Below are 244,083 nucleotides of genomic sequence, written 5' to 3'. Positions count from 1 at the left end.
CTCTCATCGATAACCTGTTCACCCCACTGTCTGCCAAACCAGGTACAACTGCCCTGGGTACCTTCACAGTAAGTCCAGAATTGGGGCAGAGATCCTTAAACAGCCCCTTATAAGATGGCAAGGATCCCTGCACAGCAAGAGCATTTGTGTATTTGGCAGGTGGTGGCACTTGCTGAGAGTTATCCAGCTGTCCAAAATGTTGAACTGTGAGGTTGTGAAATGTTGAATTATGCCCTGGACCAGTTTGATAGTATCTGAGGCAGTTTGATAATATCTGAGGAATGGTGGCTCATTTTACCCCCTTGCCAGTTCTTTCCTCAGCCCTGAACTTCCTGCTGAGGTCAATTCAGGTCTACTTATTTATTGAGCACCTGCTATGTGCTAGCTGTTGGGGCAGATGGTAATTGCCCTCCCAGAGCCAAGGGCTAATGGGATATATGTATTTACTAAACAGGTAATTACAGTAAAGTATGATGAGTACTTTGGTAGGATAAATCCAGGGTTCATGAAATACAAGGCAGGGGTACTATCCTCATCTATGAGTCACTAAAGACTTCCTGGATGTAATGCCACCTCAGCTGAGACTTAAAAGGCAAAAGTTAGCCAGGTCAAGGTGAGGGGAGAAGAGGAACATTACAGGCAGAGGTTATAACACATGCAATGGCATGAAGAGAGGATCTGGAGACATCCTTTCATCAGGGCTCTTCTCTCCAGCAAGAATTAGTTGTCACAGACTCTGGCTCAGAATCTAGAACATGTGTTGGTTTCTCTCTTGCTACTTACAATCACTGAGTTGGGTGGCCTATCTCAGACCGAGCATTACCTACAAGACCTTGAAGTACTCAGAATTAGTGTGGTGGAACACTCTAATGTGTTATGGAAACATACACATATGTACACCAAGGAAAGAATACATATTGGAGGCTAGGAAATGGGAAGCTTACAAGAACACAGCGATGGGAGGTCTGCCTTCTCAGGCTTCATTATTCCACACTCCCTGCCCCATCCTCTCATCACCAGGCTCGCAGAACTGAAACTACTTGAGGTCAGTACATATTTGTTGAATTATTTGTTGGTACCCTCAAATTCATCAGAACTATACTTTGCTACTTTTTAATTGGAAGTTTTAATTAACCCACAATTGCTCAGGGCAATTAATACCTGAGAACGTGTCATTTCTAAAGAAGACTTGGTGATCACAGCTGTTGTGAGTACTAGGGGAAGTGAAATTGGGAGGACTGTCTTTGCATCCAAAGGTTGGGCATTTATCATTGAGCAAGGTCAATCAGAAGTCTAAAGGAATCTTTCAAATGGATAGTGAGTTGCCTTTTCTTATAGGTGACAATCAGATTAAATGTCTTAAATATCATTTAATATTTTTTCCTGATTGTGAATTAATTGTAAATATTGATAATACAGAAAATGAGAAAGTATATATCACCCACAATCCCATTACCTATGGAAACATTGTTAACATTTTGGAGTACTTTTTATTAGTGTTTTTTTTTTTCCCGACCCTAATATTTTTGGTAAAAATCTTGTTTAGTAAATAATTTTTGGTAACCAATTTTGAGTATATACTTCAACTATTTAGTATTCAAATGTAATGTAAGATGTATTGTAATAAAATTTGAGTTTTAATGTTTTGCTTTGAAATTATTCATTCGGAATAGGGAGTGCAATAACATGAATGGAGATATGCTAGGATGGGCAAGGGGTTGTGGGAAGAAGTCAGGAAATTGGTGTTCTCAGTTTCTATTCCCTGGGCCAAAAAGTGTCAGGAAACTATGGTGTCTAGGGCTGCAGTTCACCAGGCAAAATCACAGAATTGAGGGGGCATCTGAGGTTGAGTTGTTGAAAGACCATGAGAATGAGAACAAGAAAGAGCCTCTTTAAATATGTACACATACTATGTCCACCAGAATTAGGACTCTTTCTCCCCTTTGGTGATGGTGGTGGTAGTTGGGGGGTTGTATGCACCAGGTTGTAATCCTCAGCACCAACTGCTGGGAAGCAACAAGTGAGGGCCTGGGAGACTACCATGAATTCTGCAGCATAAGCAAGTCACCTCACAACTCTAGACCCTCCGCAGATCCTCATTAGAAATGGGAGTCTGGGAGACCATGGTCAGATTTGCTTTAAGTTTCTAATCCTCTTAGATAGACAGGGTTAGTTGCAGGCTGTGGAAATGAAGAAGGGGAGAGGTAGCAAACACATTAAGCACTTGGTCTAAATTGGACATTATCTTTTAAAGTCTGTACAAGATTTGGCTGGCTGGTTAGCTCAGTTGGTTAGAGTGTGGTGCTAATAACACCCAGGTCCAGGGTTTGAGCTCTATACTGGCCAGCCACACACACACACACACACAAATCCATATCAGATCCATTTAATGTAGACATTGTTACCCCTTGGACTGCCTGTACATCAAGAGAAACAACACAGCCCTGAGTAGAAGGGAAGGTCATGAATATCATTTCTTCCAGGCAAGGCTGGTGAAGGAAAAAAAAATTCCCTTTGACATCAACCTTATATTGGTGTCCCCTCCATTTCAGAAAAATGGAATGTCAAGACTTTGTAAGAGATCATATACTTCACCTCCTTTAAAGTGAGGGTTTAGAGTTGTGTAGTGACTTGCTTTATGACTGCAGAATTCATAGAAAAGCTCTAATGATTAGTCTCCAGGGCTATTGCTTTTCTCAACTATAAATCTCTTTCAGGCAAGTAACTTGTATTTGTACAGGGATTTATAATGTGTAGAAGACTTTCAAAAAATTTTTCTAAATTTAGTTTTCATTGAAACTTCTACGTATTTGTGGGGTAGAGTTGACTATCAATATGTGATGGTCAAATAAGGATAATTAGCTTATTCGTCATTAACATATGTAATCATACTTTTTTTGTGTCCAATAACCAGTTTATTGCTGACCCCCTCCCTCCTTCCCCTTTCCCACTTCTAGTAACCCTAGTTCTGTTTTCACCTTCTGAAAGTTCAGTGTATTATTGTGATTGTTGTTTCTTTTTTTCTTTTTCTTTCTTATTTATTTAATTTTTAGCTTTCATTTATGAGTGAGGACATGGGGAATTTCTCTGTGTCTGGCTTATTTCACTTAACATAATTTTCTCTAAGTTCATCCATGTTGCTGCAAATGGCAGAATTTCATTCTTTTTTTATGGCTGAGTAGTATTTCATTGTGTATATATATATACCACATTTTCCTTATCTAGTTGTCCATTGATGGACATTTAGGTTGGTTCCATAGCTTGGCTATTGTAAATGGAGCTGTGATAAACGTGAGTGCAGTTATCCCTTCGACATGATGATTTCCATTCCTTTGGGTATATATCCAGTACTGGGATTGCTGGATCATATGGTAGTTCCATTTGTAGTTGTTTGAGAAACTGCCATACTGTTTTCCATATGGCTGTACTAATTTACAGTCCTACTAACAGTGTAGAAGGATTACCCTTTCTCTGCATCCTCATCAGCATTTGTTATTCTCTTTTTGATAATAGCCAGTCTAACTGGGGTAAGATGATATCTCAAAGTGGTTTTGGTTGGTATTTCCCTGATGATTTGTAATACTGAGCATTCTTTCATGTACTTGCTGGCCATTTGTATATCTTTTTTTTTTTTGAGAAATGTGTATTTAACACTTTTGCCGATTTTTAAATTGGATTATTTTAAAAAATTAATTTTAGTTGCTTGTATATTCTAGATATTGATCTCTTGTTGGATGCATAGTTTTCAAAATTCTGTAGGTTGTCTTTTCACTCTGTTGATTGTTTCCTTTTCTGTGCAGTGTGGAATATACTAAAAAGCATATATACTTCACAGGGCCTGGTTTTCCAAAGCCTTGCAGTTTCAAATATTGACCTTGCAGAGGACTGGAAATTTCCCTCAGGGTATAAGTCCCTGTTGTAAGATAAGAATTGTGGCATAGCAGGTTGCTGGCTCAAAGACAGACTAGTTATTGATTGTTGTGTAAAGATACTGAGAAAGTGCTGTTAAGAAGGAATGTTTCCTAAGATCAAACTGTTGTTGATAGGACCACTTAATTGCCTTACTGGAATGTCATCGGCTTGTTTCACTGAAAGTTACCAGCCTATATTGTTAAACTATAACCCCACCTTTGTTCTCTTCCTGTAACTTCCTGGTCTGAAAAATAAATGCAGGAAGAGAACCCCAATTCGGCATTAATTTCCCAAGGAAGGGATGCCTCTCTCTTGAGGGTCTCAAAGGGAGATTAACCACTTCGGGGCCTCTCACTGCTCAGTAGAGATGGGCTTTGAGTAATCCTTTCATCTCTGTCACCCAGGGGAAGTGGGGTGACAAATCCGTTGGGGGTGAAGCAATGCAAAGCAACAGTGCAGAAGCTCTTTAGTTTGATATAATCTCATTTGTTTATTTTTTCTCTTGTTGCCTGTGCTTTTGGGGTCTTATTCATAAAGTCTTTGCCCAGTCCTACATCTTGAAGTGTTTCCTCTAGGAGTTTTATAGTTTCAGGTCTTACATTTAAGCCTTTAATGTATTTTCAGTTGTTTTTGGTATATGGCATGAGGTATGGGTCTAGTTTCATTCTTCTACACATGGACATCCAGGTTTCCCAGCACCATTTATTGAAGAAGCTGTCCTTTCCCCAACATATGTTCTTGGTGCCTTTGTCAAAGATCAGCTGGCTTAAGTAAGTGGATTGATTTCTGGGTTCTCTATTCTGTTCCATTGTTCTGTTTGTCTGCTTTTATGCAAGTACCATATGCTGTTTTGGTTACTATATCTTTGTAGTGTAATTTGAAGTCAGGCACTGTAATGCCTCCAGGTTAATTGATTGATTGATTGACTGATTTTGCTCAGAACTGCTTTGGCTATTCAGGGTGTTTTGTTTTTCCATATGAATGGTAGGATTTTTTTTTTTTTTATTTCTAGAGGAAAATCATTGATATTTTGATGGAGATTACATTGAATCTGTAGATTTCTTTGGGTAGTAAGGCCATTTTCACATGTTAATTCTTCTGATCCATGAACATAGAATGACTTTCCATCTTTTGGTGTCCTCTTTAATTTCTTTCAACAGTGATTTGTAGTGCTCATTGTAGAGATCTTTTACCTCCTTGGTTAAATTTATTCCTAGGTATTTTACTTTCTTGGTAGTTATTGGAAATGGGCTTGCTTTCTTGATTACTTTTTCTGCTAATTCATTCTTGGAATATAAAAATGCTATTGATTTTCATATATTGATTTTGTATCCTGCAACAATACTGAATTCATTTATCAGCTCTAAGAGTTTTTTGGTAGTCTCTAGGGTTTTCTATATGTAGGATCATTTCATCTGCAAACTGGGACAAATTGTCTTCATCATTTCCAATTTGGATGCCCTTTATTTCTTTCTCTTGCCTGATTGCTCTGGCAAGTACTTCCAATACTGTGGTAAATAGGAGTGCTGAAAGTGAGCATACCCATCTTATTCCTGTTCTTAATTCAGGATGATATTGGTGGAGGTCTGTCATCTACGGCTTGTGTTGAGATACTTTCCTTCTATACCTAATTTGTTGACAGTCTTTATCATGAAGGGATGTTGAATTTTGTCAAATGCTTTTTCTGCATTTATGGAGATGAACATATGGTTGATTTTGTTGATATGATGTATGACATTTATTGATTTGCATATGTCAAACCATTCTTGCATCCCTAGGATGAATCCTATTTGATCATGAAGTAAAATCTTTTTGATGTGCTATTATATTCTGTTTGCTAATATTTTGCTGAGGATTTTTGTGTCTTTGTTCATCTGGATATTTCCTGTAGTTTTCTACTTTGGTTGTATCTTTGATTTTTGGTATCAGGGTGATAGAATGAGTTTGGGAGAAGGGCCTCTGTTTCAGTGTTTTGGAATAGTTTGAAAGGATTGGTATTAATTCCTCTTTAAAGCTTTGGCAGAATTCAGCAGTCAAGCAATCTGGCCCTGGGCTTTTCTTTGTTGGGAGACTTCTGATTACTGCTTCAATCTCATTGCTCATTATTAGTCTGTTCAGGTTTTCTATTTCTTCCTGATTCAGTCTTGGCAGTTTGTATGTATCCAGAAATGTATCCATTTCCTACAGGTTTTCAAATTTGTTGGCGTATTGTTTTTCATAATAGTCTCTAATGATTCTGTATTTTTGTGGTATCAGTTGTGATGTCTTCTGTGTCATTTCTGATTTTTGTTATTTGAGTCTTCTTTTCTTAGTAAGTCTGGCTAATGGTTTGTCTATTTTGTTTATCTTTAAAAAACTTTTTGTTTCATTGATCTTTTGTATTATATTTTGGGTCTCTATTTTACTTAATTCTACTCAATTATTTCTTTCTAGCTAGTAATTTTGGGATTGGATTGTTTCAAGAAATTTTTTGATTTCCTGTTTATTTTCTTCTTGGAGCTGTAGGTGGTTCAGGAGCATGTTGTTTAATTTCCTGGTGTTTGTATGGTTTCCAAAGTTTCAGTTGTTATTGATTTCCAGTTTTAATCCATTGTGGTCTGAGAAGATATTTGGAATGATTTATGATTTCAATTCTTGAAAATTTGTCAAGACTTGATTTATGACCTGACATGCGACCTATTTTAGAAAATGTTCAATGTGCTGGTGAGAAAAACATATATTCTGTAGTTATTGGATGAAACGCTCTGTAAATATCTGCCAAGTCCAATTGGTCTAAAGTATAGTTTAAACCTTGTGTTTCTGTTGACTTGTTGCCTAGATTATCTGTCCAATGTTTAGAAGGGTGTTGAGGTTCTAACTATTATTGTATTGGAGTCTGTCTCTATCTTTAGGTCTAATAGTGTTTGCTTTATACACCTCACTTGTGTTGGCTGTATATATATTTGTGATTGTCATGTGTTCTTGGTGGATAGATTCCTTTATTATATAATGCCCTTATCTTTTTTTTTTAATACTTTTGGTTTAAAGTCTACTTTATCTGATACAAGAATAACTACTCCTGCTAGTTTTGGTTTCCATTTGTGTGGTATATCTTTTTCCATCCCTTCACTATTAGTCTGTATGAGTCTTTACAGGTGAGGTGGGTTCTTGTAGGTAGCTTATGTTTGAGTCTAGTTTTTAAATCCATTCAACCAGTCTATGTCTTTTGAGTGGGGAATCCCATCCACTTACATTTAGGGTTGTTACTGAAAGGTAGTCTTACTCCTGGCATTTCATTGCTTTTTGTATGGTTGTTTTAAATATCTTTGTCCCATTCTTTCCCTTTTATTGTCTGTCTTCATTATGTTTTGTTTTTTTGAGGTGGTATTATATAGTTTTTTTCTTTCTTGTTTGCATAACTGCTCTTTCTTGTTTGTTCTTTCTTGTGTATTCATGGTGATGACTATCACTTTTGGGGTTCCAGGTGCAGGACTCTCTTGAGGATTTCTGGTAGAGCTGGTCATATGGTCATATGGTGAACTCTTGCAGTTTTTGATTGTCTGGGAAATACACTATTTCTGAAGGATAGCCTTGCTGAGTATAGTATTCTTGGCTGGCAGTTTTTTTCTTTTAGTACTTTGAATATATCATACCATTCTCTTCTGGCTTGTGGGGTTTTTGCTGAGAAGTCTGCTGTTAGTCTGATGGGGACTTTCTTATAGGTGACTTGACACTTTTGCTGTTTCTAGGATTCTCTTTGACTTTTGACAGTTTGACTGCTGTGTCTGAGAGAGGTCCTTTTAGATTGACTGTTTGGGGATCTTTGAGCCTCTTGGATCTGGAAGTGCTATCTTTACCAATACCTGGGAAGTTTTCCACTATTATTTCATTGAATATATTTTCACTGGCTTTTCCTTTCTCCTACCTTTCCAGAACACCCATGATTAGGATGTTTGTGTGCTTAAGGTTGTCTGATAGCTGTCACAGATTTTCTTCATTTTATTATTATTATTTGGTCTCCTTGGATTATTTTGAAAAGACCATCTTTGAGATCTGAAAATCTTCCACTTGCTCTAGCCTGCTGCTTAAGCTTTCAATTGTAGTTTTTATTTCATTGACTGAGTCTTTCAGCTCCAGTTCTGCTACCTTCTTTTTTATGGTAATTATCTTTGTAAATTTCTTCCTTCATGTTCTGAATTGTTTTTCTCATTTCATTGTGTTATCTGAGCCTTCTTGTATCTCACTGAGTTTAAGATTGTTACTCGGAATTCCTTTTCAGACTTTTTAAAGGTTTCCTGTTAGTTGGGGTCCAGTATTTGAGAATTACAGTATTCCTTTGGTGGTGTCATATTTTCTTCTTCTTCTTTTCCCCCCTGTATTTCTGGTATTCCTATGTTGACATCTAGTCATATAGTGGAGGTGTTGTTTCTTCTATTACTCTGTAGCGGCTTTTGAGGAGAGAGACTCCCTTCTATAGATTTGTTTTATATTGCCCATTGGGTTGGGTGTTTTAGTTTGGGTTCTTGGTAGACTCACTAGTCTCAGTAGTTCTGGGTAGTTTCAGTGGTTCTGTGGATGCTGGTGGCTGCATCTGTGGCCAGAGCTATGCAGACATCTGGGGAGGTGGGGCCACATGGGCAATTGAGGTGGCCAAACAGTGGGCCCATGAGGACAGGTGGAGCCATGTGCACAGCTGGGGCCATGCTGGCAGCCAGGAAAGGACCATGTGGGTGGTGTGGGCTGCATGGTGGGGTGTGCTGCATGAAACAAACTTCTGTGTAGGGAGAAGGGCTATGGCTTTGGAACTAGACCATGGCACAGGCAACCATGGTGGTGGTGGGGGGTTGGGCTGGGGCCCAAGCAAGAGGAGGGTTATCATTAGGAAGTGCTCATGGCTGAGCAGATTCTTTCTGCTTCAAGGCAGAATTCCTCCCACATTGATCCTGGTGTTGGAGATGTGGTGGCTGAAGCTGAGTGCCTTTCTCCTCTCTACACCACCCTGCTTGGTTTTTGTGCTCACCAGGCTCCTGCTGCCCTCACAGTCTCCCACAGATGTTCTCCCCTGTACTTAGCTGTCCATTCCTTGCTTTGGTCCCTTTCTGTTGTAGGACTGCAGGTTGAGCACTCTAGTCTGCTATCTTGCCCCAACTCCACTTTTTTGATACTATGCATAAGATGGGTAAATCTGCCATTGTAATTTTACCAATGGTGAAATCAAGGATCAGAGTTAAGTTAGCTAGCATCCTGAGACTTGGAAGGGACAGAGATGCTATGAAAAGCATGTGCTTTTCTTAATATTTTCTCAACTATCCTGGGCCTCTATTCACTTTTTTCCCCCTAATTTTAATAGTAGTAGATACTTATTATAGAAAAATTAGGAAAATACAGAAAAGTACAAGAAAAAATTAAATCACCTGTAGCCTCATCATTTAGTGATAAGTGTAGCACCTTGAGATTATACACTTCCAGAGGTATTTTAATGCATATATATATATATATTACAAGGGATCATAGTGTACATATTGTAATATTTTTACTTAACATAATTGTAATATTTTTACTTAACATATCATGAATGCTTCATTTAATACTTAATCAACATCACTTTCAACAGATTTTAAGACTTTATGTACATTCATGATGGTTTCTGAAATATACATTTCCAGGTAGAATTTCAAAGTCAAAAGGCAATTCTTAAGGCTTCTGGTATTGATTGCCAGAAATAGAATGTGGTCACATCTTACTAGCAGCATGAAGACCCAATTTTCCTGAATGTTTGTCTGTTTCATAGGGAAAAGGGCCACCTCAACTCTTGCTTTAATATACATTTCAACTCTGGTGAGGTTGAACATTTAGGTATTGTTTAGTGGCACTTGTTCTTTCATTATTTGCCTATTTAAGTACCATTAGTTCTATTGGAAATTTTTCATGGGGAGACAGTAGAGAAGTGGCTTCACAACAGGGTTCTGAGTTCCTACTGCCTGGGTTCAAAGTCTAACCTTACCACTTTTTAGCTATATGATCTTTAGCATTCATTACCTCACTTGTGAAATATGGGCTGTAGTGAGAAATAACTAATACATATATACAAAGCCCTTAGCAAGTACCTGTTACATTTTTTATTGATATATGTAAGAGCTCTCTTATACAGAGTATTTCCTTTTGGCAATATATCAACTCCTACTTAATGTCCTGCCTTTTCAGTTTGTTTGGATCTTTCTCTGTGGAAAAGGAGGAAAACGAGTCAAGTAGCTCTTACAATATATTTTGCTACATTTTACCATCTTTTCCAAATGACCCCATCCCTTTTTTTCATATTCTCTCCAAACATGGGCATTTAGCCCTACTGTCATTCTTACTGGTTAGCACATGCGCACTTGAGTATGCCCCAAGAGCATTACTTCTCTTCATTTTTGTCCTCATGAAAATTCTTTTTCTATGCACAGAATTCTAGATTTCCATATAGATTTGCTTTTGGTAAGGTGTGTTATTCCTCCAACAATTAGGTCTTTTGAATAACATGTCTTTCTGTTTCTGATTAACGTGTACAACTTTCCACCTTGAACTAAGCACTGGCCTAAAGATACCCTTCCTGCTGGGTCACTCAGAAGAGAAGTCTCAACTGACCACGGCCATTACTGTCTTCATTTTCATTGTCTTTAACAAAATTTGCAAAAGATACTGTGAAGTATTGCTAACGTAAGAAAACTGAACGTGTGAGATTCCTGGAAAATAAGTCACAGACCCGGCAACTGACAAATATTTTTGAGAACCTGAGCCCAAGGAAGTGTTCTAGGGACTGTGGAGATACAGCTTGAGAAACAAATAAGATGGCAGCTTCTGACCCAGAGCCTTGGAGATTAGGTGGAATGTGATAGCAGCTCTGATATATCCTAAGACCAAAGTAGTCCTTACGTCTGGGAGAGGGAGACTTAGAACTCTAATAGACTCTTAACATCTAGGCCAGGCTCTTTCTCACCCTGACTCCCACTACTACCCCTATGGTAGTTCTAGGCTAGCCTACAGGTTGGGCAAGGAAACCACATAATAGCCCCTTCAATAAAGACAAAGCTCCTGATTACCCTGTGGTCCAAGGGCTCCAGGTTTTCTCTTAGTAGAAACTTAACATATTAACAAAACTGGCTCATATTTTGCTATAGGCACTGCTTGAGAATCTGGCTACACCCATGCTTCTCCTATAGACATGACCCCACCTCAAAAGGAAGTCAACAGGAGTGCTCCACACTTTCTTCCTGGCCTTTGTCTGTTGTTACCTCCACTGGAAACATTCTTCTCTGGCCTACAGACGCCCCTCCCCTGGATAACTCCTATTCACTCTTCAGGTCACTTTCCCCATTTTTTCTTCCAAGGTTTAGCTGGGTGCTCCTTAAGGTCACATAGCACTGATCACACCATAGTGTCATTACCTTGTCCATCAGACTGTAAAGGTTATGTCATTTCCCATTGTTATCCCTGGTCCCTGGCACAAAGCAGGTACTCAAAAAATAATGGTTAGGTAAATTAATTTGTATTCTTCTCATGCCTCCTTAATTTCTGGCCTGTCCTAGGCTTGTTAAATAATTGATGAAACCATTCCTCCACCTTTTGTGCTGCCCTATTACTGTTGTTAATTGGGTTAGTAAAACTTTTGAGTTCCTGAGACAAATAGTCCCTCATTCTGTCCACAACATTCCCCAACCCTGGCACATTGACAGATGCAGTGACAGAGCCTGGGACACTATACCTTTTTGACATTCTCATAGAAAATTAGGTTTCAATGTTACATTCCCATTTTTCGTATTTCCTGAGTACTCCTAATGGTAAGAGAAAAGCTGGAAGTAGTGATTCTCCCGTCTTTTGATTACTCAAAGGAAAAGCTGTCAAGGGACAATTTGCACTAGCATTGGGAAATACTATACAAAGCAAGTTAGACTGACTCAAGACCTAGTAGTTTACAACCTTTATGGAGTCTTATTCTAAGATAAACTCTTTGACTAACAAAGATATAAATACCAGTGAATTATTTACAATATTCATTGTATTCACAAGTTACTTTACAGTGTGTACTCTCTGATGGCGCATAAGGACTGATCTGTGCCTGAACGCCTTCCCACATTCACTACATATATAAGCTTCATCCCCAGAATGGATTCTCTGATGCTGAACAAGGGCTGAGCTCCTTTTGAAGGTTTTGCCACATTCACTACACTGATAAGGTTCCTCTCCACTATGAATTCTCTGGTGTCTGATGAGATTTGAGCTCAAACTGAAGGCTTTTCCACATTCATTACATTCATATGGTTTCTCTCCACTATGTATTCTCTGATGGGTAATCAGCTCTGAGCTCTGCCTGAAAGCTTTTCCACATTCATTACATTCATACGGTCTCTCTCCTGTATGAATTCGCTGATGTCTAATAAGTTTTGAGCTCTGGCTAAAGGTTTTCCCACATTCATTACACTCATAGGGTTTCTCACCAGTGTGAATTCTTTGATGTATAATGAGATATGAACTTTGACTGAATGCTTTGCCACACTCATTACACTTACAAGCCTTCTCACCAGTATGGATTTTCCGATGTCTAATGAGGGCTGAGCTCTGATTGAAAGCCTTCCCACATTCACTACATTCATATGCTTTCTCACCACTATGAATTCTCTGATGAATAATAAGATATGACCTTAAACTAAAGGCCTTCCCACACTGGTTACATTTATAGGGCTTTTCTCCAGTATGGATTCTCTGATGTTGTGTTAGAGAGGAATGCTGCTTGAAACTGTGCCCACATATATCACATCTATAAGGTCTCTCTTCTGTAGGAACATTCTTACATGTTATAGAGTTTGCAGTGAGAATCAAGCATCTTTCTGGCTCCTGATGATGGTCTCTCCTTCCTAGAGATTTGTGTGTGAAGATCATTTGACTAAAACTGCTCCTTTGGGAAGGGGATTTTCTTAATTTTACACCTGTAGTACTTCTCTGCTTCCACTCTAAACTGCTTTCGTGCTCACTAACTCCTCCAAATGAAGGTTCCTGAGGGAGTCTTTGTGATTTTTCTACTGAAATGTCCTCCTTTGTTGCTGTTGCATTGTTCTCACAATCTGAAATGATAAATAGCAAAAAACAGAGTTTACATTTCTCCAGTCACTCTCAATACTCACTTTCTATGTGAGAGAAAACAGAAGCTTCTACCTACAAAGATGTCACTGTCCATGTATATGTTTTCCTCAGTTGGTCAAAACAGGGTCTCTCTTCTTTTCTAATGCTGAAACCTACATCTGTACTTTGAATTTCATCCTTTCCTGCCTCTTTTGGGACTTCAATTATCAATTACCTACTATTTCTTTCCTACTATTTTCAATCTTTTCCTCCATAATCCTGTTCAACAGCAGTTACATAACTCATGTCTCTCTCACCTTTTCAAATCAAGCTCCTTGCCTATACATCTCCCTCAAGCAACCTCACTCACTCCTCTTTATAGTAAAGTTTCTTGAAAGAGTTGTCTGTACTCACCTCTTCACTCTGCAATTTTGTTTCTGCCTTCCCCCACCACTTCCACTGATGGTAGTCTCATAAATATCACCAACTTCACAGTTGTTTCATCCAATGAATACTTTCTGGATCCTACTTAGTTGGCCTCTCTGCAGCACTGACACTGAGGACCACAATTTCCTTCTAGAGACATTCTCTTGCAGTCATATTAGCTTGATTTCTGTGGCCGTTTCTTCTTAGATTATAGGGGTAGTCACTCAATCACTAGTGTTCCTCTAGATTCTGTTCTGAGCTCTCCTGTACCCTCACTCCACAAACTCTCTACCTCCTAGGTTTCAATTACTACTTATATTGTGAGCTTAATGTCTTCCCAGATCTCCAATTCTATCCCAATTCCTTCTATTAACCTCTAAACACTCATATCCAACTGCTAATTGGGCATTTAATTACTGAATAAATTTCACTAGCACCAAAATGTCCCAATCTAAACATATCATCAGATGTACTTGTTTTTCCTTATGTTTTCCCATTTATGTGAATAGGACCACCATTAACCAGGCTGTTCAAGACTAAAACCTGAGTACTATTCTCAACTCCTCTCCCTCATGCTCTACTTTTAATGATTACCAGGGATTGCAATTCAATTTAAGTGCTAAAGAACAGGAGTCAACTTTGATCTTTCCCAGCCCCCACCATAACACTTATTGATTTATATTCACTGTGGCTACTTGGATTACAACAGTCTCTAACAGGAATCTACTCTTGTCTTCCTCAAACCCACTCTCCACTCTGTAGGTAAGTTCTAAACCACAAATCCAACCATGTCAGTCCCTTGTCCAAGATCCTTCAACTGCCTTCCACTACACTTAAGAAACAGTACAAATGAATTAGCATGTGCAGTGGGTTGAATGTCCCCCCAACTCACTGAAGCTAAATCCCCTCTGTAATTGTTGAGGGTGGGAAATCCTATCATGATAACTGAAAGCTGCGGCCTTAAAGAGGTGATTAGATTGTGAGGACCATGCTCAAGTAATTGGATTAATCCACTGATGGTTTAATGGTGGTCATGGGTGTGGTTCAGAGGGCATTAAGAATGAGGAGTTACCGCTCTCTTGCTTCTGCCTTTCTTACAACGTGAGACCCTGCATCATCAAAGTCACCATCAAATAAGGCCGTCACCGTAAGTGTTCCCTGGATTCTGGACCTCCCTGCCTCCAAACTGTAAGTAATAAATTTCATTTTCTTTACAAATTACCCAGTTCCAGGTATTTTGTCATAAGCAAAAGAAATGGACTAACACAGAAAACTGGTACCAGAGAAGTGGGGTACTGCTTAAAACAAATACTTGAAAATGTGGAAGGAGCTTTGGAACTGGGTGTTGGGAAAAGGTTGGAGGACTCAGAAGAAGGTAAAAAGATGCAAGAAAGTTTGACACTTCTTAGAGACTGGTTAAATGGTGGTGAGCAGAATGCTGATAGAAATATGGAGAGTAAAGTTCATTCTGAGAAGATCACAGATGTAAATAGGAAGAAACTTTTTGGAAACTGGGGCAAAGATCACTCTTGCTATGAACTGGCAAGGAACTTGGCTGCATTTCGTTCATGCCCAAAAGTTGTATGGAATGTGGAACTTTAACATTATAAATCAGAGTATTTGGCAGAGGAAGTTTCTAAGCAGCGGAGCATTCAGGAAGCTGCATGGTTACTTGCCTACATTGAGTTACGGCAGTAAAGGCATGAAGTAAAAGCAGAATCTATAATTAATAGGGAAGCAGAGGGCAAAAAATTGGAAAAGTCTCACCTTGGCCATATAAAAAGTGAGAAAGTCAGTTTGACAGAGGGGAACAAGGGTATAGCCTGCTGACCATTTGTTAAGGAGATTAGTACTGAAGAAAGGGACAAAAGAGAATGGAAAAAAGACTTTAAAGGCATTTCAAAGTTCTTAGAGGCTGTCCCTTCCATCACGCAGAATGGCTCTGGGGAACAGGCCCAAGGTGCCCTCCACGGGCTCAGTGCCCAGAGCCACCCTAGGATGCTGGTCCCCATACCCTGACTGCTCCAGCTGTAGCTAAACTGGCCCCAGGTGTGGCTGGACCTGCAGCTTTGAAAGATATAAGCCAGAAGCCTTGGCAGCGTCCACATGGTGTTACGTCTGTAGGCTCGCAGAAGGCCAGAGCTGTGGAGGCTTGGGAGCCTCCAACCCATTTATAAAGATGTACGGAAAAGCCTGGTGCCCAGGAAGAGATCTGTTGCAGGGGCAGAGTCACTGCAGACACCCTTCATTAGAGCAATGACAAGCAGAAATGTGGGGTCAGAACTGCAGCAGAAACCCCCCACCAGTGCCATGTATAGTGGAGCCATGAGAGCGAGACCACAATGGAGACCCCAAGCCTGTGGAACTACCAGCATGCAAACCAGCCTATGAGAGCTGAAGCATGGCCAGAGACCAGGATAGCCATGGGAGCGGAGCTACCTGAAGACTTGGAGGCCCAATCGCTGCACCAGTTTGCAGAGGATGCCCAACATGGAGTCAAAGTAAATGATTCACCAGTTTTAAGATTCAATGCCTGCCCTGCTGGGTTTTGGACCTTTTTAGGACCTGTTACCCCTTTCATCTGGCCTATTTCTCCCTTTTTGAATGGAAATATATACCCTATGTTTGTCCCACCATTGTATCTTGGAAGTAGATAGCTAGTTTTGATTTCACAAATGGGACTTTGGACTTTTAAGCTGGGACAAGTTAAGACTTTGGGGCTATGGCGATGAAACGACGTATTTGTATGTGAAAAGGACATGAGTTTTGGGGGGCCAAGAGCAGAACACAGTGGACTGAATGTCCCCCCCCAAGTTCACTAAAGCTTAATCCCCACTGTAACAGTTGAGGGTGGGAAATCGTATTATGATAGTTGAAAGCTGGGGCTGTAAAGAGGTAATTAAATTGTGAGGACTGTGACCAAGTAAATGGATTAATCTATTGATGGTTTAATGGTGGTCATGGGTGTGGTTCTGAAGGCTTTAAAAGGAGAAGGAGTGAGAAGTTAGTTCTCTCTTGCTTCTGCCTTTCTTGCAACTGATATTGGGCATTGCTGAAGTCACCACCAAAGAAGGCCCTCACTATAAGTGTTCCCTGGACTTTAGACTTCCCAGCATTCAAAATGTAAGCGATAAATTTCATTTTCTTTACAAATTACCCAGTTCCACGTATTCTGTCATAAGCAACAGACACAGACTAATACAGCATAACATACAGGTTTTCACAACTTGGGTCCAATCTTTCTCTCTAGTTCATCTCTTAACCACCTCTCCTCTCAATTCTCCACTCAAATCAAATTGAACTGTACTTGCACTTTTCAGAATGGGTTCTATTCTCTCACCTTCAGGACTCTGCAGCCTTTGCTTGCATCACTCCTGCTCTTATTTACCTGGCTTCTCCTACTCATAATTCAAGTCCTAGCTTAGATGTCTCTTTCTTAAGAAAGTGTTCCTTGAAGGTCTAAGAATGTGTTAGGTGCCTTTACATGAGCTTCCACAGAACCCAGGTTCCTACTTTCATTCTACAATTTACTACACTGCATTACAATTCCCTTTTTGCTTGTCTACCATCTACCCAGACCTGAAAACTCCTTAAAGATAGAGACCTAGTACCTACCACAATACCAAATATCTATTTGTACCCTATAAAGTTATAAAATGATGCACTAAGTGAATGCACGACAAGGAAACTGACACAAGGAGGGCTGACTGCAATTCATAAGGGTTGCTGAATACAAGGCTGCTAAAATGAACATCTCTGATTAAGAATAATAAAGGTGATGCTCTCATGTGGCAAGTTTGTAAAATGCAATTAATTCTGCACCCTCAAAACCAGAGGCCTAACTGATAAGAGTTCCAAGATGAGTTTCTATTCCTCACCACTTGTAGGGGAAAAGCAAGGTTTCCAAGATTTCAGCTGTGTCTTTAGAGGCTGGAGTTGGATGTTTGTTGACTCTTGGGATGTTCCATGACATATCAAATCCTTCCATGGCACCGCTGGTCCCTGTGGACTAGCTGGGATCTGAAATTAGTAAAACATGGTTAGTTTAATGAGAAAATCCCTAGAGAAACTGCTTAGTAAAAAATCTCAAGGAGGTCAATGAGGATATCTCTAGGGATGAAGGACAGGGTAAAAAGACTATTTAAGAGTAGAGACAGGTAAGACCCTAGTAATCACTTCAAGGTTATGATTCAGTAGATACAAATTTTCAACCGACTGTTTCTTTTTTTTTTTTTTTTTCAACCGACTGTTTCAATGTTACCACATGCCTCAGGCTGTGAATTTCTTTTCCCACACCACTTCTCTCTGTTCCCACCTGCTGTCCTGGATCATCAAACTCCCTCTCCAAATCCTCCAACAGGGTCACGGCTTCCTCGCCACTTTTTGGATTGTGTTGCTGAACCCAGACCTGCAACTCCTCAGGCAGGATGCTCAGGAACTGCTCCAACACTAGCAGCTCTAGGATCTGCTCCTTGGTGTGCAACTCTGGCATTAGCCACTGATAGCAAAGCTCCTGGAGTCGGCCCAGAGCCTCCCGGGGCCCAGGTGTTTCCTGGTAGCAAAACTTTCTGAACTGCTGGCGAAACAATTCTTGGCAGGATAGGGTACTCCCATTCTGTTTAAGTTTCTGACCCCAGGAAATGCCGTCTTCTACTTTTACTAGTGTTAGTTCTTGTTCCTGAATATCCTGAGATATCAGGGCTGAAACTGCTCTGGATTCCACAGCCATTCTGGGCTGAAACTGCTTAGCAAAAAAGCTCAGTACAACTGGGTGCTGTGCTCCAGAAAGAGTGTGAGTAATCTCTTCTTTCCTGAAAGATACAAAAGCACTGTTAATTCACAGCAGTGAAAAATTATCTCTAAGAACTCTTAATAATAAAGATCAGTCTCTCCAGTAATAAATACTCTGAAAGGGAGCATGTTTGAGACTGTAACTAAATAAATTATAATCAAATGACAAACTAAAAATCATTCACCTCATTCAGTGTCTCCCATTATGTAGAATTCCTGTAACTACAGACAGAAGAAATTATGTTAGAAGCAAAAGTATGCATTATTAGCATGAGTCGCATAGTGAGAAAATTATTTTTCAATGCTCTTTCAATCCTTATTGCATAAAGGAGGAAATTCCCAGTTTTTAATATGTATGTAAAACTTGCAGAACTCCCTTTTTAATGAAGTGTAGTCCTTAGACTCATACTTTCAAGGGTAACACTATCTAGGCAGAGTTTAATAATGCTGATTTTTAAAATTTATTTTTAGTTACCTTCTATCTCTACCAGGTAATGTTGATTTTCATTTAAGGTAGTAATAAAATATTTTAAAATTCACATTAAACATGAGTTGATTTAGATAAAAATATTATGTGTTCTTTGCCATTTGATCACATTTCTTCAACAAACACTGAGCCACCTACTATGGGCCCTGTCCTGAGCCAGGCTTTAAGTTTTGTTCAAGAATAAATGAGTCTACTGAGGAATTAACCAAGAAGTATTATGTATTATGTAAAATGCCTACCACGTGTTCAAAAACATGTTAGTATAGACACAAAAGCAGCAAAAAAAGTCAACCTCAGTTTTCAAAAAGCTTAAACTATCCTGGGAGTAAACGTTTTTTAAAGCGAAATACGCTCACAAATAACTATGTGTTAAACTTTGTGATACAGATCAAACACCTGATTTTAGGATGGGTGAATATCGATAGGAATGTACGCCCTTGAGTTTGCCGGGAAGATGAATAAAATTTATCCTAACACTACGATTAAGGTTAGAGATTAAACAATATTTACGCAACAAATATGTGGTTTATTAACCAGCCCCGATGCAGTAGCCCTTTTATTTTTATATCCCCGGTACAGCCATCGCATTTGCGAAGTTACACGGGTGGGGAAACAACTGGTAAGAGGAAAGCAGGTGCTTGAGTGCTGGCCTCCTCCGCGTCCACTAAGAGGCTCAGAGACGCCGCCCGGGCCAAGGGGCTGCGACCCGGTCACGAGCAGGCCGAGAAGCGGGGCACCTCCACCCCACCCACGCCCGCCGCCGGGGCCGCACGCCCTCCCCGGCCTCCCTCCACCTGGGGGTCCGCGTCCCTCACCGCGATGTCCAGGAGCGGACAGAGAGGAAGAAGTCGACCCCGAGCGACCAGCCACAAAGAACGGAAGTCCACGGGCGAGGCCTTCCGCTCGCGCGCCCTACCGGGCTCCTTCCGCCCCGCCCCTTGCTCACAGACAGCCAATCAGAGCCACGGGCTCCACTCTTCCCGTCGCCCTCCGGCCCTGGCGGTTGTCGGATGGGGCCTGGCTGCCCGGGCGATGGTGCGCAGAGAGGAGGAGGTCCTACCGAGGGGCGGTCCCTTCCCAGAGGGCACCTCTTCCGCCTGAACTGCCTCCCACCCTGGCCCTCTCCACCCTCCGCCGCCATTCCTGGTGTCACGTCATTCCCTGGTAATCCCACTCCTGGTTTTCTAGGAAACTATTCAGATTTTTTTCCCGTAGTTTCAATTTTTTTTCGAGGCTCTCTGATAAAAGGAAACGCTAAAATGAGCGGGCTGAATAAAAAGTAGCAATCACTTCTACTGCCCTTGTCTTTGTGTGTCATTTGAGCGTTACAACAGCTCTGTGCGGTAGCTGTATCGTCCCTATTTACAGGTGTACACGTTGCCCAGAGTCAGGCAGCTTGGGACCAGGGACGCCGAAGGGGCATAGTTCGAGGAGACTTTGGTGTCCCAGATTCCGGCCTGGAAGGTGGAGGTTTCCCATTTTTCACTGGAATCTCGCTGGCATTAAGTCTTACTATTTAAATTTTTCTTTGGCCGTACTTAGCTTGAGGTTAAGAGATTTCCCGCTCATGTTTATTGACCAGTTACGTTTCTTCAGACAAATGGCTTTTCCCGTTTTTTAAAATTAAGGTGTTAGTATTTTCTTTTTTTATTTGTGAGAATTTTTTATTGAGGATATCAATTCTAATTTCTTATGAATATTTTCCCATTTACTTATACTGTTTAAAATGTTAGTAATTAGGATAATGTGATACGTACATAGAAACAAATAAGTTCTTTGTGAGCTAAGACAAAACACATTTGGAAAAAGATGTTTTATTAGCATTCAGAGGTATTAGTGACTCACTAAATAATTCTTAATCATTGTGAAATGACTACAGCAATTTTACAAAGCAAGAGAACAAATTGTGTTTCAGTTATGTATTGCTGAATAACGAACCACTCCAAGATGTAGTGACTAAGCACAGATGTGGACAGGAATTCAGGCAGGGCTTAGCAGAGATGGCTGGCCTTATGGGGTGTCAGCTATTGTGGTTTTAACTGGGGCTGAAAGGCCCAAGATGGCTTCACTCCTATTAACGGGGTCTTGGTGCTGCCTTTTGGCTGGCGCTACTTCATCCTCCTTCATAAGGCCTCTGTCCATGTAGTCTCTCATTTTTCAGGAGTTTAGCCCAAGCTTTCTTACACCACGACTGGCTTCTGAGAAGTGAAGGAGGAAAGGAAGATGCTAGTTCTCTTAAAGCCTACATCTGGAACTGGCATTATATCCTTCTGTATTTCATAGACAGGAGGACTAGATTCATGGAAAAGAAAAATAGATTGCACCTTTTAATGGAAGGAACAGCTTGAACATAGGAAATTTTGGCAGTTATCTTTGCATCCAGCCTACCACACCTTGTTCTATTGAGAAGCCTGCTATTTAGGAGTGGAACTGTTGAAAGAGAGAAGGTATGTCAGTTAAAATCCTTACTAAATGTTCTTACTGTTTGAGCCTTTTTATTCTTACCCTATGTAGCTAGATGCATGGAGGAAAGGCTATACCCAGGATTGGTTATTCAGTGTCTTGACAATATTGTCAAGGACCCAGGTTCACTCCTTTTTGCTCTGCCATCTTTTAGTGTGTTGGTTTGTTCAACAGTCTGGCTTCCCTTATGGTCCTATAATGGCTTTCTCAGTTCTGGATTACAGATGATGTCCAGAAGCAGAAAAAGGGGACACCCTTATCTTCTGCCCCTTTTTAAGACCAAGAAAACTCTCTTCCTCCAGTGGATTTCCCCCTCATGTCTCATTAGCTAAACCTGCTTCAAGGGCCTGTGCCTATCACTGACAAGGGAGGTGGGGGCTCTATGATGGGCTTAGGCCAATTGAGATTCATATCCCAGGTCTGAGGAGGGAGCCAACCTCTCCTGAAAGACACAGATACCCTGGGGAGGGCTTATGAAATTAGGATTATGTTTAAAAAGCTGAAAAGGGGGGTAAATTGAATGCTGAGTGTGCAATAGTAACATCTACTTCAGTGGGTAATCTGATTCCCCCGTATCCGTAAGAGAGTGAAACACTAGTAAAAAAATTTCAGATTCCCTGTCATTCCTTATAAGATGGTACATACATTTAAAATATAACTCAATTACTTAGTTGCAAGAGATGTAGACTGGAGTTTTAGAGCTAATTACTAGGACTTGCATTAAATTTCCAGTGGGATAGCAACTGATTACCTCTTAGAGCCTTAGCCAACAATTTCCAGGTAGATGGCTTAACTTTCAGTATTCTCAATTATATCACTGCCCTCAAATATCATTCCTTCCTTTTCTCCCACTTCCATCTCACACACATGGGGCCTGCTTTAATGTGAAAGTCTTTGTCTCATGAATTATTGAATCAAGGGTAGGAAAATGTAATTTATTTTCTTTGCTTCATGTTGTCTTTATTCTTGCTTCTGTTTTTTATATGTATGAAAATTGTTAGATAATATCTGCCCCAGGCATTACTAGTGATTGGTGAGTAAGGCTATTCATTCAGTGAAGTACAATTGCTTGATTTACTGTATCATTCAACAGTGCTCTACTTCATAGTCTTCATCAAGTGAGACAAACCCATGATTCAGTAATAAAGGGTAGAGAAAAAGATTTCTGATGCACAAGGGAAATGGATCATTCCCTCATTCAGCAAATATTATGGAACATTACTATAGGTGAAACACTGGGAAGAAAAGTAGGGGACTCAAATGAAATAAAAGATGTGCTACGTCACCTCACTTATTATACTGTTGTATTCTTTTATTGTTACCTTGGTGTCCAATTTAGCATTGTATTTTTCAGAAACAAATAGTGGATGTATTAATAGAGCAAAAAATGCTTGTTTGTAATATCCAAGACATTAAACAAAGGCCTGTTAACTAAATTGTTTCTCTTTGCTTTGATGTCAAAGAAAGCCCTTGGGGTTGCTAGTGAGATGGATTCTTGCATTTATCATGTATAGAACAGAGTTAAAGCTCTGGGTAGGCTCTTATTGTTTTACATTTTTCCTCCTTTTCCAGGTTAATCACAATGACAAATTACTTGACATGATCCCACCACAGCTCTTAATCTTGTCAGCTAGTTCAGAAAGATATTCTACTAAGATTCTGTCCTGCCTTAGGGGTCATTCAACAAAGATACATTCTAAGATTAGAAAAAAGAGAAAAGAGGCAGTACCTCTCTAAGTGTATAGAATATGAGTAATGAAAGGAATAACTTAGCTGAAGAAGCCAAGTGAAACATTTCTAGTGGTTTTATGGGTAGGAAACGTGAGAGGAAGCTTTTTAATGGAGCTGTAGGACTTATATGCTAAAGGACACACATCATTTCATTTTACCTATTGCTTGTGGTAAAGTGGATATGTTTAAAAATGTAATTTGTTGTAGAGGATTCATAAAGCAAATGTACTTCACAGGGCCTGGTTTTCCAAGGCCTTGCAGTTTCAAATATTGACCTTGCAAAGGACAGGAAATTTTCCCCAGGCTATTGAGTCTCTGTTGCAAGATAAGAATTATAACACAGCAAGGTTGCTGGCTCAAAAACAGACAAGTTACTGATAGATATGTAAAGATCCTGGGAAATTGCAGTAAGAAGAGAATGCTTGCTAAAATCAAGCCTTTGTTGCAAATTGCATTACAGAAGGTCACCTTGCTTGACTTACTGAATGTTACCAGCTTCTGTTGTTAAACTTGTTAAACTGTACTTAACAAACCCCACTGATGTCTCTTCCTGTAACTTCTTGGTCTGGAGAATAAATGCAGGAAGAGAACCCCAATTCATAGTTAATTTCCCAAATGGAAGAAATGCCTCTCGCTTGAGGGTTCTGGGATATTAACCCCTTTCTGGGGCTTCTCACTGCTCAGAAGAGATGGGCTTTGAGTAATCTTTGGCAGCTCTGTCACCCAGGGGGAAAGGGGTGACAAATCTGTGGAGGCAAAGCAACAATTTGGTTGCCTTGAGCTTGTATTATTTGCCTAAATTCTTTTGTTGTAGCAATCATTACCAGAAGGAGATGTAGGTTTAATTGATTTTTTTTTACAGAACATGAATTTATTGAATACTCATTGAGTTTCTGTTAGACAGTGTCTAATGAGAAATTCATTTTGTTTAATCTTGTTAGGCAACATGGTGGTAAATGAAGAACTAATTTATATACTACCCTGTATTAACTTCAGGCCTCCTACATGCCTAATATACTTTTATTTGCTTACCTTTCCTGGATTTGTCTTACTTTTAAATATTCATTATTTTATATTATGTTTTTATGACTGGGATTATACTGCTGTGGGTAATAATATTTTTCTTACAAATGGCTGCTTCTTTTGGTTATGTTAAAGTGATCCAATTGAATACCTTTTTATGGAACTTCCTTTATTTATAATTTACCAGCTTGATATTTATGATCATGTATACAGAGACCACAAGTTGACTTTCATTACTGGGAATGGAAAAGAGTAACCAAAGGGACCTTTTGGGGCCAGCACTTTGGGGAAGAAAGGACAAGTGGGAATGGGCAGAATACGAATAATGTAATAATTAAGAGTAGGTTCTGGAGCAAGACCATTCAAATTCCTGCTCTCTCAGTTATTGGCTATGTGACCTTGTGCAAGTTTCTTCAACTCTGTCTCAGTTTCCTTTTCTGAAAAATGGTGATAGTGATAGTGCCTACCTCATCAGGTTGTTGTGTGCATCAAATGAATCAGTACAGTTAGAACAGTGCTCAATGAATGTGTAGTGTTGTTATTTTGGGGAGGAGGGATTGAGTTGGTGGGAAGACTGTGGAGGCTGGAAGAAGGAATATTTCTTCAGGTTTGGATTTTCCCAATGGTGAGAATTATTTAGGGTCTTTATTAAAAATAAATATTTCTGGGCCTTCAATCAGAACACCTAGAGAAGGTTTTATCAATTTCTGGCAGACCCCCAGATGATTTTTATCATCAGTTAGTTTGGGAAACTGATGTGGTAAAGTGTAGGATTCAGGGTCAGACAGATGCAGATTCTGATTCATTCATTAAACAACTATGTTCAGATCTCTCCGTGTTGCAGGGACTGTTTTAGGTGCTGCGGATACAACACAGACTAAAACTGACAAAAATCTCCATCCTTTTTGTCTTTACAGACCTTATAGTCTACTGGGATTCCCACTCTAAGATGCCAACCAGGACTGGCTGAGTGATTTTAATGAATTATTTAAACAATACAAGTTTTTTTTTCTTCTTGTCACATAGCATTATGAGTTTATTAAAAAAAAAAAAAATCAGAAACTATAAGCCATAGCTCAGCGAGCACACATAGGAGAGGAAGATCCTCAGCTGCCCAGAGGCCTGGTTTTCATATTAAGCAAAAGAATTTAGCACAGGAAAAAAAAAAAAAAAAAAAAAAAAACTGGTAGGCTTGGTGGTGGTGGTAAAGATATTCAAGTGGTTTTTACCTTAAATTGGGAAATTGAGCCACTTGACCACAGAAAAGTAAATATGACCAGATTTAGTTTCCTTGGGTTTGGGGTTTCTGTAAGTTACTGTCTTATTGGCTAGTTGCCAAGCCTAATTGTTTTGACAAATCCCATCAAAACTGCCCTTGAAAAGAGAAATTATGGCAGCATAATGATGAATTTTGGTTTTGTCTTCCCCCCATTGTATCACGGGAGCCCCAGATCTGAGAAGGCACTTGTGTAGTGTTTGCCTATTCCAAGAAAACTCACCCACTGTTACAATAGGTAGAGACATTGGTTTATTAGACTTATGGGAAATGCTGGTGGCGGCCGGACAGCTGGAAATCCACGCTGCCACGGGATACATACCACAGTTATATAGTGAACAGATCAAAGTAGAGGTGTAAATCATTTTCATGCTTATGTGTAGACCCTCACCCAGCTCACATAGCTCAGAGCACGTGGGAGATCTGGCTGAGTAGATAAGTCAACCTACTTGCTACCTTTTGGGAACCAGAGTAGTTTAACACCAGTGTGCTAACTCATTTACATGCTAATTCATTTACTAAGGGCTCCTGCTTCCTCCCGTCTTCCATTTGTCTTAAAGGAGACGTGCCTTTCCTGGGGTAACTATCTTGGCCAGATGTTTCCTAGAGGGAGAGGGAACTCTTGGTATGCATGGAGAGGGGAAATAGGTCTATGTCCAGCATTTACCCTACACATAGGAAGGTATGATCAAACACAAGGATATTTTCACTTTGTTGATGGCTTCTTATACAAGGACACATTTACCTTTGAAGATGGTTTTCTTGCTCTCCTATCATGGGATACCAAAAAGTATTTGACAGTAGTTTGAATTGGAGTTTAATTTAACATAATTGGTATTCCTGTATACTTCTAAGGTCAAAATGGGAACTATTACATTTAACACTAGTGTTAAGATTAATGTAAGCATGCTGTTTAATTTAATACCGTAAAAAATAGATACAAAAGATAAAAACTATTTTCTTTGAATCTTTTGTGTATTTCAGTTTTTATTCTTTGATTTGCAGATTCTGGATTTATTTTACTCTGGGTGTGGTGGTTTACTATTCTCTCCACGGTTTGTGCTTGTGCATTGAGTATAAAAAACCCAAACATTACAAACAAAAATATATTTTGGACATTGCTGTTGGGGAAATGAGGTGTTCTTTTAGTGACATTTTAAATAGCTAATGCTTACCTCTTCGAGAGCCAAAGATATCACATTCTTGCACATTCTAAGTGTGCCGTACATTTTCATCTCTTCTGAGAGTGTATTAGACCCTTTTAAAGCTGTAATTTACTTTTACACAAAGTATAACTTATGGAAATTATGGAAGTATGGAAAAAGGAATACATATTCACTTCTTATTTACTTTCAGCCTGATGTAATCCACTTTCCTCTTACCATTGAAGTTGAATCTTTGAACATAATATCTCGATCATCATCCTTCCTGAATGTTAGCATTTGCCACTGTTGACAGCATGTCCGTTTATTTAGTTTCTAGGGCACTATCTCTTCCTCTGCTACTCCCTCCACACCTTTGCCTCCCAGCTAGTTCCTCTTTACTACCTATTTCCCTGATACGGGCTTCCGCCAAACTCATTTTCACTCTTTCCTTCTCCACTTATACTCCTTTCCTGGTAGAGTACTCATACGTAAATCATCTCCAAATTCATGTTTTCATCCCTGACTTGTCTACCAAGCCCCAAATCTTAATTTTCAATTTGTGTAAACATCTATCCTGAACAGTCCACAGTGCCTCAGCATTCATACAGCCAAAGCCAATTAGACTACGTTTCTCCATTTTTAATTTTATTATTAATCAGGAATTGTTATTATTATGGAATTATCATAAGAGAATAATTATCTTATGTTCTTAACTTTTTGCTGAACACTGTTATGACTAAGTAGAAATTTTAGGACCCGTGTAAGGGACCAGGAAAAATTGGCCCTTCTTTAACTCTGGTCTTATTGAAGCATTGTTTGAAATAGCTCAAGTTTATCTTCTTTTCCTTTCTGCTGTTTCAATTCAGGCCTTTATTATCTACTTTGGAATAGCTTTGTAATTGATGTCCTTGCTTCCTGTCTGTCCTCTTATTGCAATGCATCTTTCAAAAGGACCACATACTAGTAACATCCTACAGGTGTAATAAAATGTATGAGGGTGTTAAATGTAAGTCTAAACAGAAGTGCCTATGTCATGGGATAAATTCTTTCATTTTCACAGAAGAATTTACTTGTACAAAGAATGAATAAGTTAATTGGCCTAAAAATTTTCACTAATTTTGGATAGTTATTTGATTGCATTACTATTAGTAGTATCTGTGTTAACAATTTAGTTATATATAATGGGTTAGTATTGAAAGGAAGAGTCGACACCAGTTGACGATCCACTGGAGAGAGCCCGTTTATTAGGCAGTACACACACACATATACGGCTTTAAGGGGAAAGCTGATTGGCTTAAAATACAATCCCTGGGCCGAGCCCGTGGCGCACTTGGGAGAGTGCAGCGCTGGGAGCGCAGCGACGCTCCCCGCCGCGGGTTCGGATCCTATATAGGAATGGCCGGTGCACTCACTGGCTGATTGCTGGTCGGGAAAAAGACCAAAAAAAAAAAAAAAAAAAAAAATACAATCCCTACTTAGCATACCACATGGGGTTTGGGGGGGGAGCTGATTGGTGTGTAATTCGCGCCGGTGGGAAGGAGAATAGGAAGAGAAGGGCAACCAGTGCCATGATGGGGTGTGGCCAAGAAGGGCTTATGTGATCGGGGTGTGATCCCTTGGGGCATTTGGGTCCCTACATTCCTCCCTTTTTCTTGTTTTAGGAAAGGGGACATTGAAGTCATCGAGCTACTTCCTGCTGAACTGGGGCGTTGTGAGGGAGGCAAAAGGAGGAAGGTACATAAATACCCATTATGAAACCCTAAAGGAGGGTGGAGAAACAAGTAATTTCAAAAGGGGAGAAGTCCATAAATGTTCCTTGAAGCCACAAGTCAAATATGCACTGGTTCCATTGCTCGTAGTTGGAGACTGGAGGGAGCAGCCAGGCGTCGGTGGCAAGGGCATGTAGGAATGTGTTTCCTCTGTAAGGTGGTGTCTCTTCAGCATCAGCTGAGGCACTCACGAGATGAGGCGGGGGGTTCATAGGTACCTAGAAGCTGGTAGTTTCTAAGCAAAAGCTGGTTAAAGGCCTGATTAGAGATTTTTCCCACTTGAGTTTGAAGAAACCTAATGATGCAGGGCAAGAAAAGGCAGGTTATGAGGATAATGATTAGAGGTCCCAAAATGGGCCAAATCCAAGTTAGGACAGGGCTTAAGATAAAGGAGGAAAAGGGGTTAGAACTGGATGTGGTTCGTAGGCTGGAAGCCAAGTCGGTGAGTTTGATGATGTTTGTTTCTACTAGACCAGATTCATTGATATAATAACAGCATTCTTCCCTAAGGAAGATGCAAGTACCTCCTTTTTCTGCAGTGAGGAGGTCTAGTGCTCTGCGGTTTTGGAGGGTGACCTGAGCTAAAGAGGTGATCTGTCTCTGTAGAGAGGAAAGAGATTCGGCAGTGGAAGTCATAGCCCCTTCAAGTTTAGCATTGATGTCTTTGACCGCCCATAAACTGTGCCCTAAGGCTCCTCCCGACAGGCCGGCTCCAGCCTCTGATGTTGTTAAAGAAATACCGACCATGATTGGGAGGAAGGCGGCCCTTTTTTGTCTTGAGGGTGGGTGAAGAAGATAGAACAGTTCTGAATTGGAGTACAGAGTGAGTTGAGGGACAATGGTGACAAGAAGGCATGGGACAGTAAGATTAGGCAGGATGGAGGTAGAGAGGGTTCCATTGCACCAGAAGAAAGTGCCTGGTGGGGCGTAGGTGTGGTTATGAATGGTTGTGTTAAGATTACAATAAGACGGGGGAGAAGTTAGGGAGGAAGAGCTTCCGATGAGACAGTGACAGGGCAACAGAGTATTGTTGTCTTTGTCGTCGGGCTCCCAGAGAGGGATGCCCAGAAGGTTAAGGTGTTCTGGTGGTGGGGAGGAGGTAGCATTGAGAGGAAGGGAAGCATTTAAGGGGACGGCCGCCAGGAGTGGTCGCATGAGAGAGGCGCAAAGAAAACAATTTTCGGGAGAGAGAGCTGGCGAGGTGTGGTTGAGAAAGATGAGTGTTTCAGAAATTATTTGTTGCCAGGTGTAAATGGGTGACCCTGGAGAACTAGCAGAAAAGGAAGAGGATTGTTCTAGGGCAGAGGAAAGTTTTTCTTCCTGATGTGAGATGTCCGTGGAGACATGAGATATTGGATTGTGGACAGGAACGTATTTGTGGGAAATTTCTAGATTTCCGTATGGATGAGAGGCATAGCCGTTGCAATAGAAGAAGGCAATGATCCTGGCAGCCCATCTGGAGTCCCAGGGATCGGAAATTGTTAGGGAGTATTGCCCGCTCTTGAATGTAAACAACCTGCCGCCCGCCCCAATGAGTGGGTCATGGATCTTGCAGGACCAATACGGACAGCCTCCGTAAGTGTCCGGCCACCATTTACAGAGGGCGGCAGTTTGGTCATAGAGAAAACATAGGTAGGGACGGGTGGCTTGTTTGATTAACTTGGACGTAGCGAGAGGGATGTTTACAGGTTGAGAGCAACCGGAGGTGGGACAATCTGTGGTCCCAGCTAGAGAGCCGCTGATCCGGGTTTGTTTTTCAGTGTAGGTCTCAAATGCCTCAAATTTCCATATATGGAAAGAGGCCTGAAAGCTCCCTGGGTGAAGTGAAAAGAACAGGAGAAGGCCAAGAATGACAGGACATGGGCCTTCCCACTTAGGGGTTAGGGGGGTTTTGGGTTCTGGGAAAGTGCAGAATACTAATTGGCCTGGGCTGAGTGATGGGTTATTTTTGGAAAGTGATGGATCTGGAAGTAGCCAGTCCTGGTGCTTCCATAATTCGGTGCGAAGGTGGGATAGCAAAGGTAAAGCCATGGCGGGTGGTATGGGTCCTTCGGTTGCTGTGATCCCCGGGGGTAGGAGGGGCCTACCATACATGACTTCAAAAGGGGAAAGATTGGAGGTCCTCTTTGGGAGAGCTCTGGCCTTGAGTAGAGCGAGAGGTAGAAGACGGACCCAATCAAGGTGTAATTCCAGAGACAATTTAGTTAGTATGTCCTTTAAGGTTCTGTTGGTTCTTTCTACCTTTCCAGATGCCTGAGGTCGGTAAGGGCAATGTAGGTGCCAGGGGAGAGAGAGTGACTGGGAGAGTTTTTGTACTATCTGGGCGGTAAATTCAGGTCCATTGTCAGATTGAATGGAAGCAGGCATCCCAAATCGTGGGATGATTTGGGAAAGCAGAGTCTGGGCTACGGTGGAGGCCTTTTTATTGGATGTTGGGAATGCCTCTACCCATCCTGAAAAGGTTATCAACAAACACCAAGAGGTATTTGAGGCGCCGGACAGAAGGCATGTGTGTAAAATCGACTTGCCAGTTGGCTGCGGGTGTGAGACCTCTGGCCTGGTGGGAGGGGTAAGGCCCAGGTTTGAGAGGGGTGTTAGGATTGGTACGCTGGCAGATTGTGCATGAGGAGGAGATTTTTCATAAGAGGACTTTGTCAGATGGGGTGATTGAGAAGAAGGCTTGTAAAAACTGGGATAAAGCTTGGGGGCTAGAGTGAAATAGGTCATGGAGCAAGCGAAAGAGAGAGGACTTATCATCATTAGGAGGTTGGGGCTGAGAGGGTGTCTGTGAACCCTGGGAGCCGTAAGGAAGAATGGGAAGTTGGTTTTGCATCTGTGGGTGCCGTGCCGCAGTGCGTGTGGCGAGGTCAGCCTTACAATTCCCGCGAGTGATTGGGGAATCGTCCCTCTGGTGGGATCTGCAATGAATGACTCCTAATTTACAAGGTAAATGGGATGCCTCAATTAATGTGGAGATTAAAGCTGAGTTGGTGATTGTGTTACCCTTGGTGTTAAGCAGACTGCGTTCTTTCCATATGGCGGCATGAGAGAGAAGTATATGAAAGACATATTTGGAGTAGGTGTATAAGTTAAGAGTTCTTCCTTCAGCTAGAATGCAGGCTCGCGTGGCAGTGATAAGTTCAGCCTGCTGGTTGGTAGTACGCCTGGGTAAAGGTTGGGCCTCTATAACCGAATTAAGGGAGACTGTGGCATAACCTGCGTAATGAGTGTTTCCTTCCTTGAATGAGGATCCATCCGTGAACCATGCGAGATCAGCGTGAGACAGGGGCCCCTCAGTGATGGAAGAACGGTAAGGTATGAAATTCTGAAGGCTTTCTACGCAGCTGTGCAAAGGCGTGTTGGGGGAATCTGGTATAGGCAGTAGAGTAGCCGGGTTTAGGGGTGGGCAGGTATTGAAGGATAGGGCAGGATTTTCCAGAAACGAGGATAGGAGGGTTAGAATTCTGGAAGGTGGGAGGAAGTGGAGAGCCTTATAGGTAAGGAGGTCTTTAAGGTGATGTGGTGAGAGAATGGTAAGAGATGCCCCAAATGTTAATTTGGATGCCTCCTTATGCAGCAACTGCCCCCGCTGCTAGGGCTCTTAGACAGGGTGCCCAGCCTTGTATAGTGGGGTCTAACTGTTTTGATAGGTATGCTACAGGGGCAAAGGAGGGGCCATAATTCTGTCCTAGAACGCCCAGAGCTTGTCCCGTATTTTCATGAACATAGAGGAAAAAGGGTTGTTAGATCAGGGAGATGAAGTGCAGGGGCTGTTAGAAGGGCCTGTAGTGACGGGAGTGGGGGTCAGTCCATGTGAAGGCAAAAATGTCCTGAGTGCCGGTTTCCAGGGGTATGGAAAAGAAGGCATCCTTTAAGTCCAAAACCGAGAAATGAGTAGAGGTCGCTGGGACCTTGGAAAGAAGAGTGTATGGATTTAATACAAGGGGATGAATGGGAATGACAGCGGCATTAACAAGACGGAGATCTTGGACAAGACAAAAGGCGCCATTAGGTTTTTTTACAGCGAGTATGGGAGTATTGAAAGGGGAGCGAGTGGGATGGAGATACCCCTTTTTTAATAGGTCCTGAATGATGGGGCTTAACCCGAGGAGGGTTGCTGTGGTTAATGGATACTGAGCCTGGCAAATATATTTGGAGGGGTCTTTTAGTTTTATGTGTATGGGGGAACACTGGGTCAGAGCGGGGCTGGCAGTGTCCCAAACTGTGGGGTTAACAGGGTGCGTCAGGATGGGTAAGGACTTTTTTGGAGGGGTGGAATTAGTAGGATCTTGGGCTTGAACTAGCGCTAGGAGGAAGGAAACGGGGGAAGAGGAAGAGGACAGGGGCAAGGTAATGGAGAGTTGAAGCCGTGATAGAATGTCCCGTCCCAACAAGGGGACGGGGCATTGTGGCATGACTAGAAAGGAATGGGAGAAAACGGATTGAGTGCCTTGAAGGCAGCAGGTTAAAAGAGGGGTTTTTTGGGGAAAGATTTGTTTACCTCCTACCCCGACTATGGAGAGCTGCTGGAGGTGGTGGGGCCTTTATATTCCCTTAAGACCGAAAAGGTGGCTCCAGTGTCCAGGAGGAAAGATATTGGGTGGCCGTCCACAACCATGAATACCCTGGGCTCCTGCTTTGTTATAGAGATGGTCGGGAAGGGCCCAAGGCTCCGTCAGTCCTCCTCAGCGAGGCCCACCATAGGTGGAGTCCACGGTTCGGGGGACTGTGGGGCAGTTGGTCCCTCACCCCTTCGGGCGAGGGGGCAATCAGATCCACAATGTCCCTTCTTTTTGCATTTTGGACAAGGAGTGGTGGGGGGCCTGGGGGTGGGGCAAGCCTTTGCCCAATGCCCTTCCTTTCCACATTTAAAGCAGGCTCCAGGTGGAGGCTTAGAGGTGGAGGCTGTGGGAGGGTGCCCAGGGGGTTTGATAAGCCGGGCCAACATCTGGAAGTTGGCGTGGTCGGCCTTTTGTTTTCGACGTTCTTTTTCCTCCTCCCGATTATGAAAAACCGTGAAGGCCACTGACAGGATTTCGGTCTGAGGGGTTGCAGGACCCTGCTCTAATTTTTTAAGTTTAGTTTTAATGTCGGGGTAGGATTGGGCCAGAAAATAAGTCATAAGGACATGCCGGCCATCTTCTGAGTTGGGGTCTAAGTTAGTGTATTGTTGAAAGGCCTGAATTAATCTATTGAGGAACTCGGAGGGAGTTTCCTCCTTTTTTTGGACAATTTCTTGAATTTTCTGGAAATTGACGACCTTGCGAGCCGATTTTTTGAGGCCAATTATTAAGCAAGAGGCAAAATGGTCTCGAGCCTGGATTCCCTGGGCTGTGTTATAATCCCAATTGGGTTCCTGTTCTGGGACTGCTTGGGGGCCTGGCGGGTGATCCGGATTGGTACGATGGGTGTCAGTGGCATGGGTTTGGGCTGTATCCCAGACCCTGCGGCGTTCCTCAGGGAGGAGGGTATTGGCTAGGAGCATGAAGATGTCATGATGTGTGAGGCTGTAGGCCTGCAGGATCCATTGGAATTCTTTAATGTAGGTGGTAGGGTAGGTAGAGAAAGAGCCTAGTCTTTTTTCTAATTCTGTAAGGTCAGCTAGGGAAAAGGGAACATGGACCATAACTACTCCTTCAGCCCCAGCTTTCTTGCATAGTGGGGCGACTGTTAAAGGGGTGGGGGGTGTTCCTCGGGAATGGGTGAAAGGGGGGCTTAGTGGGTCAGGAGTAGGGGAGGGTAAAGACGGAGGAGTGGATGGTGCAGGAGGTGCAGAAGGTGACGTGGATGATGGGGGAAGAGGAGCGGACGCTGGAGGCACTGGGGGAGGAGAAGGTCGGTAGGGTGGGGGTTCATCAGCAGGGTTGAAGGTGGAAGGATCGAGGGGTGACTGTGAAGAGGGTTTACAGGCTAAAAGGACTTGAGAGGGAGCACAGGAGGAGCAGAGACAGGGGTTCTGAGCCAAGAGGCGAAAAGCTTCAATGTAGGGGATCTCCTTCCATTTTTTTAGGCGCTGGCAGTAGTTAAAGAGGTCGTGTAGAATGTTAGGATCTAATGTGCCCTCAGGGGGCCATGTGTTTTGATTATCTAAAGGATAATAAGGCCAATCTTGTGTGCAGAATTTGGTAAGGAGTTTGGGCTTAATATCTGGCCTGAGGGAAAGATTGGTGAGGTTTTTCAGAAGGCATTGAAGTGGAGAGTCCTCTAGGGAGGAAGAGGAAGCGCCCATTCTGGTCTCTTAATGGGAATTTTAGACAGAAATTGGACAGAGATTAGTGATAAGACAGATCCTTCGGCCGGTTGGGAAAAGCGGGATCCTAGAGGGCATCCCCAGTACATCACATTAGTCCCGGCAGGTTCAGGTACGAACCAGGAGGAGAGAAGGGAGGTGTGGGTCGTCACCCAGACCTTCACTTCTCTAGGGCAAAAGCCCGGTGCCTGAAGGAAACCTAGCGCTAGGAATTTCTGGTCGGGTCCCGGACCCGGGAAGTGGAGAGAGACGGAAATCGGACAGAGATTAGAAGAGAGTGGTGGACAAGAGGGTGAAAGAGAGAAGGAGAGAACAGAATGGGGCTTTTAACCTCCAAAAACGAAAGTAAAAGTTTACCGGGGCTTTGGAACCTGTTATAGTTTGGGAATTTATGGTGGTCGTGAAGACCGTGGTGGGGTGGTTATGGGTGTTAGGGGCTACTGGACGATCTAGACTCCCTGTGGTAGCCTGAGAAGGGCCGGTGCCCTTTATTTATTTATTTATTTATTTATTTTTTTGTCTTATTCGTGACCGGCACTCAGCCAGTGAGTGCACTGGCCATTCCTATATAGGATCCAAACCTGCGGCGGGAGCGTCGCTGCGCTCCCAGCGCCGCACTCTCAGGAGTGTGCCATGGCTCGCCTCGGGCGGTGCCCTTTAGAAAAGGGGGATTACCTAATGATGAGCCGGTGGTGAGTGGAAGAAGCCAGCGCCGAAAACAATGGATGAGGGTGGACGTCAGTGGTGAGCGGTGGAAGGAAGCCGGTCCTGGCGGGACGGAGTTCCCAAGGGGTGACTCGAGAGGTGCTGCCGCTGTGATCTGAAAAGTGTTACAGCTTGAGGGAGCCCTGAGGGGCGACTCGGAAGATGTTGCTGCTGCAATCCGAAAAGTGTCGCAGCTCGAGAGAAGCTCCGTCCTGGGTTTCGGCACCAAATGAAAGGACGAGTCGACACCAGTTGACGATCCACCGGAGAGAGCCCGTTTATTAGGCAGCACACACACACATATATAGGGCTTTAAGGGGAAAGCTGATTGGCTTAAAATACAATCCCTACTTAGCATACCGCATGGGGTTTGGGGGGAAGCTGATTGGTGTGTAATTTGCGCCGGCGGGAAGGAGAATACAGAAGAGAAGGGCAACCAGCGCCATGATGGGGTGTGGCCGAGAAGGGCTTATGTGATCAGGGTGTGATCCCTTGGGGCATTTGGGTCCCTACAAGTATTATATACAGTAAAAATATATCACATATCAATCATGTTTATTAGAATGAAAGGTCATTAAATGTGCAAATGAGAGGTGTTCCAGATTACTTAAGCATTTTTCAATTTTTCATTTTCCCAAGGTCCCTTCATTCTTTTATCTCTTTCCTTTCTCCTCACTGGATTGATAGAAACCTTGCTCTTTTGTGTTGTATTACACCTACTCTGAATTAACAAGCAAGTGATAATTAGCAACAGTTGTGACACAGGATCTAGTTGGAAATGTTTGAAACCATGCAAGGACCTCTACTACTTTAAAAATACAGTTTGGCTGGAGTCAGTAGAGGAGATACATTTTTGGTCATCCTGCATCCTGCAGTCCAGGAGTTCTGTGGCAGTTCTGAATACACAAAAGGAAAAACAGTCACAGGATTCTTGAGAATTTCTCTGGAATATGCTGCCACCTGCTGGCCATATAAAATAGGGCAGCTTCAGAAGGATCCTGGTGGAGCCTGCCTTATGATTCCTCATTCCCACTTAACATATAAAAATTTTGGACATAGAAATTTGGGTTTTAAGTGTCTGAAGAATTCATTAAATATTTTAATTGTAAAGAAAAATCATATAACATTCTAAGGAGTCAAATAATCTTGAATACCTTCTACAGAGTTACTAAAATACAAAGATGCTATATAAGAGCAAATTCTATTACAGCTGCTTTTGAGTTATGTAAACAGAAAGGAAGAAAATTAGCCTTGGAGGATTAATATCCAGAACACACAAGGAACTCAAATAACTTAACAGTAAAAAAACAAGTAACCTGATTAAAAATGTGCAAAGGAGCTGAATAGATGTTTCTCAACGGAAGACATACAGATGGCCAACAGATACATGAAAAAGTGCTCAACTTCACTAAACATCAGGGAAATGCAAATCAAAATCCCACTGAGATAACATGTCACCCCGATTAGAAAGACTATTATCAGAAAGACAGAGAATGACAAATGCTGGAGAGGATGCAGAGAAAGGGGAACCCTCCTACACTGCTGGTGGGACTGTAAGTTGGTGCAGCCATTATGCAAAACAGTATGGAGGTTTTTCAGACAACTACAGATAGAACCACCATATGATCCAGCAATCCCACTACTGGGATTTCCATACCAAAAGAATGAAAATCATCATCTCAAAGGGATACCTGCACTCCCATGTTTATTGCAGATGTATTCACAATAACCAAGATATGGAACCATCAATGGATGACTGGATAAAGAAAATGTGGTATATCTACACTACTCAGCCATAAAAGAATGAAATTCTGCCATTTGCAGCAACTTAGATGAACTTGGAGAAAATTATGTTAAGTAAAATAAGCCAGGCCCAGAAAGAGAAATAACACATGTCCTCACTTATACATGGGTGCTGAAAAAATAAATAAAAAAGAAAGAAAAAACAATAATACATTGAACTTTCAAAAGGAGAGAACACAACCGTGGTTATTAGAGGTGGGAAAGGAGGAGGGGGTGGGGGGATAGTGAGAAAGTGGTTAAGGATCACAAAGAATGTTTATGTTTTGAAATGATGAATGTACTAATTATCCTGATTTGACCATCACAAATTGTACACAGGTATTGATATTCAACCCTGTGCCCCACACATTTGTATAGTCAATTATGTTTCAGTAAAAAAAAAGAAAATTAGCCTTGGGGAATATTTGTTTACTAGAACTTTATAGTGAATCTCTTAAGGCTCAATTCCTTTCATGCTTATTTAGTCTAGTAAATTCAGCATTACTTTTTAAGTGATGGTGTACACGAAAGCTAAATAACTTTGGCCTAAATGAAAACATTGGATATTTAAAATGTCTTTAATATATAAAATGTGTACTATAACTCTTAAATTTTTGATATTAATAAGATCAAAAATGTTTATTAAGCACCAATGAGCCAGGCACTCTACTAAGTTCTGTAAGTTCTGACTACTACAGTAAATAAAAACACAGGGTCCTGCCCTCTGGAAATCCATCTAGAGGGTAAGACAGAGATATCAACAGAATTCTAGAACAACAGAAGAAGGTACAGTATATGTAGAGTGCTTTGGGAGCATGGAAAAGGAACTCTGACCCCCAACTTGGATTATGAAAAATAAAAGACAGAACAGATTAATGGAAATATTCTTTAATAGGTACATTAGTTTATGGTGGACAAATACAGACTTAAATTTATGTCTCCCATAAAAAAATTTAAACTTCAGTTTTATATTGCCAGATTTGTACTTAAAGTGTATATTATTCATTGCAAATTTTCCTTCTCTTTTTTTCTCTCAAGGAAAAATACTTAAATTTAGAAAAATCGTATATTCTTTCCATGATTAAGATGTCAATCATTTAATTTACTAACTAAAGCTGAGACAGAAATGACTAGTAGCTATGAAAGTTTGTATTGTTTATAATCTCCCTGGATTTAATATTCAGTGTGAATGATCACTTTTGCTTTTCATGGTCACTCAGCAATATTATGATCATGTTGTCTCCCATCTTATAATTTAGGTGAATGTTGTGTAAAGAATTGCTTCTTTAAATTGATTTTTATCTCTGTAGGTCTATAAGTTTTGAGAATATAATTCCCTTCTGCTTTTAAATTTATTTTGTTTAAAATGAAAGGGCAAGTTGCTAGCCTTGAATGAATAAAATACATAAAAAAATGAAGAAACACATACACACACATACACAGAGTACACGCATACATGGGCTATTGGGCTGTTTCTCTCAAACTGTAAGTTACTGCTGTAACAAACTAGATCTTTGGTAATTTTCTGCTAGTCACCTGTTTACTGCAAAAGCCACTTTCTCTCCCCTGCCATTGCCCACCTTCATTTTTGTCTTTTTCTTATATTTTATGTCTCATATTTTATGTGGCATTCTAGACCTCAGAATTTCATACAGTTCAGTTGTTATTGCCTTTAATATTTGCAAGATATTTTATCATTGTTCATATGTTAAATTTTAACTAATTTCTTAGACTGCTGAATGTAAAGTCATCTTTCAGCATTTTGAGCCAGGGGCTTTTGGTAGTCTCTGATTAGTTTACCAGAATATCATCAGTCCAAAAAAAATTGTTTGGGATGCCTTTTAATGAAGGTTAAAATATATAAAATCTTCTTTTCCTAATCTGCCTAAAAGAGTAGTTTTTAATCCAATTTTTGAACAGATAAACTTTTGAATGCTTTAAAAAAAATAGCAAAAATAATAAAATGAAGAATTTTTCTTATCCACTCAGTTCCCACCTACCTGTCTACCCTCTGGGTAGCCAGTATAAATTGTTTGTTATATATCATTCCAGAGTTTCTTAATGCATATTCAAATAAATCAAATATGTTTTCTTATTTTATCCCTTTTACTGAAAAAGGTAGTATACTATTACCCTGTTTTAACTTGGGTTTTTTTAACTCTTTTTTTTTTTTTTTTTTGTGACTAGCTGGTATGGCACTTTGCTTTTTTAAAAACTAATAACACATGTAGAGGTCTTTCCACATTATTTACTTAAATAGCTTTCTCAATTTTTAACAACTGCCTAATATTCTATAATGTAAAATGTATTAAACCATAATTTATTCATTCAGTCAGCCTCTACTGATGTATATTTAGGTTGTTTCCAATCTTTTGCTGTCATAAATAGTGCTACAGGGAATGACCGTATATATACTTTAAAATAGGATTATTGATCATTTTTTATTGTTTCCTATGCTTTTTCCTTATTTATTCTATGGTTTCTGGCTTTGTTTTTGTTTCGTTTTTACCAAGCAGAACTTTTTGATTTTTATATAGTGACTTCTGCCATTTGTTTCTTCTATGGCTTCTTCATTTTGTATCATGGTTAGACAAGCCTTCCTTACTTCAAGGTTATAAAAGAAATTTCTATTTTTTTCAAGTACTTGTATCACTTTATATTCACATTTAAGTCTTGATCCATTTAGAATTTATCCTGATGTAGGTTGTGGATTTTTACATTAATTTTTTTTTCCAGGTGACTATCTAATTTTTACAAAACCATTTATTAAATAGTTCATCTTTCCTTCATTAATTTCAGATGACACCCTTTTCATATGTATTTGATTCATTTCTTGGTTTCCTGTTCTATATCTTTGGATTTGTTTGGCTATACATATGCCAGTTTTCCTAATTGGGTTTTGTTTTATTAAACATTAATATGATTTTGGTTTGTTTGTGTTTGATGAATAGCATGGGGTTGTAAACATAAGGCATATTTTGATTCTGAAGGTAAGGTGAGAATAAAGCCAGACAATAGCACTGCCTGTGTCTGCACTTCTGTATATTCAGTGTCTAGTCCTTTTGTGTTCACTATGCAGGCCAGTGGTGTTTTAGACGTTTTTGAGAGATGCCTGGACATTTTATTAGCCATATAGGCTCTGGATAATAGCTGTATAATTTGGACTTGAACCAGATAATGTAAATAATCAAAGATGAAAAGAAGACTTGATCTTGCCCAGTTCTACAACATAGGAAAATCAGAAATATGAAATTAATCATTTAGTACTCAGAGCAGTTTTTCTTATTTCAGTTAGCTCTTACCATAACTTGGTAGATACTGTTATTTCATTTTATGGATGACAAAACCAAGGTACAAATTGGTTAAATGAGTCCAAGTTCACACAGGGAGTTGTGGAATCTGCTTGAATTTGAACTTAGGCAGGTTTTTTTTTTCTTTTTTCAGTTTGTTTTGTTTTTAAGATAACTACAGATTCACGGGAAGCTGCAAAAATGGTACAGAAAGGTTCTATGCATCCTTTGTCCAGGGTTTACCAATGTTTACATAAGATATAACCATTGGGGAAGATACACATAAGATCTACATAAGCTGAAAACATTTATATAATTTAAATAGAAAAGTGAATAGAGCCTAAGGGACATGTGGGATACCATCAAGCCAACCAACACACACATTTTGGGAAATCTAGAAGAGAGAAAGGGGAAGAGAGAATATTCAAAGAAATAATGGCTCAAAACTTACCAAACTTGATGAAAGACATGAATATAAACATCCAAGAAACTCAGTGAACTTCAAGTGAGGTAAACTCAAAGAGACCCACACCAAGACACATACCAAACCATGGAAGGACAAAGGCAAAATCTTGAAAGCAGAAAGAAGTGATTTGTCATACAAGGGAACCTCAATAAAGTTATCAACAGATTTTTCATCAGAAGTTTTGGAGGCTAGAAAGCAGTGGGCCAATATATTCAAAGCGCACAGGTAACAGAAGAAAAACAGACAAACTGGACTTAATGAAATTATTAAAAATTTGTGCATCAAAAGACAATATCAACAGAGTAAGAAGGCAACCTACAGATTGGGAGAAAATATTTGAAAATTATATATATGATAAGGGATTAATATCTAGAATAGAGAACTCTGAAAACTCAATGACAAAAACATCAATCACCCAAATAAAAAATGGACAAAGGATTTGAACAGAAATTTTTCCAGTGAAGATGTGCAAATGGCCAATAAGCACATAAAAAGATGTGCAGCATCACTAATCATTAGGGAAATGCAAATCAAAAATATAATAAGATACTATCTCATACCCATTAGAATAGTTAGTAACAAAAAACCTCAAAGTGACAAGTGTTGGAGAGGATGTAAAAAAATTAAAGAATCCTGTACACTGTTGGTAGGAACATAAAATGGTTCAACTGCTGTGGAAAATAGTACGGTGGTTTCTCAAAAAAAAAAAAAAATAGAGTTACCATATGATCTAGTAATTCCACTTCTAGGTATATACGCAAAAGAATTGAAAATATAGTTTTGAAGAGATATTTGTAAACCCACGTTCATAGGAGCATTATTCAGAGTAGCCAAAACATGGAAGCAGCCTAAGTATCCATCAGTAGATAAGTAGATAAGCAAAATATGATATATGCATACAATGGAATATAATTCAGTCTTAAAAAGGAAGGATATTTTGATATATGCTACAACATGGATGAACTTTGAGGACAATATGCTAAATGAAATAAGCCAGTCACAAAATGGCAAATACTGTATAATTCCACTTATGTGAGTACTTTGAGTAGTAAAAATCATAGGGACAGAAAATAGAATGGTGGTTGTGAGGGGCTTGGGGGAGTAGGGGGTTAGTTAATGGGGAGTTGTTGTTTAATGGGCATAGAATTTCAGTTTTACAAGATGAAAAGAGTTACGGAGATAATGGTTGCACAATATTGTGAATGTACTTAATACCATTGAACTGTTCACTTAAATACAGATAGATGAATGCAGATAGGTAGATAGCAGATAGACCTCTGCTGACACCACACTGCTGGGAAGGGGAGGGGCATGTTGTTACTGCTCCCCACCTTCCCTCCACACTGTATTGGTGGGGGTTGTGAGCAGGTTGTGGGGGGGAACTCATCACCACTGGAAGGTGGTGAAAGTCCAGGCTTTCTACTCAGTCTTCTCTTAAACAACCTGAGTGAGGACAGGGGTATCTTGTTACTGCCAAGTAGGGATGAAAGTCCCAGATCCCCACTTATTCTTCTCTGACATGGCCTTGGCAGGGGAAATGGTGCCTTATTACAGCTCGATGAGTGTGGAAATGTAGGCTTCCATTTGGCCTTTGCTAATGGGGATGGAGCCACATTTTTTCCCATGGTGTTTGGTTGGAGTAGAATAGTTATTGTGTAAAAATATTTTCTGTCCCGCTAGGCTACCTCTTCTAGATCCTTTGGCTAGGGGGAGCTTGATTTTCTTGAGAAATTTTTTTGTCTGTGCTCATTGGTGTTTCAGGATTGCTGGCAAAACCCAAGAAATTTACCATGGCATCTTTCTTGGATCCTGAGGTCCATAGCCAGTCTGCATTTTTCTTTGTACCTTCCAGAGTCTTTTTTAATGTGTGTTTATATATAACGTCCAGGGATTTTAGCTGTACTTAGCAGGAGGAATAGGGAAAAATGCATTTACTCCATCTTGTCCTGGAACCAGAAACCTATGGAATGGTTTTTAATATTTAATATTATTTGTATTCAAATTTGGAAAATGGAGATTTGAGGAGCTCTCCAACATAAACCTGATTTTTTTTCAAGCATTCTAGAATTATCACCAGTGATATTAAAATCATAAGTCCCAAAGTCACCAGAAAAATGTTAAGAGCAAAGTTTAAGATATTGGATGCAAAATCTAGATGAATTTCAAGGGGATATAAGATGGTTTATTTACCAAAAGAAAAAGACAGTAGAAAAGAAAAAAAACAAAAATACTAGCTGAATGTGTCCAGTGTTTGTCACCCATTCTCTTTTGTACTGGTTACTTTCTGGGAGCTTAATAAAATAGCCCTTTGTGAAAAGAAAGGATCTTAGAATCATTTAGGACTCCTTTCCAAAATTACACGTGCAGTATTTTAGTGAGACACACACTCATTAGTGTTGATTGGAGTTATGTAACTAACATTACCCAGCATATTACAGCTCACTTTGTTAGTGTCTAATCTAGTGCCAGACTCCCCAAAGGCCTCAAATCTGGCAAGGCCACAGTAAGATGAAATGCAACTCTGTTTCTTAAAAAAAAAAAAAGCAGTTCAAGCTGTTCCCAGTTCCCTGTAAGTTTTGAGCTTAGATTTAATCAAGTCCAGCCAAAATTATTCCACCCAGGAGCTATTATCACATTCCTCCTTTTGAAAGCAGCTAAAACTACGGTATTGTTGGCAGTCACATCCAATCCTTTAGAAATGAAAAGTTCTTATAGCCTCCCAATTCCTAACTCTAACTTCCTTTTCCTGTTTAATTTGTTTGTGACGTTATTTAGAAAAAACAAATAACAAATTTGAGTTGTAATTTGTAAACCTTCAATTTAAAGCTTTCTGCTAACGAAAAGAATACTGAATCTGGGAGAAGTAGTATTTGGAAAACTCTGATTTTTAAGGGGATTAATATGGAAAGCCATATATAATTTATTTTTAAGCTAGAAACAAAAACAAAAACAAAACCCAGGAGATTATGGCAGTTACCTCAGACTGACTTTAAAAACTTTTTAAGCTGTGACTCTGAAAAACTCCTAGCTGGACTGAATCATAATCCCCTCTCCCGACATCTGTTTCTTCACCTTGTTTTTATAGATGTTTATGTGAACAAAATACTTAAAGATATATATATTCTACTTATACCTTGTCAGAAATATCTATGGTTTTGTTTGAGATCTCTTTCTATTATGTATGATAGCCACCTGCAATGTAATAGAAATTTTTTTATTTGGATGGACAGTTCACTAGGGAAGGCCTTTTAGAGCTGGTACAGAATGTGCTCATTTTAAACAGAATTAAGAAATACATGGAAGCATGCTTTTGGCACTTAAGAATCAGTATGCTTTCGCCCTTTCATGAGTTCCCCCATTTCCACCGTTGGTTGGGCTTTGCCGAGGCCCGATTCTGCCTTCACATGGCTGTCAACAAATTTTTGCTAAGTTTGACTTAAGGTATACATCAAAAATGGCGTAAGTAAGATACGGTTTCTTCCAATATTATTTTGTTTTTTTAAACGGGATCTTTGAGAGATGAAAAAATACTTTTCCTCTTCGACTCTGCTTTCCTGTGGCTGGAAGAAAGAGGAAGTTAGCATGCCATCTCAAGGAGTGTGGACTTGATATGAACATTGGGCTTTTTATGAATTATGAAAGCCATTTCTGAGAAGAGAAGGGCCCTAACCTGAACAAATCACTGGAGTCCAGCCTTCCAGGATTCTCAAGGGAAGAGCTTAAGCTATAGACCTTCCCTAGTTGCGCCATCAATCCAAATCAAAAAGTGTCTGTTCATTAAATTGCAAGTGGCCATCTGTTTGCTTAATCATGTGCTGCTTTTCCTTTGGGCTGGTAGTCCCCTTTACTAATTAGCCTGAGCTTGATCTTTAGATGAACCACGGGTTAATTTTATCTGGAATAGAATATGGCTTTATTTACTCTCCCATTTGGTTAAACCATTTGAGGGAAAAGAAAAAAAATTCTTGTTCTAAAGTGTACAAGGACTGGTTATTTAGACTCTGGATTGATACTTAGCTATTGCTAGGTACATTTGAATACTCCCAAATGAATTGTTTTATGTCATTCCTTTTCCTGGCTTGGCAGTGAAGATGGTAATGTTTACATTTACTGTTTTTTAGAGCTAGACAGTATTCTTTGTTTTTTTTTTTTTCTTTACTAAGCCATATGTATATATTGTAATGGATCCAGTTATATAGTACAAATGCAAAGTTTAGATAACCAATGTTAACAGTTTGTTGTGCCTCCCTTTGCTATGATTATACAAATACATGTGTGTGGGATGGACTAAAGAACTAAATATAACAAATAAAGCTACAGCAGAATATTTCTATCATGTGGTGGGGTAGAATGTGAGAGTATAGGAGGGGAGCTTTTTAAGATGGAAAATCCAGAAGCTTAGAGTCAGATATGAACATCATTAAAAGTTTAAAGTTTCTGAACATAATAACCAGTTTGGGAAATTGTTTATAGTGTACTTATAAATACTGCCACTGAATCAACTAATTATTTCGGCACTGTGTAGTACTAATTTTGGTTAAGTTTAATTCATATTATTCCATTTTAATAGGCTAAATTTAAGTATATATGTTGAAAGAACCATAAGAATATTTTGAATTAACTATAAAAATCCACTAAATAGAGTTTTAAAAAAGATTCTCGAGTTTTATTTGTTTTTAAAATTCTCTTTTATTCTAGAGTCCATTGATGGAAGCGTATGAGGAGAACTCGGTCCATTTCTCTATGGGGAGAGCTACTTTCCTTTCCAGCTTCTCCTGGTTCTCCTTGCATACAAATGTCTGTGCATATAATGTCCCTTCCTGAGCATTGTCTTATTTACTTCTCACTGGAGAAGTAATAAACTGGCATCTTCTTTCTTCCTAGGGTTATGATCTATGCCAAGCAGTAAGATTCAGAGAAAATCATGTTTCTGCTAATAACTTAAAGAAAACACAACTGCTTAAATAAGAATTTCTTGCAATTTTTAAAAAGTAAAGAAGTATTATGTAAGGATTATGTCACATCATGTTGTTTTGTGGAGGTCACTTAAAATTAGGATGGAAGTATTCATATTGTTTCATTGATTATATTCCAATTCTCCAAATTATCCATTGGCTATACTGAGTAAGCACAGTCCACTGTTCAAGCCTTAATTGAATTGTTGCCTTAATTGTGGTCATCACTAAAGGTCTGGATCCTGGGATGGAAATAGAGTTATTCCTTTCCTTGGGATGAAAACCCCATTGATCAGCATCCGCTATTAAAGTAATCAGCATATAACAAGGTACAGTCCTTAAGCATAGCTTGTTTTGCATCTAGACTTATTCTTATATTACTTCGGCTATCATAGATATTCTTCATAAGTAGTATAGTTTACTCTTCTGCATGTGTTTGTGTCTATTGAAAATCCAGAAAGTATTTGGAAATTTAATTAATCCTAGAAGTACATCACCCCTACTTACCTAGGTGTGGAAAAGTGTGAGGCTGAGTCTCGTTTTATTTTATACATATTTTGGAAGAGAAACCATTCATTATTTCCCTTTTCTGTTCTTTATAATGTTCTTCATTAAGAGGGATCCAAATTCAAATTAAATTTGAAGAGCAAAGAGCAAACACCCAAGCATTTGTACACAAAGCAGAGAGAGCAGCAAAAGTCTGCAGGAGGCTGATCGAAAAGAGATGTTATTTTTAAATCTAAGCTTAAATTGGTTACCTAGAATCATAGAAATTAGAAATGAAAAAGGACATTGGAGTTCATCTAATGAAATCTCCAAAAAAGCAGAGAAACAAAATGCAGGGATGAAAAGTAATCTTCTCTAGTTCATAGAGCTAAGTTGTGGTAGGACAGGGCTACAAGTGAAGTCCACTACCCCAATGCCACTGTCCTTTCCCAATTTCAAATTGCCTCTCATGGTTCAGGCCTTTAAATTTGGCAAATGATAATTTTTAGCAGTCTATGAAGATAAGCTGAGATGTGCAGAAGAGGTAAGTTTACATATAATTTTGGAAAATGAGTTTTCAGTTTTTTGTTTGTTTCTTTTCCTATTAATCCAGTGGTTCTACTTTAGGGAACTTTATTGAGTCTGGGGAAAGGAGGTAATTGTGGGTCATATGAGAACCACCCCAAAATTTAGCAGGCCTGGGGTAAGTGTATAAATGTAGGTCAAAGGACTGCTCCTCCATTCTCCTGCCACTCCTGGCTCAGTCTTACAAGACAAGGGCCTTGCATGCATCCATGTGGAGACCCAGCTAGCAGCCCTAACCCCACATCCTTCTGAACCTCCCAAACAGCTACCTTTGACTCCCAGGGAAGAGAGCCACACAGGCCTAGAAACTACTTGGAACCATGTAGGAAATTCCAAGGTTAAGAGGACCTGGAGCATGTTCTAGAATGGGGGTGCTTCTCCCTGTAAAGAGGGATGCAGTGAGAAGAGGGCCCAAGTGGCACCCAGGGCATGAGGTTTAGTCACAGCATTCTTTATGAAAGTGAGTAATTAGAAACAGTTGAACTGTCTAACAGTTGACGAAAGATTGACTACATCCTCTTAATAAGAAATAATAAACCATTAAAGATTTAATCTTGGAGGCTATATAGCAACATGCAAAATGTTTATTGCATGTAATGTCAAATGTGAAATATCCAGGCTGCAAAATCGAATGGACACTATGACTTCAACTACATAAAACCTCAGCTAAAAAATATCCACTTCTAGCATTTCATCCCATCAATATAATTGCATATCTGCATAAAGATTTAAGTATTGGAATGTTCGTTGCAGCATTATTTGTAATAGTAAAAATTACAACCAAGTGATTTGGTATTCTGTAGGGACCGGGTAAGCACACTGTGCTGCATCTATACGTTGAAATAAAATTTAGTTGTTGGGAAGAATTAGACAGCTCTACATACCAATATAAAGCCCTCTCCAAAAAACTTTTAGGTGAAAACAAACAAACAAATAAAAAACAAGGTGCACATAATATATTCCTATTGATGTAAAATGAAGGGTTTTATATACATGAAAAAATGGGAACACAGGGGAATATTATAAATGATAATTATTTTAAGGTGGCAGGGATATGGGTGATGATTTTTCTTTGTTTTCCAAACTGTCTTTAGTGCTTTTGGAACTTAAAAAGGAAAATGAAGGAAAAATGAATGTCTAAGCACTCATAAGAGGAAGTTTTCTAAGCTCTAATCACCTCTTCCTGTGCTGTTGAATTCTGGCGCTACTTAAACTTAAGCACACTTGTCCAGGTCACAAGTTTTTATTGCTTCTGTTATGTTCAGAGGCAGAATGCTGTGGTTTGCTTTCTATTAATACAGTCATCATAGCATTGAGCATGTCTATAAATTGTTATAAAATTATGAAAAATGTGGTTTCCAAGCTTCATTATTGGGTTGCATGATTTAGCTACACTCAAAAAAAAAAAAAAAAAAATGAATTCTAGAGAATCTTTGGCTTTGGCTGAAATTTCCTAACTGGTTCATTCTGCCAGTGGTGTCTGGCACAGTCTTATGAATAAAATAAGGCACACACCAAGATTTTTTCTGGCTTTTCTAACTGAGCCTTAACTTGTATTATTACCTTTAGACGTTGTCCTACTTCCTTTTGAACCTATGCTTCTGGCTCTTGACAACAGTGGGATCCTAATAGAAGAATTAAGTCAGATAACTTCTACAACAAAAGGATTTGGTACCATTTTGAGAAGCCTGGGGTATCAAAGTGATAAAATCAATTAAATCTGTGGAGTTTCTTTATTCTCTGTATTCCATGAGACTTAGCACAACTTATAAATGTTTATCTTTCATTAGCTTTCTTGGCTGTGCAGTTGACATTTCAAGGGCTAAGCTGGTACCTATTTCTTATTAGCAGCACCTATGAAAGTGCCTGAATTATTAGTTCATGTTAGATTGCCTGTTGATACTGAATTTTTACTCTAGTCCTTGAATTCTAATACTTTTCATTTTTTTCAAATTCCTGGTAATAATTACATAAATAAGTTACTACTATCTTCTTTGAACAGATGAAAAGGAAATGATCTTAGATTAATTGAATTTTATTCCGGGCACAGGCAAATTGTTTATGATTATAGCTTCCTTAATTGGCATATAAACCAACTTTTAACTGTGGCTTATCTCCTACAAAATGTGATTCATTAAAATTGGAGAAATTCTCTTGATTTATGCATACAGTTTTCATGTGCTCTTTGCAATGATTTATTCAAATTAGTAAGTAATCAGATTGCCAAGTTGTGTTTGAACTGTGTTCTAATTAGTTTGGGATGGCAGCTCATTCATATGAAGCCACATTATAAGCCAGAAAAAGAATGTTGTATTTTTGAATTGAATTGTTGTCTCAGATCAGAGTTCTATTGAAATTTTTATCTTCTATGTTTTGAATTTGAAATCTCCCTATTTATTCAAAAAAGAGTGGATTCTGTAAACCTGTTCTTTAAACTTTGCATTTTTTCCCCCATGAGGTTATCAGATTGACAATGGAGAGAGTAAGACATTTGTAGTTTCTGACTGGTTTGAAAGTTATATATTTTTCTTTGTAAAATTTGGCAGAAAGCAAGAGTATGTTAAAAACAACATTTGAAGTTAGGCCAAGGTTGAAATCTTCATGTACTAATTACTAGTTCTTTATACAACTTATTAGTATGGACGTTGGAAATTAAGCTTTCTAACACATAGTTGCTTCAAACATGAAGCAACTATACCTGCTAGGTAACTGTGAAGTATAACGAGAGAGAATACATACAGGTGCTCAGGCAGTGTCTGGCATCTGTGGTTTTCAATTTGGCCCTTAATTCAATAAGCATTAATTGAGTACCCACTATAGTCTCAATATTATTTAAAAATAAGTCTTCCAGAGGACTTCTTAATAAAAGGATATAGCAAAGAATATTTTACTATAGTAAAAGAATAATTGGTATTTATCATCTGGATACCTCTCTTACTCTGTACTTCTGCATATCTGTTATACAATAATGATGATTAATATTTATTAGTGTACCCCTAAGCCCAGAGGATTTTTGTGAATGATTAAAGATAGGGTAAGTCATATGATTTAATCTTTAAGTGGTTTTATTATGTTCTAATTCCTTAAAAATCAGTAATCCAATTGATTGGGTTTCCTTTTGGGTTCAGGAAAAAAGTTCATAGTTTAATACTACATATTACTTTTAACAATGATAAATATATATGGAAACTTTCTATTGACCAGAATATCCTTTTTTATAGTCATGCTAGATAACCAGTGCATTGAAAATTATTAAGAATAGTGTAATGATTGCAACCATTATCCAGAGCTTACTGTGTGCCATACTTTGAGTAGCTGTCATCTAATCTTATTCAACATTAACTCACACCATGCAGGATGTGTAGTATTATTTCCATTTCACAGATTAGGAAACTCAGAGAGGTTAAGTAAATTGCTCAGGGTCACACAGGAAGTAAGTGGCAGAACCCAGATTTGAAAACAAAGCCACCTTAATCCAAAGCTTGGGTTCTTAACTACCATGCAATTCTATACTGTCTTTCATATCTAGCTTCTCCTAAGTATTTTTATTATGCCCTATTGTCGAACCTTTTCTCTCTGAATGTTTCCATGCTAGGAAAACGAGTCATGCCTTATTATTACATGTGTTATAACATACATGTCAAGACTATTTCCACAGGAAGGAAAATGTACTGGCAGTAGCATAAGAACACCAGATCTCTCAGTTTGATGGGGTAGGAAGATCACACCATCTTTAACATCATGGTTGAAGACATGGGATTCAGCAGTGTGAAAGTCTATTGTGAGTAATTTCCCTACGTAATGACCAGAATGTAGTAATGGAAATGGTACATTTCACTTCAGTAGAAAAAAAAAGCAAAGCATAGGAGGGCTTGCTGGTAATTCTGCAGAGAGATGACTGGCAGCATTAGTTTGTGACTGAGAAGGATTCTAATCTTCAAGGCTGTGAATACAGCCTTTAAATTGGCGGCCATCCAGACCTGTTGTATGTGCTTTTTGTGTGTGTGGGTGGGTGGAGGGTCCACAGCAGTTTTCATATTCTCTATGGCACCAAAATAATGTTAAAAATCAGCTCATCTAAATTTAGCCTTAAAGAAGTGATTTTTTTAAAATGCTATAGTTTAAAGATATAGCTAAAGGTCATTTATGAGGCTATATATTTGTGTGGTTTTATGTCAGCCACTCCGAATAAAGAGAACTCTATGGGCAGTACTGCTTAACAGTTAAGAGCAGTAGGTTTCCATAGTTAAAACTTGGGTTTGAGTCATTATCACTGTCTTACCCATTTCTAATTTATCATCTAAGGCTCAGGTTTCTCTTCTGTACAATGGGGATAGTAATATGTGCCTCACTGGGTTGCTATGGGATTATAAGAGGAAGACTGAATTTTCTCTATAAAGAAAATATAAATTACCTAAATAGAGCAAACAGTATGACACTCAGGTTCGTAGATACTCAATAAATTATCATTGTCCGAGCCCTATATCCTTTATTTTAAAACTTAAAACAGCTAAGCTAACCAGCCAATATTCAGGATACACGCAGAAAACAGCAAAAAGGTTAAAGTTGTTTAAGTCAAGTAAAGTGAGTTTTCAGCAAAATCAAGGCAGAAAATATGCAGAGAAGGCAGCTAGTTAGTTATGACTGAAGGAGCTCTCCAACCACAGGAAGGCTTGGTGGAGAAATGAGGATTTAGGTATAATCGATGGAGCAGCTGCAGGAAGGACCTGACACCACTGGGGAGTTGCCTCTGTTGTGAGAGGGGGTCATGGACTGAACCATGTTCAGATGCCCCCATGTTTAATTATACAAATGACTTCTCCAGGGGATAGTCCACCTGCTTGCAAAGCCACTTCAGCCACGCCTCATTTATCACAGTCATGAACACACACAAGTCCTTGCATTGAAAAATATATTAGTGTATAATGCGGAGTGGGAGATGGAAAGAAAGAGTTTGATCACTAAAAATGCTCCAGAATTTCCATTGCTCTTATGGCAGTTATAAGATGCTTTGGCGCAACCATAGATCTCAAGCAGCAGAAAGCTTCTTTACAGGTAAATCTTCCCCAGCCTGCTTTAAACAGTGGTAGTGAAAAAGAACTGCTTTCCCAATAAAATTAAAATTTTCCAAATAGAGACTGAAACAAGAGAAAATATTATAAATAATCATCAGCAGTCTTCCAAACTTGAAGACAGAAGCTAATATTTTTAATTAGCTATTTCCCAAAGAAAGATACAACAATCACAATGATACGTTGAACTTTCAAAAGGAGAGAACAGAACTGAGGTTACCAGAGGTGGGAAAGGGGGACGGGGTAAAGGAGGAATTGGTAAAGGGCCATGAAAAATGATCACATTGTGTAATGTTGAATATACTAATTATCCTGATTTGAGCATCACACATTGCACACAGGTATTGATATTCAACTCTGTACCCCACAGATATGTACAGTCAACTGTTTTAATTAAATAAATAAATTAGCTATTTCCTTAGTATAACAATTTATATTACATTTCCTAGCCCAAATTCTGGCACATAGTAGGCCTCTTTGTGTTCTCTTCCTCTGCCCTTTCATGTCTTCCCTGTTCAATGAAAACTTCAGAGCTTATTAGGGACCCAGGTCACACGACCACAGTGTTGTTTTCTAATGAACAAGATACATTTGCATGATAAAATGGTTTTTTTTAAACCTATAAAAAATGTCCTGCATAAGATTTGTGGGTCCCTTCAGGGTTAAGCATTCTCTGTTCTCACAGAACACAAAAACAGAAGTCTTTTAACAAATAGAAACAGTGGATTTTCTTTTCTCTGCAGTAAAGGCCATAGGAAGTTTATGGACTTGTCCTTAGGTTTTATGAATGGGATGCGAAAAACACCCACTTCCGTTTGCCAGAGGCTGTTTCAGAGAATAAACTCTTTTCTAGTTCTACTTGTGTTCTAAATCCTTGCTCAAAGCTAGTAATTTATAATTGCTGATTTGACTGAATGTATAAAATCAATCTTAAAGCATTTCATGTTCTTTTTGGCAACCACAGGGAGTTTCCATGTCCAAAGGGAATGCTCAGTTTACTTTCTTCTTTAATTATCTGTGGTGGTGGTTTTAATCCTACCAAAAGTGGTAAGCTTTGATTGAAAGAAAAATTTGGATGGTATGCTGAGATGGTGAGAGGAAGATTAAATCATGTAGAAGATTAGATGAGCAGCAACTTAAAATTGAACTCCTGTACTTAGTACTATCAGAACACCAATAGTTAGGATTTATTTACTTGATTCAGAGATAAAGTCCAAAGCTAACAATAGTATCCTGTTACTTATGATGACAAAGTTCGTCTCTTTACATTCAGATGACCCTTCATTTTGTGCTATGACCCTTAAGTTTGGGCCAAATCTTTTTCTTTCTTCCTTCCTTCCTTATTTCCTTTCCCTCTCCTCTCCTCTCTCTCTTTCTTTTTTTCTTTCCTAGTTTATAAACAACAGAAATTTATTTCTCACAGTTTTGGATGCTGGGATGTCCAAGATCAAGGTGCCAGCAGATCTGGTGTCTGGTGAAAGCTGCTTTCTGGCTTATAGATGGTGTCTTCTAGCTGTGTCCTTACATGGTAGAGGGACTTAAATTTTTATTTCTATAGTCATTAATTTTACCTGAAATATGGCAATTTTCTAGGTCTTCTCTTGTTTTTTAAATAGCATATTTTGGTAGCACAGTGTTGTCCCAAATTATTTCTTAGGGGACACAGTAACATGTAGGCTTATAGCAAATTGGGAAAAGTTGCTGGATAAAGCCACGGAGGTTGTTACAAGACATCTGAAAGCCTCCAAATACGAGGGTAGATTTGGGAACCTCAGGATTTTCCTGTGTTTCCTTTATAGAAGTCTACCAGGAAGTGGAGTCAACCTGGGAATCCACTTGCACAAATAGCAGCAAGAATAATCTGCTCTGGGTACCAGTCAGATGTGGGGAGCTTCAGGAGTCCCTGGAAGGGTAGATGAATTTTCAAAAACTCTAGCATAGTTTAAAACCTCACAGGGAGGATGGCAAGCTGTGGTGTCTGTGGCCAGATTGCCTGGGTTTGAATTCTAGCTCTGCAACTTACTGATTGTATAACCTTGGGAAAGTTACTCAACCTCTCCATGCCTTAGTTTTCTCATGTATTAAATGGGGAAGACAATAGTAGTTTTTTTGAGGATTAAATAAATTATTTTTTAAAAGCTAAATAATTCAAAAGTACAAGCAATAAAAGAAAAAACAGACAAGTGGGATTTCATCAAACTGAAATGCTTTTGCACATCAAAGGAAAGTATTAACAGAGTAAAGAGGCAACTTACAGAATGGGAGAAAATATTTGCAAACTATACATCTGACAGTGGGTTAATATCAAGAATATATAACGAATTTACACAACTCAACAGCAAAAAAGCAAATAACCTAATTGAGAAATGGGCAAAGGATCTTAATAGACATTTCTCCAAAGAAGACATGTAAGTGGCCAACAGGCATATGAAAAAAATGCTCAACATCAGTAATCATCAGGGAAATGCAAATCAAAACAGCAATGAGAGACCACCTCACTCTACTTAGAACGGCTATTATCAAAAAGAAAAAAAGAAAATAAGTGTTGGTGAGGGATGTGAAGAGAAGGGAACACTTGCACACTGTTGGTGAGAGTGTAAACTAGTACAGTCATTATAGAAAACAGTATGGAGATTTCTTAGAAAATTAAAAACAGAACTACCATATGATCCAGCAATCCCACTACTGGGTATATACCCAAAGGAAATGAAATCAGTGTATTGAGGAGACATTTGCACTCCCATGTTTATTGCAGCACAATTTACAATAGCTAAGATATGGAATCAACCAAATGTCCAACACTGGATGAATGGATAAAAAAAGGTATGGTATATATACATAACGGAGTACTATTCAGCCATAAAAAATGAAATCCTGTCATTTGCAGCAACATGGGTGGATTTGGAGGTCATTTTACTAAGTGAAGTAAGCCAGGCACAGAAAGACAAATACCACATGACCTCATTCATATGTAGAATCTAAAAAAAAATAAAAATACAAAAGTTGGTATTAAGAGGCAGAGAGTAGAACAGTAGTTACCAGAGACTGGGGAGGGGAGGAAAGAAGGCAAAACAGGGAGATGGCCAATGGGTACAAAATTACAATTAGATAAGAGGAATAAGTCTGGTGTTCTATTGCACATTGGGGTGACTATGGTTAACAGTTAAGTTTTGTATATTACATAACAGCTACAGAGGATTTTCAATGTTTTTGCCACAAAGAAATGACAATTGCGTGGGGTGATGGATGCAATAACTACCCTGACTCATTATACAACATACATATGTATCAAAACATCAGATTGCACCCTGTAAGTATGTACAATTAGTCTATCAATTAAAATAAATAAAACAAAAAAAGCTAAATAGGGCCTGGTATATAATAACAGTGTATGTTAAAAAAAAAAGAAAGAAGAAAAAATCCCAGCAAAGAAGGAGATCAATATAGTGTAGAGCAGGGGTTGATAAACTATGCCCCACAGGCCAAATCTGAGTCGACATCCATTTTATGTAAATAAAGTTTTATTGAAACACTGCCATGCCTATTCATTTATGTATTATCTGTGCCTGTTTTCACAATACAACAACAGAGTTTAGCAGCTGCCCCATAGACTGTATGGCCTGCAAAAAAAATCTAAAATATTTACTACTTGACTCTTTACAGAAAAAGTTTGCAGGCTCTGAACTACAGTCTTCATTCTTTTGCATTGGTATATTTCCTTTATTCAATAGTAAATGCTTTTGCCACAGATCTGGCAAAAGCACTTGCAGCTACTCTTTTCCTTCCCAAATGGTGAGAGTCTGTAGGTCATGAAATTCCCATGAAGCAGCACATTATACCACCAATGAAGCTGACAGGCTCCCCAGTGTCACAGAATGAATTGTGACTGGATCTTTTGTGGTGGTACTGTGGACCATTGAGACTAATATGAAAATTACCTTTTGAGCATTTATGCAAGATAATTTAATTTTAGAGCTCATAAACAAGATCAGAGTTATGTGGTTTAACAAAAGGTCTCCTTATGTGTACAAACCCTTGCCAAAAACATGACGAAATTCTGAAACATGGAAAACTTAATGTGCACTTTCAGATTTACATGTGGCAAACAGAATTGACTAGTGTATCTGTTCATAAACATTACTGCTGCTATTAGAAGCCACTTGGGAAACATGAACAGTTCTATTAAATATGAAACGATCTCCCCCCTTTCTGTGAGGCCTCCATCTCGATGAATATACTCATACCAAAGTCCTGAAGGCAATATTTCTTTTTAAAATTTTATATTCCATAGCAAACATACTCATCTTTTTTCAGCATCTTGTCTATTCATTCAAACCTATCCCTGTTCATACAGCATGCATGCCCATTTCCAATAGGAACTCCTATCTTGAGGCTGCTCTGGTGCCATGTTTAACAGAGGCTCTAAAAGCACAGTGGTGTACAAGAACAGTTACATCAGCACTAGTCCTACGTTAAAAATTAAATATGAAGGGCTGAGCCCGTGGCGCACTCGGTAGCGTGCTGCGCTAGCAGCCGCGCGCGGGTTCGGATCCTATATAAGAATGACCGGTGCACTCCCTGGCTGAGCGCCGGTCACGAAAAAAAAAAAAAAAAATTAAATATGATTTACTTACCGAATTTTTCCAGCTAAGCTTAAAATAAAAACCATCTTTTCTCTTTCAACCCAACTTAAAAACACCAAGCTACATCATGCCTACATGTCAATGGAAAAGAGACGGTAGAGGAAAAAGTCTTCAAGTGAATTTAAAGTTACTGAGAAACGCATAACCACTCAGCAGTGCATTGATAATTAGGGGCTTGTTTTATTAGTGCTGATGACTGGTAACAAATGGCACCAGTGACAATTTCATTCACCAAGTCCTTATTTAAAACAGACTCTGTACAAACCATTGTGGCCATGCTTCTTTATATTGGGTTAAATATATTGGAACCAAAGTTGAACCAAAGCATGTATGAAATAAGAAAGGCATCATCTTATTATGAAAAGTGCATATTGTATAAAACTTCACATACAACTAACAGAAACAGATCAAAATAAGATACTTAAATACTGGCAAAGAAGAGAAAAGTTTGATAATATGCTATGTGTTGGGTGTGGGGGGAAATGACTACTCTCATACACTGTTGGTGGAAGTTTAAATTTGACAAAACTTTTTGGGGGGCAGTTTGGCAATATATATGTGAATGTATTCCTTTGACTTAGCGATTCTACTTCTAGGAGTTTATTCTACAAATTACCTCACACACATACAACAATATATGTACAAGGATTTCACTGCAGCATTGTTATAACAATAAAAAGCTGGAACCAACAAAATCTATTATGAATCTGTTATGCACTAAATTGCGTACCCCCCAAATTCACATGTTGAAGCCCTAACCACCACCCCCGTACGTAGAATGTGATGTGTTTGGAGATAGGGAATTGAATGAGGTAACTGAGGTTAAATGAGGTCATAAGGGTGGGGCCCTAATTCAATAGGACTGCTGTCCTTATAAGAAGAGAAAGAGACACCAGAGGGTACTTTGCCATTCAATTTTCTAAAGAACGTAAACAAAAATAATCATAGCAGTCTTTATTTTACTGCTTAGATTCTCATAAATGAAAGAAAACTAAGTCCTAGACAGTAGAGAATTAGAAAGAAAAAGCATACAATTTATGGAGAGATCAATTTTCATTGGAACAAATTGATTTCATAAGCATTTATTAATAATTAAGCTGATAACTCCATAAGTAATCAAAATGTAATATGATATAGAAAGGAATAAAGTAGTAAAGGGAAGGTATAAGAAAATGATTTAAAGAGACTTGGACTCCAGGGACCTCACAGAATTCAAGATTATGATAAGGTAATTCTGGAGTCCAGTTAAATTTGTCCTAAGCATGAAAACCTGAGACTCTCAAGTAAATTAGGAGGTTGTTTAACCTGGTGATTAAGAGCATGATTTTTGGAGTCTCGCTAGGATCTATTGACTAAGACAAAGATCCCATAGGGGCTGTTTTGACCTCCTGCAGAGGGGAACCAGGGTCTCAGGCTGTCACTTGGCTCAGCCTTGTCCCTAGTAAGCTAAATCTTGGAAGTCCCAGTTTGATTCCTATAATTCCTAACAATTATAATGATCCCATCACAAAATGATATCTCTCCCCTTTTTTGTTTTTAATTTTATACAAGTACATTATGTTGTCAGAGGGTGATAATGTTAACATATACTGTCTTTTAAAAACTTCTGGAAAATCCATGAGATACAAAATGCCACCATAGTTGGGAAAAGGACAATTGCTTTAGTATGTTAACTGCCAGGATCCTTGAACAGTTTCTGTAAAAAACTTTGTGTGTACTTTTTCTGGAGCCTAACTATGGACAATTCATTTTATTTTTGTTTAGAACTGTGGTGTTTTAAATGGTTTTGGAAAAAGCAACTGTGCATCTCATAATAAAACAAAAAGTGAGTAGAAAACAAAATTTTGTTGGATGGGAAAGCATTAATTTTGCAGCTGGTCGGTAAGGAGATCGGAACCCTTGCCCCTCATGTTACAAGATGGCCCTCTAACCAACTAAGCCAACCGGCCAGCCCGGCATTAACTTCTCAACAGTGTATATTAAATCACCATAGACGGAAGACGTGTGAGAGAATTTCTTGAAGTGACATGTCTTCAAAATTGTGATTTCTTGTGTTGTGGTTATTTTTATCACAATGACTATCTACCAAAACTTCAGTTTCAGAACACATAAGATGAGCCTGAGAACACTCCATTTTAGTTATTTATTGCACACACTCAGTTTTTCTATCAGAAGCATCAGGCCCTTCCTGTGTTTTCTTTTAGTTTGACTCTCCCTTTTCATAGTAAGAAAATGACCCCACTGAAATTCGATCATTTTAACCAGCCAAATTAGACACTTCCTTTTCTATGTTTTGGAATTATATGCATCATCGAATTCTTACCTGTTTATCATTGTAGGAGAGGCAGTCAACCCAGAGATTCTCAGCTCTGGTTCGACAGCACATTTGCCTGACTTCAGTTACTGTAAGAGGTGCAGGGAAATGCTGATGACAAACTGGTTTTACCCTAGAGAGCAAACTCAATAGCATTTTAGGAACAGAGGCTTTAACACATGATAATAAGGCATTCAGATTACCACAAGCCCTTTCTGGAATGAAATCCAGCCGAGAGAAATAAACTAATACATTATAAAGAATGATGTTAGAATTTCTATGTGTCTGTGAGGCATTGATTTAATTACTTTAAATAGCATTCCATGGAGAATGTTTTGTTTGTAGAATAATGAAGAATGACTACTTAAATTTTGCCATCTTCACATTAATTTAGTTTTAAAAACAGCTATGAAATTTTCACTGGAAGCAGCATTTACAATCTTTCCTTTCTTGATGATAAATTTGGTGTTTCTACCGCTCAGCAGCTGTGATCAATTGGGTTATGATGGAACAGCTTTCTGCCATGAATATGCAGGGGGACGTTAGCTGTGGAGTGGAGCTTTATGATGGATTTGAGGAGCAGAAAGAGCACAGGATCTTTAGGACCTTGAAGAGAATGGATTGGCAATGGTACAAATAGCTTAAATTATTTTTCAGTGTAGTAATATTAAGGTCTTTTTATGCTGCCTTGTGACATTTTTGATTCTTGGTTCTGGAGGAGGGACAAGAAGCACTTCTTTTGCTAGATCTCCTTGAGTTAGACAAGGCCCCCAGGCAGAATGGTGACTGCATTGGAATTGGGCTCAGAAGTTGGATGGGAGCCGCCCTACTTGAGGTTTTAAAGGCAGGTTTCTGGGTCTGTTGGTTGTGCCTCCATCTGAGCTATCCGCCATTCAGATTGGCAAGCATAAGTTCTTATTATATAACCCCAAACTTCTATGGCAACAATATCGCATGATCTCTCCACAGTCCCTCATACCATGGAACGGTTACTATAACATGCTGCACTCAGGACTTTAGAGTAAATGCTTAGCCACGTCTGCCATGCATTGGGGAGGGCAATTGAGGGGGGACGTCTTTTAATTTTATATTATTTTAAAATTTCAGAGCATACTAGTTGTTCCATTGCCTTTATATGAGCTCTTAAGGGATACCACCCACTTTCCTTTTTCACTTTAAACAGTTAATATCGGAATGATGTAAGGAAGAAAATAAAGATTAGCAATAAAACTATGTTTGTTTATTGCAGATTTCTTTTTCTAAGAACTCAAAACACTTTTTATTACATAATAATTTCATATAATGTAATCTTTTAAATAAAATCCTATGTCAACCCCTCCCCCATCCCTCCAATACATAACACACACACACACACACACACACACACACACACACACACACACACACACACACACACACACACACACACACACACACACACACACACACACACACACGATGTGCCAAAGGGGAAATCAGTTTTGTCTTTAGGCATGGTGGTGGTTTGGTTAATTAAAAACCTGACTATAGCCTGGATCTCATCCAGTGTCAAAGCACAAATGTTGTGGAAAATCAACTCCAGAAGAGCGTGGGAGATATTTCCTAACTTCACCAAAGCGTTTTTTTTTTTTTTTTTTTTTTTGTAATGGAAATCTATCGTAGTGATTCAAACAGTCTCCAAATTGTGAATTGATTTTGTTCCAAAAGTTCACTTGTAAGCCAGTTGTCAGCGCTCAGAACTCATTTAAGTAATGTCAGGTTACTTCCGTTCCCAGGCTGGCTCCTAGAAGCTTATTTAACACATGTGCAATTGCACAATGCTGCTCTAAACTCACAGATTATTAGTACTTGCAGGGTCTTCAGAGGTCTTCAAGTTTAGTAAAACCATTAAACTGACAAAGGATCAGAGAGGTTAAGTGACTTGCTTAGGGTTATCCAGCAGAGCCAAGCCTGGATTCTCGTCTCCCGACTTTCCGGCCAGTGATTTTTCTGCTATACTGTACTTTATAAAATCGGACCATTGTTTACCACCTTATGTCTTTAAGAAGGTTACTTCTGAATAAGTATATATCACTTTAGCACTTGGAAAATGCCTTCCCATCTTCTATATTAGGTTCGCAAATTCTTCACAACAATCTTATGAAGACGGTAGGGCAGATTCTGTTCCATTTTAAGTAAAGACACTGAAGCTCCAGGGGTTTAAATAACTTGTCCGGAGCCACACAATTAGTAAGTGGAGGGCTTGGGACTCAGCCCCAGCTCTTCCCGGTCTGAGGCCGGCGTCCGCTCCTCCGACGACTGGTGGCAGGAATGCAGCCCTCCAGGCTGCACACTAGGTGTCCCGTGCAGGGGACAGCACCGGCTCCGCAGGTGGGAGGCTAGGTCAGTCACGGAGGTGGGTGGGACCTGTCCAGGGAGGCTGCAGCGTCGACGGGCAGCAGGGCCGAGCAGAGGGGCTGCGGAGCGGAGATCGAGGGCTCTGGTCTGCGGTTGGTGCTTCTTCATCGGGAGGCAGTTGAAATAACGGCAGGTGGGTGAGTTGTGCTCACTCTTGACATGTGGACGTTACTGTTCCTTAGGAAGTGTCTACACAGTCAGTCTTTAATAGCTCATCTAGGGAGGCTCGGCGGCGGCCGGAGGAGCGAGGGACCGAACCGGGAGCCATGCCGGGCTGAGGGCGGCCCGTACAGCCGCCGCCACCGGAAGCGCAGCCGCCTCCAGACGGGGCGCCCTTCGCCGTGGACGCCGGCGGCCCGGGACGACGATTTCACCTCCTTAAATGCTTTTGAACCAGCGAAGCTATTCGTCCTTCGAGTGAACTTTGGAGCTCGTGGGCAGATTCATTCAGGGTTCGTAGTGGCGTAGTGCGCGCAGACTCCCGCCAGTTCCCCTAAGTTCCTTACCTTCTGAATCAGAGAGTTGCAAAGTTCGCTGAAGAGCGGCCCTTGTGGATAAGCACAAAGTCCAGCGACAGCGACTGGGCAGAATCTGCGAGGGTGCCCGCCCCGGCGGCACGGCTGGACGGCAGGCTGCCCTGTGGAGATGCCACCCTGGAGGACCCGGCCACCGTGGCCTTCTGTGACGCGCAGTCCACGCAGGAGATCCATGAGAAGGTGCCGAACGAGGCCGTGGGTGCCATGACGTCACGCACCGTCACCCTCACCCGCGAGGACCTGGAGAAGTTCAAGGCCCTGAGAGTGATCGTGCAGATCGGCAGCGGCTGCGACAACGTGGACATCGAGGCTGCAGCGAGCTGGGGATCGCGGTGTGAAACCTGCGGCCCGCGGCCGTGGAAGAGATGGCCGATGCCACCATCTGCCACATCCCCAGTCTGTCCTGGCGGAACACGTGGCTGGACCAGGCGCTGCGGGAAGGCACGCGGGTGCAGAGCGTACAGCAGAGCGAGGTGGCCTCGGGAGCGGCCCGCGCACGCGGGGAGACGCTGGGCCTGGTCGGCTCCGGTCGCACCGGGCAGGCGGTTGCTGTTTGAGCCAAGGCCTTTGCATTCAGCGGCATATTTTATGACCCCTACTTGCAGGATGGGATAGAGTGGTCCCTGGGCGTGCAGGGGGTCTGTCCCCTGCGGGCCCTACTGTACCCGAACGACTGCGTCTCTTCGCACTGCAATCTCAGTGAACGTCACCACCGCCTCATCAGGGATGTTGCTATAAAGCGGACGAGGCAAGGAGGTTCCTCGTGAATGCGGCCCGCGGTGGGCTGGCGGTGGGCTCAAGGAGGGCAGGATACGAGGGGCAGCTCTGGACGTGCTCGAATCGCAGCCCTTTAGCTTTGCGCAGGGGCCGTTGAAAGATGCACCAAATCTCATCTGCACTCCCCACACAGCCTGGTACAGCGAGCTGGCATCACTAGAGATGCAGGAGGCAGCTGCCGCCGAGATGCGCCGCGCAATCACAGGTCGCATCCCAGAAAGCTTAAGAAACTGTGTAAACAAGGAACTCTTTGTCACATCAGCTCCTTGGTCAGTAAATAGACCAGCAAGTAACTCATCCTGAGCTCAGTGGTGCCTCATGCAGATATCCGCCAGGCACCGTGGGCGTGGCTTCGTGGGGACTGCCCGCAGCCATGGAAGGGATTGTCCCTGGAGGCATCCCGGTGATTCACAACCTCCCGCAGTGGCACACCCTTCCCAAGCTCCCTCTCCCGACCAGCCCACAAAACACGGGGACAATCGAGAGCACCCGAACGAGCAATAGCAGAGAATGCCGAAAGATAATCAATCATTCAGATAAACTTGGGACCTAGAGACAGTGAAAAATGGATGAACTAAGAGAAAAGGAATTTGATAGTCTTTTTAACTGGTTCTGGACATATGCACCATTGATGTTGCAGAGTTAAACTACAAGATCTAGAAAACTAAAGATGTCGTGTGCTCAGGAAGCCCTGAAAGACTAGTACGTGATTTATTAACGACCACCTTCTGTGCATCAAATCACAAAAAATAAATAGAGCTTTTTCATTTATCAGTCCCTCAACACCTCGCTCTAGAATGTTGCATCAAGAACCAAGCACTGAAATAAAAAACATTGAGAGGAAGTCCTTATCCTGTGACTCCAGTCCCTTTGGTCTACAGGAGCTGGTTACCTCTTTTTGCTAATAGGAAGATAAAATTACTACAAAATGGGGAGAAATCTGTTTGCCCATGTTAGACATCTGCACGCACAGGATTGTAGACAGTACAGACTCCTGTGCAGAGAAGCGTCTCTCTCAGATCTGAACAGCATACTGAGTGGGCAAGTTGGTTGTAAATTCAGTAATACCCTCTGACCATGCAAAAAAAAAAAGTATTAAGTTTCACAAGCTGTTTGTACTCAAATATATTTTCTCAGTTTCAAATCCTCAGCCATTTCATTGAGTGGAAAGTCTTGAACTGAAAGGGCTCAAGAAGAGTAATGTTGCATTTCCTTATGTCTCAGGAAACACTTTTTATGGTAACTTGTCAGATTGTCTAGGAACAAGCCCACTTTTTTTTTTTTTTTTAGAAATTGATAGTCTTTTCTTCACATGATATTTTGTACAAGAACTCTTGAGATATATTATTAGATGTGACTAATTTTAACAAATCCTATTAGATTTGTATCAACATGAAACCATGTTCTATTCATAGTCTTTTGTGAATCATTGACTTTTTGTTTAAACAGATGGCCTATTTCAAGCCTTTGTATAGGTACATTCCTGTTTTTGTGACTAAAGAAAAACTTTAAAACTGTCCCAAGCAGAAAAATAATGGCTATCAGAAATAAGTTTTGTTTTAGTGTGTTACCATTACTGTATTTTTTAAGTATAAGGGTAAAAATTTAGCTTTTAGTGCAGTTTTCAATAATAAGTAATTAAAAAAATAGATCATCTAGCACATGGTTGATGTTTTAATTAGAATGTTGTGTGGATTAAGCCATAATGCCTTGATATGTCAGCACTCATTAAGGATTTAACCTAAATCCTTACTTAATTAACCTAACTGGAGTTAACCTAAAGTTATCTCTCTCTCTCTTTTTTGAAAACTAATCTCCATTTGAAGAACACATGCTCAATCAGGCAATATAAACTAATATTTCTACTAAATCTCTCTCTACAGCTTTATGGATCTTAACTTCTACCTTTTCAGAAAGAAAGGTTTATCTATAGAAAGGAGCCTACTGAGTCTGGAAGAAAAATTGATTTCAGCTGCAGGTTTAAAAAAGCTCTGACATAGTTTGCATATTGTGCATGTGATTTTTTTTTTTTTTTTTTTGATTCCCTGAAAAAGAGAGAAAAAGCTTTCAGAACAGTGCACCTTTACACTGATGTGTGTTACTGCTGCTGTGACGTGATGCTCAGCGCATCATCCTGCTGGTTAAGAAGGCTGGTCGAGGTGCATGTGGGTTAGGAGTGTGCTCTTTGAAGATTTCTCCTGCTCATTCAGTAGCAAAGATGGAGTCTGATGCCAATCTTGGTGGACTCAGGATGGAAGACATAAAATCTGTAACAGCAGCCTGTGGTCTGGAGGCTCACTGCAGAATTGAAAATGGTTCCAAAACATAATGTTTCAGTGCCATGTGCCACATTTCTAAGTATTATGTCATGTTGGAATTTAATTTGCATTCTTCAGTGCTTAATTTTCATTCTAAGGGGGCTGTTTGCTCACCAATGCTTTCAATTTATTACCCTGCTATTGCAAAATGTATCATTCAAAGTTGCTGATCCTGTTAATGTCGGGAAAGGGAGGGAAAAGCCTACATGGCAAAACATGGAACTAATTTATGAAATGACTTGAAGGCTGCATCTGCTTTCTCCTTTATGTCATTCATTTCTCCTCACTATTTCTTTATCCCTCTCTTTTCATTTTTAATTTTTCTTGTTCTATACTCCTTTTATTTTCTCTAATTTGTGTCTTTCTACATCTCCAGATTTCACCTCGTCTCCTGCCTATTTTTATGCTTCTTTTCTTTATACAATCATTTTTCTCCCACTCTCTCCTACTCTTATTCTTTGAGTCTCAGAATTCTCTCCTGTTCTTCCAGAACTCACTTACAGTTACCGCCTATCCACCTACTCTTTTTGGCTTACACACTTTTTCTTCTCTGTCCATAACATTTCCTGAATATTTTAATGCTCCTTATTTTAAATTCTGTCTCAAACTGTGAGAAAGAGAGACTGGTTCTAAGCTTACAGGCTATATCCTAAAATACTATTTGGGAATAGGGGATAGTTTTCCAAGTTGCCTGGTCTAGGGTTACTGAACTACTTCAAAGACGTTGGAAAAAAGGTAGTCTGTGTATCCAAAATATCTGTCACATTTGTATTATCAGTACTGCTCATAATAATTCTATTTAATGATAAGTTACACTTACCTTGCAGGTCTTCTAAATTGATTCTATACTAGTTCAAGCATACGTAATAAATAGTTTCCATTTTGGGGAGGATGCACAATATTGTGGAAAAAAACATAGACTTTTGAATCAAACAGATGTGAATTTGAATTGGGGTTCTGCCCTAATCAGCATTGCAAAATGGGCAAATTATTGCCATCATGTATTGATTTATTTTTTATTACTAAATATCTCAAGCTCACAGACAAGTATATCCTGGCATATCAGTTCACCATTTAGCTTGGTCAAATCTTATTATTTTGCCATATTAATCTCAGATCTCTTTCTTATCGTTAAGAATTAAAATATTACAGCAATTACTTAATTGCTCTGATTTGGAGTTTCTTCAACTCTGAAATGGGTCTACTTATACATATATCTCAGAGACATGAGAATTAAGCATGATTTATCTAAAATGTCTGCCATGTGGTAAGTCCTTAAAAACACTAGTTTCTTCATTCTCATGTAGAACATCATGAATAAATCATTTTAGTGGCCTTTTAGACCCCACATGAATTTTTCAAAAAGATAACAAAACATAACTTTGCTGACAATAGATAGACAATAACCTTGATTTTGTTATTATAAAAATAAAGATGACCACTGACTTAAAAACATAAGCCAAAGTTTAATATTTCCTGAAACTAAGTTTTTAAAAATGTTAACTTTTGACAATCATTTGAATGTTCAAGCACCAACTAGTTCCTCATCAAATGCATTTTGAAAATAATATTTTCTAGTCTCTTGACTATTTGACTGTAAAAAGTTTAAAAAGTACTTTTCTTGGCACATGAGGGTTGCAATGCTTCCTAAGTGATTTTTCCAGATGTTGCACTGGGAAACGTTTTCTTTGGTAGCTGTTTCTCTAAAATATGCTGTAGGGGGCCAGCCCATGGCTCACTTGGGAGAGTGTAGTGCTGATAACACTAAGGCCACGGGTTTGGATCCCTATACTGGGATGGCCGGTTAGCTCACTTGGGAGAGTATGGTGCTGACAACACCAAGTCAAGGGTTAAGATCCCCTTACTGGTCATCTTTTAAAAAATATAAATAAATAAATAAATAAATAAATAAATAAATAAATAATAAAATAAGCTGTTGCCTGGGCAATTGAGGAGAGTATGTCCCATGTGGGGTGTGGGTGGCACATTAGGCAGGCATGACTGCTAGGGAACTTAGGAGAATTACTGCTGAGAAAATGCCATGGCCATCTGAACCTTGCAGGATGGGCCAAGCTAGGAAAGTGTTGATGATGAAGAGATAACAAAATAAATGTTAATTTATGGTATGTTGGAGGCAATAAGTGCTATGGAGAGAAAAAAAGCAGTAGAAGGGCTGGGAAGTGTTGGGCAGGGGCACAGTTGACAACGGCTATGGGTTGTTTGTTTGCTTACTGATTCAACACACATTTGTTGAACAAACATTTCATTTAGTCAGTGTAGTAGGTCATAGTCAAGAGCCTGAAGTTACTGTAGGTCCAGTAGGGTACCCTAATTCTGGCAGGGTGTGACTGAGGTGTGCCATGAGAAGAGAGGTGGGGGGCATTTCTACTCTTTAGGAATCAGAGAAGGGTTTCTGGGCAGAGGAGACAGTGCTGACTGATGAACAAGAGTTGGAATCTACAGGACCTGACTGAAGTTGGGGACGACTGAGGTGAAGAATCTTGGCAAGGCCTGGTTCCTACTTGGCCAGCTGGGTGGAGGTGATCCTGTTGCACAGAGATAAGGAATGCAGGAGGAGCAGGGGTTTGGGGGGATGATGAACTCAGTCTGATGCCTGGGGGAGGCTGGGGGCAGTCAGATAGGTGAGCTCACAGCAGAGAGGTCTGTCTGGAAAAGCCATCTCTTGTAGAGGGAGCCTGCTGGGTGTGTTGTCCAGACTGTGTCATGCTCAGAGGCAGCCCCCTTCTGGGAGCAGAAGGATCTCAGGAGCAGAAAGCAGAAAGGATCTCACAGACTGCCTGGTGCTCTCTTTTACATGAGATCTTCCCATCCCTGCCATTTGTTCCCTTCCTGCGGCTTACAACCCAGGCTTTAGGGTTAGTCTCTGTGGGAAATTAAGGAACCCTTATTTAAGAGTTGAGGCAGGCCAGCCTTGCTGCCAGTCATACTCAGAACCTCACTGAATCAGGTAACTGATCATTTGTCTTGGTCATAGGACCTAGACCACCACACTAGTTTATTAACTGGGCCTTTATTTTCCTGGGTTTTAAATCCTGTCCTGATACCCTGCCCTAAACTCTTACTCCTTTGAGACTGGTTCTCTGCTCTGACCTTGACAGTTCAGTCCCATTTGTTCGTGAGCATCTGCTGAGTCCCGGGCATCAAAGGCAACAAAGGCACCAAAGGTACCGTACCAGGTGCTGAGATTAAAAAATGAATAACACACAGTCCATGCCCTCGTGGACTATATTAGTTTAGTGGGTGAGCTGGTCATATAAGCATGCAATGGTGGTTCTGTATGCTTTATGCAATGACAGCAGGATGTTTAGTGTTGGAGGAAGCACAGTTCTGCCCAGGGATTTGTACCAAAACTCAATTCTAGACACAAGGCTGCCTGCTGCAAGATTTCCCTGTTGGTGGCTGCTGTCCTATGCATTATTCTCCACTCTGCTTTCATGGAATGAACCCATCAGTGGCTGTAAGCATTCTTTTTGGAGCTTGGATACAGTATTTTGCCTGTGGCCTTCACTTCTTTTCTCTGATAAATACTTGAACTGTGCAACCTGCCTTTCTCCCATCTCTCTCTTTCCTGTCCCACTTCAACCTCATCTGTAACACACCAGATTCCTAGTCCCCCTTCTGAACATGGAAAATTAACACCCGTACATGCTGAGAGTCTCAAATCTGTATCAGAATTTCATTCTAGTTTCCCAGTGTTCCTTCCATTAAAGCTCCTGATATGGCCATGTATTTGAAAGGAACAGTGAGGAATCTGCATTTTCGAGAAGCCCAGTATGGTGGTTTTAAAATATGTCTCCAAATTTTTTGTCAGTCCTCCATTCAAAAGATGGCATCTAATCCCTTCCCTTTAAATATGGATTGCCCTTAATTATTTGATTTTAGAGACCAGAAAGTGGAAGAAGTCACGCCGTGTGACTTAAAAGGCTAGGTAAGAAGAAGTAACAGCTTCTGGCTGGCTCTCTCTTGGGATTAGCTACCATGTTGTGAGGAAGCCCAGGCCACATGGAGAGGGTTTGTGTTGTGGCTCTAGTCTCAGCTAAGGTCCCAGCCAACAGACGACCTCAACCTCCAGACTTGTGGGTCAGTGAGGCTTCAGATGATTCCAGCTCCCAGCCTTTGCACCATTCTAGATGCTCTGAGTGAAGCAGAGATGAACTGTACCTACTGAGTTCTACCCACACTGCATTTAAGACACCAAGTTTTGGAGTGGTCTTTGATGCAGCTATGGATAATCAGAACACATAAAAACCAAAATTACTGAACATGTTAAAAGTTCTTTGTAAAATATTTGAAACCTTGATTTTGCTTAAGGCAGGCAAAGAAAGATAGAAAATCTCTTCCTACTTGGACTAGAATTGGTTAATCTCTGAATCTGACCCATTAGCAACAATCTTTTGAAGAACTCTAAATCCTTCCTAGCTTTTGTACAGGACTGACTTGTTTATTTGCTATTAGTTATGCCTATCTGTAAAAGGGATATAATTTTCTAAATTTGAGCAGAAGGAAATCAGTCTCTAGTTTCTTATGTATTACCATCTTAAAAAACAGCTTTACTAAGGAATTATTGACATACAATAAGCTGCGAATGTTTAAAGTATGTGCGGATAGTACTGATAAGTTTTGACATTTGTATACACTGGTGAAACCATCACCATAATCAAGATAATGAACATATCCATCATCTCAAAAAGTTTTCTTGTGCCTCTTTGTAATCTTTCCTTCCTGACCCTCAGTCCCCACCTCCCCCACCCCAGGTAACCACACAGTTCTGCTTTCTGTCACTACAGATTAGTTTGCATTTTCTAGGGTTTCATATAACTGGATTCAAATAGTATATATCCTTTCTTTCTCATTCAGCATAATTACGTTAAGATTCATCCTTGTTGTTACATGTAACAGTTCATTCATTTTTATTGCTCAGGGGTATTCCTCTGTATGAACATATCACAATTTGTTTAACCATTCACCTGCTAATGGGCATCTGCATTGTTTCCAGTTTTGGGATATTATAAATAAAGCTGCTGTGAACATTTGTTTACTAGTCTTTATGTGGATGTATACTTTCTTTTCTCTAGGATAAATACTTGGTGAAATGGCTGGATCATGTGGTAGGTATATTCTACTTTTTAAGAGACTAACAAACTGTTTTCCAAAGTGGGTATAATTTTTTACATTCCTACCAGCAGTGTATGGGAGTACCAGTTACAACTCTCCTACATGTATGAGTTACTCCTTACTATCACTAACACTTGCTCTTTGTGATTTCAGCCATTCTAACTGGTGTGTAGTGCTATCTCATTGTTGTTTTAATTTGTATTTCCCTAATTACTAATGATGTTCAGCATCCTTTCACGTACTTATTTGCTACTTGTATATTTTCTCTGGTGAGATGTCTGTTCACGAATTTTGCCCATATCCTTATTGGGTCGTTTGTGTTCTCATTTTCAAATTTTGAAAATTCTTTATAGGTTCTGGGTACAAGTCCTTTATAAGAAACATTCTTTGCAGATATTTTCTCCCAAGTCTGTGGCTTTTCTTTTCATCTCTTAACAGTTTGTAACGTTCATTAAGTCCAATTTATCAATTTGTTTATGGATCATGCTTTTGGTGCTGTATCTAGGAAATCTTTGCCTAACTCAAGGTCATAAACATTTTCATCTATGTTTTGTTCAAGAAGTTTTATATGTTTCTACATTTTGGTCTATGATATATATATATCATACACACAGACACACATATATATATATCTGGCCAGTATGGGGATCCAAAACCCTTGACCTTAGTGTTTATGATGTGTTGGGCCTTAAAAACTAACGCCACCTTAAGTGACATTACAAGCAGTGCCATTATGGGCCCACAAGGGCGTATTAATGTGGCAGCCTAAGACGGGTGCCTGGAGGAAGTAGGGTGAGGTTGTCTGCGGGAACCTTGCCTTAGCCCTTATTGGCCAAGTACGCACTTCCGCGCTCATGAACATTGCGTGATTGCAATAGCTAGGCATTGAGACAGGATGCATGCCCTTGACCTTTAAGCTGATAGGATTATGTAAAAAACCTCCCTTCCCCATTTGCCTTTAAAAGCAAGTGCTTGGGTAATAATAAACGGAACTGCTTGACGGAATCCCCACCACGTCTGAGTGTCCTTTAAACTGGGCTGGTTGGGGCCGGTGGTGTGCTCACCTCTCTTCAAGGCTCTCTTCCCCCGTCTCCTTCCAAAGGGGACCAGAGGGAAAGAGGAATCCAGGCCATTCGCTCACCCACCAAAAGGAACGCGGCTAGGGCTGTTCGGGTCGGTCAGTGGCGGACCCGACAATGATGTATTTTAAATCAATCATTGTATCAGGTGTGAAGTATTGATCTAAGGTTTTTCTTTTGTTTTTTGTTTTTTTTTGTATATTATGGCACCATTTCTTGAAAAGATTATCCTTTCTCCACTGAACTGTCTTTGAAACTTTGTTGAAGATCAGTTGTTCATATATGTGTGGGTCTATTTTTAAATTCTTTAATCCATTCCATTGATGCATTTGTCTATTTTCACAATATCACACCATCTTAATTACTGTAGCTTGATAACATCTTAAAATCAGATAGTGTTAATCCTTCAGCTTTGTTCTTCTTAAAAGTTTAAGTTAGTCTTTTTTGTTTGTTTGTTAGTCTAGGTCCTATGCAGTTTAATTTGAATTTTAGAATCAGCTTGTGCATGTCTTCAAAAGCCAGCTGAAATTTTGATGGGAATCATGCTTAATCTATAGATCGGTTTTGGGAGAACTGCCATCCTAACGACGTCAAGTTTTCTGACACATGAATAATGTGTATATCTCCATTTATTTAGGTGTTCTTTAATTATTTTCAGCAATGTTTTATAGTTTTGGTATATATATCTTGCACATCTTTTCTCAGATTTATCATATTTTTATGCTATTGTAAATGATATTTTGTTATTTCAATTTCCAATTATTCATTACTAGTATATGGGTATACAGATACATAATTGATTTTGTATATTGGTTTTCCTGGTCAGCCTGGCTAGAGAGTTATCAATTTTATTGATCTTCTTGAAGGACCAAGTTTTGGTTTCATTCATTTTTCTCTATTGTCCCATTTTCTATTTTATTACTGCACCTCTGATCTTAATTATCTCCAATATTCAGCTTACGTACAGTTGAATTTTCTCTTCCTTTTCTAGTTTAAGGTGCAGGCTAAGTTCATTGACTTGAGACCTTTCTTTTCTCCTGTAGGCAGTTAGAGCTGTAGACATTTCTCTTTAAGTACTGCTTTAGTGGCATTAACAATTAGATTCTACTTTTGTTCCCCTTTCCTGTACCATGGTCTGTAAGTCTCTCAAGTGGGTAAGCTGGATAAATTGTCGGGCTCACCTCAGTTGTTTCTTATCTCTCAGGAATCACTGTCCTCCATCACGTGATATCCAGTGTCTTGAGAACCATTGCTTCACATATTTGACCATTAAAAAAAAAAATTCTTTCAGGTAGGAGGGTAAATCCAGTCCCTGTTACTCCATCATGCTTGAAAGTGGAAGTTCTTATGTATTTTTTAAACAATTTTATTCATTTATAGGTTTTGTTTTGATTACTTTGGAGTTTATTATTCAGTATATTTATCTTAAAATTTCTCTTCCTTTTTACCCTTCAAACACAAGACCTGGCATTCCATCCACTGAGAGTCAGTACAGTAGTAGTTAAATGCTCAGATTTTATTTCTCTCCATAGAATTTATAACCTTCTATAGCATTACTATCTAATTTGTTTATTTTATGCACTTGCCTTCTGCACCTACCCCTCCCTGTAATCACTATGAAGGGAAGGGTTTTTTCATGTTTTGTTTCTGCTGAGATTCAGATGCTGTCTCTGCCAGTTTTACTAGCTAGACAATATATTTAACCTCTCTGTGCCTCAGGTCCATCATTTGTGAAGTGGAAATAATAGTGCCCATCTCAACGGGTTGTGGTAAAGACTGCATGTGTTAGCATATGTTAAAGTTTTAGAACAGCACCTGGTCCATAATAAATAAATGTGGTTAGTGATGCTACTACATTTTTTTTTACTAAAGATCGGACAGGGTAACAAGACATGATAGTGCAGACTCACTCAGCCTTCTCAGATCAGTCACAAGCCAGTGGCATTTAAAACAGTTTGAATGGGGGCATACATTGAAATGATCCACTTTAATACAACTATTAGCTTGTATGCAGACATGATAGCTATGCTTTTCCCAATTAAAAAAAAATTGAGTTTGGTATTAGTTTGGTCGGCTGCCATGAAAAATACCACAGACTGGGTGGCTTAAACAACAGACACTTATTTTCTCACAGTTCTGGAGGCTAGAAGCCCCAGATCAAGCTTCCAGGGTTGGCTTGTAGATGGCCTCCTGTGCTGTGTCCTTACATGGCCTTTCCTCTGTGCTTGTGCAGAGAGAGCAAGCAAGCGCTTTGGGGTCTCTTCCTCTTACAATTCTACAGGATTAGGACAAATCTATAGGACTAGGGCCTAACACTTATGACCTCATTTAACCTTAATTACTTCTTTAAAGGTAACCTTAATTACCTCCTCCAAATACAGTCATACTGGGGGTGAGGGCTTCAACATATGAATTTGGGTGGAGGGGGACATATGTCTTGACTATTAAATAGTAAAAGTCTCTGATGACCCAGCGGAATGAGTAATAAAATTGTATTCTTTCTGAATCTGTTTCATCTGAAAAGTGGGAATACCTAAAATCCTTGTGGCCAGATGTATTTGGGGATTCAGATAGGTCTGATTTTGGAAAGAAAAAAGTACATATACTCCAAAGCACATAATATCTTACATCCCAGTAGAGCCTGGGGCAGCAACCCCTAATTAAACACATTAACCTATTTGGCAACAAAATGTATGAATACTCACACTAAGCGGATAAATAAAAATTATTTAAAAACCCATGTTCATTCAGGTCAGGTTTTACTACCAGAAGAGTTTGCTGTATTCTAAGGGAAAAACATTTGGGTATTCAGACCTTTTTGTATTTCAGAATTGTAGATAAGTAGGCCTTTTATCATAAGGTTTGGGAGAGGATCAAATATGTAAAGTACCTGATATATAATCAGAACTCAATAAAGTATAATTATCATCATTATTGATAGCATCAGTACTATTATTATTGGTATAATGTTGCAGTAGTACAGTAGTAGTAGTTTTTGTGGGGCTGTAAAGTTAAGGGCCTGTTAAAAATGTTCCTCAGTTTCCCTGATCACTCAGGCCTGGTTGAACTATGGATCATGTTTTAGTGAGACTTTAGCTAGAAGTAAGGGGACTGGGAAGCCCCCTCTCAGTGAAGGATGGGGTGGATAGGCTGGTGTACATAGTGGTGGTGGATGGAGCCCACGGTAACACAATTCCCCAAATAACAAAAGTGATGGTAGACAAGATAGACAGATACTTCTTGAGTAATTTAGAACATGATGCTGTTGTGGAAAGGACCTGAGATTTAGTAACAGAATATCTGCACTCCAGCCTGGATTTTGTTAACTGGCTGTATGATCTTGGACAAGTCACTTACTTGGATTTTAGTTTTATTGTCAGTAAGATGGGGATTATGATGTAGACTTTATCTACCTCCTATGGCTTATGTGATCATATGCAGGTGGAAACATTTTGTAACACTGTAACATGTCAGAGAAATGATAGTATCATCTTGTAAACATTCTTTCCTTGCCTTTTTGGTAAAGGGACCCCAGATTACCATCCAAAGGAGAAGAGTTAATCACAGGGTAATAGTTGAATTCAAAAGGAATCTCCTTTTTATGTTCTGCCAAACCAACATTTTGGTTAGTAGAAGGAGAATTTTGTCACTGAAAGCAGTGAGGAGAACACAGGCAGGGATGAGCCTCTGAAAATGAAGTCAAGTGAGCAAAATAAATAGAAATTCCCTAGATTCGCCCATCTCACTTGATACCTAGCTCATTTCTTCCAGTGTATATGTCCCTCCTCCTGCTGGGATTTCTATTTATGTAAATTCATTTATTTATTTCAATTTATCTCAATCAAATTAAGAACACAATTTTTGAGAAATAGAGAATGCTTGGCTATGCTGGATTCTATTTTTTTTTCTTCCTGTTACTGTGTCATCAAGTGTTTTATTTTCATCCTTCATGCAACCTCAAGTGCTCTCTTTTGCTCTAATAGGACCTTGAAAGTTAGCCTGGTGTTCCAAGAGACACTGGTTTAATTATTCAAGTGACCTGGGCAGGGCAGCCTGGTGCAGTGGCAGGACAGGGGCTTGCAATCCTCAGACCTGGTTTTGCATCCCAGCGCTGCTACTTGATGGCGTGTGACACACAAAAAATCCAGTCATCTCTCTGAACCTCACCTTCCTCATACAGAAAATGAGGAGAAGACCGCCTGCCTTTTAGGGTGGGTTATCATGGTTCTAAACAGCTTAGAAAATGCTAAGTATAGGGTAGTTATTTTTATTATTGGGAGGAAAGGCTTTGGAATTTGAGTCCAGATTCACAGCCCACTAGCTGTGAGATCTTGGGCCAAGTCCCTTTACCTTTCTGAGCCTTTGTCCTGTGTCATATGTGACACAGGATCACAGCAATACTAATCTATGAGGGTTGTTCTGAAAGTGAAAGATAAGGCAAGCAAAGCTCAGGAAAGTAGTGGGTACCAGCTCTTTGTAATGCTAGTTTTTCAGTGGCTTGGTTTGCAGCCAGGTGGGTTTGGCCTTAAACCCTAATTCTGCCACTTAGTCTTTTTGAACTTCATTTTCCCCCTAGTAAAGTGGGGGATAACATGTTCCTTGTACAGATTTTTGTGATGATTAGAGATGATGGCTAGAAAACATCTGGCACCTACCTAGTAAAACTGCTCAATAGATACTAGAATTACTATTGTAGTTTGCAGTATTAGTAAATCATTTGTGTATCTGACTTGCTAATTGTGATTTTTCATTTACTGGAAAATATCTGATAACTGACAGGAGTGTTTAAACTTTAATTATTCTCTTTTTAGACCCATGCGCATTACAGTAATGGAAAAAATGGCTTCTTGACATTTAGCTCGAGGAAGAAATGAGGCTGGGTTGATGTCATCTGATCTGAAGGCACAGTAGGAGAAAAGCAATTCAAAGTCCTTCATGCCCAGATGTGACTCAGTTCTCGTCGTCACACCTAGGAAAGGCCTCATAAACTGAGTCTGTTAGCCTGCAAGGGCACAGAGCTGAGTTTATACCTGAAATATAAACTTCAAATCAGTACCTCTCATTTTTTTCCCTGTTAGAATATAGTTTGGACCATGATGCCAAAGCCATAAGGTTAATTATATATTGATCCAGAAAGTAGGGGACTGTAGACAGTTGGTCCAGGTAACTCAAACCAGATATTTTTCTAAAATTTGAACCAATTAGATTGAATTTAGTCATATTTGGAAAGTTGTAATGTTTTCCAAATTTTCTCACTCCATGTAAATCCAATTCAAATATATACTTGCCAATAAATAGTGCAGAAATATTTTTTTTTTTCAGCTTTATAGGCCAGCTTGCCTGTAGAAATTATAAGGTCAATGAGTGATCCTCTCTTGTACTCAGAAGAGAGAATCTTACTAACTAGAGTAGAAAGACAATTCCCTTATTCCTAATGATGTATTTTATCAGCAAAATGATTGTAAAGTAACAATTATAATGTCACTACAGAAACAAAGCAATTAATTGAAGAACTTCAGTTTCAAGGAACATGCTACAACTTGAATAATTTTAAAATGTAGATATCTAATCAGATCTCAGCTCGATTTATTGCACCCAAATGATGGGTGTATTAGTGTCCTAGGGCTGCTGTGACAGTGAAACACAAACCAGGGGGCTTAAAACAACCGAAATTTATTGTCTCACAGTTCTGGAGGCCAGAAATCTGAAATCAAGGTAGTGGCAGTGCCATGCACCCTCTGAAGGCACCAAGAAAGGATCTATTCTATGCCTCTCTTATAGCTTCCAGTAGCCACAGGCATTCCTTGGCCCATAAACCCGTCACTCTAATCTTGTGTCTTCACATGGTCTTCTCCCTGTGTGTCGTCACATCATCTTTCCTCTGTGTGTTTGTTTCTGTGTCCAAATTTCCCCTTTTTTCTAAGGACACTAGTCAAACTGGATCAGGGCCCACCCTAATGACGTTATTTTAACTTGACTACCTCTGTAAGGACCTTTTTTCCAAAAATGCTCACATTTTGGGGTACTGAAGATTGGTAATTAATATATCTTTCTTGGGGGACATAATTCAACCCATAACAATGGGTTTGGGTTTCTCACCAAAGAAGTCTCATGAACTTTTCAATATTTACCCTACAACCAAGGAACTCTCTGGTACTCTTCTCTTTCTCTCAAAAGCATGAAACATTCACAATTTCCACTAGCTATAGTTCTTCCAAGTCTGAGAATGTCCTTGACATTTTGCACTTATTTTGCTTGTTTTATCATCTGTAGAGAGGATTAACTGAACATTTATACTGTGCCCATAGTTTAAATGATAATGTAATATTTTTAAAGTCATCAAATCATGAAAAACAAAACTTATTGTGAGATAAAGAACTGAGAGTTTAGTTGTATGCATGTATGGCTTAACATTTACAGAACTGGCAAACAAAGTAGCTAATGCAAATTTTTTGTTGACTGAGTCCATAAATATCTATGGTCAATAGAACAGAGCTAATGTAGAAAAGATTCCAGAGGAGGAAGGTTTTATGTTGGAGCTTGAAGGGAAGAAGAGAGCTATTTATATTGCTAAAGAGGTTGGGGAAAGTCAGTCTACAAAGGAAAAAATGATGCAAATAAAACTTCAGACAAAAGAACGGGCAAATTGGTGGGGTGATGGACTTTAGTCATTAAGTATTTACTGGCTTGGGGAAAATTATGTCAAATGAAATAAGTCAGGCACAGAAAAAGAAATACTGCATGCACTCACTCATAAGTCGGAATGAAAAATAAATGAATGAATAAATAAATAGATAAACAATAATGATAACAAGTTGAGCTTTTGGAAGGAGGGAGCAGAATTGTAGTTATTAGAAGCAGGGAAGGGGAAGGCAGAGGAGAGATAGTGAGAGGTTGGTTGATGAACACAAAACAGCTAGATAGGAAAAATAAGTTCTATGGCATATAGTTGAGCTAGGCATTTAACAATAATTTACTGCATGTTATCAAATGGCTAGAAGAGAGGAGATTGAATATTCTTATCATAAAGAAATGATTAAGTTTTGTAATGATGAATACACTAATTACCCTAATCTGATTGTCACATATTGTATACATGTACTGAAATATAACTCTGGACCCCACAGATATGTACAATCAATACATTTCAATAAAAAATTTTAAAAAATATTTACTGAGTACTGACTGTCTATATTGTAGGCACTTAGAATATATCAGTGAACAAAACAAAAATCACTGTGCTCATGGAGCTTACATTCTTAGGGGGTGTATGTGTGTATAAATAGAAAAGAAACATAGTTTGTTAGAAGTTGAAAAATACTTTAAAAGAAGCAAAAACGTATGGTGGGGAGGGTGGTTGCCTCACTGAGAAGGGAACAATGGAGGAGAAGCTTTGAGGGGAGGGAAAGTGTGTGGCTCTCTGGGGGAAGGGCGTTCTAGGAAGAGAGAAGCCCTGGTGCAAAGGGCTGAAGGGAGGAGTGTGCCTGCGATATTTAGGAACAGGCAGGTGACCATGACTGGAGCAGGCTGAGCAAGGGTGCAGGGGGGAGGAGGTATGAAAGAAGGCCATGTGAGGACTGCTTTTTGTATCTGAATGAAATGAGTAGTCATTGTAGAGTTTGACAGAGGAATGACATGATCCGACTGATGTTTAAAGAGGATCTCCTGGCTCTCTAGGAGGCCAGGCTAGAAGCACAGAGACCATGCAGGAGACCACTGGGGTAATTCAGGTGAGAAATAACAAAGGCTTGATTGGGGGAGTAGCTATGAAAGTGATGAGGGAATGGAGTGGATTCTGGATATATGGTTTTCTTGATGGCCAATAGGATCTTCTGATGGATTGAATGTGGAGTCAAGTGTGACTCTAAGGTTTTTGTCATGAGAAACCATAAGGATGAAGTTGTCATCAGCTGAGAACAGGAAGCCTATAGGGGCAGTATGTTTGTGAGATGGGGTAGGGAGAAATCTGGAGTTCGATTTGGGACATGTTAAGCTTGAGAGGTCTACTAGACATATAATTGGAGATATTAAATAGGCAGTTGACATAAACTTGGAGTTCAGGAGAGAGATCTGAGCTGAAAATATAAATTTGGGAGTCACTGGTATATATAGATTAGATGAGTTCTCCAATGGTATGACTGATGATGGAGAAGTCCATTTGTGTTACTTATCACAAAGTACACCAAACTGGGTGATTTATAAAGAAAATGAAATTTATTGCTTACAGTTTCTGAGGCTGAGCAGTCCAAAGTCCATCTGGTGGTGGCAACATCCAGGGGTCTCACATTGCAAGACGGTGGAAGCAGAGAGAGCAGAGAGAGAGAGAGACAGACAGACTCTCTCTTCTTTTAAAGCCCTCAGAACCACACCCCTGACCACCATTTTTAATCCATTCGCTACTGCACTGGTCCTACAATCCAATCACCTCTTCAAGTCTCCACCTTTCAATTACCATAATAGGATTTCCCATCCTCTTAACAGTCACAGTGGGAGCTAAGTTTCTAATATGTAAAACTTGGGGGACACAATTCAAGTTTCACTGAGTTTTGGGGGACATAATTCAATCCACTGCAAGAACCAAGGACTGAGCCTGGGACCCTCCAACATTAGGGGGAGAAACCAGCATAAGAGACTGAGAAGGAGTAACCAGTGGGGTGGAAGGAACAGCAATAGTGTTCGTTTGGCTGAAGTGGATGGTTAAGAATCTGTTGAGACAGGACAAGGAGTAAATTGGTAAAAAGTCCTGAGGATCAAGCATTAAATCTAGATTTCTTAGATTCTGAAACTGAGGTATAAATTGACATAAGACTTGTCTAAAATGGTAAATTTCATGGTAAACCTCTCCTTCTAATCCCAGTTCCTTGATTCATTCAGGATCTGCACGGGTGAGAAAATTTTTCGAATGTGCAAAGCTTGAAGATATGCATCTGACTCTATCATGGAATTTGGTATTGAGAGACTATTTCATTCTGAGTTGTACAGAATAACAAACTTTGCTTCATCTACTTGTGTGTGTGTGTACTTCTGATCAGTGACAGCATTTTAGAGAAGCTTCCACATAGCTACATAGTAGGTCAGCATTACTTTCTTAAAGCTTAGTTTTACTCACAAGCTTGACAAGGAAGAGGTTGTAGGCTCGCAAGCAAGAATTGCAGTGTTGGGCCAAGCCCGTGGCGCACTCGGGAGAGTGCGGCACTGGGAGCGCAGTGACGCTCCCACCACGGGTTCGGATCCTATATAGGAATGGCCAGTGCACTCACTGGCTGAGTACCCGTCACGAAAAAGACAAAAAAAAAAAAAAAAAAAAAAAAAAGAATTGCAGTGTTTCCTGATTCTGGTCGCATGCTCTTTAGTTTTTGCTGCTATAATTTGTCTTGCTTATTAGCCTTTGACCCATTTGGAGCTTAGATTTTCTTCTTGCAGTATGGATTGTGAAATTCAAGACCAGTCAATTCCAAATGGAGACTGAGACAATAGCTTTTGAAATTCAAGTGTGATGTAAGAGTATAGTGGAGAGGAAAATGAGGAAATTCAACACCATCCCACAAAACAGATGAGAATCAGAGGAGGTCCTTTGACACCTCCTATGACACACAGACTCCAGGTGTGTCTTCCTTAACATGAAAAAGGAAAACTTTAGCACGGTGCAGATTTTTTATTGATTTTTGTTTGTGACTGTTGGGTAATTGCTGTCTAAATTGATGCTTTGAAGAAATAACTAAATGTTGGCATTTAGTACCTTTTGAAACATGCTTTAAGACATTTTTGGTCCCATTTACTACATTGCCTTTTTGATCTAGACTCTCAAAAACTCTTTCAGACCTGCAGCAGGAAGTTTAGATTTAACCTTCAGAGTCAATGTTTTGTCTTGTGTCTCCTCTAATATAATGCAGATGTTAGGATGGCTCTATTTTACTTAAACACTTACTGAATTTCTGCCTTATTCCCCATCTTCTTTTTAATGGGAAACAGTCTAACTGTAGCACTCACAAAACTCAGAGAACAGAAATTGTAATCTTGAGCATTTGCATGGAGAGAAGATATGTTTAGATGATTTACTTAGATTACAAACCCTTAAACTGTTCCACTATTTGGGAAAAAAACCTTCCCTCTGAGAAAAAGACACTAAAACCCAAAAATATTAAAGACGAAAAAAGGGTTTGTATAAGAACTGGAAAGGTGGCCCTCCTAAATCCTCTTTTTTTGAGTAGTATGAGAGTCAGGTCATTACTTAGGCAGTCTGTAAAGTGGGTAGGCTGTTACTTTCTATCACTCTGCATTCTAAGCTCACAATACCTATACTTTCTATCTGGAAAGCTAGTTCTCTTAAACAGCACTATTTCAGAGAATTGCACAAATCATCTGAATAGTTCAGTAATTTTTGCATGCCCAGTTTCAGCTCCATGCCACATATACCCTCTCAGCTGGTCAGAGAAAGCTCCAATATACCCAGTGACTCTGCAATAAAAACCATGATGCAGCTCCTTTGGCCAAGAATGCTGCATTTACCTCTCAGTACTGAATCAAGAATCTGATTTTTTTTCATGTTGGTGGCAAATTTATTTTAAGAGGAAAAAAGCACTGCATATTGTGGATGCATAATGCAAGCTTATTTACATGGTTTAGGTAGCGTTTCTTTGCTGGCCCAGTGACCTGTCTGCTTCAACTAGTCTAAACATATGTCACAATTATGTTTGTACCCCCTTCAGATTTACTTGGTTGCAGACATTCTTGTTTATTTGTGTTACTGTGGAAAATAAACACACATCCATGTCCTCAGACCAATCACTGATTTGTTTACTCCAACAGTTACAACTAATCATGGAATAGTCAGAGCTGTCCAAAGATGAAACGGTGGGATCCCAACATCTCCTGGGATGTAGTGAGTTCCCAGTCAGTGTGTCTAGGTAACTGGCATCACTCTGGCATGCATCCAGGTGACTACGTGGCGGGGATCTTACATAGAGACACATTTACTGAATGGGCAGTTGGTCTAAATGACTTCCACAGCCCATTCTCACTACTACATGCTCTATTAGTGCATTTTATTTACTGGAGAGCTTGATTATTAAATGAGCAATTTGGGGTCCTTTTCACATCTGGTCCCTTGTGTGCCAATGAACCTGCTAATGATTACATGTGTACACTTGGCCATGGTATGTAGAATCAGCATTCCGTGGGAGGAACAGTTAAAATCATTTATTGTTTTGGCATTGACATTTTCATTGAAATTTAAAATTTTTATTATGTGCTCATTAGAAATGCTGGGCATCTGGTGTAAAAAAAACCCAAGCAACCTGTGTTAATGGGTACTTCTAAAATAACACATATATAAGACTATAATAACACCACCAATATTAACGTTATTGATACTACTGCTGCAGGCAGCTATTTAGTGTATCTGGCCAAGACTTACATTATTTTATAATAAGACCATAAAATATTTCTATTGTTTTCACTATGGTACAACTTATCATTGTGGAATTATAACAAATCTTCATTTATAAATGTCTGTGTTTTTCCTCCAGCCCCTTCCTTGCATTTCCACAGATTTTGCACAGCATTTACTTGTAAGTTAAAGCCTAAAAAGGTAAAATAGAAGGTTCTAGGTGAAAGAGCAAGGGGCTGTTGGTTGGGATTAGTCTGAGTTTGTAGCTCAGCTGTGAAACTCACTAGCTGTGTGGCACAGTTTCCAACTTCTTAGATTTGAAATTCCACTTGACACAGGTCCTGTATCCAGAGAGAGGCATCTTTCGTAAGAGAGACCATTGTTCCCAGTTGCAACGGGGGCATTAGTGGGACGAAGGAGATGTGAAATAGATTAAAGGGAACGTCAGAGCTTCTCACATCCTCTTTCCTCATCTATTTTATTGACTTGCACCTTGTTCAGTGGTTGGTAGGAAATCAGAGGTGGGAGGGGAAAAAGCAGCAAGGCAGGGAAAACAGGGTATGCTCAACCATGAGGATCTTGATGTTTTTGAAAGATAGTACTGAGCTCAAGTATTTCCGTGTAGCAAAGAGGAAAGCATATTAGACTTTGAGAGTTAGGACGATCATGAGAGTCTTCTAATATGAGTTTTTCTTTGTAGGGCACATCTGAAGATAACCCTGAAGAAAGATAGGTTTTATAAAGTTTTTCTCCCTTTAATGTTTTCTGTCTTCTTGTTTTTTCTCCTTACTCTGTGGGTAACCTTATCCCATGTGACTTATTGAACAGACAACCTAGACTGTTTATATTCATATCTGGTGTTGCTTTCTCCAGAGTGAATAAGGATCTCAAGATCTCACTAATATCACTACCTTAGCAAAGGCCCTTCCAAAGTAGTTGTGTGAATCCTTGAACTTCAAGCTTGCATTGATAAATCCAGGCAGTATACACATTGCATATTTAATAGCCATCTATCTTTGGAAAAGACAGCGTCAGGCCTGTGGGTGCTGGGGATGGCTAAAGTTGTCTCAGGATGCCCTGAGCTTTGATGATCCTATATGAACACCTGGAATTTACAGGTGTTACATATAGAAGATTCTCAAAACTACAGATCTTGAATTAATAAAACTTGAATTTAATTCAGGTGACTTAGGTGTTTTGACATTTGTACCTGCTAAAAATTACAAGTTGTTGTGTAGTTTACTTATGGAGGATCTAGCAACATATACTCTGAATATGGAGACATTAATATTATAATTCATAATTAATTTATCATGGTATGACTGACAGATTTTAACTGGTTAATACAGGGGATGATATATCTTACAGTTCAACAGCAGCATCAAAAGGACTCCCATGCATGTACTTGTTTTTGTCAGGCACACTGAATCAGTGAATCACTTTCCGTCTTTTCGGGAAGGTGTTGAACTTTGGTGACACGGGAGGAATCTTGGTACTGTTGGAGAATGCCTGGGATTAGAACTGGTCCATGTCCAAACCATTTCACATGACAAGGAAGTGGCTCAGAGTTTCAACAGATTGGGATTCTTGGAGCTGGAGATGGGTTTATGGGAAGGGCAGGGCTGGCTTGGGCTGCAGAGCACAGAGCCATGGGAGGTTAAACAACAGAGTTCGGGTAAAAGCTTGAGTGGAGCACCAGACCAGAGGAGGAGCAAGCCAGAGCACACAGGGAAAAACTGGGCACGAGGCTATGACGAGGTATCTGAGGACACACTAGACTGAGCAAGTGAGCATACAGGGGCAGGTGGGAGGAGGAACTCTAAAGAGCCCTGGGCAGGGTTGGATAACCTGGCTAATTGGAGAGCTGTAAGTAACCAGCTTAGTTAATTTGCTGTGGAAATGTCTTCAGGCAAATGCACTATGCAAGAGATGAAATCACTGGATCCTTGAGTAGACTTGGAGGTCTTGTTGTTCTGGCTTTGGGACAGTGGGCTCCAGAAAATGCCTACGTTATCCCAAGAGAACCTAGGGATATCTCACTCTGCCTTACTCTACCTTCCCTCATCATCCAGATAAATAGCAAACCTCATAGCAGGAGCCATGGTTAAAGGAAAATGCTGGAGAAGAGGTAGGAAACTTTGGACTTTTACAAGTGATGTGAAGCTTTCCAATCTGGCAGCTAAAGGTGTAGCAATTCCATATTCCTTGCTTTTACTCTTTGGCCTGCAAAATAATGCATTTAATACATGTCTGTTCTTTAATATTGTTGTGGTCCTTCAAATATTAGAAATTAACAGTGAGGGGACAGGGGTATCTTAGTACAGTAAGTCATTAGATGGTCTTGATTTTCAGTTTCATTTCAATAAGTGATGGTCTGCTCGTTTTAATTCATAATACAAAGAAGTTATTGAAGTGAAGGAATGTTTTCTTATTCTCATATCAGAGCCAAACAAGCAAAACATTAAAGAATAGTAGTCAAAATTGTTTCCAAATCAGACAAAGTTCTCTATAATTTTCTCATTATGGTTCCTATTTATATTTTATGTGGAGACTGAGCTGTGGTTGTCATGGAAATTCCCTTTTCTACATGAAATTCTGATACTAGGATTTTTATTATTTGAACTTCATAGCAAGAAAATACTATTTAAGTCTAAATATTTGCTTTAAAATGATATCTGACCAGAAGAGATCTTTTAACCTTATCGCATCACCCTATAACTTTCTGACTTCTGAATTACAGGGGTCCTTAGAGTTTCATTTTGATGGGCCAGGAACCAGTGCTGTGAGCAGGGCGGTCTGAAGATGACAGTGTATGTCCTGCTGCCCACCGTCCTTCCCTTTGCCTTTGGCACCTTCTGTGGCTCTGAGGCCCTTGGGGAGTTCCCTCACGACAGTATACAGTGGTCCTGGCTTGAATACCAAAAATCTTTGCTGGATTTTGTTTCCTTTCTTTCTCCCATCTTTTTCATTTCCTTCCTTTTGCTTTTAGATTTTTTTTCCATGCAGTTTTCATGTGTTGTTTTGATCCCACTACTGTCCTAAAAATTCTGTTTTGAAGCTGACAATGGCCCAATTCTTGTCAAATCCATTAGCTTCTCAGAATGTACCCTGTGTGTCTTTTCTGTGGCTTTGATATTGTTGACATGTCAATTCTCCTTGAAGCTATCCCCTCTCATTTTCTTCTTTCTCTCTTCTGCCCTTCCTTCCATCTTTCCACCCATCCATTGGCTACGTTGTGCCAAGATACTTTTTAGGGCCCTGCATTATTCTGGTCTCTGAGTGGGACTTTTCTAATATCTCCTGCGCTCTTATTTAACTCCTAACTCCTTCAAAATGTATCCCTTCCCGCAGGTGCGGCCTTGAACAGTTCTGCCTTGAACGGTTCCATCTTGAATGGTTCCATGTTCTGCATTCACTTGGTGGGCATATTGACTCTTGGGATGCCACCTGTCACTGCAGAGGGCTAACCTTTACATCCACATCACTGGTCTGACCACTCACCTCCAATGCAGGTCAGCGTCTCCAAATGTCTGCAGGACACCTTCACCTTCACTACCTGCCATCCAACACTGCGTTCATCAACTTCTCCCCCAGTCTCAACCTGGCTGTTGTCAACCACCAGATGCCCTGCTCTTCTTCCAGTTGAACTGTTGGACTGATATGTCTGCTTGGTTTGCTGCAACATCACACTTCATGTAACCCCGGGAAAGATCTACTGTACACTGGTGAAAGAATAAGAGTGAAAAAGGCAAATAATAACCTTAGTATCATTCTGAAAATGATTTTGATTCCAAGGACTTCCTGAGATGTTCTCGGGGACCTCTAAGGGTTTCAGGATCACATTTTGAGAATCATTGGTGTGTAGGGTTGCTACGTCTTTTTCTTTTCTTTTTTTTGTCTTTTTGTGACCGGTAAGGGGATCGCAACACTTGGTGTGGCGTCGCCCGCACCGCGGTCCCGCGGCGGGAGCGCTGCTGAGCTCCCAAGTGCTGCACTCTCCCGAGTGCGCCACGGGGCCGGCCCTGCTATGTCTTTTTCTAACTTGACATTTTATTTTTCTTGTTCATGATCTTCCAATTTTGATTTTGAGGTTGATGTAAGAAAAACTCAAAATTAAACACAATGATATTGTCAGAATCTAATATTTAGTGATGGAATTCAGCTTCTCATAAACATGGAAATTAACACTGTGATTTTTAAAAAACTACCACTTTATCATGTGTGTTTCCATGCTTGTGAGAGTCAAGTTACTCTTCATTGTTTTCTCCAATTCTGCATTTTCTTCTCTCCTGTTTTGATCAACTGGATTGTAATTTTCTCTAATATAAAATTAAATTTTTGTTCTCTGTATTAATGGAGGGAAAAGTCAATGTACAGGAAATAACTCTGATGTTAAACTCCATTACTACACCTTTTTTCCTCTTCCTTTTATTTTCTTTGAGTTTTGAGTTCTGCTATGTGATCAAAACTGTTAGATGCTGGGGATGTTAAATTTGTAGACAAAATGGTCCCATCCCTGAAATCATACCCTAGTATAAACACAGTTTCCAATACCAGTAATTACAATATAATATGTTAAGAGAGAAGATTAACTCCCTTAAGAGAAACATGAGGTGACAGAGGGCAAGGTACTTCCCTCTTCTAAGACAATGCCAGGTGACCAAATATCTCCAGTCCCCTTTTGTCAAAAGAGACCATTTAGAATGTGTAGATCCAAAGATTTCCAGTGCTTAGTGTTGAGCAGAAAGTTCATCACCTACCAGTTAACTGTGGAAGGCTTTATTCTTCTGGGGACTGAACATAAATCAGAAGAGCTGAATGTATGGCAGGTGGGTGAAGTACGGGGAAGGGTGGCAGGAATTAAGAGCTGGTGAAAATGGTGATGGTGGTGACCTGAAAAGAAGCAGTCTCTGGATGTCTGTCTCTGCCTCTGGAGAGCAGACAGTGTGTCTCCCTTTCACATCACACTTTAGTTCAGGCATGGATTGAGAGAAGTAATATCAATACCACCACTACTACTAACCCGGCAGGCAACAATGTATCGAGTATTAACTATGTGCCAGGTACAATGCTAAGCTCTTTGTATGTATTATTTTATTAAATCCTCATAACAACCTTATATATAGGCACCTTTCATTCCTAAGTGTATTGTGCTAGGTGCTAGGGCAATGAGACATAGTCTATATGGTTATGGTGCATGGATTTTAGTAGTGAAAAGGTTAGAAATCAGTCAAATAATTTCACTAATAAGTATACTTAAGTGCCATGAATGAGGTTGAGGCAGGTGAGACCGTGCTGAATGCTAATGTATGTAACTATGATTTACTGAGCACCTATTATGTTCCAGGCTGCGGGCATACAACAGGGCCACTGTTATTAATCTTATGTTCTAGATAAGGAAACGAAATGTTTCAGTAAATAACCCAATAACTTGCCAGGTTTCAAAGATGGGCTTTATCCACTGTGCTAGTAGAAGAATCCCTTGAGTGAATGTGAAAAGTGTCTTTGCCGATGCTTGTCATCATCAGAGGTGGCTAAAGCAGAGTGTGCTGTGGGGTCTGACCAGGCAAAGAGAAGCCACTAACGACTGAGGCAATGGTTAGCTTTCCTCCTTGGATGTTCAGAAGTTGGGAATACAGAGATAGTATATAGTGTGATTTCTGTGTTGAAAGTGAACAACATGTCCAGTAAAATATGTTTTAAATTACCCCTGAGCTGTTTTTTAAATCACAACCAATGAAAAAATCTGTCCAAAGGAAGCATTTTCCATAACCTTCCCTTTGGAAATAGCCCAGGTTTTCTAGTCAGTACAAGGAAGGCTTTTTCAGGAGAAGGAAGTTTGGGAGAGTGAGCAGGGTAGGAAGAAAGGGAAATTCTTGTACATAAAGGTGATTTTTAATGAGCCTCCTTTAGCCTGCACTGCCCTGCCGGTCACCTTGATGCGTGCTTGTTTGTTATGCAGCAGTGCAGAGTGATGCTGGCTGATGAGTAACATCAGAGCCCTTTCACGTGCTCCGTTTCTCCTGGCCCTGTGGTCCTGTCTGCAGTTACAGGGCCTTTGGAAAGGCTGGAGGAATTGACACTTGTCCCATCCACTGCAACAAAAACTGTGTCATATCCATGAGAGTGTGCATGGTAAATATATCATCTTTCATTTTTGGGGGGGAGTAGGAAAAAACGTGCCCTAAATGAGGTGGAGGCAGGTGAGAACCACGAGTGTTGTACATAACAGGTGACTCGTCTGTGGCTTCCACCTACTTAGCTGCCCTGGGAGGGATAACTTAAGACGCAGCAGGTTGCTTAGACATTCCCATTCGCTGGATGACCTCGGGAACTTCGGTACAAGTCTATAGAGGAGAGTGAAGGAACAAAATGAAGTCCATTTTTTAACTAATTCATGTTGAAAACTCACTTTGAACATGTCAGTGTTTATGATTCCTCTTCTGTATTTCATTTGCATAGGAAGTGACCTCAGATCAAATAACTCAGTGAGAAAAACAAACTGAATTAAATCAAAGTACCCATGAAAGTGACATTTCAATTCAAACAACATTTTTTTTGAGTAACTACTATGTGTTGGGAAGCAGCCTATGAAAGAATAGTTTTATTTGATTCCCACCCCTCCCTCCAGGGTAGGAAAGCTATGCCTCACTCAGGGAACTACCCATTAGGGGCCATGGTTTTTTGATTGTATAGTTTATTGGGAATCCGAATTTTTAAGACTCATAAGGGAAGTGAGAGATCACCTAGTCTAATGCTCTTATTTTACATCTTACACTTTATGAAACTCACCAAAGTAATGTGCCCAAATTATTTTTTACAGAATTGTGACACAACTCTCTGCATGATGCCTATACAAAGTAACAAGATAAAATCTGTCTTTATTACCATCTGCATTGTCCCTGTTATCTATTGCTTTGTAACGAGCCACTCTAAAGAATAAACCAATTTATTCTTATTTCTTATAGTTCCATGGGACAGCATGGCATTTCTAGCTTGGGGTCTCTCCTGTGTCGCTGTCAGATGGGCAGATCCTCAGTGATCTGAAGCCTTGAGGGGCTGGCTGCGTACAATGGCTTCTTCATGCACATAGCTGGCAGGTGACGCTGGCTGTCATCTGGGGCTCACTGGCTTGTTGTTAAGATACCTTCTGTTGTAAAACCTGGGCAAGTTATTCCTTCTCAAGAGCCGCACCTCATGAGAATGACTTAGACTCATTCAAGTTAACCTCTGACTAATTTTAAGATCACACATACCTGTGACCTCTATAAAACTGATCAACCAGATTTCAGAAAATCTTAGCTAAAATGTTCCTTGGTTCTTTACTAAGTGAATGCTCTCTTTTCCTTTGGCTGCTTTCATCTTCTCCCTATTTCAGAGCAACTGCTCATGTGTAATGTCAGCTTGCTATGCTCTTGCTCAGGGCTCCCTTCCTTCTGCATCCTTTCAAGCTTCATGCTCACTGCTAAGGCCCTCAATCCTTACTGCCCATGACAGGGGAGGGGAGGGCAAGAGAGTACATCATTGCCTAGCCCATTGAGTCAGACCATGAGGTCACTAGCAACTGTAAATATTGACTGCCCCTGGGTTAGATGTCCACTCAGACCATGTAACACATGGCTGCCTTGGGCTGCTCCTGCTGCAGGGCCGGTGGGAGCAGCGGGTAGTTCTGAATGTCTAACACCAGGCTAACGGTGTTATTATTTTACTACTATAATGCCTCCTTCACAGGACTGCCATTAAAACCTAAATTAGTAATAATAGCTACCATTTATTAAATATCTACTATGTGCAAGATATTAAATATCTACTATGTGCAATTTTGGGGGAGACAGTTGAACCAACACTTGAGCATATATGTCTTTTTCAGTAAAGAAATGGGACCATAAATGAACACCCTTTCTGTGAAGCAGCAGCTGATTCCTTCTCTGGTTTCCAGGGCATGGTTTCTCCAGGAGTGACGTTAATGACCAAGCGCCTTCACATGATGGATGAAATCCTTGGAGCTGCGTGCTACTCTTGTGCTGATGGTGCAGCCTTTGTGGAATATTCTCGCCTCCTGCTGCCTCATTCACCCCTCTGTCGGCCTTCGGCTTCCCATCCAGGACCTTGCTTATACTCCGCAGCGAGCACACAGTTTCTACCTCAAACTAATCTCATTATGCAAGAGCTGTTCTCGTTGGGCCTTATCTGAGCTAATGGCATGACCAACTTCCCCACCACGCTATTTTAAAAACAGGAACAGTGACTTGATGGATACAGGAGTATTCCTAACATACCTTAGAAGGCAGGGAGGACCACCTCTCATCTATTGTCACCTTTTTCATTCTTCCCCCCTCTTTCCTTCAGAAGGAAGACTATATGACAGGACTCCCATGCAAGGGGAACCACTAGGAGTTAACCAGGGAGCTGAAAGCCCACATGGGCACAGCTCTGATGGGTTCAGGGGCCCTCATGCTAGGCTTTCAAAAGCCTGTAATTAGTTTAGCCCCATAAACACACCCATATTGGGTTTGGGGGCACTTCTATACATAAGTTCACTTTTCTTTCTTGCTTTGTAGAATGTAGCACACTCACACAAGAAAATGGGAGAGGCATTCACTGCAGCCTGGAAACCAGTGTGGGCCACAGAACATCACAACGAAGCACACTAGAGGACGATGACCATTCTCTTCTTAGCAGCTAACCAAGGTTATTTCATAATGCATGTGCTGAGTGTATAGCTGTGTCGTTCAAGGTACTAATTTTAAGTTATACATAAACTGGCTATTATAGAACAAAATGGTGTGTTCTAACTAGGTGTTACCTACCCTGTAAAGTCTTTGCTTAGTAAAAAAAAAAAAAAAACAGTGGAGATATAACATGCCTGTTAATTTCCACCATTATGTTCTCAGAAGAGACAAATTCTTCTACTTGAGTCCTTTTAAATCTGCTGTGGGTATGACAACTACAACCAATCACTCTGTGACTATCAACTCTTTGGTTTAAAAGGAATGTTTCTCATCCTGAAGTAAGTTATCCAGTTTTGCAAAAAAGTGAAACTAAACAAAACCCTTGAATGTTGTGGGTGACGATGTCTTAGGCAGCATCTTGTAATATTTCAAAACCATTCTCTCAAGAGAAATTTGAAACTGTTTGGGGGGAAAATTCACATTTTCCTTCTCTTTTCTCCATTCTCATCCCCGCCCCCCCCCCCCCCAGCTCAGGTGACTGGACAATGTCTCTGTCTATAGGACAAGAAGGCCCCAGATCCTATCTTGACACAGCTTAGCCTATAAGAGACTAACATTTAAATGGATATTCTGTGGTCTTTTTCTGAAAAATCTTTCAAGCTGGCAAAAAACTGTTCCATTAATAGGAGGTCACATTTCATCCATGTAAAAAATTTATCACATTGGAAAGAGCATCCTGGTATTAAGATGTGAATTTAGATCAGCATAAAATTCTGAGCACATTTATGGGAACTTTTCATTACTTCCTAATTTCTAAAGTTTCCTTTAAGCTGTCAGATTTGACTAAAACATTTTAGTGACTAAGATAAACATATCTTTAAAAAAATTTAAGTTATTTTAACCTTCAAGACCTAAAGAAATATCATACTGTAAAAATATGAGGGACATATACTACATAGAAGGAAATATGAACTTAGCTTTTTTTTTTTCTCCAGAAAAGAACACATTTAGGTACTGGGCTAGTTCCTACTGAAAATTATAAATTCAGAGACATATTAATGTGTCATTACCCTTTAAAAGCACTTAATTTACACCCAGTCTTGATAAGAGAGTTACAAAATACCACAAGAAACCTGTTTAAGAAATTAAAATTTGGCAAGCCAAAAAGGTTTAACGTTTCCTGTCAGTGAAATGAGAGAAAAAGGCATTCAAGGTACAAAGTTACAACATTACAGCTAGATAGGAAGAATAAGTTCTGGTGCCCTAGGGTGACAACAGCTAATCATATTGTATAGTATATTTACAGATAGCCAGAAAAGAGGATCTTGAATGTTATAACCACAAAGAAATGATAAATATTTGGACAATAGATATACTAACTATTCTGATTAGGTCATAATATATGCATGAATTGAAACAAACTGTACCTAACAAACAAGTACAACAAAAAAATAAGAAAAATTAAAAAACCCAACAAATTAAATTAACTTCAGCTGAGCCTTCCATTTTGACTACATCCTAAACCCAGCACAGAAGCAAGCACAACCTCAGCTAATGCATCTTCGGTGTCCACGTGTCCCCCGTCCCCCCAAGAGCTTTGAGGGTCTGTGCTTGGACAGTCCTGTGATCTGAAGTCCTGGTGCCACATGGGTCCTTCAGGGAGCAATGGATTTTCTCTTTAAACTTTGCTTTCCTTTAGACAAATGAAGCAGAGCTCTTCTAATGAATGGAGTACATTTTTTATGAGTTTCCAGTTCAGCAAAACAGGAGTTGTTAGACATCCAGCAAAATGCTCTGATCCAACATTTGTGCTGTTTGGCAACATTGCCTCAGTGCTGAGAAATTGGGTCAGTAAATGTTTACTAGTGATAGCAGCCTTAATGATCACCATAGTCATCGTTACCTGTGTTCTAGCAGTTAAAAGAATAAGAGAGGTCAGAAACTAAGTTGTATGATTTTTAGAGAATGGGAATTTTAAAACTCAAGTTTAGTGGAATTCATTAATTTCTTTTAAAATTAAAAAAAATTTTTTTTGGTCTCTGGACTCATGAGCCCACCCGTAATACCAGTAGCCACACTTTAAATTTTGAGAGATGATCGTGGATTTAATTAAAAGGAACAAGCATGTTATTTCACCACGTTTGAACTATCAGTAACAGTTTACTAGAGTCTACCACTGTACCTTTTAAGATGAATCACATGCATTTTTGACTGTTTGTGCGCAATGTCTAAGTGTAAGACCTAGTGTTTAAAGCCGAGAACTGTGGTTACTCGGGGGGTGAGGTGGAGGTGTGGGAGATAGAGAGAGGTTGGTTAATGGACACAAAACAGCCAAATACGAAAAATAAGTTCTATGGATGTACAGTTCAGCTAGGCAGCTATAACTAACAATAATTTACTGCATGTTATCAAATGGCTAGAACAGAGGTCAAATGTCCGCATCACAAAGAAATGATGGTTCTGTAATGATAAATATGTTAATTACCCTGATATGATCACCACACACTGTACAAATGTATTGATATTCAACTCTGTACCCCACAAACATGTATAATCAATACATTTCAATAAAAAAAAGAACAAAGCCCCAGGGTTGGTGAATTAAATGAGGAACAGTGTGCTCTGAGCATGCCGTTTCACAACTTAGGTAGGTAAAGGCTGTGACTTCCTGCGTAGGTGTACCCTGGGGAGAAATGCACGTAGACAGAGGAGCATGGAGGAGCATAATAGTGTTTCTGTTTTCTGTTATCTTCCCACTTTTCTCTTAATAGAAAAGTGCCTGAAAGGCAAGTGGATGGAATAGTTGCCAAAGGCTAGTATAGAAACAAAACTGGCCTCTGGGTGGTGCTTGAGAGCAGTTTAGGGAAGGCTGGCACCCTACAGTGTGAACAGGGTATTGGCTGAACCTCAGTCACCTGCAGGCTCCAGGGTAAATAGTCTTCAAGGGACGGTTGCCTGTCTACAGTCTCCACAGGTGGCACACTGGGCCAGTTTTAATGCATCGCTTTTTTCCACTTATTCCTGTGCTTGTAAGTTTGGTATTCCATTTATAGCTTGTCAATAAATCATCACTGCTTAGTTAAAGTCAACAAATAAGGGGGCAAAACACACTTCTTCAAAGAGCTTTTGCCAATTGAGTCATTCTTCCACAAAGCTTTACTTAGAAACATCTGCCTGCTCCTCCCACAGTTTCCCATTTGCCCATAACCGTCTGGACCAGATGGAGCAGGCTGGTCCTGTGAGTGGGAGCTAGGGTTTTGTTTGCTTGCTTGCAAGTGGAATGTTTCTCAAGGGAATGTTTTAATCTTCATTTAGAAAAACTTTTTTTTGGTAAAGTTTAAAGATATTACAGCTGCTAAATTTGATATCAAATACTAATCTGTAACTCCTGTTCAAATATTTGCCATCAATAAAAACAGACACCCCCCTCTCCCTGTGTAAATCTTAAAATGTGGGTAGATGGTGAATTCACACAAATCTCCTATTCATATGCACATGCTCACTGAAAAGGGAATCTGTAGCATAATAATTTAAGAATCTAGATCGAGGCAGATTTTAACATATATATATTTTTTTATTAAATATGTAAAAAGATCAACGCAAGTCAAGTTATTCACATATTCAGAGACAAAAAACTATTCTACCATGCGACAATAGGTGGGTAATGTAAAATGAATGTGATACATCTGAATAAGACTTTTTCATCTATTATGTCATTACTTATCTATATTTATAATTAACAATACATATGTTTACATTCCTTTCAGTTTACATTTAATACATAACGAAAGCTTTATGGTATACTATTTAGTAAAAGTAATCTGAATGCATATTAAACCTTAACGGAATAATGGAAATACTCACCAGGGAAGGGAGGAATTCTTGGTTCCCTTCTGGAGTTTACTTCTCTCAGAACAGGGTGTTTGCCTTTTTTTTTTTTCCTGCTTTTCTGCTTAGAATGAACACAGGCTTTCTCTTTGCCCCCTGCTTCGATCACTTCCTATCTGACAGTAGCAGTGGGTGTGCTATTACCAGCCAGTGGGCCCGAGGGGGGACTAAGAGTGAAATCCGGCTTCCTGAGGGAGAGGAGCAGAACACACACCCAGGGACACTTGTCAGCCCAGCATGATGATGTGCTGAGATGAGAGGATGGGGGCCCACCATCCATCGGAAATGAGTGGTGGTCTGCACAGAGACTCGTGGTATGGCCCAAGAGAACTGACAAACCCAGCTGCTAAAGATTCCACAAAGCATCTGTGACGTCACCTGGGGTGCAGCATAACAGAAGAAGTTTAAAATGGGGACAGGGAGGAATTTATAGCTCTTCTCTAAATAAATGTACAGTTTGCCCCAAACTTCCAGGAAGGAGAATGAAGTATGGTGAGTGGGGAAAGTTCTCTTTGCAGGCAGCCTAAGATGTCTCACCAGCAGGTGTATTAGCTGAGGGAGTGGTTCCAGCAAGAGCCACTGGGGAAGCTTACACAAGATATAGTATTAAGTGGTTTCTGGAGGACCCTGAACCCCTGCTACCCGTTCACGTGCGTGCACATGACAGGAGTTTGGTCATGATCCACCTGGTACTGGATATTACTGAGATGTCCAGGGCAGGCAAAGAATGGCCTAGGAACCACTGAAGTAGCAGCTGCGTGGAGTTATTTATTGTGCCTCTTCATAAGAGCTTTTTTTAAAAAAAGAAAATCAGTAAGTACAACAGACTTAGAAGGCAACACACCGTTGAGCATGACACTGTGTATAGCACAGCCACTACCTGTAACCAGGCGTGGGAGGATGTCACTGCCGAGAGCCAGGCTTTCCAGCCTTAGAGAAATGAGCTGCCGCCAGAATGCAGAGTGAGCAGGAGAGAGAAGGAAGGGAAACCAAACACCACAGAACATCTGTCCAATTCTGCACAGTGTGTTGTAATAATCTCAAAAATACAAGCCATCTTTTTCCACATATAACTCAATAAATACCACTTTGCAGTGAAAGATTTATTTGGGAAAGACTTCTTTTGGTGAAGAAAGACTTCTTTTGGTGAAAAGCTTCACGGCTAGAATTTAGAATTAGGATTTCATCAATTAATAAAGAAATTTCAAAGCTTTATGATACGTAATTCAGAAATTTATTTTAAGCTTTTCAGTTAAGCGGAAAGTGGGGTGGGCACATTTGTTTGTTTCTGTTGCATCTGCTCAAATAACAAGTGAAAGTAAATGTAAAGTTAGAAATCAAGTGACATGAATGATCTAGGAGGCGATACCATCTGTCAAAGGAAAATAAAAAGAGGCAAAGATTTGGAAAGAGACTAAGAAAATGTGCAAATATTAGTTAAAAAAATAAGGAATGCTTTTAATTCATTAATGTTTCCTCTCTACGAATTGCCACGGTTTAGCAAAGGTCAATGACAAGGAGGGCCCTTGAGTTAAGAGGGGAAATTCCTTATTCCAGAAGATAATGGGAGTCATAGATTACTCTGTGCTGTTACTCCAGTGTCAGCACCAGACCGCAGAACCATGACTCTCTCTTGCAATTATGCCCTTATTAATAAGGTCTTCACGTCCAGCTTTCTAGCAAGTGTGCAGCATGATGCAGAACCCTGGAGCCTGGGGCTGCACACCCCGGAGTTATCCTTCAGTAGGAGTCCCCTAGCGTGAATGACAGGATCTGGGCTGAAACCCACACAAGGAGGAAGAGGAAGGAGACAGGAGGACCTGTACCTACCCACACCCCCTTTGGACTGCAGATAACTGATAACAACATCTTGGGGAGGGTGGATGCCCACCGAAGAGGACCCTGAGAAAGAAAATAGCATGAGAACCTGGGGAGGGGGGTGGGAGGGCAAAGCTGAGATGGTGTTTTCCTTGAGTGAATGTCTTTCAAAACTAAGAACATACTGTGTGGGTGTCTAACGTGCTTATGTATGGACACTGCTGGGCCCTGAAGTCCTAGTTTTGAATCCATTTTTTTTTGTCCCTTTAGTGTTGTGAGTAGAGGGAGAAACGACCTTGTGTTTTTCCCCATGACACAAGTCACTGTCATTATGGCTTTCATATCAAGTATCTGCTTCCCTTTGTTCCAATTATTTGACCAAATTTATGTTCAGAAGTTAGACTTGCAAACATCAAAGCACCACAAATGCATGTGACAACTAGTGACACTGGGTTGAGAAATGCCAATATAAATACCATATATCAAATTACCATTGCTTCACACCAGGATAAAAAGGGGGGTGGTGGTGGTGTTGGGATGGGGAAGAGTTGTTCTGGAAAGAAATGAAGAAAAGAGCAGAACCAATCTCAAGCAGCCAGTGGTGAAGTTGAAGGTATGTGACCTACGATCTCTCAGGGAGGTGGCCGGGACTGCCGGCTGCTACTGCATCTTGGCAAAGGAAATGGGAACCGAGCGCGGTGGCTGGCATAAGTGACAGTGCATTGATGGTAACGGCAGACCGGGAACAACTGGTTTCTGTTGAGCTTGAGGCCACACATGTTCCAATTTTCCAGAACAAAAGTTCCCACGTATAATGGAAGTGTCAAGAGCGGCCACGATGGCTCAGTACTCCTCCTGCTGCTGCGGCTGCTGTTCATGGGCTTGCTCCTCTGCTTCCGCCTCTTCCGTGTGGCCCTCCTGTGGGGCAGGGAGAAGTTTCAGCTGAAGCAAAGACTGCGGATGAGGCCCTGGGTGTCCCAGCCCCCTGTCTCTGCATGGCATGAGTGTCAAGGCTGGGGAGAGCACCAGGCTTAGGCACGACTCGCCATGCCAATGTCTCCCAGCTCCTGGGAGCCACTACACAAGGGACACCTTAGCTTCCCTGTGCCAAAGAAGGAATCATTCTAAAAAGCACAGTCAGCAGGCTTTATGTGCCACACTTTTCTTCTGTTTTGGAAGGAAATGGTCACAGAACACATTACATACCTTCCTACCCTCTGTAGAAGAGTAAACCGAACCCAGTGACTCAAGAGCATCCTGACAACCATGAATGACCCTGCTGGGACATAAAGCAGAACTCAGGCCTCTGTGGCGTGCGGCTGCAGCACTTCTGCTCCATTTCCTGTTCCTCCCCTGCTGTCATTCTTCTTGCTGGTGGTGTCTGCCTGAAGCAGATCCTTGTTATAATTTGTTCCTCATCTGATGTAGGCTTAGACACCAGAGGAGCAACTTGTTAGTGTTTCCAAGGGTAAGGAAAGGATCAGAGCCACATTTCATGAGTTGCTCTGGGCATGGAGGCTCCTCCCAACAGAGCAGCTCAGGAGCTTTAGCTCATGGACTTTGGGACATCCATTTAGGGTGCTTCAGGCCTTCTCTGTTTACTTTCTATTTACTAACCATGAACCAGATAGGGGAAGTGCTCCTCTACATGGCTCCCTGTGTCCTATACATTCATTTGCCTGGCCCAGCGAGGCACATCACCAACACCAACTGCAGGGAGCAGCAACCTAGGTTAGCCACACCTGCAAAGTCTTTCATGTTTTGACCTCACATAAAGACTAATTTGCCCCTTATTACCCAAGCAGAGGGAGCATGGCTAGTCAACAGCAGCTAACTGCCCCCCCCCCCCCAATAATGGCGCAAGGCTTTTGTGATGTGGTCTAGGGCAGTGCTTGCATCCCCTCACACTTGGCCCACCGATTCCTTCCTCGCCTGGGCCTTCCTGTCTGGCCCCAATTCTCCATGGCCTAGGACAAACCTGTCGGTACTCCAACTCAAATATAGTATAATCATCTCCCCAGATCCCTAAGCCAGAATTTCTCCCTCCTTTCCTGGAGCATGTTTTTCCTTCCCGTGCTATAAAACTCTGACTTGGAATCTTGTCTGTCTTGGAACTTTTGGCCTCACCCACTGGACCCTGTGGCTACTGAAGTCGGGCACAAGGCCTCATTCCTCTCCATGTCATACCTTGTTTACTGCAGAACTCAATCAGTATTTTGCTGAGAAGAAGAAATCACAGAAGATTCAAGAATGATGACCAAGACTATCAGACTATCAGCCAATATCACATGCTGCTTATTTTCTGAGAAGCAGGAGAATGTCAAGGTTATAAGCATAGACTCTGGAGTTCATGCCCCAGCTCCATTATTTACAAGCTGTGTGATTTTGGGCTTACAATTTAATTGCTCTGTGCCTCAGTTTTCTCACTTTTGAAATGGGGGATGTTAAGAATGCCCATGTAACAGTTTCCCATGTGTTTCACTGATCACTGAATCAATGGATCCAATGAATCTGACAGAGGATTTAATGAGTTACACTGGGTTAAGTGCCTAGAAGAGTGTGTGGCACATAGTAAATATTATAAATGTGAGCTGTGATTATTTTTAGTGGGAGAACTCATTTCTAGAAGTGCACATAATTTTAAAAAAACAGTAACCCTTTCTGTGACTACCAACAGTAGGAAGTGACATTGTATTAGACTCGGGATCTAATCTAGCACTGTCCCTTACTGGCTCTGTGCCAACAGGTGCATTATTTAATAAAGTCAAGTTCTCCCCACCCCCATGACCACACTGTCACCACCCTGAACTGCTCCACATCTGGACTGTTAAGGCTCGGTCTACTCTCTCTGAGCACATCATACTGTCTGTCTGACTCTACTTCACTCCTTCATTGTAGATACCCTTTGACCTCAGGGAGACCTCACAGCCCTGAGCCCCTTTCTACTGTCGTTCCGTTAGTAGATATCTGTTCGTAGACATCGCTGCAGCTGCACTCCCGGCAGTATCCTCTGCAAACTGCTTTGCCCTCTGCTTGGCACATGTGAGGGTGGTTCTCTTGGCTCAAAAAGTTGGCGCTGCCGCTGAGAGTGGCACTCTCATGGCGGGGAGAGAATTTCCAGCTGGGACGGTGCAGGACAGGAAACAGTCACTGGCCTCCCTCAGTAAGCGTTCTCTTGTCCAGGGGAAAAGGAGGAAACTAAGCTCTTGGGAGTTGAACAGGAACAGTGGACTGGGGACTCCCAGCGGTCTGTTCTGCCACCTGCTCCTCCTCTAAGTTATAAAAATGCCACTCCTCCCTGACGCCTTGCTCACTGCCTCCACCCCTCAAGTCAAGGCTCCTCTTTTGAAGCTCTGCATCCTTGGCCCTTGCTTGTTGGAGGCTGTGCCACCCCTGGCTGGCTGCACTGCGCCTGGTTGGCTGCGCATCTGCCTCTCCAGCCACTGGGCTCCAAGCCCCAGCAGGTTACAGATGCTGTTTTATTCATCATCCTAGCTCGCTAAGGCTAGCGTGGTGTCTTTCATATTGGACACTCCAACTAGAGCCGGTCTGGAGTATGCTTTGCTTACCTGTTTTTGTGAATGTGAGACTGCTGAAGGGAAAATCTCAGAAATGAGGATCTGTTTCACATTTTACTGAGAATCTCATTAGCTCACATCACAAGTGGGAGTTAATTCCGTTATCCTAGAACTTAAAGTGGAAAGACCTGGATTCAAGTCACTGAGCCTGTAACAAACTGTGGGACCAGGAACCCACTAGAACAGGCTTCCTCAGGCCTCCTTTCCAAACATGTCAAACAAGACGGTTGGTTCATTGCCCTTGTCTATGGCTCTGTGGTCTCCAGCTGGCCAAGAGCAGCTCCCCACGCGCACTGGGCTGAAGTCCCAGTCACAGGACACCACCAGTGATGTCATACATCTGCGGGAACTGCAGACCCCAGACCACTCTTATTGGGCAATGCTGGCATAAAAAGCAAGCCTCCAAGTTGCGAATGGCTTGCTAATGCTTGGGGTGCGAGTCAAGGCAGCCTGGAAGTCTGATAGAACACACGTGTCATTCTGAGATGCTCCATATCACAAGGGAGAGCTCCCAGCCCACACAAAGCTATTATAGGCTCACAGGAAAAAAGAAAAGAAAAAAGATCTTTTTCTTATACTCCATACAAGAATAAAGAATTTAAACGCATGTGTAAGTAGGAGGCCAGGCAAAACCTAAGCCAAATACGGGACTAATGTCCTGGAGTTGCCACCTACTTAATTAATTCTAATACCTGCATATCAAACCATCACATCTCCCTAAACATTTAGCTGTGACTACATTATAGTTCCTTATTCTTATTATAATCATTAGAAAGAGAAGCAAGGTAGAAGACAGTACCGAAGAAGGCTCCCCACACTGTGGGTGGAAAATGGGGGAGGAAGTGAGGAGGGGACACCGAGGAGAGGACACCGAGGAGCTGCCGTGGCTCCCTGCTTCCTAGGCGAGGGAGGGCCCCCAACAGCAGGCTGTTTTTTCCTCTCTGCTCTGTTCATGCCATTTCCTCTGCCTGAAAACTGCTGACTTTCCGAGTCATCCTTAGATATCCAACACGAGTGCCATCTTCGCTGTGAAGTCTTTGCTTGTTCCTCCAGGCTGTCCCTATGTGTTCCCTACAGAAGTCTATTTGTGTCTCCTTCACATGCATTTGCCACAATCTGACACATGTTCCAGTTACTGGTGCCCCTGTCTGTCCCTTCACTGGGATTGTGAGCTCTTCTGAGTAGGGGATGTGCCCTTTTCTGTATACCCAGTGCTTAGTCTAGTGACAGAAACACAGCTGTCTCCAAAAAGCATTGAGAGAGCAAGAAAATCTTTAGGCCATTTTAACAGTGGCTTCCATGACAGTAGCTCAGGAAACAAGCAAGTGTTTATAAGCCCATGCCCCTTAGCTGACAGAATCCACATTCTGGAGCAGGTAGCCAGTGAGTAAGCCAAGATACCTGTGCCCCCAAGGTAAGTATTAAGGGAAAAGACACTGAGAATGATAAAGGGAGGCACTGGAAAGCTGGATGGTGATCTTCTCTGGAAACTTCCATCAGGTTTCTACAACTGGAAAGTGAACCACCTCTGTTGACTTCCCTATTCACAATACTCCCATCTGGACTTTTACATCTTCCAAACATCATATTCTAGGGTTACTTGACTCTAAGAATCAGAGACCAGCTGCCACCAAATAAAAGCGCTAAGTCATCGCTTAGGGGAGGAGATCCCCTCCAGCAAATACCCCTCCCTGAATTGTTAGCGCATATTCATCCAAGTTTAACTGAACAACTCGCGCTACAATCCAGCCTCGATTCTTCAGCACCTCTCCTGTCTCCGGGAGGGCTCTGGGAAAGCCAGACGACCACAAATCTCCACTGTCTTAGGTTTGTACACACAGCCACCCCAAGAGCATCGTGAGCAAAGTACTAACATTTCTTCCTAGACACTGTGGTCATACCGGCACTTGGGTGCAAATCTACCCGCCTCCCAAGTGTGGGAATGGCCTGAAAACAGGACAGACATGTTGTCAGGGTCAAGCAGTGGGGCGAAAGGAGGACTATTGGAGCTGGGGGCAGATGTACAGTGACATCGCCACTACTGAGCACATTTTTTCAAAAGTGATGCCTTTCCAGATCAGGAGACCCCAGGGAAGGTGGGCAAGGGTGGAAGCTTTTTAAAGGCTCATTTCCCCATGGTAAACCTGGCTCTGCTTCTGGGAGGCTGCCACAGCAACAGGAGTCACTATCCTCGGCGGGGGGGCGGGGGAGGGAGGCAAATGCTGGAAGGCTTTAAGGTATCTATGTTGGTTCCTTGAACATCTAACGGGAGGAAGCAGAAGGGAGTAGGCTAGCTGCTGCTGGCGTGTGCATGTGCAGTACCGTATATGTGAAGCACCTTGCACAGTGCTCAGGCCCACAGAAGTCCTCCTTTTCTGTACAAAAACCAAGGTTTAAAAAATTGGGTCTTGTCACATTCTGAACAAGGACACCTGGCATATTCCAAATCAATGACTTATTCTCTGTAGAAAACTCAGTATAGCCTGCTGTGTCTCTTTTGGAGTTTTTCAGACACAAAATTGCAATAAAATTTATCCTGGAACTATAAAAATTAAGCCAGCAATTACGTTAGAAGATTTGGCTCTGGTAACCCACACACAGAGTTTATGTTTGGTCTATTTTCTCTTCTTGTCTCCCAATCACCTGGTTACTCTAAGTAATCATCTTCCTGCATTTTTCTTTTTTTTTTTTTCAAAAAGATGACCAGTAAGGGGATCTTAACCCTTGACCTGGTGATGTCAGCACCACGCTCACCCAGTGAGCTAACCGGCCATCCCTATATGGGATCCGAACCCGTAGCCTTGGTGTTATCAGCACCACACTCTCCCGAGTGAGCCACGGGCCGGCCCATCTTCCTGCATTTTGGATACTCCAAACCATACACTTACAAGGCGATGCCGCTATCCCTCCCTTTCTTTCCCCTACTGTATTTCTATTTGATGACATTGGCAGTGCCAGAGATCTAACAACAAAGGTGGGTTTAGAAAAGTTAGCAACTAGCCAGAGGAAAACCGAAGCTCTCTGTGCATGCTGACTTAAACATGAATGCCCAGAGAAAGGGGCCAAGACAAGACTTTGGGAGGTACAAACCAACAAAATGAGATAAAGAGATTATTTGGAGAAAATCTAGGTAGTAATTTAACAACTTCTCTACATGCAGAGCATGTTCAACTGAAGACTGTCAAGTAGACAGTCTATCTTGAGGTTTTCCCCAAGCGGTACTACCTTTATCTTCTCCCTCCCCCATGGCCCCCAATATGCCCAAGAGAAAGGGAACACTGTCCTTAGGATTTGGGGCCCCGAGTCAGATAAACCTGGGTTCAAATCTAGTGCTAGAGCTTATTGACTGTGGATTGCTGGGCAAGTAATTTCATCTGTAAAACACAGATAAGTAACAGTACTCACCTCATAGAGGCAAGGACAGAGAGAAATGTGTAAAAACCTGAATACCTAGCACGTACTAAATGCACAATCCGTGTTAGCTGTTACTGCTATAATGGTCCCATTTAAAAGGTGGCTCAGGCGTGGAGAAAGGAGAGCATGAACTCAGGATTCAGACCCTAGGTTCAAATGCAAATTATGCTGCTCACAAGCTGGGAAAGATATTCAACCTCTCTACTGCCTTAGCTTCCCTCTTCTATAAAATGAGATGACAATATCTACTTAATAGGATTCTGAAGAGAATTAAAAGAGCTAATATACATAAAGCCCTAGGCCCTTCCCCCTCAAACCCCATCCCAGGTGTTTGAGGAAAGGACCCACTAAACCCAATATTCAGTCCTAATGACTGATGAGGTTTTAAAGTATTACTTCCCTCTGGGGTGTCTGCAGTTTAATTGCTCATTCACTGCAGGAATGGCTCTCTGAGTCCAGAGGGCAGCCAGGTGGTGCTGGGGTGTGCCTGTGTGTGGGGGTTGATGGCAACGGTACAACAGAAGCTGTGTGTGGTCATCTAGCCTAAGGCTGGTCAGCCTACCCTTGGCCAGGAATTCAGCAGCCCAGCCAGCTCTTCATTTTGGAGTTCACCTGATGGTGTTACACAAGGACTGCCTCTTGGGACGGGATCTAGATGGAAGTGCAGGGCTGGGAAGCAGATTTGATCCCGCACGCTAGCCTTACTCCCGCTAGCAGATGTCACCACAGACAGCAGCACCTTCAGTCTGAGCGAATGGATGCGTAGACCTCATCTGATTTAGCCTCAAACAGTTCATGAAGAGAATAACCACAGTTTATCTAGTGCTCAACAGACTACAATGCACTCTGTACATACAGCACATACGTACATGCCCCTTTGGTGGGCGCAGACACACAAGAGAGCCTCTGGTTTCTTCCGTCAGATCTGAAAATACTGAGAACTTTATTTTGTGAAGTCATCATGGCCTCGGTGACCTAACCAGGTGGATTCCTGGGGTTTCACAATTTTCATTCTGAGCTACTGCTAGCCAACAAAGAAGTTAAAAAAAAAAAAAAAAATCTAGGGGAAATGAAAAAAAAGTGAAGAGCTCCCCAACCCCAGACTTCCTTACAGTTCAGGAAAATTTCGTTGCTGTGATTTTAAGTCATAAACAGAGCAAGAACCTGCCTGGTATTCAGGTGGAATAAGACAAAGTAAACCTGCTGATGGCTTGTCACATTCTGCAGAAATACGAACCCTCATGTAACCCCGCCATAGAGCCCTCAGAGCATCCGCAGGCCTCCGGGTCCAGGAGACCCCAACGCTTCCACCAGCTCCGGCCTGGCATAAGCAGCTCAGTGCCCTGACCCCCCTCTCACCTCCTATAACACGGCTCTGGAAGGGGAAGTCCCAGCGGGCTCTGCTCCTGCCACCGGGACATCTTCCTCCTGGCAGAGGAGACTTGATGTGACACACCTCAGTCTCTGCCATTTACCCTGCCCCTTCCCCTCCTTGCTTCTTGAGATTCTTGTTCCCTCCCCTGTCCCTCACATCTGCCTTTCATCACCCTGACAGAGCCACATTTGGGGTCTCTCCCAGCACTTGTGAACAGCTACGATGGTGGCAGGTCTTCCCTACACAGGGGACCTTGTAGAAGTGTTCTCAAAGGGCTGTCCCACAGTTCTGGTCTGTCCTGGCAATAAGCAACCAAGACAACCAGCTATGAAATAAAAAGAGACAGTTGTGGGGCATCTAGATTATTTTCTCCTTTAACCACACTCTGATCTTCCATGAAAAAAGAAGAATCCTTATATGAATTCTTACTCTCATTTGCTCAGAGAGCTGAAAACCACTTGGGATTTCACTGCTCAAGTGTATTTTTCTCAAAGCTCCCCCCAACTCCCCTGGATTAATTTCTGAATGCATGTCCCATAGGCATGGGCCAATGGGTCACAATGATGACATTTATTCCTTTGGGAATATCAAAGGCACTTAGCTGAGCTGTAACTCCCACAGGTCCCAGGAAAGTAGTCCCACATTGATGTACTGCACTTTGATCAAGAGTCATCTTAGAACATGGAGTCAGGGCTCTTCACACTTACGTGTTCTTCTGAAGCATAGAGGACTTCCATTAGTCGCTGCACGAGGTCATCATTTTCCTGCCCATGTTCTTGGCAGAGTAGCTCAATCTCTCTCAACTTCCCAAAGTAGAAATCCCTTTCCTTTTCCACACCTTCAAGGGCAAGTTTTAATGAATGTACCTGAAAGGGAGTGAGGGTAGAGAAGAAAAACCTTAAAATATAGTGTAAAAAATAAGTGACCAATGATGTCTGTGTATAAAGACCCAAAACATATAAAGACATGTGCAGAAATAACCCATCTGCAAGTCTGTGGGAGAAATAACAGGGCTGTTATCCTGAGCTTGAGCCTGGGCCAGAATGTCCAATCTCAACAGCACACAAGTCATTTCCTTCAGTCAAGTGAGGGTATATTATACTAAGATCATTCCGCTTGCATGATCCCACCCGGCTGGGAGTAAGCTTTCCTCTCCTGCTAATGTGGGCTGGAGCACATCTTTCTCCTAACTTGTTGCTGAGGTCTGAGAATTTGTATCCCTCCCAAATTCATATGTTGAAATCCTAATGCCCCAATGTGATGGTATTAGGAGGTGAGGCCTCTGGGAGGTGACCAGGTCATGGTGTGAGCCCTCGTGAATGGGATCAGTGCCCTTATAAAAAAGGCCCAAGGGAGCTGCTCATCCTTCTGGCATGTGAAGACACAGGGAGAAGGCACCATCCATGAGGAATGGGTTCTGGAGTAGACACCAAATCTGCTGGTGCCTTGATCTCGGACTTGCCGGCCTCCAGAATTGTGAGAAATACATTTCTGTTGTTCATAAGCCACCTGGTTTACGGTATTTTGTTACAGCAGCCTGAATGGATTAAAACACTTGTTCGTTACCTGCAGGGAATGGAGACGACAGAATGGGAGGAGAGAGCAGAGGTAAGACAGAGGTGGCAAGTGTGGTTATTAACATTTACTTTGAGGTCCCTTCTTTCTTCAGATCACTTGCATTAAGAACCATTGTTAGTTGAGGACCCCTTCACAAATGATACTGAGCCAAACTAGACAAAAAAATTGCTCTTTACTGAGAAATAGGGTCTTGGCAATACAAGAAAAACTGGGGGAAACTGAAAGCCTTGCTGAGTGGATCTGTTTCTCTAGTTCTAGCAGGGGGTTCATCACTGGAAAGGCCGGAGGTATGAAAGTTCCATTCCCTCACCAAAACAGCCCTCATTCCTCTCTCCCCACTTGATAGTGGTTCAAGGACCTTCCAGGGCTGTGCACTTCTCAGGGTGGTTACAGAGACAGTGCAGGTGAAGAGGCGAAAATGACAGTCAATCAGGGTCCAGCCACAGGCACCTGGGGCTGAGGAAACTCTAACAGGTGGGAACAGAGCTGCTTTCAGAGCTCAGGCTGCCACATAGGCCCAGACTATCCTCTGTTCCTGGTTTCTGGGAATCCTCCAACTTTTTTTTTTTTAATCCTTTGTTTAGTTACAATTATGTATATTCTGTAGGAGGCAAGTTGAATCTTTCATGGTCCTCCTTAGGTGAAATCTCTCTTCCAGTATATTCTAAATCACCCTTTACGCTCGGAATGCAAAATTTTCTTCTCTCTAATAATTCTGGGCCTCTGTACATGCTATTTCTCTGTCTGGAATTATAAATTCACTCAAACAGATGCTAAGCACATGCAGTGTCTATCCTCTTCCTGTATTCCTGGCAAACTTGGATCCAGCCCGTAAGATCCGGGAATATGGTCCCTCAGAGTTAACCTCACTGATGGCCTCGTGGTGCTGCTAACAGCGCAGCGGAGGGTTGGTGTGCTAACTTGTAACTCTTATTTCTGTGAATACTTTAGCTTGGACATTTGTAAAAACTGAAGGCAACCAGCCTGAATTCCAGAAAAAAGAAAAAAATTTATTCTACAAATCCTTTTCTGCTTTAAACAAACCAACTCCTCCCCAGGCTTGGCCACAGAATCCATCTCAACCCTGCAGTGGTGCCAGCAGATGGGTCGTGGCAGTTGAGCTGTGCCACCACTCACTGGGCAAGGACACATTTCAATCTCCCAAAACTGGGTTTGTCTGCCTCCTGCGAGTGCTTTGGACTGCACAATGAGCAAACAGCAGAGCCTTCTGTAGAAATACCCACCCAAAGTCAGGCTTTGCTGGTATTCCAGATGCAGTAGGTAGTGGGTGCTCAGCTGTAAATATTCTCTAGTGAAACCAACAGTAGCTAAATTATGTGGTCAATTGGCAAACGAAATTCCATTTTCATAGGCCCACTCACAGAGACCAATGCTTACCCACTATCCAAAAAGAGTCCCTAATTATTTATGTCTTTTCCTCCCCTACATCTTTTGATTCATTTGTATGATTGGAATTGTCTAGCATAGTTAGTGGTACTTTCACAGTATATCATGGGAGACCACCTGAATAAAGGCATAAGGCCAAGTTCATGAAAACTCCTAAAGTTTATGGCACTTGTCACTGTCTCTATTACTACTGTAATTCACTCTTGAGCCCGGCCACTTTCACGCAGTCTCTTTTTGTCCCAATGTTCTCAGTTCCCACACTGTGATGCTGGGTGGCCACATACCACCCTCGGGAGGCATCCTGGAGGCTTCAAGGACAGAAGACAGAGGTCGCAATCACAAATAACCAGGGAAAGGGATCTGGAAGTAAGTATTCAGTCAATATTTGCTGAATGAAGGACGCACAGCTTAGGGTGTATGTGACATTTCCTCTGAGGGACACAGGGGGCGTGTGGGGGCAGGCATACTCCTCCTCGATGTGAGGGCATCAGGGGCATGAAGGGAGATTGAGATCTTTTGGAAGTAATGAAGGAATTATAACAAAAAGGAAGAAGACCATCAGACTGTTCCTTTCTCTATTCTTACTTTGTCCTCTCTAGAGGTGCATTTTAGATGGTAGGACAGAAGCATTTCAGAGGTCTGGGTCACCTGGGGATGCAGGGCCTTTTGTGTGATTTGGAGAGCTAATGGGAGCCTACAGCCAGCCCCAAGGAGAGGAAGTGAGGCTGGCTGGTTAAGACTATAAAAGAGAGAGGGCCAGGAAGGACTTCGAGGTTTCCATGCAGTTATAATGTGGGCTTAAGGGCTGAGAACCTGGGTGTGGTGGAGGGGGAAGACAGGGAGGAAGGGAGTCACGAAGAAACACGAGATAATAAAGATATCAAAAGAATTTGAGTTCCTTAGGAGAAAAAAGTTATAAATCCAAAGTATCACAGACCCACTGCCTGATTCTCATTAGGTCTACTCTGCTTAGAGCCGTAGGCACGCGCCCAAGGCTCATTACGGCTGTCCTTATTTACTGCCTTTCTCTGAGAAGTCATTATTGGAAACTCTCTATGGGCTCAAACTGAGAATCAGCAGGTAATTAAAACATTGCACAGTTTCTAAAGCAAAGTCCTATCCACCGGATGAATGAAGGTTTTACGTTTTTCATTAAAGTGATCAGAATTGTAAAGAAACACCCTAGGTAAGCAACTGCCTGCTTTTAAACTAGATTCTTGACTGCAAATACACAATTATCTCAAAAACTGTTTCCAGATTCTTGCTGGCTCATCGAGAATAAGATTAATCACTGGGATTGACCCAGCGAATGTCTGGGAACAGCCTGAGGACCTGGAGGTAAGGCTCCTCTCCCAGGGGCAGAGCAGCCAGGATAAAAGGCTCTCCTCCGCACTCGGGGGAGGCTGCGTAGCTTCCACAGTGGGCCCTCTGCTCCCCACTGTTTTATTATTTTGAAACTACATATAATCTTAGGCAAAATTAGTTAGTTAGAAAGTGTAGCTAAGCTTTTCTAATGAAAATTTCAAGGACAGTAGGGCTAGATTTACTGTAATTGTGAGGACTATTAGATAGAAAGGAAAGTCTTCTACTTAAAACACAATAGCCTTTCTGATCTCCCCAGTACTGAGTTCAGTACTCCTGCAGAAGCCAACTTCGGCTACTGTGGGAACTGTCAGGTTTTTCTGTTTTGCTGGTGTAATAACCTACTGCGTGCAACTGCTGTAAGTTCTATGAGGGAAGGGAAGGTGTCTATCTTGTATCATTATATTATTGGCATTAAGCACAAACCTGTGAACAGGCTTAACAAATAGTTGCTGAAAGAAAGAAAAGAAGAAAGGAGAGAGAGAGAGAGACTAAATGCAAAGCAGCCTTTAACACTATCTATACTGGCCAGAAGTGGGCATGACAGGCCATGATCTAAACCTGGAGCTTATTGTGGCCACTGAGGGATGGGGGTGGGGAGACTCCAAGCTTGCACGTACCTGGGGCTGAGTCATCTGCCCTGTCTTAATGTACAGTTTTGAGATTTGTGACTAACATCTTCTAGTCATCATGGGCTACTGATTTTATCTTCCTGAACAACCCTTTTATTCTTCCATGCTTGAAACCACTGATTCTGCCTCACCTTTCCTCCCTTATCCAAGGCCCCTCACCCCTTACACGTGTCACTGCTCTCAGACACAGGGCCAGAAGCGATGAGTTACCTGTTCATTAAGATGTATGACCTGTGTTTCTAAGTCTTTATCAGATTTGGATGCTGAGCTGCTGGATGAAGCCCGTTTGGCGGATGAGGGACGAGAAGGTGTGGATCCCGGTTTAGATGCTGGACTTGATTTAGCTGCACCTGAAAGCAATCAGAATAAATTATAAATACTGGCAACATTAAAAATGTTTTTTATACATAGAGCAAATGTATGCTATAAAAGGAGTTTACTAAAATGTACAGGAGGTATCTCCAGCAATCCCTTCCTATTACAGAAAGAATGCGAATGTTCTTAGAAGTGCATGTGATTAAACCATAGTGTCATCTTGGGCAACTTATTTAAACTTTGTGAGTACTGTTTTTTTTTTTCCCCAAGTCACATGAAGTTAATGCAGTTGTCCCTTCTCCTCCTGATAGATAAGAGTAACAGATACAAAAGAATTTAAAGTTTTTTAAGAGAAAAGGTTGTTTAGATAAACTCAAAGTATTACCCTAATTGAATTTTTACCAAACACGAGAAAGACCTTATAACATTAATTCTTTAGAAGTATCAAGACAAATCCATGCTTTTTCTCTTTTTATATCTTTGCTAGCTTTAGCCACTGCAAGAGCCTAGGAGCAATGACATCTCCATAGCAGTGAGCATTCCTGCTGCCCAAATCCTGTTGTCTAAATGTCATTTTGCAGAGGCTTCTTGAAGAATGGCTGCTTCCAGGGATGGGAGAGGGACAGTAAGAATGTAAAGATCTTCTTCACAGATCACTGATAACCAGTCAATACAGAGGAAATGTTAGAACTAGAAAAATCACAATTTTGCAATATCCATAACTAACAGATGATTCAGAAAAGGCTCACCAATGGACACTAAAACATTATGTGAGAGGTTTTTGGGGAGTAAGATATTCAAATGTGTCAAGGTATTAACCAATACTTTACTTACTTTAAAGAGGGAAAATGCATCTTTATAATGGGGAAATCTGGAGGTCAGCACCTTAATCAAGTGATCCACTTAGCATAACTAATAATGATATAAAGTAAAAAAAGAAAAAACACTATTGAGTTACGGTATTCCTCACCTATTTGGAGCTTAGCTCACAATAGACTATCTAGAGCATGGCACAGACATGGGAATGGCCTCTGCAGCAAGACAGAAGTCACAAGCATATCCAGTGAAATTTATGTACTTCATGAATTAAGAAATTCCAGGCCATCACTGGGAACCCCCCCATTCCCTTTTACTCTTAACACAGTCCCAGGGAGGCGGCAGCTCTGTTTCTCACTGCTCTTTCCATCTGGGGTATGTGCTCCTCTTGTGGACTCCACCTGGCCCAATTCCCCACCACAACCTGCTCTTCTAGTAGGTTCTTGGCAGGAAAGGAACATGTCTTACTAATCTTTGTAACCCCAATGCATAGCACAATGCTTGGCTGAAGATATACTTGAAGGAACACATGTTTAAATAAATACATGAACACATAAATAAGACCTGGTTATGTGATTTCCAATTTTATAATTTCCTTCCAACTTTACAGTTGATCAGTGCCAACAGGTTAGAAAGAGGCAAGGGATAACAGAGGCATGTATGTGCCAGCACTTACAAGTTTAAACCAACACCCTAATTACAAAGTAGCAAACAGGAAGATTATAAAATTTATGTTTGTATGTCTTCCAGTGCTTCTTACAGATGCAAGTCATACATGCCCTCCAGAAGCACTGATGGCATTACATCCTTTAAAATACAAGCCTCTCTGTTATAAATAAAAAGAAGATTCTTCTTTAAAAATACAGGGAAATGCCTAATATTCTTTAAAATGAGAATGGTTAAATCAGGAATGACTTAAAACAGTTTGAGTATTCAAAGGGTAAATCTGCAGTGTTCTGGAACCTCCTATGCAGAAGAGCTTCCCAAACATTCTAGAGAGCTGATATTTTGCTTTATTTCTGACTGGTCTATGGTTGCAAGGATCCTTTGCCTCTGTAGAAACCCACATCAAATGCTCCTGGAACACTACTTGTGCGTCCCACTGACCAGCTTCTCTAACCAAAGGCCAAACCAGGCAGGTAAAGAAAACAACATGGAGGAGCAGGCAGGGTGACAGGGTGAGGACGCCTGACTGGGCAGAGCCTTCTAAGAGGGCAGCCACCAGCCCAGCAGCTGCGGGGGCACCTTTTGAAAAATCAAGTTCCTTCAGACCTTTTTATAAGAAACACATCATGTTTTGATATAAAGAAAGCCTAACAGAAAGCAGCACAAAGACTAGCTATGATCAATACCCCTTATTAAATACATGCATATTTATTAAGTGCCTGTCATGGGCCGTGTCCTTGGGATCCCTATAATGATTAAGAAGCAGTCTCTGCTCTTCTGCAGCTCAGTCTCATGGAAGTGACACAGTCACCCAGGAATTCCCAGGCATGGCACCATCTACATCGTTAGGAACAAGCCAGTGTTTTACCACTCCATGACCATTCAGTGTGATTCAGGCTGTATTCCCTCTGCCTAACTCCCTCCTGCCTGCCACCTCCTTTGAGTGATGAGGTCTACCATCCCTCAGGTCTCAGCTGAGATGTCACTTCCTCTGGGATGCCAAAGTGCCCCAAGCACTTTCCTCATATTACGTACCAACTGTAATGAGACAGTTCTTTCTTTAATGCCTCCATCTCCCATTGGACATAAATTCCATCATGACATATGCATTGCATCTGTTCTGGGTACCACCTTACATTCCCATAGCCAATCATCTTACCTGCCCCAGAAACAGCCTATAACAGTTTTTACAATGCATTAAACAACTTCTAGCAGAGGCATCGCTCCAGAGTAAAGATACCAGGGAAAACTGGTCACTGACAAAGAATCAGCAATACATGAAGGAAACCAAACAAAAACCAAACAAAAACCAGAAAGAGGTCTCTTCCTTGGTTTCCTTTCAAGACCACCTTCAACTATTGCTCAGGCTCCTTATGTATGGAAGTACATTGGTAAGTTGAGTGGGTAAATTCAGTCAGTAAATGCGGAACTGAGTGAGAGGAGCAAAGTTGTCTGTGCCGCACCGTCCAGGGGGAAGCAGTCCTGCAGAGAGGGCTCCCCTAGAACACATGTGACCCATCCACCCTGCGCAGTCCTCCAAAAGCAGCTGTGATGTGGTTAGTTGCAAACCTGAGCTAGGTTCATCAGGCACACTCCTGTTCCTATAGTCTCCCTTATCCAGTCTGATGTCAATTTAAAAAGAAAAACCATGGTAGGAACAGAAGCTCCTAAAACAGGCAACCACTAATTATGCTTTCAGGATATCATCCAATGCAGCTTGAAAAAAAAAAAAAAACTGAAATGTTTGATAAGAAGCAGAAGTAAGGACTGGCTGGTTAGCTCGGCTGGTTAGAGCGTGGCATTCTAACACCAAGGTCAAAGGTTCGGATCCCCATACTGGCCAAACAGCCCCCCCCCCAAAAGAAAAGCAGAAGGGGTCACAGCAAGCCAAACCTCTGGGCAAGGCCATGCTATCAGGGAAGAGCAACTATTAAGAAGCAGAGGGGGCTGGCTGGGAGGGCAAACACACAGGGAGAGAGACAGAGCCCTGGAGACCGGCCCTATACAGACCAGGGCTGCAGCAGTTACGGATGCTCACCCTCTTCCAGCCACACGGGGCCTCACAGGGAGGGCAGTTTTTGGTTTTTTTCCCTTAAGGAAGCTTATCTCCTGCTGTTGACAGAGCCCAGTTTAAAAATTCTTGTGTGGCTCTGACTCACCAAGCTGTGTTTCCGCAGTCTTGGGCCTTAAAATGGCATCTGTGTTTCACAGACCTGGTGAAGGTCAGCTGGGGGCCCAGGACCCCAGGTTTTCCATGCCCGCACACGCACGTGCACCTCACGTGTCCCTTTGAGGTGAGGAAGATGAAGGCAATGAACACATGGGATGGAAGAAAAGCGCCTGCCCCACCCATCATAGTCACTAACTGGGGACACAGTCTGGGCGGAACAGAGGAAAAAATGGAATAGAAAACAAATTTGAAAAGTTTAATAGTAGATCAATCAGGTAATTAGTATTACATATTTAAAATTAGAGGAGTTTTGAAATTCTGATTGTTTAAAGAAAACTGATAATAGAGGAAAATAAATGATGAACGATGAATAAGGATATGAGAGGTCTGTACTAGTTAACTGTACATTTATACCTTTTAATAAATAAATGTGAAGAAATTAAAGAATAGGAAAGATCTTAGTATCTCTCTATAGGTTTAGGGTTTTTTAAAAAACACAATTAAGGACTAAACTAAAAGCTCATTTTCAAATGAATGTAAAGTGGGGTCTTTACTATTATTATTTTTGGTGGCTGGTTGGTACAGGGATTGAACCTGGGCCCTTGGTGTTATCAGCACCACACTCTAACCAGCCAGCCCAAAAGGGGCTCTTTAAATCATCACAACCTGCAATTTTATATAGAATTTACCCCTCACAGTTGTCCATGATTAACAAACATTAATACTAAATGTATAAAAATGAAAATAGCCTTTTATCTTCATTATATTTAATGATTTCATGTTTTAAGTTTAGAATAAATAAGAGTAGACAATATCCTCAAGCACAGCATACTCTTTGGACAGCTCAGAACTATGTTTTTGTCTGCTTTATATGTCTTGCTGTCTTCTTTCAAACAACCATACTCAAAAGTGTACTCACCTTCTGGGGCTGCCATATATTCTTTTCCCACTTACTTGGACCACTCTAATAAGGATGTTATCAGAAAATTGCACAGTTATCAATGTCCGTAAATTTAACACTGATATAATACTTTTATGTAAGTTACCAGCTGTATTCTAATCTTGTGAACTGGCCCAGTGATGTCCCTATGGCATCCATTCCTGGTTTTAGACATAGAGGTCCTCAAGCTGCCTTCCTCTTTCCCAGGATGCCCTCTTCAGCCAGTGAACTTGACCTCTGAACCTTCCCACGGCTCTTCACTCAACGATGCTGATGTGAAACACATTTACATAATGGCTTTTATAGAGAGTACAGCTACTTTGGCTACAATACATATATAGATTTTCTTCTTGTAGCTATCAAACATTTCGATTTTTTTTCAAGCTGCATTTGATGATGTCCTGAAAACATAATTAGTGGCAGCCCTGTTTTATAAGCAATTGTTTTGCCCTCAAGCCTTTCTCCATAAAAAGGAGTTTCAGAAGCAGATGAAAATAGACATAAATTCTGTACAAGTCCCTGTAATTCTCTGAATTTACCCATTGGATTTACAATGCTAGTCTTTGAGCAGTTGTGTCTTAATTAATGCCTTTAGGATTTGGGGTATAAATATGATTCTAAGACATTTTTACTACAGTTGTAAAAAAGCAGAGAGTGGCCTGATTCATTGCCTTAGTGAAGCCAGAGCACTGCTGTGTCTAATGTCAATAATTAGTAGTCTGTTTAATGTTTATGGAAAATGCTACATCTTGGGCGTATGAGGATCAATGGATTCAGAAGGATGAAGAAAACAAAAACACACTGTACTTGGCTTTATACTTCATGGCCAGGGCTCTGCTGGAATTTAGAAATTCTTCCCACATAATCTGCCTTATTCCTTTTGCCAAAATCATAAACAGAGGAGCTAAAAATATGACATTAATACTGTTGACAAGAACCACAGAGACATTAAGAACATGGTGCACACACACTCAGGAAGCCACACTGCTCTTCTGGTCATCCTCAACCTCTTCCCTACTTGGGGAGACCAGTCCCTTTCCCACCCACCCCCATAGTCCTTCCCACTCAAAACCCCCACAAAGCAACAGAAACACGGCAGGAAAGACAACTGCAGTGATTAATCACATGTGGATGGATCTGACAGCGCTGTCTTATCCCCTTCACCTTGGCTAATAGATTTTGGGTTTTTGGTTTTTTTTGAGGCCAGCTGGCTTGGGGATCCAAACCCTTGACTTTGGTGTTACAAGGCTGTGCTCTAACCAACTGAGCTAAAAGCCAGCCAGATTTTGTTTTTTAACTGAGATAATAGGCTTGGTTAAAAAAGAAAAAAAAAAAAAAAAAGTAGGGTCACTGCTGAGGGCACGAGTAAGGGCTGTTCTGATGAGAAGAGAGAAGTCCCACAGGAAGAGGACCCTTCAGTGAGTGAATGGACACCAGAGCCATCACACTGCAATACGACTGACAGCTTCTACACAGTTTTGATGACTGCAAATTCAAGTAATAAAGACCCGATCCTTTCCTTCAAAAATGGCTCCACATCTTCACTTTATAGATTCTTTAATTTGTTCTGCTCTGAGGGCCAAGAAAGCACTTCAGTGGCCAGAGTTCAGTCCAAATGGAACTTTAACAGGGTTACAGGATGCCCTGGTTCATGAGATCATTAAGAGGCTGGTTCTTTTATTTTGGAATTAGCAGTTCAAAGCCCTTCTGGCTTCTGTCCTTACCAGTACAGCCAGTGGCAAAGTCTGGCTGCTCTTCCTTTTACTGCTTCGGTGTGAGCTCATAAAAAGGGGCAGCTCCTTTCTGGGCAGCTTGGGGCGGCTCCATAGGACGAGTGTGGACCACATTAGTCCTGTGGGAAGGAAGACCTGGTATGGAATAGGATATCATATCCTCCATTTTGCCTGTAGGAGGCAGTGGAGTGCAATGGTCAGGAGTGGGGGCTCTGCAGCCAGACAGCCTGCACAGGAGTCCTGGGGCTCTGCTACTTGCTCAGTGGTGTGACTTTCACTGCCACCTTGTTAGCCTTATGTTTACAATAGGAAACAGCAGCGCCTGCTTCTCAAGAGCTGGGAGGAGCACATGAGTTAATTCATGGAAAACTCTTACATAAGAACCTGGCACGTAGTAAGTGCACAATAAATGGTAGCTTACATGACTATTATTACTCAGCAAATGAGACCTGATTCAATGAATGATGCAAAAGCACCCTGTTCTCCCATTTCTAGACACTAGCAAAATAAAAATGAAACCGCTGAAATAATAAGGAAATGAGATACATTTTATTTTTAAAAAAACTTTTATAAAAATCCATTAACCCATAACCCACTAGGGGTTCCAATGCACAGGTTCCCTACATTCCATGCACTCTTTCTCTTGAAAAACAGTGTGCTGGAGCTCAAGTTTCTGAGCTCCTCATGTTATCCTCATTCATTCATTCATACAACAAATATATACTGAACCCCTATTACGTATCTGGCAAGCTAACTGGCACTTGGGATAAAACAATGAATGAAACACAAAAGACACCTGTCCCTGTGGAATTCACATTCTAACAGGAGAAACTAGACAATAAACAGTAATATAATAAATTAGTAAGTGATACAGAAAAGAAGTGCTAAGGACAAGAGAAAAAGTAGGGCAGAGTAAGAGTGCCAGGTTAGGAGGGTTAGGAGTGGTGGGTGGCAATTTCGATTTTTTTGTTTTTGGTGGCTGGCTGGTACAGGGACTGAACCCCGGACCTTGGTATTATCAGCACTAGTGAGTGGCAATTTAAAATAGGAATTTCAGGGAAGGCCTGAGCATCCACCATTGGTCTTTCTCCAGTTTCAACTCCTCACTCAGACCTACAGGACTTCCACATGCCACACTCAGCCTGAGGCCACTCACAAGGACAGAGGTCAGGAATGTCTAGTGCCAGCAGGGTGGTGTCAGATACCCCCACTTGGTGGGAGCCCTTGAGAGCCACATCAGTCATGTGTGGGGGCCACCCTGGCTCAGTCTTCTTAGAGCCAACAACTCTTTTAACAACTTCACAGTCACAACTTCCAGGATCCCCACAAGGGACATGCCCGTTGTAGGAGTAATGCTTCAAGGCCTTGTTGAGAAATGGAGATTTGAGGAAAGACCTGAGAGAGGCGAGGAAGGTGGCTGTTGGGACAGTTGAGAGCAAAGCAGTCCAGGTAGCACAAAGGCCCTCCTCACCTGCCAAGAGCCAGGTCAGGTGGCTGCAGCAGAGTGCGTGTGGGGCACCACGGGGAGAGAGAAGGTCAGAGACATCCAGGAGGGGCAGGCCACGGATGACCTCACAGGAGGTCAACTTTCTTCCTCAGGGATAAGGGGAGCCAGTGCAGGATCCTGAGCAGAGTGACACGATCTGACTGAGGTTTAAAAGGCTCACTCTGCCTGCTGTGTTGAGAACAGACTAGGCGGGTGAGGGTAGACACAGAAAGGTCAATTAGTAAACTCCCCCAGGCATGAGCAGTGAGTGCTCAAGACAAGTTTTGTTTTTGGGAAAGTACTTTTAACGCTATTAGAAAATCCTATTTTAGATCCTATGGAACAGTCACCAAATGTCCAGCCATTTTACACTACCTATGTTTTGCAATGTTAACAGCAAGAAAGAGACATTTTGTGACCAAGAGCATCTGCTACAGATTGTGAGGGGTGGGTTGAAGGGAAAACAGGCAGTGACGAGAGCTCTGAGTCACCCTGTGTCCCTCCCAATCCACTGCTCAGGGTCATCGCACAGCATAACAAATGGCTCTGCCCCAGGATGGCATGGCAGCGAGGCACGCTGCAAGTTGGGGGCCCACCGTGGCTGCCCTGCATGAGCCAGCAGCGCCTGAGGACCCCTCTGCAGTGGCCAGTGATCATGGAGCCTGCCCCTGCAACAGGCAGAGGTCAGGCTCCTCCGAGCACATCCAGCGACTGTGAGCGCACACATCCCGGGTTACTTCTGCCCTGCTTACTGTCCCTGCTGGAAATGATGTGCTTATTTTTAGCCATCATGTGATTCTCCAGTATTTTCCAGGCTCTGCTTGAGTCACTCTGGTTTCAAAGAATTTTTCATAGGGGAAAAAAAATGCAGGAAAGCTCTCTGCATCTTGAAATGGCTCAAGTATTAAAAATTCCAACTTTTAAATTATTTCAACATGGTATGTATTTCTTTTGATAAACTACTGGCTTTTCAAACACCTCTCACATCTTGGTAGAAAATTAAGTGTGCTTTGAAACACATTAGGTACCCAAACCAATCACCATCTCAGTTTACAATATTATTTTTCAATCATTCTCAGAGCAACAGAAATGGTGAAAATCACTCACCTTCACAAAACCACACACATCACATCACAACAGTAATTGAGAGGCGCACCCTTGCCTGTCTGCTGCAGGAACAGGGGACGGCAGTGGCTGAAGGCACCCAGCACATGGAGCCAGCCCACTGAGACTAAAGGCACACACGTGGCCACGACGACGATTTCCCGGGTGCCACTGCACTCCTCGTGTGCAGCAGTCATCGAAGCAAAGAGCTTATCAACTCTTATCTTAAGCTCTTATCAAAGAGCTTATCAAAATGGTCTCAAGAAGGCCATTTTGGGGGAGCATAAGTATTTAATTGCTGTATGATGTCTTGTTCTTTAGATTTCAGTCAGAGTGCCTATGGACTTACGATTGGCAAGACCAGAGTTTTAGGTCATTTTCTTGACCATGGCAAGCCTGTGGTGCTCCATTAACACTATTTTATCCAGACTCTTGCAAAGACAGACATGGTCTCAGGCCACAGTCTGAGGCTGGCGCTGGGGTACGTGAGAACTATGAGCAGAGCCCCACCTGAATTCTCCACTCTTACTGGGCTCCTGCTCCAGGGTCCTCTGCATCCATCAACCAATTACCGAGCCAGAAACATGTGGATCATTCATGCTTGCTTTCCTCCTTTCTTTTACTTCCCATATGCCATTAGTCATCAAGTTTCGATGACTGCATCTCCTCAATGTCTCTATAGCCCACATGGCTACCACCTTCACTTAGGCCACCGTCAGTTCCAACATGGTCTGCTATAACAGCCTCTTCGCTAGTCTTCTGCATAGTAACTGCACCCCTTCTACTGTGTTCTCTATAATGCAGAGCAAACTTCTGCTTAAATGTTTCAGTGACTCTCAATGGTCCCCATTATAAAGTGTAACCTCTGTGTGACCAACAGACCCCCCAATGATCTCTGCCTCCTGGTGTTCACACTTTTCTATAGTACTCCCTCCTAGGGTGTGCATGGGAACCGAGACTTGCCTTTAACCAACAGCATATGGCAAAGGTGATGGGAACTCTCTCTGTGTGTGACTCTGTCTTGCTGGCAGATACACCAGAGGCTCCCCTATTGGCTCTGAATAAATATTTACCGTGAAGTAATGTAGCACCTTTGTTGGAAATGCTCACATGGTAAGGAGGTACAAGTTCCCTCTAAAAATTAAGAGTAGCCCCTAGCAAGAAACTGAAGCCTCAGTGCAGCAGCCACAAGGAAACTGCCAAGAACTTGAGGGAGCTTAGAAGCAAATCTTTCCCCAGTTGAGCCTCTGATGAGACCCCAGCCCCAGTGGATACCTGGATTGTAGCCTAGTGAGACCCTAAAGCAGAGAACCCAGCTAAGCTGTGCCTGAACTTTAATACATGTGTGTTGTTTTGAGCTGCCATGTTTGTGGTTTTTTTGTAGCAATAACAAGGGCCCTGCTTTCCTCTGAAGCATCATGTCTCATCTGTACAAAATAATGAACACTGTACTGAGCAGAGTACATTCTCTGTTGACTTCAACAGCCTGTTCTTTCTGCCTGGAATGGCCTTCTCCACACCCTTCACCTGAGTACCGTCTACTCATTCATTAAGTCTTAGTTGAGCCTCACTTTTTCCAGCAAACCTTTACAGGATGGGAAAGACCAACTTAGGCGGTCCTCCCATGCATGCTGGGGGTACTGACCTCACTTTACTGTTAGTGTCTATTTATTGTCAGGTGTCCCCACTAGGCTCTAACTTCCCTGAAAATATGTGTCTTGTCAGAATCACTGTGTATTTTCAGAATCTCTTACAGTGCCTCAGAAACTTGCTGAGGGACTAAATGAATGAATGACAATTCAAGTAAAGCTTTCACAAAAAGGGTGAGGAATACAAGAAAGAGGAACTGTTGAAAACTTTCTGAGCTACTGTGTAGTGCACCATGGTGCTTTCTAAGTCACAGTGCGAGGAGCTTCTCAGGCGATGGAGAGGACTGCAGAACAATTCAAAAACTGCCATGTGTTGGCTTGTATGTTGCATCCTCCTTGATGCAAATGGATATTGCAGTGATTCAATTTAAATTAGTTCAACTCAGCAAATACTAAGTGAGAACCTTCTATGTGTCAGGCAATAGGGAAATAAGGATTGGTTTATCGTTTACTTCATCTAATTCAAAGGGATTCTACAAAATTTCTCAAGTCAAAACTGTTTTCTATTCCTACCCAACATACCAAGTGACAAAGAAAGGCAACAATAATAAGGAAGAAAGGTTCACTGGCGACATGTGAATGCCAAGTCATTGTCTTTGAGACCTGACACGGTTTACTGTCAGGTGGAGAAGCAAAACCTTGGGTTATCATAGCTGTGGAGAGAAAGGGGATGATCCGTCAGAGCCACACATGGGGTTTAGCTACAGAATCAATAAATATTTCAGCATATATAGACAGGAGCTATATAAGAATAACACGATGCTGGTTATTAAAGAACCCAATGCCAATTAAATAAGGGCTGGGATGGTTTGCTTCCAGGTGCAGGTGGGATAACAGTAGAGGCTACAGCTACGGCCTCTTCTGCAGAGCCCTGTGTGAGGAAAAAGACTATGGCACAGTGAAACATGCCATTTGTCTCAGGGGCTTACTTTTCACTTTGAAATCACTCATACCAATTACAAAGAGTTATCTGATTCAGAGGATTAAGAAATCAGAGATTAGTAATCCAACTAATCAAGGGTGCAGTATTCTGGGCTTTATATACATTTTTGCTTTTGGGCTGATAAAAGGCATGGAACAGCATTTATAAATGTAGATAAAATATAGTAACTCTCTCTTACCCAAGAGCCTATTGTAAGAATGAATGGGAATATTTTTGACCTTTTAAAAATCATTGTATTTAAAAAAAATAAACACCACCCCAATGGAACAGCATGTGTTCTGTTGTTTCATGCATTAGGAACATTGCAGAGCTCTTATTAGCTTTTTATTTCCTCCATACATCACGGAATTTCAATTTGGCTTGTGAAAATTTACTGTAGTTCAATACAGCGTGGGGAGGAGATGAGGACATAAAACAAGACCACGTGTGTGATATTTGAGAGAGGCAATGCAATATAATGGTTAAAGAGTGTGGGTTCTGGAATTACAGTGTCAGGCTTCAAATCCGAAGTCCCCTGCGTCTAGTGAGTGACCCTGCCAAGTTACTGAACCTCTCTGTCCCTCAGTTCCCTCAACTCCAAATAGGATTAATAATATTATTTATCTTTTAGGACTGTTGTGACGCTAAATTGAGCTAGTACACATTAAGTGCTTAGAACAGGTGTCACTTAGTTAGGTGCTCAATAAATATTTGCTAATATTACTGATGACTCTTTCTATATCTTAAATGTTTTCTTTTTCTCTAACATTCATGAAAAAAATATTCATATCAGATTTAGATTTTAAGAGATATACAATAATAGCACCACAATATTTTGTAGGTTTTGATCTCTAAGCCTTACAAAATTCTAAGTTTTAAAGAAAACTATGTACATACTTTGATTCCAGAAAGCTGAAAAAATTAAAAATTAAAAACTGAACTAGTAAATCATTGGCAAAAAAAGCTGTCTCCGTAAGCAGACAAATTGGGATGAAAATGAAAAATGCACTGCTCTTCCTAGGAAGAAGCCTGTGGCCTCTTTCACAGACACTGCCAGGAGTTCTTGTTTGGAACATTCTTCATGCTTCTCTGCTCTTCTGTATGCTCAATATTCTAAGTTCATACATAACTCAGTATCCTGGCAAGGCAGGGCACAGATAATATTTTATGCTGTGGTTTTATCATCATCATAGGTAGATGCTATGGTCTGAATGTTGGTGTCCCCCCAAATTCGTATGTTAAAACCTCATCCCCAATGTGAAAGTATTAAAAAGTGGAGCCTTTAGGAGGTGATTAGGTCATGAGAGCAGAGACCTTATAAAAGAGGCCCAAGGGGGCCTCTGTTTGCCTCTTCCACCATCTGAGGACACAGTGAGAAGGTGTGTCTCCTTCTCACATGTTTGAGGAATGTCTATGAGAAACAGGCCATCACCAGACACTGCAGCTCCCAGCGCCTTGACCTTGGACCTTCCAGCCCCCAGAGCTGTGAGAAATAAATTTCTGTTGTTATAAGCTATTCAGTTTATGGTATTTTGTTATAGCAACTCAAACAGACTAAGGCAGTAGGGAAATGCAGTTTCAATTATTCTTTGAGGTGTTCAGTGCCTAGCGGTATCTCTTATATATCTCACATATGACAGTGAAGTAACTGGAAGAATAAAACCACCAATACCCCACTTCTTCCAGGGAGTAGGGGATTTCCTCTAAGAACTTAATTTGTTGGTCCATTTAAGTGTTTCTTTCCATTTTGTCCAGGTCTTAATGTAGCTAAGAGAGCAGCTTAGCAATGGAATAATTTCTTAATACAAACGAGCCAAGGGAATGCAATGCTGATATGGAACAGGGATAGAGTGAAAGATACAAACATGTTTCATGCAATAATGAGAAGTATTACCATCTGTTTGAAAAGAAGTCTTGCTAATTATGGGGCTGGTAAGAAAAATGCACTGCTTCCTTGTATTGAGGTGATATTGCATGATCTCCGAAAATTAACATTTGATCCTTGAAGAAATAGGTAGGTATGTGAGTTGGAGGGTATGTGGCTAGGTGGCTGGGGACTGTGAGACAGCAGTATCAAGCAGGTACCTACCAGGAAGTTGTAAGAATAAACAAGAATAAATCATTTTGATGGGGAGACCAAGAAGGGTGCCTGTGCCTACTCTATGGGGCTCTGGAAAGTCAAATGCCCTCATGGACTGTCCTAGTCTAAAGAGCAGACATGAGAAAATGCATGGACTAAATTATGTCTTTGAAGCATGACCAATAGTTTTGGTTAAAGGGTGGAGTTGCTGAAAAGGTAAATGGAGACTCGTATCTCGGCAAAAATAAGGAAAAGTTAGTCCTGCATAAAAGCACAGGTCTGAGGCCAAGGGTGGCCCCCCTGAGTGGATTAAAGTTCTTGAGTACTTTCCCCTTACACTCTAATTGAGTTAAGTGCCTTTTAAATAAAAACATTGATATTCTTTGCAGCAATATAACAAAATCCAGTCTCCACAACGTTAACAGAGCCATAAATACGTGACATATTCTCAAAGGAAAAGATAATCAACAGATGCCAACTGTAAAGTGGCCAGGATGGTGGAATTAGCAGGCAGGAACTTTAAAGCAGCTGCCAAAACCATGCTCATGAAGTAAAGGAAAATGTGCTCACAATGAATAGAAAGGTAGGCAAACTCAGCAGAGAAAGAAAAAAAAAAAAAAATTTAAAAACTGAAAAATACAAAATTGAAATAAAAAATGTGCTTGATAGTAGGATGGAGATAACAGAGGAAATAGAATAAATTTGAAGATACATCAATAGAAACCATCTAATCTAAAGAAGAGAGGAAATAAAGACTAGAAAAAAATCAACAGCACCTCAGAGACTTGTGGTATGATTTCAAAAGCTCTAAAGATATGGATATAAACCGAGTCCTGGGAGGACAGAATAAAAAGAATGAAGCTGAAAAAATATTAGAAAAAAATAATGCTGAAAACTTCCCAAAGACATCAACTTACAGATTTAGGAAGCTTCATGAACTCAAAAACAAGACAAATTCGAACAGAACCATGATGAGGTACATCGCAGTCACATTACTTAAAACTAAAGATAAAGAGAAAATCTTGACTGCACCCAAAGAAAAACAACATATGATGATGTACAGGGAAAGAATGATTAGAATGAGCACATGCTTCTTATCTTTGGAGGCTGCAGCAGCGGAAAAACATCTTTAAAGTGCTTAAAGGAAAAAACAAAAAAGATCAGCTTGGATCCTAGTAAAAATATTCCTTAAAAATGAAGGTAAAATAAAATCATTTACAGAAATAGAAAAATTGAAGATTTTGTTCCCACTGGTCCTGCACTATGAGAAATGCTAAAGGAAGTTCTTCAGTCTAAAAAGAAATAAAACCATCAGGAAACTCACGTGTTCAGGAATAACAATGAATTGGAAATGGTAAAAATATAAAAAATAAACTACAGCTGACCCCTGAACAACATGGGTTTGAACTTGCGTGGGTCCATTTATGTGCGGATTTTTTCCAACCAACTGTGGATTATAAATACAGTATTTGTGTGATGCAGAACCTGTGTATATTGAAGGCTGGCTTTTCACATATGCAGGTTCCACAGGGAGAACTGGGGAACTTGAGTATCTGTGAATTTGGTATACTGGGAGTCCTGGAACCAATCCCCTGTGGTTATTAAGCAACCACTGTATTTTTTTCTTCTTAATTTCTTTATAATACATATGACTGTTTAAAGCAGCATTGCTTGAGAGTAATATGTGAGCCACATAAATAAAAATTTTCTAGTAGCTGCATCAAAAAAAGTTAAAAAAAAGTTAAAAAAAGACTAATTTTAACATATGCAAAATATAATTTCTATATGTAATCAAATAAAAATTATTAGACATTTTGCATTCTTTTTTTCATACTACATCTTCTAAATTCAGCATGCATTTTATACATATAGTGCATCTCAAAGAAGAATAAGCAAGCACTTTTAAGTGTTCAAAAGCCACCCTGTTTTGAACAGTGTGGGTTTAAAACAAAAGTTACAAGATTGTCTTGTGGAGTTTATAACGTATGTAGTATGTATGACAACTATAACTAAGGACAGTGGGACAGTACAATTAAATTGTACCACTTTATTTTACATAAAGTACACTGTGAAAAGATAAGATATATATTGTAATCCTTAGAGCAACCACTAAAAAAATTATTGCAAAGAGGTTTAATTAAAAAAGCAACAGATAAATTACAAGAAAATTCTAATATATATTTTAAAAATCCAGAAGAAGGCAGGAAAGGAAAAATAGTGAACAAAAAACAGAGGGGACAAACAGAAAACAAATGATAATACAGTAGATCTAAATCCAGCCAAATCGATAACTACATTAAATGTAAATGGATTGCCAATTAAAAGGGAGAGGTTAATAGAATGAATAAAAAATCAAAGACCCAATCGTACACTATATACAAGAGACACATTTTAAACATAAAGATAGGTAGAAATTTAACCTATCACAGAGAAGGATATACCACACAAACATTAAGCATAAGAAAGCTGGATTGGCTATATTAATATCAAATAAAAAAAAGACTTCAAGACAAAGAGTATTATCAAAGATAAAGAAGAATACTTCATAAAATAAAAAGGTTAATTCAACAGGATGACTTAATCATAAATATGTATGATTACAAATAATAAAGCTTTAAAATACCTGAATCAAAATCTGAGTGAATGAAAGGGAGAAACAGACAATTCCACAATCAATGCAGGAATATTTAACACCCTCTTTGCAGCAACTGTTAGAACTAGACAACAAAAACACAGATGACCTAAATAATACTATCAACCACCTTATCTAATTGATAGTTCTAAAACACTATACAACCAGCAACTGCAGAATATACATTCTTTTCAAGTGCATGTAGTACATTGACCAAAAAAGCCCATATTCTGGGCCATAAAGCTAAGATCAGAACAAGGATAAAACTACTCTTACTGCTATATTTCACTGCCTTTCTGAAAAAACAAAATGAAACAACAACAAAGTAAAGCAACTCTTCTTTCCCAAAAGAAGGTGAGAGGTGATGCTTACTTAAATCACAGATGCTAAACAAATGCTCATATACTGCTAAATAAATAAATAAATGTGGTCATATTTTAAGGTTGTATGAACAGTCTTAGAGAACCCCAAATTAAACATAATTAAGAGTGAGGGTATTCAAAAATTCAATTAGGTTTTTGAAAAACACTTAGGGTTTATTTAAATCTACATTTAGGAATTTAATTATTCAAATACATCAATCTATTATACTTTTTAGGTTGCTTCCTTTTTGAAACCACTTTTCTAGCATTTCTATTAATCTGATTTTAAAGCCTAAAACACTGAAGTCCCTAAGGAAAAGAGAAAGTTCAGATTCAACTCCCATAGCAACTCTAAATCCATCACACTATATTTGTATATGTGAGTTTGATTTAAACACATTAATGTATGTGAATCTGCAATGTGTCTAAGCTGTAGTTGCTATAGAAACTGTAACTTTGCATTTCCTTTCAAGTTCAGTAAGTGCTCACATATAAAGACTCATCCCCTAGACAGCTATCTTGAGTTGCAGATACATAGCAATAAATTTACAAACACCATGGTTCACAATGATGTATGCACTTAATAGATATTTATCATTATGAAAATGTGAATTTTAATACATGCCTTTGGGTAGTAGATCTAAACCAATTCAAGATGCAACTCCTCAGAATATAGACAGAATAAAACTTTCCAGGCAGCCATCCACCCTTAAGTGACAGCCTCTGCTTACATTAAAGCTTGTCACAGTATAGGTAAGTCACTCAACTACACACAGACACCAAACTACTCTATGGCTTCTCCAAATCTGCACAAGAAAAGCTTTCATCTGTACTGAAATGGCAGGAAAATCTAGTATGGTCTCACAAAAACCAAATGCGCCAAGTATATAGAATATATCTAATTTATACACAAGCAAACGACATCTGGTGCATTGCTATCTATATAAGTAGTATGATGTAAAAGATTAATTTTTTTCTTGCTAATGTAGACAGAGTCCTCTCTTAATTATTATCACATGGATTATCCATCCCATGATCACTTTTCTCACTCTAATATGGTCCCTTTGTCATACAAGATGCTTTGGAGCTGCCACTTACTGCTCTTAATATATAATAGTCAGGACATGCAAGTTAATTTTCATATTCACCTAAGGAAATATATGGGGAGAGATAAATCCACTGCAAAACGAATCAAGTATTTCAAAGCCAAAAAATGAAAAAAATAATTGAGGACCGTCTCCTGTTTTCAATTATACCAGCCACATCTTGTTTCCTCTAACGTAGATAATGAAGAAATGACCAAGGCTTAGAGAGGTGAGAACAGAAATTACTGCTAAATGTTACTGACCTGGCACCACTGCAAGATATATGTGAAACAGATATGTGAATTTCCCAGACAGCTGACCCTCACCTCATCAAGCACTTTAATTTGTCCTAAATTTTGCACGGACAAAATCAGCCTTGTATATGAAGAAAGTGAGTGGTTTCAGACCAGAGGCAGGGAGACCCATTTAGATACTGTAGAAATAGTTCATGGCAGAAATGATTCAGGGTCAGTATTATAAATAGAGAATTATAATAGAACTCAAAGACTTATTTAGAAGGGACCTATGAGAGTATTGACTGCATGCTGGTGTCACATATACATTGAGGGATACTGAGAGGTGCAGAACTATTTGATTTTGTAATACATACCCCAGGTTACTAGGTTCTTTAGCAAGGTTTTGCTAAGTTTTTTGTTTCCTCTTTTACTGATGTTCGTATTTTCTGTTAATACCTATGTACTCCTTGCCCTGCTAGGTTATGTGCTGAGAAACCATATCTCCACGTTTACTATAATTATGTCTAAATTAACAAAGGGCCCATAGACTCTGGACAAGTACCCTAGAAACCCTCTCACGAGAGCAAAGAACATGAATTTTACAGCACAGATTTTACAACACCTATTCTGACTCTTAGAAGATATTTTGGCTTACATTTACTTGGCTGTATTCCCAATGACTGGATACATGACCTCTAGAAAAATGAGGTTGTAATGCATGTTCTACATGTGATGTATTCCTTGCTATAATCCCCCCCCAGTAGAGTTTTACTACCCCACAGTGTCCCACAGTCAGAACATAATTTATTAAAAAGGGAATGACTGGTCTGACTTCTGAAAATATCCTTTCTCCTTGGTTAAGACCAACGAGGTAAACGTGGTTAAGGTGTCAGGAACACAGTCTCAGGAATTACTGCCTTGGGAACATTAAAAACCAAATTTATTATCTGTTGACTTTAATGTGCTTCCTGAGCTTTGTCATCTGAGAAGTTAAGCTCTGGAAAATATATATTTCTTTCAGGTTCAAGGACACTCTCACAAAATGGCACAAGTTTCTCTGTGGCTTTTGTGAAAGACAGATGAGGGAATTCCTAGAAAACCAGGCCAAGGCAGCACAATGACAGTTCTGTTTGAGGGAGTAGGAGTGTTGGTGCCACTGTAAAAATAAATTAAGAATACGTTATGATTGTGGAAGAAAAATATTCTGAGGTCTATCCAATTTCACTACTAAAAACTTGAGAAAATGGCAATTGAGATTCAAAGACCAATCTGTACGTCATTAATGGCTGTAGAGAACGGTGTTAGGATGAGAAATCCCAGCAATCCTTGACCTCCCTGGCCTCCTGCTTCACATGCCTCCCAAATCCCAGACTCTGGAGAGGACACGCCACCCCCTTCTCTACTCTAGCTCCTAAACTGATGAAAATTGCTAACAAAAGTTAAGGCCAATTTGAACTACCATAAGTTTTTTGTTTCCCAAACTCCTTGTGGCTTAACTTTTATCCAACCTCTCCATCACGTCTGCTCCAGAAAAACAAATATTCCCTTTTCTTTCTAACCCTGTATCTATGACCTTATTTTCCCCTTCCAGCTTCAGGCTTATGCTCCACTAGTTTCCCCTTTTTCCTATTTTCAATTATTCCTTCTTCATGGGCCTTTTCCCATCTTACAAACCCGCTCTTTGTGCCTTAACCTACAAGCAAACAAAGACAGATCAAGAACACCACCCTCCTTCCAATCTTACTTCCTGAAGCTACCATCAGCTCTTTTCCTATACCAACCAAGTGTTTTTATTTTCCTCAGTTTTTTCCCTGACGAATTTGTTGTAAGTCAAATCTACTCTTACCACCTCCACTTCCACATCCACATGCCCTGGATAAATTGCTGCAATCTAGGCGTATATGCACTCACATTTTAATGGACCAATTCTCTAAAGAACTATTAATCACCTCCTAGGAGTCAGATGTCTTTGGCCTATTTTCAGGCTTCATCCTATTGGATATATCCATAATTCATATTCTGCACTGTTGGCAACCTCTCTTTCTAGAAATTTCCTACTGTTTATTCTCTTATGCCAAGCCCTCCTGGTTTTCTTCCGATGATAATTTTTCTCAGTTGCCTCGTTACTTCTTCCCCCTTATATGTATGTATTCCCAAAGATCTGTGCTTAGTTTTCTTTATTCTACATAGCCTCATCCATTCTATGGCTCCAAAGTTGGATTTTTACACTGTCTCAATTTCCTTCCTGCAACTCATTCCTCCACCTGTTCCTGGGCCCATCACTCCACCAGATAACCTCTGAATTGAGAAATTCAGGCCCTATTTTACTTCTCAGCAGACTGTTGACCATCCCGCTCTTCCTTCTGCTTCCGTCACACATCACTCCATCCTTCCCATCAATCCTCCTGGCATCTTCCCCGCTTCCTATGCAAGCCCTCCCTCTTCTACTCAAACATTAAACATCAGCCGTTCCTCGAGGTACTCTCCCCGTATCACTCAGTATTCACCTCCAGCCTCAATTACATGGACAGAACAGTACCACAAAAGGCTCATGCAAAGGTCTGTATTATCTTTTCATACTATTTTTCCACAAACTTTCTGAAGTATCCTCATATATGGAAGACTCACAAATATTTACCTGTAGCCTACATTTCTTTGAGCTCTAGACACACACACATGCACACACACAAACTGCCTATTTAGATCTCCCCTTAGATGTCGCAAAGGAATCTTAAACTCAGTATGTTCAAAATAAACTTACGATTTCTTTCCAAATCTGGTTCTCTTGCAGCTCTTCCTGAACAAACCCCCATCCTTCCAGCTGTGAGACAAACCAGGAAGTCACGCTTGATACCTCCCTTTCACCCCAGTATCCATCCACTACCAATATCCAATCTATTCTACCTCCCAAATATCTCCCAGCGTTGTCTATTCCTCATCATCCACATTTCCACTATTTTAATCCAGATGAACAAGAATTCATCTTAAATACTGGTAAGGATGCATACTAATTCTGCTGTTTTAAAAAATATTTTAAAAATACCAGATTCCCAATAATATTGGTCTACCTGGAGTATAGGCATGAATCCAGAAAAAAAAAAAAAGCCTTCTTCACAATGAGGAAAACTGTCATCACAAAGCTATTACTGCCTTTGTGGTACTGTTAACCATTTTTAATCCATTCTGATTGGAGGAATTTGTATTTAAAAAATGAAGGCAACTGATTTAACAAGTTTGAACACTGGGCTCCACATTTGGAAAATGAGGAAACAAATGGTTTCTGAGAATTTCACTGTTTAACTGTCCGGTACCCAACTGGTGTTTATAATAATGACCCGATTTTATAAGACCATATATTGTTAAAGTCTGCTTTGTATGGAAAGGATGCTTCTAACATATTTAGAATGGTTTTTATCCACAAAGGTTTCAAAAATTTTGAAGTTCTAGGTATTTATCCTCAATGACTTCACTTTTGGACAAAGCTGGATAAATGAGGTGTTGCTGAACATTATCACATAAAAACTGGTGCTAACTACACGGGAGAGAGAATGTATAGTTCATGAATTTCCACTGATAGATGATGACCCATATTTAACAGCACAAAACCATTCACATTCTGGTCTATACTGCCAGCAATTAAACAGTAAAAATATTTCAGTCAAAATCTAAAAAGACTGCTTGGAATTTCTTAAGGAAACTGGAAGGAAAAGGAAATTTATCCCTGGAATATTATTTTAACATCTAGCTTCAGTGATAGAACATGAATAGCTCAGCCTTTCGAACAGTTTCAATCAAGATCACTAGATTTATGACAAATAGGTCATAGAAAGATAAATGTGGTCAAAGAGACAACAATAAAAACCATCTAACTGCATTAAAATATTGATTGTTAGGAAGAATCAATCACAAACACACAGTAAAGTGTAGGAGGATCTGAGCCATTTTCTAAAAAGAAAGTGACACCATGATTTCAGTGTGCCAATACCTGCTGTGGGGGAGTTTGCGTGGTGAGACTTTTTTGGCAGGTTGAAGATCTGTTCGCCAGGGTCAGGAGGAGGAATTGCATCTTGCCCTTGTCGTGCCTCTACAGGATCATACTCCTTCCCATCGTAATTAGCGTCATAGAATTTCTTAAACCACTGAATAAAATCCAAGTTGTCCTGGAAACGTCCTTTCACTAGCTTCTCCACTGGAATTACCTGCAATATAAAATCACTACGTGAGTCACGAACCTCAGGTTTGTTTGTATTTAATACAAGTACAACTGAAGTGTTCCCTACACATAACTATTTCCTACATGCCTGCAATCATGACCACTGATCTCTCCCTCAGCTTCTTTAGCCAGCTGTATTCTAGAATATAATTTTCATCATATTATAGAAGTATTAAAACAAAACATCACAGTTGGTTCTCTTGGAATATTTAATACCTCTGTACAAACCAGACACAAGAAGGAATATCCTTAGCTGTCAAAAGGGGCTCGTCTCTCTCACATACATTTATATTTATTGTTAAAGCATCTCCCCATAAAAATACAGGCCTGGGATGTTGTGCTATTTCAAGATTGATAAGCTTTTCTTATTTCTTTGTAATCCTTGGCCAATTGTGTTGGGATTAACTCTTATAAGGATTATAGCTACCAGACAGTGCAAATGAATAAGATCAAATCGGTGAAAATATCTACCAATCAAATGGTTCATATGAAAGAAAATGAGCTTTCCCAGAGCTTACTTACAATGTACAGAGACAAGTATGAAAACCACTAACCACAATCCAGGACTCAGTAATTCACGGGCTACCTGGGAGCAAAGCTAACATGACATGGGAGTGCAGAGGAAAGAAAGGCTGACCGAGGCGTCCCAGAAGGCACTCTGGAGGAGGTAGCCAGCACTCACATCAACTCTTGAGAAGTGATTCTCAGCTTTTCATGGGGGAAACTTTCTGGCTGCAATCTAAAGAGTCAGCCAGTATTCTCTATGGAGGTCTTAGGGAAGGTTCAGAATGATGACAAAGACAAAGTATGGTTTGACTGCTTAGTTTTAATTCAGTGGGCCACTATTTTTGAAGGAAAATAGAAAGGCACCTAGCTATCCAAATTGCACCATTATCAGATTGTTTCTTACTACATCTTTAGGTAGGAATTTTAGTTGAATGGGAACTACAAGAGAGTTACAGAGCTAAGGTGCGAGTCAGATGGTGTGTACGTAACTGTGTGCGCACAATCAGAAGCCCGGCACTCAAAGCACATGGGTTCACTGTGTGACAAAATGAATGGAAACTGTATAAATTAAACTTTTAGCAAGGCTTTGCCATCTCAGGAGCTAAATACCATTGATATCCTAACATGTATCTGGAGGACCAGTTTAAAAAATGTAGAGAGATCTTAAATATCATGACAACTTGAAAGAAAAAAGCAACTGAAGCCTTTTAGGCCATCCATTAAACTGAGTCATTAGCAATAAATTTTCCAAAAATGTTGTTTATGCAGCTAAAATAGAAACTAAACCAAGTACAAAATAAAAAAAGGAGAAGCAAACTTGTGGAGGAGACCTCATTTTTCGTGGAGACTTTCTGGTAACAGAGACTCTGGTGCTGATATTTCCTTCCTTTTGGTTTCCCTGAACTCCAGTGAAGTCAGCGCACAAGGAGGAATTCCCGCCACATGTGCACTTAATTGACTTTTCATTATACTATTTAATTACTTCTGTCTTCTGAGTTTTAAATTTTTGTTTATGTTGATTGATTGTTAGAAAATGACTTCTTAATGACTTCTTAGAGCATAAGGCCCTTTAACACACTACTGTACTTTGTCTATTGCCAGATGTGAAAAATTTTAAATAATTTTAGATGACAGTGGTACATTAGCTGTTAAAAGAAGGCACTTACGTTGACTTAATTTTGCATTCCCTATCCAAATAAAAGTTTCAGGAGCATAAATTCAAAATCTGAGGTGGCAAGCAAAACTTTGCACAGAAACTTCAGATATGCTGTTAGGCTATGACAAACATGAACAGGGCTACCTAACACTGTCTCTCATAAGACTTTTGGACTGAATCTTAGCTTATTAAAGCCAGAGAAGCATGTACAGAGAAATGAATGAAAAAGACATAAGTGGTGCTGCTAATTTATAAAAGTAAGGAAGACCTATACAGCTCCAGTTTTAAATATATATGGAATGAGCCAACTGGAAATTAACCACAGCAAAGGACATAAAGAAAGTTGGAAAGAATCTGAAGTGTTAAGACGTGAAAAAGACTGTATGTTTCGAAATTAAAATTCTGAAAAACTGGGAAGCCAAGATCATCTTAATATTTTGTTAAGAATGCTTTTATTTAGCAAGATATAAATTGCAGTAAATTAAAAAATATATAGTTTATCAAAGTTTTCTTTCCTTTAACCTCTATCTCTTACAACTTAGTATTTCATTTTTCTATTTCCATAGCCTGTGTATTACTACCATTTATACAAAGAAAAGTTTTCCATTTCTGCCATGCTGATTTATCCCTTTTCCATTATTTAAAACTCATTTCTTTCCAAGCTTATTCACTCTAAGAGATATATCCTAAAGAAGGAACATGGATTAGATATGTATTTGTATAGCAGTAGACATGTAGAAACAGACTGATTGGGTTTTAGTAATAACAGCCTCTTATTGAGAGGAAAAGGACTCCAGCCCAACTCTGTATCACTCCAGGACAAAATTATAATAGTTCAAAGGAAGAAAAAAGGGCAATTTACGGACATTGAGAATCTGAGGGCATACACTATGCTGAACATTTTCACATGCATTCCCTCATTTCAACTTTATAACCATTGGTAAGGGGGTTTTAGTCCCCATTTAATAGATGGGTAAACTCAGACTCAAAGAATTTAAATAACTTGTTCAAGTCATTAAGGTGGGATTCAAACCCATGTGGTTTCTACCTTAACATGCTATTCCTCCAAAGAAACAAAATACACAAAGAACCACAGTGGCATCTGGCAAACATAAGTTTCTTATCTGCAATGCTAAAACATAATAACAGTTTAACCTTAGTAACTCCCGTTAGGTTTTAGTCTAATGGCTACAAGTTTAGAAAATCCCCTGAAATAATCACCTCATGCAAACATGGGACATGAGGATTGATGCTGTATGCTACATACACACCCCAACCTAATACTAAGATATCAATAACATATCCCATCGATACATTCCTGGGGTTTTGCATTTCCGCTGAAAAACAATTTTAAGGAAAGACAGTGCATTTTATGGAGGTACAAGTGAGTCTCCTACCTTATCAACGTTCATTCGCTTAAACGATGCTTGCAGAAGTTTAAAATTGTGAATATACTCATGCTCCAATTTTGCTTGAAATTTTACTTTCTTCAAACTAATGCAGCCTGGAAAAAGCATGTCCATGAACTGGCAATAGGCTGCTCCTGGAAAGAGACAAGAAAAGTATTGGCATGAATCTGGCTGTACCCAGATGTGGGCAGAGGATTGTTAGGCCTGACGGTGATCGTGCTTAAGGAGCCATTATCACTTAGAACAGGGCCGTCCTGGCTGTGTGTCTTTCTCTTGTCACTGCACTTACGCCTCCTTGTTCACAGGGGCTGGGCCCTGGAGGGAAGGGATTGTGCCTTGATGACATGGCGCTGCCACCTTTACATTCCTAACCACTTTGTATTACACTGTGTACTAGGGAATCACCAAGTTCCATGACCAGCGAACAGAACCTGATGCTATAATGCCAAGGAAACCAGGGTGAGAATAACTCTTCCTAGTTTCCACCAGAGAGAGGGAACATACTTTTTCTTCAATTTAGCTACTACCTGCTCCAAGTGATCAAAATAAATACATTTAAGAGTAAGAAGTGCAGAAAATGTCAACATGAGAGAACTACAAAAGTTCTCATGAAATACGTAGCTCAAAAAATATACATATGCCTGAGCTGTTTTATATCCATCTTGCAAAATGATTTAGGTGAAAACTGTATAACTAAGCCATGTAATGCCAAAAACAGTTGTCTACCAATTTAACTCCAGCGCAGAGCAATGGGGTTCCCATATTAACATGAAGGATGAAGACACGGACACTCTGCAATGTGCAGAAGTTCAGGGTCATGCTGTGTGCGACTGAGAAATAAACATGACAGAATAATCAATGAGTCCCCTGAGGTAACAGTCAGAGCAAAAGGGGATTCTTTTTTTTTTTTTTTTTTTTAAATAAGAAAAACTCTTAGAACATGACAATTTCAACTAGAAAATTCTGGCAAGAGCATGTTTACTGATTCATATCTTCTTTACAGTAAAGGCTAATGGGTATTTAGGAAAAAAAAAATTCAACTCCAAAATGATTCTTCTTCTTCTACAAGAAAGAGAAGCAACTGAGTGACAAGAATGGGAACAAGCAGTGATTTTTTAGGTTCTTTCTTTGCTGACTCTAGATTTCTTGGTCTATTTCGAGAATGTGCTCAAGACCGGTCTTTCTGGAACATGTAGGGCCTCCCCTCATCCTTTACCATCAGGCTTCTGTGAGCAGCCTTTCTTTCTATTTTGACGACTCATCTGTACACAGGAGGGACCACCTATATCAAAAAGATGGCGAGCACCCTTTACTGAGATAGGAATCCAAGGTAAGAGGGAACGAGACCCCAGGAATATAAGGGTTGCCAGAACAGGAAATGTTGGGGTGACTCATATTTTGTAGGTGATGAAATAGGGGCCAAAATAAATATCCCCAGAGTCTCCACATCTGGTTTCCACTTAGATGGCCAGTACCCTGCGTACTAACTAGTGAGTTCCTAGTCAAACAGATGGGTTCTCTTAAAAACAAGGCAAAATAAAACAAACCACAACAAACAAACATTCAAGGAGGTAAGAGAGACATCATGATCTGGGGGGTATTCTTACAGTCATCATCCAGTTATTCAGTTTGTCCTTCTGAAGTGCCACCACATGGAGCAAATTCCACTACCACTTTTAACATTTTCGTATAGATGGGAGTTTGAAACACAACATCCTCATTACCTGCTCTTTAAAGTCATTTTCCTTTGTGTAGAGGTCAGCATAAAATTTCCCTCTGGTGACCCAGATACTACATATTCTTACAAACCAACCAACCAAATCACTCAACTGAAAAAGAAATAACAGCTTTTGAAAAAAGAAAAGACACAAACTTCAATATAGGACGGGAAGTAAGGAAAAATCATTTCTAGTGCCATCAGCCAGAGATAACCACTGGTAATACTCTGTATATGCCATTCTAATGCTTTTTTGTAGGGAGGGGTTATATGAGTATATATTTTTTCTTAAAAATGTGATACTATTTAAAATATATAATCATATTATACCTATTTTTACATAAACTTTTAAAACTTAACAGAACATGATTCCCTTTCTGAGTCATTTAATATTCTCTACCAATATTTTTAATGGCTTTCTGATTTTTATACCATGCTTAACAACTTTCCTAAACCAAGAGTACATAAATATTCATGTGTATGTTCTTCCAATACTTTTATGGACTCAAGTTTTACATCTGAATTCTGAATCCATGTGGAATCTATTTTGGTCTATGATATGAAGTATGGTTCTAATTTTAGTCCATCCAAATGTTACTGGAAATCTGTCATTTTTGGCTCCCCAGCATTTGGGCACCTTCCCATCCAGGGAGATGACACAGTGTCCTGCCTTGCGCCACAGTAGTTGAATGTGGGCAGCCATTCCTTTCCCTCCACCAGCAACACGGATGCAGGTCAACACCTGGTGACAGAGTTTGAATGTGTTGTCCCCCCCAAAACTCATGTGGAAATCTGATCCCTAATGTGGCAGTGTTGGGAGCTGTTTGAATCATGGGGGCAGATCCCTCAGGAATGGATTAATGTCCTCCCTGAGGGGTGGCAGTAGTGAGTGAGTTTGCTTTATTAGTTCCCACGAGAGCTGGTTGTTTAAAAAGACCCTGGCATCTCCCCCTCTCTCTCTCCTGCTTCCTCTTGCCATGTGATCTGTCGTACCTGCCGGCTGTCTGCCACTTTTTGCCATTAGTAGAAGCAGCCTGAGGCCCGACCCAGACACAGCTGTCCCAGAATCATGAGCCAAATAAACCTCTTTTCTTTATAAATTACCCCGTTTCAGGTATTCTGTTAGAGCAACACAAGAATGAACTAATACACCTGGGCTCTGCCTTTGAATGTTCCTGCCTGCACCTGTGAGTGGAGAGAGTGACAGAAACACACAGGGACAAGTAGAGTTTAGTCATGGTGGCGGTGGAGGATGTAGAGTCCTGAGCAGTGACAGGAGCATGGTGGCATCCTACCCACCCTGTTCCTGTGGCACAAGGGCGACTGTGTCCCCAGCTCCTTAGTTTCCTTTGGTTCCTGTCATCTTCTGAGCTCGGCTTTCCTTGGACCCTAAAATACCCAATATCTTTCCTATAAATTCTTCTTCTGCTTAAGCTTGCCAGAATTAATTTCTGCTATTTTCAACCCAAACTGCAACTGATAAAGTTAGCTGGATGTTAACCGCCACCATTTAATAGATAATCTATACTTTCCCCACTGATGACATGCACCATCCTTACTGTATATTGCTTTCCCAATACATATACTTAGGTCTCTTTCTAGACTTTAAATTGTTTTTTGTAAATCTATCTCCAGATAGTTCCACACTTTTAGTTATTTAAATTCTTTAACAGTATTACTACTATCTGTCAAATAATTTCCCCCTCTTCTTTCTCAAAATTTTCTTAAATTTTATCATGCATTTATTCTTTCCATTATATTTTAAAATTTGTTATTCATGGCATATAGAAAATAAGTTTTTTTTAAAAAAGTCACTTATTTGCTATTTATTTAATATCAGCTTTACTGACACATAATTCATATACTATAAAGTCCAACCTTTTAAAGTATACAATTCAGTGGTTTTTAATAAACAGTCATCCCTCAGTATCTATGGGGGACTGGTTCCAGGACCCCTCGTGGAGAGCAAAATCTGAGGATGCACAAGTCTCTTATATAAAATGGTGCAGAATTTGCATATAATCTACACACATCCTGTTGTATACTTTAAATCATGTCTAGATTACTTATACCCAGGTACAATGCCTACACACCACTTTATTTGCATGGATTCATCGTAGCACTTGGCGAGCAGGATATTCAAATTTTGCTTTTTGGAACTTTGTGGAATATTTTTTCCCCCAAATATTTTCAATCCACAGTTGGTTGAATCCACAGGAATGGAATCCACAAATATGGAGGACTGACTGTATTCACAAACTGTACATCCATCACCACTATCCAATTCTAAAGATTTTCATTACTGCAAAAAGAAACTTCATATCCATTAGCAGCCACTCACTATATTCCCTCCTCCCTCTGGGCCCTGGCAACCACTAATCTATTTTCTGTCTCTATGGATTTGCTTATTCTGGATACTTCATATCAGTGGAATCATACATTATGCAGCCTTTATGTGTGGTTTCTTTTACTCAGCAAAATCTTTTCAAGGTTCATAGGTGTTGTGGCATGTATCAGAACTTCATTCCTTTTTACAGCAGAATAATACTCCACTGTATGAATATACCACATTTTTTGGTCCATTCATCAGTTGATGGACATCTGGGTTGTTTTCACTTTTGGGCTATTTTGAGTAAGCTGATATGAACATTTGTGTACAAGTATGGAACCACAGAAGACTCCATATAGCTAAAGCAATCTTGAATAAAAAAAACAAAGTTGGAGGCATCACACTTCCTGACTTCAAAATATACTATAAAGGTTTAGGAACCAAAATAGCATGGTATTGGCAGAAAAATAGACAAATAGATCAATGGAACAGAATAGAGAGCCCAGAATAAAACGCACGTACTTACAGCCAACTGATTTTCTACAAAGGTGCTAAGAATATACAGTGGGGAAAGGCCAGCTTCTTCAATAAATGGTGCTGAGAAAACTGGATATCCACATGCAGAAGACTGAAACTAGACCCCTATCTCTCACCATATACAAAAAATCAACTCAAAATGGGTTAAAGACATAAATTTAAAACCCGAAACTGTGAAATTACTAGAAGAAAAATAGGGAAAAATGCTACATAAAATGGGAGTGGCCAGCACTTTTTTTGAGTGAGACTACAAAGGCACAGGCAACTAAAGCAAAAATAGACAAATAAGACTACATCATACTAAAAAGCTTCTGCACAGCCAGGGACACTATCAACAAAGTGAAGAGACAACTTACGAAATGGGAGAAAGTGTTTGCAAAGTACACATCAGACCAGAGGCTATTATCCAGAATACACAAGGAACTCAACAGCAAAAAAACTAATAACTCAATCAAAAACTGGACAAATGACCTGAACAGACATTTCTCAAAAGAAGATATACAAATGGCCAATGAACACATGAAAAAATGCTCAAAGTCACTAATCATCAGGGAAATGCAAATTAAAACCATAATGAGATACCATCTCACTCGAGTTAAAATGGCTATTGTCAACAACATAGAAAATAAATGCTGCTGAGGATACGGAGAAAAAGGAACTCTCCTATCATTATTGGTGGGAATGTAAATTGGTTCGGCTATTGTGGAAAACAGTACGAAGGTTCCTCAGAGAACTAAAAGTAGATCTACTTTACAATCCAGCTATCCCACTACTGGGTATATACCCAACAGAAATTAAATCAATATCCTGAAAAGACACCTGCACTCTTATATTTATTGCAACACTATTCACAATAGCCAAAAGATGGTGGTGTATATATACAATGGAATACTATTCAGCTATAAAAAACCCAGAAATCCTATCATTTGCAGCAACATGGACAGAACTGGAAACCATCACATTAAGTGAAGTAAGCCAGGCACAGAAACACAAATACTGTGTAATCTCATTCATATGTGGAATCTAAGGGAAAAAAAAAAAAAGAAAACAAAAAACCCCAACAGAAAAATAAAGTGGCTCTCATAAAAGTAGAGAGTAGAATAATGGTTATCAGAGTCTGGGAGAGAGAAACGGTTCAAAATGGGTACAAAACTATGCTACCTGCCCTAAGTGAATCATTGTGCAACATACACATGTATCAAAACAACACACCGTACCCAACAAATATGTACAAGTAAATGTTAAAATTTAAAGCAATAAAAGACTGAGCACTAAAGTTACATATTAAAAAAGGTTTAGTTAGAATATTAACTACACAATTTGCCACCTGTATGCCCTGGGCTTTTAACCCCATCCCTATGCATTTCAGAACCACATGAGCATCATATAAGTTGAATAACTGTTCCTTAAGAAGCAACATAGAAAGGGTTCATCACATTAGCATTTCTAGTAAAGGGTATATTACATAAGCATTTAGGTATTATAGCATATGGTCATATTTTCTAGAGTCAAAGGAGTTCCTGAGAATTTTTAAGAAAATCTCCTTGACTTTTGGAACTAGGCTGAAGACTTGCTGCTGTTGCCTCTGGGTATGTCCATTTGGGCACTTTCAAATTCTGGTTCCCTAAATCTTTTATGGGATATGCCTAAGATATATCATGAAGAGGATACACTGAAATTAATTTTTGCTACTAAGAACATCTTGAAGGGTTCCTGTTGGAGCAGGAAACTATACCAAGGCATAACCTGAACAAGGTTGTTGTATTCTGGTTCCCATCAAAGGTCAGCCCTCCATTTGTGCTCTGGATCACATCTCCTTTCAGCTTCTCATTGAGTCACTCCTGCAACTATCCTCACTCTCTCTTGCAATGTAAATTTCCTTGTCTATGTATTATTCCTAAAGCATGCAAACGTTCTCTAGTATCATTTGACTTCGACAAAATAAAACAAAATACCTTCCGTGATCCCACATTATCCTTGAGCTACTATACCATTTATCCACTACTCTTCATAGTGAAACATCTTGACAGAAGTGTCTCTGCTTCTGTTTTATCTGCCATCCAATTCAATTCAACACCAATTCAATTGTCTTCCAACCTTACCATGTTCAGTCAAGGTCATCAATAGCTTCTCCATCATCGAATCAAAGATCCACTTTTCTTTCTTCATCCTAGTCAACTCTTAATACTACAAGTATTTGGCCCTGTTAACCACTCCCTCATTACTGAAATTCTGTATTTTCTTCCTTAATCAGATGAAATAGGCAACAACTAACTGGAAAATTGAGGAATCACTGCCACTGTCCTGGAAGTCTCAGCCAGCCACAAATTGGAACATTCCTCATCAGCAGGTATACAGTCTTTGGGTTATTTCATTTCCCTTGTAGTAATGTGACCTACATTTTGCATGGATCCCACTTCTATTACATTATGCCAAGATTAATATTATTCAGATCACGTACCTCTCCTGCTAAGAATACCACAGTGGTTTTCTATTAAACCATTATAAAATCCAAACTTCTTCACTGGCCTACAATGCCCTATAATCAGGCCTCTGTCTACCTCTCCCTTGCCTAACTTTCCTTTAGGAAGCTTCTTTCATGCTGGCTTCCTTACCTGTTCCTAGGCCACTTTAGGTCTGTTTCTGCATTGGGACTTTTACACATGCTGTTTCATCTGGAACTTCACATGGCTACCCCTTCTTCCATTCAGATCAAAGCTTAGACGTCAATTCCTCCAAGAGGCTCTCTCTTATCATGCTATCTGAAGTGGCCCTTCAGTCACTCTTTATCACCTAATCCTGTTTTAAGTCTGGTATCTTATTGTTAACTCATATGTTGGTGCTATGGTCTGAATGTCCCCTGCAAAACTCAGGCCGAGATTTATAATTGCCCTTATGACATTATAAAGAGGTGGAACCATTAAAAGGTGATTAGGCCATGAGGACACCATTCTCGTGAATGGATTAATGCCCTTATTGCGGGACTGGGTTCATTACAAAGGGTGAATTCAGCGCATGCTTGTGCTTGCGCGCTCTCTCTCTTGCCCTTCCGCCATGGGATGATGCAGCAAGAAGGCCCTTACCAGATGCTGGCCCCTCGATCTTGTATTTCCCAGCCTCCAGACCTGTGAGCCAATAAATTTGTGATTGTTATAAACTACCCAGTCTCAGGTGTTCTGTTACAGCAGCACAAAATAAACTAGGACAGAACATTGGTACCAAGAAGGGGGGTTGCTGCTGTAACAAATACATGAAAATGTGAAAGCAACTTTGGAACCGGGTAATGGGTAGAAGCTGGAAGAATTTGAAGGAGCAGGCTAGAAAAAGCCTAGACTGCCATGAATGGAGCATTACTGGCAATTCTGATTAGGGCTCAGAAGAAAAAAATAGCTGTAGGGCAATCTGAAACATCTTAGAGATTACTTAAGGGGTAGCAGGGATCAGAATGTTGGTACAATAATGAACAGTAAAGGCCATTCTGATGAGACTTCAGATGGAACTGAGAAATGAAGTAATGGAAATTGGAGTAAAGACCATGTCTGTCATGAAGTAGCAAAGAACTTAGCTGAACTGTGTCCATGCCCAAGGACTTTACGGAAGGTAGAATTTAAGAGTGATGAACTAGGATTTCTGGCAGAAGAAATTTCTAAGCGAAATACTGAAGGAGCTGCATGACTTATTTTAACAGTATACAGTAAAATGGGAGAAGAGAAAAATGATTTAAAGATGAAATTTATAATTAAAAAGGAAGCACAACATAAAAACCTGGAACATCCTCAGCCTAGCCATGTAAAGAATAAAAACGCAAGGTTGGTAGAGAATACCAAAGGTGTGATAAGGAGATTAGGATGGACAGAAGAAAATCAGGTGCTACTCATCAAGACAACAGGAGAAAAATCCTGAAGGCATTTCCACATTTGGGGGCTGCCCCTCCCATCGCAAGCCCAGAGCAGAGCCCTGAGGGCAAGGTTTCCAGAGAGTGGCCCATGGTGCCTGCAGAAAATCAGCATTTACTGTCTTGCACTGTCTCAAGTGTTTGCTGTCTGCATTTTGGAAGAGCCCCATGGCTGCCCCAGCCATGGCTCAAGTGGACCCAAGCACAACTCAGGCTGCTGCTGCAGAGGGCACAAGCAATTAGCCTTGGCTGCATCCATTGTGGTGTTTATTTGCAGGTATGCAGACTGCTCAGGCTGTGGGGCTATGGCAGCCTCCATCTAGATTTCAAAGTATGTCTTGGACACACTGGGGCTCAGGCAGAAACCTGCCGCAAGGGCGCAGCCACCATAGACAGTTCTCACTAGGACAATGCTTAGTGGAGCTGTAAGGGTAGGGCCACCCCAAGACCCCAGAACTGAAGAGCTACCAGTGTGCAGAGTCAGCTTGGGAAAGCTACAGACATGAGACCAATCCATGACAGCTGCTGTGTGGGATAAGTCCAGCAAAGCCATGAGAGCAGGGTTGCCTGAGGCCTTGGGGACCCACCCCCTGCCTCAGTGTATCCAGGAGGTAAGATATGGAGACAATGAAGATTACCCTGGAGCCTAAAGATTTAATATTTTTTGCCTTGTTGGGTTTTGGACTTACGTGGGACCAGTTATCTCTTTCTTCTTGCCTATTTCTCTCTTTTGGAATAAGAATGTCTACCCTATGCCTGCCCACCACTGTATTTTGAAAGCACATAACTAATTCCACAGGCTCACAGCTGGAGGAGAATTTGCCTCAGGATCAATCATTATAATTTGAATCTCATCCACATCTGATTTAGATGAGACTCTGGACGTTGGACTTTTGAGTTGAGTTGATGCTGAAAGAAGTTAAGATTTTTGGGGAAATAGGGTTAGAATGAATGTATTTCGTATGTGAGAAAAATATGAGTTTTGGAGGGTAAGGGGTAAAATGCTACAGTTTGAATGTCCCCTCTGAAACTCACGTTGAAATTTTATTGCCATTGAGACAGTATTAAGTGGTAGAACTGTTAACATATAATTAGAGTGGATTATGCCCTTATTGTGGGAGTGGGCTTGTTATTGTGGGAATGGGTTTGTTATTGTGGGAGTGGGTTTGTTATTGTGGGAGTGGGTTCATCACACAAGGGCAAGTTCAGCCCTTGTGCGCACATGCGCTCTCTTTCTCTCTCTCCTTCTCTTGTCCTCCTGCTGTGGGATGACGCAGCAAGAAGGCCCTCAGAAGATGCCTGCAGCTCGATCGTATACTTCCCAGCCTCCAGAAATGTGATCCAATAAATTTCTGATCATTATAAATTATCCAGTCTCAGTTATTCTGTTATAGCAGCACGAAACGGACTAAGTTTATGGTTATCTTCTCTCACTGGAATGTTTCAAGAGTGCTTGTGTCTTATTTGTCTTGGTACCCTCTGTATCTACACATTTAATACAGTACTTGGCATAAATGGGTTTCAATAAATATCTGGTTAATAAATAAAGGTTTGCATGTTGTAGCAGCTGAACCACAATGAGGGCTGGTAAACAGTAAAATTCTAATGTTACCAACTCCCTAATAAGAGGTATTATAAGAACAGTTGTTATACATTCTTTTAAGAATTGATGGGGTATAAATAAATTTTAAAAAAAAACACCTAAACCAAACTTAGAACCACTCTGGAGACCAAGTCTGCAGAAAAGTGAAGATAAGCTTCAAAACTCTAAAAAGATTACATACTTAGGTAAGAGCAATCCAAATTATAGGACGTTGTGTTTACCAAGAGGTTAATTATGATGGGATATACTCTGAGCCCCTTAGCTTAAGGTGCTACTGCAGTTATGAAGGTAAACAAGATTCTGGAAATAATTTAGAAATAAGTAGGAAAAAAGAAAACTATTATGTCTTTCTATAGCGTCTACACCTAAAGCACTAAGAATAATTTCGGTTGTCATATATCAAAAGTGACACAAAGGAGCTAACAAGTTTGGGGATAGGAATCCAAAATGAACATTTGGGGAACTGTATGAACAAAGCACAGCTCAAAAATGAACATTCATACTCAAAAGGTTCAGAGGTATATGATTTAAGTCTATGAAATCATGAAAAGCATAAGACAAATAATCTCATTTTCATCAGATCCCAAGACTTCAACGGCAGGGTAATATCAGAATAAATGGACATTTTAAAAAGAAAATTATCAGATAAAATATTACTTAATAATAATCTTATGAAACATTATGCAAGAAAAGAAATAAAAATGTTCACATTTGTGTAAAATCTGTTAGAGCTTTCACATCTATGGGGGTACTTCAAAAGTATTATCTTTCAAGTCAATTTTTCCATAAACTTTTTGAAGTACCCTTGTATTTTTAACATTCTGAACCCCATATTATCCTTTTAAGTATTTTTATTATCATTATCCTATTTTACAGATTTGGGAAGAAGGCTCAGAAAGTCATCCATCTGATAAATAGCATGGAATTTAAACTCTGATCTAGATTTCAATTAAAAAAAATTTTTCCCCCTATTCTGTATGCTCTTTCTAGGAAACTATGTGAAAATTCAAACGTTCAAAGAGAGTTTGGAAATTGTTCTGGATTATTATTCTATAAGGAATTACAAAGGAAATTTAAGAGAACATATAAATTTTTGGACTGATGCTAGGGTTGTCAGTTATACCTTTCCTATTTGAAGTAGAATCTTGTGCTGGATAGATCATTAATCTGCCTCAATGTTGTGATTTTATATTTTAATATATATACTCATAAAAACTTCATTTTACATATGTAATGTGTATTATACATAAACATTAAATAAGTATTTCATCTCTTTTATATATTGCTTTCTCATATATATGAGAGAATAATAAAACTATATATAAAAAGATATATATATATCTTATTTCTCTCCCTCTATATATATCCTATTATTGTCAAAGAAAATCTCACACTTTTCCAGAAATGTGACACAATCTGTGGAAAAGACATCAAGCCATACTGGGTTCTGCCACAAACAGCTACTCATGTTGCCCACCTGATTTCTTCACAGACCAAGGGACTTTATACAGAGATGACTATATCATTGAGAAATTTAGTTAAAACTTTCAAATTTCTGAAATTGTATTTAATATTGATGAAGTGTTACAAGAAAAGAATGACAATTTTAATTCACTGGACACATCTATGCAATCATATCCTTTCATTACAGGAATCATTCCAGGTAAATGATTTATAAAGAAGCTTATTCTCTCAAGCTTCTTGAGAACTGGAGTGTTGGTCCTTGGATCTAAGCCATCACCTCCTGAACGGACTGTGACATGTCATCACATCCACCTAAGCCAACAGCATTCTTATCTATAACACGTCAGAGTTGGATGGATCTCTAAGACCTAAAATTAGATGATTCTCCACTTTTCAGTCTGTCACCAACTTCTCTTTTAAGGGATACTTGATATTTCTGCTAATTAGGAGACAATAATGCTTCATCCTCATATGAGTAAGACGTTTCGCAGCACTTTTGCTTCTAGCCATCACCATCTTTGGTCGTAGTTAATTTAAGAGGAAACACTAGCACACTGCTGCATCTGTGGGGATACTCTGGGGGGCACTAGCACACTGCTGCACCTGCAGGGATACTCTGGGGGGCCACACAGTCCCTTTCCAGATTACAGTTCTAGTAACGTTATCTCCCATGTACTCCTCTTTGAGCTCTTGACATTTACATCCTCAAGTAACATAACCATATTTTCTGCCACCTTCAATAGTTGAATATTAACAATTAAAAGTATCTTTCATTCCAGCTTTATTTTCACATTCAGCCTTATCATTCCTTGAACTGATGTTCCTGCAGAACCGCATCTGTTACCAAACCCCAAATGTGATGTTGAAGGGAGTATTCCCCTTTGGGAAATCAGGGCTTACTAATGAGGAAAGCGAGGCTGTGAAATACAGGGTTACCTCTTTCCAGCACATGGGCAGAAATCTCTGTACCTACACAAATACAAGGTTTGAAGAGTTTAATGGCAACTGTGAAATACTGCTTTGAAAGATTAACATTTTAAAGGAATTTAAAATTCCCAAGTTCAACTGTATTGTTCTAATCCAACAAAAATATGATTAAATTAGTAGTAGCTTGGTGGTGTTTTCATAGGTGTCTTTCATATTCCCGGCATGAGAGGCAGCTTGATAGCTTCAGTTACCACAGTATTATCTAACTCTGTTAAAGTGAACTTAAGGTTTACCTTACCTGCCCTGAGTCATAAATGCAAAAGTAAAGATCAAAAGTTCAGAAATATGGTTTCAACTGAGGCTGTTCCTTTGAATTCCCACCATCCTCAACTCAGCTTCCTGCTTCTTCCCACTGCTTGGAGTTATGTCAGAAAGTTTTTATTCCTATTGCAAATAAGTCCCAAAGACAAGGAGCTTTCAAACAGATCTGGTGTAGAGGGAAAGCAGTAATAGCCAGCAGAAAGATTTCAACTCCCAAAAACACAGAGAAGGCTTATATGAATCGTGGAGGGTGCCAAAACGCACCCCAGCCTTTCTCTTCAATACACAAAGTGCAAGCTGTCAAAAGACCTTTTCATCTTTTTTTCTTTTACAGAAAAAGAAATAAGCTAGCAATCATTATTCAGGCAGATGGAGTTTTAAGAGTATTAGCAGATAAATTAAAAGGCCTTGTCAAAACATGTGGTTGGTCTTTCATCTGATAAATGACCTTAGTTTTTTACTAATTCACTTAATATAAAATGTTTTTAAGAACTTAAAAAGGCTGAGCAAGTTTCAGTTAAAGGTACCAGAATTCACTGTACACAACCTACCTTCAAGAACCAAGAATACTTTTTAAAAAGTAATATCAGCTTGAAATCAGAATTTTACTAAGAAACTTGTAGAACAGCATTAATAACTGGACCTGCTATAGAAAAAACTGATTAGATATTAAGATCAATGTACAGAGTAGACATAAAGATGCTTCTTCACAGAAACATCATGGAAGAATGAAGAGTATTTTCCTCTACCTTTCAAAAAGAAATTAACTTCAATGTAGTAAAAAGCTATATACCAAGTAGCCCTTACAATTTAGGTACCAATATTTTTTTAAAAAGTAAATTTTAGGCTGGCCGGTTAGCTCAGTTGGTTAGAGTGTGGTGTTATAACACCAAGGTCAAGGGTTCAGATCCTCACACTGGCTGGCCACCAAAAAAAAAAAAAAAAAAGTAAATTTTAGAGAAATAGAGATTATAACAGGTAGAAATATACAATACAACAAGGGAGCTGATGTTTTTATAAGAGTGGTATTTGCAAAAATAATTTTCATAGAAATTAACTATCATAACTGCATTGAAAACTAGAATATTGCAAAGAACACAGATGTGTAACTGGACTATTTACAGTTGTTTTATTCAACTGAATCATAATTACCCTGTAACTTGTTGGGATTGAAAATTTTGTTTTAATGCTAAAATTTTTTAAAGTTAAAATATATAAGAATTTTTAATTTCTAAAAAAAATTACAAAATTTCAAACCTGCCTAAATGATACAGAAAAAGATTCTGCCAATTGAAAGAATAAAGAAATGGCAGGTGAAGAATTACCTTGTTAGTTTGAAAGATTTCTTTTCATCTGCTAATTAATGATCCAGTACTGGGTTCTCAGTTTCTAACATCAGTGATTTCCTTTAGGATAATGTGCTCATCATATTTTGCCAGAACAAGCTGACATGTCCTGTTTCGTACAATAAGATTTGGCTTCTACACGGGAGTTAGGAATGAAGGAAGGGAGAGAAGCACTTGGTGCGCCAGGCAGCAACGGTGTACAGTACAAAATGTGACTGGCTTCCACAGAGTCTGATACTGAAACTGGCCGTGAGAGGTCCCAGAGGCTGGAGGCCGAGAATAGAGCTGAAGTTAGAATTTGGCATCCCTGATAGAGGAGGGAAGGAGACATAAAAAGCCTTTATTACAAATGAAAAACAAGTTAGAAAGGTACGTATGAAACACATTCTGGAGGAGTCAGTTTTCTTACCAGGGTTATGTAAATAGAAAGTTCTGCAAAGCTGTAACACCAGGGGACATAGCATCTCTACATGTGCGCTCATGTATTTTCAGACACTTGTTTGTATCACCTCCTACTTTAATGGGCAAAAGGGTATTTTTTTTTTTTAAAGTACTGAAATATTGAAAAAAGGGAAGATTTAAATTAAGAAAAGCATGAATAGGAGATAAGAATCTGAAAAGATATGAGATTTCCTCTCTAATTTTTGTGGTTATAGGTCACTTCTAAGGAAATGCACACGTGTATGTGGCATAGAAGGATGCCACTTTGTTTATTAATCAAGGAAAAGCCAATAAGCCAACAAATACTCACGAGGAATATGATCTTACTCTTAGAACCAAGTAACTTAGTTTTGAGAGACCAGAGAAATATACATGGAAAAACCAGCAAAAACACAAAGCAACTGTAAGTGCTAAACTATATGGCAGAGACACATAAATACTAAAGAACGTTAGTTCAAAGAGTTTGCCCAATAAAAACCCAAGGAAGACTAATCAATATTATCAAACAGATAAGTCAACAAGTCAAATTTGCATGATCATTTTTAGTCCTCAAGGAGCTTAACTCCTAATGTTGAAGGCTTAAAACAAGTACTAAGTAAACCTAAGACTTTGTAAAGCTCTGAAAATTGAAGAGGGAGAGCTCACATCTTGTTGAAGGTGATCAGAAAGAATGGGGGAAGATGGCATTTGAGATGGCTTTCCAAGCAAGGACAGGGAATTAGAAAACACACTAACAGATGTGGTGGAGAAAATATAGGGCTATGGATAGGGGAGTTGTGGGGGTAGATGCTGGGAAGGTGGGTTGCAGCCAGATTGATCAAGGTTTTAAATGCTTGGAGAAGCTGCTTAACTTAATTTGATAGGCAGTGGGGGAACAAATGCTGATTTCTGGGCACAAGTGTCTTTAGAGAAGAATGACTAAACTATGCCATTTTTAAGGTCCAGTTTTCAGAAAATATCTATTTTGGGGGCAAACTGAAATAAGAGGAAGAAACCTAAAGCTGATATACTTTTCCCATTTTCTCAGGGAATTTCTACTGAATCACTGCCCACGTTACCCTATCAACCGTTACACATGCCAGGCCCCTATATAAACTCCAGGTATGGTAGCTGATGGGGAGGCTTTTAGTATAGTGTAAGACATAGTGGTACAAATAGACCAGCACAAACCCAAAGTCCCTTTCCACATAATGTACCCATTTATCAGGTTGCTCTTTTTATGGCAGAGGTCACTATCCCTGGAACTAGGTACTGGGAGTTCTAGAATTCTTGCCCAGATCTAAGCCATCTCACCCTCTTCCCAACGCTTGCAGGTGAGGGTCCCTTACTTATCAGCACTCCCCCCGAATCCAGTCCACCAGCTCTCACCCATACCAGTAGTATCTTCTACTGCCACTTTCCAGAGGAGGGTGCTCCTTGCCCCACAGCTCCCTGGCAAGAGGCCTAGCAGCCACAGACAGCCTTCCGGGTGTGGCACCAAAGGAATCCCCAGCAATTAAAGAGAAGCTACGCATAGTTACCACATAACATTCATGCAGATTGTGATATACAACAGAATATTGTTCTATGTGAGTTGCTTTCTTTGGATTTCCCAGGTTAATCCCAGAATACTTTGTTTTCTAAACACAATTCTAGTATTAGAAGGAATCCAAATGAGTACAAAGAATATACAGTACTTGCTTCAAGGAGTCAATCATAACCACAGTAGGAAAAAAAGGCAAATGAAATAAGACTTTAAAAAAGAAGGAAAAAAAAGACGTAGGAAAGGACTTCAGTGGGGTTTTAATAGTGGGTTTTAACACAATTGCGTAATTTTAAAGTTGACATACATATTTACATTAAAATATGACTCCTTCTATAGTTTTCTAAAGTTCTACCACGAATTGTCATACAAATGTAACCCAGAAGAAATCAAAGTGGAGAATGATCTCCCTAATGGAGAATGTTAAAAGAAACTGCAGGAAACAGTGCTGGCATTAGTGTCATATTTCATGCTTCTTATTGTCAAATAATTTGGCCATAAAAGCTTATGAGTGTTAATACTTGAGTAAGAACACACCCTTGGAAGGGAGGGGACAAATACAGCGAGGTAAATTGGGGTCCCTCAGAATTACGTAATGGTTTCAGGGCGGAAAAAACCCATCTGCAGAGAGATGGTTATTTAGAGTTGCCAAGCAATTTAATTATTCTGTTTCCAGGCATGCAATTCTAACGTGCCCAAACATTTGACAGTGATTTCTGACACTTTTTTTTAAATATAGTGTCTACATGTCTAATAAACTATAAATTTAAAAACACAATTCAGAAAAAAATAGGTTAGAAAAAATGTTTTCATTTGAAAAGCAGCAGCAGAATTTGGGGATGCTTGGCTTGATCATCTCGGTTGTGTAGGAAACGGATGGTCTGCTAATATTTCAGACATTCCCAAGCACACATGCCCCTCAGCGTTATACACTGTCTAATGGTGAAACAGGCTAGATGTCTACTTTTGTCCAGTAACCTTGTCCTACCTTTGCTTTGTATTTGTGTAAGCTGAGAAAAAGGAACTTGCAGGCTCTGGATAGAAATATGTCCAGGAGAATATTGGTAGCAAAGGAATAGGCCTAACTTGGTACAATCTGTGCTTTTTTTTTGTATATTTCTGTATCCTCAGATCCTAGCCCACCATCTGACACACTGTAGGAAGTGGATAAATATCTGCTGACAGCAGGAATAAATAAATTTTGTGTAGAACATCAAAATCATATGTAAATGGTACCTTTTCTCAAAATCACTGCCTTCCTTTTCTTGGCCTGAATTCTATCCATATTAAAATCCTAGTTGGAATACAGCATTTCAATTCAACTTCATAAATATTTAGTGACCATCCACTACATTTGCATGACTGGCCAAAGAACCTAACAAGGGTTAGACAAAAAGCTTTACTGGATAGAAATACTATTTCCTTTCTTTGAATACTATAGCACTTATTATTTGAAGCATTACTGCTCCAAGAGCTGTCTTGAATCCTAATGTACATTGTAGACGTCCTATGCATGCATGTACATGCATAAAACACGGCACTGTTTCCCTGCCCTGACCAAACTTTTTCTTGCTGAAATGTCCTTTTGTTTCCTTCTACACACAATTAAAAACTGCTCATTCTTAATACTTAGTCTAAGTATCATTTCTTCTATGAAGCTTTTTTGTTCCTAGTGCAGGACTGTTTGACTATACTGGCTATAGGAGCCCAGCAGCAGTTTGACTTGCATTTTAATTAGCTCTCTCTCCTGGCTGATTGATGAGTAGTTCTTTAAGACTGTGAATCGTGTCTAATTCATCTGTCTATTGTGCTAGCACAGTGTCCGCTACCATAACTTGGCAGCTCAGGAATTTCTGTATGGAAATGGTTTAGGAGGTGCAATCTGGCTGGAGCTGGGCAACAGATACGGTTATGAGGAGACAGAACTAGATGGGAAATGGGTGACTTACTCTTAAATGTTGCCTTAGCACATCCCTTTCTATAAGGCTAAGAAAACATCAAGTTCTCGTAGTAAAGAAGGGATTGCAAAAGTATTGATGAAGACTCAATACAGGTTTACTGAACTAAATCAAATAAAGGGAAACAGAGATATCTTGAAGAATAAATCCTTTGGGGGACCAAGCTTGTAATAAAATTATTCTAGATATTCTATTTTCCTCAGTGACATAGAAAGGAGGAAATGAAGATGTAAAGTCCTCTCAGATACAAGCTTGTTAAAAAACAAGCCTGGGTTCAATGTGAGGAAAGGACCACATTCCTGGGATTCAAATGGCAGATCGTGCACAGATGTACATGTGTGAATTCTCTAAGGAGCATTATCCTGGCTATTGTCTCATTGACCACGGATCATTCTGAGAGAGTTGAAAAGCTCTTCCAAGGCAGGTGGCAAAATCTCAGAGCCACCTCATCTTGCCCGGAGAGAAAGAGGTTAGAGCAGGAGAGGGAGCCAGGAGAACAGGCAGACAGAAAGGAAGAGCAAGGACAAACTCTGTAAGACTGGGAGCAAATGCCAGTGTCTCTCTAGCTTTGGTAGGAAAGCTCTTGATGATGATGATGCCATTGAGACACACCCTGTCATTAGAAAAACTACCAGATATGTCTCATTTCTTCAATTACAATGTAAAGGGTGGAGATACAGACTTCGTTTCCATTCCCTGTTTCTAGAGGAGTAGATATTTGGACTCTTGATAAATGAATATAGAAAAAGTCAGAAACACATGGTGAACCCTCCATCACATCCACAGCTGCCACACAGAAAGCAATGAGAGCTCAGTTCTAGTCTCAGTTGTCAACACTTGGCTTCTCTGAGCTTTTACCCCCACATATAAAATAAGAATAAAAAATTTCTATTCTTTTTCTTCTTCCTTATTCTTTGTTATAAGAATTAAAAGAAATAATACATATGAAAAGCACACTGAGGATGGTTAAGAAGAGAGAAAAGCTGAGGCAGTATGACATCACTATGCCCCTGAAGTATAAAACTATGTATTATGTTCCTGAGTAAAATAATCAGAGCTATAAAAATGAATGGGCTTGAATTGGACTATTTCAGATATGAAATATGAATCTCCAAAATGCATGTTTTAGACTCAAAGGACAAAGAACAAAATTAGGTCATTGGCTTCCTACCAGCAAAGAAAGGCTATGAACACATTCCTAAGATCTTCCAGTTTATCTGTTGCAAAACATTTGAGCATTTCTCCAGTTCTTAAGTCTTTCCTCAGATAAACATATGAGTTACTTAAGTAATTATAAATTCATTTATAAAAGGAAATGACTATTTTCCCCCCAAATTTACATTCTTCCTGTTAAAGTCTTTAGATGATTTAAACTGAAAGGGAGAAAAAGGAAAGAAAAAATAGCAATATGAACACAAAATAATGTTTTATGTGACACATATCCATCATGTAAAGTAACTGACTTCTTTAGAAATAACTTTTAAGGGCTGAGCCCGTGGCGCACTCGGGAGAGTGCGGCGCTGGGAGTGCGGTGACGCTCCCGCCATGGGTTCGGATCCTATGTAGGAATGGCCGGTGCACTCACTGGTTGAGTGCCGGTCACGAAAAAAAAAAAAAAAAAGAAAAAAAGAAATAACTTAATATGCTGTGAAATACTTTTCTTCCTTAAGATACTGGCTTTTATAGATCTTGGTGAATAATTTCAAAGTTATTCTAAGATCTACAAAATGCTTTATAAGTAACTATCTTCTCATAAATCATAAATAAGAATCTTATAAAACAGAGACAAAATCAGAAAAGAAGAGGCCCTAAAGATTCTGTAATTCAAATTATGAATTACAAATAAGTCCTCAAACTCAACATGTTTTGGGGCTCCAGCAAGGTTTCCCACACCCTTTTATCAAGATCCTTGGGGCCATGGAATTAGGACTCCAGACACTGAAGTTAATGGAGCCATTGCTGAGGCTTTGGAGACTCTAATGCTATTAACACTGTTATAAAGTAACACCCTCACCAACTGTATCACCCTAGACTTCTTTTGATGACCCACCCCTTGCTACAACAGTTCTCATCTCTAGACTCACAATCAGGAACCCATCTTTGCTTTGGGGCAAGTAAAACTCAGCAGAGGTCTTACTACAGTAGACAGATACAACAGTTTGTGAATTAGTGATATACTCAATAAGAACCCTGAGGACTGCACTCATCTATGACTTCTGGGTATTTTCCCACATAAGAGAAAATAAGAGATGAAAGTGTAGGATTTAATTAAGGGTATTGCTTTGTACAAATACCTAAAATTATTTGTGTGTGTGTGTAATCTTACTGAGAATTCTCAAAGGCAATCATTAGTCCTGTTTCTAATACGTCACCAATTGGTTTTGTTTCTGTTAAGGCACTATATTAAGTTCACTGTGATTACATATATCTTGATTTTTCATTAAGTATATATATTGCCACCCTTCAATAAAACAATTAAATTCCAGGTGCTCTATTTTCCCTAGCCTGTTTTCTTATTTCCCCTCATTTATGTTGTTTATCACTACCCAGGTGGGACTCCAGTAGAAATGGATAAGAACAGGATGGAGGGATGTATCTGTAGGTCCATGCCTGTGAGAAATGCTAATGCAGTCACATGATAACCATTGCAGTTAAAGACTGGAGGTTTGGCTTTATGAAATTTAAAAATATCTGTTGCATTCTTCTCAAAAGAAGTTAGCAATTCTATGGTTTCCTGAGAATATTTCATGTGTGTGCATAGTTGCTTCAAACAAGTAGAGTAAAAACAATCTCCACATACTCATATGATGAGATAATCAAGAAAATCCTTTTCTCTCTTAGAGGAGACAACATGCTTCATGTATTTAAGGGCTGTACCTAATAGAACACATGCGTTTTACTGACTAGAGTCCCTATGTCATAAGACAGAGGCCACCCTACCTTGGGGAGTCTATCAGGGTAGCTGAAACTAAGTACCCTACACATTATCCTACATACTAGTCACCCCATCTGGCTCAAGACGGAGAACAGCATTTCTGAGGTTTTTCCCAAACTATGGCCATTTTAAGTCATCCAGGAACACCCAGCCACCTCCAAAGAATCTGAACAGATATCTCTCCACTGACTCCCTCTGTCCCCCGCCTCCCTGGCTTCATTTACTTCCTCCTTTGTACACTCAAAGCTCTCCCAAAACAGCACTGACACCAGTGGTTCTCTATACTTTGTAGGACAGTATCCTGCTATATTGAGCTCTTCAATGACCACCTCTTATTTATCACTGGATCTCCAGGGCCTAGCCCAAAGAAGGAGTCAAACCATGTTAAATAAAACTAAACTGATTATTAGAACTAAATACAGTAATGAGATAGATGACGATGTGGCTGGCAGCCTTCAAAGATATATCATCCATATGCATAAAAAACAAAATCTGTAGGGGCAGTTTGGTAAATGAGGGTGAATGTGTACACTTTTCCCCCACTACGGTATTTAGCATTACAGAAGGCAGTAAATGAACAAAAAACCCCAATGAAAACAAAAACACTAATTTATGTTTAGCTTCAGTAGCAAAGCATCGAGATATATATAAACAGACAAATTTAGAAGGAAAGAAAATCTATTGTATTCTATTCTATTCCACCCCTGAAATAAACTCCCTTTCAATTAGTGTATCAGAGGAGATACCTGAGTACCCACTGCAGTGATTACCCACTGCAGCAGCTGAACTTGAAGCTGGACCCCTCCTTGCCATTACCAAGTTCCCTTTTTGCCCCCCTTCCTCCAATTAGTTGGCATGCTGAGACCAAATAAACAGATCTTAACATGAGCTTACATCAAATAAAATTAGAGAGAAAAACCATCAGTAAAAAAACAAAAAGCAAAAACCCTCTACGTAATATAACACAAGTATGAATAATATTCCATTTAGTACAATTACCTCTCTAACAACAGTAACAAAATCTGAGATGACTTAACTTTCTTGCAGGAAATAACAACCTATGATTTTATAAAGCTAAGTAAACTCTTGAGCTTACAGACACTGATGGAATATCCTTAGTTGGTTTCAATACAAGACAGCCAATAAGAGAAGCCCTGCTAAATTTAGACTCTGAGCTGATTTCATCACTAACCTGTCTTCCTGACAGAGGTTTCTGCAGATGGAAGACAAGAGGCACAGGAGACACCACACTAGGCTGGGATTAATCTAACAAGCACAGATCTGCAGCCAAAAATGGTCACAAAGAACATTCTGCTGGGCTCCGGAACAACTGCCATCAGGGCAAATCCCAGAGTACCTGTCCCACAGGTTCGAGCACGTCTGATGGCCACACCTATGTGAATCCCTGAGAGTACTGTAAATCCTAGCCCCTTCCACCGTGCCATCATGTACCCAGAACTGTAAGTGTGACTGCAATATCATCAGCCAAATTCAGAAGCTTTCCTGGAAGAAGAAAATACCAGAAACTTGATCCAAGACAAAGCTTGAACCAATCTGGAGAAGCAAAAATTGAAACTGAATCAAATCCTGACCTTTTTTTTTTAAGCCAGTCAGGAAAATACCTAAATTTTCCATGTAAAAATGGTTTCATTCAAATGATATTTTATTAGAGTACTAAACTGCTCAGGAAGATAACTGAGCTCTCAACCAGCATAGTGACAGTGCAGGAGCTGCCCACCGTACACATGGATGGCATCTTGGCATCAGCTGTTAGTCAGTTTGGCTCTAGAGTGAGTGGGAAGGAGGGAGGGAAGGCACACAGAGAGAAGAGGGCAGGCTGGGAAGAATGCGCAGGAGTGACCCAGTGTTGGACCCCAGTGCTTTGCTGCTGAGATCCAGCCTAGGAGAGTGAATCCAAACACAGAAAAATGGATGTCAGGAAGAAGTTTCAAAGGAGGCTGGGTATGTTAGGGCAGGGGGTGAAGGGTGAGGACAAGGAAGAGGAAAAGATGCATTATCTCCTTCTCCCATCACACTCTCCCTCCCCACTTTAGCACCATGCTGCCCATTCACCCTCTCACTCCTTATCAACATCTAGTAAACTGATAGGAGCTGGTACTGAAGCAAAACAAAAACATCACCTGCCCCACCCCAAAGCCCTATCAATTTTATAAAGCAATTGAATGAAAATATAAAATATTTCTGAATGGGATCTAGGGTTCTGTAATAGTATAAGGACTACAGTTAACAACAAAGTACTGTGTTTCTTTGAATAGCTAGTTGAGATGACGTAGAATGTTCCTAACCCAAAGAAATGACAAATATTTGAGGTGATGGATATACTAAGCACCCTGATGTGACCAGTGTACACAATATGAATGCGCCCAAATATCATATTGTAACATTATACTGTGCAATCATATTGGAGCCCTAGGATGACAAAAGCTAATGATAACATATTGCATATTCAGGATAGCCAGAAAAGAGGATCTTGAATGTTATAACCACAAAGAAATGATGAATGTTTAGGTGATAGATATGCTAACTGTTCTGATTAGATTATTATACAATATATGCATGTTTTAAAACAACAAACTGTACCCCATGAATATGTACGATGAAGAAAAATTTTTTAATAAAATATTTCATAGGAAAAAAATATATATATATTTCAAAGCTGAACTAGTCTGACATTACATGTGGTTCAACCCTCCCACTCCACCATCAGAAATCCACAATTATTCTTCATTTTCAAAACAGATTTAGGTGAGCAATCTACTGCTGTATTATCGGTGGTATTTACATCCATTTGGTAGCCCACTTTTTTACTTGAAACTTAAAGGTTGCTTTTCACAAGAAATAAATGCAAACCAAATATGCATATAATTACATGACCCAGAATTAATGTTCAAAGAAAATTTTCATAAGGTTGCATCCTTGGGATAAAATCAGAGGAGAAAAGAGCAAGTCATTTTCATTGCTTTGAAACCAAGTACAATGTATTTCCAAGTGTTCTACCTTCTCACACCATATGTCCTTTAAAGAGCTCTTAAAAATGCTTATGTGGAAACAAATGAGGCAGAAAATTCTGAAGAAAATATAACACCCATGTGAGGTAGTATTTCAGCTTCTTATGTGCTAAAGAAAAGCTGATGTTAGTTTTTATACTGAGCTGGAAAGAGATCTCTTAGCTGGAAATAAAAAAAAAAGGTCTTTACAAAAGAGTAAAGAAATGATGTTGTTAACAAGAGAGAAAAAAATCAGTTTAAATATGTGATGGTACTTGGTGTGTTTTTCCAGAGCATACTTTTAAAATAAAATCCCACACAGTAAACTAAAAAGAAATAAATGTTGAAGAAAAAAAATATTAAGCCCCAAATCCGACCATTCATAAGGAAGAAATAAGGAAGAAATCACTTAGGTCAACAATATTTAGTTTTGTTCTTATCCTAATAGCACTGTCCTAGCTGCCTTAAATGTCTTCCAGAACACTGAAGGGTATAAATAAATTCATAAATAAATAAATAGAAAGACAGCTTCCTCCTGCTAAATGCCACTGCTGCAGAGACAGATTAAATTATGAATAAGGAGAGTGTGCCAGATAGGTTTCAGATAATTTAACTTCACTTTTGGTGGTTTGGGGTTTCTTGAAAATGTACTGCAAACTGTAGGCTTCAGCACAGAAGCGCTTGGGATGCTTGTTAAATGCAGATTTCTAGCCTTTACATCCAGAGGTACTGATTTAGAAGGTCAGCGATCCCAGGCATCTGCTTTTTCATTACTTTATACCAGGTACAGTGCCACCACAGGCATTCAACAAAGAGTTTATAAATGCATATGGTCCACAGTTTATACTGAGAAAACTACTGCCTAAAAGACCTAATATAGAGGTTAATATATATATATATATTTAAAAAAAATTTTTTTTAACAAGAAAGATGTTTCAGAGCAGAAAGGAACCTTTCAACCTACTTTATTCTTCTGAACCATCAACCTGTATGTAACCTTAGGTAGCCAACAGTGATCAAAATTGCTTCTACGAGTTGTCATCAAGCCACACTCGATAGCAGTGCAGCTACAAATGGTTGCAAATGTACACCAATGCTTCAAGATAACTGTACAAGAATCCTTCACAAATGCTGCTTAAAATTTTGTTGAATTTACCTTACGAGAAATTTTAAAGATCTGCAACGATTATGCATACTGCTCATAAATATTTACCACTATATCTAAAAAAAAAATTTGATTTATTCTCATTTCATTTGCTACCAAAAATTCTCCAAGTGTATTGCACAGGAATCTCTTCATGGGTTCCTTTAAGACACATGACTGGCATTTTTTTCTATGACTTTTTCCTATCCCCTTCCTTCTCATGTCTCTTTTTTTTTGATAATCAACCTCCTTCCCCTTATCCACCTGTTCATATACCTACTTTCTGAGTAAGATATACATTCTTGTCTTTGCCTCCTAGCAGTTGCAAATTGCTTTTCACTCATTCCCAAAAGGAGCACTTCTCAGGCACTGTAGAAAATGAACAAGTCCACAAACCATTATAATACAACATGGAATGTGCTATTAATAAACGAATTGCTAATAACAGAGAAACTCTGTTTTTGTTTCTTGCAGCAAGTTAAAAATAAAATATTATAGAGCTCCAGAATGCACAGCAAGAACAACACAATAATATTTGAGTGAGTGGAGATCTGAAGTCAGGTAAGACGCAATAGGAGTTGTTTCTGAAAGTAACTTTTAGAGCCATTTCAGTAGGCCAACAACATATATACAACAGTAGGCCTGGCACATCACTGTAGCATAAATCAGCTTTTCTCTATCTTGTACTGAAGGGGAAAGAACTGGTTAGTGAGCACCCACTACTGACCTCGTAAGTCACAGGACCTCACATTTGAGGCTTAGGCACAGAGAGGCGGGTGAGGCAGTGTCTCAGTTCTAGCCAACCCCACTGTCTTCCTCATGGGAAAAATGAAGGTGGAGAGGAGATGTCAACAGTACTGAAAGGTAGTCTTCTAGTCTATCCTGGTCAAATCTAGACCTGAAGAAGATAATATTTGAACTGGTGGGTACTGACCTCAGCCGTGATCTGAGGGTGACTACTGCGGGCTTTCCAAATCCTGACTGCAGCACACAAAATCTTTTTTATACACGACCCACTGGGAAACACAGCAGAACGTCCAATGCAACTGCGTCAGCTAAACCTGATGACTCCTCCATATCCATTCTAACAGAAGTTCACACAAATACATTTCAGTACTATATTCTATGTTCAAACTAATACTGTTTTTGTATTGGAGCCAGAGGCAGAGAGGAACCCTCTTACTTATTTGTTTACAAGCAGAAAATACTTCCTATGTCCAAAGGAGGACTATTTATTTATTTGATAAATACTTGTACTTAAAAAACAATTACTTTACTAATGGCACGTTTTCCCTACTTTATCACTGAGGCTGCATCTTTAAACAAGTTTTAATACAATATGCATTCCTTGCAGATCTACTTTATACCAGGTACGGTGCCACCAAAGGCATTCAACAAAGAATAAAACATAGTCCTGTCCTCAAGGACTCTCAGTACCTTCAGCGGCAGTCGGAGTCAGATATTATAACACAGCATGGCAAGTGTTATTCTGGAGGGTGGGTAGTGTATCCAGAACACTGTGGAGCCTGGGAGGCTGGGGGATACCTCACAGAGGGGGTGGAAGCTGAGCTGGATTTTAAGGTGTGAACAGAATTTTACCACAAGGGAAAAGAAGGGGCTTCTTAGCACAGGAAGCATGAAAAAAAAAAAAGCTATGGGATGCAAAAAGGAAGGAGGCTTTAGGGAACGGTATTTTGTGGGGCTGAGGCTAAGGGAGAGGGATGAGGATTCCGTGGCTGAGAAGAGGGGTGGGCGGCAGGCAGAATGGAAGGGACCTTATCAGAAAGGAGAATGTGGAGCCCTGAAGGTTTTTAAGGAAGGCTGCTATTTCAGAAGGTAAGTGTGGTGGCAGACAGGGCATGAGGGAGAAGAGGCTCGGGGACAGTGAGAAGGCTTTACAAAGCTCAAGCAAGAGACCTTTCATAATATGCACCGGGATGGTTCTATGCTTTTAGATGCTCATAGACATTTGTCCCCCATATTTATTTTAGTTATACCTGAGTTTCCCCCTTTACATATTGATACCGAGATATATTTTTCCTCCCCAAAATGTATCATCTGTGGTTCATAAAATCACATTCCGTGTTAGACAGTAAACATTTAGGTAAATATTTAAAAGATAATCTCTTACCTGAACAAAGCTGTTCCACTTTTGTGTAGTTTAAAGATACTATGTCATTAACCCATGCAATGATGTCATGTCTGCTCATAGTCTCTTGGGTTATCGAGGTAGAATACACATTGACTGCCATTCCCCAACTAGGAAAAAAACAAACAAGTTTATTTATCAACAAGAAAAAAATAACTCAGAAATACAAAAGACACGTATTCAAGGTCAGGATCCACAGCAGAGCTCTGGGATGTAAAAGTCCTGCTTTACTAAGCCCTTTAGTTTCTCTTTCCCTTTCTCTCATCTACATATTGCCATAATATGATTACATTTCATTTATTTTCCATGCAGAATCATTTTACATTTCCCCCAACTAGTCTCAAACGTTCTTCATATTCTGAGATTCTCAATTTATAACACAATTTGGAGTCTCACTTCTGACTCTAAGTTTATGTGTGGTATTAAAAAGTTATCAGATCTGTAACAGTGTACACCAGAGAAATCTTCTAGTTTTATGCATTATTTCCTAATTCTTACCTTACAAGTACTTGTGAATGCCAATGTTTTGGAGTTTGGTCATCCTAACAAGTATGTAGTGGTAAAGGTTCTTTTTAACATTTAAACCTAGAAGAAACTTTGCAAGTTTACTAATTGTGTGGAATATATACATATGTATAAATGTGTATATATTATAGATATGCATTAACTTTTATTTTGGAAATTTTCAAATACATGCAAATGGAGAGAGAACAAAATAGCAACCCAGTTGTGTTTACTTCTTGGCTTCAATAATTATCAATACTTGATCAATCTTGTTTCATATATACTCCCTCCCATCAACTCCCCCTCTGCCAATCCCAACCCTGACACCCCCAGCCAGATTACTTCGGAGTAAATATCAAGCATCACATAATCTCACCTGTAAATATTTCAGTGTGTCTCTAAAAGGACATTAAAAAAACCCACCAAAGAAAAGAAACATACAAAGAATAGGTAGAAAAGTTAAGACAGCTTTCAAAAAATCCATGAGAACATGGAAGCAAGTCGTTTGCTGCAGTTTGTTAATGAACTGAGCTTTCCTCCAGGTCTTTATCGTAACATTCACCTAAGGACAACAATTGTCCTTTCATAATCTAAACAGATATCCAGGCCACAAAGGCAAGTAAAGGCTCATTAAGATGATCAGGTAAACAACAAAAACAGCACTGAATTTGTGCTTTAGAAAAACTCTGGTTAATTAGTTACTAGATATACCACTCTAACTTCTACCATATCCCTTCTCTAACCAATCCAGCTGCAGTCCCCAGAAACCATGTAGTAGGAGCAACCACGAGTTAAAGGACATGTGGGAAAACTAGGTTAGAGGACAAACCAAGAGTAAGGGTGAACCAATGAATGTCAGGAATATACATATTTTTTTACATGTCCTCAAATAAAACAATAACGCATTAAATAAATAGATTTCAATATTAATAGCAATAGAATCAATATAATTAATTTCTATTTGCCATCCACGCTGATTGGAATTAATTTCTATTTACCATCCACGCTGATTTCACTCATAATCTATGTTCTTTCTCCAAATTTCAGCAAGATACTTCTAAATTCATTTCACTCTGTGCCTGTTTTTTGCTCCCTTTGTTAGTCCCCCACCCAAACGTGCCAGGACTTGTGACTTTAGGCCTGAGGGCTCAGGGTCCAGGCTCCCTCTCTGTGGAAGGGGAACGGCCCTTCTGAACCTCCAGTAAGTCAGGTGGCGGCCAAGATGGAAAAGAATTCTAGTCCTGCTCTGCCATCTACTCTTTCCTCTTCCTTCACCTCCTACTTTTTCTATGGATACAATTTCAATTCAGTCAAACCTAAATTATTCAGGTGATGAAAAAGTTCACAGAAGAAAATTTATAGTTTACCAAATGTTAAACTCAGGTGAGGGAGTACGAACTAGCTCTTCTGTGGACACATTCTGAAATCCTAAGATTCCATTGTAATTTCTTAGGTCTCATTCTGTATGACAATATAAAGGTAAAGCACCTGTCTCGACCTAGTCTGCAAAATGCTGTGTGGATAATAACACGAGGAGTTCTTATATCACTTAAGAGTTACAGTGATTCCATTGACCCTCAAAAGAATCTCATGAGGAAAGCAGGGCAGGAATTGCATTCTTCCCTTACAAATGTGGACACAAACTTCAACCCAGAGTTCCTGGTCCTTGAGAAGATGACCAAATAAATGAAAATCCTATTGAAGGTAGGAATTATAACAATTCAAAACACTAATTTTTTAATTCACTGAGTAATTTCCAAAGAGTCAAGAAAAATAAATGGCTACGGTAAGGTCACACTAAATGCTACACAATAAGGAGTCAATGTACTGTGCAGGGTTTATTTTCATGTTTGGATCTTCAGCATATCTTTTCTCTGGAAACAACAGTTTCTTCTTACATTATCTGTCATGTGGCCTGTTAGACATAAGCATTTCTCCCTGTGCCATCTTTGCAAAGAAGAAAGTCAAAGCAATGTCCCCCACTTTGTGGCTTTCAGTCAGATCTTAACCAGATCACTGTGTGTTTAAGACCTGGTAAGTGCAACAGCACAGAAAGTAGCAGATAGGTGAGGGACAGTCTCCTAGCATTACAATCCCCAGGTCACTATATTTTAGTATTATATTTAAATTTTATTTTAAAATAAATTTGCAGTCATTGCTCCTACTTGAAAATAAACTATATTTACACAGTTTCCATGAATGTTGGGATGCCTTTCTGGGAAGGTGGTTTTTTGTTTGTTTGTTTTTTGCAAACTGGAGAAAGAAAAACACACAGAAAACCAAAAATCCATTCCTTCACACCTCCAGCAGGCAAAGTCACAATTCCAGCTTGTGGAGAGTGACCAATGATACACGTGACTCCAGAAAAAGATCAGCCTCAGGCTAGAGGCCAGTGTGTTGATTCTGCTCAGTTTCATCCTTTATTCAACATTTGGTGGCAATGTTGGAAGAAGTACAGCAAGTTCAGGCTTTGAGCCATACAAATTAGACACTGCATTTGTGCTTACTAAAACAAATGGAATTTTGTGTGAGTCAATGAGACTTGGGTTAGCCTATTGAGCAAAGCCTGGATAAAGGTTTGGCAAGCCCTAAACCATGGAAACCAAAATATGAATTCTACCACCTTACCTGTCCTGGGCTTCAAAAACCAATTTCAAAATATTCTACGATTTTGTCCAAGAATAAATTTGGCAAGGTTTGTGAATTTTTACAGAGCAGTATCTCTTCAAAATTAGACAAATATGTAAAATGTCATAGCTAGCACTGTGTGTTAACTGAAATGATTACTTATGTAATTCATTTTGTCTATCTCTTACAAATAGACTATCACAGCCGTGCTTTTAGGGAGGGGGCTACTTTTCCTCATTTTCTCCCCTCACACTTTCACTGATCACTCCATTTGGAGGATAACACAGTGGGGTTTTTGTTTGTTTTTCCAGCAGGGCCCATCATAGGCCAGGTATCACAGTATCTTGGCTACGGTCCTGTTTTGGGTGTGTGAATATAAGGAGAAGGGTCTGATGTGGAACCTATTTTAATTTTGATTTTTTTTGAACAGCTAAAGCCTGAGTTTGCCAAGCTTCCCAAGTTAAGACATAACCATCTGCACAAGAACAGCCTGTCTGCTGTTCTGTAAAGAGGCCCCATTTGGCTTAAATTGACCCTAAACCCACTTTGAGGCTGACCCTTTAAGAGACCTTTCAGAACTAAGTTACCTTCTCCACGTCACTCCCTAAAGGAAGCCATATTCACTTAGAAACTTCATATTCAGAATAAAATGTTCTGAAATTTCAATGAACCCCGTGCCAATATACTCCATCTACACATCTTGCACTGACAACTATATCCATATTTGTGACTGTCTTTCTTTTCTCTCATACCAATCTCTATTTTCAGCCTGTTTCCCCATCACTGGAAGAAGTAATCCACCACCATCGGGCTAAGATAAACACATGCAATGAACTCTTCTCACCCAGTTTCACATACATGAAAAAAGAACAGACTGGAAAAGAGATTTTTTTAAAAAAAGGTATTACTCTTTCACTTGAGAATCTTATTTGAATTTGGGCATATAATGACTTCTGTAGCCCTTATGATAATCTGTAACCCAAGAGGTTTCTTAAGTACTGTTTAAAAATATCAGTGCTTCACTGGAAGCCATGTACAGATGACCCGGCATTAGAGCTCCTTTCAAAGTGTATCAGAAGTAGCTGTTTGTATCACGTCTCCCCATATGCCAAGGTGAGAGAAGCACCTGTGATCCATAAAAACTTGCTTTACCAATCACTGGACTTGCGTTTGGTCCAGGTCAAGTCCACACCATTAATTCCCATTTCACAGAGTGTTCTTTGATTAAAATTTTTAGGATTGTCCGATTTGGTCTGTTCCTACATACCAGGCAAAGGGAAGTGCCTTATTTGAAATGCACTTGTAAACACAGCTTTTTACTCAGAAAGAAAGAAAGAATATTTTTGTGTGTGTTATTCTAACAGCCATTTTGTAAATGTTTCTAAATATCCTCAATATTATAATAGCTTTAAAAGAGATTTACGAATCCTTGATGTAATAATAAATATTTTCTTCTTCTAAGTGGCATCTTTCTAAAAATAATCTGTAAATATTTTGAAGAATAAAAATGTACATTTATACCCACAGATTAAATAGTGAGCTACAGGAAGAAACTCCAAAGTCTTTCTCAAAGACCACTTCTGCACTAGAGTATATGTTATCAACCTGAAGGGGAATGAGAGATTCGGTCCCACCACAGACATTCACCGGAATGTGTGAGTTCTCCTTGGAAAGCCTTGGAACAGCACAGAGAGATTCCGCCTGCACGCCTGCTTGCTGGCTCCCCCATAACAAAAGGCTGATGTTAAGTCTCCTGTGGTTGTTCCTAATAATGAACTGGGCATCAGTAGGGAGTGACGGCGTAAATGTGTCTCCTGAACCAGAAATTTCCCCGCTTTTCAGCTGTGTGTAATTCATTCTCTAGACTCAATACATCTAGGGGAAGGATTTAAACATTTCACCAAGGAAAGAATATCGCCAGCTCATTCTCGATTCATCACTTTCTCTTTATTTGTGACCTGAAATGTGGGGGCCAGGAGAAAGTATTTGTTTGAGGAGGGAGATCAGGATGGAGTGAAGGGGGCGTCAAAGAGAGTATCTTTGAAAGACAAACCTGATGAGATGAAATCTCCCGGGAGAGAGATTACAGAAACTACTGAGTTCCATTTAAAATAGGGTATTAAAGCTTCCATTTAACTTGTGAACTGATGTATGTGTGGATTCTTGGGCTGGGATGGCGACTTACGAGGTCGTGTATGGGCAGACGGCATCTATTTTTACAGGGCTCTATGACTCTGTGATGGGACTGACAGACAATGCAAGACTAAGTCCTCCAGGCACGGACCCTCTCCCAAAGCTGCCACAAGAAGTGGCAGGGCCTCCCAGGGACACAGGTCTGACCACAGTACTGACTCCACATGAGGATGACAGAGAAACATCAGGACCCTGTCTGCAATGATAAAATACATATATTTCATTAACACAATTTTTTTCCTCAAAATTAGGCATTCACAGTTTAGCACTGGTGAGGAAAATCAACATAAGGAATTTTAATACTAAGCTGCTTAGAGAAACAATGGATAAACATGAGTTTTATCAGAGGGCTGAGTTGCCTGCTTTTTATCCCAGACTTTTCCAGGCTGCCAATATTAATGTGCTCTCTGTTATCATTCTCTGCTTAATGATAATGCTTTTAATGTGGGCATAAAGTTCCACTTAGTCTGACAATCAGAACTCCTAACTCCAGCTAATAACTGCCACCTCCCAGATAGAATGAACAGAAAGATAATACTTTTTCAGGGTGCCCGTCCCTTTTGCCATTAACTATTACTTTTTAAAATAGAGAGATTAAGCTCTTTCTTGCCATATCACCAAATATTCTAAGTATTATTGTTAGAACATAGAATATGACTAAATATATAATTTCTCCAGCTGCCTGCAAAAGAAGATTCTACAACTTACCTAGAAAATCTACTCCCATCCATTTTTAACAGCTTTATTATTTACCTGCATTAACCTCATCGTTCATGAGGTGGTTCCTTACACACAGTCCTCAGTCTGGCTACCCCCATGCTGTAACTAAATGAAACTCTCCAAACAGCATATATAGGCGATTTTTCTTTTTTTAAACTTAGAATTAAGAAGTTAATAGCTACAGCCCTGAAATGACTTGGAAACCTGGCTCCTATCCAAGGAATGAAGAAATTTTGGAATTCTAAAAAAGTTCTTTGTGGCATTCATAATGTCCACAGATATGAATGAAACTTAACTGCATATATTGAGAGAGTAAAAGTCTAAGGCCATAAACGCACACGTGCACACGCGTGCACACACACACACACACACACACACACACACACAATGGGCACACGTTTCTTCATATGGTCAGAAACGCAGCTGATTCGTTTCTTCATATGGTCAGAAACGCAGCTGATTCGAGCAGATATATTTGCCTAAATGTCCATTTGTTTCGAGCAGTGGGTGGCTTCATCCATGCTCTGAAAATAATTTCAATGACCCAGAGCTCTTTCCCATGCCACAGGGCTTGGCTGGTCTCCTCAGGGCACCAATTTTTGCTCAGCACTTCCGCCCCCCAACTTGGCTCCCAGTACATCCACTCCCTCTTAACCATATGCCTTCTGTTTACTTTCCCAGCCCTACATGGCCTTGTTCCCTCCCATCCTGACCTTAGCTCTCTCCCATGATCCTAAGTCATTTCTAGCAGGTGCCAAGCTGCCCCCACCCAGCACGCCCCGGGTCAACCTCTCAGGACACGGGTGCCACTGGTACCATGGTGGGTGTCATGCTCAGTTGTTAATCCACCCTGTTTTAAATTAAGTGCATAAGCTACAGCACAAGAGTATGTGGCAATCATATGACCATACTGCCACTGGGCAAAGTCCTGTGGTGAACCCAATTTGTTGGGAGGTTCCCCACCTCCTGGTTCTCAGCGTTCTGGCTCTTGGCAGCACTGGTTCCTCCTCAGGTACACAGCATCTACACCATCTGCCTTCTCTGAACCTTCTCATAAGAAACAAATGATGGATGACAGCTTCAAGGTTAATCCTTAGGGATAACTGGGACTCGAGGCCTCACACAAACAAAGAGACGCCCATTCTGTCACTTGGCAGCATGGGCTGCACCTCACGCTTCAGGTTCGGCTCCAGTGTCAACCCTCAGCAAGCCCTCCCTACCCATCCTATGAAGTGGCCTCTTCCAGTTACTCCTGCGTCACACTGTTCCCTCCTCTTGTGGTCAAAACACTATCTGAAGCTATCTTGTTTATTGTCTGTCTACCACCTCCTGCCCCCAGAATGTAAGCTCTATGAAGGCAGGTCCTTTATAGAATGTATCTTATCTACAGCTGTATCTCCTGTGTCTAGAGCAGCACCTGGCACATAGTGGGTACACAATAAACAAATGCTGAATGAATGTGAGTGGGGAAGCATTTTGTATGGGAGGGGAAAATCATCAGATGCCCCAAACCATATCACATAGGCAACTGACACTATGTGTCTCTAGTGCTAAGTGAGACAGTGAGGAGGGAATAAATTAGCGTTGAGTGGATTAAAGGATTTTGTCCTCTATGTCTTAAAAATGAGTAGAGAAATGTGCCATTCTTTATGTCTGGAACACAGATATGCAAAGCTCTGCAGCTTCATGAGAGCTCTGATCTAGGACTCAGAGGCACCAGCTTCTAGTTCCAGAGTTACCATCATATGGTTGGGTAAACTTGGGCACATGAGCCTCAACTCTTTGGAATCTCCTTTTCTTCGTAAGTAAAACAAAGGGACTAGATGAAATGAAACTAGCATTTACTGAAAACTTTGCATGTGCTCAGTATAAGAGTAAGCAGTTAACACACACTTTCTCACAACGCCGTGTGATAGCTGCTGCTGCTGCTTTTATGGCACTGTGTAGGAAAAGATACAGACGCAGGTTTAGGGACTTGCTAAGTCACAGCTATTAAGTAGCAGGGCTGGGATTTGGACCTAGAACTGATTCTAGGACTCTTGCTTTCAACTAAGTCCCTCTCTGCTCTCTATCTTTACTATGTCACGAGAGTAAGTGGGAAGAAAGAGAACACCAAATGAGGACACAACTGTGGTCTTTAATAAAATCATTTCCTTTTTTAATTCTACCAAGGCCTCATTTTACATTTTTACTTCAACCAAGATGATTTTTAACTTAAGTTTCCCTGAAGAAGAGTCTGAAATGTAGAGATATGGGTGGCTAGTTACTCAGTTTATTGCTGGGAATGATTTTTGGCTGGCAAACCTGACAGTTATAACATATAAACAATGCTAATATTTTAGGAATTGCCACATTTTACATTTCTACTTACTACATATCTGAAATTCAAGTCCCTCAAATTGCTCTTTGCAGTAGATTAGTCAAAATGGACAAAAGTCATGTACATTACTGCATATTTATTTTTTCAATGCTAATAAAAGACATCAGATTGGCATCTCAGCTACGTGTTTAGAAAAATCTATTTCTTAAAAAAAAATAAATAAATAAAATCTCTCCCGACTCAGAAATTGGTGTCTATCCAAAGGCTGTCTTTACATTATGGTAAAATTCATTTTTAAACTCATGAGAACATCTTGAAATGGAAGTAGAAAATGGAGTACCAATAAAATTAAGCCTATTAACAGGATGAGGGAAGTGCAGGCCAGCATTAAAAAAAAAAAAAAAAAATCCAGTGAATTCGACTCCAAAATGGTAATATACATCCATATCCCCCAATCCCTATTTGTGCCCATCTACTCTTCTTAATTCTTTCCATAGTAGACTCTGACACAGAATCAGAATGGGAAATTTCAAAATGGGAAACAGCAGGATGTTAAACTTATTAACTCTTACCTTTAGTTGGCAAGGTACTAATCAGCGTTTAGATCAAACCCACTCCTCAACCCCAGAGAAATCCTGATAATTACATACAAGATGGGATCTCTCCTGCACTTTATGAGGAACAGCAAATGGAAGTTTCAGTTATTGCTACAGGTGAGCTAAGATTAGTGATGTTCAGTTAAGCTGCTGGAACAGGGGGGAAATACTGTCAGAACTAGGGGCACTGGTACATTACCAGTTCCCCATAGCATCGTCCCCAAAACTTCCTTTCCCAAGTGAAATGATTCCCTTATTTCAGCCACAGGATGGATTTCCCCTTATCTTCCTACAATTTTACACCTGGATCAGAGTCCATCCTTCTTTCCGCTTCTCTAGTCTCCTGGCACTCTTGTTTGGGCAACCAGATACTATCCTTGTATGTGGAATGAAAGAAGAATTAAAAAAAAAAATCAGTAAACATCTATGATTTATTTGCTGGAGTGAAGAATGAAGAGGAGACTGATGAACTTTTGTATCAGAAGTACCCTGACAAAAATCAGTACACACACACACACACACACTCTCTCTTACTTAACTTGCAGTACCTCTCTGCTCTCTACCATCTTGTCACAGGTCAAAAGTTATGATATTTCTAGCGTCACTGTAATATCACTACAATTTTCAAAGGGAAGTGCAGAAACTGAGCATTCAAGTAAAAAGTGGAGAAGAACTGTGCCATGTTGAAACTGAATCAGGTACAGAAATACCATAGGGGCGGATACATGGTAAGACCCTTGGGTTTAGGAAAGAGAGTGAAAGCATAGAAGCCTCTGGAATTGCAGCCTCCCTGTTAGGTTCTGCAGTTTTTGTTTTTGCTTTTATAAATCTCTTTTTTTTCTTTTTCTTTTTAAATTTATCCATATACAGTGTAGTTGATTTTCGTTTCACTTTACGAATTCCTCCTTTTCCCAGGTTCTGCAGTTTTATGGTATGAGGACTTACAGGAGCAGAAGAAAAGATTTAATATACTGCAGTAGTTTAACAAATGCGGGGGACAGCGATCTCTACTAAACATAGAATGTTTTGTTAAACTCAGGATACTTAAAGACAGAACAATAACAGTTGATTAATGAGCATTCAAAGATAATTAAGAGAAAGGAAATTACTTGTGAGAAGACCTGATAAGCTATATGACTAAATAACTAGTGATGTTACTGTAGGCAAAAAATGTCTAAAGAATAAGAAGGGTGAGTGGACGAAGTTAGCTCTAGAGCAGACGCGTGTTAAAAGTTACCCAGTATTTGAGTCGATCTGAACAGGTAAAATTAATAAATTTGGTAAAGTACACCCCATCCTGACTCCATACCTTGTTTCTAGGTTCCTAGGATCAGTTTGACTTACAGACTTTAAAAACATGTTTTAAAAAAAAATTAGGTTTGAATTCAGCAACTGAGTAATAATCGTAACTTTTTTTTTTTTTCTGGCTTTCCAAACTTAAACCAAAGAATCAGGTATCACATGATTGACAATGTTGCCAAGATCTATTTTACTTTACATTATTTCAGCTTTAGCTATTGTTACAATTAACGTAATAAGCTTAATAAACCTTTAATATCATAAATATATTAATTGACAAATTATATGTGTGTATATATGCTACCAAGGGTTAATTCTTATTTAAAATTAAGGTTAAAATATCTCATAATAGTTTGATGAAGCAAAGAAACAACAAACCCAAGGTAGGGTGCTAGAAAAAGTAGAATTTGTTTTTTTTTTTGAAGATGTCAAGGTGCTATTATTTTATTTTAAAAAGCAGATTTTTTGGTATAAACTCTGTACATTTTCATTATAGAAAATACAGCTAAAAAAATAATAAAAATATCCATTATTCCATCACCCAATTATAACAGTCACATTCATATCTTCCTAGACCTCTTTTACATGTGTAGGGGGTGGTGTATGTGTACTGTGTGTTTTATACTTACACACTTATTTATAAAAATGGGTTCACACACAAACACACGTAGTTGAATAGTGTCCCCTAAAATTCGTATCCATCTATCCAGAACCTCAGAATGTGACATTATTTGGAAATACGGTCTTTGTAGATGTAACTGGTTATGATGAGATCATACTGGATTACAGTGGGCCCTAAATCCAATGACTAGTGTCCGTACAAGAAGGCAGCTGTGTGATAGTAAAAGACAAAGATGGGAGTGATGAAGCTGCAAGCCATGAAATGCACATGGGCAAAAAGAGGCAGAAGGAGCTGAAAAAGGGTTCTTCCCCAGAGCACTGAGGGAGCAAGGCCCTGCTAACACCTTGGTTTTAGACTTCGAGCTCCCCAACTGAGAGAGGATAAATTTTAAGCTACCCAGTTTATGGTAATTTGTTATGGAAGCCCTAGGAAATTAAGATAATACATATACACTTTTGTAATAATTAGCTTGTTTCTCTTAACATTTGGAAACATTTTTCATATCTTCTTCAAGTGGAATATTTGAATTATGTGGGTATATCATAATAAACCAGATTCCAGAATTTTATTTTAACATGTTTAATTCCAAGAATAACTTTGGTCATTTCCCCTATTTTTTGGTTAATCATTATTTTAAGACAATAGAACTGGTAGTTACTTAAATGCCAGTGGCCAAACCATCATTGGCTCATTTAAAAAGATGTGGACATTTTCCCAATTTTATAGTTCTTCAGGTGAGTTTTTTGGGCCTTAGTTGTTTGCTAGTTAGAGTCCTAAAAGCCAAGTGGAAATCATTGGTCTGGGCTCCCTTGTTAACAGGAAAGGAAGCAAGCAATCATATTATTTTAAAAAAAAAAAAGTCACGTCCTTGGCCATTGTAAACTAAGGGAATCACAGGATGTCCTAACGGCATTTGGCTTCCTTTCATGGAACATCCTCAATTAAAGCAAAAAGAACACCCTTACCTCCCAACTGATCCTTGAGTGGCTGTGGTCTGTTCAGTCCCAACCAGAACACAGAAAATTAGCACGTATAACCTAGCGAGCAAGAGACTGATGCACTCATGGGAGCAGGAACTCACCTGAAATTTGGCCAAAGGGTTTTGACAATAAAATGAATAAATGATAAATGAATAAGCTGCACTCACAAAGGCTACTCAGGCCTAGGGCATTTGTGAAATCATAAGTGAACATATATTTTATAATATCTTTGGATTTTGAAACATATGGGGCTGAGAAATTGGCTTTTAGCTGGAAAGATTTCTGAATCGATTCTGGACTTTACTGTGCTTTGGTTCTCAGTCTCTCAGTTGTACTTGACACAATTTCTCCTTAGGGGCTTAGAGAATTCAGGAGCTGAACTGGCAACAACAAAAACATCGCCAAACTAGACAGAATGGGAATGGAGGAAGGCAGAGTTGGAGAATGTTCACCTCAAAATTTAAAAAAGAGGGGGGGAGGCATCCGATGTTTTAATCATACCAGGCAAAATTTTGTTTTTTTTTTTTTTTTTTTTTTTTTTAAATTTTATTTTGTCGATATACATTGTAGCTGATTAATGCTCCCCATCACCAAAACCTCCCTCCCTTCTCCCTCCCCCCCTCCCCCCCAACCATGTCCTTTCTGTTTGTTTGTTGTATCAACTTCAAATAATTGTGGTTGTTATATCTTCTTACCCCCCCCCGTTTGTGTGTGTATGTGTGTATGTGTGTGTGTGAATTTATATATTAATTTTTAGCTCCCACCAATAAGTGAGAACATGTGGTATTTCTCTTTCTGTGCCTGACTTGTTTCACTTAATATAATTCTCTCGAGGTCCATCCATGTTGTTGCAAATGGCAGTATTTCATTCGTTTTTATAGCTGAGTAGTATTCCATTGTGTAGATGTACCACATTTTCCGTATCCACTCATCTGATGATGGGCATTTGGGCTGGTTCCAACTCTTGGCTATTGTAAAGAGTGCTGCGATGAACATTGGGGAACAGGTATACCTTCGACTTGATGATTTCCATTCCTCTGGGTATATTCCCAACAGTGGGATGGCTGGGTCGTATGGTAGATCTATTTGCAATTGTTTAAGGAACCTCCATACCATTTTCCATAGAGGCTGCACCATTTTGCAGTCCCACCAACAATGTATGAGAGTTCCTTTTTCTCCGCAGCCTCGCCAGCATTTATCGTTCATAGTCTTTTGGATTTTAGCCATCCTAACTGGGGTTAGATGGTATCTCAATGTGGTTTTGATTTGCATTTCCCGGATGCTGAGTGATGTTGAGCATTTTTTCATATGTCTGTTGGCCATTTGGATATCTTCCTTAGAGAAATGCCTACTTAGCTCTTTTGCCCATTTTTTAATTGGGTTGCTTGTTTTCTTCTTGTAAAGTTGTTTGAGTTCCTTATATATTCTGGATATTAATCCTTTGTCAGATGTATATTTTGCAAATATTTTCTCCCACTCTGTTGGTTGTCTTTTAACTCTTTTAATTGTTTCTTTTGCTGTGCAGAAGCTTTTTAGTTTGATATAATCCCATTTGTTTATTTTTCCTTTGGTTGCCCGTGCTTTTGGGGTCGTATTCATGAAGTCTGTGCCCAGTCCTATTTCCTGAAGTGTTTCCCCTATGTTTTCTTTAAGAAGTTTTATTGTCTCAGGGTGTATATTTAAATCCTTAATCCATTTTGAGTTGATTTTAGTATATGGTGAGAGGTATGGATCTAGTTTCATTCTCCTGCATAACGATATCCAGTTATCCCAGCACCACTTGCTGAAGAGGCAGTCCCTTCCCCAGTGAATAGGCTTGGTGCCTTTGTCAAAAATCAGATGGCAGTAAGTGTGAGGGTTGATTTCTGGATTCTCTATTCTATTCCATTGGTCAGTGTGTCTGTTTTTATGCCAGTACCATACTGTTTTGGTTATTATAGCTTTGTAGTATAGCTTAAAGTCGGGTAGTGTTATGCCTCCAGCTTTATTTTTTTTGCTGAGCATTGCTTTGGCTATTCGTGGTCTTTTATTGTTCCATATAAATGTCTGAATAGTTTTTTCCATTTCTGAGAAAAATGTCTTTGGAATTTTGATGGGGATTGCATTGAATTTGTATATCACTTTGGGTAGTATGGACATTTTCACTATGTTGATTCTTCCAATCCAAGAGCATGGGATATCTTTCCATCTTCTTGTATCCTCTCTAATTTCTCTCAGCAGTGGTTTGTAGTTCTCATTATAGAGATTTTTCACCTCCTTGGTTAACTCAATTCCTAAGTATTTTATTTTTTTGGTGGCTATTGTAAATGGGCAGGCTTTCTTGATTTCTCCTTCTGCATGTTCACTATTGGAGAAAAGAAATGCTACTGATTTTTGTGTGTTGATTTTGTATCCTGCTACTGTGCTGAAATCATTTATCAATTCCAACAGTTTTTTTGTAGAGGTTTTAGGCTCTTCGATATATAGGATCATGTCATCTGCAAACAGGGACAGTTTGACTTCATCTTTTCCAATCTGGATGCCCTTTATTTCCTTCTCTTCTCTGATTGCTCTGGCTAGTACTTCCAACACTATGTTGAATAGGAGTGGTGAGAGTGGGCATCCTTGTCTAGTGCCTGTTCTTAAAGGAAAAGCTTTCAGCTTTTCCCCATTCAGGATGATATTGGCAGTGGGTTTGGCATATATGGCTTTAATTATGTTGAGATACTTTCCCTCTATACCTAACTTATAGAGGGTCTTTGTCATGAATGAGTGCTGAACTTTATCAAATGCTTTTTCAGCATCTATAGAGATGATCATATGGTCCTTGTGTTTGAGTTTATTAATATGGTGTATCACATCAAGTCTCAATAAATTCAAAAAAATTGGAATTATCCCATGTATCTTCTCAGACCACAATGGATTAAAACTAGAAATTAATAACAAACAAAACTCTGGAAACTATACAAACACATGGAAATTAAACAGCATTCTACTTAATGACATATGGGTCCAAGAAGAAATCAAGCAGGAAATCAAAAAGTTTATTGAAACTAATGAAAACAATGATACATCATACCAAAACCTGTGGGATACTGCAAAAGCAGTATTGAGGGGAAAATTTATTGCATTAAATGCTCACTTCAGAAGAATGGAAAGATGGCAAGTGAACAACCTAACACTTCACCTTAAAGAACTAGAAAAACAAGAACAATCCAATCCTAAAGTTAGCAGACGGAAAGAAATCATTAAGATCAGAGCAGAACTGAATGAAATTGAAAACCAAAAAACAATTCAAAAGATCAACGAATCAAAAAGTTGGTTTTTTGAAAAGATAAATAAAATTGACAAACCATTAGCATGGCTAACAAAAAAAAGAAGAGAGAAGACTCAAATAACAAAAATTAGAAATGAAAAAGGCGATATTACAACTGATTCATCTGAAATACAAGGAATCATTCGAGACTACTATAAACAACTATACGCCAACAAATTTGAAAATCTGGAGGAAATGGATAAATTTCTGGACACACACAAGCTCCCAAAACTGAACCGTGAAGACGTAGAAAATTTGAACAGACCAATAACAATAAAGGAGATTGAAGCTGTTATCAGAAGGCTCCCAACAAAGAAAAGCCCAGGACCAGATGGATTCACAGCAGAATTTTACCAAACATTCAAAGAGGAATTGACACCGATTCTTTACAAACTATTCCAAAAGATTGAAACGGACCCAAATCTCCCAAACTCATTCTATGAAGCAAACATCATCCTGATACCAAAACCAGGTAAAGATATAACCAAAAAAGAAAACTACAGGCCGATATCCTTGATGAATATAGATGCAAAAATCCTCACTAAAATACTAGCAAACAGAATACAGCAACACATACGAAAAATTATTCATCACGATCAAGTGGGATTCATCCCAGGGATGCAAGGTTGGTTCAACATACCCAGGCAAAATTTTGAAAGCGTGCAAATAGTTGCTTGTTGCATTTAAGCAAAAGAGCATTCTATACACATTTTCCTCTTAAATTTAATAGCAGAACATTTGATCTAACATTACGGGAATACACAATACAAAGAAAAGAAATATCTACATAATTATAGAGTTCTTCTCCACATAATTAAAAGAGCATCTCATATCCATCAAGACTCCAAAGAACACCCAGCTCCTAAATTTAACACTTTCATATGAAACTTTTGAAGTGGATATAGTGTTTTCTCTGAGCTAAAATAATTGTTGTTCCTATTTTGCAGTCCATTTTAATAGAATCATTTAATATGTCCTTAACTGAGAGCTGGACCACATGCCTAATTGCTATAAAAGTCATTGTAGACAAAGACCAGGTAGAAGCAACTATCCTTTTTCTTCGGGGGTTTAATATCCAGGCTAAAAATCCAAGACCCATATACATTAAAACACAATTCAAGACTGTATTATGGTATCCAGAATATATTTTCACAATTCTATAACGATAAGGTAGCCTAACTTTTTCAAATGGATAAAAGAGTTGAACAGACACATCGCTAAAGAAGACAAACAAACGGCCAATAAACACACTGATGCCCAACAATCATTAGTCATCAGGGAAATACAAATAAAAATCTCAACGGGATATCTCTATACACCCACAAGAATGCCCCAAATTTAAAACACTGACAATATCAAGTGTTGCCAAGGATATAAAACAACTGGACTCTCATACTCCGTAAAATGGAACGTAAAATGGTACGAGCACTTTGGACAATTGTGTGCAGTTTCATAAAAAGTTAAACAAACACCAGCTCTATGAGCCAATCATTCTATTCCCAGGTATTTGCCCCAGAGAAATAAAAACATTTACCCACAAAGCTTTGTGAGTAAATATTCACAGAAGCTTTATTCATAGTTCTAAAAACTGGGAACCCAAATGTACTAAGTACCAGGTACTTAGGACATCAACTGGTAAATGGATAAACAAAATGGTACAGCCATATGATGGACTACCACTCAGCAGTAAAGAGTATGAACTGCTGATATACCCAATATGGACGTATCTCAAAGTCATTATGGGGAGTCAAAGAAGTCAGACTCTAAAGATGTGGTGACAGAAACAGGCCAGTGATTCCTGGGGCTGTGGACAGAGGAGATATGGACTGCAAAGGGTACAGGAATCTTCTGTGGTTGATGGAAATGTTCTATATCTTCACTGTGGTGATGACTTCAGGGTGTATACACTGCCAAGACTCATTGAATCGTGCATTTTAAATGGCTATAGTCTACTGTACATAAATTAATTCATAATAAAGCTGGTGAGGGAGAAAAAGACTATACAATAATTTGTTTGAATTTTTTCTAGATTCAATTTAGACTTTTAATGAACATCTGCTAGGTTCTGGTTATTGTACCAGGTGATTAGGACACAAAGATCACAGATTATTATATAGAGTAAAAGAGTAGATGGAAACCACAAGCAATACTAGCCAACATGCATTTTACTTAAAAAAAAAAAAAAAAAAAGAGGTAAAAGGCATTTACTCTGCACCAGACACTGGGTGGTGTACTTTATATTCTGTATCTCATTTAATCCACCTAAGAACTCCTGTGAAGTTGGTGCTGTTATTATTTCCATATGCACAGTAGGACAATGAGGCTCAGAGAGGCTAAAAAAGTTGCCCTAGATCACACAGTTAGAAAGGGGTGGAGCCGGGACAGAAATAAAAGTCTCATGCCAGAGCCGAGCATTGCCTCACTGCTTCTCCAAGCAGCTCCCTGGCTGGGTACCTTGAGAACTCCAATTGGTCCTAATGGGGGTAGGAAAGGAGGTGCTGGATGGTCCAGGCTAGATCTTTTCAGTTTAGACCAAGTTTTGAACTGGGGTTGAGGGAGAGACACATTTATCACACAGGCTGGAAATATGCTCCCTGTAAATCATGCTGATCTACATCATCTTACAGCCAGTGCTATGACAGTGCTATCAGCCTGTCACGAAGTCTAGAGACAGAAAAATTGGCTTCCCAAGCACCAAAACCTGCTCCTCAGTTTATCGGGCACTCCAGGAACCACTAAGGGACTTGAGAGTCTTGCTGGTCCCCATTCCCTCCTGTCCCCAGACCTCTGCCTAGGCTGACATAGTGCTCATCTCCTTCCCTTGGAGAACAAGAGTTTGCTCTTTACCATGGGAAGAGAGATTGGCAGAGAAGAACTGAACTCTCCAGAGAGGCTGGCAGTCAACCCAAGAAACCCTCGCCCTCTCCCGCACTGCACATGCCTCCCTCCCACCAACGACCCCGTCTTCCTCTTCCTCCTTTTCTAGAAGAGACATACAGCTCTCAAACTGAAATTTGAGCATTTTTATTCCAGGGCTGCTGACGGTAGGCAGGCCCCTATATGGAGGATAATGTATTCAAAGTTTTCCTCTTCTTTGTTTTTTCTTAATTGGTCAGCCTCCCTGGGGGTTCACTCAGTCTTCACCCTGGTGGTGGGTGAAGGGCTAGAGCAGAGGCAGGGGCATGCAGATGGCTTATTTTCTGGCTCTCATCAACACAGGGGTCACATGAAGGCCAGATAGTGCCCAATGACTTCCCTAAGGTGGGAGGTTAGGCTGAGTTGGAGAAGGACAGAGCTCTAAGGTCAAAAGCGGCTGAAAAATGGCAATTACCTATAATCTTAAGGTTTTAGGGCCTGCACTATACCCGACAAGCAGCAAGTGCTCGATAAATGAGAAGAAAACAAAGATGCAAAGAGGATATTGAATAATCACAATATCAAAACCCTCACTGAGGATTATTTTGAAGTTGGTGCAAAATTCATGGAGTATACTAAGCAGGCTGGACATACCCCAAAAAACAACACAGGCAGCTCCAATGCACTCTGGAGAAAAATGAAACAAAATTTGGACTATGGCTTGCTATGTGTGAAATCTCAAAGGGCTAAACAAGGCCCATGCTGTAAGAGCACATTTCATTTGTGACTTGTGATGTTATAATGTAAGAATGGCACTTGCATTAAGCAAGTCTTTAATATCATCCATATGATTTCAATAAGTTCATGAATATTTTGAGATGTTTTCTAAATATTTCAACATATAAAATTCATTACGTTAAAACTCAAACTCACTTAAGTTTTAAAATCCATGCTGTTAAAGTGTTAAATTAAGCTACGGATTGATAAGGTAAGGCATTTACATAGTTTCAATTTTTTATAAACATAAAAAGGTACACAATGACTAGTTTGCCAAGTTCCCACCTTTATTAGTTCATATCCTTTCAGGTTCTCCATGCATATCAAGTAAATATGAATATATAGTCTCATTTTTCTCACTTTTTATGTAATAGTATATTGCACTATTTTCAACCTAGTGATGGCCAATACAAATATAAAAACTGGGGGATCAAAAGAAATAAGACTTTTCTTCATGTGGCTTTTTGCAAAAGTGACCTTCCAGCCACAAGAGTCACTCCATGATGCTCAAACTTGTGCCTCAAAGCTATGCCAATAAAACATAGACAGAGGTCATGGAAAGGTACACACACGTTCAAGCATGGTTTTTACTTACAGGCTCCATTTCTGAAAGCTTTTGAAAATTATAGGAGTGATAATCTTGTATCAGCACAATAATCACAAAATTACTTTTATTAAGACAACTATCACACTTATTGTGAAGACTTCTAAACCAACAACAGCCACCCTTGAGAAAGAACACTAAAGACACTGGACCCTCCAGGACAGGTGTGGGTACCTCTCCATCTCAGATCCCTCCCATCAGGCACTCTCCCGCCTGCTGTCCAGGCCTCCGGAGCTTTTTCCAGGAAGGCCTGTGCACCATTTATCTTTGTATTCCAAGGGCCCAGCACAGAGGGCAGCCTATAGATGGAACTCAGTAAGTGTACTCAAGAATTTTCACTTCAATTTTAACACAGTAATAATTGTGTAAAATCCAAGAGTGGGAATTTTAAAAATTACATTAGCAACCTGAAAACATGTATGTTTTGGCATTCTAAAATGACAAAAAGGGAGTAAATGGGGGGCAGGGGAAGGGAGGAGCCCGCTTTGCAAAGCACCAAATGAAAACCTTGCAGGGAATCAAGGAGGGCTCTAAATGAAGGATACCACTGTTTATAATCAAAGTATAACTGTGAACATAAGAAAGCCTCCCAGAGATATCAATGCCTCCACCATTTTTGACAAATAACCTCCCAGGGGCTTTGCACTACATAAAGAACAAAGAATTAATGTCTTTAAAGCAAAACAAAATGAACACTACTTCTAAGAAAAATGAAATGGAACTATAGAAACCTAAAGTGTGCCTCACAGGAAGAGCATAGTCATTTCAGGCTTATGCAACAAACACTGGCCGTGAACTTCAGGATCGATTCTGTGTACAATTAAAATTTGTATCTCCACAGGATACAAATATAGAATAGAATTTTATTAATAGCCTATATAGAATTTTATGAATAGCCAAAATGCCTTTAGGAAGAACAGTGTTGATATTAAAACTAGATGTTGGAAAAAGATCACAAGTTTATAGACTTCCACTAATGCACACTTTACCAGTGTTACTTCAAAAAGATCATGGAAAAATTTGCATTATCCTTTAATTCCATTTTTCTATGATCTTTTTGAAGTAATAAACACATAGTCTTCCCTCTAAAATCTCTTGCCCTATTCCTTTTCTGTTCCAAAGTCGTGGCCAAAATCAGACTTGTTTGGCACAGTCACTTTACCTGCCGGTACCAAGCGAGGCTTAGAAATAACAGAAAGACTAAGCTCTTGCTGTGTTTTCTTAACTAGATAAACATTAAAGGACACCATCACTAAAAGGTGCCATCAACTTGGATTGTCCTGTGTATCTATCACCAACATCTGCTCTTTTAGAAAAAACAAAATAATGCTTTAAGAAAGTCTGTCCTGATTCAAGGGAGTAAAATCCTAATTAGCCTGGGGAGATCTGACACGGAAAATGTACAAGTGTTTTTTTCAGTAACCTACTAAGAAATTATTTCTTGATGGCCTATAAAAACTCTGTTCAATCTTTACCTCACAAATGATTTGTTTTCATTAAAATAAATCATCTTTGAAGATGCATTTAAAAAGTCATATTTAGGAGAAATTTCTTTGATTCATGCTATAAGGCAAAAGTTATATAATTTTTTTTGCCTATATGAATTGTAGATTTCCATCTTGAAAGAATTCTGTTAAAGTAATAATAAATACTGATGGCCAGTAACACTAAAATAATCCAAACTTTTAAATGAGCTGATAATCAGAATTTTTAAATGAGCTAAGAAAGAATGTTCTTATGATACCAAAGGGATGTGTGTGAGGTGTTATAGGAAAACGGAATGTGGAATAGTGCTTAATATAATGGCCGAGAATGATATATCCAATTAAGTATGACAGTGGCTGATCGCTGAAAAGTGGCCTGAGAATGAAACTATTCTAACATATATAGTCTAACATATTTCATTGTGGAAAAAAACACTTCACAGGAGAGGAGCAAATCAATTTGTCCCTTAAAGTGAAATTGACAAAATTCAGAGGTAAATGCACAATCCAGGGTAAACTCTCAGTCCACTCCAAAGGCCATCATCAGGGAGATCACCTTCCAACTGTGAAGGGAACTAGCCCTGGAGTCTCATGGAGCATTCTGAGCTGTGTCATCGGTACATGTGTACGTTTTCTGGCATTAAATGACAAGGGAGGATCCTTCGCAACGAAGTACCACACACCTTGCTTCTGAGTTTGGCAGGATAATAGTGTAAGCACTCCATGTTACTGCTAATAGTAGAAGCACTGCACCCTTTACAGTTAGACTGCTGGCTATGAAGTGGGTATCTGCAAATGTCAAATTCTCTGTCTGACCTAAGTACCAGTCTCATTATGGGGCAAAGCTACATTCATTTCTCCTACTCAGGGAAAGATGTCCTGAGCCAAAGAACACCTATCTACCTTATCCTGATCCCCATACTTTAGGGGCCTTCAGCTCTCTTGTGGTAAATTAAGTATTATCTGGTATTTCTGGTTGCTGCCGCATGGGGCACTGGTGGACCCCATTCTCCTTTCAACTCTCATTTCAAAACAGGAAATCTATTCTAGCATGTATCTCTGTTTTCATTATGCTGCTTTCCAGTTAATAAGCTTTCAGTGATTTCCTATTTTAAGCTCCAACTACCTTGCCTGCCTTTCAATACTCCTGCCTTACTTTCCACTACTGTCCAACACGCACCTGGCCAGGCCAGTGAATATTCTGTCAGATTCTAAAGCCTACACTCTTTTCACAAAAATGTTTGATCTCCCACAGTATCTTTTAGCTTTCTACAGCATACTGGCCTTGAGGGTATCTTTCTATCCTTTTGAGTCATGGTGGTACAGGAAATGAAAACCACTTTTGCTATCAGACTAAGCAAAATATTGACAGCAATGTAAATCTTACAAAATGAGTTGTTGATGAGTTTGACTTTGCTAGGACTCAAGGTCCTTGAAGCACAGACCTTGCCCAGAGTATACTTTCAAATACTTGTCAAATTAATTAATTCTCTAAACCAAATGAAATATTTAGATTAGTCCCAATATTTTCCCTTCCATTAATCTCAGGGATTATTCAAGGCAGCTTCAAGAGGTCCTTATAAATATAGAAAAGATGCTGCATAAGGAAATCAACCTTCTAAATTCCAGAGAACAACCTCACACCACTGCCCTGCTAAGATAATTCATTGTAAACAGACATGACAACCAGCTACAGAGCAGGGGTGAGCCTCTCCCCAAGAGCAAGAGCACCCAGAAGATCATCCCATTAACAGAAGCTGTGACAAAGGAGCCTGAAAGAAGTTTCAAAATTGGACAGCCAAAGTGTCAAGTAACCTTCTGATTTTTACAAACACTAAGGAAAATATTAAGAACAAAATCACTATTTTCAAAATCCTCTCTGACAGTATAAACCCAGATGATACTAACATGTACATAACAGAGACATATGAAGCTAGACATTTGCTGTCTATAGCTGCTGTTTTGGGGAATGTGACCTGAAATCTATGTTCTGGTCAAAGTGAGCCATGTTACAATAGGTTCTATGGAATGAAACACGCTTCTACCACTCTTTTATGTATAGACACACAAGATATTTCCTTTGTTTTCCCTATCAACAGTTCATTTTTTAAAATTGGCAAAGCTGGATGTCACAGCCAATGTTTTAGGCTTAATTTTTAGTTTTGCCTTTCTTTCCAGTCCATTTCCTGGGGCCAAGTAGTTTTTTTTTTTTTTTTTTTTTTTTAAAGAATTCAGAAACATATGCTACTGTAGTTGCATGTTCAAACACCCATGTGGAAACAGTCCCCTAGACTTATACACTCATTCTTAAAAGCCTTAAGTATGCAAACAAAGATGTGGTAGGCACAGGGCCAGTTAATAAATCTCACTTCCGACTAGCATCTGCATGAAACAGAGGAGCTATGGGGGGCATTCACCCCAGGGAGATCCAGAGCACGACTCTTGAATTATACAGTGTCACCTCTGATGGCCCATGCCACATTTATTTTTTAAGCAGCCCTTAAAATATATGGATTTCTAGCATTCACAAATGTAGTGAGGAAGCTGAGGCAGCAATCACACAGTCGTGGATGAGAGCCATGGAAACATGTCTACTCTGCTGAGCCATTTTTTGCACTTGCTCTTTTCAATTGAAATGACCGATCCAGGGGTAATTTTCTAAGGGAAACTTGCTTTTGTAATCAAAGTGCACTCTAGTCTCAATAATGATTTCCCACCCACTCTACTCCAGGATGTGAAAATGAGCTCTGTTTACACTAACAGATATCTGGGTTAAAGATTTCTGGGTCAGGAGCCACATTTGACTTTTACTTATGAACAATCTAGCTCAAATGCTACACAATGTCTCCTCCGAAGAGTGACCGCTTGCTTGCCCATTAACAGTGCTCAAGAGCACCGTTCTGTGCTGTAGGTGTCTCCTCCTCTCACTTGTGCTGCCAGCAAGGCGAGGTGTGTTCTTATCCAAGAGCTCCTGGAAGAGTCCCTTTTCAATAACAACAATATTCTTATATTTACATAGGTCTTTTCTTTTAAGAAATTATTTGTTTTAAATGTTTGAAGTTAACCTCACAATGTCTCTACAAGAACGGGTCCAGATATCCTTATATGTAACAAGCAAAGATAGAAAATGGAGCCTAAGATAAAGAACCTGCTGGGGGTTACCTAGGAGTCAGCAAAGGAATCAGGAAGAGAATTCCCTTTGATCTTGCCAGAGCACTGGTCTTACCTGGGCCTCTCAAGGAGAACTTCCAAGCACATCTCATTATTGAGGGCTCTACCAAACCTACAGCCAAAACACAACTTGCATTTGGTTAAATCTCTATTCTGGCTTTCAAAGTGCCTTCCAAGTTTCCTCAGCGATTAATGGCTATATTATTACAGTCTTGGGATGCCAAATAGTGATGGAAAGCTTCCTGGACAGAAAAATGTGTCACATCTTCCCTTTCCCTATACTATACTACTCCAAAAAAGTAGGTGGTAGTTATATTACTCTGGTCATCCACTTCGAAAGAAAAGCAGACCAAGGAAAACACCAAGTGTGCCTTTCTCCACGTCCACCCTTTGCATAATACAATACAAATGCAATTTTGGAGGCTTCCTTCTTCATTTAACTTATGACATCTCTCACTATAGCATCCAGTAACCCTATTATATAAAATATGAACACAATGAATCTCTTAGTGACTTAATTTGTTCAGCCAGATCTTTATTAAAAGTCAGTTTTATTTGTTTTGTTTTGATATAATTTCAGGTACCATTATAGGGACTCAGAAAGCAAACTGGAAATAATTAAGGAAACAGAAATAATAACTTGGATCGGATTAAAAAGGTTAAGTCAAATTTCATCTTAAACCAATAATTTGTCACCAAAAGGTAACACTTAACCTTTCTGTCAAATGATTTTCCATTGCCACTTCCTGTTAGTTCCTATGAGTAATAAAACCCAACCAGGCAACTTATTTTGGCCCATGTGGTAAAATTCGAACTCTGTCTTAAAAGCAACTGCTACCTACACAGCAGAAATTAAATTATTTAGGAAAAGAGGGCTACAAATTTATTACCAAGAAGAACAGTTCAAATAAACGAGATTTAAAAGCAACTCAAGTTTTTTGCTTTTAAATTCTATTTTTAGGCTTTGGGATATTCACAGAGGAGAAAGGTGGAGTAGTAAGGAGAGAAAGGGCCCAATTTTCCAATCACAGAGTCTCAAAAAGGAGAGTCCCAGAAATTGTGGATCAATTTTGGTTTACATTAAGAGAATAACAAGCATTTGAAATCTGTAAGGATGCCATGTCAACACATTAGTTGGAACCATAAGGCATGAGATTTTGGTGACCTCATGGACACAGCCAAAATTAACTCCAAGTATTTATATAACTGCCAGAGATGGCAGAGCAAAGGTTGCTTATAATTTTTTTTAAAGTCAATAAATAGTGCGTTTCTTTGGTGAAAGAGAAAGGAAGTGAGGTACTTTTAGTCCTATTTTATGATATGCAACATTTATACACAGGATATTCCCCATAATACCATCTGAATGTTTAGATGAAGGCTTTTAAAAAAAAAAGTTATTTCCTGTTGCTCACTAGCTGAGAGGATGCGCTTTAAAGGTATGTGTGCTCTGCCTCAAAGCAAAAGCATTGTTAGTGGTTATCAAGGTAATATTTAAAAATAACTACCCCAGTACAAAAGACCTTCAGAGGAAATATGACCACAGCTATCAGTCTCTCTTCAAGTCTAGCTTGAGCTGCCTTAGACTCTAGATGCGTTCTCCATTACATTGTTATTCTTATCAAACAATGCGAACAATTTTAATGAGCTTATCTACTGGAACATATTGCCAGATACGTTAATGTAAAAATGATGCCAACCGTGCAAGGCAATTCATTAATCAAAAGGCTCATAACACAATGACCAAGACCAGCCCCATCCTCAAATCAGACCTCAGCAAAAAACCAGGGATCACCTTCCTCCTGTAAATAAGAAGGAAGGGCTCCCCCACCCATGTGGAGGCCAGAAACTCCTAAGAAAATGCATAACAGCACTGTTTCCCCCCCCCCCCCAGGCCCGTTGCAGTCCAGGCTCTTTCTAATAAACCTAGGATTTTATGCATAAAATTTTGGTGAACGTCTGACACCGTGACCTCTGCTGTCAATCCTTGCACCAATCAGCGAGCAGAATTCTTACAAAGCTCCATCAATCTGGCGGTTTAACATCACAGACTGCAGCTTAATCTAGAGGATTCCATCTTTTGCACACTCCCCAGGTTGAGCGCAAACGTTTTCCTCGCCATCCTACCATTTTCTGTTTTCAGGCATAGCTACCTAACGGCTCCTTTAAAATCTGAAAAAAAGGGAAGGAGGGAAGGAAGTGCTACAGCCTGTCTCCCGTTGGGAGAGGAGGGAAAACAGCATGCATTTTATCAATGTGGAAGGAAAGAGATGGAGGGAGACCCCTTGCAGGCAGCCAACCTATTCACAAAATGCTTTCCATCTGCAATCGTGAAGCCTCAATGCACACCCAACATGACACATGGAAACAGATACCAAACAATCACAACTGCCGCCACAAACGCACGTCTGCAGCCACAGCCTGCTCCATTATATAACGGGCCGGACTTCCGCGCGCCCCCGTGGCGTTCCCTGGCCGCCGCAGCTCCCGGTGCCAGCCCCATTACCTGTAGGAACGCTCCCCGCGCACTGTGTGCTTCCGGAAAGGAATGATGGTCCCGTTATCCTGGATGATGTCGTTGTTGTTCTCGCCATTTGGGGACAGGGTTTGGGTCGGCCCAGGCATTGGCGCACTCCCGCGAAAGGGCACAAACCGCTGTGGGCTGGCTGGTGAGGAAGGTGGCTGCGTCTTCCCGCTCGCCGGCTCGGCTCGCCTGCTCCGCGCACAGACGGTGCCTGCCGCCCGCTCGCTGCTCCCTTCTCCCGGATCCAGCTCCGGCCCCGCCCTCCCGCGTCCCCGCCCTCCCGGCCTCTGACGTCAGAGCGCCGGCAGCAGCACCCAGGTCACGTGGTCCAGCCCGTCACCATAGCAACGCGCTAACTCATCACCTCCGCTCAATTCGCACAGGGCTGCGGCGTGAGTGCGCCAGCAGCTCCAGGCAGGCACCGGGCAGGCCTACATCTGGCATGTAAGACCCCAGGCCACCCCGTAGCCCCCCTCGCAGACTCTCCTTGTCTGAAACCAGCTCTTCCTCTCATCGTTTCCTTTCCTACCCGTGCTCCAACTGCAGCTGTGTACACAAAAGAAGGGTTCATGCAAGCGGGTGTGGGAGACCCTTTAACCCATTCAATACCATGTCCTTATGCCATGAAAATTAAATTTGGTCAGGATTCAGAAAAATCTAAAAAAGACCTAATGGCCAGCTTTTTGAAAAGGTATCAGACTAAGGGGTTAAAATTTGTAGTTTATTCCTCCATTTGCCAAACAGCAGCAACCTCCTCCCTAAAAGAAGCCGAAAAAGAAAAAAAAAAAAAAAGCCAAAGAGGAAGCTGTATTTTCTTCTAATCAATGTAGCCTTTACTTTAATAATGTGGGGATTAAAGATTGCAAATTAAGAGATTTTCTGTACAAAAGAATCCCCAAATATGATTTTTAAAAAAAGATAACCACCATTTTAGAACATCAGTTACCCAAGTCACCCAGTTCAAATTCTTTATACTGCCTCCTGATACAGATAATTGATCCCTTGCCATTTAGTCTATTATGATTTGAATTAAACAACTGGAAAACCTCAACATTCAAGCTGTTCTGTAGAACAGAACTGTAATGCATTTCCAAATACATTGGTTATGAGGCAGGTACTATTATTATCCCCATTTTAAAGATGAGTAAACTTGTCAGATTCAATAAATTGCTTAAGGTCACATGGCTAGGAAGTGGTGAACTGCAACTTCAAAGTGACATGCTTTAATCACTGTGACTGGACAGAAATGATCTGTATATAATGTGAGCTCAAATATAGATCAAGGTAAGAATCAAGTACTTCAGGTATACTCCCAACATGACCATTGTGAAAAGATAGGTGTGAATAGAACTGCTAGTACTGTGCAAAGTCTATGGATTAAATTATAAACTCTGAACAGACTCCAAATGTGTCCATGCTCTCCTCCAGAAAAGAAGAGGAGAGTTTGAAGGATTCTCTGCTTCTTGCAGTGGCCTCTGACCTTCTGTGGGGTGGGAAGGGAAGAAGGACTAGAGTGTAAAAGACACAACGTAAACATATGTGGAACTACTAGGCTATGGCTCACTCCTTCACATCATTGTATGGTTTATCAGCTTATCATTTTGTGATACAGATATCAAAAACAAGTAAAAACTTTGTCATTCCTGACAATTCTCCAGCATATGTCCCTGGTAATAACTTATTTCTGGTATCAGGCTTCTGGAATTAGAATCGAATGTTTCACAACCCAGATGGTAATGATAATCTCAAACTAAAGGGCCTCTTTTTTTTTCCTTCTATTTTATCCTCTCCGTTTGGGATATTATTTTAATAATTTTATTTTCTGCTTCTCCAGTTAGTTCACAGTGCACTAGTTGATTCCTTCATCCACATTTCAGTTTATGTAAGATTTGTTTTTTCTCATACAATCAAAATCCAGTTGTGACATAAGATTTACAAGGAACACAGATAAATATCTAAATACAAGAGATACACACCAAGCCTCACATTGCACAATGAGGTAAAGGGGCATGAGAGTGTAGTCATTCGTACAAAGATCTATGCTTCCTCTTACTATTTTGGTTACTTGACCCCCCTGTTATTTCCTTACTAATTTGTTCCCTTTCACAAAAGCTTCTCCTTTCTTTGGGGACAGTCTAAAGTTGAAAGGCACAGTCTACAAATCAAATATTTAATGTTTTCAGAGTATATCTTCTCAATTTGGATTCTTAATACAGCTTATTTTTCCATAATCCCATATTTAAGTAATATGTTAGACATAATTAGTATTATCATGAGAACTAAACTTGTCAGAATTTGAATGTATAGTGCATTGATTATCCCAACTAATTTTGTGGAGAGAATACTCCCACTTTGTTTCTAGCCTGCTCATGAAGGAAGGAACAATGGCCAAGAATTTGGGTTGATGGGCTAAAAGGGGAGGGGTAGTGAGTCAGGTGAAGGAGGTGTCTAAGAGCCCTTGTAAATCTTCCTCTACGACTGCTCTGAGCCACACTACTATAAAGGGACCCCGAGAGCTCCAGAGACCAGTGATTACCCTCCAAGATGCAGGGGTAACGGGTAATAATTTGAAAATATTAAACAGATGTGTTTTCATTCCTCTCCCCATAAATCAGGTTACCTGGCAGCCATTCTCCAGTTTAGCCCCAGGGAAAAGGGGAGGGCAAATTCTACTTTGGAAAGGAAGATGATATGATATAGAGAAAGTGCAGAAAATACAGGAAGAGGGAGAGAAGAGCCAGATCTTTCTATGCCCAACTGAGTACAGGACAAAGCAGATGAATGTAGGACAAAGCTAGTTCTCCCATCTCCAGTCTCAGGTCTTAGAAGGGAGGTGTTAGATTGGCTGAGGACAAAGCCAAAACCTAAGGGACTTTCTTTTGCCTCCCTTCCCATTTGGGTCTCTAGGAAATGACTGCCTTTTTAAAGGGGGATTAGTGAGAAATTGGTAAAGGGCCACAAAAAATGATTACATTGTGTAATGTTGAATTTACTAATTATCCTGATTTGAGCATCACATATTGCACACAGGTGTCAATATGCGACATGGTACCCTACAGATATGTACAATCAATTATGTTTCATCAACAACAACAGAAGACGGTCTTCCCAACACCCCCCTTCCCAAAGTGCAGCCCCATCACAGTAAAGACTGAAATCAGTGGCTTGGTATGGTTAGGGGTAGGCTTGAAATAGACTCTCAGACTCTCCTTTTGTTAGCACGAAGTGTGCAAAAGTATCTAGAAGTTTCTGTCTGTCCTGTAGGGAATAAGCAGGAGGTTGAGTGGACAGTGCTATTGGAGAGCTGAGTTTGCGGTGAGGAATGTCATCATGACAAAGGCAAAAGGATGTTTGACTTGGGTCCACAGTGTGGAACTTTTGCAGATGAGCTCAAATTGGAGAAAAAAGCAGTTCTGAGGAAGCTACACGGTGCCCAGGGCCAAGTCTGTAGGGAGGTACAGCTGCTGAAGGGTTCGGCACAGGATGCCAGCAGAATGCCCATGAACCAGGTCAGACCAGCTGCTCCTCAGCAAACCCAAGGACCAGCATGAGACCAGAAGGCCCATACTCTCCTACCCTCTTGTGTTTCTACAAGTCCTACACACCTATTCCTCCAGACACCATCTTGCAGAGGGGCTAGGGAGAGGAAGGACATCTAAAAGACTGAATATTTGTCCAAGAGATGGAGCCATCCAAAGATAATCTAAAGTGAAAGAGGCTGTAATACTGTGAAATGGAAAGTTTAAAACTATTTCTGGTTCCCCATTCCCCAGCAGGGTGGGGAGAATCACCCAGAACATTACAGAAAAAAAAAATATAACTAGGCTAAAATGTCTTTGCCTAAATATGTTTGTAAATCTGACTGTGAATTAAGGTTTTGTCTTATCTACACAGGTATACTTAAAGTGTTCAGACCATTGTCCTATATCTCCCACTGCTCATGGAGAAATGGCTCCTCTCATCAAGCATCATTATTAAAATAGGGGCTCTGGAGTCAGGCAGACCTGGGTACCAGGCTTGACTTTACCACCTGCTGGCTCTGACCTTGGAAAGTTACTTTGCCTCTCTAACATTTAGTTTCCACATCTATAAAGTAGGTATTGGTTCACAGTGTTGCTGTAGAAATTAAATTACATGATGTATTTAAAGCAATTACAGTGTCTGGCTATATAGCAAATGCTCATAAGCAGTAGATGATATTATTTTTAAATAATATGTTAGGCATACCTTAAAACATTTATTCATTCATTTGACACTTAGAACTGGCTTTCTTGTATACTAGGAGCTAGTAAAACAAGAAGAAAACTCTTCAGTTCTGACCTGGAGGAATTACCAGGGTTGTGAGTAAATGAGATAAAATAATCAGCCATTATGATACAATGCACAGTGCTATAATGGTAGTACCACTGAGGGTGACATGGGACCATAGACAATGAGCACCTAACTCAGAATGGAAACTGGGAAGTAGACCTGAAAGTTCTCCCATGTAGCTGATGTCTTAGATGAGTAATAATAGTAACCTTTTTTGTTCACTTCCTATGCACCAGACAGAGTATAAGGTCCTTTAGGACAGGGGCTCCAACTGTTTTGTTCACTGTTATATCTGCAATTCCTAGAGGAGGATGTAGCAGGTAGTAGCCACTAAATGAATATATAATTGATTAATTTATTCAACAAATATTTGATTTGATTCTCACAACAACCCTAACAAGAAAACTGAGGCTCAAAGAGGAGAAGCAACTTGTCCAGGATTGGATATCAGGTTGTCAGGTTTTATTGGCCCCAAAGTTCATATGCTTATCCATTAGGCTAGGCTGTCATTTAAAAGAGGAACGGCAGTGCAGAGGGCTTTTCAAGCAGATACCTCTTTAGGTAAAGAGGTAGAGAAGGGTGCAATGTTTCTGGCAAACAGCAGGTTGTTGAGTACGGACAGAGAGCAGAGTTCACAGGAGCAGGAAATGCGGCACGGACCAAGGGGCAGAAAGGCCTTATGGCCAAGCTAAGGAGCTTGATCTTCAATCTGAAGGTGATCTGGAACCATGAAATGTTGTAGGAAGGGATAGTAACGGTGAAATTTGCATGTCAAGAAGGTCAGGTGCTGGCAGTAGTACGGAGGATATATTGAAGAAGATCAGAATGGGCCAAACAGTGATGAAGACCTAAACTAAGACAGAGGCCAAGGCGGGGGGTGGGGGGGTAGAAGAAAACACAGATTTAAGATATCTAGAGGGTATTACTGTTAGGATCTGGTGACTAACTGGATGTGGGCACAGTCATGCATGGGAGTTAAGGAGACATGTGGGTAGTGAAGGAGAAAGAGATCTCAAATGAGTCTCAGGTTTATGGCCTGGCTGACCAAGTGGATAATGGTATCATTTATCAAGGTAAGGAATACGGATTAAATTGTTCTTTTGGAAGAAGGTTTCTCATAATGTGTTTTGGACGTAGAGAAGTACCTGTAGGACATTGTAGTGGTTAACAGGCTTCACACATAGTGGGTGTTCATTAAGTATTTGTGGAATAAGAGAATATATGGGTCTTGATCTTATGAGATAGGTTTGACTTGGAGATGCATATTATATGGAGGAAATTATATCATAAGTGATCACTGATGCTATGGTGCTCTCATTTAGGGAGAAAGAGAAGACCTGAGATGGAATGCTTGAAGGGCTGAGTGATAGAAGAAAAACCTGTGGATAGAGACTGTGAAGGATTTTGCCTAGTGGGGCAAATCACAGGAAGGACTGGTTTCATGGGCCAGGGGATAAGCAGCTTTCACAGGAGAGGGAGAGGTCTCTAGGGCCAAATGTCACAGAAAGTTTGAATCAAATATGGGCAGAGAAGTGTTTACTAGATTTGATATAGTATTCTCAAAGATATTTAAGAGGCTGGATTTAAGATCAGACCCATCAATGATTACTGAAAATAAGGAAATCTTTCAACAAGCAATAAAACCTGCAATTCTTTGTAAAATCATGAATATTCTAACCCAACCAAGATATTCAAGGAAGGAAGAGATACTAAATCAAGGGTCATGTATGTAGGGGTCAACATGTTAATTAACGAACACCTGTTAGGCATCAGATGAACTGATCCTACCTTTAAGCTGACATTCTAGTGGGGTTGGGATCCACCAAAAAAAAAGTAAAACAAAAATTTTAAATGCATATATGGAGAACAGGATTTCTAAGACAGACCCAAAGGACACAGAGCCAGAGGAATGAGAACAATGAGCGAAAAAGGAAACCAGCAGCAAGACCCGGCACACAGGTCCAATTGAGGAAGACTGAACTGGGCATAGTCCAAACTTTAATTTTCAGAGTTCTTAAATTATAGCACCATCACATTTCTCTTAGGATTTAGGCAAGAGAACACCAATAATCACGTATTGGCAGAAATAATTGTCTCTCTCCTTCTATAACACATAAGGTTCATCTAGAACAGGGATTTTTGCATTGCCTTGGATTTGAGAAATCTAAAATATAATAATAGAGAAGATAGGAATTCACTAACCAAGGACAGATGTTAGTCCTGATTCCATTTCAGAAGCGTCTACTCATCACAAATGTCTTTTCCAGCTTAAAATGTGAAGCTGATAATCATTGCTGTCAAAGGCATTCACAGTTGTCACACCACCTTAGATGGGGGCTTCTTTAGATCATTATCACTCCAAATACAGACAGAAGATTCCACTTAGCAGTCACCTCTGCTGCCCTGGGACAGGTCATTTCTCCTATGTGTATGTCCTAAGATATTTTCCAGGAGGGAAGGCTAGGTGCAGGTTATCAATCAATGACTTAAAATATGCATCACACCCAAAAGGATAGCAGTGAATAAATACATGATTGGCCAGCCAGTGACACTGGTCCTGAAATCACATTGGTGGCATAAACATGTATTTGAGATTGGTCCTTGCTCACAAACTTTAATCCAGAGGCATAGGAAGATTTTATTAGTTCTTCCTCTGGATCTAATGAGAATTTTGTGATGGGTACCTGCTCCCTGTGTTTTAAATAATAGTAATTTTATTTAAGAAAAATTAGTGAATAATGCTTTCCCTCAGTTGAAGAAAAGCCCTCTTCAAAACCAACCTACACAGATATGTTTCTGCACAATTGACTTTTGAGATTATGTGTCTTTGCAAATTTATTGGCCACATTTATTGCTGTGCTGATATGTTCAGAAGACAGATTTTTGCAAGTCCCCTCTCTATTTGCTAGCAAAATAGCAAGGTTTTCATAATATCAAAACATAGAACATGCCATTATATAAGATTTCTCTGTGTGTTAGAATTTATTTTCTAATTTGCTTTTTCTTAGGTTTTGCTCAAGCTTGGACTTAACTTTATGGAATAACTCACAGAATATAATATGAAAGCAATTTAAGAATACTCACAGAGCATTATGATTTCTGTAATCATTCAATCAAATCTGTTCAATGTGAGGTTTCAGTCTATTAAATAAAAATGTACTTTTGAATTTTACCATCTTGTTTAATACAAGAGCTTTCAATATGTTTTCCATAAAAATACAATGTGATAGATGTTATAATTGAAGAATGCATTAAGTACCACAGGAATACAGAAAAGAAAATAACCATGCCTAGATAAACCAGGAAAAGCTTCACTAAGGCAGTAATACTTTAATTAGAGCTCAACCATCATTCAACAAATTTTTATTGAGCACTGTGTGCTAGGAACTATTCTAGGCATTGGAGATGCAGAAATTAACAAACTAGTTAAAACTCCCTGCCCTCATGGAACTTACACTTGAGTGTATGAACATATATAAGCGATGGGGTGAGAAGACAATAAAATATATAGTGTGTCAGATGGTTGTAAATACTATAAAGACAAACAGAGCAAGGAAGGGTGTTGTAATTTTAAATGGTGGGGGACAGGGTAGACATTTCTGAAAAGGTGATATTTAATGAATGACCTAAGGGAGGTGAGGGACAGAACCATATGGATATCAAAAGGAAAAATGTTCTAGGCAAGGACAACAGCAAGTGTAAATGCACTGAGGTGGGAACATAACTTGACTGAGAAACAATAAGGAAGTCAGGGTTGTCTGCAGCAAAGTGAGTGTGCACATGTGCACACTGCAGGGAGGTGGAGAGGTGGGTGTGGGAGATGCACACAGGGACCAGAATACACAGGCTTTGAAAGGTGATCATAAAGACTTCGGCTTAAAACCAAAATTAGAAAACACTCATTTGTAGTAGTATTAGCAGTGTTGGCACAATATGAAATATTCTCTAACGATAGTAACATCTAATATTTGATTACTTTTTATGGACTATGTCTTACAATAAGTATTTTAATCCTCACAGAAATGTACAAGCAAGTGGCTATTCTAAGTCCCATTTGTCAGAGGAGGTATATCAGTCCATTTTCTGTTGCTTATAATAGAATACCTGAAATTAGGCAATATACAAAGAAATGAAATTTCTTACAATTTTGGAGGCTGGGAAATCCACAGTCCAGGAGGCACATCTGGTAAGGGCCTTTTTCTTGCTGACTCTCTACAGCAACACAGGGTGTTACATGGCTAGAGAAATCTCACTCGCTCTCCTTGTAAAACCATCAGAAGCATGCCCATGACAACCCATTAAACTATCAACCCAATACTCCATGAATGGATCAACCTATTCAGAGGGTACAGTCCTCACAATCTAATCACCTCTTAAAGGTCCCACCTTTCAAATACCATAATTGGATTTCCCACCCTCCTAGCACTGTTACAATGGGGGTCGAGTTTCAATGGGTTTTGGTGGGACACTCAATCCACAGCAGGAGATAACCAGTTAAATATCTAGCTAGGTCACCAGCCAGGAAGTGGCAGAGCTGTGCATGAACCCACCTGCCAGATGTTAAAGGCGTCATTCTTTTTTTTACTAGCTCAGCCTGCCTTCCACTAGGGTCTGATTAACCTGGGCAGAAGCATGCAGAATCCAGGATTGGGGAGTGGCAGGGATGAGTCAGCAAGACACAGAGGCAGGAGATTGTACATCACTACTGTGAAGGTAATTCTGTGTAGGGAGCAAGGAGGTAAAGCCAGACGAAGGCTGAGAAGCAGAGAGAACAGAAAGGACTAAGAGATGGGACGCTACACAAGAGAGCAGTATTCACGGGAGTGAGGGATTAGTAGAAGTGGAGGCATAGGAGTTGAAAATTACAGTTAAGGAAAAGGGAGGAGGAGGGAAGAAGAAATACTAGGATTTGGGGGTTAGCAGTATAAGTGATTGCTGGAGGAAAAAATATATATTTTTTATTTTAACTTCTCAATAAACACTGTAGTTGATTTTAATGACCCTTTACTCATTCCTCTTCTCCCTTCCTCTCTCCCCCACCTCCACATCATATCTGTTCACTTCTCTTAAAAGAGTTTAAGGAATTGTTGTGATTGTTGTCTTCTTCCCCCCACCCTTTGTTTGTGTGTTTATTTATTTTTAGCTCCCGCAAATAAGTGAGAACATGTGGTATTTCTCTTTTAGTGCCTGATGTGTTTCACTTAATATAATTTTTTCTAAGTCCATCCATGTCATTGCGAATGATAGTATTTCATTCTTTTTTATAGCAGAGTACAATTCCATTGTGCAGATATACCACAGTTTCCTTATCCACTCATCTGATGATGAACATTTGGGCTGGTTCCAACTCTTGGCTATTGTGAATAGTGCTGCAATAAACATTGGAGTACAGGTATCGCTTCGGCATGATGATTTCCATTCATCTGGGTATATTCCCAGCAGTGGAATAGCTGGGTCATATGGTAGATCTATCTGCAATTGTTTGAGAGGAACCTCCATACCATTTTCCATAGAGGCTGCACCATTTTGCAGTCCCACCAACAGCGTATGAGAGTTCTTTTTTCTCTGCAATCTCGCCAGCACTTATCATTCTCAGTCTTTTGAATATTAGCCATCCTGACTGGAGTGAGATGGTATCTTAAAGTGGTCTTGATTTGCATTTCCCAGATGCTGAGTGATGTTGAGCATTTTTTCATGTGTCTGTTGGCCATTCATATATCTTCCTTTGAGAAATGCCTATTCAGCTCCTTTACCCATTTTTTAATTGGGTTGTTTCTTTGCTGTAAATTTCTTTGAGTTCCTTGTATATTCTGGATATTAATCCTTTGTCAGAGGTATATTTTGCAAACATTTTCTCCCACTCTGTTGATTTTCTTTTGCTGTGCAGAAGCTCTTTAGTTTGATATAACCCCTTTTGTTTATTTTTCCTTTAGGTGCCTGTGCTTTTGGGGTCGTATACATGAAGTCTGTACCCACTCCTACTTCCTGGAGTGTTTCCCCTATGTTTTCTTTAAGGAGTTTGATTGTTTCAGGCTGTATATTTAATACTTTAATCCATTTTGAGTTGATTTTGGTATATGGTGAGAGGTACGGGTCTAGTTTCATTCTTCTACATATGAATATCCAGTTTTCCCAGCACCATTTGCTGAAGAGGTAGTCTCTTCCCCAGTGTATAGACTTGGTGCCTTTGTCAAAGATCAGATGGCTATAGGTGTATGGGTTGATTTCTGGGTTCTCTATTCTATTCCATTGATCCATGTGTCTGTTTTTATGCCAGTACTATGCTGTTTTGGTTATTATAGTTTTGTAATATAGTTTAAAGTCAGGTAGTGTTATGCTTCCAGCTTTATTATTATTTTTGCTCAAAACTTCTTTGGCTATGTGTGGTCTTTTGTTATTCCATATAAATTTCTGGATAGTTTTTTCCATTTCTGAGAAAAATGTCATCGGAATTTTGATGGGGACTGCACTGAATCTGTAGATCACTTTGGGTAATACGGACATTTTCACAATGTTAATTCTTCCAGTCCAAGAGCATGGCATATCTTTCCATCTTTTTGTGTCCTCTTTAATTTCTCTCAACAGTGGTTTGTAATTCTCACTGTAGAGATTTTTCACATCCTTGGTTAACTTTATTCCTAAATATTCTATTTTTCTGGTGGCTATTGTAAATGGGCTAGCTTTCTTGATTTCTTTTTCTGCATGTTCACTGTTGGAGTATAGAAATGCTACTGATTTTTGTGTGTTGATTTTGTATCCTGCAACTTTGCTGAAATCATTTATAAACTCTAGGAGTTTTGTAGAGGCTTTAGGCTGTTCAATATACAGGATTATATCATCCACAAACAGGGACAGTTTGACTTCATCTTTTCCAAACTGGATGCCCTTTATTTCCTTCTCTTCTCTGATTGCTCTGGCTAGGACTTCCAACACTATGTTGACTAGGAGTGATGAGAGTGAGCATCCTTGTCTAGTTCCTGTTCTTAACGGAAAAGCTTTCAGCTTTCTCACATTCAGAACGATAGTGGCAGTGGGCTTATCATATATGGCTTTAATTGTGTTGAGATACTTTCCATCTATACCTAACTTGTACAGAGTCTTTATCATGAACGAATGTTGAATTTTGTCAAATGCTTTTTGAGCATCTATAGAGATGATCATATGGTTCTTGTCTTTGCTTTTTTGATGTGGTGTATCACATTTATTGATTTGTGTATGTTGAACCAACACTGCATCCCTGGGAATAATCCCACTTGATCATAGGGTATAATTTTGTGTATGTGTTGCTGTATTCCGTTAGCTAATATTTTATTGAGGATTTTTGTATCTCCATTCATCAAGGATATTGGCCTGTAGTTTTCTATTTTTGATGTATCTTTGCCTGGTTTTGGTATCAGGGTGATGTTTGCTTCATAGAATGAGTTTGGGAGAATGGCCTCTGTTTCAATCTTTTGGAACAGTCTGTAGAGAATCAGTATCAGTTCCTCTTTGAAGGTTTGGTAGAACTCTGCAGTGAACCCATCCAGTCCTGGGCTTTTCTTTGTTGAAAAAATAATTTTCTTAACCCTTATAGTGATTATTTTATTTCTGAGTAAGCCTCAGCTAGCAATGTCCATTTCTTTGATACCTTCTGGAAGGAGATGAAACCATCAGCATTTTTTGGTGTTTGTATTCAAAACTAAAATCTACTTTCATCTTCATTACGCCAAGACTGTTATAATTCAACTATCCAGTTATAGACATGCCTATTTAAATGCTCTCACTGAAACGCACCCAAATTTATGAAAATCCTTTATTTACTTCCCGTTTTATTTCCATGTTAAAATGAAACACATCTTGTTGAAGTAACTGGGTAGGACAACTAAGAAGGGATGAAAGACACCTTGGGCTCAGTTGGACGGCAAGAAAAATGAAGAGACCCTAAGTACCAATAACAAATAATCTTCCAGATGACTCAGAAGCTTTCAAGAGATTTCCTTGGGGTTCTCGCAAGTCAACTAACCCAGTGGGCTTTATTTCTGACTTTGATATTAAAAAGTCCAAACTGTGTGAAAAGACCCTTTAATAGAAATAGGAAGCCAGGAGAAGATGGGAAAATAGTTGTTCTATGAGGTGCCGTGGCTTCAGAGTTTCAGAGCTGCTCAGAACCAAGGCCATCCAGTGGAACTAGGGACACTGGGAGCAAGGGTCTTCCTGAGCTTCTCTGTCACATCTGGTGAGCACCGCAGCAGAACTATTAGGGCTCATGGATGGCTCCTCTACAGCGTGTGGAGGGAACATGAGGCCAGCAGCTGGGAAGCAGTGTGAGTAATGGAAGAAAAATCCCCCAATTTCTGACCTCATCCAAATAGAATGTTTAAAAAGAAAATTAAAGCAGCTTACTTCATTAGAAAAAGAAAAGAATGCAACTGGAAGTCATGAAGAATAAGCTTCCATCAGAAATGTTTTAATGAGAGCCTATATTTTGTTTCCTCAAGAGCTTAGAATGCCAAGTATCTTCATGTCTTCAATTTGCAACCAATCAACATCTATAGAACATGAACATGAAGGGTCCAACTAGAGTATAGTATACCAAAACATAATGGGTCACCTTCAAGAAGCTTCCATCTAGCTTCTATATAAATGAATCAGACTCCTGGGAAATCAAAACAGTTCTTAGTCTTAACATCTAAGGAGACACAATGAGTTAATAGTTAGCTGATAGATCTAGAATCAATTCTTGGGATTAACACCCCTATACACAGCCTTTCTTCATACCCTTACCCTCAGCCCACAATTCCAGTCTCTTCTGGAGGATCCTATCAACCTTCAAGGATACAAGAGAATCATTATAAATGAGAAGTAATGGCACTTAGTACCAAGAGCATGCATGGTGAACATTATCATATCTGCTCCTTCTTCTTCTGGGAAATATTTCTTCAAGCCTTGTAGTTCTAGTGGGGCTGATCAATTGCAACAGTCCATCTTCCTTGCCCTAAGGATTGGCTCAGGGACAGGTTTATGACCCAAGCCAGGTCATTTAGAATATTTCTCTAGGATTTTCTAAAATAAGAGCTGCAATATGGGGTAGGGGGTAGAGGAGCGATGGTATCCTCTTTATTAAAGATAGCACTTTAGAATTAAGAAGATGTAGTGTAAGTTGTATATTTACTATATTTTGCACAAAAGAAAAGAATATGAATGTAGAAAGAGTTTGTGGTTTTGATTAATACAGACTTGGATTTGAATCCAGGTGCTGGTATTTACAAATTGCATAATCTTGGCCAAATTACTTAACTTCTCTTAGTCTCAGCTTCTTCATTTATAAAGTAGGGGTAAATACGACTTACAAGGTAACATTTTGAGGTATAAACCTAGTTTCCCTCCTTGTCCCTTCTAGCTATAATTTGCCACTCTTCCCTTCTAGAGGTTGGATTTATTTCCCCTCCAATAGAATCCCCACGGCAGCTTTGATCAACAGACTTTGGTAGAAATGATGCCAACCAGTTCCTGACCTAGAACTTAGAATGACTGGCAACTTCTGCTTCTATCTCTTGGAAGTCAGCTGTCCTGTGAAAAGTTCGACTACCCTAGGACCACCATGCTGTGGGAAGTATAAGTCATGTGAAGAGTCCCAGAGGATAAGACACCATGGGAAAGGGAGGGAAAAGGAAAGGGAAAGACCACAGAGTACCAAGCCTCCAAAGACGTGACTGAAGAAGCATCATGTAGCTCCAACCCACAGCTGGCACTATAAGGATATATGGATCAGAGACAAACAGCCTAGCCAAAACCTTCCTGAATTCCCCAACCACAAAACAAGGAGACATGAAAAAATGGTTATTTTAAGTTAGTGTGTTTGGGGTATACTGTTATGCAGTAATAGAGAACAGCAACACCCTGTTGGTGCTCTATTGCTGTGTAATTAATCACCCCAAAACTTAGCCCATTAAAACAACAGCAGTCATTTTATGATCTGGTATCATTCTGGAGGTTGACTGGGCTCAGCTAGGTGGTTCTTACTTACGGCCTCTCATGCAGCTGTACTCAGAGAGTGGCTGACTACCGAAGTCTTCATAAAGTCTTACGATGGATGGCTATGTTGCCTTTCGGTTGCGACCTCACTGGGGAAGGATTCTCCATGTGGCCTGCAGAGGCCATCCCTCACAGCTCGGCATCTAGGTCCCAAGTGTGATCATCCCTAAGGAGCCGGCAGAGGACATGGCAGTCTTAAAACCTGGTCTTGGAAGTCACAGAGCAACACTTCCATCATACTTTCCTGATCAAGGCAGCCACAAAAGTCCACCCACATTCAAGAGGAAGGGCTATCAACACCACTGGTATCCCAGATGGGAGGAATGTCAATCTCACACTGCATGAAAAACACAGGATGGGAGATAATGTGGTAGCCAGCTTTAGAAAATGTGTTCTGCCACACACACCCTGCTCTACCTCCTTACACGCCATTTTCTCAGCATGGGGTTGTTAAAGAAAGAATGCAAAAGGAGAAGAAAAGAATCAGTCAGTGCTCATGTACTGAGTTTCAAAAAATGCTTGTAAGTCCACGGCAGAGAGAACAACCTGTAGAAGAAAAGTTTGTGAGCCTCAAAAGTCTGATTTTCGGGCTGAGCCTGTGGCGCACTTGGTAGAGTGCTGCGCTGGCAGCGTGGCGACGCTCCCGCCGCGGGTTCGGATCCTATATAGGACTGACCTGTGCACTCACTGGCTGAGTGCCGGTCACGAAAAAAAAAAAAAAAAAAAAAAAGTCTGATTTTCAAGTATCAAAAGCTTAAGATCCTTCAAAGACTCAGAACCTAAAATTCATGCCATAAGCCACAAGACTACATGACTGGTGGGAGACTGTCCCTGAGAAGGGACTCTGCCCTTTTGCCTATCCCTAGCCACACCCCAAGTCTACTCAGGCATTTGTGAGTAGAGGGACCTGTCCTCCGCCTTATACCTGGAAGCCTGAGGGATGCCAAAGGCATGCCAGGGTTCCCAAGTCATCATGGCACAGGAACAGCAGGGTAAAAATGCAGGTGAAGGGTTTAGGGTAACATCATGTTTTCCACAGAGCTACCAGATATTTGTGGGGAGGGAGGAGGAACAAACCTGACCCCATGTGGTTGTGACAGAAACATGAGCAGAAAAGAACAGGCCTCCTCTGCTGACTGGGCCGATTTTCCTGGGGGAAAGTTGCCATGACGGCAACTTGAAAAAAATCAAAGCTCCATTCAGGTTTCCAGAGCACCTTGTAAAACTGTGGGCCTGTGGTGTGGTGTCTATATTCATCCCCGCATTCTCTCACTTACGGAATAAGTAGACCAGAGGCAGGAGCAGAAATTAGGTTGGCGCCCTTGGTTTGGATAATACACAGTGCATGTAATGAGGAAGCTTCTCCTCTACTTGGCTCCCTTTCCTGGTCTCCTGCTTGAGCAGGGCTCATAACCAGCACTCAGTTCTGTATTCCCAGAACCCCTTTACCTTCCTCCCATCTCTCAGATTCAGTCACCATACCTGTTTACTTTACAATGGGACATGGATGTCCCTCCCTTGCCTCTCCCACTCCTCACACTCTGCTGGAGACACACTCCTCCCACGCCCATCTCATGAGTCTGTCTGCAGAGGTTTTTTGCTTCATAAATCTCTTACTTCTCCATGAAGCTGACATTTCACCATCAGCTCCATCGTCCCTCTTTTCTTTTTCAAAAATCTTCAGTGGTTTCCTATTACTTTCAAGATAACACTTCCAAGTTTTACTTTGAGCACTTATGGCCCTATACAATTTAACTACCCTTAGAAACTCATCCCCCACCACGTGTAGTTAAGAGTGGGATTTAATTGGGTACCTCCTAATCTGGAATGTTAGTTCTGCTTCCTGGTATCAGTACAGACAGTGCCAACTTATGATGGTTTGACTTGTGATTTTTTGACTTTATGATGGCATGAAAGTGATACATATTCAGTAGAAACCATACTTTGGATTTTGAATTTTGATCTTTTCTCAGGCTGGGGATATGTAGTAGAATATTCTCTTGTGATGCTGGGTAATGGCAGCGAGATGCAACTCCCAATCAGCCACCTAATCATGAGTGTAAACAACTGATACTCTACAGGGCATTAAATGCATTTTTGACTCACTATTTTCAGCTTTCAATGGGTTATCGGGATGTAACCTCATCACAAGTTGAGGAGCATCTGTATAAGCAAAGGCTTCCTCTCTATGTGATAAGCAAAGAGAAGGTTCCGTATTCTGAACCTTCACAAATGTTTTCGTAGAAATAGGTTCTTCCATCCAATTATTCTATTGGACTTTGTTCAGTGGGACTGCAAGACCTCTATGCTACCATTTGAAATTACTTCAGCTTGCTTCATTAAAAAGCTGGGAAGAGGATAGCAATTAGTCAAATGAATTAAGATGATGTAAATGAATTAGTATCTGTATTAGTATTTTTGCTACCTCCTGAGCTACCCTCTTCTTCCAGGATGAGGAGAGAGAGCAGGGAACATTCAGCCACCATCGTCTCATCTTTACAACTTGTTTTGCCTATAACCAGATTACGTCATTATAGTCAGAAGCACAATGTGTTCAGCGAATTAAAATATCAGTTTAAAAATTCACAGGGAATTATTGGTTGGAAGAAATAAAGAATTACAGTGTTGCTGTTTCCTACTGAGAGTTAGAATATTCGAAGTTCCTCAGAGGGTAAGTTCTGAGACTGCAGGACAAGTTCAAAAAAAGTTTCTTTGGCTGGTCACTTACATTTGGATACAACCAGCTGAACAGCAGCCTCACATTCTGCACGCAAAACACTCTACTCTGGATAAAGTAAATCATCCCATAAGTGGCCTCCTCCCCCATTCACGGCACTTGAGAAGAGTTCCCGAAGTTTGGACGCAGTACTGTGGAGGAGAGCCAATAAACTTCATAGCGGTTATGAAACAGCTGCAAATCCATGCTTAAGTCATGCATTGTACAAACAGTCCATAAAGGATACATTCAGATTGAGAGAAGAAATATGGCTTTCCTCGTACTAATCAAGGTGAGAAGCTGGATTTCACTACAAAGATTTAAGAAAAAACCCCTAGTGTTCCCTAATTACATAATTCTACAATTTATAGTTAAGCTGTATCTCTTTTGACATTTTCCCTACTGTCCCCCCCACACCCCAAGCAAAAGAATATTTTACTTCCATCCTTTAAATTCATCATTGCAGCCATTCACAACATGGAGGAAACGAAGTAACAACAAACTAAACCAAAGAATCAGTCAGTCCTCAGAGCCTCTTCACCATGATTTTGACCTGGCAAAAGACAGTGCCCTACAGCAATGAGATATTGCCATTCGTAATACTGTCCACAGTATAAAGCAAGATACTAAATTTAGTGAAAAGGTTTTCTTTCTGATTCCCCTTGAGCATCAGTAGGCAAATGTGAGAGCCAAGTTTTCGGCATATTATAATTCTTTCCAAAATGGGAAATGGAGGGTAGGTGAACTTTTGGATCCTGTTCTACAGATACTCTCAGTAAATTTTATTAACCTTACGATGCTTGTTTTTGTTTGCTAAAGAACAGCAAGTTTTATAGTAATCAGTAGAGTTGAAATATGTTTATTTGTATAAAATGCTTTGTTCCACTTCGGTCTGAAAAAAAAAAGGCCATTTATAGTCAAAAGGCTTTCATCAAATAATTGCAATGGATATTCCATGAGTGAAGGATAAATGTCAGGGTGGGAGCAAAAGGCATAGGGACACAAAGAGTTCATAATTTACAAAAGAGTTGGAAAAGATCTCTGTTCTTCCTGGTTTCAAGTTAAGAATTTAAACACCTTCAGTAAATAGGATCAAGACCAGAGCAGGATAGAAGCTCGCTGAAAACTTAAACATCTATAGCCCCTGAACTCTGAGTGCTTCCAATACAATAAAACTTACGCACCTCCCTCCTGCCACAAATCATGTCATTGAAAGATGTCTGATAGAGCTAATATATACTGTTAGCTTGAAGCATCAACACTTTGTTATTTATGTGACAATTTTTACCAAAAAATTATGTTATTTAACTTATTCTCTTACTAATGGCCTCTAGTGGTTCTTTAGTGTAATATAGCTGACATTTATGATTAAGTAAAAAATAAATATTTGGGTTATCACATTCTTATTACAGCAAATATTAGGCCATATTATGAACATTACCGAACAAGATGGTTATATTCTGACTTTTCAGCCATCCTGGAGAAATACTACTAGGTAAGAAACAGCAAGGCATCAGTACATTTAAAAATAATATGTCCCAGGTATCTTTTTTGTCAACAGCTTCAGTTTAGATGACCTCTTCAATGAGTATGAAAATATTAGACATCTTTGCTTTATTCCCTACTTTTCAAACGCATGCTGTTCGAATATCTACCCAACTACCAAATTCTATCAATTCTTTTCCAATTGTTTCTCTCAATCTTTTGTTGCTATCAGATTCATATAACCTGAATTGTAGACAAATGCAGTAATTTCCAAGAGTCTCTGCCTCTGTTTCCCCTTTCCTCCAATCTAGGTAAACAACTTTTTATTTACAATTTATAAAAGTAATATGCACATGTAAAAAAACTGAGGAACAGAATATACGAGGGCACTTCAAAAAGTTCATGGAAAAATAAAATTAAAAGATAACGTAAATCTTTCCGTGAACTTTTCGATGACCCCTTTATAATATGAAAAGTAAACATCTCTCCTACTATGATTCTTTACCCCAGTCCTATTTTCAAGAACGAATCGTTTCTAATTATTTCTGGTTTTAGTTCTGGTGTTATAATTGTCTCTTTAAGAAAAATCAGGTATATTCTGTTCTCAATATATAAACATAGCATCTATTTTCTACTATGAAAGAAATTCAGTGTATTTCTATTACTTCTCACTTCCCCTCTCAATTTTATTGGTAATATTTTTAGTTCTTCTAGAAGTTACCTTTATAACTTTTAGTTAACATTCCTAAAATTATATTTCTTGACTCATTTCTAAGGAATGGGACTTACTGACTCTCTATTACATGTTTCCTCTCAGCCTTCTCTACTCTTTGTGTTGTTTTACCATTATGTCTTCTTTATAAAAAGGACTAATGTTTTTTGACTATAGCTGCCTTCCCTGTTTTGTCTACAGATTGCTTCTAAACATGAAATCTAGTAAAAACAGCGTTATGATTATGTAATTTCTTACCAGAATCAGGTGGTATTACCTTCTGTAGAGAAGAAAATATAATCTTCTCATTAAATCTTGAAATCAGAAGAATTTTACAATGAAACATAAAAGTCAAATGGATTCTTTTTTTACACGCCAGTAAGTATTCAAAAGCATGCCTCATTTTAAGACTAAACTTGAATCTTGACATATACATTTTTTATTTTTCCTAGAGCTGTTAACTACTTTTTATTGACAGAAGAAACATCATCATCTTATGACCAAAAATCAGGCTCAAGGTCTAAATTTACATAAGAGAATTTGTTTTTTTCTTCAAGACATTCTTTATGAAACCTACTATCTAATCTGGACTAATTGCTTTAATATTACACCTGGCATCCTAGTATTTCTTATACTCATATTTGTTATTATTGGATGCTTCCACTAATTCCATGGTTTTTTGGATGCTGTGTTATCCTTTCTCTTTTCTTTTGCTGGAGTACGTCTACAAGTTACTTTTTGAGACGCAAAAGAGGAAAAGTTTTCAAGCTTTCCATGTCAGAAATGATCTATTTGCTCATATTTTATTAATAGTTGTGCTGTGTATAGAACTATATTCCAAAATCACTTTCCTCAGAACTTTGAAAACATGGTACCATGGTCTCTGAACCTCCAGCATTGCGTATTGAAATTTATGCAATTTAGGTGATTGCTCTTCTGTGACTAATCTCCTATCTGGTCATCTACCCCTGAAGCTCTAAGACCTCCTTGATTCTGAAATTACATGAGGATGGGTCTGGGTTTAGGTTTTTAAGTTTTTTCTGTTCAACATTCAGTGGCCTCATTTAATATGAATATTTATTCGTCTTTTTATTTTAAAAGCTCTTCTTAGAGAATATTGGAACTTCTAGATCATCCTTCCATGTCTCTAATACTTTTCTCATACTTTCCATTTCTTCATCTTTTGCTTTATACCCTGAAATTCTCTTTAGCCACACTCAATAAGCTTTCTTGATTTTTAATTTGATAATTACATTTTTAATATTCAAGAACTCTTGTGCTTTCTGACTCCTTCTTACCCATAGTAACTCTTTTTGGGGGGAGGGGCAGGAGTCGTGGAATTTAATGGATGCAATACCTCTCATCTATTTAAAAATACTTATTCAATTTTTAATTTTCTTCTATTCTCTGAATTATTTCATCTGGATTAGCTGTCCTATTTTTTCATATTTATTCTTCTTTTGCCTTTTTGTTTTAAAAATTTACCTAGCAATATAATACTATGCCCTTTTCATCTTCCACAAGTTTGTCAATTTCTGGTCCCTATTTATGTTTCCAGAACTGCTCACTATATGATGAAAATATCAAATTTACAAGGTGCAGCCTTTTAAATAAATAGTGTTCCTGGGTCAGACAATTTTAATCTTATAATGTAGGGGGTATGTTTTCTTGAGCAGCAGACAAGAGTGGTTGAATATTTTCATTGCAAGACAACTTCATAGAAATAGGATGCTTCTGGTTGAAGGCAATAATGTCATTACATAATGTTCTAAACACTCAATCCATATTTTTTGATAAACCGAGGAAAGCTTATCTCTAAGCAAAGCACTGGAAGAGAACGTTAATAGTTTAGTCCAATTTATAAACCAAAGTAATGTTGCATGAGTGGCGTTACCTCACACAGGTCTGAAACATATCACTCACCAAGAGCAAAAATAAAGTTAGAGACCCCAGAATTCCATGAGAGAAACTCTACCAAGCAGATATAAAGCCTAGTCATTGCCTTGAAAAATCAAAAGAGAAAAACAAATCAGCATTCAAAGCAGGATTTAGAGTCCAGCTGGAAAATAACAAACCCCCCATGGCCTAGAAACTAGTCCTTTAGAGAAGCTCTCTGAGGCTTATCTTGACCTTTAATGTTCACCTTACTTAGTGCAGTTTGATATTAACCTGATAGTCTGTGATTCATTAGAACTGCTTTCCTAAAGACTGAAGCATGGCTAACTTTAGAACAGAGACAAACACGTCAGTGTGCACATTTTAAGCAGAATGATATTTGAGGTAAAGGATGCTGAAAATCTGGGTCATGCACAGTACAAGTACCCAAGCAACCTGATGCTGAGCCGGTTTTACAGACTGTATGGAACTCAAACAGCATATATTAAGTTCCTAACATCTGAGGCAGGAGATAATTAAAATAGGACGCATCATCTATTGCTCCTGAGAATAATATATTTGGAAGGTAAAAATTACACATGTGAAAAACATTCTTTTAAATCTTAGGTAATATCCAATCAGGATTCTACAGTATAACAAAAACCTGTTTTCACAGGGGATGTGGGGACACACAGGTGTGAGACTGCCACTCAGGGGTATTACTTAACCCGTTATGATCTGTAAGTTTAAAACATACCAAGTTAGCTTTGAAACAGAATCCATACAGCAAACAATGTCAGGTTAGATAAATAATGGGCTATCAACTCTGTAGACTATTCTACAGACATTAAAACTACAATCATGAGTATGTATAGCAGCATGGAAAACTGCTCATGACAAAGTGAAGTTAAAAAAAGCAGCATATGAAGATGTGCACAAGGTCTGGTTACAGCTATGTTATATTATGTGAGTGAGGACTAGAAGGGAAAAATAAAAAAATGATTTGTCAGGGTAGGATTATAAGTGATTTACTCTTCATGATTTCTATTTTATTTTTAATAATGAAAATTTTGGAAATATTATAGAAGCAGAAGAAAATATACAGTAATAGACATTGAGAAGGCAGGCAGCAGTTAAACTCTGGGAGATGTTTAATTAAATGACTGTAGATAATATATCTATCATAAAATATATTATAAGTATATATAGGTACCAAGTAGTTTGAGATTTTTGCCTGTATGGTAACTAGGATGTTGTAATATACCTTTATTTCTTGAGTAATTTTAATCAAATGATCAACTGCATATCTTCTATGACACTAGTGGGTGTATTTCCATGAAAGCATAACATAATTAACATAACTAAAGTGGTGGGAAGGGGAGAAAGGGCAGGAGGCAGACAAGAAGATTGAGGAATACAGGTACAACTTCTGAGATAATCAGGATTAAAAAAACCAAAAACACACACACAGAGAATTAAGGCCATTTGCATCCCAGTACCTCCACCCTACCTCTAAACGCTAGAGGTTTTCCACTTCTTAGGTAGTTCCAAACATGTGGATCTAGCTGGGAGTACTGCTTGCAGAGATAACATACCTTGAATTCATACATAATTGGGTTCTAATCTTGGCTCTACCACTTACTAGCTGTGTGCTTTGAACAAGTTAGTAACTTCTTGGAAACTCAATTTCTTCATTTGTAAAAAACATAAACAAGTTTCAAACAGGACGTATAACGATAATGAAACACCATATGTAAAGTTGCTAACAGAGTGCTTGGTACACAGTAGGTATCAAAGTTTGTTCCCTCCCCACACTATTTCCCTTTGTAACAGGACTCTGGTGTTCAGGTATTAGACAGTTTACGTAAAAGTGAAGGTTAACCCACCTTGGCTACATGTTGTTTCCAGATCTTGCTCCCTTCCCTATACTCACCCTCACACAGACCTGAATCCCTAGGCTATCACCTACTTGTTGATGGCAGGACCAGGCCAGACTTGTCTGGATATCCAAGACCAAAGTGAGGTTTCTGGGATGGCTCTCTTTGCAAGCTGTATTCAAAATTTCAGTTCTATCTAATCTGGCTTCTGGAGCTGGCTGTCTAATATGGTAATCACTTGCCGCATGTGATTTACACTGAGTTAACTAAAATTAAATAAAATTTAAAATGCAGCACCTGGATCTCATAGCTACATCTCGAATACTCAACAGGCACATGTGGCTAGTAGCTACCAGATTAGATGGCACAGATATAGAACATTTTCATCATTGCAGAAAGTCCTATTCACCAGCTCTGCTCTAAAGTTCTGGGGGAATCAATGGGGAAAAGAAATGTCACAGGATTAGAACCTATTAACTTTGTTCATTAGTTCTTTTATTTTTAGTGACTCTCAGACCAGGAAAGCAAAGTCAGAAAGTGAAATGGAAGAGACACGTTACTTGATTAGGGGCCGCAATATACACAAGCATTCCAGGCACAAGCCTATGAGATATCTGCAGCATTCCTCCCACATACCTCAGCTCACTTGTAAAAACAATTTTGATAAGACTTGTCAACCTCAGTGTAACTTTAGTGACATTTTCATGAGCAAAAATGAATATTACTTAGCCAGATCCTGGTACTCTATGCAATAGGGAGAAATCTATAGGGATGTACAATGTATTAAAAGTGTGCTAAGCAGTCAGCAGGTTTATTTCTATAGGGAACACAGTAGTTGCCTCTGTGGCCACAAGTACCCAGGCCAGGCCATACAGGTCTGTGAGAGGGGGATGTTACACCCAACTACTCCATAAAGTGTTCAAAATTTCATTCTGAATCAATCAAATCAATTGTTAAGGCTGGTCCCCCAATAATCTATGCAGTCAACAGAGGGTACTGTTGAGTTAGTTATGATCCCTGTACAAACATCAAACTCATTATAAACCAAATACTTAGCGACTCTTAACCCAGTCATGGCTCTTACAACATTTCAAAGAGAAAGCATAAAGCATTATCCCACTTCAAAATAAATTATTTGCCCTCATTATCAATTGTCATGCTTCCCCAAAGAGGAGCTTTTATAAAGTTTTCATCTGTGCAGGGCATGTACCTCATTTGGTTGGTTGAGCCCTGCTGGGGGAAAAAAATCATCCTGCCTAGATGACTAGCAGAACTATAAATTCATGGCTTCCAAACCCAAGTGGGTCTCAGATGGTCCCTTCTGCTTTCCTAGTCAGTGTCTGTCATTATTCTTAAACCAGACATCTCAATACCTTTTCAGTTTCCTTCTACTTCTGACTTTGCCACCTTCCCCTCCCTCAGCCTCTGACTTTACAGAAGGCATTAAAGCTATTAGACCAGAACTTAAGTCTCCAGCCCCCAAACCCACACATTGACCTGAAGGGCAGCAGCCTATTCTGTTTCTTGCTTGTTGCAATGAAGAGGTATATCCTCTCCCAGGGAGCCCACTGAACCCCATGGTCCCCAGGTGACTACTTCTCACTTTGAAGGGGGTCCTTAAGGATCACTGTGTGCTGTGAAAGACCCCACTCCATTACTTCCCTCTACATAAGACAGCAACGCCTCAGGCTGTTTTCCTTACTGCCCTTACCTTTCTTCTCAGCACTGAAATCGTGCTTACCACACAGCAAGCACCAATACACATCTGTCGAATGTCAATGAGTCCTTGACCTCTCCCTTATGCAATCTTGTCACCTAAATTGTGCTCAGATCCACCCACGTCCCTCTACCCCAGCTGTTACCACCACAGCCAGGTGTTCACTGTCTTTCTCCTGGTCTCTGTACTTCTAATCTTCTCCCCTCCAGATCCATTGTCCACACAGCTGCTAGAGTGACCATTTTAAGATGTAAACCTGGTGGTTTGGCTTCTCTTCTTAAAACACTTCAACATCCCTTTTAGGATACAAGCCAAAGTTCTTCACTAGCCTCGTGAAGCTCATCTCCTGCCCTGATTGTCTGTCTGTCCAGCCCTATCTTTCACGGCTCCCTTGATGCTGCCTCTCATTACTGAACTTCTTTCAATTCATTATTATGCCACGTACTTCTCTTATTTTTTCTTTGAAACATATTGATTATACATATTTGTGGGGTACAGAGTTGAGTATCAATACATGTATAAAATGTGTGATCATCAAATCAGGGCAATTAGCATATTCATCATTTTAAAACTTGATCATTTCTTTGTGAGGAGGACGTATGATATCCTCTCTTCTAGCCATTCCATAACATGCAGTAAATTATTATTGTTAATTATAGATGTCTTGCTTGACCGTACACCCATAGAACTTCTTTTTCCTATCTGGCTGTTTTGTGTCCATTAACCAATCTTTTACTATCCCCTCTCCCAGTCGACCTTTCCTACCTCTAGTAACCATGAGTCTGCTCTCTCCTTCTGGCTTCTCTTATTTTCTCTCCAGAGCTTTGAAGTTGCTACTCTTTCTGCCCAAACAACTTCTCTTTCTCCGTAGTCCCCCTCTCCCCAACACCTACCTGGATATCTCTTTTTCCTTCAGGTCTCTGATTAGATGCCACTGAACTTGGAAGACTTGTCTGAGCTCCCTGTACCAGCTCTGGCTTAGCTGTCACTGCTAAGCCTCCCATAGCATCCTGTAATAGAACTGCCTGTTTCATTAGCATTCCCTACAGTGGACCAGGGCTCCATGAGGCCCAAGACTCTGTCTCACCCAACATGTACCCTCTGCCCCCAACACAGTGATAGAGCCACAGTATAATATTAATTACTATTTAATGCAGAGCCACAGTATAATATTAATTACTACTTAATGCATAATTCTTCAAAAGAATTTGGCCTGGGGAATTTCAAACATCCAGAAAAGTAGAAAAATTTCTATAATAGTATAACGTACACTCGTACCCACCAGCTATATTCAGCAGTTGCTAATATTTAGCCATGTTTTCTTTACATAATCACCCATCTTTCTATATTTATTTGACAAATCATTTTAAGTAAATTACAAAGAAAAGAGGAACAATGAATAAAAACCTCTAAATCTTTGCTTAAGCATAGTAAAGTGAAGTTCAGAAATGAGAATGTTAAGCTCTGCCCCAGATAGGCTTATAAATGTACTCCTTTTCCATCATTTAATTTTCACTAGTCTTATAAGGTAACCTCATTAATAAACAAAAGGAAACCCATGAAGAACTCTGCCCTAGCAGGGAAGGGGAAATAAACTAAATATTTTCTGAATGTCCATGATATACCCCACACTTACGTTGCCTCTTGTTTTTCTCACCACAAACTCAAGATGTGTATGTCTCTGCTTTGAAGAGGAGAGAGGACTCGGTGAGGTGAAGCTATTTGCCAGGTCCCAAAGGAGGTAAATAGCAGATATAGGAATGTGTTCCAGGTTTCCCTCTCTTTCCACCACTCACTGATTCATTACTATTTAAATTAAAATTTTAATTGAAAATTGGAAATTAAAAAAATGTTGCTGTGATATGAGATGGGTAAAATACGTGTTAGTGCTTTTATGCGCACAAGGAATGCTTTGGCTAATCTTCTTTTTAGTTCTTCTTACCCCTATGGCCTAGATGAGGCAGGGGAATGTTAAAGCAGTGAGCACAGAATGAGCATCAGAAGCCAGGCTTGGGTGCTGTGGTGATGCCACTAACCGTCTGACCCTAGGCAAGTCTCTCTTCTCAACTCTCCTCACCTAGGAATGGTTGCCTGTAAATTGAGTGAGTTGGATTAGATCATCACTGTGGTTCCTTCCAGCTCTTTTATAAACAAAACACAAAGGAAACCCTACAATCCTTAGAAATCTGCTTTAGTCATCAGTTGGTGACGCCAGCATGTAGGTTTTGCAGATCCCAGGCCTGGCTCTGTGCATTCTCAGTTAATGTTCTCCCTGGGAGGCTATCAATGCAAGCCAACTTTAACTGGAATGTTGGTCAGTACCAGTGCAACTACAATAACCTTCAAACTTCCAGAAGCAGATCTCCCACAGATTCTGACACAACATCTGATGACGAAGATTGTACAAAAAGAGGATCCATGAAAAAGCTTCATTCCAAAGGAGCCTCCTACTTCATCCCTACCCCATGCATCCTCTGCCAATCTATCCTACTTATCACATTTAAGATTTGTGAAAGACTCTCTACTCCACTAGATAGTCAGTTCTAAGAGATGTCTTGTTCACCTCTGTATCCCTAGCTTCTAGCATAGAACTTAGTACACAGTTGACAATCAATAAAAGTTTATGAAATGAATGGCAAATCTCACCATCCCTGAGTATCCAAAACCATCTAACCTTTATGGCTCTGCTCATCTCTACCTACCCTCTCCCCAAATTTCCATAATATTTTAACTATTTCTCCTATCTCATTTTCCATACTTTATTATGTACATCTCATTTTCCATATTTTATTATAGTTACGTATATATCTTAGCTCCCCAGTAAAGTCAAACTCTCTGAGACAGACGCTATCTCTGGCTTACCACTGAAACTCTACAACATCGAGCTCGTAGGTACACAATAAATGTGGAATGAGCACATCGTTCATATACCACCCATCCTAAAAGCAGTAGCACAGTGCTTTACAGATAGTAGACATTTAATAAATGTTATTGAATTTAATGCTTTTTCCGATAAAGTTGTGGTGAAACTAGTACCCTCAAACTGCAAATGTCTGCAAATTATTCCAAACCTTTTGGGAAAAAAATATAGTAAACTAGATTAAAAGTGATAAAAATGGTCATATCCTACTCATCCCCGTACTGGGATTTTGTCCTTAGGAAATAGATGAACAGACACAAATCTAATCGATGAATAGACACAAAACAACAACAAAGTCCATATTTAAAAAAATGTTATACTAAATTTTAGTGAAAAATTGGAAAATAGTAAGAATTAAAGTATATATTATAGCACATTGATATAACATAATGTTTTTATTATGTATTCTAGTGATAATTCTGTTGACCTGTGAAAGATGCTTGTGACTAATGCTAATTAAAATACAAAGTTCACAGGCATTACAATATATACTGTGGAAAAACAGGACTGCTTGTGGGCAAAGCCAATATGCAAAATAGAAAAATAGTCATTTTGGAATGGTGTTGTTATGGGTGATTTTTTTTCCTCCAAAGTTTCCTTTAAATTTATATTATTTTTTATAATAAAAAATTTGGTAGAGTCAACATTAACTTTCCCTTAATGTGGTTATATTTTCCATAGACAGTTATTTAGTGAAGACCAAAGCATAAAATTAAATTGCCTACTAACTAGCTATTGCTTTAATATTTAACTCTAGGACTCAGGTGACACATTCATAGGGATGCAATTATATGTCGTGAGGTATAAAGAATAGGCACGTTGTGCATGGTACATAAACAGATTTGGATGGGAAGCAAGCAGCCAGACTTGGCAAAGGAATCTCAGGAACCAGGTAATTGAGATGGCATTACTCACTCAAGGAAACTTAATACTACATGCTGAGAGGGTTATATAAAAGAGGCTGCTGCACAGAAGGGTTATGAAAAGAAGGGAGAGGAATTAATGATGTCTGTCTTCTTGGTTCTCTATCATCTCCTACCCTCTTACCATCCATTGTCTAACAGGGGTCTGCAAACCATAGCCTGAGGGCCAAATGCAGCCACTGCCTGTTTTTGTAAATAAAGTTTTATTGAACACAGCCAAGCCCATTCATTTATATTTTGTCTGTGGCTGTTTTTACATTAAAACAAGTTGAACAGTTGTGACAGAGACTGCATGGCCTGCAAGGCAGAAAATACTTACTATCTGGCTCTTTACAGAAAAAGAAACACTTGTCCTATAGCTCCAGATATAAAGAGATTTATGAAGAGACACTCTCCTTAGGTAATGGGCCACCTTTTTCTACTACTTTTTCTTCAGACATACCAGCCTGGAAGATAGGTTGATCACATAATTTATCATATGAACTGAGAGCAAAAGTGAGTGCTAACTAGACTATACTCAAGGACAACAGAAGTAAATCAGGACTGTCCCAGACAGGCCAGACATATGGGCCTCCTACCAGAAGGGCAAAGAGTACAAGATCAGTTTCCCAAGGTCACTCAGTGCCTGTTCAGGGACTGCTTTGATATGTACACAGAAAGCTTAGGCAACTTCTGTTCTTCATTATTCCTGTTTCTACTGCCCTCAGATACCTTTCCACTGTTGTCTGTCCTAACTCCACCCTAGAGCCTGCTCTGGACCCTGAAGAATCCACCTGTTGGAACACCTCTCAGGGCACGATATCTGTACTCTCATTAGAGCAAAGGAGAAAAGTTAACTCATCCCATTTAAATAAACCTCAATTATTCCAAATTAATACAAATAAGAATTTTGTGCCTGAATTTCACTTGTTTAATATCAAGGCAAGTTTGTAACATGCTACCCTTCTTTAGAAGAATTTTATGTTTCTCTTCTCAAACCATTTATTAAAAATAATCCATCACCCATAGTATTTATCACTATGAGACCCCAAAACAAATATGGTATTTTACCCATTGATTTGAGCTTTTGATACTCACCAAAACTTGGGGAGAATTATTATTTAAGAATGAGGTTTCTAATTTTATCATTCCAGAATTTTAAAAAAAAGAAAACACACACTCTCACACACCTTTTTTTTTTTTTAATAGTATAAATTTTTGATGCTGTGGGGGAAAAGGAGTAAAACAAAAGATGTTTAGAGCATCTGGGATGTTATACTTTGTGAGACTGTTCTCTGTGTGAACAATAATAGCTCATAGCTCGGAAACCTCTCTGAATGGCTTTCCAAATATTGCCATCTGGTGGAATTTCAGTTAATTGTTCCTTTGTTCTAGGATGTGCCTGGAGGTGAATCTTGAAGGCATTATTAGACATACGCAGACTACCAGTGAGAAATAGGTCAAAATGATTGTGTCTCAGAGACAAATCCCAAACTGAAAAAATAAGCCTTTTCAGGTCTCATCTTTGTCACAAGATACCCATCTCTCTATTGTAAGGTCAACAGAACAGGTGCCTTGATTTTTAACAATACCAAATAGAAATAATTTATCCACAAATAACTAGAAATGTCATGAGGTCATTCTGTCCATATCTTGATATGCTCTTCCTCTATTTATCACTAGTAAGAACCCCCCAAATTAAATTTTAAGTGGCTTGAACATTTTAAAAGAAATGGCTAACAGCAGTTAATTAGCCCTTAGTACGCTTAGGAAATACTCTACAGTTTGAAAAATAATGTTTTAAAGGAGCATATTTATGCACATATTGGCTTTAATTATATAATGGAATTTTGAAAATAAACTTGTTACAAAGCTGGTAATATTACTCACTTCAATTTATCTGTAAACAGGGAGGCATACAACATATTTTATATTTAAACCTTACCTTGAGCATCCAGGCTCTCTCCCTGGCTGTCGAGATGAACTGTTCCTCTGGGCTATGGGACACTAGGGTAGTAAAAGTGGAAAGAAAGAAAAAAAAAGAGCATTTAATATTGTGAAAACACAGGAGCAAAGAGTTATAATTTAGCTCATTAGGTGTGGCCAGCAATGCAAAAGGAAATTAAAGAAAAAACACACGCAAAAATATCCAAAGTCAGTTGATTTTACCATATGAGAGTGATTTAGTTAACCAGAAATAGGTTGATTTAGTAATTTGTGAAAATTTAGTATATAATGTCAGTCCTAAGGAAATCATTTTTTTTAACCTCCCCCCCCCCACAATAATTTGATGTGGTGAGAATGATGTGTTAGCAGATAACCCCAGGAAATAGCGCTCTAGTGGGGTATCAAATACCGACATCAATTAAAGTATTGACTTCCCCAAACATGGGTTAATTTGCAGGTTGCAGGTTTTATATCTAGAATTCACACAGGTTTATCACAGTCAAAAGGTTTTTGTATAATTTTGACCAGATAAGTATCATAAACATGCCAGGATCAAACTTCAAAATATACACACCAACCAGCACTAATTTACTTTGTTTATATGAATTAGCTACTTCTCTTCAAAACATGCTTGGGCTAAATGATAAACCAAGGCAGTAAATGAAAGGGCAAATCCAGTTCTGGAGGCTGAGAAATGCATCTGAGCTCTGGGTTTTGAGGGTCCAATGTTGGGGGGAATGGATAGTTACTAGGGATGCTGGTTGTGGCTGAACTGGAGGGGGCTTAACAGGATTTACACATGTGTACATCTTAACTGTCTTCTCCACCTTCCTGAGAAACAAATCACAAATGACCCCTTCCCACCTTCCACTTAAGCCTTCACGTTGTTGCACATTCTTCTGTGTTTCCTGTATGTAATCATTTTTTTAAAAAATGCCTTTGGGTGCTTACCTGATTTAAAATCATTTGTTTAAAATAAAATATTCGTGGCAGATTCAACACTATGTGATTAATTCCAGACATAGTTCTGGAGATGTCTCTGGGAGGAGAATTTAAAAAAAAAAGGGGGGAGGATGTCATTTTACATTTTTTTCTATAAGGAAATGGTAAAAAATGAAAGCACAAAGAGCAAAATAGTAAGTATTGAGAAAAGTAAAGGTGACAGCTGAATTGTTAATGTTATACTATTCAATGAGGGAGCTCAAAAGTAATTCATAAACTTTGGCTTGTTTTTTAAAAATTAGAAAACTAGTTAAAATAAAATAAAATAAAAAATCAGAAAATTTAGCATGAATGGTTTCAAGAATGAACTGGGTAAAATGAGTACAATTTTAACTTTTTCCTTCAGATAGAACAGGTAGAATTTCTTTACGTATTTTATAGTAGAATTTAATTGTATGGGTATTTCATCTGTCTCTATAATTTAATAACAGTTGATCAAACTAAAAATCAGATTAAAGAATACTGATTCCCATCCATGTCAGTTTTTATTCTTAAGTTCTCCAATCTTCCAGAAATTTTAAGTGAATCAGAACAAAATTTTCATTTGCCTTCTTTATAAAGCCAGTACCCAGTAACTATGTTACTATGTAAATTATTGGCCACAAAGCTAGAAAGGAGCATAAGTTTCCTATTTCATCTATAAACCAAATAATTAGTCCTTAGAAAATTTAGGATTGTCTATATACAATTGGCCTTTTTCTGTTTTCTGACAACAGCTCACTGCTAGTTTTTCAGCAGCTTCAATGGATCAGTTTGAAGAATGAGATTACTTATGAATATCCTATGTGCCAGTCATTTCAGATATTTTTTCTAATTTAATCCTCAAAACCACCATATTAGAAATGAGGAAACAGAGGCCCAGAGTAGTAAAGCAATTTGCCCAATATCGTACGGTTAGAAAGAGACAAATTTTAATTGAGTCTGATGGACTCTAGTATCTGTTCTCTTTCATCCACACCATGCCACCTTAGAAGCCAGTTCTTTAACATAGATTAGAAACACCTGGGAAGCTTTTGCTCCACTCCCATTGCAAATCCAGGACTTGGCATACAGTAGGTGCTCAGCTAAGGCATAGCCTTGCAAGAGTGGAAGTCTAGCCTCCCCACTCAGCCTTTGCTATAGTTTCGCAATAGTTTTTTCCTGTGGTGTTTGGCAGGAGTAGAGTGGTTATCACCTGAAAGTCTCATACTTGATATAAAAATCATATAAAATGGATCAAGGCATAAATGTAAAACTATGAAACTTTCAGGGGAAAAAAAAAAGCAGGAGAAAATCTTTGGGATCTAGGGCCTGTCAAACTGTTTAGCCTTGACACCAAAAACACAATCTGTAAAAGGGTAACCGGCTAAGTTGGACTTCAAATTTAACAAATTTGACAAATGGGAATTCAAAATTAAAAAGTTTGCCCATGTGAAGCAGATATAAAACAAGATATAAACTAGGAGGAAATATTTGCAAACCACATATCTGACAAAGAACTAGTATATAGAATACATAAAGAATTCTCAAAACAACAGTAAAAACCCAATTCAATTGGAAAATGAGCAAAATACATGAATAAGTGTTTAACTGAAGAGGACATAGACAACACATAAGCACATGAAATGATATTTAACATCATTAGCCATTAGGTAAAGGAAAATTAAAACTACTATGAGACATCATTTTACACCTATCAGAATGGCTGGAATAAAAAATAGTGACAATACAAAATGCTGGTGAGGATTTGAAGAAATGAGATCACTCATGTTGCTTGTGAGAATGCTACTCTGGAAAACAGTTTAGTAGCTTCTTTAAAAACGAAACATGCAACTACCATCAATCCAGCAATTGTACTCTTGGGCATTTATTCCAGAAAAAGAAAAACTTATGTTTAAAGAAGCTTTATTCATAGTAACCAAAAACTGGAAACAGCCCAGATGTCCTTCAACAGGTTCGTGGTTAAATGAACTGTGGTATGTACATTCATACTATGGAATACTACTCAGCAATAAAAAGGAACCGATTATCGATACAAGCAACAACCTGGATGAATCTCCAGAGAATTATGCTGGGTGAAAAAAGCCAATTCTAAAAGACTATATACTGTGTTTCCATTTATCTAACATTCTTAAAATGAGAAAACTACAGAAATGGAACATAGACTAAGGCTAGGGGTTAAGGAGGAGTGAGGGCTGAGGGAAGTGAGTGTGGTTGTAAAAGGACAACAAAGTATCCTTGTGGTGATGGAAATGTTCTGTACCTTGATTGTATCAATGTCAAGACTTTGGTTGTGACCTTGTACTATAGGTTTGTAAGACGTTACCATGGTGGTGGGGGTGAGGGGGCTGAACAAAAGAGACATGGGATCTCTATATTATTTTCTGTAACTCCATGCTAATGTATAATTATCTCAAAATAAAAAGTTTAAAAACATCAGGAGGTTGGACAGCAACTAAAAATGAGCAAGATACCTCATTTTATTTTCTTACCTTCCCAGAGAAAAAACAAAAGCCCAAGGAAGTGGGCAAGGAATTTACTCCACTTTGCACAGATCCAAGAAAAGATACCTCACCCACGATCTTAGCATTCAGAAACCACTGTCAATGTTCTGCTACCCAATCTTGTCTATTTTGGAATGTTCTCTGCTGTTACCCCCTTTTTCTCCCACATTTACCTTCCCAATCCTTCATTAAAATTCAAAACATTGATACAAATGTACACATTCCTAGCTGGAAGTGAGTTCTAAGTAGCAATTTGATATACCCTGCATTATTTGAACTGATCTCTCATACCCTCAAGTTCATACTATCCAGGAATTTTTTAAAATTTCCAAAATTTCCATGTCTTATTTGCACAGGAATATAATCTCATCCTTTGTGGTGTTTTGTGGGTGACAAGGCAGGTGTTTATATTCTAAACTGGACCACACACTAAATAAGGACACAATCTTAATCACCAACATACACAGAGAGGAGTTTGCATAGTCTGTCCTCATGTTAGAAAAGACCACGTTGACTTTTACTCTCTTGTCGTTTTGAGCACCAGGCAGCTCCTCAGAAGTGAGCAGCCATCAGCCACCTGCTTTCTCTGGGCTTGTTTGCTGGTTTTGTTTTAATTGAAAAGAGCCAATATCTTTGTTGGCATAAGAGTCATGACTCTTTAACAACACATTCTCTGTTTCTACAAAAGTCCATTTTTTCCCCATCTTTCAGAAATTTCAAATCATCTTCGATGAACAAACCTGGAATTCTAGCATCCCATGTCTGAGGCATAGCAGAAGAATACCTGTGCTAGCTAGGGAATCCCACCCTCCCCTCCCCGCAAAAGACTGCTGCTTTCATGTCTGGCTATAAAACCACAGGAACATAAAAGATTCATATCAGAATGAAAAAATGATTGTAAAAATATTTCCAATCGGGCCATGCCACTGAGAGATTTTATTCTTTCTTCATTGCTGTGTCTAGCCAATGAGGCTTCTGATCAACTCAGGGTGAGAGTGTTTCACAAAGAAACAGCACGACGACCTCCTTAGTTCTTCACAGTTTATCCAAGAAGACAACACTGATGGGGCCTGAGCCCAGGATTTCCTCTCAGGAGTTGACTAAGCTATCTTTGGCTATTCAGGATGAGCTGTGTCCTGAATTCCAGACTCCCCATGGTCACTCTGAGATATGAAGTCACTCCAGTTGCAGATGACATTCTTTAGTGTGGGAGGTCCACAGCTTTCTAGGAAGAAAGCAGCTTGTTAAGCATTACCAGAAGGCCACAGGTTATTAATCCTGAGGCTGATCCTACTTGGTATCAGCCTTCAGAGAGCCCAGCCTCCGCCACACATCACCTCAATTAATGGTCTTAGGTTGGGTTCAGGGCCTTCCCCAGGGGCAGCAGGATGCCCAGAGCCTGCCCAGTCCAACTCTCTGAGATGAGGACTGCCGGGAAGCACAGAGCTAAGCACACACCAAGGAACCCAAAAACCAAATGAGAGTATCTGGCAAGTAAAGGAGGTTAAACTACACCAAATCTTGGGTATTGAATCTGGTACAACTCATTCCTCTCCTTAGCAGAGACAAACTACCAAATGGCTCATGTTGTGTATTTAAGAACTTTTTAAAAACTGTAGCTGGATGATAAAGAGATTTTGGTGGTATATATTAAAAATGATAATGATGTTATAAACTTCTTACAGTCGTGTGACTTGAATTTCTATAGAAATAAAAGATAATCCCCAGAAACTACCTAAAACGATAGCTACAATAAGATAGAAATTCAGTTCTTTTCATGCAAATGTAGCCTAACCTCCTCTTCTTGGAATCTTCATTTATCCATCTGCTACTACCCATGTGAACCAGAATTAAAATAATTTTTAAGATTGCCCTTTCTAAATTCTAAAATAGAATATTCATAGTGCTAAATGTACAAAAGTAAAATTCTTTTAAAAATGACATGAGATAAACTACATACATGAGAAATACCACGTGCATTATATAATTCTGTGAAATTTTTTTATAATTACATCTCACTTATCTTTTTATCCATTTTTAATCATATATCCTTGAAAATAGAGTAGTAGGCATAGAAGAATAGCTCCTTTCCTCATATGTGTGATCATGAAATATGGCAGAATGCTTGTAAAGCAGGAAAGTAGCACAGGCAGAGGTTCAATTTCATAGCCCAGGGTTCAAGTTTAATGTCTGGGTCATAATGGAAGCTAAAGCCCTGTTTTCCGTGCATCCCATCTTTATAGCGTGTAATTCCTTTGACCATCCAGGAACACAGTAACATGTTAAAAGGGTTATACATAAGCTCTAAGTCTTAGAGGCAAGACACTGTGTATCAGGGCTGCTATGACCTCCCTCAAAAGATGGAAAACCCTCATCCAACTTCTGTGTTGTGCTCTGTGGAAATCTTTTCAAACTCTTACTTAACATTTTCTGCTGAGTCCGTTAAAAGTGTTGGTATGTGGACAGAACGTGTAGAAATATGTGGGAATGTTTGCATAGCCTCTGCCCACAAGTTTCATGTTTGAGCTGAAGTGAAGACCCCAGATGGCTGATTTAACAACAAAAAGCACTGCTCTTGGGGTCCCTGCTTATGGGGTCTGCCTTACAGAGGAATCTACTTACAAAAGGATTGGGGGCTATATCAGTAACTAAGCTCTCTCGATGGGGAAATTCATGCTGAATTCCACTCAACAGGGAAATATCCTAATGAACTTGCAGAGCAGAAGCCCCAGTTAGGCTGTCAGGGATAAAACAACTATGGGGAAATCAATGTATTATTGGAAATAAATCCAAGTAAAATACCCAACTTAAAAATATTCTTAAATGCATTTCCTTCCATAACTATACATCTCTATAGCTCTTAATTTTGCAAAATTCTTTCACATATATCATCTCACCCAGATCTTGAAATTGTAATTCTTTCATTGCTTCCTCTATCAGTTCACTCTGCTTGCCTTTTAGTAGCTTCTTTTCTCCCCTTTATGCTTTTTCCTTAAGATCTCTCATATGGTACCAAGATGCAGAGCCAAACCTCTAACTATGCTTCTCAACATTTTTTCTCCACCTTAACCATCTCCCTCATTCCCTTGCCACCTGCAAGGAGCCTTTTTATCCCCTAAGTGTGCTAAGAAATCCTTCAGGATCCCCTAAATCTATGGAATAAGCTTTATGTCTATAAGGGTTGAGATCTGGAGGGCACAAACCATTGTTATATCCAATTTTCATCCCCCTTGAGAGTGCACGTTCTAATCCAATTGAACAAATATGCTTTATCGAGCATCTCCTACCTGTCGGGCACTGTGCTAAGAGGTAGAGATACAAAAATGAATAAGGTGGGCTCTGCCCTCCTACTTTGCAAGTTGTAAACCCTTTTCTTAAAAAAAATATAAGCCCATGAAATAGAGGATTATTAACCCCATTCTTTAGGTGAAGAAACAGGCTCAGGCAGCTTGTTTCTTGCATGAGATCACACGACTAATAAAGAACAGAGTGGAGACCCAAACACTGGTCTTCTGATTCCAAATCACATGCTTTTCTATGACCCATTCTACCCTTTTTTCTTCTTATGCACATCAGGCTTCATTTGAGCATTATTTTTAAATTCAATTTTATATATCTGAAGCAACAGGACACCAAATTTTAATCTTAGAACTTTTTATATGAGGTTTCTACTGTTTAATGCATTCAACACTTATTGAACACATAAGAACAACAGCTACCACTTATGAGTAGCTAATATGCATCTGGTACTGTGCTAAGTACATCACACGCATCAGCTCACTTACTTAGCCCAATAAGCCTATGAGGGGTGCTGTCTTTTTATTCCTGTCTCATAGATGCATCCAGAGGTTTGCGGCAGGGCTGGGATTTGAACCCATGTCTGCTGTACTTTGGAGCTGGAACTCCAGCTTATACACCTATAAAATGCCAAGCACTGTACTAGGTGCTGGGGCTCTAAGGGTGAGTAACACACAGTGCAGCCACCAAGGCATTTACAATACAGTTGGGTGACAGACATCCGAACAATTATATCAAGAGGTTGTGAATGTAATGATATCAACAGGAAGAGTGGAAGAACAAAATGGACACATTTATTACTGCTGTTTTCTTGGATCGTATATAGAGCCTGAAAGTCATTTGCATTCTGAAAGTTAGAGGGAAGTAAGCATTTTACTTCTCAGGGTCCCCTGTGACAGTGCTTTTCAGACTTTATGAATAACCTGGGAATCTTGTTAAAATGCAGATTATGAAAACTTCTAGGTGATGCTGACGCTGCTGGTCTGGGGACCACACCTTGAGTTGCCAGGCACACAATCTCTCTGCTTCAGAGCTCTTTCCAAAATCTGCTAGTGTGGCAATCCAACATGTACTTGGTCAGATGCGCCATTCACTCACATGATCCCAACTGAAATAAACTAATTTATAGTTCAGACCTTGCTACTAAATGAAGGACCAAAGTAAAGTTAAGGAGGTGAATTCCATCCTCGGGGCACACTCCTTCTTTCCTACTTCTCTCCCTTCACAGCCTTAACCTCCCAGTAGTAATGTACTCATTCACTGTTCCAGGCCCTTCAGGAAGTTCTCTCCTTTCCAAGATATGTACTTCATTGATTAATCTGCACAAACGCACTAGAGAGTGTTTATAACAAAAAATGTATTATTTATTCTCTGCTTATCTGAATGTCTGATTCTGGATCTTGTTACATAAGCACCCTCAACGGAGCCACTGTTATTTTTCCTTGTGTAGACAACCAAGTCAGTTGAAGCTGCCACACATATATCCAGCGTGCTTGAGGGATAAAAGGATTCTCAGATGACCTGCGAAACTGTCAAAAGCAAACAGTGAGCTGAAAACATAAAAACTTCGAATTACTAACTGCTTCCACAACTGCCCTGTATACTTGGACCATCATTCTGCCTGAAAGTGTTAGGTTCAAAGTGACTTTAGAGATTGCCTGCATATTCTAACAACATTCCTCTCGGTGTATATCAGGAGTCCTTACCTAGGGTGGGCTGTGTCCCAGGAATGTATTTATCAACCAATTTTTCTAACCAATAAGGTGGTTAGAGGTTAAGATACTGCTATAATTCAATATCTTTAGGGGTTAAGGGACATTTGAGGGCTACTCTGAGGATCCACCTCTCATTTGCAAACCTACCTGCTATAAAGAGCATTGAACCTGTGGTAAAATTCCCTGAGTTTGAGGTTTTCCCAGTTATGTGACTTTGGGCATGCCATTTAAACTTTGGGCCCCGGTTTCTACAGTTTTCTGTAAAGTATAGCTACTTAGAGAGTTGATGTTGTGTATAAAAATTCTTTAGCAACTGTAAATTCATATATAAATAGAAGATACTTATTAAGTTTATTATTAAATAATTGAATTTAAACACATCCTTGGGCAACGGGATCTGAGTATTACAGGGTCAGGAAATATTAAATAGAATCAACTCTAGGGAAAACCAACAACTTAAACAGAATGAGAGGAAATATCTATCTTGAGGGATCTTGTAGATGTAGCCTTGATGAAAGGAATCCCTGGAGCAGGACCCTCTGTGGCCTTCCTGGCTCTGCTGGGGCCTCTTTTGCTGCCCTATTTGTAGTATGTGACCTTGGTAAACCCTAGTCTGACCACCATCTTTCTAAGGTTGGGAGCCTAGGGGAAAAAAAAAAAGCAAAAAATAGACATCAAAAAACAATACTTTGTCTCTTGACACGTGAAACTTCTCTTGTTGGCTTTGTGTCAAACGGTAGCTCATAAGACTGTTGGAAGGTTTACATGCTTTGTGGATATCACTTCACTTCACACAGTGTTTAACATTCTCATCGCCTTCAAATCTTTTGGACCCTAGAGAAGCTGGTTTCTCTTCCTCTGGCCTTCGTCTTCCTCCCCACCCCACATGTTTCCTTTTTTGCTCTCCACAGGGACAGCTAACTCACCCCCTAGTCTTCCCCATCATGACAATGTGCTTGAGAGCTACGAGGAAGCCATCGACCTGCCAAACACTGTCAAAAGCAAACAGTGAGCTAAATCTTGAAAACTCTGCAATAATTAGGTGGTTTTAGTTAAAAACATAAAACTGCCACTGCCCTCGCCCCCCCCCCAGAAAACCATGAACACAAACAAAACAAGAACTCCATGCCTCAGATTTTCATCTAGAAAATAATGAGATTGAGATAATCTCCAGGCTTGTCCACGGCTCTACAACACCACAATTATCCTCAACATAATTAACAAAAGGCATATATTTTGGAGACTTATGTACTGATTTTGTGAGATCCTCTCTATCACAATTCTCTGATTGTGCCAGACATTCAAGACGATGGAACAGAACTAGCTCCATCGTTCCTACCAGGAGTGGGAAGGTGTCCTGGGGCCATGCCCCAGGAGTCCAGAGTGCAGTGACGTGACAGCCCAGTCAGGGGAAGGCTTTGCTCATCACAAACGCCTCCTCAAACACTATTTGGCATTAATTTTCTGGTACCAGGGCCATTAAAGTAGCAGCAATTCCTACCTCTGGTGACAACTGTTTATGCGTGGCCTTTCTCCACTTGCCAGCATCACTTAACCACAGTCTTAAAAAGGGAAACTCCCTTTGTATTAGGCTAAAAGAAAAAGATTTGTCATGCTTGGCTCAATGACTGTGTGTTCAATCTATTTTCTTCTTGTCCTTGCATGCTCTGATGCCTTAGGCAGGTGCCATATCAGCGTCCAGTAACTGTGCAGCAACGTGGAACCAAGGACGCAGGCCTTCCTGTCTTTACCTGTATTTTGAGGCAGCACAATACAAGTCACTGCCTGGTGAGGTCAGTAGTTCTGCTTATTCCCTTATCTCTACCAGGATACAGCACATGACCCTCTTTCCTTCCCAGCCCAGGCTGACTGATGGAGAGATGACCTGACACTAACAACCACAAGCACAGAGAAACGTGAGCTAAGGAAGGTTTTGGCATGGATGCTTTTAAAAATGTTTCTGCTCTGCCAGAAATCACACTAGTCTCATGTTTTGAGGTGCTATAATGGCATTCTCCATATGTTCAGTGGACGTTTAAACTTATCACTGAGTCTGCCTATTCCAATTTAACTAAACAATGTGCTGATGAACTATCAAGACTGTATGTTTTCCTGATGTTTAAAAAGTAATTTATAGAAAAAATGAAACTCCCACTGCATTTTCTATCACATTTTATTATAAGAAAGATGAATTCACAACAACCTTTCAGAGCACTGGGATATTTTGTGGAGAGAGAATAGATCAAGGTATGATACTCTCATTTTATTGATGAGGCTGGAGGCCACAAAGGTGGATGGAGTTGTTTTGGGCTGCACATTAGCATGGCTGGGACAAGAACCAGGTCTCCTGACAATCAGTTCAAACTGACTTATTGTTAATACAATGATAAAAAATAAAAATAACGCTGTGCATAGCTTGCTAAAGTTGAGTGAAGATCACTGTTTAGACTTAAATTTTGAATTTTGAACAAAGGGGGGTAAAGACACCATTCTTAATCTTAACTCATGTTTTCTTTTAAATATTTTAGTAGATATTGCTGCTTCTTCTTTGACTATCATTTCCCTAATTCTTATCTGCAGTGCTTTTAATTCGCTGTTTTAGATTTTTAATTTCTAGAGCCTCTACTCATGATCATTTGTAACGAACATTTGCATAATTTTTCAGATACAGGAATCAATGTGCAAAAGTCATCAAAGTCATACAAAATTATTAACAGGGTAGTGATAAAACCCAAGGCTATTAACCATTCTTTAACATTTAAAAACAAACCCCCAAAATATGAATAACAAAAAAATTCACACAGCTGTCGGGTTCCATGAGCAACTCTGTAATACCATTGAGCCTCACAAGAATATATTGTTAAAAATCTCCACTGGGATGGGCCACAAAACTCAGGAGAGAATATGACTCAAATGGAGTTAGGCTTGATGTTACAGGACACAGAACACAATAATTGTTCCACCCATCCTGCATGGCTCACCTGCGTCAGATTGCTCAACGAGGTACACTCTAAAGGTGTCAGATGACTCTCACAAACCCCACCCAAGCTCCCAGGTCTGGGCAAATTACCATGAATAGCATCATCACAGACACTCAGATAAGCGGTTTAGGACAGAAAGACAACCTAACACACTCTTCCCCGAAAGAGATGAACCTGACTCAGATTCACAACTCGACTGGAGTTGGTGTCCATGGTGATGGGTAAGCACTGCAGTAGACTCTCAAGAGAAGAAAAAAGGCCACACATTCCTGAACATAATTACACTCCTTTTAGTCTTGTGGTCTGTGTGGCTAATTGTGAGAACTATTGGTAAGCAGTACCAGGAACCTCCCGTTCCTTTCAAATGAGGCAAACAATAGCCCTGTAGGACAGACGTTTCTTGTTTCTGGGTACAACTTGACTCCGAAGCTCAAATTAGCTTCCCACTACTTCAAACAGGGGTTGAGGGGCTAAGCCTCCCTCCCTCAGATTGTCTCCAAGTTCACAAAACATCCCTTCCACAAAAACTGAGTCATGCATGGAATACAGTGAAAGCTTCCTATAGCTCAGTTATTGCTTAGTTTTAATAAAAGTTTAGAAAAGTACCTGCACTTTTGACTGTCTAGATTTTAAAACACACACCTGAAAAAAAAAATCCCCAGGTTGTCAGTGGTTCACTTTGAATGTAGGGATGGATGAAATTTGTCATAGATGAGAGGCAGGACATGGGGAAACGGTCACAGCCTGAGATTGTAGAGATAATACAGTTTGGTTTTTTAAAAATGAAAGAGTGACCTACATTATGATTCCTGATAAAAACATCTGTCAGAGTTAGAAGTTATTTTCCAGCATTCTACCATTTATCTTTTCTAGCATCTGCTAGTGTTCCCTACCTTCTCCTGTGAGAGAACCATTACTTTTATGTCCCTCTCCTAAATACTTACCAAAACCTGCCAGATCAGATCAACCTTCACACCAAGCCTAAAGTGAGATTCCTCCCAGAGGCACTGGTATTTAACTGGCATTAATATTTTAAGGAGCAGGGATAAAGTTTTGGCAGTGGACTTTCAGACATCATTCACAGAGAAGTGTTTCCCACCAAGTATGTTTTTCATAATAAAGACCGCAAAAAAGAAAGCTGCAGACCAGTGATGGAGAGCACCTTACCTGAGTACCCTATTTCCCAGCACACAAGAAGACTCTCATCTGTAATCCTTCAGCTACAAAACAGCCATTTTGGAAAATGATGAAACAATCTCCCAAATTGTACTCTCACATGTCAGGTGCTGTGCTAGGACCTGGGGACGTGGAGATGAATATGAGTTCATCACAATGAAGGGCAAACCAAAACAGGCCACCTCACCTACCCTATTGGAAGGGGTGGGCTGGTGGCAGTGGTTACCAGGTTAAGGAAGGCTTTCCAGAGCAATGTTTCTCAAATGTTAACACCTAACAACAGACTGCCTGGGGATCTCACTAAAGTACAGATTCTGATTGAGGATGTCTGGGCAAGAGCCTGAGCTTCTGCATTTATAAGATGCTCCCAGGTGATGCGGATGCCACTGGCCAGTGGACCAGATGTTTCGACTAGCAAGGACCTACAGGAATGAGTACCTGAGATAAGACAAAGCCTGAGCTTGAATTAACCAATTCTGCATCCCAGGCAGAAGCAGAAACAAAGGTACAGGCAAAGACACCGAAGCTAGAAACACAAGAAACATTAAAAACGTTAAGGAAAAATATTATGTAAAATACTGTTGAATGTGAATACAGTCAAGAGGAGCTTTATATTAAAATAAAAATAGTTCTTGTGATAGTTGCATGAGACACACCCCTCCCTTACCTTTTCACCTTTTCTAAACTCTAATAATTTATTAAGATAGTAAAAGGATAAATGAGTTTCTCCTATGTGTGCTAGTGGGGAAAATTCTACTCCGGTTTTTTTTTTTTTTTTTTTTTTTTTTTTTTAATAAATGACAACACAAATGCAGCCTCTTCCAATTTGGGGTTATAATGGCTACCTAAAAACATGTTTTGAAGGAATAATTTGAAGAATATTTTATAAAAAGATATGAGTAATTAAAAATATTGAAGTGTGTTTTATAATCCATTAATAAGCTTTTCCTGGGAAAGAGGAAAGGAGGGCTTGTACAGATTTCTGGAAGGAAAAAACCTTGTGTCTTTTGGCTTCACAGAACAATGACTGATAAGGACTTCATTGCTTGCTGCCCAAGAGCCTGTCACAGTTCCCCAGCCATGAGGAAAACTTTAAGTTTTTGAGAAGGGAGGGTCTGTGGTTGACTTGGACATACAGCCACAAGCTACGTGTCTGTAAGACATGTGCTCTATGGTTGCAATCCCAGTGCGTAGATGGAACTATTAAAATGAACATCTTCTTTCTTCCAAATAAGGTATGTTTTAGTCAACTGCCAGCCCTATGTGAAGCAGATCACTAAACAAGTCTTGTGACCACATCACATATATTCTACAGTCATCATGAATACGTACACACAGGCTGTCTAACTTGACCCTGACAATGGCAGATTCCACTGTCTCTACTTGGCAGATAAGAAAATTCAATTTCATGCTGATGAAGAATGTTAAGTAAGTTTCCAAAAATCACCCAGTTAGCAACAGAACCAGTTTTAAAACTCAGGTCATTTGACATTCTTATTCCGATTGTAGAATTCTTTCTATTATACAACACTATGACTTTTATCTTTTTAAAAATAAATTATTTATTTATTTATTTTACCTTTTAAGATGTTGTTGAGGAGCAGTTGGAAGGGGAGAGGGGAAGGGGGAAAAATAGGGTGGGAGGAGGAAGGAGGGGGGCGTGGTTGAGGCCTGTGGCATCCCCCTCACTCCTGCAGGGGAGACCAGGGGGCTTCCAGCAGTGGCTCGGTAGTTGCTGGGCTGAATGCAAAAAAAACTCAAACACAGGCAGGCAGGCATAAAGGAGTTTTTGTTTTTGTTTTTCAACTCAAAAAGAATTACCTATGAAACCTTTAATACTTTTTAAAATTTAGAATTTCACAAGAGTAGTTTGGAATTTGCCATAGGCCCAAACTGCACATCCTTTGTCCAGTGTTAGAGGAACCTAGGATACAAGTATTTGAATGTGTGGTATCGGCATATAAATATTCCTCTGTAAATTACAATACATGAAATGATGCACAAAAGAGATTTGCTGGTGATCTGAGGACCAAGAAGTGTTTTACTTAATTTACAGGTTATTAATCAAGGACAACCCAGAATGTTATTTGTAATAGGCTATCAAGTTAGTCAATATGAGAGTCTTTTTCAGCATTACATTTGTCTTATTTTATCCTAAAGGCTCATTATAAAATATTAGAAATGGTCATTAAGGATTTTCATACAAATAAAATAGAAATACAATGGCTGCATATCTTGAAGATATTTGATCAAAAGCAACTATTTCTTCTTAGGTGTTAAAAGAGTTTGTTAAGGCTTACTTCAACAAGATTTTTAAAAGACCAGTTTGATGTGTGAAAAAGTGAATCCTCTAGTTCAGGGCTTTTCAAACTTTGATTTGCACATAAATCACCTGTAGGTCTTTTGTAAAAGTGAAGATTCTGATTGAGAAAGTCTGGAGTGGAGCCCAAAATACTGCATTTTAAGCACTCCCAGGTGATGCAGATGCTGAAGGTCTTGGGACCTCACCTGGTAGCAAGCAAGGCATCATTGGAAGTCACCTGGAACCGCACTTCAATTAGCAATACATTGTTGATATGATGGATGGATTTATGTTTGCACCGCTTGAACTAACAATTTACCAATTGAAGTATCTATTCTATTAAAAGGTCAGTGAAAGAAAAGACAGTACTTTAAAAAGATTGCTAATTTTCTACTTCTGGTTTTACTTTTTATTTACCCTCTTATGCAAATTGTGCAGAAAACTTCAGTTAATGGCTTGATTTTTTTTCCTTCAGTAGGAGAAGGCAGCTCAGACATTTAAATTTATTATCCCAGAAATATAACTTCAGATCAGACATTTTATAGATCAGGAAAGCTAGCCATTTTGAGATTACAGATAAAAGTAGAGAGTTGCTGAATTTAGCAAAAACAAAAATAAAACAAAAACCCAAATGAAAGGGATGCCCAGTTAAGTTCAAATTTGAGATAAAATATTTAATATAAGTATATCCCATGAAATATATGCAACGCACGGAACATACTAACACTTAAAATAAATCATTGTTTATCTGAAATTCAAATTCAAGTGGTTAGACTATATTTAATCTGCCAACCCGAGAAAAATATATCCCCAAATTCTAGGTTACCTTGAAGTGCTGAGAGGGCAGATGCTGGGATGGAGAATTGACAGACCCACTGACGGTGATATTTAAACATTCCATTGGGCAGGAAATTGTTTTCTGCATTTACCAATACCACATACAGCACTTGATTATTACAGCTGTTGATTTGTGGAAGCTCCTTTTACACATTTAAAAAAAGGTGATGATAGAGGCCACACTGGAAGTCAAAGAGCCTTACTTATATCAGTAGCTGCTTTCCAGGGAAGGACCAGGTGGGGCAAAACAGGGAGGTGTTTCTTTTGGCTTCCTTTCTTTTCTGCTTTTGGAGGGCAAAAGAAACTCAGTGAGAAAATGGAGTTAGCAGTTTCTCTGTTAGAATCATGAAAGGTTTTTCTTCTTAATGTCACGGTAAGTTGATCAGTTTTAAGATGATTTTCGAAAGGAGTGTAAGGTGGTTGCAGGCACCCACATCTCTTGCTTACCAGTCCTTGAAAGCAGCCTTTCCCACTCTGGAAGAGGGTAATCTACTCCTCTGATTTCACTTTTAGGTATGACAGCCAATAAATAGCTTGAGATACTTTAACAAAATTAAAAGGAGTTTCTTCATTTAACAACTGCCTTTTCTTGCTTATTTTCCCTTCTCCTACTTCAAATATCAAAAGTCATTCCTGCCATCGTGTTTGTAAGAAGTTAGGACCAAGGTTTGCCTCTTAGCAAAACAATTTTGAATGTTTTATCCCCATTTAAGCAATCAACAATTATGACTTCTGTATTCTAGAAAAAAAATACAGTAAATCCAATTATTTCCTAATTCTAGAAACTACTTTGGAGAGAACTAGTGACATATGTATGACATAAGCTATATTAAACAAACTGTATTGGTAAAAAATGTGAAATCTAGGTTATGATAAGGAAGGAAAGTTAATTTCACTTGGACTAGCTCCTTACCCAGTCAGCATAGGAGTTACACACTTTCTTCCTTCTCCCCCAAGTACTCCATAAGTAGCACTAGTGGATCAAGTTACCTTGGGAGTTAGTGATATACATGCTATCATTATCGATAGTTCTAGGATGGGATTAATTACAATTTTTGATTTTGGTTTTAGAAATGATTTAGCTGATGTCACTTACCTCAATTTACATTACTTTCAATGTGTCATTTGATTTAGTGGGAAGAAAACTTTTTTTCAGTCTCTATATTGCAGTTGGACTGATTCTGGAAGTGATGAAGAGGACACCAGATAACCCTTAAAGGTGCTCTATTAGCCTAAGTGAAACTCATTTGCAAACTCCCAGTCTATAGCATTAACAAGTTATCAAAAGGAGGAAGTTCTCTTAACTAAAAGAAGTTTTATGGCAAGCAACAATTACAATGAAAAATTGAGACAAGTTTCTATCAATGTAGTTATTCTTTCAAATATTTTTTTCTAGAATCTTAATCAATAGTAATCTGTCTTGCCTTAAGCAGGAGGCAAATAATTTGAATTTCTGGATCATAATCTGGTCTTTTAAGTTTGAAAATTTTAAACCAAATTGTCCATTGCATACTGTCAGCCTTTAGCAGTGTTAGTGACTATACTGCATGTATGTTATGTAGTGATCTTTGCCATTATGAGGAGCAAACAATTTATGTCAAATGTATACTTTAGAAAAGTAGTGGTATTTCCAAAAGCAGCAAGTTTCCACATCATGTTTTAAGTGTAGGAAGTGATACTCAATGAAAAATTTCTAAATCTGAATAAATCTCCAAGTTATGCCTTTATATACTAAAACAAGCATACAAATACTCTCATGGGTTGGAGTAAAAGGATATTGCTAAAGAGTTAAGACAAATGATCACTCTGGGATTGCTATTAAGAATGTGTTTTCACATTTTCTAGAGCTTTGGAAACAATGACTAGTTAGTATTGCACTGCTTGGGCTTGTTTAGGTTTAGAAGTTTTACAGTTGACCATATCAGTAAAATTCATATATTATTGAGAAATGTACTGTTTTTGCAAGTAAATACACGCACAAGAAGAATATGAAAACAAACTATCTTTTATCTTTAGTGATTAGTTGACCTATATTTGGTAACAAATTTATTTTACCTTCTCTAAAGGGAAAAAAAATGAAAAAAGACTAAGACTTTAAGTGAGCAAATTCTCATTTAAAGCTGAAGTTTGTTGAATTGGAATAAATTCAGAGGTTTTCAAAGCCTTTCTGCAAATATTCAGCAAAGATAATTTAGGCTTTGTAGATCATACAGTCTTTGGTGCAACTATTCCACTCTGCCAGTTACACAAAAGCAGCCATAGACAAGATGTAAACAAATAAGAATGGCTGTAGTCCAACAGAAACTTTATTTTGGATGCAGAAATTTGAATTTCATATGTGTCTCCAAATCTTTTTCTTCTTTGGATTTTTTTAATAATTAAAAAAATACAAAAACAGTGGGCCATAGTTTGCTGGTCCCTGAAACAGATGGAGCCATGGGTTTCAACTCAAGATTAATGTCATTGTGTAAAGCTTGTCAGTAGTCATTTTTGAATTGTGTAGATTACTAGATCAGGTTTAGCTGGAAGCAAATTCACCAATTCCATTCTATAAAGCTCTGGTATAGCCATAATTTTGAATGCTGCTCAAATGTTGCAAATTTGGAGCAAAAATTTTGTGAAATTAACAGATTTGAAATACTATAGCCAGATTTTTCCTTATCCCAGATTAAGGAGAATAAATTTCCTTTGAATGTTTAGGATGGTTGTAGGTGAATTATGTAAGAGTTGGATTTACTCTTTGTGGTCTCCAATAGGTGAATGCTGCAAAAAGAGCTTTGAAGACTCCTAAGTCTTTGAAGTTGGAAGACTCCTTAGTGAAGATATTGTACAGGACATTTAAGCTCCTTTGGGTGGTGGGACTAGCCTCTAAGGGCCCCTAAAACAAGAGAGGGTCTTATTAACACGCTTCTATGATGTAGAGAAAATTTTAAAGAACTTTTTACTTTTGATACCTAGGTAAGAAGCTAAAGATGGCTTAGATTGTTTGGGGTTGTCCTAGTCCAAAGGTTAATTATTTAATAGTAAAGTCAGCAAGAGCAAAACGTATGTGAATAGTTTCTCCTGTTTTAAAAAGGGAGGAGATAATTAGAACTAATCTTGTCTAGCCAAAGCCTCCAGGCAAGACTACATCAAAACTTATATGATGCAATAGACACTGGAAAAGGAGTCAGTCGATAACCTTTCTGGCCTTGGCATTGCCGCTTTGGATATCATTTACCTTTTTGGATTCACTTGTGCTATTTGACACCTGGGAATACCATCTACCCAATTATATTTAGGCTCTGATATAGTAATAAGACCAACAGGCTATATAAGTTTAAGGTAATAAGACTGGGTGGTTCTCATCTGTTCCCTCAAACTTTAGAGCTTTTAAAATTGAGATGACACCCTTTCTTTCTACCTCATCCCTCCTGGCCTGCTTGTAAATATTACAGAGCTAGGTTTATATTATCTTTTTAAAAGCAGTTTGACTAATATGGATTAATTCTATTAGTCTTATTTTTTTAGACTAAATTTGAACATTTCAACATCTTATGCCTCTCAGAAAAAAAAAATAGGGGGTTGAAATTTCAGAAATACACCTCCAGTCCCTTTCTGAGCTACACAGAAACTGAGAATGGATGCATTCACATCATTCTAGCCTTAGAAAATTCTTATTAACATTTTTGGTGTTATCTGTGAAAGAATACATCCAGCTTCCCATTTTTAAATATGCTGGCTATTTAAATGTACTTGGGCTATTTTAATGAGAGTAGTAGGCAGATGGCAATAAAAGCAGTTTAGCTATTAACCTATTCTGAAATAACTCTTCTAAGTGTAATAAATCCTTTAAACATCCATATAGTTTGATTTTATTTTTTTTTGTAATAATGGGTAGAGGGTGAACTTTTGTGAAGTGAATCTTTGACCCCTGAGAGTGTAGTTAAATGTTAACGATTATAAACTATACTCAAAATGCGAAACTGTTTTGTGTACAAATGTAAGTGAACAAATGAACTACCATTTTATAGCACTGAAGAACTGTGACGGAACATTGGCTCCTACATATCCAGAGTGTCTGTCATGGAAAATACAATTTAACGTACTTAGAATGCTTTGTTTTCCGATGTTCTCCTCACATTCTGATAATCTTCAGTACAAACCAGCAACATCTATAACATGCAAGGTCTCATGTTTCATGCTATGGGGGCTGCAGATATATAGGCCCCTAAGATAGAATACCAAGCAGACTACAAATAGGAGCTATAAGAGGTCCAGATGAGGTTCAATAGCTCATAAGACTGAGTGCTTGCTATGTGCCAGCCACTGTTCTCCCTTAAAGAAATTGAGGATGGGGAAGAAAGCATTTAAGCAATGGTAGAGAGAGCAATGGTGACTTAAAGAATAATGAAAAAAGGAGAGGTATAAAAACAAATAGTAACAAAAATAAGAAAAAAAATTCATAAGCTTTGTGTGCATCTTTAAACAGCTTATCTTAGACTCATCCTTTGGGGAAGACTTTTTTTTTTTTTTTTCTTTTTAAAAATGAGAAATCTTAGGGCCAGCCCATGGCTCACTCCAGAGAGTGTGGTGCTGATAACACCAAGGCCGCAGGTTCGGATCCCTACAAAGGGATGGCCGGTTGGCTCACTGGGTGAGAGTGGTGCTGACAATACCAAGTCAAGGGTTAAGATCCCCTTACCAGTCATCTTTTTTATTTATTTATTTATTTATTTAAAAAGAGAGAAATCACTGGTCAATAGCAAACAAAATTTCATGTAAAATGTTAGATGTAACCATTTCTATTTAAATAGATTCTTTAATCCACTCCCTAATGTGTAATCAAACAATATTTGACTTTTTCGTATTCAAAATTTATGTATTGCAAATTCATTCTCTCCACTTCACATAACTGAAATAACCCAAACCAGTTTACATCTTTCCAACAGTTTATGTTTCCCTCCAAGGAAACTATAAGATGTTTTGTTGGCTTTGTTTCACCTACTGACAAGAGAGAGCATTATCTGAAGCAGGTAGAATGGAGTGTTGGACATCTAACCCCAGTTAGGATGGCTAAAATCCAAAAGACCCTGAACGATAAATGCTGGCGAGGTTGCAGAGAAAAAGGAACTCTCATACATTGTTGGTGGGACTGCAAAATGGTGCAGCCTCTATGGAAAATGGCATGGAGGTTCCTCAAACAACTGCAGATAGATTTACCATATGACCCAGCTATCCCACTGCTGGGAATATACCCAGAGGAATGGAAATCATCAAGTCGAAGGTATACCTGTTCCCCAATGTTTATCGCAGCACTCTTTACAATAGCCAAGAGTTGGAACCAGCCCAAATGTCCATCATTGGATGAGTGGATACGGAAAATGTGGTACATCTACACAATGGAATACTACTCAGCTATAAAAACGAATGAAATACTGCCATTTGCAACAACATGGATGGACCTTGAGAGAATTATATTAAGTGAAACAAGTCAGGCACAGAAAGAGAAATACCACATGTTCTCACTTATTGGTGGGAGCTAAAAATTAATATATAAATTCTCACACACACACACACACACACACACACACACAAACAAAACCGGGGGGGGGGGGAGGAAGAAGATATAACAACCACAATTACTTGAAGTTGATACGACAAGCAAACAGAAAGGACATTGTTGGGGGGGAGGGGGGAGGGAGAAGGGAGGGAGGTTTTGGTGATGGGGAGCAATAATCAGCCACAATGTATATCGACAAAATAAAATTAAAAAAAAAAAGAATGGAGTGTTGGAAAAGAGAGCAGCTTCTGCAAGCAAACATCCCCATTAGATATGAAAATGTGCTTTCAAAGGAGTGGAGCATGTGCACGTCAATAAGCTAGCTGCTGTAATTACTTCCTATTCACAGGGCTCCCTTTGCAGAGCAGCCTGCTGACTCACCAGGCTGCTCTGAGTTTATTTCTGCTGGGTTTCCCTACCGCCTGCTACACATGAGTCATCACAGGAATGAACGTTTCTATCCCTCTCCTTTAACAACAGTGCAGAAACTAGGCATTGACAGTGAACTTCGATCTTCCCAACAAGAGCCAGACCCTAGGCAGGGAAGGGAAAAACGATGCAGTAGGTGTCGCCAGACAGGCTGCCAGATGACAGTCCCCGCCCCTGGGCGTTAGTCATTGGCACCCCAGTTTCAGCGTCTTTTCTCACCCACCCAAGTAGTTAAACTGGCATCTTGTCTTGCAAGACGCCCGCTGCCGTTGGCCATTGAACTGTTTCTTTGCAATAGGTTTGCAATAGGGGTTCTCAAACTGTGCTGCACGATGGAATCACCTAGAGATAAAAAAAACCAAGCCAAACCAAAACAAAAACAACCGATGTCTGGCTCTCATCCCCAAACAGTTTTATTTAAATAGTTTGGGATGCGATCTGGACATCAGGATTTTTCAGAGCTTCTCAGGTGATTCCAACATGCAGCAAAAGTTTAGAAACCATTGCTTTGGAGAGGCATCGCTCTTCCCATGCAAGAGAAAACTACCAGTTAAGCTTTTGTAAGGGCCACTCGGTGAGCTCCCAAACCTCCTGTCTTAGAGATAGCGTCTTACTAATAAGTTTGGCAGAAAAGAATGACAGCGAATCAAGGGATCATTTCCTAAAGAGCCTCTGGCTAAACAAGGACCGTTTCCCCTTTGCTTACTAAAAACTTGTCCAAATTTAGAGTCCAAGAGAAGCATCTCAAATGATGCTATTCTGCCGGTTACCTTTTGATCTCTGTTCTGTTTCATGCCACAGTGTCCTGTTCCGTAAAGTCGTAAACTGCGGGTCCTGTCAGATGAGAAGCAGGTGCTGCGTCCGACCTCAGTCAAGCAGGGACTGCACGCTTCGCCTCGGCTGGGACCGAACCTCCGCCTGGCAGCGCGGCCCCGGGGCAGATACTATGCTAATCAAGAAAGTTCTTCCGTTTCTCGCGCGCGGGTTTTAACACTTAACCCTTGATTTTACGTTGACTGCCCTGTGGTGCTTTCAGTGACTTCCACGTGCCTAGAGGGTCTGGATCACTTTCCTTTTTTGATTTTATTTTGGAAAAGGGGAAGTGATGGAGGAGACCCGCAGGGATGAACGGCAGTGTTGGCCGGTGCCGAGGTGAAGGGACGGCTAATGTTCGAAAAATGAATTACTCCGCGCGCTACTGACCCGGCGAGGACTAGCAGAAGGGGACTGGGGGTTAAGACAAAGACTCCTCCTGACCAAATGGCTGCGGCTCCCCTTCCTCCAAGGTTACAGCTCTGCCCTCGGCACTGGACTGGCCAAGTGGCTCGGGGGTGACCAAACCCTCTAGCCCTATCGGGGTCTGAAAGTCTGCAATACTGAGCGTTCCAGGTTCAGAGGGAGGGTCTTTCCGTGCCCACCCCTCCTTCCGGCCCTTTGTGGGAGTTCTGGCTTCGGCGCAGCCCTTCCAAGGGTAGACCCCGAAGAACTTCCTTCCAAAGCAGAGTGGGGAGTCGCAGAGTACCCCTCGCCCTGCGCGCAGGGTGCTCTCAGCCGAAGAACCACTTGGGCGCAGAATAATAGCCCGCTCCCTTTCTCATCCCCCCGGCTCCTGAGTCCTGGGCGCTGGCGTCGGAGTGGAGGAGTGGTGGGGCTGGTCTCCGCCCGAGAGGAAGGACCGGGGCGACAGCAGAGCCGGGGGTCCAGGGATTGCTCCCCAGCCGGCGGGCGCCAGCGCGCTGCACTTCCTGGTCTGCCCCGAAGCGCGCGGCCCCTGCCCGCGGCCCCCGTTCTCAGCCCGGCGCCCCAACTCTCGAACCTCCTCGAGGACCATGCGCTGCGGGGGCGCACACGCAAGACCCCCCTCCTTCACCAAAGCTAAGTCTCCCTACCCGGGATGGCCCCAGCCGTCACCCCCGGGCCAGTCCACTTGGCTTCTGCCAGCGTGGCAGCCCCCACTCCCTCCCCTTTCCCTGGGTGCGTAGCTCCGGGCCCCCAAAGGAGAGGTGCGGCCGGCGGGAGCGCGGCGGGGTGCACGACGGGGGGCCGCGGCGCCGACCCCTGCACAACTTCTTGCCGGGCTTGGGGACCCCGGTTCCGCTTGCTCGGCGACCCGCAGGCAGCACACCCGGGAGGCGGGAAGAGGCGCGGCCAGCGCGGGTTCTGGGAGGGACTGCGCCAGGGCAGGGGGTGTCGGGGTGCGCCAGGGCGGTACCGCTTTAAATGCACTTGACTCACCTGCTCCGGCGCTGTCGCCTCCTTCCTCTGCTGACAGCTGGGGGCTTTGTTTTCTCCACCCACCCGGCCCGCCACGCTCCGCCCCCACTGCCGCATGTGACTTGTCGTCTGCCGCCGCCACTCGGCGTGTCCACCCGGAGGAGCCGCGCTAGCCCCGCCCCTTCCCGGGAGTGCGGGTGCGGGTGACGGTACAGGTGGGGTCCCCTGCGTGGGAAGGGTCCGGGCAGGTCCAAGGTGACCCGCTGGAGGACGCTGG

General features: G+C 39.8%; 2 protein-coding genes and 1 pseudogene across 10 annotated transcripts; 1 reads left to right on the top strand and 2 right to left on the bottom strand.

Moving 5' to 3' along the window:
- Positions 1 to 9,414: 9,414 nt before the first annotated feature.
- Positions 9,415 to 19,585, bottom strand: ZNF397 (zinc finger protein 397). 2 transcript variants are annotated; one of them, XM_063076486.1, is made up of 5 exons: positions 19,510 to 19,561; positions 18,393 to 18,429; positions 17,732 to 18,227; positions 17,295 to 17,436; positions 9,415 to 12,992 (listed from the first exon to the last, which is right to left on the bottom strand). In XM_063076486.1, the coding sequence occupies exons 2-5, from the start codon at positions 18,395 to 18,397 to the stop codon at positions 11,941 to 11,943; spliced, it is 1,695 nt and encodes a 564-aa protein (XP_062932556.1). In that variant the 5' UTR covers positions 18,398 to 18,429; positions 19,510 to 19,561; the 3' UTR covers positions 9,415 to 11,940. The 2 variants fall into 2 exon arrangements, with proteins under 2 accessions (XP_062932556.1, XP_062932557.1); XM_063076487.1 differs by lacking the exon at positions 18,393 to 18,429 and having other exon boundaries at positions 19,510 to 19,585.
- A 41,620-nt stretch (positions 19,586 to 61,205) lies between these two features.
- Positions 61,206 to 62,863, top strand: LOC134361616 (C-terminal-binding protein 2-like; annotated as a pseudogene).
- Positions 62,864 to 95,851: 32,988 nt separating this feature from the next.
- MAPRE2 (microtubule associated protein RP/EB family member 2) lies at positions 95,852 to 243,873 on the bottom strand. 8 transcript variants are annotated; one of them, XM_063076902.1, is made up of 9 exons: positions 243,828 to 243,873; positions 219,827 to 219,888; positions 162,765 to 162,892; positions 135,475 to 135,620; positions 132,187 to 132,400; positions 130,963 to 131,022; positions 110,216 to 110,355; positions 105,734 to 105,892; positions 95,852 to 97,577 (listed from the first exon to the last, which is right to left on the bottom strand). In XM_063076902.1, exons 3-9 carry the CDS (start codon positions 162,883 to 162,885, stop codon positions 97,503 to 97,505), a joined length of 915 nt encoding a protein of 304 aa, XP_062932972.1. In that variant the 5' UTR covers positions 162,886 to 162,892; positions 219,827 to 219,888; positions 243,828 to 243,873; the 3' UTR covers positions 95,852 to 97,502. The 8 variants fall into 8 exon arrangements, with proteins under 8 accessions (XP_062932972.1, XP_062932969.1, XP_062932973.1 ...); XM_063076899.1 differs by lacking the exon at positions 243,828 to 243,873 and adding an exon at positions 242,363 to 242,486; XM_063076903.1 differs by lacking the exon at positions 243,828 to 243,873 and adding an exon at positions 232,474 to 232,489.
- Positions 243,874 to 244,083: the final 210 nt, after the last annotated feature.

The sequence above is a fragment of the Cynocephalus volans genome, chromosome 13 (assembly GCF_027409185.1).
Source record: "Cynocephalus volans isolate mCynVol1 chromosome 13, mCynVol1.pri, whole genome shotgun sequence".
In the NCBI taxonomy this organism is placed as follows: domain Eukaryota; kingdom Metazoa; phylum Chordata; class Mammalia; order Dermoptera; family Cynocephalidae; genus Cynocephalus; species Cynocephalus volans.
Note: the sequence above shows the minus strand (reverse complement) of the source record. Positions and strands in the feature narration are given on the sequence as shown.

Bases quoted from the DNA above. Each gene is read 5' to 3' on its own strand.
- MAPRE2 (XM_063076897.1), bottom strand. From the start codon at position 189,453: ATGCCTGGGCCGACCCAAACCCTGTCCCCAAATGGCGAGAACAACAAC. The intron at 162,893-189,334 runs GTAATGGGGCTG...TTTTTTTCCTAG, and splicing joins CGCGGGGAGCGTTCCTACAG to TTGGGGAATGGCAGTCAATG. The intron at 110,356-130,962 runs GTAAGTTTATTT...GATTGCTTTCAG, and splicing joins ACCAGATTTGGAAAGAAATC to GTGCAGCTAAATCAAGTCCA.
- ZNF397 (XM_063076486.1), bottom strand. The intron at 17,437-17,731 runs GTGGGAACAGAG...TACTAATTTCAG, and splicing joins TTGATGATCCAGGACAGCAG to ATCCCAGCTAGTCCACAGGG. The intron at 12,993-17,294 runs GTGAGGAATAGA...TTATCATTTCAG, and splicing joins TTGCTTTTCCCCTACAAGTG to ATTGTGAGAACAATGCAACA.